This window comes from Cotesia glomerata, linkage group LG5 (genome assembly GCF_020080835.1).
Source record: "Cotesia glomerata isolate CgM1 linkage group LG5, MPM_Cglom_v2.3, whole genome shotgun sequence".
In the NCBI taxonomy this organism is placed as follows: Eukaryota; Metazoa; Arthropoda; class Insecta; order Hymenoptera; family Braconidae; genus Cotesia; species Cotesia glomerata.
The window spans coordinates 9,382,654-9,638,976 of record NC_058162.1 but is presented as its reverse complement, the minus strand read 5'-3'; the positions used below and the strand labels follow the sequence as shown (position 1 = coordinate 9,638,976).

Here is a 256,323-nt window from a genome sequence, read left to right as displayed (position 1 = left end):
CCGCTCCATAAAGCAGTACCGAATGGACTGCTTCCAGAAGGACTCTCCTCTTTTTGGTTCTTGGTCCCATAGTATTCGTCATAATTCTTGCTAGGCTAGACACCGTCTTGCTGGCTTTCTGGCATGCACTATCGAGGTGTTCGCGGAAAGATAGTTTCTCGTCTATCATTACCCCCAGATAGCGCAGGGCCCTTGTTGACGTTAGCGTTATTCCTCCCACGTCCACAGCAAATGGTTTTGGGAACCATTTTTGGCAAGTCAGAACGACCATCTCGGTTTTGTGTTTTGCGAGTTTCAGGTGATGTTTATTGAGCCAAGTCTCGACAGCACCAATGGTTTCCCGAACGAGTAGTTCGGCCTCCTCTACGCTGTCTACTATTATCGTGGCCGCGACGTCGTCTGCAAAGCCCGTTAGCTCCACTTGCTTTGGCAGCGGGATTTCCAGAAGCTCATCGTAGTCCGCGTTCCATAGATCGGGCCCCATTATTGAGCCTTGCGGCACGCCAGCCGTTATGGCGTATTCTTGTGGATCTTCCGTGGTTTCTGCTATCAGCTTTCTCTCGTCGAGGTAGTTGTCGACTAGTGCCAGATTCTCCGGCTCCACGTCAAATCTGTGCTCCAGGGCGTCCAAAATATCTCTCCAATTTGCGCTGTTAAAGGCATTTCTAATGTCTAGCGTGAGGACAAGACACACCTTGCGGGCTTTGAGGCTACCAGTCCATGCTTCTCTCGCTGTCGCTACGACTTTCTGGATCGCGCCGACTGTTGAACGTCCTTTTCGGAAGCCGTGTTGGTTTGCGGCAAAACCTCCAGCACGGTCTATGTCGTTGCGAAGTCTCCCTTGTATGAGCTTCTCGAGCAGTTTTCCAGCAATGTCCAGCATACAGAGTGGTCTAAACGACGAAGGTGTTATGGGGGTTCCCTTATCTTTGTCTAAGAGAACCAATCTCTGCCGTTTCCAGACCACGGGAAACGTGCCAGTTGCCAAGCATGCGTTGTAGGTGTTCAGGAGTATGTCTGGGTATTCCAGGGCTACAGTTTTGATCACCGATGCCGGGATGCCATCAGGTCCAGGTGCCTTTCCTGATTTGAGTGACTTGGCCGCGTCTTGTAATTCCTTAGTTGTGAAGGGTGTTACTTCGCTGTTCTTAGTGTAGTGTTTCTTCTCCCGCGGTGGGTGTTTGGGGAAAAGCTCCGTTACAATGCTCTCCATCAAGGCAGGAGACTTCGGCGCCTCTGGTGAAGCCTTTCCAAGTCGTTTGGCGACAATTTGGTAGGCTTTACCCCAGAGGTCATTGTCGAGATCATTGCAGATCTCTTTCCACAGTTTCGCTTTACTTGCTTTAATGGCTTGGTTTAGCGTCTTTTTGGCCTGCTTGTACTCTTTTGAATACAAGTCCTGGCTTGGGGAGCGTTTCGTAGCTCTCGTTGCTCGGCGACGTAGCTGATGGCATATTTTGCGAAGTTCTGCTATGTCTGCTGACCACCAGTACGCCGGCCTGTGGAAGCTCTGGTTTTTCAGCCGCGGCATAGAGGCGTCACATACGGCAGTAATTTCCTTCATCGTGTTTAGCACTGCCTTTTCCGTCTCGCTGCAGGTATCCGGTGTCGGGTTGTTCTTGTGGATAGACCAGCTTCGTGCGAGTGAAGCTTGCAATGCCTCTGGATCAAGCCTTTTGGCATTCCACTCCCGCTTAGAAACGTCGCGTTGTGAAACCGGAGCAAATGCCAATCCAACGCTGAATGTCACAAACTGGTGATCACTGCCACTGTATTCTTCGGATACTGTCCAGTCTTCAATCATGTTGGCAGTCCTTGGAGTCGCCAATGAGATGTCGAGGATGGATTCTTGGTACCCTGGTCTTCTAAAGGTCGTGGTGCTCCCGGTATTCAGCACTATGAGGTCGAGTCTAGCCACGACGTCAGCGACCTCGTTACCTCTGGTGTCGGAGAAAGTAGCGCCCCACTCAGCCGATTTAGCGTTGAAGTCTCCGGCTACGATAACTTCGCCGTCGAACTTAGTGACCGCATCTTCTATATTTGCGAGTTTCTGTCGGAACACACTAATCCCTTCGTTAGGTGAGAGATAGACGCGCATGAAGTAGGTTGTGGGGGTTTGAATCCAGACAAAACCTGCTCCACCTCCGCGGTTGTTGACGGTAACGTTCTTTGTGTTCACAATCCAAATTGCTGCTGTGCCCGTTTCGTCTGCGAACCATGTTTTACCTTCGATATTTAGATATTGCTCGCAGATAAAGCAGACGTCAATTTTATCTTCGAAAACACGCTGGCGCAGCAGGTTTTGCGCCAGGGCGCACCTATTCAGGTTGCCTTGTAGTATGCGTGTCATTTCTGACCTTTCGTGGCTTCTGCAAGTGCTTTGCGGAATGCCTTACACGCTCCAGTGCCAGAAATATGGCATAGACTATCCTGGGCATCTTTGTCCGAAGCACAAAGGAAGCATTTTAACTTCTCCGTGCAGTTTACGGCCTTGTGGTTCTCTCCGCCACATTTGTAACAGCATCTGCTTCTGTCTGGTCGCGCACACTGACGTGTTTGGTGTCCATAACCAAGACATTTAAAACAACGTGTTACTTTTACTACTGGGCGTATACGACAGTTCACCAAACCGATTCGTATACGGGCCTTGTCAAGGGCCTTAATCGCACTGGGCTCGTCTAGTTCGCAGAAGGCTGCCCGATTACCTCGTGGTGTGGGTTTTGTCAAATTTACCCGTTTGACCTCCAGGTTGTCAGTGAATTCACGTTTGAGTGCTTCACGGACTTCGCTCTCGGTAGAGATTTCATCTAAGTCGAGGATCTCGATCGTTGTTGTTGGTGTTAGCGTCTTGACTGTGCCGATGTTTGCAGTGGCTGCCCTTACTGCATCGGTGAATGCCTTGCTGTCTTCGGTCTTTCGAGCCATTTCAAGGAGAACGCCTCCGTGTTTCGTCTTTTTAATAGACCTTATGTCTACGCCCGTCTCGACAGGGCTTACCTTGGCCTTGATTTCCTTCAGGAGATCGGCGTATGTTCGCCATTCAGCTGGTTGGACTAGGACAGCTTTAGTTCTTGTCTTCTTCCTCCTTGGTTTCTTGGAGCCACCGCTGTTTGGCTGGTCTTGGGCTGTAGCAGCTTGAGTCACTGGCTCCTGTTCTTTCTTTTTCTTGTTTTGCCGAGTCACTTTGGTCCAGGTATCATCCCGGGCTGTCTTTTTCTGTGCTGGCTTGTCAATATCTGAGGAAGGGCTGGGCGTGGACAGCGGCCTCTTCTTGTTGCCATCTCCTTGCTGTGGTAATTTCTTAGGAGTGGTCAGAGGTGGCTGTGATTTTTTGTTCAGACTCGGAGATGTTTGAGTCGTTGACGCCGACTTCGTTGGTGATTTGTTGGCCAGCCTATATGCCGTACTAATAGACGAAACCAATTTTCTGATCTCATGGTGGAGATTCTTTTTGTCTTTTATGAAGTCGGCTAACTCATCAATCTTGTTGCCGAGCCTCTCCATTGGTGACTGTTGGCCGGTGACGGTCGGTAGAGAGTTCATTCTTCCTCGGTGGGTTTGATTAGTGGCAGGAGCAAAAGGTCCTCCACTTTTTGAAGGAATGTTGCTCAGCTGTCCGTTCTCTGCCATCTGGGCTGATTTCGTACTCCCTGTAACCTTGCTAGCATTGCTAGACAGCAGAGCCATGGGGTCTACTCCACTGTTCAAACGGTCGCTTGATACCGACGAGTTTAGGCCCGTTTGCACGCCTTCCCTCGCCGGCACTGAGGTATCCATCCTCTGTACTGTAAGCGATGTTTGAAAATCTTCTGACATTTCCATATCATCTTTTGCTAGGTTTTGGTCCACCCCGAGTATTCTATTTCCTCGGTACCCGACGCATCTGACGTGCAGATATGCCGGGCATTCCCCTATCCGCCACCTGAGGAGGCGCCCGATGCGGGACCCAGCAAGCCCGACACGAGTGTCACTATGTCTGTATGTATGTATGTATGTGTGTGTGTGTGTGTGTGTGTGTGTGTGTGTGTATGTGTATGTGTGTGTGTAAGGGGGGGGAATCCTTTTTACGGATTCTAGGCATAGTTGTTTGGCCTGGATATGTGGCGACTCGACGCAGTGTCATACTAAAACTCGACGCTAGCGCCCCTACCCACTAAACCCTAAACCCCTTTTCCTCTTTCCCCTAATCCCTCATGGAAACCGCCGTTAGGCATTACTTCGTGAGGGGAGGATCTAGCTACTGCTCTTTCTTCTGGTAGCTAAGGTGTTATTTTACCTTTCTTCTAGTTGTTGTCATTTGCTCTTCTTCTTTCGATGGAACGCAAGTCTATAAGGACTTCTGTTGCAAATGTGTTGATGGCGTTCCAGGAGGCTCTTGATGACAACATTGCTTCTACTATTGTCTCTGGTTGGATTTTCTTCTTTAGGATCATCTCCAGCTCATCTCGCTGTGGGTAAAATCGACGGCACTCAAAGAAAACGTGCTCCGCGTCTTCATTGATTCCTGGGCATGACGGGCACTCCGGTGAATCATCATGCTTGAAGCGGTGAAGATACGTCCGAAAACATCCATGTCCTGACAACAATTGCGTCAGATAGTAATTGACCTCGCCATGACTTCGGTTTAGTCAAACGTCGATCTTCGGAATGAGACGGTGTGTCCATCTCCCTGTTGTCGCGGCGTCCCACTGCGATTGCCATCGTGCGATGCTGTTCTGCCGTTCTTTAGCTCTGAGTTCCTCGGCACTTTGTGCGGTTGTCCTTTTTCGTTGGTAAAGGTTACGTCTTTCCTCAGCTAGGACTCTGAGCGGCAAAGTTCCGGAAATGACACAAACTGCTTCCTCTGATATTGTTCGAAAGGCGCTGGCTACTCTTAGTGCGCTCAGTCGGTAAACTGGACATGCTTTCCTCCATGATTCTTGGATCTCAAGTGCGTCGGCCCAAATGATATACCATATGTGAGGACCGATGTAACTACTAATGATATCAATGATCTCCTTGTCTGCTTCGGGCCACCGATGTTGGGCATCAATCGTACTAGGTTGGCTACTACTGCTGATGCTTTGGTGGTCACGTGTTCAACTTGTTGTTTGAAGTTAAGTCGGGCATCGAGCATCACTCCCAGATATCGAATGAATGGTTGTGATGTGATTTCTTGGTCTCCGACGTTTAGATTGATCGTTTCCACCACTTTTCTGCTAGTGATAAGTACAGCTTCGGTCTTCTGTTTAGCCAGTTGTAAATTTACTGTGTCCATCCACTGGTTAATTCGCTCAAAGGTGATAGCGAACATATGTTTTATCTCATCAAGATGCTTGGCGACGATTACTACGGCTACGTCGTCCGCGTACGCTACCAGTTTGACGTTTCTAGGTAGTTTCAGTCTCAGCAATCCGTTGTACATGACATTCCAGAGAAGTGGACCGAGAACAGAACCCTGCGGTACACCTCCAGTAACATCATACTCCTTTGGACCATTCTTCGTGTCATATCTCAGGACTCTATCTGTGAAGTAGCTAGCGACTATCCTTCGTAGGTATCCTGGTACGTTCATCTCTTGAAGGGCTTGCATGATGCAATCCCAGTTGGCGGAGTTGAAGGCATTTTTTATGTCTAAAGTTGCCACCAGGCAATATTTCTTCGTTCCCCCTTCCATCTGGTACCGGCGATTGCGTCTTTGGCTATACCGACAACCAGGTTGATCGCGTCCAGGGTTGATCGTCCTTTCCGAAATCCGTACTGATTGTCTGCCAAGAGTGGATCGACAACTGCTTCTATCCTTTGGTGGATTATACGTTCTAGTATCTTACCGGCTGTATCCAGCATGCAGAGTGGACGATAAGATGACGGTTCTTCCGGTGGCTTTTTCCCTTTAGGAAGTAGTACCAGCCGTTGTTGTTTCCACTTCCGAGGGAAAATCCCTTCCTTCAAGCAGATATTGTAGACGTCGAGGAATAACGCTGGCGCTGCTTTAATAGATGTTTTCAAGGCAATATTAGGGATTCCGTCCAATCCCGGTGCTTTATTATTCCCGACGCGGTTACAAGCTTCCATCAGTTCTTCTTTCGTGACAGGTGGAATATCATTCAGTTCGTCCTGTGTCAACAGATAGTTGAAAACGCGCTGTCGTGGAAACAGCGCAGTCACGATCTTCTGTAAGAGTTGAGGATACGTAGGAGACGGCATTTGCTGATATTTCAGGTGTGCCATGACTACATTGTAAGGTCTACCCCACAAGTCTTTGTCCACCTCGTTGATTAGCTCTTTCCAGCAGTTCTTCTTGCTATCCTTGATGGCTTTGTTTAAATGTCGACGAGCTTTCTTGTATTCTGCGACTAGTTCCGCTGAGTCAGGCCGCCGATAACCACGCTGAGATATTCTTCTTTTCTTGAGACACTCTTTCCGTAGGAAGCTGATGTGTTCGTTCCACCAGTGCACCGAAGGTCTTTGGTTCATGCCCCGTTTACGGGGCATGCAGGTGTCGCAAGCCTGGGTCACTCTCTTCATCAAATCCTTGGTCATTTCTTCTGCAGATCCAGTAGTAAGCGGTTCACTATTTAGGGCAGCTGCTAGAGCACCTGGGTCAAAGGATTTCACCTTCCACCCAACGATGTCAAGTTTCTTAGCCGGTCTTCTAGGATTCTGGTCCTTTGATACTTCCCAGAGAATCGCATTGTGATCGCTGGCCGTGTAGATCTCCATCACCTTCCAGTCGTAGTTTCCTCTGATGAGGCTGCTGCTGACAAAAGTACGATCCACAATAGAACTTGCGTCTCCTTTAGTGTACGTCGGCGCATCGCCGCTGTTTAACAATACTACATCTAACGTAGAAAAAGCTTCCAGTAGTTCTTTACCTCGAGCGTTGGTGTGTTTGCTGCCCCATTCCACTGCCCAGGCGTTGAAGTCTCCAGCTATTGCCACTGGGTAGTACTGCTTCGCGTCCTCCGTCAGTCGATCCAGAAAGTCCATGAATTCAACAATAGTGAGGCTAGGTGGTGCGTAGCAGCTGTAAAAGCGGATGCCATCTACCGATGCTGCTACAAAGCCGGCGCTGCCATTGTTAACGACACTCTGGAAGGGGAGCTTGTGACAGGACCATATGACAGCTTTTTTGGTGCAGTCAGTTTCCCATGGTTGGCCGCCGAGGTGTTTATACGGTTCCGATATAAGCACAAAGTCAAGCTTCTGTTCACGTACTGTCTGCATGAGCAAATCATGTGCCGCTTCACAGTGGTTGATGTTTAGCTGCAGTATTCTCATTTTCGTTTATCAGTTATCTTCTTGAGTGCCTCTTGGTATACTGGGCATCTGCTTGTGCCGGCATGATGGGCGTTATTCTCTGTACCGGATTGATCCGCACACAGTGCGCATTTAGCAGGCTTATTACATTCGGCGATTTTGTGTCCCTCTTCTCCACATTTAATGCAAAGTTTGGAGCGGTCGACTTCACTTGTGCACTAAACCGCACGGTGTCCAAAATGCCAGCATTTATAACATCGGACTGGTCTTAGTACTGTTCTAATACGACAATTGGTCCAGCCGATCCTAATCTTGCCGTGTTCTCCTACCACTTTCTGCGCTACCGTTGCTGCCAGAGTCACCGACGCAATTTGTGTTCTGCTACGTAAGACCTTACGAATTTTAATGGCCTCTACTGTTATACCACAATCGTTTCCAGCTGCCTCTTGTAAAGCTGTTAGAATGTCATCTTTAGTTGTAGTATCGTCAATATCGCGAATTTCCAGGTCTTCTTCAGGTCCTGTACTAATGACATTTGCGTCCTCCTTAAGTATTCCCGCGATAGTCTTCTGCAGGTCTTTACCTCTATCACTACTGCCTTTTGACAGCGTGATGAGAATGTTCCCTGTCGCGGTCCTGCGTATCTTCTCGACTGTGTTGCGGACCTGATCTGGGCGAACGTCCGCCTTGATCCGTGTAAGTATTTCAGAATACTTATCTTTGTTCGCTGGACGGATAATAAGTGCCTCCGGTCTCGTTGCTGTTCTTCTTGGCTTCTGGTTCGGCTTCGGTGGAGGCACCAGAGGTTTTTCTGGGGGCAGTTTCTTGCGCTCCTTCTTCTTGTCCTTTCTGGACTGCACCTTTTCCCAGCCTGGCTTCTTGTTCTGTTCACAAGAGTTTTGTGGAAGATCCTTAACCACTTCCTGCTTCTTGATGAGATGACCAGGTCCAACGTCTTTCAACTTCTTGGGAGTATGAAAAGCTCCGCCTTCGGGAGAACGAATTTTTCTTTTCAACTTCCTCAGGATGCGGCCGTCTTGGTCAAAGGATTCAGTCTCTGCCGTTGTGATAGTTTCACTTTCTTCTTCAGCGACTGATTCTCCGTCACCTTTGGCTCCAGTGTCCATCGCTTCTTCAACAACCACTTGACTGTTTCTCTCCGATGTAGCACAAGGGGTGCGGTGTAATGATGAGCGCCATTCTTCGTCCAGTTTCTTGAACCTTCCAAGAGCATTGACTACACCGGTTGTCTTGGTCTTTATCTCCTTGTGGATATTGACCTTAGTTTGGACAAACTCTTGCAGCTCAATGGTCAGCTTCTCAAGGCGCTCCAACGCTTGCGTTCTCTTCATGTCAGCGCTTGCTTCAATCGCTGCTTGTTGAGCATGAAGCCCGTTTCTATTCTTGTTTGTTTCCTGTAAGTTACTCATACTTTTTTGATTTACCAGCGCATCGTACGGAGTGGAGCGGGTTGCCATAACTAGGAACGGGTGTACCCTCGGAGATAGTACTCCTACCCCAGTTCCCTGAGGCCTAGCCGGCACTTAGCCAGTCCCGGAATACACGGACGGACTAGACTCGCTCAGAGCGGTGAAGATTCCGATCTCTAACACTCACTGCGTACTTCCTGATCAAGGCCCGAAGTGGCTGGCTCCTGATACACTGCTGCAACTTTCACCTCGGCAGAGCAAGCTCACATCAGCCGGGGCCTGCATCGTCGGAAACTACGATACAGGTTCCGGACACTCCCAGTGAGTTACAGCAGGAAACAATCGTCTTGCTAGGTCAGTTAGTGTGACCAACCCATTAAAGGGGAGTTTTGTCCACGGAAGCTTATTTTGTTTGGTTATTTTGCTTGGCTCCTACCCGCTGTACCTCATCAACTAAGAGATTAAGTGTCATCCAAGGACAGCGAGCGTTCTCCCACCCGCTCGGGGAGACGCGCCCGGTAGCAGTATCTCTTCTGCCCCGAGTGTGTGTGTGTGTGTGTATGTGTATGTGTGTGTGTGTGTGTGTATGTGTGTGTGTGTGTGTGTGACTATGTGACTCGCTTATAACTTTTGAACGACGAAACTGATCGGAATCAACTAAACGGCGTTCTAAAAAGTTCTCTCAATCTTAGATTTCATGTGAATTTGAACCGATTCGGACCGATAGATTTCGAGAAATTTTGAAAAATATAAGAAAAAAATAAGAAAAAAATTTTTTTTGAGAGTGGTTTTTTTGGAATAACTTTTAAACGGCTTTATCGATCAACTTCAAAAACTAATCCGCCTTTAAGCTTGAAAAACCACGCTGACTATCACTAATCCGGTCAAAATCGGTTGATTCGTTCGAGAGATATCGTGAACGAAAGAAAACTGAAAAAAGTGTTTTTTTGACATAATTTCGACATTTCTTCTCGGATCGTTTTTGATGAAGTAGAATAATTTTTAAAGCTTCAAAGCCGCGTCGATCGCCGCCAAGAACGTAGAAATCGGTTGATTGATTAGAGAGAAATCCTCGATAAAATATTTGGAAACAAGTGTTTTTTTTAACATAACTCCAACCTTTTTTAGAATAACTTTTAAACGGCTGCACTGATCAATTTCAAAAACTAATCAGCTATTACACGGAGAGAAATGGATGGTAGATACCACTATACCAGTATGGGCGAGAACGCCATACAGTATGGTATCGAAGATTTTTGTCCATTATTAAATTGTACACATAGATGATTCGACCATTGCGGGAATGGTAACATTGGCGATAGTTATCGCGGATGCCGCAATGCTAGTATGGCCGTCAGGCCCATAATGGCTTGCCGTATGTACAATCCTTTTGGCAGGTAGACCTAGCCAATATTGTGATATTAGCTACAACACCACTGGAGTAACAACAATGTTTATTTAATTATAGACGTAGGTTATGTCCGAAATATATTATATAAATGAAAAATGATATTAATTATTTCATGACATTGTTTTTAGTAGATTTCATAAAAATCTCACTATTACAGCCGTCCTCATGGCGCAATTTTTAAAAAATTTAGTCATTTTCTGACTCTGTTTGTCGAGCTGAGTCAGAAAATATATATAGTTCAAAAGTTTATATATGTATGTATTTATATATATATATATATATATATATATATATATATATATATATATATATATATATATATATATATATATATATTTATACGATATAACGCGGCTTGCCAGCACGATAGCGTTCTCAATTTATATCCGATTGTTCTCAAACTCAACATGCTTTATCTATCGATAAATACCAAGGTTAAGTTCGAAGATGAGCTTAATCGGTCGAGTAGTTTGGAAATGACAGGATTTTGAAATTTTTAAAATCGTAAAAATTGATGTTTACACTACTTTATGTAACGTTCTAGCGAATTTCGAAATTTATTTGACGGTTCTTAGAAATTATTTTTATTAAATAAAACCTCGATCATTCCGTTGCAAGACTTATTTAACGGAGTGACGAGGAGATAAAGAAATTCTGCGAACGCCATCGCGATTCGAATTCAAAACTCATGACGCTGCATGAGATTCGGGCCTCGATGGTGTTCACTAGGGTAACCTGAGATGCGGCGTTGCGACATTTAATTATTAAAATCTATTGTACTGGATGCAAATGCAGGCAGTCTGCCCTGAGCAATCAGGCGACAATCATCTTGGGGCTCCGGACGTATGTCCGGTGCCATCTGGCCCAAATTATATAATTAATTAAACAATTTACTTTAATTTTATATAATCGTGTGTATTATTTTAAATATAATACCCTTAATAATTATTCTAAAAATTTATAGAGTATCTAAGAGCAGGGTGCGCCTGGAATCTATAGATCTCCTATAGACACCTGCCTGGTAAATTATAAAAATATGAGCTGGAAAATCCAGAACGTAACATTTAACTTGATATAATTACTGAACTAGACAAGATATCGAAATTCGGTAAAATGCATCTTGAAGCTCTTTTATTAAGCTTTAATTTTCACTAGCTAGAAGTAGAAATAGCTTTAATATTACTCATTTTAGTTCACTTAAAAGAAACAGTTTACTGTTGCAGCCGTTTCAGAATTATTGGCTGTATTATAGTGTTAATATGGTATGGATTTTCTTATCATGAGATCAATCAGTCTTTCGTGTAATGTATTCGGGTAGATCGTTAGTAAATCTGTCACACAGATTTCCACATCACCCATGAGGTACTGTGTAAAAGAATGCGTTTCCATTTTTTTACATGGTGGATCCCCAGTAGGCCTAAACCATGACATAATTATCAATATACAATAATCAATTTTTTTATCATTAATGCTTATCAATATTATTATAATTTTTTTTGTCATTTTTTTCTCAGTCTTATTCAATTCATTTATTCACTTTAAATTATTCATCATTTTTATACTTTTTTATGTTCTCTTTAATTAATTATTTTTTTTTTTTTATTTTCATGATTATTTATTATTTTTCTTTCTTTGTACTAAAAAATTTTTTCGTATGTATTCTATAATCCATTTTGCTAAAAATTATTTCTCCTTTTTTTTTTGTTCATTACTATTATAAACTTATGAAACAAAAAATTTCAATTGTTACTAATTTTTGATGATGTTGGAGTTAGCTTAAAAATTTTTTAAAAATTAGATATTAATCAACCTCAGAGTTTAAGTTCTATAACTCAGAGTCATAGTTCTATAACTTTTTATAAAAAAATTTTATATATTTATTTTAAATGGTTTAAATAAATAATTTTTTGATTAAAAACAAAACTTACAATTCCTGATTTATACAGTAAAAACTCATCGAAGACTAGAAGTAAAATGATGTTACCTATAGAAAACAAGAATTGAAATTATTGATGCAAGCAAAAAATTCACGAATGATAGTCAAAAGTTTTTAACAAATGTTTTTCAACATACATATTATTTTGAATGGAGAAAAAACGACACAATTTCGTATTTAGAAAAATTTTATAACCAACCTAACCCTGATTATTTCTGAAAAGAAGTTCTTTTATCTGCATTTCCAACTGGTTCTACTGTCGATGATAAATGGTTCTTTCAAAGGATTGTAAATGATAACCGATTTACTGACACTGTCCTAATTAATCTATATTTTTTCTTTGTACTTCAAACTTTTTTTGAATATTGTTTTTCAAAAATTTTTTATCTAGCTATATATGATCAAAAACTTTTTTTGTTAAAAAAAATATTACATAAAAAATATTATTATAAGTAACTTATTATTTGAAATCATGTTTTCTATAATAATGTATTAAAAATGGCATTAAATAATATTCAAAATATTGAAATAATTACACTTAAATTGATTCTTCATTTATCTTCATTGATCTATATCGAATTAAACTATTTTTGTAAATATCACTGATATTATAATCGATAGAGGGTAAATTTTCTAACTTTTTGTAATTATTTTTCATAAACTGATCAATATCGCTTGTATCATTTTTCAATCGGCAACATAAAAATGGACGTTATCCATATTTATGATTGTTAATATTTTCAATGATGTTCTAATTATTGGCTTCGATTTCATAAATAAACTTAATTTTTCCCTGAGTCCCTCAACAACAAATATAAATAATATTGTTTCAAAAGCCTGACTAAATGTAATTATTGAACCTTCATTAGCCCAAATTTCGTCAGCAGCCATCATTCTTATATAATCATCTATATTGGGATCATTTACTGTTGTTTCTTTACCATTTTTATCTTTTTTTCGAACTTCTACTGGTTTTGTTTTGCATAAAATTTCGTAAAATTCAGTGTTCATCATGGTATGATATACCATCGCAATTTTAATTTCATAAAATCTTTCTTCATCATTTAAAATTAATTCAGAAATTGATTGAAAGAAACAATTTCCATCAGGTTCAACATTGTCAATCACAAAATTATCTAAAAGAATTTTCGGAAACCTCGTTAAAACTACTTTTTTTTTTGGGGTATAACTTTTTTGACAATAATTTTTATCATCGGTTATCAAATAACTTTTGATATTGTTGTAAATTTCTACTATAATTTTTTCATACTTTTTCATAATTTCACTCATATCTTGAAGAGATTTACTACAATAAAATTGATCTAGAACAAATTGTGCTGTTTTTCCATCAGACCCATTAAAAGTTAAAGAACTTTGTGGAATATTAACATTATCTTGTTTTTTGTTCTTGGTTATCCCAGTAGTAGGCTGTATAGCATTTGAATCTACTTTTATTTGAATCATACGAATATTTTGCCATATTTCTCCATTGAATATTGATGAATTAAGTTTCCTATGAGCTGCGATAAAGTGCCACTGAGTTTCATTAATGATTGTTAATGGTATTGAGGAAGTTGTGTTGTTTGGTACATATTTAATAATCGTATCTTTTTCGTGTGTTTTTCGATCTATACTAATAATGATTATAATAATTTTTAATGCTTCACTCATAGCAAATATTGAACCTTCATTTCCCCATACGCGTTCACGAGCTATCATTCGTAAAAAATCATAAAGTTTAGGGTGATCCATATCAATACCGTACTCATCTTTAACCGAAAAACTTCCTCGGTTAATTAATGATTCATAATTATTTCTATTACGATAAACAAAATTTACAATAAAAATTTTAATTTCACTGTACCTTTCTTGATCATGAAATATCAATTCCGCAAAAGTTCGGAATAAACAATTGACATCAGTAGCTACATTGGTTAAAGTAAATGTAGTGTGTAGGATCTGATTTATATGAGCACTAATATTAGATATATTTTCTGTTTTTAACTCATATTTACAGTAATTTGGATCATAAGCATAATTTCGATTTACTGGTTCTGTTATATTTTTTTTTACTGTTTCATAAATTTCAGAAGAAATTTGAGTAATAAAGTCTTTTTCTTGATTCAAAATTAATTCAATTTCATTTAAAAATGCACTTTTCTCTACTTTGACTAAAATGTTTCGAAGTTATGATGTTTTTGTTTTTTGTGAGTTAATTGTTTGTACTCTATCACAAATATTTGTTTCAACTCCTTTTTTAGTAGATTTCATAGAAATCTAACTATTGCATTGGTCCTCATGACGGAACTTTTGAAAAATTTTGCTATATTTCGACTCAGCTCGTCAAGCGAATTCAGAAAATGCATATGGTTCAAAAGTTTATATATGTATGTATATATATATATATATATATATATATATATATATATATATATATATATATATATATATATATATATACAGATAAATACCAAAGTCAAGTTCGAAAATGAGCTTAATCGGTCAAGTAATTTAGAAATACGAGGATTTCAAAATTTTAGAAATCATAAAAATTCATATTTCTTCACTTTCTTACTCGAATAACTTTTGAATGGGATAACTTATTTAAATTCTGTAAAATGCATCTAAAAGCTCTTTAAATAAGCTTTAATTTAAGTACCATATCATATGTGTAGTCGTAAAATTTTTCAGAAATGCCAGGATTTAGAAATTTTTAAAATTATAAAAATTCATATTTTTTCACTTTTTAACCCGAATAACTTCGGAATAGGATAACTTATTGAATCTCTGTAAATTGCATTTGAAAGCTCTTTAAATAAGCTTCAATTTGAGTACCAAATCATATATGTTTTCTCAAAATTATGTCCTATCCTGATATGCCAATTATGAAATTTTTAGGCCTACTGGGGACCCACCACGTAAAAAAATGGGAACGCATTAAACTACATGGTACCTCATGGGTGATGCGGAAATCTGTGAAATGACAGATTTTTTTTTTTTTTGTATATCCTAGTAGTTTTTTTTTTATTGTTATGAAATCTACTTCCATTTCGGCTACCGAATGGCCTTTTTTTTTTATTTTTACTCTGATATGAATTGGTTTTAGTGAAGAAAAATAACAACAACAATCAATTAAAAAATTACAAGTCAATAACTGGGTCTTTTACCTTATATACACTGATAGAAGAATTTATTAACTATTAATAATTTAATTCATTTGAAGACAATTATTTAATTTATTAAATTTTAATAAATATTTTTTAACATTCAATAAATATTTGTTTGGGAGGAAAGTACATTTATTAATAGTTAATAAGTATTTATTAATAGTTAACAAATATTTATTAACAGTTAATAAATATTTTTTTGAGTAAATTTGTTTCGCTTGCAATGTCATATGATATGAAGGTTGCTTATAAACAAAAATCATCTTTATAAATTATTTGCATTAATTATACTACATTATATTAACGTTTATTATAAAATATAAAATTCTATCACAACTCATAATTATCTTTTATATTTTTAAATATTGAAAACGTTATTTTATTTAGTGAATTGAATTATCATCTTGTATTTCAGCTATAGAATTATAAAAAGTGTCAAAAGAAAATTGCTGTTTTTGCTTTTTATTTTAAATAAATATTTGTTAACAGTTAACAAATATTTATTAACCATTAATAAATATTTATTAACTGTTAATAAATATTCGTTAACTGTTTAACAAATATTTAATAACATTTATTTATTATTATTATTATTATTTATTTCAGCCTTGAGGGCTCAGAAATAGGACTGAGTACATATAACCTTACATAAACTTAATTCTATTAAATTATATTTACTTATTTTACTTATTTCAATTATTTTAACTTAAAATACAATGTGTAGAATTATTTCTGTTACTTCTCTATATAATTATATATTTTCATGATACATTTTTGCACTTTAACGGTTCTGTCTATCTTATTTTATATTTTATATTTTATAAATTTTTGGTATTTACACTGCCTATCTTTATTTTATCACACATAATTAAAACAATGCAAAGTTGCTTCTTTTTTTTGTTATCCTTCCACTTTCTCCTTGGCTTTCTTCCGTATGCCGCGTTTTTTCTTCTCTATTTCTTTCAACCAGGTAGCTGCTTCCCTTTTTCCTTCACTACTTAATATTTCTTCAATTGAAAGCGCTGTTCTCTGTACCTCTTCGCATTCCTCCCACCAGTGCACTATTAAATCTTGTCCCTTGCTGCAAAGCCAGCATTTCTTCTCTTTATCACTTTTCCAAGTTTTGTTGGCTTCCTCTAAAGTTCCACATCTTGCTTTTGCTATTATGGCATAATTTTCTTCATATCCTCTTTCTAAGTATGACGGCAATTCACCTGTATATATTTCCTTGTATCTTTGATTGTACTTTAGTTTTTCTATTTTATTCCATTGCAGCTGCCTTTGTACATCCATTCCTCGTGTTTTTATCTCAATACCAACAGATCCTCTTGCATTTCTAATTGCTTCCACTTCTTCTTGACTGAGTCCGCACTCGTTTAGGAGTTTCATCCTACATTTTAAACTCTTTTTACACCCTTTTCCTTTGATTCTTTCTATTAGACATTCTTTCACAATTCCCCCTTTCTTCATGACCTTGCTCTCATAGTCCGCTGCTAGCTTTGCAAATCTCAACCTGAGTTTTTCACGTTTAGTCTCTTCAAATAGTATACAATCTGGTGTACATCTTTCTAACCCCAGTGTCCATTTTAGATATTTCTTCTGTACCCTTTCCATTTCTTTTACTTCTTTCCACCCCCACAGTTCTGCCCCGTACGCCATTACACTCACCACTAGGCTATCAAACATTTTTATTCTCCTTCTGTAGTCTTTTTTGAAAATCCTTTCTCCTATACTCTAAGTGTGTTTCATTACCGTGACTTTTTTTTTGACTCTTTCCTGAATGTGTGCCTTGTTTTTGCCGCTGCATTTAAAAAGATACCCCAAGTACGTGAATTCATTCACTTCCTCTAACGGTCTACCCTTCCAAAACCAGTTTGTTTTCCTTTTCTTACCACCTCCATTTCTGAATACCTTCACTTTAGATTTATTTTCATTTAAAACCAACTTCTTCTTGTCCAAGTATCTTTCGAGCCTTTTAATCATTTCTTTTAGTTCTCCTTCGCTTGTTGCGAGCATTACCACGTCATCTGCGTATTCTAGACACCAAATTTTTTCTTTTCCTATTACCACTCCACCTGTTTGTTCTTTGCTCAACTCTCTCCCCAAATCCGCCATTAAAATCGTGAACAGTGTGGAACTCAACGGACAACCTTGCCTCACTCCTTCTTTAGTCCAGAACTCTTCTGAAAGACTGTTTCCCACTTTTATCTTGCTTTTTGTCTCCTCATACAGCTTTTTTACTCTTTCGGTCAGCCCTTGTCTACTCTACTCTTTTCCATAGCTTCCCACAATACTTTCCTGTCAACACTATCAAAAACCGCTTTTAGGTCCACAAAAAAGTGAAGAATTTTCCCTTCTCCTTTGCAAGCTCTTTTTCCGCTGCATGCTTCAGAATATAGATGCTGTCTATCGTTCCTCGCCCTTTCCTAAATCCTGATTGTGTCTCCGGGAGTATTCCTTTTTCTTCTATATCACTTCCAATCTCTCATTGAGTACCATCGCGTATATCTTGTACGCTGTATTTAAGAGAGCAATACCCCTGTAATTTTCTACATTTTCTTTGTCTCCTTTATTTTTATAGAGTGGTAAAATTAATCCTGCTTTCCATTCCTCTGGCATCCCTTCACCTTTCCACACTCTTTTTAATAAATTACATATCTCTTGCTCTGTACTGCCTTGTACATATAACCACGCTTCATTCGGTATACCGTCCTCTCCTGCAGCTTTTCCTTTTTTAGTAGATTTCATAGAAATCTAACTATTGCATTGGTCCTCATGACGGAACTTTTGAAAAATTTTGCTATATTTCGACTCAGCTCGTCAAGCGGATTCAGAAAATGCATATGGTTCAAAAGTTTATATATGTATGTATTTATATATATATATATATATATATATATATATATATATATATATATATAAATATAGCTATATATATATATATACGATATAATCGGCATTGTCTCTTCTCTAACTCTCGTAATTCTATACGGATCTCAATAAACCGTAACATACTTATTCTTAGGACGATTTCCGAGGTTAAGTTCTAAGATGAGCCAAATCTGTCGATTAGTTTAGAAGTGAGAGCAATTCAAAAATTTTCAAAAATCGCAAAAAATTTTCACTTTACCTTATTTCCGTGCAATAACAATGGAACGCGACATCCTATCGGATTTCTGTAAATTGCATTTGAAAGCTTATTTAATAAGCTTCAATTTGTGTACTTATTTATTTCTCCAAATTAAATAGTTTAGGAATAATAGCAATTCAAACATTTTCAAAAATCGCAAAAATTTTCACTTTTACCGTATTTTGGTGCAATTACAATTGAACGCGATATCTTATCAAAATTCTATAAATGGTATCTGAAAGCTTATTAAATAAGCTTTAATTTGTGTACCTCATTATCAGTCTAGGCCAAAAATCAGCTACTTTCTCAGACAGATATAATGAAATTTTACTTTTGCATTCGTTTTGACGTCATTGTTGTTTAATCAGACAGAAATTTATTTTTTTTTTTTTTTCGTATGCAATCCTAGTAGTATTTTTATTATTCATCATGAAATCTACTTCCATTTCGGCTGCCGAATGGCCTTTTTTTTTAATTTTCTAATCTGTTTCCTGATTTCTTCATCTGTTAAATTCTCTTCCTTCTCCTCATTTTTTTCTTCCTCTCTATTCCAATCCCCAGTTGCTTTTTTTTTGTTCTCCCTTCAGTAGTTTCCTAAAATGCTCACACCATTTCCCCATCTCGATGTCCTTGCTTACTTCGGATCTAGGTTTCCTATATTTATTTATGTACTCCCATACTTTCTTTTCGGTGCTTGCTTTTTTTATTTCTTCCATTTCTTTCTCTTGTATCTTTATTTCTTTTTCTTTGCATATACTTTTAAATGCTTTTCTCTCTTTTAGATAATTTTCCTTCTCTGCTTGTCCATTTCTCCATTTTGTTAGTTCTCTTTTGACTAGCCTTTTCTTCATTTTGCACTCCTTGTCCCATCATTTTTTCTGTTGAATTTTTGCTATAGTTCCTTTCCATTCCTTTTTGTACATGCTACCGCATACCGCTTCTTTCATCTCTTTCCAGTTAATGTTGGTATCTGTTTCTGTACTGAAAACTTTATTTATTGTTTCGAGTTGGAACTTCATTTTACTTTCGTCATCCCAGATAGTTTTTTCCCCCATTTCTATAACCTCTTTACTGCCTTTACGTGTTAATTTATTCTTTAGCTTGCACACCACAGGCATGTGGTCTGACTTCATCCTGTCTACCACTTTAAATTCTTTCACTTGTTCCATATATTCTGTGCCTACCATTATATAATCAATTACAGATTGTTCTGTTTCTGCTACATAGGTAAAGCTTCCCTCCTTGTCCCCATCGACATTCCCATTGAGCACACACCAGCCTTCTTCTTCTTTAGCCTCTATCAGTAGTATACCTTCATTGTCGCATTTTTTATCCTTTGATCTTCTCATGTTCTTTTCCTCTTCCACTCCGAAGTACCAGCTACCTTTGTTTCCTGTTCTCGCGTTAAAATTTTCTCCGATCATGATTTTTTCTTGTCCTGTTTCTTCACTTATATTTTTCATCGTCTGTTTCACTTTACTTTGATTATATACTGTCCATATTACCCACTTCTCATTACCTACGTTAACTATATTTTTCACAGCACTTTCAATTTCTATTTCATTTTCTTCTACTGTGATGTCCTTTCTGATTCCAGTTATTATTCCTTCACTTGCTCTTCCTCTTTTCTTCTCTCGCTTTGCAACTTTGCATTTCCATTTATATTCTTTTGGCAGTTTTTTTTCTAACTTTTCCCACCCCTTACTTTCTACCCATGTTTCAGTTAATCCTATCACATCATATTGCCTCAAAAATTCCCAGAAGTCAGCATTTTTTTTCCTAATCCTGCAACATTCAAAAATACTACGCTGAACTCCTCATTTGCTACTTCTAGGACCCTACTTTCTATAAATCCTGCTGTTTTGTCTCGCTATTTTTGCTTTTTGGCTGTTCTTCCATTGTACTTCTCTTTCTTCGCTTGTGAGGTCATTTTCAATATAGATGTCAGTACCCACCAGCGAGTTTTTCTTTTTCATGATCTTCTCTTTCGTTTCCCAGTTGTTTAGTTTAACTATAACCACCTTTTTGCTTTTTCCTTGTATCCGTGTGTCTTTTGATTCTATTTTTACGCCGAATTTTTCTTCTGTCATCTTCTCTGCTGCTTTCTGAAGATCGCCGTCCGCCTCGTTAAATCCCTTAATCACCACGTTATTTTTTCTCTCGTACCTTAATTGTTTCATTTTCATTTGCTCCATTTTCTCTATCTCAGCCTGTATTATTGCTTGCTGCTGCAGAATCCTCTCTTTTTCTTTTGCCCACATCCTATTTTCATCTTTCTTTCCAGTCATGTGCCGCAATTCACCTTCTTCCATCTTCTGAATTTTATCCTCCAATAGATCGATTCGCTCCCAGAGTATATTTTTCTCTTCTTCCCACTTTTTATCTCTCTCAGCAATGTTTTCCTTCAGCGTATCTATTTCTTTTTTGAGTTCTCTCTTAATTTCTTCTTTATTTTCTTCCATTTTTCCATATATCGCTTTTAGCTCCGTCATAATCATGTCAAACGACTTTTCAATGCTTACAGCGTCCTCCTTGTTACCTTTCGTGTCTCCACTTCTCGTGCTGATGCCGTATTTTTCAAACTTTGTTTTTTGACTATTTCCCGCCGCTGTCACCTTTGTATGTCCCGCCGGCCGCCCAAGGGGTTTCGTGTCCTCTACTTTACCCATGGTTACTTTTTACTTTGACTGCTAAACACGCCCCAGTTATTATTTGACGTCAACAAAACCTAACCTTCTTCTACGTATTCTTTTTCACTACACAGAACTGATCCCTGTTTTACTAGGCCCACTTTTCTATTATTACAATAGATTCATCTTATTTTTCTACGTAAAATAAACCTAACTGATCTTAATTAAGTCTTCGCTTTTATTGAAAATTTTACTTTTATATGCGACACAAATTTTCACACAACCGCTCACAGACACTCCCTCTACTCAACTTAATAACATTTAATAAATCGTATTTAATAAATAATTTATTAACTTTTAATAAATATTTATTAAAACCTATGATGTTAAGAAATCATTTATTAACAGTTAATAAAGCTTATTAAATAAAAACAAATCCTTTTATCAGTGTAGTTTTGGTGGGAACACAATAGTTTAATTGCTTAACAGGCCAGAAATTATAGCGGGAGCCGCTAGTACCATTGCGTCGTCAGCAATGTAGTATGGGTCTCAGGACCATACTGTCTTGCCAAGCCTGCCATGCATACATGTAAAAAATACAATAGCACCATTACTATACTTCATAGTAAATAACGCCATACTTATGGAACTCATTACAATACTGAATTGCAATATTACACATACTATTTTAGTATCGGTTTGGAGACCATACTAACATTGTGTTAAACGCCATCCATTTCTCTCCGTGTAGCATGCAAAAATTACGTCGATCGCCGTCAAGCCGGTCAAAATTGGTCAATTCGTTCAAGAGATATCATGAACGAAAGAAAACCGAAAAAAGTGTTTTTTTGAAACTACTCCAAATTTCCTAGTTTTATCAATTCAAACGAAGATTCTTCATGAAACTGAAAAAATTGCGTCAAATGCTGCCAACCGCGTGAAAATCGGTTGATTCATTCAAAAGTTAGTGCGGTTTGAAAATTAAAAAAATATTACTCTATGAAACTTCTATCAGACTTTTGAGCTCGAAAAGCTCAAAAGCATAGAAAAGCTATCTTTTTAAACTCGAAGAGCTTAAAATGACACATAAATTATAACAGTGAGCTCGGAGAGCTCAAAAATATCATTAGTGCAATTTTAAGCACCTAGGTATGGAATTAGCGGGAAGTTGCACGGATGGCCTTCAGGGTCTACCGTTTTTCTAATTTTTTTTTTTTATTTTTACGAATATTATTATTATTAGCCTAGAAATTTGGAATATCGAAATATTCATTTAAAAGAGGCAAATATTTTTATCATAAGAAAAAAAATTTTTAATGGAATTTTTACTCTTTTATTACTGTACATATTTCATACAATAACATATTTTTGTATAAAACAGTATGGGATCAAATCATTTATGCTAAAAAAGACTTTTATGAAAACAAAAATTTTATTTATTTAATACAATATATAATGTACATTGTTTTTCCTTATCAACGCAGTAGAATTATATACAATAACCACGGACACAGTATTAACACAGTTAACATAGGAAGATTTATTTCTTTATTAGCCTTAAAAAATCGACACAAGTTTTTCAAGATTTCACTCGAGTAATTTATCAACAACCCAATGATCTATATCGCTATTATTATTAATTCACTAATTTATGTAATGATCACTATTTTATCACCGAAATTGTAAACAAATCCACTCGTAAGTTTCAGACTTGATTATGCGTGGTGGCGCTGGAGGCGTCATGGATCGTGATAATCACGATCCGTTTCGTCGTAGTAAGGAAACGTTTCTTTATAATCGCAATACGTTTTGACATATTCACATACCATGGCAAGTTAATATAAGAATCCGAAGTATTGAGTACATCAGGTTATAGTATAGTATTGTGAAAATGACAATACTATTTTAAGCTAATCACAATACTACGTTCACGATCCACTGGATTGCTACAATAGCAATACTTTTTTCTCCGTTCATGGTAAGCTCTTAAATGATTCAAATAATGCGATAATGGATAATATTGTTATCTCCATGTATAAACGCGTTTCGTAAAACCGGATAACTATTTTCTTTCATCAATAATTTTTTTAATGACACGCTAAATTTCTATCGCTTTGAAAATAAACGCTTTTATCACAATCACAATAATTTTGTGATAAATCAATGTTGTGATAATCAATAACTTTTTTTATAAATATTTATAATTGGATCAAAAACAGAAATTTATTCATCCCTCTCCAAAAAACTTTAGCTTAAAAGTAGCTTAGTACCTCAAAAAAATCTGACAACATAAATCGATAGAATAAAGAATTTAGCATAAGACATGACAAAAAATAAAAATAAATTATACCGGGCTTAAGAAAAGATCTCGAAAAAAATTTTCGAATAATTTATCAGATATTTCAATAGCAGCAACCCTAGTTAATATTTTTTCAGAGGAATAATTTTTCTATATATTATACCTGAAAATATGTAATATAATAAGTAAGGGTAAATTTCAATGGGAGACTTTGAAGAGCTCGAGGCTAAAAATAAAATATCTAGACTATACAAGACGTGGAAAAATTTTAATTGGAAAAATGAAAAATAATAAAATCAATATAAATATTTTATTAAAATTTTTTTTCGCCACTTTTGTTAATCAATTTGCGATTTTCAAATTCTATTATTGGTTTGTTTTTTATCTATTTCTACTCGGTGTGACATTTCAATTATTGGTTCTATTTCACTAAAAGATGCTTCTTCTCTTTAAAGCTCTTCAGATCAATCAGATAGAATAATCCTTACAAGGAAAAAAACTATATATGTGAAAATTACAGAAATGGTTTGGTAAAATTAATAAAGTCATATTATCAAATAAAAACTGCTAAATTTACTGGTATAAATATGTAAAAATTGCATTAATAAACAATGTCGTATTAAAATCGAAAATGTTAAATTTATAAGTATGGCCAATTTCTAGATCAGAACATACATAGAATAGCTATATTAAAAAAATTAGGCCATCCCAAGTAAAAATAATTATAATTAATTATATATGAATCACATAAAATTTTATAAAACTCTACAAAATTATATACACGGAAAGAAAAATATGGGAACTATTCCCTTGGCGCGTAACAGAGAGATCTGGGTTCGATTCCCAGTCTGGGCTGTCTGATTATTTTTTCAATTACGAAAAAATCCCCACTGAGTAGGTCCCCCCCTTTCCCCTATCCGTTCTTTCCCAACTCCCTTAAAATTTGCTTTGATATGGCCATATCAAAGCAAATTTTAAGGGAGTTAACAGAAGAAAGAGGACCGACAGTGGGATTTCCTTTCGTAATTGAAACAATAATCAGACAGCCCAAACTGGGAATCGAACCCAGATCTCTCGGTTACGCGCCAAGGGCTCTACCAGTTAAGCTATCCGAGACAAGTACTGACTACTTTATTCAGTCACGTATATAAGACCCACCGAGCAAACAACGCCACCGTCCATCTTACGGTAAAGAGCCATATTAAAGCAAATTTTAAGGGAGTTGGGAAAGAACGGATAGGGGAAAGGGGAGGACCTACTCAGTGGGGATTTTTTCGTAATTGAAAAAATAATCAGACAGCCCAGACTGGGAATGGTTTCTATAATTATAGGAATGATTCCTATACAATTATAGGAACCATTCCTATAATATTATGGGAAATATTCTCATAATGATATAGTAATGGCTCGACCGATTTCATCGCGGTTGGCACCATTCGAAAGGGCTTGACTAAACTTAGATTTTGAATACAATTTGGACCGATTCGGATCAGTAGATTTTGAGAAATCTAAAAAAAACTACAAAAAAAAGTTTTTTGAAATGTGGTTTTTTTGGAATTACTTTTAAATGGCTTTACCGATCAATTTCAAAATCTAATCAGCTTTTAAGATCAAAAAACCACGTCGATCACGTCAAGCCCGGTCAAAATCGGTTGATTCATTCGTGAGTTATCGTTGTCGAAAAAAAACCGAAAAAAGTGTTTTTTCGGAATTACTTCGAAATTCCTGGCTCGATCGATTTAAACCTCAAGATTCTTCATGGGGATTCAAAAACTGCATCGAATGCTGCCAACCGCGTGAAAATCGGTTCATTCATTCAAAAGTTATTGACGTTTGAAAATTAAAAAAATTGTGTTTTATTAAACTGCTATTAGAGTTTTGAACTCGAAGAGCTCAAAATAACACAAAAATCATATTTTTGAGCTCGAAGAGCTCAAAAACGTAATATGTAACTTTGAGCGCTTAAGTACAAAATGAGCGGGAAGTTGCAAGGATGGCCTTTAGAGTCAACCGTCATCCTAATTTTTTTTAATTAATTTTATTTAGAGTCGGTTTTAACTGCTGTGGTCATATCGCCGACTTTAACTGTTGGGAGTGGTACGATGGGGTCTTTTTGGGTTTTGGGAATCTTAACCTACGTGGCAAGGGCCGAATCTCAACCAAGCTGGTTTCTAAGACCAGCTTGGGATTCAAACCCACGCTTGGCCGGTGAGTTAGTTCGAGTGCTCTATAGGCCGTGAGCTTTTGACCACTAGGCTAATGTCGCTGGTTATATTTAAAATTACGTTTTGTTGTTTACCGATGAAAATCCATGTAAATAATATTTCTTTGCACAGACTGACAGTTAAATTTAAACTGTAAAGACTTGCCGGTTAACAAACAATTTAATACTAAATTTTTAACTTCCCGCTAAGAAAATCGAAGATTTTCAAAAATCGGGAAGTTATTGGTTTTACCCCGTTTTTCGAAAATCGAGTTTTCATCAGATCTCGAAGTTTTGAGGTCCTAGGAAGCTTTCCTGAATGTTTTCGCGATGATGTCCATGTGTCTGTATGTGTGTGTGTGTGTGTGTGTGTGTGTGTGTGTGTGTGTGTGTGTGTGTGTGTGTGTGTGTGTGTGTGTGTGTGTGTGTGTGTGTGTGTGTGTAACCCTTTTATAACTTTTGAACGGCTTGACCGATTTCATCGCGGTTGGCACCATTCGAAAGGGCTTGACTAAACTTAGATTTTGAATACAATTTGGACTGATTCGGATCAGTAGATTTTGAGAAATCTTAAAAAAAACTACAAAAAAAAATTTTTTGAAATGTGGTTTTTTTGGAATTACTTTTAAATGGCTTTACCGATCAATTTCAAAATCTAATAAGCTCTTAAGATCAAAAAACCACGTTGATCACTGCAAGCCCGGTCAAAATCGGTTGATTCGTTCGTGAGTTATCGTTGTCGAAAGAAAACCGAAAAAGTGTTTTTTCGAAATTACTTCGAAATTCCTGGCTCGATTGATTCAAACTTGAAGATTCTTCATGAGGCTTTAAAAACTGCGTCAAATGCCGCCAACCGCGTAAAAATCGGTTCATTCATTTAAAAGTTATTGCCGTTTGAAAATTCAAAAAATTGTGATTTATTAAACTGCTATTGGAGTTTTAAGCTCGAAGAGCTCAAAATGACACAAAAATCATATTTATGAGCTCGAAGAGCTCAAAAACGTAATGTGTAATTCCAATTTTGAGCGCTTAAGTACAAAATGAGCGGGAAGTTGCAGGGATGGCCTTTAGGGTCAACCGTCGTCCTAATTTTTTTCAGTCAATTTGTTTCAGAAAAGTAATTCTTATCCATAAATATTTCACGGACATGATATTCGAGACAAAGTTACATTTCATAATAACTCACAGTATATTTGAAAATTTATTTTTGATTCACTTTCTCACTTTCAGCGGTAGCTTCGTCCCACAGTGTCCTACTATTATTAAAATATGTCACAAGATTCCAGCTGGCGCAGCGTGTATTATATCGAGAATAAAGCATCTGGAATTAATATAGCTATGCATTTGAAAAAAAAAAGAAAAAAAAAATATATATATATATATATATATGTATATATATATATGTATATATATATATATATGTATATATATATATGTATATATATATATATATATATATATATAGTCTTTTTTGTTTTTTAAAATCGAGATTTAAAAAAAACAGCAGGTCTATTTCGCTTGACAGAAACTCACCGTGATTTACGATCAAGATTCAAAAGAAAAATTACTTGCTATAGTTTTATTTATTTTACAATTTTTCTTCGGGTTTAATTATGAAAAATTTTTTTATATGTCACATTTATTTACAGAGAAGCATTGAATAGAGATAGAAATAGAACAAAAAAAAATAAGCGGGAGGAAATACTAAGATACAAAACAATGAAATAACTTTTGCTAATATTTTTTGCATTAATCAAATAATTTTATTCTTTTATTTTTATGACTTTCCATCAGACATTTCAGTAAAGTCAAAAGAGTCCAAACGGTTAAAATTTATAATTTGAAGCCTTTACTATGAAGAAAAAAAACGGTGTAAGTTCAGACGGTGTAGGTATTTAAATTTTCGTTGTTAAAGGGGTGTTGAGATACTTTTCCATGTTTAGAAATGCTTTTTTATACTTTTACTTACTAAATTTTGAGGATTTTAGTAAATTTAAGATTTAGATTTAAGTCAAAAAAAAAGCAGAGTGAATTTTTTGTTGAATAATAATAGAAAAATAGTTGTTATTCACTCAAAAATGATAAAATATGTATGTAGAGATTTTTAGTATTAAAATTAATATATGTAAGCAACGCTATTCTTATTGCCAAGGCTGAAGGCTGTCGAGTATCGTGAGGCCCGAGATCTGTGACGTAAGGTCTTACTCCCAGCCCGTGATAAGATTCCCCGTACTGAAAAAAAATATATGCCGCATATACGGGGGCAAAAAAAAAGTATGTGGCGTATATATTTTATATGTGCGACGTATATGTATTTTTGTCAGCATATATGCGCATATATATTTTTTCAGTGTGGGTCGCCCCCACTTAACGAGGGTATTGAGAGGATTACGAGAGAGATTGTTAGGGGCATTCCGACGCCACCCTTCATGAGGACCTCATGCGATGGGTCCTAGTACAACGTCACCCAGTCATTGTCATCCCTTAATTATATTGGCTTTTATTAGTTGTCTCATTCCGTAGTCATTGTCGGGTTATTACTTATAGATGTATAAATAAATATGAGTGGTATATAAAATATAAACCTCGAGTCTTACATATAACCTTTATCAATTACTATTAAAATTTGGATATTTTTAGAAATTTGAGAATTTTAATTTTTTTCCAGAATTTTAATGTTTTTAAAAATTTTAATGTTTTTCAAAATTTTAATTTCTACATCGTTTTTTGGAAATGTTTGAATCGAGCCGATGAATGTTTATTTAGAATTATCCTATCGAAATTATATTTCTTTAACGTACAATTAACTAAAAACGAATATCCACACTGATTTAAATTTAATGTATGAGATAAACTTTCTTCTGATAATTACCGAACAAAGTGCAATTAAAAGTTTCATGAGTTTTAGGTAGATTTCATATAAATCTATTTATTGTATTGGTATATATATATATATATATAAGGTGTCCCAAAAGTAACGGACGCCATTGTAGCATCTGATAAACAAAATAATTCTGAGACGAAAAGTCCTTAGCCATTTTTTAATCAGACGCATAAATAATTAGGGTGGGTCAAAAAAGTCGATTATTTTTTTTTTAACTAATATTGAAAAGTTGGTTCTCAGGCACCTCTAGAAAATGCTCACCAAATTTGAGCTCTTAATATTGATAGGAAGCTTATCCGCATCACAGTTTTATATTTTTTGTTAGTCTCTTATAAAAAAGATCATATCTCACTATTGATCAATTTTTTAATCAAATCTTTATTAGGGTGCGTCAAAATTTAATCTCTAAAAGCAACCTTTTAAAATTGGAATTTTGAGTTCCGCTTTTAGCAGAAGTTAGGTTTGGGCATTTCCTGAGATATTTTGATGTGTCAGAATTTATTTGATGCTCACATAATTGTTTAACAGGAGTTTTGTTGAGACAATTTTTCTGAAATTAAAAAATTTCAAAATTTGGCCAAACGAAACTCCTGTTAAAAAATTATTTGAATATCAAATAAATTATGACACACCAAAATATATCAGGAAATTCCACAATACAGCTTCTGTTAAAAGCGAAACTCAAAATTTCAATTTTAAAAGGTTGCTTTCGAAGATTAAATTTTGACGCACCCTAATCTTCATACATGTTTTTGTAGAAAATTGAATGATCTACAAAAAAGATTTGATATGTGTAAGCGATTACATTAACCATTTCAAAGATATCCGAGGTCAAAGTTCAAAAAATTTATCAAAAAAAAATTTTTTTTTTTTAATTTCCTACCACATTGGAAAGTAATAGTTGTCAAATGAATATGCTATATTTTTGTAGGAAATTTAACGCTCTACAAAAAAGGTCTGATATGTTAAATTGATTACTGCAACCGTTTAAAAGATATTCGTAACCGAACCCCAATGCTTTCTGATTTCAATAATTTTCTAATAACTTTTTCAAATATATCCATTAAATTCATGAATTGTAGATATTTTCGTAAAAATTTTAGCTCATATTGCTAGAATGAAAGTTTTTAACTATTTTTTACCCTATTCATAAAAGTAAGGAAGCTTTACTTTTGGACAAAGAGAATGATACGTCCGTTTTTATTACTCACAAGTAAAGGTTCCCAGGTTTCCAGCTCCGATTTTGATGCCATTGAAATATGTTATTTTTATAATCGATTAAAATAATAAAATGACTTCTTACACAACGAACATTGAATAATCGCTTAATTTTTACATTCCGGAATTTCACAGTGAATATTACCTCCATCTCCAAACGCAAAACTCACAGGATTTTGCGTTTGAATCTGAATTTATTTGGTTTTGTCTCAACGTAACTTTTGAACCAAGAATATTGAAATTTCATTGAAATTATTGAAATTTTATTATTTTAGGGTTTCTATTTTAGGGTTTTATTATTATTGGGGTTCGGTTACGAATATCTTTTAAACGGTTGCAGTAATCAATTTAACATATCAGATCTTTTTTGTAGAGCGTTAAATTTCCTACAAAAATATAGCATATTCATTTGACAACTATTATTTTCCAATGTAGTAGGAAATTAAAAAAAAAAAATTTTTTTTTAATAAATTTTTTGAACTTTGACCTCGGATATCTTTGAAATGGTTAATGTAATCGCTTACACATATCAAATCTTTTCTGTAGATCATTCAATTTCCTACAAAACATGTATAAAGATTTGATTAAAAAATTGATCAATAGTGAGATATGATCTTTTTTATAAGAAACTAACGAAAAATATAAAACTGTGATGCGGATAAGCTTCCTATCAATATTAAGAGCTCAAATTATATATATATATATATATATATATATATATATATATATATATATATATATATATATATATATATATATATATATATATATATATATATATATATATTTATATTTATATAAGAGACTTTCTACACATATATAGTCACTCATCACGATATCTCTGGAACTATAAAGCCTAAAGACTTGAAATTCAGCAGAAATATTCCTTTCGCTAAGTAGAGGTCAGCTAAGAACGGATTTAACGAATTTCTACCCATAAGGGGTGTTGTGGGGGCTTTAACAATAAAAAATTCCCGTTTTTAAACTATAGCTCATACAGGCTTTAAATTTGGTAAGAATCTTCTATACGTGATTTAGAAAAGTTCGGCGGTGGTTCGTTTCGAATTAGGCATGCCGAATTCCAAGTTTGCGCCGAACCAGGAAACCAAAGTTGGCCCACGTCCCGGAAGTAACGCAGTCGCGAGTTTGGGCCTAACTTGGCTTCCAACTTAGGCGGTGGTTTGGAAACTACACTTGCTGGTGACTATCCAAGCCTCATTCGGTCCGAATTTGGCTACCTAACTAGGCAGCAATTCAGAAACTAAATTCGCACGGAAGAATCCAAATTGAATCCTTTTTTTGTTTTTAGCTATTTTTATTATAAAGCAAAAATTAATAATAATGAATGCTTATTTTTTAATTTACTTTTAAATTTTAAATATAAATATCGACTTTAGGACAAAATTTTTAAATATTAAGTAAACAAAAAATTTTTTTTTTTTATTTAGTATTTTTTTTATATTTTCGGTCATTTTTTTCGCTTTTTAGGGTTTTTCTTACTATGAAGAAGTTTTTTTTGATTGGTCGATTTTATGGGTCAAGGGGGGAGGAGATGATGGAGTTAGATACATTAGTCACACACAACACTTAAATTTACCTCACATTCGCCTTAAGAATAATTATAATTAATAATTATTAATTATTAAAAATTTTACATGTCGAACGCGAGACTCGAACACTGTACCCGACGCATGAGAGCCCTATACCATACCGCGACGCTACGCCGATGATGAGCGACCTCTTGCCTCAAGATACTTATAAGCCCGACACTTCGGCAAACATTCGGTTACCGTTGCAACGGTCGAGTTAGGAATTCCGATATTATACCTAAGTGAGGACTTGCCACAGACTTACCTAGTCAAGTTTCATTTTGATAGACCAAGCTTCAGAATACAGGTTGCCGTTATTTCATAACAGTTTGGCAATCCATGACATACCGAACTTAGGCATTTCCACTGTTTTGCCTAAAGAAGCTCGATCGTGGTATGCCAAGTTTCGGTAAACCTTTGGTTACCGTTATTTCATAACAGTTTGGCAACCCATGAAATGCCGAACTTAGGCATTGCCATAGGTTTTCCGAAGTGAGTCCGAACTTGGTGAACCAAACTTCGGTAAGCCTTTGGTTACTGTTATTTCATAACAGTTTGGCAATCCATGATATACCGAACTTAGGCATTTCCACAGGTTTGCCTAAGTAAGCCCGAGCTTGGTGAACTAAACTTCGGTAAGCCTTTGGTTACCGTTATTTCGTACTAATTAGGCAATCTATGATATCCCGAACTTAGGTATTGCCACAGGTTTGCCTAAATGAGCCCGAGCTTGGTGAACCAAACTTCGGTAAACCTTTAGTTACCGTTATTTCGTACTAATTAGGCAATCCATTATATGCCGAACTTAGGCAGTGCCAAACTATTACGAGATTACATCGAATGTGGAATTCTTTTGGCATACCAATGTTCGGCTTGCCTAATTTAAAATAAATAAGATCCGAATTGGGCTAGCCTAAATTCGGAAAGCCAACTTCGCCCCGAACTGATTTTTCGGCATACCTCACTAAAATTATAGTCGGGTAGTTACTGTTCGGTAAACTTTTGGTTACCGTTATCTCGTATCAATTTGGCAATTCATGGCGTACCGAACTTAGGCATTGCCACAGGTTTGCCTAAATGGGCCCGAGCTTGGTGAATCGAACTTTGATAAGCCTCTTTGGTTGCCGTTATTTTATAACAGTTTGGCAATCCATAACATACCGAACTTAGGCATTTCCATAGTTTTGCCTAAAGAAGCTCGATTGTGGTATGCCAAGTTTCGGTAAACCTTTGGTTACCGTTATTTCATAAAAGTTTGGCAACCCATGAAATGCCGAACTTAGGCATTGCCATAGATTTTCCGAAGTGAGCCCGAACTTGGTGAACCAAACTTCGGTAAGCCTTTGGTTACTGTTATTTCATAACAGTTTGGCAATCCATGTTATACCGAACTTAGGTATTGCCACAGGTTTGCCTAAGTAAGCCCGAGCTTGGTGAACCAAACTTCGGTGAGCCTTTGGTTACCATTATTTCGTACTAATTAGGCAATCCATGACATGCCGAACTTAGGTATTGCCACAGGTTTGCCTAAGTGAGCCCGAGCTTGGTGAACCAAACTTCGGTAAACCTTTGGTTACCGTTAACTCGTACTAATTAGGCAATCCATGATATGCCGAACTTAGGCAATGCCAAACTATTACGAGATTACATCGAATGTGGAATTCTTTTGGCATACCAATGTTCGGCTTGCCTATTTTAAAACAAATAAGATCCGAATTGGGCTAGCCTAAGTTCGGAAAGCCAACTTCGCCCCGAACTGATTTTTCGGCATGCCTCACTAAAATTCTAGTCGGGGTACACTGTAAAAAAAAAACCGGTGTGAGTCCATGCGGTGTACGGTGTTAAAAATTCCGGTGTTAAATTCAACACCGAAATCGGTGTAGCAGTAACACCGTTCGCGGTGTAAATATTTTTTTTCTGTGTTAAATCGGTGTTATAAATTTTCCGGTGTTGATAATATTTTAATTAACACAATTTTTATAATTAAACTTTTTATGTTTATTAATTAAAAATAAGTAATCAAAAAAAAGTTAATATTTAATTTAGAAAGTTTAAAATAATAAAATATTGAATAGATAAAAATTTTTAATTAAAATAAATACACTGTAAAAAATTTCGATGTAAAAATGGACCCGGAGCATTTTACACGGCCGTGTAGCGTAAAATAATGGTGTGAAATTCTCTCGGTGTAAATTTTCGATCCGTGTTACTTTAACACCATTATTAAAGGACAATTTTGGGATATTACATAAATAATCGGAAACTCCAAAATAGTGCATTTTATTAATGATTTCATAACTTTTAAGTATTTTTTTTAAGATTTTCGGAATCCTTCTAAGATAATTTTAGAATCAATGCAAATTATTTGAAGCAATTTAGTTGAAATTTTGTCCTTAAATCTTATGTGGAACCTTTTTTGAATAATCTTAAAACATTTTTTTAACTATTTGAGAACAAATTTTGAATACTTTTGAGACATTTTTGAGACAATTTTAGAACATTTCTTGGACAGTCTTAGAGTGTTTTTACAACAAATTTGAAATATTTTTAGAAAAATTTTACGACAATTTTAAACGTTTTTTAAATGATTTTCATAGTGATAATTTATTTTTGCACAGCTGTAGATTTGTCCCGAAATTAAGGATGAAAATTTTTTTGGACAATTTTAGGACGTTTTTGGGACAATAAGAATTTACGAATTACCCATTTACGGTGAAATTCAAAGAATTTTCTTTTATAATAATAATATAATAATGCTGTTGTGTAAGCTATGGGAGACTATGTGTTACAATATGAGTTTATGTACAAATGAGATATCTAAATAAAAAAAGCAAATTTATCAAATTATTAATTTATCATGTTTAAAACATCCATTATATTGTGAGAAACATCATGGTTACGATAAAAATAATTATTATATTGTTCCTAAACATTTAATATTGTAAATATTATTTAACTTGTTGTATAACATTCATCAAATCGATTTCTGCGTAATTTTATATATTGAAAATTCTTAAATAAATGTTACTTGTCTCATTTTGATAAATATTGAATATTAATTGTGTTTTATGGATCATGTAATATTCATACTCCGATATGGTGTAAATTTATTCTACTGTTACACCGATATTACACCGGATTTTTAACACCGCAAAAGAGCACCGCTACACCGGTGTTAATACACAGGTGTTACATAGTGGTGTTAAAATGAGTCCATTTTAACACCGCTTTTTTTACAGTGTAACAATGAAACTTTTAAATTTCCAAGCTATAGTTCATAGAGGCTCCAAATTTTACATACATGTTATTTTTGCTGATCCCAGAACAGATAAATTGTTCTTATTGTGGGATCGCGGAAATGTAACAGATTAAAATGAATGTATTTTCTAAACACTTGATATGTGAAAAATAAATTTGGCTACTTTATTTTAAAAGAATTCGTAAAAAACATGTACAATTAATTTTCTATAAAAAATTGATGTCACTAAGACAATTTTAATTAACGAAAAAATTCGACGCACTTGAAGCAAGCAGATTTCAACTTTACTTATGAGACCTGCAATTACTTTAACTGAAACTTTCAATACTCATTTCAAATTTTTTTCAAATGTTATAGTGATTGCACATTGAAAGTTACAATGAATATTAGTTAGAATAATCACATTGATAAAAAGTAAATGCCAATTTAATGGAATTTAAAATCTGTAAAAACCAAAAAAATTCTCCAATTAAATTTTAAGTCTAAACTTGAAAAGAAAATACAACTCTATATAGCGCCCAGTGGAGCAGGCGGGTAACAGCTATAGTATACTGTATAATATAATTCTAACGTTGTGTCCACCGTAGCGTCTTTAATTATAAATGGATCTTAACAAAATTAAACATGTTTACTCATAAGATGATTATCTTGAACGAGTTTGAAGATGAATAAAATCTGACAATTATTATAGAAATAGTGACAATTCAAAATTTTCTAAATATCAAAAATCGTCATTTCCGTGACTATATTTATAAATAACTTTTAACTCAGACAAGATATCTCATTTTTGAAAACACCACTTTAAAACTGATGGCACGCCGTTTGATTTGACCTATAAAACTCTAACTTTTCAGAAATATTCAGCTTAAATCTATTCTATGAAATCTACCTTCCATCTCGGGTGCGGCCGAATGGCGTTTTTTCTTTTTTTTTATAGTGTAAACAAGTTTTAAGATAACGATCCTTGGAGTAAAACTTTCAACGGAATTGCAATTAGATGAAGAAGTTATTAATTGATCAATTCAAGTAATTATTCCCAGCAGACTATTATACACAGCTCAGCGATTGATTGATTCCATATAAAATTTATATTCTTAATAAAAAATATATTTTACACATTTCAAATTCTTATTAACTAATTCTAAAACATTTAGCTTTAAGAAATTTATTTTCCAATGTAATTTCACTAATTAAAAAAAAATAATAAATTAATAAATAAATTTTGTTACAATCGATCATTTTTGAGAGTAATAATTTAAGAATTTTTCATAGTTTTTTTTTGAGGAAATAAATTTTTGTCAAGTCTAATAAATCAATATTATATAATAATGTAGTAATAATTTATAAAAAAGACCTACGTAAAATACTAGATTGTCATGTGTGCTGTAGAATTAAATGATGATGCAAATAATAAAATTTATCATTCTAAAATCCATTACTCTTTTGGTATAATAGTAGCTTGAGATTATTAACAGATGTTTTTTGCATTGACTTAAAAGTGTTTCAGATAAAATAAATATACTCCCCCACGGAAAAATTATGTATCCTAGAATATATGCTGGGAATATATCCTAGTATATATTCAAGGATATATGCTGAATATAAGAAAATTCGCCGAAAAATATATCTTAGGATATATTCTAGAATATATCCTATGATATATTCTAAGATATATTCTAGTATATATCCTAGAATATATCTTAGGATATATTCTAGAATATATCCTATGATATATTCTAAGATATATATGCATGTGTTACGTCCATTGATTATGAACCACACTGTAGATCTCACGACAGACCAGACTATAGATCTCAAAAAAATTTTACGTACAGCGGGACACATACGAGCGCAAGTATATATATCCATGGATAAATCCGGGATATATACTGGAATATATACTAGCACATATGTCGTAGCATATATTTTTTGGCGAATTTTCGTATATCCCAGCATATATTTTAGAGTATATTCTAAGATATATCCCCAGTATATATTCTAGGATATATAATTTTTCCGTAGGGACTATTCATCTCGTTAGTGTAATTACTCAGTCCATTCGTATAATTTTCATTCGCATAATATGCATATGCTGAATATATGTGCGCACCAACAACAAAAGGGAGGAATATATGTGAATGAATCTTTTGTTTATGTAATTCAATGCATATAATATTCTGCAGAAATAACATTATGTAGAAATACCATTTATCGAAGCTTTTCGAAAGATGACCAATATTTATATACATTATAAAATTTTAAACAATCTGATTATTGGACGGCAAAAATATTTTCTTTCCCATTTACAGTAGAGATTATTGGCCTCAAGCGTCGAATTTTCGAATTAAATGGGCTTGTAGATGTCAGGGGTGGAAACACAAGAGACTTAGTTACTAGGCTATTGGGTGTAGTATAGAAAGGGAAAAGGAGACGCAGATTATGAGATATTAGACGCGGATTATGTTCTTGCTGCTTTTACAACGTTTTTACACATTTATTAATTACAGCTGGATGTTAAATAAAATGTTGTCTCTGATGGGCGATGAAAATACTAAATTAGATCAGGTTATTACATTATGTTTTTATGCTCTCATATTCTGTGGCTCGGCAAATGCTACATATGTGGTTTGGTATTCGTAGTAACCTTAGAGTTGGATTTACAACTATTATTATTACTACTGCTATAAATTATATTTTATGTTTGTATAATGTATGTCAGGTGCACATAAATGTACTTTTAAACTTTGTTTTCCGGATAAAATCCCAAGTTCGTAACAATTTTGTCAAGGTTTTAGTTTCATCAAATTTACTGAGTGTTTTGGAATATTAAAATACTTGTTGAATATATAGAGAAAATAAATAGTAATTCTATTTTACAAGTATTAGATGAAATTATTATTACTATTGCAATTAAGAAATTTTCTGAAATTTTTTATTGTCTTAAGCTTTTTATAAGTCGATTAATTAAACTAAAAGACAATGTCAGATAAGCTCCTTAGTAGAGTAGAAGAATAATTTTCATTTTATTACTTACCACCTCAAATTTAACTCGCTTGTAAGGAGATGATTTAGCGACCATGCGTCACCTGTTAAAGATTTTTAACACTGGTCGTTCAAAAAATTATATTAAGCCATATATTATGGACATATCAAATTTTCTGATGTGGCCCAATAAATTTCTTTTTTTACGGATCATTATTATTATTAATTATAGATAAATTAAAAAATTGATAAATTTTTTCAAAAAATTACCATTTTTCATAAAAATAAATTTACTAATACACAGCAAAAAATTTTTCGTCATTGCGTCAGAAAATTTTGTGTTAAAAATTTTTTTTTTAAATATTTAACACAGATTTTTTTTGACACAATGACACAAAACTTTTTATTGTATAAAAAAAGCTTTTGAAAAACACAAAGAATGTCTGATCTTAGCATTATTTTTTATAAGCATAAAAATAATTACCTTATAAATGAACAAAAAATACATTTCTACTCATTTTGTCCCGTCAAATTTAAAGCAGACACTAATATGACATCTCACAAAAAAAATTTTTTTTCACGTAAATTACATATCAGAGCGTGATAATAAAACGTTTGCATTATTACTATCTGACATGGCATAAAATGTCGATAATTCATATCTCTGAAAGCCCAAAACAGATAATAGATAGTTAAAAATGATAGTGCCCATCATGACACAAAAATCTAAATAATACCCCTATCCATAAAACGTTTACTTAATATCAAAATACATAAACCAAAAATATAGATAACTTAACTGATACTGATACATAATCTTCAAATGTTGGAGCTTTAAATCAAACATCATATGTTTTTTTTTTTTTGGGTAAACATAATTTTAAAATCGATAATAGGGGGACCTGGGGCACGAAAGCCCCCCGGGGGCACGACGGCCCCCCTAAAAAATTAAGTAAAAATTTTTGCCCTCCGGGCGGAAAGTGACAACTTTCGTCCCGCTGCGCTAAACTAAGTTGCCGCTTTCCGCCTTCGTCGGACAAAAAAATAGTATACACTCCACGGGATGTAAATAAGAAGCCTCAGATCACATGTTTGTTGACCTCGGCTTCGCCTCGGCCAACAATTACATGTGATCTGAGACATTTCTTACTTTACTTCCCTAGGTGTGTAATATACTATTTTTCTTACTACTTCGGTCGAAAGTACGAGGTTTCCGCTGCGATTTCACAGCAGAAAGCCTCGCTTTTGCTGTGCCGCAAATGTCGGGGGCAGGCAACAATTTTTTTTAACGCAGTTTTTTGCGTACTTTCGACCGGATAGCAAGAAAACTAGTATACACTACAAAGGCAGAAATTTTAAAGCCCTAAACTGCGCGCCATGATGCCCTCGGCTTCGCCTCGGGCACATGGCGCGCATTGCAGGAATCTCAACTTTCTGCCCTCGTAGTGTAATATACTATTTTTCAATTTCCGTCAAGTTATGACCTCTATAATGTTTTTATGACATTTTGGGCCAATATATGATATGCGGGGCATAATGGAGCACTCGAAAAAAAAATTGTCACGAAAAAAAAAGTTTTTTTTTTCGAATTTTGATAAAATAATTTAGAAACAATTTAATTGAACTAAAAAATTGAATCATTCAGAAGAGAGTGGTACACGACGACCCCTAGGGCATAACGGCTCCTCTCATAAATTAGGTAAAAAAGTTTTTTTTTCCATTTCCCGTCAAGTTATGACCAGTTTGATGTTTTTATGATATTTTGGGCCAATATGTGATATTGTGGATATATGGATATGTGGGGCATAATGGGCCACTCAAAAAAAAAAAATTGTCACAAAAAAATTATTTTTTTTTTGAATTGTGATAAATTTAAAGAATTATTTATTTTAGGCCTTTTTAGATCAATGGTATTTATCTTGGGTAAAATGAATCAGAAAGAATTTAATGGAACTGAAAAATTTAACAAAAAATTGAATTATATAGCTTATAAAAACTTGGAAACACAGTTTTTTGAAATTAAAACAGTAATTATTATATTTCTTTTTTAACCCGTTCCTGCCTTTACGGTCATTTTTTTCTGCTAGTATAAATCTAATTCAAGTGGATGGTAATATTCCATCTTCACTAACAATTTGGGACAGATCGTCCCTGGAGAGTTAGGTCGATGGGTAACCATCGAACTTGAACACTAGTTAGCTGGTGAATGCTAGTATCTGTTCAACTCAATTTTTAAGTATTAACGATGGAAAGCCACTGAGAATGAAGAGCAACTTTTGAAAAAGTCCATGAAAAATTAACCAAGCCAGGAATCGAACCTGGATCTCCCCGATTACATGTCAGGATGCTTTTACCATTAAGCTACCGGGTCATTTTCCACTTACTTCTTCTCAGTATACTCTTAACTCTCAGTAGCTGTTAATACTTGACTTTACCCCCTCCCTTTAAACTCTATATTTTTTTACGTAAAGCGTTCCACATTCACGTAACAGGATATTGGTAGGAAAGGATTGAGAAAGGAACGTGGAGAGGATCATCTTAATGTGAGTTTATAGAATATGCGAGAAAAAATTATTAGATAGCTCGGACTGGTAAAAGCATCCTGACATGTAATCGGGGAGATCCAGGTTCGATTCCTGGCTTGGTTAATTTTTCATGGACTTTTTCAAAAGTTGCTCTTCATTCTCAGTAGCTTTCCATCGTTAATACTTAAAAATTGAGTTGAACAGATACTAGCATTCACCAGCTAACTAGTGTTCAAGTTCGATGGTTACCCATAACTCTCCAGGGATGATCTGTCCCAAATTGTTAGTGAAGATGGAATATTACCATCCACTTGAATTAGATTTATACTAGCAGAAAAAATGACCGTAAAGGCAGGAACGGGTTAAAAAAAGAATTATATTATCACGGTCGGAAAAATTAGTAGAAGTTAAAATTTAAAAAGTGCCTAGAAATATAAACAGAAGTACTACAACTACCATCGTAGTATAGAGTTTAAAGGGAGGGGGTAAAGTCAAGTATTAACAGCTACTGAGAGTTAAGAGTATACTGAGGAGAAGTAAGTGGAGAATGACCCGGTAGCTTAATGGTAAAAGCATCCTGACATGTAATCGGGGAGATCCAGGTTCGATTCCTGGCTTGGTTAATTTTTCATGGACTTTTTCAAAAGTTGCTCTTCATTCTCAGTAGCTTTCCATCGTTAATACTTAAAAATTGAGTTGAACAGATACTAGCATTCACCAGCTAACTAGTGTTCAAGTTCGATGGTTACCCATCGACCTAACTATCCAGGGACGATCTATCCCAAATTGTTAGTGAAGATGGAATATTACCATCCACTTGAATTAGATTTATACTAGCAGAAAAAAATGACCGTAAAGGCAGGAACGGGTTAAAAAAGAATTATATTATCACGGTCGGAAAAATTAGTAGAAGTTAAAAATTATTATGTTATTAATTATTGACCACGGTATCCTCTGCACCAGGCAGAAACCCTATCTCAAAGTTTTATTTGAATTTCTCCCAGGGTGTCTTACTCAACGCAATTCATATTTCTAATTTTGATTCGATAAAAATATAGACAAAAAAGGTCTGGTTCAAGATATTACGTATTTTAAAAGCTCAATCTGAAAACTCGTGATTTCAATCAATGTAAACTGATATAACCAATTCATTGCTAAATAACATCTCGACGAGAAATTTAAGTTCGGCGGTAGTTCGTTTCGAATTAGGCATGCCGAATTCCAAGTTCGCGTCAAACCAGGAAGCCAAAGTTGGCCCACGTCCCGGAAGTGACGCAGTCGCGAGTTTGGGCCTAACTTGGCTTCTGACTTAGGCGGTGGTTTGGAAACCACACTTGCTAGTGACTATCCAAGCCTCATTCGGTCCAAATTTGGCTACCTAACTAGGCAGCAATTCAGAAACTAAATTCGCACGGAAGAATCCAAATTGAATCCTTTTTTTGTTTTTAGCTATTTTTATTATAAAGCAAAAATTAATAATAATGAATGCTTATTTTTTTTTTTTAATTTACTTTTTAAATTTTAAATATAAATATCGACTTGAGGACAAAATTTTTTAAATATTAAGTAAATAAAAAAAAATTTTTTTTTTTTTTATTTAGTATTATTTTTTTTATATTTTCGGTCATTTTTTTCGCTTTTTAGGATTTTTCTTACTATGAAGAAGTTTTTTTTGATTGGTCGATTTTATGGGTCAAGGGGGAAGGAGATGATGGAGTTAGACACATTAGTCACACACAACACTTAAATTTACCTCACATTCGCCTTAAGAATAATTATAATTAATAATTATTAATTATTAAAAATTTTACATGTCGATCGCGAGACTCGAACACTGTACCCGACGCACGAGAGCCCTATACCATACCGCGACGCTACGCTGATAATGAGCGACCTCTTGCCTCAAGATACTTATAAGCCCGACACTTCGGCAAACATTCGGTTACCGTTGCAACGGTCGAGTTAGGAATTCCGATATTATACCTAAGTGAGGACTTGCCATAGACTTACCTAGTCAAGTTTCATTTTGATAGACCAAGCTTCAGAATACCTTTAGTTACTGTTCGGTAAGCTTTTGGTTACCGTTATCTCGTATCAATTTGGCAATTCATGGCGTACCAAACTTAGGCATTGCCACAGTTTTGTCTAAATGAGCCCGAGCTCGGAGAATCAAACTTCGGTAATCCTTTGGTTACCGTTATTTCATACCAGTTTGGCAATCCATGACATATCGAACTTAGGCATTGCCACAGGTTTGCCTAAATGGGTCCGAGTTTGGTGAATCAAACTTTGGTAAGCCTCTTTGGTTGCCGTTATTTCATAACAGTTTGGCAATCCATGACATACCGAACTTAGGCATTTCCACAGTTTTGCCTAAAGAAGCTCGATCGTGGTATGCCAAGTTTCCGAAGTGAACCCGAACTTCGTGAACCAAAGTTCGGTAAGCCTTTGGTTACTGTTATTTCATAACAGTTTGGCAATCCATGGTATACCGAACTTAGGCATTTCCACAGGTTTGCCTAAGTAAGCCCGAGCTTGGTGAACTAAACTTCGGTAAGCCTTTGGTTACCGTTATTTCGTACTAATTAGGCAATCCATGACATGCCGAACTTAGGCATTGCCACAGTTTTGTCTAAATGAGCCCGAGCTTGGAGAATCAAACTTCGGTAAACCTTTGGTTGCCGTTATTTCGTACTAATTAGGCAATCCATTATATGCCGAACTTAGGCAGTGCCAAACTATTACGAGATTACATCGAATGTGGAATTCTTTTGGCATACCAATGTTCGGCTTGCCTAATTTAAAACAAATAAGATCCGAATTGGGCTAGCCTAAGTTCGGAAAGCCAACTTCGCCCCGAACTGATTTTTCGGCATGCCTCACTAAAATTCTAGTCGGGATCTCTGTATTTTTTCTTGTACGTAGGTTTAAAACCTCTAAGTGCAATAAAAGAAATTAATTATATTATTAATCATTATTTATTATAAATGTTTGATAATTAGGAAATCACATCGAGATAATTTAATGAATATATGATTATTCGCAATGATCACAAACATATTCATCAGAATAATATCCGCCAATACGTGCGCGAGAATCATGAGACAATATTTATCACAATTTTTACACTGAATCCATGACTCTAGATTCTGAGTAAAGTCCATTACAATAAAGACAATGGCAGTCATCATTTCTACATTTTAAATATTTTTTTTTTTTTTCAAGTTTTTTGGTTTTGATTTTATTTTATTTTTTTTTCTGTTTCACTGAGGTCTCCTTTTCTCGCTACATTTCGATTTCTTTCTTTGAGTTCTCGGCGATACTTGAAACTCGTAAGAATCGTGGTTTTCCTTCGACGACGTTTTCTGGGAGGAGAATCTCTAGAATTTGATGGTAATTGTTTCAGAGAAAAAAAATTTTTAACTTCCCGCTAAGAAAATCTCAGATTTTCAAAAATCGGGAAGTTATTGGTTTTACCCCGTTTTACAAAAATCAAGTTCATCAGATCTCGACGTTCAAGGAGCACAGGAAGCTTCCCTGACTATTCCCGCGAGGGTGTCACTATGTCTGTACGTGTCTGTACGCGCGCGCGTGTGTGTGTGTGTGTGTGTTTTTTTTTTTTTTTTTTTTTTAGGGGGGGGAATCCTTTTTACAGATTCTAGGCATAGCTGTTTGGCCTGGATATGTGGCGACTCGACGCAGCGTCATACTAAAACTCGACGCTGACGCCCCTACCCACTAAACCCTAAACCCCTTTCTCTTCTATCCTCTGATCCCCCATGGTACCGCCGTAAGGCATTTCTTCGCGGGGGGAGGAACTAGCTGCCGCTCTTCCTTCTGGTGGCTAAGATGTTATTTCTTCCTTCTAGATTCTGTCTTTCGCTCTTTTCCTCTCAGTGGATCGCAACTCGGTAAGCACTTTTGTAGCAAAAGTGTGTGTGTGTGTGTGTGTGTGTGTGTGTGTGTGTGTGTGTGTGTGTGTGTGTGTGTAATAGTTCATTAACAATAATATAGTTAGAAATTATTTTTATTTATTTGAAATTTTTTGCTTAGTTTATGTGCTGACATGTACAATAGGGTGCTTTTTTTTCAACTATTTTTTTTTTTCAGTCCCATCGTGAAATTTTGTTGCAAGTACTCAGAAAAAAATACCCTGAAACTCAAACTGGTGAGGTAGTACAGGCCTCTAAACTTGATTTTTCCATGAAATTCGCGTTTTTTTGCATTTATCTCGTGAATGACAAGAGCTAGAGAAAAAACGTGAATGAAAAATTTGTAGAAAATTTAATTTTCTAGAAAAAAGATCCTTAGCAATAAGTCGCTAAAATCAATATTTTCGGAGGTACTTAATGATGAATTTTTAGTAATTTCAAATGTTTATCGAAAATTGCGTTAAATTATAAAAAATATCATTAAATATCTCCGAAATTATTGATTTTTGCGACTTGGTGCTTAGAACTTTTTTTGTAGGAAATTTAATTTTCTACAAGTTTTTAGTTCATATTTTTTCTGTAGCTCTTGTCATTCACGAGATTAATGCGAAAAATCGCGAATTTCATGGAAAAATCGTGTTTAGAGGCCTGTACTACGTCGCCGGTTTGAGTTACAGCTTGGCCGCAATGGACACTTTTGTAGAGCGTTCAATTTTGAAAAAAACCCGTCCGTGGTCAAAGCGATGCTATGAAATGTCACTGAGCTATAGAAATTTAAACATAAAAAAATCAGAGTTTCTGTGTTTTTTTAAGGGGAAATCTTTAAACGCCAGGGTCGAGGTCTTAATATTAATATTAAGGGTCCAAACTTTCAGGGTATTTTTTTCTGAGTACTTGCAACAAAATTTCACGATGGGACTGAAAAAAAAAATAGTTGAAAAAAAAGCACCCTATTGTACATGTCAGCACATAAACTAACCAAAAAATTTCAAATAAATAAAAATAATTTCTAACTACATTATTGTTAATGAACTATTTAATAATAATATTGCACAAATAATTTATATAAAAATTTTAGAAAATAAAATATAAAAGTTTTGTAGATTTTATTTGCTTTCTTTTATATTTTGACAGCTAGTGAAGCAATGTTTATAAAACAATCCATGTGTTCTACAAGCTTCTAATAATTTAATTTCAATCTTTCTTAGCCGTCTAATTAAAAACTAATTTTTAATCAACTTAAAAAAATTAATTTTATTATTAAATCGAGTTTAAATATTTGTGACGAGTTCTGTGCATGTTATCTCTCTTAATCAGAGCATTTGTTAGTAAACTTTAAAATAACTTATTTTTTTTTTATTTATTAATTTTTACTTTTTTATCATGCCCGCCCCGACCAGTAAAACCTCGGCTTCGCCTCGGCTTTGCAAAAGTCGGGCGGCGCCCCCCTCACCCTCGGCAAAACCCCTTTCCCGAGGTTGCGTACTTTCGGCTGGAGAGCAAGAAAAATAGTATACAACCCACGACCAGAATGTTGGATGCCCTGACGTATGTGATATGATGGCCTCAGCTACGCCTCGGCTATCATATCCCATACGCTAGAAAATCCAACTTTCTGGCCTTGGGTCGTAATATACAATGAAGCGAGATTGAAATTTCGAAAAAAAAATATTTACTGAAAGAAAGTTATTTTTTTTTTTACGTGTACATCTCAGTCAAATCAATATTAAATTACCTCAAATTAATGTTATACTTGTAACGTAAAAAATTAACTTTTAAAATTAATTGTTACAAATTAATTTTTTATGCAACCTTTTATTCAAAAAAATTCAGCTGGCAGATGTCGTTTTTTCCAAAGTTTCTTGACCAATTCAAACATATTATGGTAAAGTAGGTATTTTGAAAGTTATGTCATCTGACCCTCTACATTCTAGAATTTCATGGAATTTCCAGTAAAAAATAGTCTTTATATATATATATATGTGTACATTCATACACACCAACACGTTTCATAAATAATATGATAAACATTATGAACTGCACCCAACATTTTTTGACCAAAGAAAAAAAGTACTGCCATTAAAAAAATTCATCTTAGACAGAAAAAAATATCCCTTAAGCGTCTTGTGACACGCGAAGAAGTGGAGAAGCGATGATGAATAGTAGCATTATTATCAGTAGTAGAATTAGCAGCTCAAGCAACGTATTATTTATATTCAATGATACTAATATCAGTACGGAGAATGGGAAAAATGAAGAGAAAAACCCTAAATTGACGGGCTCCATTGTATATTTATATATATATAAATTCATCGAGAAGCGATGCAACTAGTGCGTCTGTGCAGAGTGGAAATACACCTAACAGCCCTCCACTTATTCAATGAATAACAGACGATACGAGTACCGACTCCGGCGTTCCAGAGTATTTCAAAGCGCTTCCAACAAACAGTTTGATTCGCGCTTCTTCCGGCGAAACATCTTTTACTTTACATTATTTATTTTCCTTGAATAATAATAATAACAGTAAAAATCACGGACATTATTGATTTCATCATTTTTGAGTTCTTAATTTTATGTGAGAAATTTTTTTATTTAAATGTCAAAGTTTAAGTGAGAAGAAATTTTTTAAATTTGAGTTTTTTTGTAAAAAAATAAAAAAAAATGAAGAAGGAAAAATAATTTTGAATGGATAAATTAATTATAAAATAGAAATAGTATTTACTTGAAAAGAACAATGCAAATAGTGTACTAGAGCGTTGATTATTCTCAGTAAATTACAAGATACAGTTGAAGTGCGGGTGAAGCTCTCCAGAATATGGTCGACTGTTCATCGGCGTAACTACTTGATGTAAGCTGATAAATTTGCTGTTTGTTTTTTTTAGAGTTTGCCGATGCTATGTGTCACTGAAATCTATTTTAAATAGCAAAGGACTTTGTGATTGTTATTAAATTGGTTTTTGAATTTATTTTTGGTGAAATGTTAATTTTCTGATGGTTTATTTGGTTAATAAAGTTCAGCGATTTTTAGTTAAAGTTGTTTTAGTAAAAGAGACTCGTAACTATATTTTGATTTTTTGAAAAATTTTTAAATTATAATTTAGAAAAATTTGGTAAGTTATTTATATTCTAACTTTAAAAAGTAAAATTAAGATTGTTAACAATTTAAAAATAATTTTTTTCGATTTTAAAATTGAAAAAATTTTTCTCTCTAAAACGGATATTTATTAAAATATTTAAATAAATTTTGATTAGCTTTATTTTGGCACAAATTATTTTATGTCTGTAGTCATTAAAACTTTATTAAAAAACAAAATGACAAAGTCGCTTTTGTTCTAAAATCGGTAACAAAGTTATAACTTTAGATAAAATTTTTTTTGTTTCTAAAACGAGAATATAATTTATCCATCGGGGTGAATTTTTATCTACAATGAAGCATTTTTCGTTAGGGCGTATAAATTTTAAATGAACAGAGAGCACAACAAAGAATAAAGTAGTACAGTCGGAAATAATAAAAATTATCTAGAAATGTTTTATTCAAAAGAATGAACGAGACTTCACTGCAAATGCAAGTAGTCATTTAAACTCTTTTGAAACTGCTGCTACACTACAGGGAAACATTTGTTAACACAAATACTAATAAAAGGACAAAAAATACGAATGAGGGTGTTGTCTAAGATCGTTAAGAATGATAAGACAGAAGACGAATATAGTCAAACGCGTTTAATATTAAGAAAGAAATAAACAGTAGAAGAACGGAAACTTTCAGAGTTACTTTTTCTTGTCGGACATCAATTTAAGCGCTCACTCTTAATGAACTTAAAGAGTGACAAAGAATTCTACAAATAAAAGTTAAGGACAGATTAAAATGTTTGCTAAAAGCTTTGTAACTTTTAAATTACGTATTCTAAAAAATTTTGCTTAATTCTTATTTTTTTTCTCAAAATTTCATTATTATTATTACCTCATTTTTATAAACTCCATTTCCTGAATGTCAATAAATCATTTGTACGATTTTTGATTTAACTATAAATGTTAAAAAAAATATATAAATAAAAGTCATTCGATTGAGAATTTAGTTCACTCGAAAAGGGTCACCGCCACACACTATTAAATTCGTGTCAACTTTGACAGACATTTAGACTTTTTCATTGTGTTTAATAGTGATGTTATCGTAAGAAAAAAAAATAAGTAACTTTCGGGATATTGGAGGGATTTCATCGCTTTTCCAAAGTCATTTTTCAAGTCTCAAGCTTTGAAAATTAATATTTATTACTCAGATAAAAAAGTTAATTATATTCAAGAGCAAAATTTTTCAACTATGAACACCATTTTCAAGAGTTTAATGATCTTGAATCAAGTAAAATTTACTTGAATTGAGAACAATTTTTTAATTAAAAAATTTTTTCAACTGATGACATATTTGATTTAAGAATTTTTTTATTAAATCAAGTTAGTTTTTTTATCACTTTATCAATTTATGTGTTTTCATGTACTTTGTGCTAAAAATCATTGCACAAAGGAAATTCTTTAATTCACACCTAATTTTTACTCTCTCTTATTTTTGGAACAATTGGATTATTTGACGCAATAATTGTGCTGCATTTTTAGCCAAGTCAGGGCGCATTAATTAAAAGTAAATTTAGTCACATTCACAATATATAATAGGGCTCCTAAGCATCAAGAGCACTATCAATAGAAATTAAGGAAAATAATTATTTTCATTGATCCAAAATATTATATATTAATACAATTGAATAATTTTTTTAAATTTATCATCCAAATTAGGTAATTTGTTCGAAAAGAGCTGGTGTGATTGTAATTAAAATTTAACGACTTATTATAGTACACATAACGTTGATATAATTATAGATAAATTATTTGTGGCCGTGTCGTGATACGATAGTGAGTTAATAGAAAAGTTTTTCGTGGGTAAACTTTGTCATCGGACAATAGAAGAGGTCAATATGTTGTTGTCACTTTTCCGATAGTCTCGATTCTAATTACAGATTAGAGATTGTTGGTAGTTAGTGAATAGTATGTGTAATTTTATACTTACCAAATTATTAGCTTTTTTTATCTTCGTAAAAAAGTTGGCGTTAAATATTTTAGTCATTTAAAAAAATAAAATAAATTTTTTTCGAGAAAAATTTGTCAGTCCAATAATTTTTTTACTTAAATCAAGACGTTAAAGCTCTTCAAAAAGATTTTTTTTTTGGTTCAATAATTTTTCTCTTGAATCAAGTTAATTTCTTTTTCTTTCAGTGCATTAATGTAATGAACTACTGCGACTAACCATACCGCGTTTACTTGAAAGATATATTATCTCAATAACCAAAATTATTCCAATTATTCTTACTTTTGCGGTTTCATGCTATGTACGATATTTATTAATATCAAATGCATTTAATTCACTATTTGCTAATTCATATTAAAGCTTACTGTATCTTCAGCTCGGATAATTATTCATAGACTGGATACGTCAATCTGGTAAATAACTAGCTCGAGTTCTTGGAAACGCAACATCATCCACCTTGTGAGTCTAATATCTACATCATATAATCATCTCAAAGAGATATAATATGGACTTCATTTTATAATCGATAGTCATTAATAAGTACTTATAATAAATTAAAAGTAATAATTGCAACCGGTATGAGTAACTATGTAATCCTTAATAATTATAAAGGCCAATATACAGTTCAATTCTGAGCTTAGAGATAATAATTCCCACATTACACTTGTTAGCGCTCGCTACGACTTAAGCGCAATCACACCCCTCCCCCTCCAATCATCGACTTTTCACAAGCAAAAAAACGGGAAAAAAAATTAGGAAAACGGTTGGCCCTGAAGGCCATCCCTGCAACTTCCCACTCATTTCGTACCTAAGCGCTTAAAATTGCATTTATGATGCTTTTGAGCTCTTCGAGCTCAAAAATACAGTTTATGTATTATTTTGAGCTTTCCGAGCTCAAAGAGATAGCTTTCCTATGATTGTGAGCTCTACGAGCTCAAAAATCTTATCAAAGTTCGATAAAACACGATTTTTAAAATTTTTAAACTAATATAACTTTTGCACGCGGTTAGCGGCAATCGATATAGTTTTTTAAGCTCTATAAATAATTCTGAACAAAAAAATTTCATTTCACAAAACTGTTCACATTTATGATCAACAAAAGACTGGAAATATGGGCCAAAGCCACAAATATCATACCTGAGTCGCAAGTTGGGTTTCAAAAAGAAAAGGGCTGCTTAGATAATCTATTTAGCTTGATGACTGCTGTTCAACTTCGCTTACGCCAAAGAAAAGCTAAATTGTATATGCCCTTTTCATGGATTTAAAAGAGCCTTCGACTCGCTAAACCACGATCTACTATGACTCAAACTATACAATGTGGGAGTTAGCGCTAAAATTGTCAGGATACTGAAAAATATATATGATTCTGCTACTTTTATTGTTAAAAATACCAACGAATTTACACTGGAATTTACTTCGTCGGAAGGTGTATTGCAGGGTGAGATTCTCAGCCCGCTGCTTTTTATATTATTCATCGCTGATCTCGAAGATTCCCTGAGGGAAAACGGCTGTGAAGGAGTAAGCCTAAATGGCTATACGGACATCCTTTCATTATTGTATGCTAACGACTTAGTTTTATTGGGAATCTCCAAGATCAACCTGAAAAGAAAGATTGACCTCCTCTGCAAATACTGTCAAGCCAACAAATTAATAGTAAATACTGCCAAAACTAAAGTGGTATGCTGCCGCAAAGCGGGTCGGATTCCTGACAATCTAAAATTTTATTTTGCTAATCAAGAACTAGACACTGTGGATAGCTATGAATATTTAGGCTTAACCTTCTCATCCAGCGGTTTTAGTAAACCAACAGCTTTGAGCGCTATCAAAAAAGCCCAGGCTGCACTGAACATGGTGGTCTTGGTCATTTATGCATCCAGAGTTGACTCAGTGGATAGCATGTTCAAACTATTTGACAACATAGTAGCGGTGACTCTCTTATACTCATCACCTATCTGGGCCCTTTCTCACCTGGATGCCATAGAAAAAGTCCAGTGCGATTTCATAAAGCAAGTTTTTGGTCTACCTAGAACTACCGCTGGAGCGCTACTCAGAGTGGAATTCAACAGACCTCCCTTAGCCTATTTCGTAATCAAGGCCACCTGAAGATATTTTACTAAAGTTCTCATGATGGATGACTCTCGTCTACCAAAAATCTGCCTCTATAGACTAGCACACCTTACTAAAGATGATTCCTGCTCAGGCAAAACTAACTGGTTTAAGAAATTTCTCTCACTTATTACTGAAGTTTCTCCGCTGATAGCTCTTGGTCTCTCCAACTTAAACATACATAGCTGGCACTCAAAGGAAGAAGCTTTCCTAAGTCACTACAAAGCCACTCTTCGTCAGCAAGACCTAAGAATTGCAACCAACTCGTAACAGGGAAAATCGAACTTCCCGGGGTCATTATCGACCCCGATAATTGACGCACGGTAGGTAAGGGTTTTCCCTTATTTTTCGATCTTTGACAAGAGTTTCGACTTGTCACCGGGCGTGCTAATCAAGATTCCCCACTACTGTTCCCGGAAAATGAAGCGGGGCGTAACAATAGGAAAGTTCGAGAGCCTGAGCTGAGGGTTATAAAGAGCGAGCACGAAAAACATCGAGGCTTTTTCCCTTCTGGAAGCCAGTGGCCTTTTGCCTTTTGTGAATCAGTGACCTTGTTGAGATTAGATAAGTCAAGAGAGTGCAGTTTTGAACGCCGACGATAGAAAGCAACTACTGAGGAGTTTATTACGGTATTTGGAATTGGACAAGCCCTGACCGGAAGCTAACATAGTGGTTTGAGACGACAAGACGTCAAGCGGCGGAGCCAGCCAAGTTGGACCGGAGTATCAGTCGTCGTTGGATAAAACAATAATTGAGTCTCCAGGTATTTTCGATTTTTTTAGGCCAAAATTGATTATTAATTTAATTAAGAGGCTGAAATAATTAAAATTAATTTCTCGAGCGGTCATTTTTATATTAGCAAGTTTTGTACTTTAGAAATTCATGCGCCAAGGTCATTTAGCTAGTTTTTGTTATTGGATATTTATTTTAAAAGAATGAGATTAAGAGTTTATTTGTGAATTTACTGTAGAGAATTTATAAGTAATTTATTATAGGCCTGTTGGCTATGATAAATTAATTTTAGTTAAGAATTTTCGAGATACAAAGAAAAGTAAATTTGAATAAGAAATGAAAATGCGTAATTAAGTCAGTGAAGGTCATTCTAGAATGTATGTAGTTAAGAGTTGTATTGAGACGCTTAGGATTCGAATAGTTGATGTTTAGAATTTTGTCTAGGAAGATTAAATTTAGTAAATCCTGTAATGAGTTCAGTAGAATTTATTAATTGAAAATATTAGTAGAAAATTTAGTAAGTGAACTAGTACAGAAATTTAGTGATTATGTAATGTAGTAAAATTTATTTGCAGTAAACAAGTGTTGGCGTAAAATTTAGTAGATTATGATAGTATTGTAAAGTTTTGGAAAATTAAATTTAGGCCGGTGGATAAATGTAATTGAATTGTTTAAGTTAGAAAAGTGCTAAATCAATTATTAAATAATTGATTGAATTAAGGATAATTTATTAGATAAATTCGATAAGAAAATTTGGTGAATTTGGTAAATTTAGTTAATCTGGAGATTAAATTTATTTAAGGAAAATTGGTTAAAATTTTATTTAAGAAAATTTGAGAAATGAAGTTAACGTCCGGTGGATGATTTTATATGGAATTGAATAAGATTATATGGTATTCCGTCAGGTAGACGAGGTTGTTTATGTGAAATTAGTTCAGATAATTGAATAATTAAGAAGTTTTTATTGGGTAAAACATGTTGTTTGTTATTCCGTCAGTTGGACGAGGGTTTAAGAAATTGAGAATCTAGATGCGTAATGGTCTATGATTAAATTTAGAAATTAGGAATCTAGATGCGTAATGGTCTATGATTGAATTAGGAAATTAAGGATAGATGCGTAATGGTCTATGTAGAGTTAAGAAATTAAGAAGATAGATGCGTAATGATCTATAGTTGAAAGAATTTAAGGATATTTAGTTATAAGTTTTGGCAAGTGCCTGCGTAGGTGAGAGGTCCTCACAATTAAGTAATTGATAGGTTAATTTTAAGGGTAATATTATTAAGGAATTTTGTTAAAATAAAATTGTTTATATTGAATAAATAATTAAATTGTTAATAATTGTTTCTCAGTATTAATTTTTCAGCCTTTCTCAACTTCTCACGACCCGATCTTTCCTTCTCATGCTCCCCGGATTTTGGGACACCGACTATAAAATCCCAGTGGCGCCCTCTTCAAAGAGGAAAGGGTGACCAATTGGACAGGGCTAACCACCCCGTTACAAACTCGTACTATTTACAAACGCCCTATACTCCAGTGGGAGCAGACGATAGTTACTTACGTCTAAGAACTCGGTTTCCCGCAATCAGACTATTCACCCAACTCAGGCTGGCCAGTTGCTACCTCTGCTCACTTAAAGTAAATAACTACAAGTACGATTTCGACTGTAGTAAAAAATGTCTCATCTGCAACTATAATAACAACGACACGCTTGAACATTTTTTGCTAAGATGCCCAGTACTCAAGGAACCTCGTAAACAATACATAAAGACCAATATTGGACCTTCCTATACAGTCCAGGAAATTCTCAAGCCCACAAGTGGGCTTATCAAGCCTCTTTTTCATTATGTACGAAGCGCATGTGCAATAAGAGCATTTATTTTATTTGAATAACTTATTTTTGTTAGTTCATCTCATTTAAACAATTTATCGTCCTTGTTAATTTATTTTAATAATTGCAATTTATTCTAATTTTGTACTCTCGAATTTTTATGTAATTGTGATTCTCCCTTGCTATGGGAACATGTATTCCTAGGAAGCAAGAAAGTATTATTATTATTATTTTATTTAAATCTCGCTACCGAACAATTATATCACCGGTTTATTTATTTGTATTGAGGTCCAGAAAATCCAAACTAATAAACAGCTCGAACTTTATTTTATTCTTCAACAGTATTTAAACTCAATAATTCCTCAAGTTGTCGATTATTTTTTAATTATTTGAGCAACACTCGATTCTCGATCAACATTTTATTTAAACAAATTGGTTGACTGCAATTTAGACGAAATTTAGAACAACTCTCGAGTCTAATCGATCACAAGTCAACCCATACTCTTTTATTTTTTGATTCATTTAAATTTAACGCCTACGTTTTATGTATGACCGCAAGCTAAATATTTTACCATATTACACACTCAGTGATTATAAATTTGTTATCAATAAATTTATGAAATTTGCATCTAGAATTATTATACATTCAAAAATATTTACTCACTATTTAAATCCTGACTTGCACATTTTGTTTCAAAATTGGTGCAAATAATTTCACATGCAAGTTTAATAACCTTTTAACTAATTTAAGGATGCAATGTATTCTTGATTACTGATAATCTCAATAAATTTAACAGTGAAATTGCAACCTATGGAAAATTACTAATTCATTATTGTTTTTGAAAAAGCGGGGACAGATTGTGATGTAATCAAGAAGATAATAATAATAATAATAATTATTATTATTATTTTATGTGCAAAGCTTGAGGGATGATCACGAATATTAATGATGCATGAGATTGTATCAGTATGTGTTATGGTGTAGCAAAGTAATTAATGATATTATATACATTATCTATATGTATATATATACTTGTCCTTTGAATAAGGACAAGCTCAACAGCATTAAAACTTAATCTATCCGATGTGATACAAATTGGATGACAACCCTTTAATAGACGAACGGAATCGAGTTTGGTTGAAATTACATCTTCCATGTTCTGTTCTTAAGTAATAGAGTCTTATCAGCCAGTGTTTCAAGGACAATGTATGCTAACTGACATATTCTGGAGGAATTTACAATTATAACACTATAAGTATCTAAACTTATCAGCTGGCTCTTTAGTTTGTAATTAATGTTTCCGAGAGGTTAACTAATCTCGTCGGGAAAAAGTATAGTAGAACGAGGGTGAGGATTTTTAAGTTTCTTCTTGATTGATTAATTCTTAAAGTTTTTAAAAAGTTTTTTTAGCAGGAATTTATATCATTGACATTATTGAAAATTTAACAAAATTAAGATACGTTGACATTAATGCTCCATGTAGAGATTCGACGGGTTTTTTATGAACTGATAAAAAAGTTAACTTGATACAAGAGAATGACTCTTAAAGCCGAGAAAAAAGTGTTGAAGAATTTTGTTGTTTTAAATTATGCAGAAAATTTATTCTAATAAAAGAATTTTGTTCGAATAAATTTTGCTTAGTTCAAAAGTATTCTGCTTGACTTAAGACAATAAAATTTTAAATTTTTTCCCTTTGATCAAGTTAACTTTGTAAATTTATCAGTGTATAATTATGAGATTTTAATAAAGATAAAAGCAAACAATTTTGAAAAAATAGATACTTTGTTTGAACAAAGCGATATACTTTGCTCATTGAATTGTATTTGAAAAAGAGTGGATTGTTATCAAAATATCTCCAATAAATATTGAGTATAAGAAGGATCGGATGAGCCAAAAATTGATGATAGGTATTGAATTGACATTACTGATCAAAAGATACATATATATCAAACAAGCTTTTGTTGTGTGCTACTGATAAATGTGTTTTTCCACAAAGATAATTTCCCGTAAGAATTTACAAGTTAACTGCTGACGAAAGCAGTATTAAAATTGCAGTCCTGCTCGAGGAAGCTGGAGCATACTGAGTTACCAGTAGAACTTACAGCGCTGGACTAATAGTTTCGGTCCTTCGAGTAATTGATATCGAGTGTCTTGTTAGGAATGTCAATTAGGGTGTTATTGATTTTACGGGGTTATTATTTTTGTTACGATAGTTTTGAGATATAGAAATTATTTTATTGAGATTTCCATAACGAGCTAAGTAGAGATCAATGTCGCGACAAGTATTTCCGTAGAATATTGTAAAATTACAATAAAAGTCTTGTGAGAAATATTCCAAAAAACCTGATGCTTTTCTCTGAGACTCTCTTATATTATACATTCTTTAATTTTGTGATGCGGTCAAGAAATATCACAATTCGATTGTTTGAAATATGAAAAATATCTCTTATCGGTGGCAATGAAAAGTTTTCTTAATTAAGAAAATAAATTTAAATTGCCGAGTTATTGGTTTACAAATTGATTATTTTTTAAATATAAATAAATAGACAGTTGATTCGCAAGACAAAAAATTTTAATTCATTGCCTGAATCTTTTCTTACAATATAAAGAGACCATTATCAGTATTAATTGACTTGAGAATTAATAGTACAGATGAAATTAATTAAACTTCTAATAGTATAGATAAAACTAAATTAGCAAGACTTTGTTCATTTTAATTAGTTTTGTTTGCATAGTTACAATATTTTTAATTTGTTCTTCAATTTTATTTATCAACATTAAATTACAAGTATAGATAATTAGTTGAATAAAACTATATTTTTCGTAAATTTAGTTTTAAGCATACGGAATAAAAAGTAAAAAAAATTATTTGACCTTTTTGATCAAGTATTGAATAAAAAATATTTTTATAATGTTCTCTCTCTCTCTTATTGGTTACAAATGGTTGTTTCAAAATTTAACCATGCATAAATAAATAGATTCCATACGTGTGATCAAAATTTTATTTTAAAACACAGTGTTGATTAAAATCAGTCATGTTACATCGAAAAACGCATGATTGATTCATGATATTATCAGTAGAGAATATGATGAAGTGATCATCAAGTTTTATTTGCACATAAATAGAAAAATTTGATTGCATTTTCAATTTTGAGGAAATAATTTTCTATTTAACTCTCAATAACCGAAAAATTGTATATTTACTTCCATAACTTTTTTATTGAAATTTAAATTTTGTATAAACTAAAGTTAATTGCGTTCTTCTGCAAATAAAGTTACAAGTTTGACGGTAGAGATTGCAGAGTTATTAGGATACAGTTATGGCATTAAAAACTTTCGAAATAAAATAGATTGATCTGCATAATTAATTTACATTTCTGTAGTGGGAATTATACCATCCCGGGAAAAACGGATTAGATCTGGCCATATATAAACAGATCTGGTCAGATCTGCTAAGGCAGATCTGGCCAGATCTTTAAATTGTCTCTATCTGACGAGATCTGGCCAGATATAATCAGATCTGGTCAGATCTTTAAATTGCCCGGGTAAAAAAGATTATATATAATTATATATACTCAAACATAATTATGTATCAAAAATGGCCCTATATAATTATATATTATTATTTCCATTAAAAAAAAAAAAAAAAAAAAAAAAAACGGCGTGCGCTGGAACCGAACCTTGAACCTGGCGCTTGAAAGCCTTATTCATTCTGTTTACCTACGACGCTTCCTTGAAGAGTAGAGTTTGTAATAACTACAAATAATGCAAATCGTATCCATGATCGATGCCCCGACCAGAAATTTAAGTTCAGTGGTGGTTCGTTTCGAATTAGGCATGCCGAATTCCAAGCTCGCGCCGAACCAGGAAGCCAAAGTTGGCCCACGTCCCGGAAGTAACGCAGTTGCGAGTTTGGACCTAACTTGGCTTCCGACTGAGGCGGTGGTTTGGAAACCACACTTGCTGGTGACTATCTAAGCCTCATTCGGTCCGAATTTGGCTACCTACCTAGGTAGCAATTCAGAAACTAAATTCGTACGGAAGAATCCAAATTGAATCCTTTCTTTGTTTTTAGCTATTTTTATTATAAAGCAAAAATTAATAATACTGAATGCTTATTTTTTTTAATTTATTTTTTAAATTTTAAATATAAATATCGACTTTAGGACAAAATTTTTTAAATATTAAGTAAATAAAAAAATTTTTTTTTCTATTTAGTATTATTTTTTTTTATATTTTCGGTCATTTTTTCGCTTTTTAGGGTTTTTCTTACTATGAAGTTTTTTTTTTGATTGGTCGTTTTTATGGGTCATGGGGGAAGGAGATGATGGAGTTAGATACATGAGTCACACACAATACTTAAATTTACCTCACACTCACCTTAAGAATAATAATAATTAATAATTATTAATTATTAAAAATTTTACATGTCGAACGTGAGACTCGAACACTGTACCCGACGCACGAGAGCCCTATACCATACCGCGACGCTACGCCGATGATGAGCGACCTCTTGCCTCAAGATACTTATAAGCCCGACACTTCGGCAAACATTCGGTTACCGTTGCAACGGTCGAATTAGGAATTCCGATATTATACCTAAGTAAGAACTTGCCACAGCCTTACCTAATCAAGTTTCATTTTGATAGACCAAGCTTCAGAATACCTTTAGTTACTGTTCGGTAAGCTTTTGGTTATCGTTATCTCGTATCAGTTTGGCGATTCATGGCGTACTGAACTTAGGCATTGCCACAGTTTTGCCTAAATGAGCCCGAGCTCGGAGGATCAAACTTCGGTAATCCTTTGGTTACCGTTATTTCATACCAGTTTGTCAATCCATGACATATCGAACTTAGGCATTGCCACAGTTTTGCCTAAATGAGCCCGAGCTCGGAGGATCAAACTTCGGTAATCCTTTGGTTACCGTTATTTCATACCAGTTTGGCAATCCATGACATATCGAACTTAGGCATTGCCACAGGTTTGCCTAAATGGGCCCGAGCTTGGTGAATCGAACTTTGGTAAGCCTCTTTGGTTGCCGTTATTTCATAACAGTTTGGCAATCCATGACATACCGAACTTAGGCATTTCCACAGTTTTACCTAAAGAAGCTCGATCGTGGTATGCCAAGTTTCGGTAAACCTTTGGTTACCGTTATTTCATAACAGTTTGGCAACCCATGAAATGCCGAACTTAGGCATTGCCACAGATTTTCCGAAGTGAGCCCGAACTTGGTGAACCAAACTTCGGTAAGCCTTTGGTTACCGTTATTTCATACTAATTAGACAATCCATGACATGCCGAACTTAGGTATTGCCACAGGTTTGTCTAAGTGAGCACGAGCTTGGTGAACCAAACTTCGGTAAACCTTTGGTTACCGTTATTTCGTACTAATTAGGCAATCTATGATATGCCGAACTTAGGCAGTGCCAAACTATTACGAGATTACATCGAATGTGGAATTCTTTTGGCATACCAATGTTCGACTTACCTAATTTAAAACAAATAAGATCCGAATTGGGATAGCCTAAGTTCGGAAAGCCAACTTCGCCCCGAACTGATTTTTCGGCATGCCTTACTAAAATTCTAGTCGGGGCGTAATGAACAAAATTTTTCATCGAATTTGCAAGTTATTAATTGTCAATATACGTTGATAGAAAGATTTATTAATTATTAACAAATTAATTTATTCGAAGACAATTAATTAATTTATTAAATTCTAATTAATTTTTTTTTAACAGTCAATAAATATTTATTTGGGAGGAAAGTATATTTATTAAAATAGTTTATAAGTATTCATTAATAGTTAACAAATATAGTTATATCTGGCCAGATATAATAAAATCTTTTTATGTCTGATGTATTTTTCTGATCTATTTAGATCTGATCAGATATGATTAGATCTGATCATGTCTGATGTATTTTTCAACTCAGAAATAGTTATATCTGTTTAGATCTGATTAGATATGACTAAATCTGATCATGTCTGATGTATTTTTCAACTCAGATATAGTTATATCTGTTTAGATCTGATCAGATATGACTAGATCTGTTCATGTCTGATGTATTTTTCAACTCAGATATAGTTATATTTGTTTAGATCTGATCAGGTATGACTAGATCTGATTATGTCTCCAATCCCATATCTGATCAGATATAAATAGATCTGACCAGATATAATTAGATCTGACCAGATATAATTATATCTAGTCAGATCTAAACCTTTTTCCCCGGGATCAAACTTTAATTACTTTCGCTTATTGTGACAGAATAATTATAATCTCAATTTAAACATTTAATTATCATTATTATTTTTATTATTAATACATACAAATTAAAAAATTTCTTTATCAACAGGTACATTTAATCTCATACTTTAGAATTTTATTCAACCGTCAAAGTTAACATTTTTGTGGATACAAATGTTATGTCCAAGGGCGTTTTTTGAGCGGTAGCGTAAACGGTGGAGGTTTGGACTAACAGTTTAAAGAATACGCAACGGAGGTTTTAATTCCGTTGTTTTAATTATTTTTGTGGGACGTTTTCGATGTACGAATTTACCACGCCTTCGTTTGAGACTGTACACGGATTTCTATTAGGAGTAGATGTACTTACTACTTGCTAGATTATTTCTTAGGGTCGGATCCGTGGTTCCGGGGCTGATCGTAGTGCCTTTTCTTTGATTGGACCCTCTGTTGGTATTTGCAGCGAATGGATGGATTCGGGCTGCTTATTCTAAGGGGTCTTTATTTTACGAAATGAACTTATTCGAAACAGATTTCACTTTTCAAGATTTATTTAACAAACACCAAAACCTTTACACTTTCACAATTTTTATTAGATCGAAATTATTGATTAATGAATTTTTATAATTTGATTGAGCTAACGTCCTCCAGTCCCCCGTAGGGTAAAGTGCGCAAATTTAGCTATAAAAGATCTTAAGTTACTTATTGACCGAACTCTCGCCTAAGTGCAGGGCAAATTAGAACTTTGAGGGTCCGGTTCTCTAGATTTTCTTATTGATCAAAATCTCGCTTAAGTGCAGGGCAAATTAAGAACTTTGAGATTTTGACTCTCTAAATTTTATCTACTGACCGAGCTCTTGCCTAAGTGCAGGGCAAATTAGAACTTTGAGAATCCCGACTCGTAGAGATTAATAACTAATACGTGGCCTGCCGGTTGAAACCGCGTCCAAACTTCCTTTAAGTGCGGAGCAAATTAAAGCAAAGGACTCTACAAGGCACCGGCCCGTCAGTTAAACGCGGAAGTCGAATTAACCAACTAAGACCTGGATTTGGCTGTTGATCGCCTTTTTAAAAGCTCGCGGTGTTGAGATTGCAGAAGTCCCCGCTAGTCAATCAGCAGTCACGTAGCTTACATTTTATTGTGGCTTTCGCGCATGGAGAAGTCTTCCATCTGCGCGGGTGATTTAAATTAAGAAAAATGAGAAGAGAGAAAAAAAATTTGCGGGTGGACATAACACAAAAGAACTTATTAATTGTGATCCTTAGAAAATTTAATTAAATTTCATACTTCATAAATACAATACTATACTCTCATGCATAAAGTATTTTTTGTTTTTAGTGCCCGGGTCAAAAAATTTAGTCTTTTTTATGATTAATGAAAATTTTTAATATTTTTCATTCAATTTAATTTTATTATGTGCATCTATTTTATATAAGAATTTAATGTTTTTGCCCGTACTATTCCCAATTCAGACCAATTTCAGATCATTTTTGATGTAATAATAAAATTGTTTTCTATTGTTTCAAGACCAAAATCAGACTTTTTTTGTCACAATCATTTAACTGGTTTTGATCGCATCAAGGTCAAAAACAGACCAAAACGTTCCATAATTTTTAGTCGGTTTTTGATCGCCTGTAGATAAAAAACAGACCTTTTACGAATTGGATAATAATAATAATAAAAATAATAATAATATATTTATTTATTATTATTTTATTCATGTCCTCGAAGATCCTCTACAGGGCACAGCTTTTCATTCTCTGAAAATGAAATAGTGACTATTCCCTATTTCGTAGTGCAATGTATACCAAACGGTATTCTTTGCACTACCAAATAGTGAATACCGCTCATTAAATGATGCGTGAAAGTATAAAATTTAATATTAATCTTGTCATCTTGTCAACATTTTAATTTTGTCGATGTATTCACATTGTGTTTAATATCGATAATTAGAAAACTCTAGATTTAGATCCATAATCAAACGATGAGAACTATTTTATATACGTATGTTAATACAAATTTATTAGTTATCACTGCAACTAATATTCGCAGTTACAAAACTTTTATAATCCATGAAATGTTAAGCTATGGCAAATAAATATGACAGATATAAGGTTATAATCGACGTTCAGTTCATAAAACAAGAGAGCGCATGAATATATTTTAAATTAACTTATTTTTTCAAATAAATGCGACTTATAATTTTTAATGAGATACTTTTGAGTCCAAACAATTATAAGTCACTATCTGAGTCGACTTTTGGCCTTCGAACATTTAGAGTGAAAATTGTAGAACAAAAACAGTATAAGATTTCATATTGAATTTGAAAACAATACATAAAGTCCATCTATAAATTAACTAGACTAAAAACCGATCAAACTTTTAAAACTTTATAGTCTCATTAGATTAGAAACAGCATAAAACATTCATAGTTGCTCAATTATTTTACTAAAAAGTTATTTAGACTTAAAACAGATCAAAAATAATTTCAATAGTAGATCAAATACAGATGAAAATGTTTTTAAAGTTCAAATACTGATCAACAATTTCAAATGCAGATAATTTAGCTTAAAATCAGTTTAAATTTTTCGACCCGGGTGGTTTGACGTTTTACATGAGGGTATTTGATAATGGATCTAAGCAATCTAAACAGATTTAATTATGAGGTCATTGAATTTTAGTATGCTATCTATATTGACATAAAGATTGTTGGAGTTCAAGTTTACCAAGTTCTTAGCAAATCTTGTTCCAAAAACTGAAAGTTACTGTATTCTCTTTGCAGAATATCTCTGTAAGAAAATAATGTAAGGTTTATTAATCTAAACTCAGTCTTATTTGGAACTTAGCTTGAATAGGGCCATTGAATCGTGATGGAGACACTGAACGGACGGTTTTCAAAGCAGAGATATATAAATATTTAGATGAAAGATAAATAGTAAGAAAAAATTATAAAAGTTTTATTAATATCTTTATGATTAAGATAATACCTAATTAATATCAATTATTTGAGTCAGTGATGCTCCTAAGTCTATACTTACTATATAAATAAAATCCATTATTTTCCCTATCCCTAGCACATGAGTACATATTGCTTCGCTAACAAATATTTGCGTTGCCGATTTGAAAGTCAAATTATAAATTTCTAGTTGGGAAAAAAAAAACAAAATGACCTATTGCTTAAATAAATATTTGATGAATTACTTCGATAAAACGAAATATAACAAATAGAATAAAGTCATTTTCTGAAGGCATTGAAACTTGTAGTAAACAAATATTGTAAAAGTTGATGAGAGCTACCATTCAGTAAACTTTTGTGGAGTTATATAAATCCTTTGTGCAACTACTCGCGATGGATCTATTGTGACTTCTCATGAGGTTGCCAATGCGTAAACGTTCGACAGAGTCGAGTTTCAAGTCCATCCAAGTTTCCTTTCAACGACAAAATTAGTCCATTTGCAAGAAGTTTGTGAGGAGCTTTTACAGGTATTGCGGGTTGCAACTTGCATTTATGATGTTTTTGAGCTCTTCGAGCTCAAAAATACAGTTTATGTGTTATTTTGAGCTTTCCGAGCTCAAAGAGATAGCTTTCCTATGCTTGGCGCTCTACGAGCTCAAAAATCTTATCAAAGTTCGATAAAACACGATTTTTTAAATTTTTAAACTGCTATAACTTTTGAATGAATTAACCGATTTGCACGCGATTAGCGGCAATCGATATAGTTTTTTAAGCTCTATGAATAATTCTGAACAAAAAATTGATCTAATGAAAAATTTCGGAGTTATTTCAAAAAAACACTTTTTTCGATTTTTTTCGACAACGATATCTCACGAACGCATCAACCGATTCTGACGCTTTTGGTGGCGATCGATGCGGGTTTCCAAGGTTAAGAGCTGATTAGTTTTTGAGGTCGATCGGTTCAGCCAATTCGGAGATATTTAAAAAAAATTAGGAAAACGTTTGACCCTGAAGGCCATCCCTGCAACTTCCTACTCATTTCGTACTTAAGCACTTAAAATTGCATTTATGATGTTTTTGAGCTCTTGGAGCTCAAAAATACACTTCATGTGTTATTTTGAGCTCTCCGAGCTCAAAGAGATAGCTTTCCTATTCTTTTGAGCTCTTCGAATTCAAAAATCTTATCAAAGTTCGATAAAACACGATTTTTAACATTTTCAAACTGCTATAACTGTTGAATGAATTAATAGATTTGCACGCGATTAGCGGCAATCGATATAGTTTTTTAAGCTCTATAAATAATTCTGAACAAAAAATTGATCTAATGAAAAATTTCGGAGTTATTTCAAAAAAACACTTTTTTCCGCTTCTGACGCTTTTGGTGGCGATCGATGCGGGTTTTCAAAGTTAAGAGCTGATTAGTTTTTGAGGTCGATTGGTTCAGCCAATTTGGAGATATTTAAAAAGAATGAAAAAAAAACAACTTTTTTTCACTTTTTTTTGCGATTTCTCTAAATCTACTGGTCCGAATCGGTTCCAACTTATAGGAAATCTAAGTTTGGCAAAGACCTTTCGAATAACATCAACTGCGATCAATACTGTCAAGCCGTTCAAAAGTTATACGAGGTTTACACACACACACACACACACACACACACACACACACACACACACACACACACACACACACAAACACACACACACACAGCCGGGGACTTCAACGCCGTGGCAGTAGACTGGGGCAGCAAGCATACAAACGCGCGAGGAAAGGAACTACTCGAAGCCTTTTCCAGATTAGATGTAGTACTGCTCAACAGTGGTGATACACCAACCTACACCAAAGGAGACGCAAGTTCTATTGTAAATCTCACTTTCGTCAGTAGCAGCCTCACCAGAGGTAATATCAACTGGAAGGTGATGGATATCTACACAGCCAGCGACCACAACGCGATTCTCTGGGAAATATCAAACGTCCAGAGCCCGAGAAGACCTAAAAAGCAACTTAACACCATTGGTTGGAAGGTCAAAACTCTTGACCCAAGTGCATTGTTAGTAGCTCTCAATAGTGACCAGATTATCGCGGGCTACGCAGAAGAGAAGACCAAGGACCTGATGAAAAGAGTGACCCAGGCTTGTGACGCCAGTATGTCTCGTAGACGTGGCATGAACACAAGACCTTCCGTTTACTGGTGGAATGACCACATCAGCGCCCTTCGTAAAGAGTGTCATCAGAAGAGAAGAATATCTCAGCATGGCTACCGACGACCTAACTCTGCGGAGCTGGTCGCAGAGTACAAAAAAGCCCGTCGATCCCTGAACAAAGCCATCAAAGATAGCAAAAGAAAATGCTGGAAGGAGCTCATCAACGAGGTGGACAGAGATCTGTGGGGTAGGCCGTATAGGGTGGTCATGACCCATCTTAAAAACCAGCTAATGCCGTCACCCACGTGTCCTCAACTCCTACAGAAGATCGTAAACGCGTTGTTCCCCGAACAAAGCGAGTTTAACTACCTATTAGCGCAGAATGAAATGGATGACATTCTATCTGTCACGGAGGAAGAACTGATGGAGGCTTGTAATCGTGTAGGGAACAATAAAGCCTCGGGATTGGACGGGGTCTCCAATATTGCTTTAAAAACAACTATAAAAGCAGTGTCATCATTGTTCCTGGACGTCTACGACACATGCCTCAAGAAAGGGATTTTCCCTTGGAAGTGGAAGCAGCAACGACTAGTACTACTTTCAAAAGAGAAAAATCCACCAGAAGAACCGTCATCTTATCGACCACTTTGTATGTTAGACACGGCAGGTAAGATATTTGAGCGTATAATCCACCAAAGAATAGAAGCAGTTGTCGATCCACTCCTGGCAGATAACCAGTATGGTTTTCGGAAAGGACGATCAACCCTGGACGCAATCAATCTGGTTGTTGCAACGGCCAAGGAGGCAATCGAAGGGATCAGATGGAAGGGTGGAGCGAAGAAGTACTGCCTGGTGGCCACTTTGGACATCAAAAATGCCTTCAACTCCGCCAACTGGGACTGCATTATGCAAGCCCTGGAAGAGAAAAACGTACCAGGATACCTACGTAGGATAGTGGCTAGCTACTTCACGGACAGAATCCTGAGATACGACACGAAGAATGGTCCAAAAGAGTATGATATTACCGGAGGTGTACCCCAGGGTTCCGTTCTGGGTCCACTTCTGTGGAATGTCATGTATGATGGCCTGCTGAGACTGACTCTTCCAAGAAGTGTCAAGCTTGTTGCATATGCAGATGATGTAGCTGTCGTAATCGTTGCTAAACACCTAGATGAGATAAACCACATGTTCGGTATCACCTTTGAGAAAGTTAACCGGTGGATGGACTCAATGAATCTACAACTGGCTAAACAGAAGACTGAAGCTGTGCTTATTACCAGCAGAAAAGTGACAGAGACCATAAAGCTGAAAGTCGGAGAACAAGAAATCACATCACAACCATATATCCGATATCTGGGAGTGATGCTTAATGCCCGACTCAACTTTAAGCAGCAAATCGAACATGTGAGTGCAAAAGCATCAGCAGTGGTAGCTAGCTTAGCACGACTGATGCCAAACTTCGGAGGCCAAAAGCAGAACAGAAGACTACTGCTATCATCTGTAGTCGCATCAATGCTCACTTACGGAATATCTATCTGGGCGGACGCACTAGAGAAGCAAGAATCATGGAGAAAGGCTGGACCAGTCTATCGTCTGAGTGCCTTAAGAGTAGCGAGCGCCTTCCGCACAATATCTATGGAAGCAGTGTGTGTCATTTCCGGAACTTTGCCTCTCAGAGTCTTAGCTGAGGAAAGACGGATCCTTTACCAACGAAAGAAGTCAACCACACTAAGCGCTGAGGAGCTTAGAACAGAAGAACGGCAGAAGAGCATAAGTCGATGGCAACTACAGTGGGATGCCACAGTGAAGGGTAGGTGGACGGGAGTCAATGAAGATGCAGAGCATGTCTTCTTTGAGTGCCCACGTTTTTATCCACAGCGAGATGAGCTGGAGAATATCCTGAAGAGGAAAATCCAACCAGAGACAATAGTAGAAGCAATGCTGTCATCAGAGGCTGCCTGGAAAGCCACAAACACGTTTGTCACGGGAGTCCTCTCAGACCTGCGGTCCATAGAAAGAAGAAGAGCGAATGACGCCAATTAGAAGGAGGAAAGAATAACACCTTAGCCACCAGAAGAAAGAGCAGTAGCTAGATCCTCCCCTCACGAAGTAATGCCTGACGGCGGTTTCCATGAGGGATTAGGGGAAAGAGGAAAAGGGGTTTAAGGTTTAGTGGGTAGGGGTGCTAGCGTCGAGTTTTAGTATGACGCTGCGTCGAGTCGCCACATATCCAGGCCGAACAGCTATGCCTGGAATCCGTAAAAGGGATTCCCCCTCCCCCCTAAGTTAAAAAAAAAACACACACACACATACACACCCGTCGGAAGAAGCCAAACTCCCACCGGGCGCGTCCCCAGGTGGCGGATAGGGGGGGTCCTAACCGGCCGTGAGATCGGCGGATTGGGGCGAAATAAAATAGCCCTCGCGGACCAAATCAGGCATCGGAGCTGAAGAGTAACAGCCACCGTCTGTGTATCCTTGTGGGTCAGAGAAAGCTCGCTGTTCTTCGGAGCAGAGGGTAAAAGCGAAATAAAATAGCTCTCGCGGTAAAAAACGAAAACTCCCCTTTTGGCAGGAAGGGTTGGTCACACCATCTGACCTAGGGTCACGTACGCAAGCGGATACGGTGACGCTGCTCAAAAGAGATGTGCGAAATGATCCTTATAGCGCGGTGTACGTGGTAACTCCCGGCATCTACGTGCCGCACCCACGGGAGCAAGAGGAAGCCGATGAAGGAAGCAGGTGCAGGGTCGAAGCGGTTGAGATTTCCCGCTTCAATGACCGAAAGCTCTTATAGCAATGGAGGTAGCTGTAAGAGTGATTACCCCTCCACTTCCGGAGGCATCGCGTTCGGAGACGACCTTTTGCTTTGGAGTATCACTCAAAATCATGGGAGAAACGAAAAAACAAGAAAAGGACAGGAGTATTAGTGGGCCTCACGCCCAAAGAGCAGCGATTACAGCAAGCGCTGAGATGAAGCGGACGCAAGCGCTGGAACGCCTCGAAAAGCTGACCAGCGAACTGCATGAGTTTGTCCAATCAAAGGTCAATATCCATAAAGAGGTAAAGGCCAAGGCAACCGGGGTAGTTAACACCATTCGAAGGTTTAAAAAACTGGACGAAGAATGGCAGTCATCTCGACGACTCACTCCTCGTCTTACGCCGGAGAAGAGCAGTCAACTTACTGTGGAGATCGAAGAATCAATGGACACCGGAGGCGATGGTGACGGTGAATCTGATGCTAAAGACGAAGGTCATACTTCCAACAAGTCTAACAAGAGGAAGGACCGAAACTCCCCAGATGGAATAGATGGGCGATTGACGAAGAGAAAGGACTTGAAACCAAGTCCTCCGAAAAACGTGATGAAGCAGAACGTCGAAAAAAAAGACGCAACTGATTGGAAAGATGTCCACACAAGGAAAGAGAAATGAAGGCTAGCCAAAGAACAGCTCCCAAAGGAGCCTTCAAAGAAGCCCAGGCCGGAGCCTAAGCGCAAAAAACCGCTCAAATGGATCAGACCCGACGCACTGATCATCCGCCCGGCCGAGAAAGCAAAGTACGCCGAGATTCTGCGTCGCATAAAGAAGGACGTCCCTGATGAGCAGGTTCGCACAACGGTGGACAAGATCAACAAGACCAGAAGCGGGGACTTGCTGATTACGATTTCGCGGAAGAGCGTGGACAAAGACCAAGGCCTGCAACAGACCATCGCAAACATTCTTAAGGAGGAGGCCAAAGTGATCTGCAAAGGGCCACAAGAAGACATCGAGATCCGAGACCTAGATGACACCACAACAAAGGAGGATATTCAGGCTGCCCTGCATACGGTAACCAAGGAGCTCTGCGAAATACCACCAGAGACAATCAAGATCCGCAAAGCCTACAGAGGTACCCAAACCGCTGTCGTGACACTACCGGCTGCAGCAGCTCAGAAGATATTAGAAGGAAGCGGTAAAATCCGAATTGGCTGGGTCAACTGCCGAATTAGAGCCACGAGGAAACCTACCCAATGTTACAAATGCTGGCATTTCGGGCACCACGGATCCCAGTGCAGAAGCAAGACAGATCGATCCAAGCTATGCATCAGATGCGGCCAAGAAGGACACAAGATTGCGGACTGTAAAAACCCAGCGAAGTGTGTATTATACGCGGAAAATAAGAGCGCAGAGAACGCTGCCCATCACGCCGGCACATACAGGTGCCCGGTATACAAAGAGGCACTCCAGAGAATGACAAGCAAGCAAACATGAGGATATTACAGCTTAACCTCAATCACTGTGAGGCCGCGCATGACCTGCTCGTGCAGACCGTGCGTGAATTAGAGCTTGATTTAGTAATAATAGCAGAGCCATACAGACACCTGAATAACCAACCTTGGGAAACTGACAGCACCACCAAGGCTGTCATCTGGTCCTGTGGCAAACTTCCCTTCCAGAGCATAGTGAGCAATGATAGCATCGGCTTTGTAGCAGCGTCTATTAACGACATCCGTTTTTATAGTTGCTATGCACCACCTAGCCTTTCCATTGCCGACTTTACTGACTTCCTGGATCGACTGACCGAAGACGCAAAGCAATACTACCCAGTAGCTATAGCAGGGGACTTCAATTCCTGGGCGGTAGACTGGGGCAGCAAGCAGACTAATGCGCGAGGCAAGGCACTACGTGAAGCAATGGCCTCACTGGACGTGGTCCTTCTCAACATCGGTGAGACACCAACATATACCAAGGGAGAGGCTAGTTCGATAATAGACCTCACATTCGTCAGCAGCAGCTTATTGAAAGGAAACTATTCTTGGGAAGTCTTAAACACCTACACCGCCAGCGACCACAGTGCAATACTTTGGGAAATATCGGCTGGCCGGAACCCTCAAAGAGCAACTAGACAAACTAATGCAGCTGGATGGAAAGTGAAAGACTTTGACTCGGAAGCTTTGGTAGTAGCCTTAGACAGTGACTCGACCATCATCACAGGAAATGCTGTAGAGAAGACGAAGGACTTAATGACGAGAATTGCCCAGGCGTGCGACACCTGCATGCCCCGTAAGCGTGGCATCAATAAAAGACCATCGGTGCACTGGTGGAATGATCAGATTAACGCCCTTCGCACAGCTTGTCACAAAAAGAGAAGATTATCACAGCGTGGCCACCGACGACCTAACTCTGTGGAGCTGGTCGCAGAATACAAAAAGGCCCGTCGAGAACTGAACAAGGCCATCAAAGATAGCAAAAGACGCTGTTGGAAGGAACTCGTCGATGAGGTAGAAAAGGACCCATGGGGCAGACCGTATAGGGTGGTCATGACCCACCTGAAGCGCCAGCCAATGCCATCACCTACGTGTCCACAGCTCCTGGAAAGAATAGTTTCTACGCTGTTTCCTCGACAAAGTAAGTTCGGCTATTCTTCATTGCCAGTAAATCGAGAAGACATTCCACCTGTCACAGAAGAGGAACTGATGGAGGCGTGCAACCGAGTAGGGAATAATAAGGCGCCGGGATTGGATGGAATCCCGAATATTGCATTAAAAACAGCTATTAAAGCAGCGCCAAATCTATTCTTAGATACCTACGATTCGTGCCTCAAAGAAGGGATTTTTCCTAGAAGATGGAAACAGCAAAGACTTGTACTTCTCCCTAAAGGGAAGAAGCCACCGGACGAGCCATCATCCTACCGACCACTCTGCATGCTGGATACAGCGGGTAAGATATTAGAGCGTATAATGCACCAACGAATAGAAGCAGCCGTCGATCCACTCCTAGCAGAAGGCCAGTATGGTTTCCGGAAAGGACGATCAACGCTGGATGCGATCAACCTGGTGGTCGATACAGCTAAGGAGGCAATCGCTGGAAAGAGATGGGAACGTGGCAGAAAGAAGTATTGTTTAGTGGCTGCCTTGGACATCAAAAATGCCTTCAATTCCGCTAACTGGGACTGCATCATGCGAGCTCTCGAAGATAAAGAAGTGCCAGGATACCTGCGCAGAATGGTAGCAAACTACTTTACAGACAGAGTCCTCAAATATGACACGAAAAACGGTCCAAGGGAGTACGAAATAACCGGAGGAGTGCCACAGGGCTCGGTTTTGGGTCCTTTGCTGTGGAACATCATGTATGATGGTCTCCTGAGAGTTGCATTACCATCAGAGGTGAAACTTGTTGCATATGCCGATGATGTAGCGGTAGTGATTGTCGCGAAACACTTGGAAGAGATCAATCTGGCTTTCGATATCACATTTAGCCGGATTAACCTATGGATGGAGATGATGAAGTTGGAGTTAGCCAAGCACAAAACTGAAGCTGTGCTCATCACCAGCAGAAAGATCGTAGAAAACATCAAGCTGAATGTCGGCGAGCAGGAGATCGCATCGCAACCATTTATCCGATATCTGGGGTGACGCTGGATGCCCGACTGAACTTTAAGCAACAGGTCGAACACGTAAGTGCTAAAGCATCAGCGGTGGTAACTAGTCTATCAAGACTGATGCCGAATGTTGGAGGCCCGAAGCAGAGCAGGAGACTATTGCTGTCGTCAGTAGTCACATCAGTGCTCACATATGGAATATCCGTTTGGGCAGACGCGCTGGAGACCCAAGAATCATGGAGGAAAGCCGGACCGGTCTACCGATTAAGTGCACTGAGAGTTGCAAGCGCCTTCCGCACAATATCCGAGGAGGCAGTGTGCGTCATTTCTGGAACTCTGCCTCTTAGAGTCCTAGCTGAGGAAAGACGGAACCTATACCACCGAAAGAGGTCATCTACACTGAGCGCTGAAGAACTGAGAACTGAAGAGCGACAACATAGTATAGCAAGATGGCAACAACTATGGGATGCTGCGGAGAAGGGAAGATGGACTCATCGACTTATACCAAGGATTGACGTTTGGCTTAACCGGAATCACGGCGAGGCCAACTACTATCTGACCCAGATGTTGTCAGGACACGGCTGTTTCCGGGAGTACCTTCATCGCTTTAAGCACGATAATTCCCCAGAGTGTCCGTCTTGCCCAAGAGTTGCTGAAAATGCGGAGCACGTTTTCTTTGAGTGCCCTCGTTTTAACCCACAGCGTGATGAGTTAGAGAAGATCCTGAACAAGAAAATCACACCAGAGTCAATAGTAGAAGAAATGCTGTCATCCGAAGCTGCCTGGAACGCCACAAGCACGTTTACCACCGAAGTGCTTACAGAGCTGCGTTCCATTGAAAGAAAAAGGGCAAATGACAGAAACTAGAAGGAAGGAAAAATAACACCTTAGCCACCAGAAGGAATAGCAGTAGCTAGATCCTCCCCTCACGAAGTAATGCCTGACGGTGGTTTCCATGAGGGATTAGAGGAAAGAAGAAAAAGGGTTTAGGGTTTAGTGGGTAGGGGCGTTAGCGTCGAGTTTTAGTATGACGCTGCGTCGAGTCGCCACATATCCAAACCGAACAGCTATGCCTGGAATCCGTAAAAGGGATTCCCCCCCCCCTAAGTTAAAAAAAAAAACATACACATACACACACACATACATACATACATACATACATACATACAGACGTACGGACATCATTGTAAAAATAGTCAGGGAAGCTTCTTAGGGCTTCAAAACGTCGAGATCTGTGGAAACCTCGATTTTTGCAAAACGGGGTGAAAATAATAATTTCCCGATTTTTCGAAAATCTTCGATTTTCTTAGCGGGAAGTTAAAAATAAAAAAAAAAAAGAACTTTTTTTTCACTTTTTTGCGATTTCTCGAAATCTACTGGTCCGAATCGGTTCCAACTTACAGGAAATTTAAGTTTGGCGAAGATATTTCGAATGACACCAACTGCGATTAAATCGGTCAAGCCGTTCCAAAGTTATGAGAGGTTTACATACACAGTTATAAGAGGACATACAAAGAAAACGTGCTCCGCATCTTCAGCAACTCCTGGGTGTGTGTGTGCGCGCGCGCGCGTGTGTGTGTGTGTGTGTGTGTGTGTGTGTGTGTGTGGCCGTATGTAAACCTCTCATAACTTTTGAACGGCTTGACCGATTTCATCGCGGTTGGCACCATTCGAAAGGGCTTGACTGAACTTAGATTTCTTGTAAGTTGGAACCGATTCGAATCAGTAGATTTTGAGAAATCTCAAAAAAACTACAAAAAAAAAAAAATTTTTTGAAATGTGGTTTTTTTGGAATTACTTTTAAATGGCTTTACCGATCAATTCCAAAATTTAATCAGCTCGTGAGATCAAAAAACCACGTCGATTACCACAAGCCCAGTCAAAATCGGTTGATTTGTTCGTGAGTTAGCGTTGTCGAAAAAAAACCGAAAAAAGTGTTTTTTCGGAATTACTTCGAAATTCCTGGCTCGATCGATTTAAACTTGAATATTCTTTATGGGGCTTAAAAAATTGCATAGAATACCGCCAACCGCGTGAAAGTCGGTTCATTCTTTCAAAAGTTATTCCCGTTTGAAAATTCAAAAAATTGTGTTTTATTAAACTGCTATTCGAGTTTTGAGCTCAAAGAGCTCAAAATGACACAAAAATTATATTTTTGAGCTCGAAGATCTCAAAAACGTAATGTGTAACATTGAGCGCTTAAGTACAAAATGAGCGGGAAGTTACAGTGATGGCCTTTAGAGTCAATCGTCATCCTAATTTTTAACTTCCGGCTAAAAATCTCAGATTTTCAAAAATCGGGAAGTTATTGTTTTCACCCCGTTTTGCAAAAATCGAGTTTTCATCAGATCTCGACGTTTGAAGGTCACAGGAAGCTTCCCTGACTATCCCCGCGAGGTTGTCACTATGTCTGTATGTATGTGTGTGTGTGTGTGTGTGTGTGTGTGTGTGTGTGTGTGTGTGTGTGTGTGTGTGTGTGTGTGTGTGTGTGTGTGTGTGTGTGTGTGTGTGTGTAAGTATGTGAATCACTTATAACTTTTGAACGGTTGAACCGATTTCATCGCGGTTGGTGCCATTCGAAAGGGCTTCGCCAAACTTAGATTTCCTGAGAATTTGAACCGATTCGGACCGATAGATTTTGAGAAATTTTGAAAAATCTCAAAAAAAATCATTTTTGAAAGTGGTTTTTTTGGAATATCTTTTAAACGGCTCGATCGATCAATTTCAAAAACTAATCAGCTCTTAACGTCAAAAAACCACGCCGATCAGCGCTAATCCGGTCAAAATCGGTTGATTCGTTCGAGAGATAGCGTGAACGAAATAAAACCGAAAAAAACCGAAAAAACTTTTTTTTCCACATAACTTCGTCATTTCTTCTCGGATCGTTTTTGATGATATAGAATTATTTCAGAGGTTAAAAAACCGCGTCGATTGCCGCCAAAAACGTGGAAATCGGTTGATTAGTTCGAGAGATATCCTCGACGAAATATTTGGAAATAAGGATTTTTTCAACATAACTTCGACATTTTTTGGAATAACTTTCAAACAGCTGTACCGATCGATTCCAAAAACTAATCAGCTCTTAACATCATAAAACCACGTCGATTGCCACCAAGCTGGTCAAAATCGGTTGATTCGTTCGAGAGATATCGTGAACGAAAGAAAACCGAAAAAGTGTTTTCAGAGTTACTCCGAAATTTCTAGTTTGACCAATTGAAACTTAGAAATTATTTATAAGGCTTAAAAACTACGTAGAATGCCGCCAACCGCGTAAATCGGTTCATTCATTCAAAAGTTATTGCGGTATGAACATTCAAAAAATAGTGTTCCATGAAACTTCTATCAGACTTTTGAGCTCAAAGAGCTCAAAAGCATAGAAAAGGTATCTTTTTGAGCTCGGAGAGCTTAAAACAACACACAGATTGTACTTTTGAGCTCAAAAAAGCGGCCAGGTATTAACGGAATTAGCGGGAAGTTGCAGGGATGGCCTTTAGGGTCAACCGTTTTCCTAATTTTTTTTAATTGAGAAAACGATGAATTTTTTAGTCCATGATAATCAGTTTTCTTGAATCTTGTGATTTTTTTTTTAGTGTGTGCAGTAGGGTGATTCAAAAAACTTTTTAATTTTTTTTTTTAACTCTTACCCTTTCAACTGTTTCTATTTGATATAAAAAAAATCCTTACCAAACACGAGCCCTATAGCTCAACTCTACGGGGTCGCTTTTTTTATTTTAGTTGCCCATTTAATTAACATGGGAAAAATTCTTTTTTGTTTTAAATTGAATTTACAAATAATTTACGCAATTTTTTAGAAGAAACGATTTTATATTTTTAAAGTAGTCTTTGAGCTTTACAAAACTCTGAGACAAAGTACGATTATCTCTACAAAAAGACTAGTTACAGCCATTTAAAAATGACTAAATTTCGAAATTCAAAGAAATAGTTGGGAATTGGGTCGTTCCATTTCAGACCGACGAATAGTTGGAATCGATCTCTTTCGATTTGGACAAATTTTTATCAGAAGTTTTCGTTTATCATAAAACAAAGTTCTGCCAAAGGAAAAACAATAAAAAAATTTTTTTCAAAAGATATGCAAATTCAAAATTTTGCAATTTTTTCAGTTTTTCAATTTTGTTTTTGTAATATCTCGAACGCTATTGTAGATATAGAAATGACCTTTTGTTTGTTTAGAAAGGGACACTTAGGATTATTGAAAAAAAAATATTTTGGAAAAAAATGCCAAATTTGTCAAATTTTGAATTTTTGAAAATTGTTAAAAATGACGATCGAAGTTAAAATTTTAGCTCAATTTTTTTTGTATGATACATAGTAATACTCTAAAAAATTCTGAAATTTTTAGAAGGGTGTTTTTTTTTCAAAAATATCAATTTTTGAATTTCAAAAAAAAATTTTTTCTCTTTTTTTGCAACTTTTAAATAAGGTAAAGTTATGCAGATACATAATATTGTAAATTGGAGGATTAAAACTTGAATGCATCACGTGGAAATATTGAATAATAAATTAATTTTAACTTTTTTTTTATTTTCCATGCGTTAAGGATGACTTTGAGATCATGTCAAAGAAATAAAAAAAAGTTGAAATTATTTTATTGTTCAATATTTCCACGTGATTAATTCAAGTTTTAATCCTCAAAATTACAATATTATGTATCTGCATAACTTTACCTTATTTAGAAGTTGCAAAAAACGAAAAAAAATTTTTTTTTTAATTCAAAAATTGTTATTTTTGAAAAAAAAAAACACCCTTCTATATTTCAGAATTTTTTAAGATGATTACTATGTATTATACAAAAAAAATTGAGCTAAAATTTTAACTTCGATCGTCATTTTTAACGATTTTCATAAATTCAAAATTTGACAAATTTGGCATTTTCGAAATTTTTTTTTTCAAGACATTTTTTTTTCATTAACCTTAAGTGTCCCTTTTGAAACAAACAAAAGGCCATTCCTATATCTACAATAGCGTTCAAGATATTACAAAAACAAAATTGAAAAACTGAATAAATTGCGTAAATTATGTGTAAATTCAATTTAAAACAAAAAAGAATTTTTCCCATGTTAATTAAATGGGAAACTAAAATAAAAAAAGCGACCCCTTAGAGTTGAGCTATAGGGCTCGTCTTTGGTGAGGATTTTTTTTTATATCAAATAGAAACATTTGAGAGGGTAAGACTTAAAAAAAAAATTAAAAAGTTTTTTTGAATCACCCTAGTGTGCAGTATAATAAGCTTTTAAAGCGTTCCCGTAAGATCTGGGTTCGACTCCCAGCCAGGACCTTCAAAATTATTCACTGAATATTTTTTTAGACTTACTCAGAGAAATCTTTTAGAATTTTTGTTAAAATTTCTTTCGATTGATAAAATATTGTAACAATTTAGTGAATTAGAATATTTACACATTGACTTTACTAAGTAAAATTACTGTAAAACTTGCTAATATATCCAACTGTAATCATTATTAATTCATGTATTCAACTTTCCAACTGGTATTTCCATGCCTATGAAAATAAACAATAAAATTTTTTTGTTTGCAGTAAAAACATGGAGGAAATTCCATCTGTAAGCAAAACGCATCAAGTAACATCAACATCGACAACAATATCAAAAATATAAAGAAATACGAGACTCAATATGGCCTTCGAATTCTGTGCAGCCATGAGTAACTCGAGTTTTTCTTTGATCAATCAGGGACTCAATGAATTATCAGATGCTGTCTCCAACGATTCAATATTTGAAGGACTCAATGAATTATCAGATGCTGTCTCCAACGATTCCATATTTAAAGACTTCTACATAAAAAACGGATCTGGATATGACAGTTTCACTTGCGAGCCGTTTTTGACGTCAGGCAGCGTTCTCCAGGCAGAATGGTTCAAAAATACTGCGTACTTTCTCTACGGAATTATATTCGTAGTCGCTTTGGTGGGAAATGCCTTGGTGTGTTACGTCGTTTGGAGCATTCCTCGGATGAGAACGGTCACCAATTACTTCATTGTCAACTTGGCGGTCAGTGATATCCTGATGACGTTATTTTGCGTACCAACTAGCTTCTTGAGCACCCTAATTCTTCAATATTGGCCATTTGGCGCGGAATTGTGTCCAATTGTCAATTACGCTCAGGTAAGAATCTTTTTTTTATTTCAGTTTTTTATGATGAATCCAATCATTTTGGTGAAAATGATAAGTTAGATTCAATAAATAGAAAAACACTTTTTTTTCGGGAATCGGGAATTTATACGAGCCAATGATGCGCGACAATTCAGTGTCAATAAAGTGTCAGATTTATAGTGACATAAATGTTTTTATGACGATGCTAGTAAACATTAAATAAAGATTTCACTTTGCACGGTTGATATTCACATAAACTTCGAGTGGAAAAAAAAAGTGCAGAACCTTCAATAAAAATTTTTTTGCACACTGAATTGAAAACTGCGGTATAATTATTTACATTACGCAAACTGTTATAAATAGAGATAAAATAAAATTTAAAAGTTAAAATTCAAATTCAGAAGAATAGGATAAATCAACCGTTTTTGTGCACTTTGGAATTTATTTTTAATATATAAAATATAAGAAAGGATTTTGCTGTAATAAATGGGCAGCCAGCAGCTTTGAGTACTTTAAAAGCATATGAAGTGCATATGAACAATTTTAATATCTGTGCCACAGAAAAATTATGATAAAAATCCAGTGATTGGTCTTGTGTATTTTTGGAAAAGTACAAGATCTAGTTGAGGGATATTTGAGATGAAATGAAAAATATCCAACAAGTTTTTGTATTAATAATTATTCAAGTATCGTTTTTTTTTTTTTTAAATATTAACAAAAAACGCTAAACTTTTTGCAGAAACAGAAATGAAATTAAATATTAAAAAAAAAAAGGCCATTCGGCAGCCGAAATGGAAGTAGATTTCATGATGAAAAATAAAAATACTACTAGGGTTGCATACGAAAAAAAAAAAAAATAAATTTTTGTTTGTTTAAACAACAATAACGTCAAAACGAATGCAAAAAAAAAATTTCATTTAATCTGTTTGAGAAAGTAGGTGATTTTTGGCCTAGATTGATAATGAGGTACACAAATTAAAGCTTATTTGATAAGCTTTCAGATGCCATTTATAGAATTTTATTAAGATATCGCGTTCAATTGTAATTGCACGGAAATACGGTAAAAGTCAAAATTTTTGCGATTTTTAAAAATTTTTGAAATGCTATTACTCCTAAACTATTAAATTTGGAGAAATAAATAAGTACACAAATTAAAGCTTATTAAATAAGCTTTCAAATGCAATTTACAGAAATCCAATAGGATGTCGCGTTTCATTGTTATTGCACGGAAATAAGGTAAAAGTGAAAATTTTTTGCGACTTTGAAAACTTTTGAATTGCTCTCATTTCTAAACTAATCGACAGATTTAGCTCATCTTAGAACTTAACCTCGGAAATCATCCTAAGAATAAGTATGTTACGTTTTATTGAGATCCGTATAGAATTACGGGAGTTAGAGAAGAGACAATGCCGATTATATCGTATATATATATATATATATATATATATATATATATATATATATATATATATATATATATATATATATATATATATATATATATGTATATTGTTGTAGCAATAAATATTTAGTAATTGTTTAAATTAATTATTTATTGAAACTTTTCTGACAATAATATTAAAACCAATTGTACATCTGTAAATATAAATTTTGTTTAATTAGTTAAATATATTTAATTAACAAATATGATTTAATTTACCTGACTTAATTAATAAATTATTTTTAATTAATAATTATTTAATTTATAATTTTCATTACAATCACATGTTTTGTTTTATAAACAACTTTCATTTTTTTTTTGTTTTTATAAAACAACAAACTAAACAAAACATAAAAAAACATCAAGTCTAGTAACTTTTAAAATTGCTTACTAGATGTCGTTACCCAACATATATATATACAGGGTGTCCCAAAAGTCACGGACGCCATTGTAGCATCTGATGAAAAAAATAATTCTGAGACGAAAAGTCCTTAGCCATTTTTTAATCAGACGCATAGATAATTAATTATTAATTAAAATAACGTCCTTTTATGCGATAGAGAGAGAGCACTAGTGTCAAGTCAAGTGCGTTCCAACGAAGACGCTTGCACGTGTGAATGTGTAAGTAAATATGTGTGACTACGTTAGCTATAGAAACTAGTTAGTCATACAGTTAGTTGTGTCTTTGTTTGGCACATACTTTACTGGACACTGGCGCTCTCTCTCTAACAAATAAAGAGACGTTATTTTTAATTAATAATTAATTATCTATGCGGTTAATTGCAAAATGGCTAAGGACTTTTTATCTCAGAATTATTTTTTTCATCAGATGCTACAATGGCGACCGTGACTTTTGGGACATCCTGTATATATACAGTAGCGCTCAAAAGTATTTTGACAACATAAAATTTTTTTAAATTTTTTAAAAATAAAAGCCTATCGGAAAATGTATTGAGTATAATGTAGAGTAGTGTAATTGCGAGTATTTAAGCGTATCAAATTACAACTTGTTTGTTTACACACCGCGCCACCGAACGTACTTGACTTACCGTGAGCTCAAAAGTATTTTGACACGCATTTGACTTGAAAAAATCTCGCAGATTACTTGTTCCTTAGTTTTTATTATTACATATATTTACTTGTTGTGGTTACTTCAATATGCCTATGTGCAAGGAATATGCTAGTGATTTTAAAAAAGCCGTTATTAATGCATTAAAACAAGGATTGAAACAAATAGAAGTTGCTCGTTTGTTTAAAGTGTCTCGACAGTTAGTTAGCTTATGGAATAAAGTCTATAACAAAAGAAAAACTGTCGAAAGTAAGCCTCGAACAGGCCGCCCAAGAAAAACTTCTTCTTACATCGATCATATTATAAAAAAGTTATCAGCAAATGATATACGGATGTCCGCTGTAATGATAAAAAATGAATTAAAAGAAAAATATAACGTAGATATTCATATTTCTACTGTTAAACGACGCTTAAAGGTCCTAGGGTTATATGGCCGAAGACCGGCTAAAAAACCTTTAATATCGAAAAACAGGAAGTCTCGTCTTGAGTTCGCGAAACGGCATATATCGTGGTCAAGTTTAGAGTGGTCTAAAGTTTTATGGAGTGACGAAAGTAAATTTAATTTAATGTCATCTGATGGTATCAAGTACATTCGGCGTCCAGTAAAAAAAAATACGATTATCGGTATCAAATACCCACAGTTAAACATAGAGGTGGTAGTGTGATGGTTTGGGGATCTTTTTTTCACGGTCTGGAGTTGGACCATTAGTTCGAATAGAAGGAAAAATGGATCGGTTCATGTATGCAAATATATTAAAGTCTCAGATGTTACCATATGCTAAACATCACATGCCAGCTAAGTGGTATTTTCAACAAGACAATGATCCCAAACACAGATCAAAGCATATTAGTGACTTATTAAATCGTGAAAAAGTTAAAGTTCTTGAGTGGCCAAGTCAAACTCCCGACTTGAATCCGATAGAAAATCTCTGGGAAGAATTGAAACGTAGTGTAAAAACCCAAAATTATTCAAACAAAAACGCTTTGTTTGAAACTCTAAAAAATGAGTGGGATCAAATTCCAATAAGTCGATTACAAAAATTAATCGACTCAATGCCGGAGCGATGCAAGGCTGTCATAAAGGCCAAGGGATATGCTACTAAATACTAATATATTTATTGCTGTAAATTATAATTATGCGTTAAATTAGTTTTTTTTCAAAAATGTCAAAATACTTTTGAGCCACCATTTTCCTAATATTTTAAAAATTAAACTTTCTTTTATTACGAATAAGAACCTCTTTGACACTATTCTGTAGTTTATTCAAAAGGTGTTAAAAAAATAAATAAATGATTATTGTGTTTCATATTTATTTTTAATTAAACCATTAAATATATTTGTCAAAATACTTTTGAGCGCTACTTGCGCTGTATATATAAATACATACATATATAAACTTTTGAACCATATGCATTTTCTGAATCCGCTTGACGAGCTGAGTCGAAATATAGCAAAATTTTTCAAAAGTTCCGTCATGAGGACCAATGCAATAGTTAGATTTCTATAAAAACTACTAAAAAAAAATTTACAATTGGAACTTATTTTAGTATATTCCGACAATTTCGGCTTTCCTTATCGTAATTAAACAAAATTGACTTGAGTCAAGACGAAAAATTCTTAAATCAAGTAAAATTCACTTAAACCAAAAAAAATTGCTCAGTTTAAGAATTTTTATATTTAAACCTAGACGATAAAACTCTTAATAATTATTTGTGGGGGTCATATCTTTCACCCACTCCTTTGTAGTATAATTTAATTATTATTTATAATTAGTAATATTTAATTATTATCATTATTTCACCATTATTATTATTATTATTATTATTGTTATTATTATTATTATGTTATTAAATGCTCAGGGGGGTTGTCCCCGGAGTCCGATTCTCCGAGGGCCCAGCCTGAGCTCCATCCATTACTGCTGTACCACTCCGCACAACAAGGCGGTTAGTGATCACAGCAGGCCAAAGTCATTTTCCTAAGTAGACGGAGGGAACCTAGTATGACAGCCTTCTGCATCCTGACCGCCGAGAATTCAGCTTTTGATGAGCAAGCTGGAACTCTGGCAAGTGAGGATACAAAAGACTGTTTCATCCCTCCGAGGACGCCAACAATCAGGACGACGAGCTTGACACGGTAACCTGGGTAAAGTTTGCCAATTTCAAACAGGAGATCCTGATATATCTGTCTTTTGTGCTCTTCTTTGGCTGAGATGTTGTATTCAGCCGGGGCCGAGAACTCAATGACATAAATGTCACGAGTAGCCTTGTCGAAGAGCACAATATCAGGTTTGTTGTGATCTATCCGCCGAGTTGTTGCAAACGGCATGTTCCAATAAATTTTGCAACTGTCATTCTCAACAACCTGGGGAATATCTCCTGGCAGATAAGGCAGCACCGGTGTCACGTCAATACCGTAGCGGTGACGAAGATAGTAGTACAGTACTCTCAGGGCAGCATTGTGACGCTGGATGTATGCACCTCTCGCCAGCACAGGACATGCTGACAAAATGTGCATAAGCGTCTCCGGATGTAGTTTACACGCCCTGCAGGTCGTGTCCGGGAGCTGCACCTGGAGCACCTTGCTACGGTACTCTAGAGTGTTAATGACACCATCTTGGCAAGCAAATATGAACCCTTCAGTCTCGGACATCAGGCCAGCTGACTTTAAGAAGGAAAACGTCAGCTGGGTGGACAAGCCATGATCACGCACGTGTTTGAAGAACACGCTGTGCATAGACTTGTCCATCAGTTTGCCTAGGAGTAGTTTTTCCTCGGAGTTCCTGATGGCGCTCTTGAATTCCTCCTTTCGGAGTTCCATAAGAGCGTTTATTTCTCCAAGACCAAGGGTTCTTGCCGCATATATTGCTGCCTTATATAAGAACGACCCCTTATGCGCATTCTCATGTTTATGAACAATTTGCATAAGAAAGTCATCCTCATCTGCAGTGAAATTGACAACTTCGTGTGTTAAACCCAGGACTAAACGATCGTGAAGCCGCTCCAAGCTCTGCAAACCTCTCCCACCGATCGACCGGGAGAGGTATAATCTGGCGACTGATGAATTGGGGTGCATGCTCCGGTTCATGTTGATAGTCTTACGGGTTCTGATGTCGAGATCTCGCAGATTCTTTCGGGCCCATTTTAAGACACCGAAAGAGTATAGTAAGACTGGGACAGCGAGCGTGTTAGTAGCGGAGACTTTATTTTTACCGGAAAGTTCGGAGGACCAAATTTTTCGGAGTCTCCTAACATACTCGCTACGGAGAGTTGCTTGGACTTCGGAGACCGCATGCATGCGGTGCTCTTCCATCCCTAGATATCTATACAACTCTCCGGCGTCTAATTGTCTTAAAACGCTCCCATCTACCAACTCGACATCATCACCCGTAACAGAGCACTTACCCCTCGCCAGATGTACGACCGCACACTTGTCCAACCCAAAAGACATTCCGACATCCCGCGTGTACTCTGCTACGATGTTAAGAGCCGCCTGTAGATGATCTTCATCAGCACTATACAGCTTCAGGTCATCCATATAAAGCAGATGGGTAATCGAGTATTTTCGATCACCCGGAGGCCCCACAGAGTACCCACGAGTTTTACGGAGAGCAACAGATATAGGCAGCAGTGAGATGCAAAACAGCAGAGGGCTTAAGGAATCACCTTGGAAGACCCCTCGTTTGTACTCTACAACTCCGGTTATGTGCAATGCGTTTCCACTTCCAATGTGAAAACGCGTTCGCCAGAGCTGCATTGTACGCCGAATGCATTCCACTATTTCAGGATTGACCCCCAGGCATTTGAGGAGATATAAAATCAACTCATGAGAAGTTGAGTCAAATGCCTTGCGATAGTCGATCCAGGCCATTGACAGGTTGCGTTGATAGTAGATCGCATCTTGTGTGACACATCGATCAACTATCAAGTTCTCTTTGCAACCTGACAGGCCTCTTTTGCTGCCACGCTGTTCATATATCTGTTGCCATACAGGTTCTATCTCCTGCAAAATACGGTTGTTTAAAATTTTTGTAAAAATTTTATAAACCGCATTCAAGCAGGTGATAGGCCTGTAATTCTTTGGGTCAGACAAGTCATCTTTTTTTGGTATCAGTACGGTTCGCCCTTCCACGAGCCAGTCTGGAATCGGTTCGTCAGCTCTAATGTACGATGTAAATATACGGGCCAGATGGAGGTGGGTAGAAGTAAACTTCTTCCACCAAAAGACATTTATGCCATCTGGTCCCGGGGCAGCCCAATTTTTGCTGCCATTTAGAGCTGAACGAACTTCATTCACACTGACTGCAGGGCTCTCTTCATCAGCATTCTGTCTACGGTGTTCCCGACAGAATGCTTTAAAGTCGTGCAGAGCTGGAGTATTGGCGTTCACGTTTGGTTGATCTCCATACAACTCAGTCCAAAAGCTTCCACCCGCTCAGGTGTTGGATAATTCCCGGTAACATCGGTCTTTGGTGTCAGAAAGCGTGAAGGGCTGGATCGAAACAACGAGTTGTCGACCAACCGCTTCAGCCTTTTCTCTAGTGACTTTTTGGCAGTCACTAAAGCCCGCAATTTATTGAGAGACTCTTCCTTGATGACAAGAAGAGTACTCTTATTCAGTGTGTGATGACGCCACCGAAGTTCAGCAGCAATGCGCCGAATTCGGGGCGTGTATGCTCTTTGAGTTGTTTCAAACTCAATCACACACTGAATGCGGGAGACCTGTTTCCGGGATCTGTCAATTTTGAGTCCAAGTTGTGAGATGCGCTGTCTCAACCTTGCCTCGATCGAGAGACAATGTCTCTCTCTCGGAAAAGCCGAAACTGCTCCACCATACACAACCTGGCTCACAGTGAGCAGGGTGGAATCCTCCAGGATGTTTGCACGGAGATCTTCATTTACCGCTTCTAGCTGTTGTTGGGAGTAAGTTATCTTTTTAGATATACTTACTTGCCGTCCTATAAAGGGATTGTTGTCATCCAAGGAGGAACGGCGTCGCTCTTGGTGTAATTGCGCCGGAAAGGAAAGTCTATTAGACTGCCTTCTATCCGGCACAAGCGATCTTCTATTACGCCGAAGATAAGCGGCATAATTACGCAGGTGTTTAGGCGTAAAATGCTCTAGCTCCGGATGCATATCACTCCAAAGAGTGTGCATCCGGGCCATATAACCGCTCACCCCCGGCTCGCTACGTTGGTAGCACACCAAGAGGTCGACTCGTAGTTCCTCCGTCCACTTAAAGAAAGTCCTTAAAGCGCCAGGGTCGTCATCGTTCATCGGGTCCGGCGTGCTCCTCCCACCTGATGAATGGTCCTCATCCGAAAAGGACCGGTTGTGGGGAGCACTTCTGAGATTACGCCTTGTTGTAACTCAGTATTTCAATGCAGTGGGTAGTTGGCCCACTGCATCGGCTACGTCGTTCGCCTACAGACCTGGTGTTATGGTCTGCGTTTTCCGCGATGCGCCGCTTGGAGGCCACGTAGCAAGCACCGCTGGATTATTATTATTATTATTATTATTATTATTATTATTATTATTTTATTATTTGACTATTAATTATCATTAGTTATAATTATTTGATTATTATTATTATCATATATAATTATTTAGTTAATAATTATTATTGTTTATTAGTGAATAATTACAGAAAGAGCGGAAAAGCGGGGATCAGGTTTAGGGTTGGATATCTCAATTAAAACGCGTAATTTATTATCAAAAATAACACTAGTAATTTATTTACATTAATTACACTCAATATTTAATATTTTTAATAGCGGATTGTTAAGATAAAAGCGGATTTGTAAATTACAGCGTGGGTTGCAAAAGCGAAGCCGGTTGACACGTGGTTGAACACTTTGCCGGCACTGAAAAAGCGGTGAAATAAATGCACTGTTAACACAATTTACCTATAACAAATTAAAGCGAATTATTAGCGGTTAATTTAAGCAATTTAAATTATAAAAATAGCGAAATGCGGTTAATTAACAATAAGCGAAAGTAAAGCGGAATTAATGGCGACTTGTTGCAACGAAAGCGTGGAAGCGAAAGATAATAATGATAATTCGTCTTCTTCCTCGTTGACTTGGAGAAGAAGGCTAATGCGCATGTCCAGCGAGAGCGATAGCCAATCAATAATTCGTTCTATTGATGTCGACATCGATAGCCAATAGTAAAATTCAATACATGTGGCGTGATCGAGCGGTCGATTGGCGCAAGCGTGTGAAAATTAGCGGGAACGAGCGCTTGTCAGGTGCGTATTGTAAATTTGGGGAGCCTACAGTGACGTAGTGCTCACTAAGTGGGCCTGTTCACTGAACATTCTCCCCGGCGTTGGCGGCTGCGTCGACAAGATCATCCTCTTCATGCGTCAGTGGCAAGACACAAAGCTTTGTAATTGGGCGTACCAGCTCTGTGTTAACTGTCTTCACAGTTACCACGCGGATTTGTCCATCTGCTCCTGGATGGACAGCAATCACTTTGGCTAATGGCCACTTGGTTGGCGGAAGATCCTCAGTGGTGATCAGTACAACTGAACCCACTTTGATCTGGTTGCGTTGATGATGCCACTTTGAAATGGCCTGGTAGCGGTGGATACAGTCCTGGTAGTAGCGTTTCCAGAAATGTTGCACCATTTGCTGGACTTGTTCCCAGTGCGAGAGCCGAGCAGGTTGTAAATCTGTCAGCGATGGCTCTGGGACTGCGGTCAATGACTGTCCGATTAAGAAATGACCTGGAGTTAATACAGCCAGGTCAGCAGGATCTTCATTAAGCGGTGTAAGCGGTCTGGAATTCAATATGGCTTCAATTTGAGCCAGTAGCGTCGAATACTGCTCAAGCGTCAATAGCGAGTCTCCGATTGTTCTTCGGAGGTGAAATTTAATAGATTTCACAGCGGCTTCCCATTTTCCTCCAAAATGTGGAGCTCCAGGCGGATTGAATTTCCAGTTCGTGCCATCTTGCGCGATCAGACTTGATAATTCTCGTAATGTGCGGGATCCTGCTGCGAATAGTCGTTTCAGCTCTTTTTCTGCTCCTACGAAATTGGTTCCACAGTCAGAATATAGCGTGTGGCAGATACCTCGGCGACTAGTGAAGCGGCGATAAGCGGCGATGAAAGCGGCAGCGGTGTAGTCAGTGACTAGCTCTAGATGAACAGCTGAGCTGAACATGCATACAAAGACAGCAATCCAGCCTTTGTATGTTTTGCTCCACGTCCTTGAAACGTTTTTAGCGTGATGGGTCCAGCATAATCGAGTCCTGTATGCAAAAGGCTCGAGTTGGCTGTACTCGTGCGGCAGGTAGTTGACCCATCAGCTGTTGAGCGCGTTCTCCACGATGTCTCGTGCAAATTACACAGCGTAGAATAAAGGATCTGACTGGAACACGGCCTCCAATGATCCAGACAGCTTTGCGTAATTCAGCGAGCGTGAGCTGAGTACCTCCGTGAAGCGTTTTGCGGTGCGAATCATCAATCAATATTGATGTAAGCGGTGAATGTCTCGGCAGTATTGCTGGATGCTTCTCTTCTGGGTCCAGCAATGCGTTTTTCAAGCGGCCACCGACTCTCAGGACCCCCTGATGGTCGATGAACGGAGTCAGCTTAGTGATGCTGTTATTTTTAGGCAGACCATCACCATCTTGTAGCGTGTGAATCTCTCTAGCGAAGTATTGTCCTTGAGTGAACTTAATCAAGGTCAATTTAGCGCGCTCCAGGTCTGATGGAGTAAGCGGGTAGGCCAGCGAAGATTGTGGAACTCTTTTGAAGCGGTCGATGACACGATGCCAGATGCTGAGCTTCCTAAGTAATGGAAACAGCTGCGAGTAATGCGATAGTAATTGTTGGAGAAGGCAATTTTCTGCTTTCCAAGTTACTAATGTCAGACCTTGGCGTTCTTCTCGATGCGTTGCGTTGTCGGTTGGAGGCTCAAGAGTGGGCCAAGAGGATTCTGGTTCATGAAGCCACGTAGGTCCATGCCACCAGAGAGCGTGTTGCTTTAGTTTTAGCGTAGGTATACCTCTTTGGAAGCGCAGTCAGCTGGGTTTTGTTTTCCTGGAATAAATTTCCAGGAGACATCTCGAAGCGTTTCTTGGATTTTTCCCACTCTATTGCGGACGAATGTCTTCCAGCGGATTGCTGGACTTTTAATCCATGCGAGAGTCACGGCGGAGTCAGTCCAGAGATTGATCCTGACATTTTCAAGCGACTGAACTTCTTTAACATGAAGTATCAGTTGTGTTAGCAACCATGCGGCAGATAATTCCAAGCGTGGGATTGTCATGGTCTTCAGCGGTGCTACTTGCGTTTTTGAACACAAAAGTGAGACCTTTGTGTTCCCATCAGCGTCAGTGACTCTCAAATAAACAGCGGCAGCCATAGCGTTTTGCGAAGCGTCTGAGAACCCGTGCAATTCCATAGTTGCTCCGGGTGCTATATTATTCCAGCGTGGAATGCGGATGGATTCGATGTTTCGAAGATCCTCGCGGTATCCAGTCCATTTGTGAATGAGTGATGGTGACAATTGTTCATCCCATGACACTCTATCTAGCCACAGATCTTGCATGAAGATCTTGGCTTTGACTACTATTGGTGCGAGAAGTCCTAGCGGGTCATACAGCTTAGCGATTTCAGACAAAATAGCTCTTTTTGTCTTTGGCGTCTCTTGCGGTAGCGTGTACTTGAACTGGAGAGCGTCAGTGCGTGAATTCCAGTACATGCCCAGGACTTTTACTGGTGCATCACTGATTTCTTTAAGAGGTGTATCTAGCTGCTTTTCTTGAGCGACTTCAGCGAGTAATTTTAGACTATTGCTAGCCCATTTGGCAAGCGGGAAGCAGCCTGCTGCACACAGTGCTTTTGTTTGCACTGCAACCTCTATAGCGTCTTCTTCATTGTCTGCTCCACCGTAGATGTCATCTACGTAGCGTGTATCCAACATTGGAGCAACAGCTAGCGGAAAGCGGTGTCCTTCATCCTTTACTAGTTGGATAAGCACACGTACAGCGTCAAAAGGTGCACTAGCGGTTCCGTATGTGACTGTCTTGAGACAGTAAGCGTCTATTAAGTCATTCTCATCTATCCAGAGAATGCACTGAAGCGGCCAATCAAGAGAGTCGACCTCAATCTGTCTGAACATCTTGGTGATGTCAGTAGCGAATAGAATTTTATTGCAGCGGATTCTCAACATCACGTCAAAAATGTCAATTTGCGTTTTGGGTCCTGCGTGAAGAATATCATTCAATGAAATTCCTGTAGATGTTGCACAGGAACCATTGAACACTGTGCGGAGTTTCGTAGTGGCACTATCAAGCTTCAATACCCCATGGTGAGGCAAGAAGTAAGCGTTTGCGGGCAATTCGTTGATTGGAACTCGTACCATGTGTCCTAGTTGAATATATTCTGCCATGAATGCATGATACATGTCAGAATAATCCTTTTCTCGCGACAAGCGAGTTATTAATCTGCGGAGTGACCCCATGGCTGCGTTAATAGAGTCGCCAAGTTGACTCTCGGGGGCTTTAAGCGGTAATCTCACTACATAGCGTCCATCAGGCTGTCGATAATGCGTTTGACGAAAGTGAACTTCACATTCGTCTTCCTCAGCGTCGTTGAGCGATGAAATTCCTGATGGAACTTCTTCCTGTTCCCAAAACTTAGCGATAGCGTCTTGTAATTCTGTATCAAGTGACGCATGTAATGCTGCGTGTGATGTTGAAGCGGGTTTAGCGGTGACAGCCCCATAGACGATCCAACCAAGCGTGGTGGATTGTGCAATAGGAGCATTGCGAGGTCCTCGTTGAATCTCTGCGTTCATGATCTGTGCGGCTGGTGATGCACCTAGAATAATATCTACAGGGCGTGGCTGTAGATACTGCGGGTCAGCGAGCTTGAGATTCTCAAGATGCGGCCATTTCGGATCAGCGATCACGAACGATGGAAGATCTACCGTCAGTGTTGGTAGAATATGCATGCTGACATGCATTGATGCGGTCGTACACAGCGAACGAAGCTCAATTGTGCTCACACCTAGTGAGCTTCCTGCGGAGACATTGCCGATGCCCTTGAGCATGACCATGTCACGCTGTAGCGGTTGTCCGAGCTTCTTGAAGAGCGTCTGTCTCATAAATGAGAGCTCTGAACCTTGATCAATCAAGACTCTGGCGGTGATTGGATTGCCATGATGCGGGCGGACCTGGACTAAGGCGGTAGCTAGTAATACTTGAGCGGAAAGCGAATCTGAAATAATCAACAGTTAATGTTGAGTTATAAGCGGTCTGATGGAACTTTTAGTTACCTTGTGCGGTGTCAACTTGTTGCGGTGAAGCTGATTTAGGCGGTACTTCTCGGTGAATAGAAGTGTGATGGCGTAGACTGCACTTCCTGCAGCCCTGAGCAGTCTTACAATCAGCTACACGATGTGGGCCCAAGCAATTGTAGCACAAGCGGTATTTCTCGACAATGTCGATTCGTTCCTCCACAGTAGCGGCCTTGAATGTCGGGCAAAACAGCATGTAGTGCTCCTCCGGGCACAGCGGGCAATTTCTCCTGGGCTTTCCCTTGTATTGAGCAGCGGTGTATGAAGATCTTGTCTTCGGTTGTTTGTCGTTGCGGGACCAACCTGATTTATGATTTTCAGGTTGCTTCTTGGGCTCAGAAGCTGGCTCCAAGTTCTCCCAAGCTCTGACTTTGGACTTGAGGAACTCGTGAAGTTGCGTATAGGTCGGCATGATATCAGTTAACCCAAGACTAGTCTCCCAGTCCTCTCTTACAGCGGGTGGCAAGCGGCGCAGCGTCAGGTGAATGATCATTAAGTCCCAGTTGTCAACTGGAACTCCTTGAGCCTTGATGGAGTCCAAAGCTTTTTGATTGGATAAAAGCAAGGCGTCTAATTTCGCGGCTGATCGTGCGGGAACTGACTCTCCTACCAATAGATCTTCAAGATGTGATGCCACTACGCGGCGAGGATTCGAATAGCGGCTCTTCAGGAGATTCCAAGCGGGCTCAAATGAATCATCAGTGGATGACATGTTTCCAATAAGCTGGTGGGCTTCCTTTTCTGTGAAGGTTTTCAAATAATGCATCTTCTGACTGTTTTTAAGAAGAGCATTGTCAATAACAATGTCAGAGAATAGCTGACTAAATGATCCCCAGCGCTTAAAGTCTCCAGAGAAGCTCTGGAGCTTAATTTTGGGAGTCCAGTACCCGATGAGCCTCCCAAGAAGGCGGTGCTGTGCATAGCCAGGTTTTGTTGCGTTTGTGCGGCTTCTCTGGCATCAATCTCCTGCTGAATGACGTCTTTGCGGGTGGCTATGCGGGTCTCCAAAATTGCATAGGTGGCGTGAGCGTTAGTATAATGATTCCCGACGTGGTACTCGTGTTCAAGTACTTCCGGGTACGTCTCAAAGATCAGCGAGTTTAAGTTAGTGATGTCCAGCCAAATCTTGGAGCTTTGTGTTGCCACTGACTCAATAGCGGTGATCGTAAGCGAGTTAAGCTCCTCGTTAGTTAAGCGATCCACCATGGCATACAAAGCATCCAGGTACTGCTTTTGCATAGCAATAGCAGTTTCAAACTGCATTGCGGTGTTTAATGTAGGACCGAGATCGAGTTTTCAGTCAATTAAAGCGGAAAGTTCAGCGTACCGGTGTACGAATGACTACCAGGAGCAGCACCCGATGTGCTCTGCGATGCTCCTGACACTCGACCTTTCCTAGCGGGATTACACTTCACTTAACACAGCACAATTTTTAGCGGTATAATTAATTAATTTAATTGAGATAGAGCCAGCCTGATCCGGCTCGAGGGACCAATGAATAATTACAGAAAGAGCGGAAAAGCGGGGATCAGGTTTAGGGTTGGATATCTCAATTAAAACGCGTAATTTATTATCAAAAATAACACTAGTAATTTATTTACATTAATTACACTCAATATTTAATATTTTTAATAGCGGATTGTTAAGATAAAAGCGGATTTGTAAATTACAGCGTGGGTTGCAAAAGCGAAGCCGGTTGACACGTGGTTGAACACTTTGCCGGCACTGAAAAAGCGGTGAAATAAATGCACTGTTAACACAATTTACCTATAACAAATTAAAGCGAATTATTAGCGGTTAATTTAAGCAATTTAAATTATAAAAATAGCGAAATGCGGTTAATTAACAATAAGCGAAAGTAAAGCGGAATTAATGGCGACTTGTTGCAACGAAAGCGTGGAAGCGAAAGATAATAATGATAATTCGTCTTCTTCCTCGTTGACTTGGAGAAGAAGGCTAATGCGCATGTCCAGCGAGAGCGATAGCCAATCAATAATTCGTTCTATTGATGTCGACATCGATAGCCAATAGTAAAATTCAATACATGTGGCGTGATCGAGCGGTCGATTGGCGCAAGCGTGTGAAAATTAGCGGGAACGAGCGCTTGTCAGGTGCGTATTGTAAATTTGGGGAGCCTACAGTGACGTAGTGCTCACTAAGTGGGCCTGTTCACTGAACAATTAGTAATGGTTAATTGATGTAGTTATTATTTAAGTTATAGATTTTCTACAACGTTATTAAGATTTTCTTAGAAAAGTTTCAGTTGTGTCTCATCACCATAAATTATACCGGATTATAATTTACTTGGTGATGCCAAGCGATTGATAAAGTCTCGTCTCTGCAAGAATATTTTGGGAAATTTTAGTTTATTATAATTTTAGTGCAATATAATAAAATTCAAATTTGCAGCTGGCGAGACCCTAATAAAATGTATTGTAGTAAGATTAAAAATATGTATAAGTTTGTTTGTAAGAAGCTTAAGGGTTTTCCCAAATATTTTTCATAAAAATATCCCAATAACCTACCTTTTTCTAAAAAGCAATTAAGGGATTAAAAACTCTTGTCGCCTGGCCAGCGACCGGACCCATGAGCTCAGTAATTGCTCTATACCTGTACCTCTGTACCAATATCTGTCTCTTCCTCTTTTAACTATTACTTCTGTAATTTTTACATACTTTCAGAATCTATCCTATACCTAGACCTACTTGTACCTAGTTCCATACTTACGTACAACTAAGTACGTACTCCTATCCTATATATTTTCTCAATACTTCCCTCGAGTACCCCCACCTCCTGAGAGGTCAGAGGCCGAGATGGACACTTTAAAAAAATCAGTTAGTCCTGGAAACCCATTAGCTTCACTTCGCTTTTAAGTTACACGCGTGTATTAATAGTTAGATTTATTTAAATAAAATTTATTAAACTTAAATATTTCTATTCGCTCACTCGCTAACCCGTACTTCCCAAATATTTCTTTTCCAAGTTAATTTTTTTTTTTTTTTTTTCAGTATATCTTAAGCTCTAAGGCCTTATTAAACTTTAAATATTTAATTTTGTTTTTGTTTATCGTGAAAATTACCATCATGTGTCTATATTTTTAATAGAAAATTTTTTTTAATAACGATTAACGTAAAAATAAATCAATATTTTTTTTGTCATTAAAAATATCTGTGAACTAAACTTTATTGCCCCTGAGTATCTCATACAAAACTAGGGTTTTTATTCTATTAAATATCTGAAGAGATTAGAGAAATCCTCAATAAAAAGTTTTGTTTTCTACTAAAAAGTTCTTATCGCTTCGATTCATTAGAAATAATTTTAATTAAAATTTGATATTTAAACTCGAGTAGAAATAATTAATTTAAATTAAACTTACTTGAATTTAATGAACACAAATAAAATTTATATTTAAAAAAATTCTAAAAACTAAAGTATTATTCATGAAATTTTTGTGAAAAATTTCATGAAAATATGGAGTATCATGTTATAACTTATAAACTATTTAATAAAATGTTAACAAAACTTTAAATGTGCTGATCACAGCAGAAAATTAATAACTCTGTTTACGTAAGCTTTAAATACAAAATTGTTGAAATTTACCATAATTATAAGCCAAGAGTAATGAGAGTAAAATTTAATCACCAGGCAGCATCAGTATTGGTAAGCGCTTATACCCTTATCGCTATCAGCATAGACCGTTACATGGCAATAATGTGGCCCCTTAAGGTCCGGATGAGTAAAAGCCAGGCGAAACTATCGATTCTTGCGGTCTGGGTGGCGGCATTGACGATTTCATCCCCGATCGCGATGGTATCCTGCCTGTTTCAACCCAATCCAAGGTACACCATGTGCAATCGATACGTTTGTCAGGAAATATGGCCGTCGGATCACCAGCAGTAAGTTCTTATTTCAATCTTCACACCTTCACATTTCCCATTAAAAAAATTTTATACATGTACTTTTATCGATTCGAATTTATTAAAGTTATTTTTTAAAAAATGCGTAAATAAAAAAAAATTATTATTACAGTTAATTTTTATTTTCTTAACAACCCATGTCAGAAAATTTTCTCACAGGTTACTATTTTAATTTGTTCTACTTATTTGCTTCTTAATACAAGTGATATAAGCAATCGGTTGCAGCTTGAACTGAAGTCGCAATCAAACTTGTCCTTCCAAATAAAAAACAAGTCATGCATGAAAAGCGAACGGAGACTCAATCGTAATCTGACATAACTCCACAGGTATTACTACTCAATCGCACTGCTGATTTTGCAATATTTTGTCCCATTGGTCGTTTTGATGTTCACTTACACGAGCATCGGAATCAGAGTCTGGGGCAAAAGGCCGCCAGGTGAGGCCGAAAACGTCAGAGATCAAAGGATGGCCAGGTCTAAGCGCAAGGTCAGTTTTGTACTTTATTTGTTTATTATTCGTTTGTAGTTTATGGCTCGTTTAGGGTCAATATCATCATGAGGGTTGATGATTATTGGTCGGAGCGAGTAGAGGAACTTCGAGATAAATCATGACTTTTTATGCATGGGTTAGATGAATCATGGGGTTTATTTTTATACAGACAGTTGGGTAGTGAATTGGGGCGGAATTTCCGTTTTTGACAAATTGGGTGTCGAAGTTGTTTATTGACGTTGTTTATTTTTAATAGGTTATAGATATAATTGTTCATATAATATATAATGTGAGGATCGGTGAAAAATTAATAATTACACGAAAAAGAGAAAAATTATCTTGATATTTTTGAAAAGTCGGTAATTCATAAATAAAATATTTGAAAAATAATGAAATTTTTTTTTTTTCAAATAAATTTTATTTTATTTATTTATTTTTTTTTTTAATTTGTTTAAAGTCGCATAAACTACTAAGGTCATGAGCGTAGGGGGTAAACTTTTGAGATTGGAACTCGTTTTATTTTTTTGGGCTGAGCAGAATAATACACTTAAATATTGAAAATATTCATTGGTGTACGCCGGACTCGAACCCGGTCCAATGCTTTGGTAAGCAAGGGCCGGATCCGATAGAGCTACTGCGCGCCTAAATTTTATTTAAATAATTTTTTATTGTAAGTTATTAATAGGTTCATTTCATAAAATTGATGAGGAAGTTTCAAGTTACAAAAAGTTTTTTCCTAGATTAAATATTTAATAATTTTATTTCACTTGAGTTATTCTATAGAAAGATAAATTTACTTTTAAACTGAAATTACCTTTAAAAGAATTCATTAAAACAAAATAATTAATTTTATCTGTTGAAACTATTACTATTACTCTGTCACAGTTGATGCATGATCTAATTGAGATTAAAACGCTTGATTTCTTGCAGAATTCATACACACTAAAAAAATTGCATCAATATTTTTTTATTATTTTTACATGTAGCATTTTTTGATAAATTTTCTCTATGAGAATTTATTTGTTAAAAAATCCTAAAAATTGTATAAAATTTAAGTTCAGTAATTTTAAAGAATTAATTTCATTTAATTAAACGCAGTAATGTCAATTTAGTATTTGTTACATTTTACGTTGGAATTTATCAACAAGACTTTTAACGGGTCATTCTACTTTGAAAGGCTGAAAAAAAAAACACTATTTCGACTAATTTTTTTTTTTTTTTGGAATACATGTTTAATGATATATGACTTATTTAACTTAATAAAAACACTCATAAACCACAACAAAAAAATTTTATTCTTCGATTTTACACACTTTTTAACTACGAAAAAATGACAGTGAAATAGGAGTCGTCGAAAAGTAGATAGGTTCACGCTATTGAAAAAAATCTGAATAACGGTCCATGTGAAACAAAAAAGTCAAATGGTTTTAGGTTTATGGTGACAATGGCTATATGACGTAGTACAAGTATTAATTTTGATGCAAAAATAACAAAATGTCGGTCAAAAAAAAACGAAAAAGTACTTTTTGTTTTGCGTGGTTTTTCGCCAAAAAATACATTAAAAATATAAATTTTGCAATAATTCGACAACGGGATATACTGATAACAGTACAAAATATGAAATTAAAATTCCAAAGGATCAGTTCAGAAGTTTCTGAGATTTTTTCAACAAGCGGTTCAGAAACGCTCTGGTACACGCACGAGCTGAGATGAGCAAACACGCTCAGGTAGTAGCATTAAACGTACGAAAAAATATAATAAGAATTCTCCGATCTTTCTAAAATTTTTTCATACTATTTTTGAATATATTTTACTTTCGAAAGGCTTGTTTGAAAGTGTTATAAACTATGGTATTATTGCTTGGGGTGGGGCATATGACAACTCCGTCAAACCGCTAGTAGAAATTCAGAATAAATTAATCGCTAAAATGAAAATAAAAAATGAGTCTTTGATGTCTTTAAAAATAAAAGATACTTTTGTTGTTGATGCTATTTTATATTATTACAATGATTGTAAAATATTGTACTCTGAAAGAATACTTAATATTCGTAATAGGCAGTTAATCTTACCTAAAGTGAAGAAGACTATTAACACCAAAAATGCTTACTATATAGCAATTATAGTATATTACACTACAAGGGCAGAAAGTTGAGATTCCTGCACTGCGCGCCATGATGCCCGAGGCGAAGCCGAGGGCATCATGTCACGCAGTTCAGGGCTCTCAAATTTCTGCCCATGTAGTGTATACTAGTTTTCTTGCTATCCGGTCAAAAGTACGCAAAAAATTGCGTTGAAAAAAACTGATGCCTGCACCCGACATTTGCGGCACGAGCGAAGCGAGTGCTGCTGGTCGGGGGGGGGGGGGGACATCAAATACACCTGTCAATAAAGATACTAATTTATAATCTATCATATTACTACTCTTTTGAGAAAAGATCTTAATTTAATTAAATAAATTTAAAGTTATAAATATATTATGAATTAACTCTGATTTTAAGAATAACCCTGATTAAACAGAATGATTAAAAATGATTAAAAAATTTTTAATCATTTCAAATCATTTTTAATCGTTAAAAAATAATTGAAAATGATTCAAAATGATTAAAAATTTTTAATCATTTTTAATTATTAAAACATGATTGAAAATGATTCAAAATGATAAAAAAATTTTTAATCATTTCAAATCATTTCTAATCGTTAAAATATGAATTCATCAAGTATTTTTAGTCCCTCGGCTAAAGAGGGAAGCCCGTATGCACTTTTAGGTCCCCGGATTCTGATTAATTATATTATTATTATTATGCTTTACTTGTACACCTCTCGGTTTTTACAAGGCTGATTCCTCTTTTTCTCCTAGCTCTACGCTTTTTCTATTTCTCATATTGGACCTCAGCGAGTCCCACCCGACACTTCATTTCTACTTTTAATTTTTGCGGCTGTGGACCGACTTGTGCTTTCTGTACCGTATTCACCCTGAACCTCACCTTCTCAGGCTGTTGGAACAGAATCATGGGGAAACCACAGAGAAAACCCATGATAGTACAGTCGGAGCTGGGCTAAGGGTACAGTGATAGATAAGAAACTCTTCTTTATCGACCACTGGAGCATTAGGCCCCTCTCCTAGTGTGCAGAGATCCCTCGCGCTAGCCAACGCTGACTAAAATGGTCACCTATTCAAGTTGTTGCTTAAATGTGTGATCGCCCAAGTCAGGCGTGTGCCACCCGGCTATCTCTGCCACTTCCAGAGGCTGGCAACGTAACGTAACGCACATATTTTTAATTATAATCACTGAAAAATATTGGTGCATGCTGGGATAGAACCCGGGTCCCACTCTTTCGAAAAGCGAGCACCGAGCCGACCAGGCCATTGCCAGCCAGGGATTCTGATTAATGATGTTTACGTATTTTTTACCGAGGATCACGAAAAACTAGGTTATTTTTCTCGCTGATGGTAAGTTTAATTGTTAATAACAATTTAATTGTTTAAAACAATATAAATCAGGAACGACTGATTTGACGGGAAAGTTTAGCAAGAAAAAAAGTTTTAAAATTGAAAAACGAACAAAAAATGTCCTTATCATTTTTTTGATAAAGTGAATATTTTCGGAGATATCTCAAAAAACAACAAGTAGCGGTCAAACCTCTCTGTCGCGCGCACACAACCCACGGACTCTAACGACGGACGACAGGCAGAAAAAAATACAGAGACGAAAAAAAATTCAATTCTCGGTAACCATTTGAGATTAAGAAAGGAAACTAAAGGAAATCATAGAGTAGACTCTACAGAAGATTTCCAAACTCATAATCGATCGATCAACCCCATGGACACCGAGTAACAGCCCCATAAAGGGCGTTTTATGACTTATTTGACGAAAATTTGACTTTAAAAATTCATATCTCAGTGTTCACTAAAAATTAAAAAAAGGAACTTCTAAAAATTGTAGAGGAGACTCTATGAAAGATTTCCAGACTCATAATCGATCGATCCACCCCATGGACACCGAGTAACAGCCCCATAAAGGGCGTTTTTTGTCTTACCTGACAAAAATTTGACATTTTAAAATTCATTTCTCGGTGTCCGATGAAAATTAAAAAAAGAAACTTCTTAAAATTTTAGATAAGACTCTATAAAAGGTTTTCAGACCCATAATCGATCGATCCACCCCATGGACACCGAGTAACAGCCCTATAAGAGGCGTTTTTTGACTTATTTGTCACAAATTTGACATTTAAAAATTCAATCTTTGGTGTCAACTCGAGATTAAGAAAGGACACTCATAGAAATCGTAGAGTGGACTTTACAGAAGATTTCCAGGCCCACAATCGATCGATCAACCCCATGGACACCCAGTAACAGCCCCATAAAATGCTTTTTTTGACTTATTTGACAAAAATAAGTCAAATAAAAAGAAACTCCTAGAAATTATAGAGTAAAGCCTACCAAAGATTTCTAGACCCATCATTGATCGATCAACCCCATGGACATCGAGTACCAGCCCCATAAAATGCTGATTTTGACTTATTTCACAAAAATTTGACATTTAAAAATTCAATCGGTGTCCACTCGAGATTAAGAAAGAACACTCATGGAAATCGTAAAGTGGACCCTACAGAAAATTTTCAAGCCCACAATTAATTGATCGACCCCATGGACACCGAGTTACAGCCCCATGAAGGGCGTTTTTTGACTTATTTAACAAAAATTTGACATTTAAAAATTCATTTCGCGGTGTCCACTGGAGATTAAAGAAAGGAACTTGTGAAAATTGTAGAGGAGACTCTATAGAAGATTTTCAGACCCATAATCGATCGATGCACCCCATGGACACCGAGCGAATAGCCCATAAAGGGCTTTTTTTTGACTTATTTGTCACAAATTTGACATTAAAAAATTCAATCCTCGGTGTCCACTCAAGATTAAGAACTTAAACTTATGAGAATGATATAGTGGACTCTACAAAAGATTCCCAGGCCCATAATCGATCGATCAACCCCATGGACACCGAGTAACAGCATCGTCAAGGGCGTTTTCTGACTTATTTGACAGAAATTTGACATTGAAAAATTCAATCCTCGGTGTCCACTCGAGATTAAGAACTTAAACTCATGAGAATGATAGTGGACTCTACAAAATATTCCCAGGCCCATAATCGATCGATCAACCCTATGGACATCGAGTAACAGCCTCATGAAATCCTGTTTTTGACTTATTTGACAAAAATTTGACATTTAATAATTCATTTCTTGGGGTCCACCGGAGATTAATGAAAGGAACTATAAAAAATTGCAGAGGAGATTCTATAGAAGATTTTCAGACCCATAATCAATCGATCCACACCATAGATACCGAGTAACAGCCCCATAAAGGGCTTTTCTTGACTTATTTGTCACAAATTTGACATTTAAAAATTCAATCCTCGGTGTCCACTCGAGATTAAGAAAAGAAATTCCTAGAAATCATAGAGTCGACTCTACCAAAGATTTCCAGACCTATAATTGATCGAATAACTTCATGGACACCGAGTAACGACCCCGTAAAGCGCGTTTTTCAACTTATTTGTCAGAAATTTGAAGTTAATAATTCAATCCTTGGTGTTCACTGGAAATTAAGAAAGGGAACTCTTCTGGAACTCTTCCGTAGAGTCTACTCTATGATTTCCATAAGTATCCTTTTTTAATCTCGAGTGGACACCAAAGATTGAATTTTCAAATGTCAAATTTTTATCAAATAAGTCAAAAAACGCATTTTATGGGGCTGTTACTCGGTGTCCATGGGGTTGATCGATCGATTATGGGCCTGGAAATCTTTTGAAGAGACAACTCTACGATTTCCGTGAGTTTAAGTTCTTAATCTCCTGTGGACACCGAGAATTAAATTTTTAAATGTGAAATTTGTGACAAATAAGTCAAATAACGCCCTTTATGTCAATTTCTCAGTATTTGAAATGATTTATAATGATTAATTGTGAAATTTCTAAAATGATTTACATGATTTGGTATGATTAAAAATGATTAAAAAATTAATCATTTCAAATCATTTTGTTTAACCAGGGAAAAAAAAAAACAGAAAAATGAAATAATAACCGTAAAATGCATAGAAAAAAAAATTAAGAAAAAAATCTGTTTGTGTATTTTTTCAAATAATTATTTGTTTAATAATGAATTTATTTATTTAAGATTATCTATCAGGATAAAAAATATTTCTCGTTTCTTTTGGTAATTTAAATATTAAACAAGTCTCATTTCATTAAAATAAATATTTATTTTTTATAATTAACTTAGTTTCAACTTAAAATCATTGACACATAACAAGACAGATGAAAATTAAATTAGCCGACATTTGAAACTTTTTATAATTTATTTTATTGATAAATAATTTTTGAAAAATTAAAACAAAAATTTTCACATGTAGAAAATTATACGTGGAATTTTTTAAAAATAGTTTTTTAGTTCTAGTTTTTAATTAATAAAAAAATCAAAAATTGTTGAGTGCCGGTTAACTTAATTTTCATACAAGACAGATACATTCATAACAATCACTAGTAAGGGTAGGCTTATAAACATAAGTTCTAGAGTGAACGCGACTACCGACTTTCGGGCTTTCTGCCGCTTCGAGTCTCGTTGTCAGTGCATGAATGCATTATTTCAGCTCCCCGTCGTAGAGCGCATGCGCGACTCGACCACGGCATAAAAAGGGTCTTTCTGCCGTGAAATCGCAGCGGGAAACCCGTACTTTCGACCGGCGTAGTAAGAATAGTATATTACACATCTAGGGCAGTAAAATAAGAAATGTCTCAGATCACATGTAATTGTTGTCCGAGGCGAAGCCGAGGTCAATAAACATGTGATCTGAGGCTTTCTTATTTACTGCCCGTGGTGTGTATACTATTTTTCTCCTCGACGGAGGCGGAAAGCGGCATTTTCGTTTAGCGCAGCGGGAGGAAAATTGCCGCTTTCCGCCCGGAAATGAGAAAAAATATTATAATAAACTACCAAATGAGTTAAAAACAATGAATGTATCTAAAAAAGTACTACCCGGGAAAAAATGATTAGATATGAACAGGCATGAGTCTTCAGGTCTGATCAGATATGAAAAATGACCGGGTCTGATCAGACCTGGCCAGGCATGTTCCTGTCTGATCAGACCTGTTCATGTCTGACTCGATTAGGTCCATAAAAGAAAAAAAAAATTAGGAAAACGGTTGACCTTAAAGGCCATCCCTGCAACTTCCCGCTAACTCCATACCTAAACGCTCAACATTTCACTTATTTTGTTTTTGAGCTCTTTGAGCTCAAAAGTACAATTTCTGTGTTATTTTGAGATCTCCGAGCTCAAAGAGATAGCTTTCTTATGCTTTTGAGCTCTTCGAGCTCAAAAGTCTGATAGAAGTTTGATAAAACACTATTTTTTGAGTTTTCAAACCGCAATAACTTTTGAATGAATGAACCGATTTTTACGTGGTTGGTGGCATTCGACACAGTTTTTGAAACCTCATAATTAATTTTTAAGCCGTTCAAAAGTTATAAGAGGTTTACATACATACACACACACACACACACACACACACACACACACACACACACACACATACAGCCGCACGGACACCATCGCGGGAATAGTCAGGGAAGCTTCCTGTGACCTTAAAACGTCGAGATCTGATGAAAACTCAATTTTCGCAAAACGGGGTTAAACCAATAACTTCCCGAATTTTGAAAATCTTCGATTTTCTTAGCGGGAAGTTAAAAAGATTTTTGCCGACGGGGATTCGAACCATGTACGTTGCGCTCTTCATACTGATACTTTACCTGTTAACCCAATGACTTATCTTAACTTTACTGTACCTTTCAAACTACTTTAAGTAATTTAAATTTTATACATGACTTATCTTTATAGTTAACGGAGTACTATACTTAATTTATTAATTATTAATGATTAATTATACACAGTAAAAAATTTCGCGTCATTGAGTCAAAAAATTTTGTGTTATAAATTTTTATGTTAAATGTTTAACACTTTTTTGTGTTGATTTAACAAAATAAGTTCCCTCCATTAACATATGGTTTTATGTAAAGTAAAAAAAAAATTTCTTCAAGGTTTATTCCGTAATTATAATTTTATTGTTTTCTTTTAAAATTGAAGTTTTTTTTAATTAAAACGTATAGGAAATGAAGAATTATTTGTGTGTTCTACAATTTAGCTGCCTTTGACACTAATGCAATGGACCAAGGCGTAGTTTAAAATAATAACAGACACCTTGAAAGGACTTATCGCCTATCGATATCAACTGATATATTTTGGTATTTTCACGCTATCAAACTCAAACTTTTACTAAATAATCTTATTTTTCGCGTATTCAATGGAACACAGTAAAAAATTTGATGTCATTGCGTCAAAATTCATCGTTAAAAATCATCGTTTTGGCATGGAAAATTAAAAAGTTCATGCTTATATAAGCCGAAATTTTTTATGAAAGTTGTACATTTAAAATTTATAAGGAGATAGAAACTGATACGTCATACGGAACAAATTAATTTTAAAAATAAAACTGCAGTCTATAGTTCGATAAAATTTTTCTTCCAGACTTAAAATATCATTTAAGAGGGCAAATCATGCATGAACAGTTCTTGTCAGCTGATATATGGAGTTTTAATCCTTATCTATTTTACACTAGATCAGACATGATCAGACATGGACAGGTCTGAGCGTATTTAACGATTCAGACATGAACAGGCATGGACAGGTCTGATCAGGTCTGAGCATATTTAATGCTTCAGACATGAACAGGCTTGATCAGATCTGATCAGGTCTGAGCGTATTTAATGCTTCAGACATGAACAGACATGAGCAGACATGAACAGGCTTGATCAGGTCTGAGCGTATTTAACACTTCAGACATGAACAGGCATGGACAGGTCTGATCAGGTTTGAGCGTATTTAACGGTTCAGACATGAACAGGCATGGACAGGTCTGATCAGGTCTAATTTCAGGCCTGATCATACATGAACAGGCCTGATCAGGTCGGATTTCAGGCCTGATCAGATATGAACAGGTCTGATCAGTCCTGATCATTTTTTCCCGGGTAAGAAGAAAAATTTGCCGATTTATTATAAATCTGAATTGTTAGTAACTTATGGTTTTTTTTATACCTTTGATATGATTGAATAGTAATTTGTTCTTTTTTATGACATTTGAAATTTTATGCTTTTCATTTCTGTAAAATTATGATGATTTGTAAAATGTATGAATAATTTTTTTTTTGTATTTTTTCTGGTTTCTATGCACAGGTGTAATGCACCTCTATAGAATTTATATGCAGAAGTAAATAAATAAAATAAAATAAATTAGAAAAACCTTTAACCAAAAAACCAAGTTTTGAAGATATCATTATTTTAAATTAAGCAGAAAAATTTTTAAACTAAAAAAATATTTTTCAAAATTTTCCGCTCAATCCAAGTAAATTTTCTTTTTGGTGTAGAAAATAGTAACTTTACAGTATCTAAAAATTTTTAAATTCATATGACGTCTTCAAAAATGATGTAACTATTATTAGACATTTCAAATGAAAGTGACAGTTGAATGTGTCATTTTAGAAGAAACGTAACGCAATAAATTTAGAAAATAGTGAAATATATGAAATTTATTTTTAGTTTATTTTTATTTAAATAACTTCAAAAATAAAATGAAACTCGTTTGTACATAACGTGGTTAGTATTAGTCACTGTTCTTTAGCGCCATTCATTTGTAATCCATATGGTTTCTGTGCCGAGGTTATCAAACAGTAGTTACCACGCCTGGAATGAAAAATCCGGTTATTAATAAAATATATAAATTTAAATATATAAAAGAGTAATTTATATTATTCACGCTTCACGTGGTGTTGCATAACCCATCGGAATGATTTGCAAGTCTGTGGGTGAGGACTTGCCATTGGATGAACACCTGACAGCGAGAAAAGCTTTCTCCGATAGAAGGGACTCTGCATAGAAAATCCATGAGCGATGATGGCTGCAGAAATCTAAAAAATATAGAAATATATATATAGACAGATATAAATCTAGGGCACTTATTATAAAGCTTGAATCAGTAAAAATTCACAAATAAGAGAGGATGGAAAGAAAAAAATTAATGAACGAAAAAAAATGCTTAAAAAAAATCGCTTGAAAGAAGCCAGACGCGGAATAAAAAGCTAGCCCGCGTTTTATAGCAGCTTCAAAGTGCTCAGTTCAAGAAATGTTGGATGTTAGATGGTGATGGAAAGTTGCGGCAAAATTAATTTGCAAGTAAAAAAAAATTTCTGGTTGTTTATTACCGTCTTCGCTATAAATTGCTGCAGATTTAGGGCACCCTGGTTGGGTTCTGATTCCGCGGTTTGGCCAAAAATCAACGTGACCAGAGCCAAGGGTTTTACCATAGAGACCTGCGTCTGTGTGGATTATATCAACGAATTCTGCATCTGAACTTGATAGAGGATTTCGAAGGAGATTAAATAGAGGACCAGCTGGATCTAAACCTTTATTAAAATTTCATTAAAATTTTATTATTATTATTATTATTATTATTTATTTGCTATAAAAAAATGTCATTCGGCCTCACCCGAAATGGAAGGTAGATTTCATGTGATATGAGATTTTCTTTATTTAAGATATTTGTTATGTAATTTGTTGAATAACAAATGTCTATGTAATTTTTAAATTTTCAATCCGCTATAACTTTTAAACGAGTTAACCGATTATCACGTAGTTGACAACAGTCCATGCAGTTTTTTTGAATTCTATGATGAATTTCAAACCGTGAATCGATCAGATAAAAAATTTCGGAATTTGTTTGAAAAAAACGCTTTTTTTGATTTTTTTCGTCAACGATATCTCACAAACGAATCAAGCGATTTTGACCGGTCCGGCGGTGATCGACGTAGTTTTTTGATGTTAAGAGCTGATTAGTTTTTAAAATCGGTCGGTAAAGCTGTTTAAAAGTCATTCTAAAAAAACGACATTTGAAAAAAAGTTTTCATTATTCTAAAATTTTTGAATGGCCCATAAAATTAATAAAAATCTTCATAAAGTATAAGTGTTATAGGTCAAATTGGAGGTAATATAATCAGCTTCACCATGGAATTTCCAGAAATGAGCTCTTTTCTGTCAGTCAAAAGTTATTCACGGTTAAAGTTACAAAATTTTAAATGGCCGCCATTTCTAAACTAATTAACCGATTTTGCTCATCTTTGAACTCGACCTCGGTAATTACCCAAAGAATATGTATACCAAGTTTCATCAAGATCGGTTGAAAACTTTTCGAGATATCCTGATGACAAGGGTGGTTATATTACACACATACATATATATATATATATATATATATATATTAAATATGTTATATATGTAAGTTAGACGACAGTTTTACGAGAAAAATACAGAAATGTATCAATTTTCGGAGGTTACCCCATAAGACCAATGTTAAATTGCTCAACTTTAAAGTTAATTATTTATTTAAATAATCGGGCAATCTCCTTCAAATTTTCGGAATTTGTTTAGACATATTTAAACTTCATATTAAAGAAAAATCAAGCCTTTTATCAAAAGTTGTCTTGGTGCTCGTACTTCCTTAATGATCCGTTTTTATGTTGTCAGAAGCATAATTTTTCAAAATATTGGTCCTACGGTTCTGGGAATCGAGACTTTTTTTGGGGAAATTTCCTCCTATTTTTGAATCTGTTTTTAAATTTAATAAATCTTCATTAGTTTTTGAGATATTTTCAAAAAACTAAATCCCCTTTTTTTCAGTTAATTGTTAATAACTTTTGCAATTTTTAAAAGCAGAACTTCATTTTTTTCAAAAATCATCTAGATACCATTCCGAATCGAATGACAGCTCAATAATAATTTTCGGAGACTGCTGAAAAAAGTTAACCAAAAAGTCACTTGTTGGCTAGACTACAACTACCGTATTGACGAGCGCTACATAAGAATCCGTTGACGAATAAAAATGATAGAAAAAGATATATTTTATTAATTTTGAAGCATGAATAATCTTTAAGTCAATGAGACTTATGAATAAAAAATTACGAAAAAATTAATTTTCTTGTCTTCATTATTTTTGTTAATAAAATTATTTTTAACTTCTATTGTACTATACTATAATCAATTAAAGCATAAAAACTATTTTTTTAGATCATAAATATTCCTAAAAAAATTGTATAAGTCAGTTCTTTTCGTTAAGAAGTAATTTGATACGTGTCCATCGATAATTGAAAACAAAAATTACCGAACAAATTTTAATTAAATTAGCTATTAAAAAGAAGCTGTTGATTCTTTAAATTCGACAAAAAATCATCTTTGTAGAGAATTTAATTTCCTACAAAACCGTACCAAGGTTTTTTTCATATTTGGTATATTTTATTTTCTATAATCAAAAAATAAGTGAAAAAAAACTTTTTTTGGCGAAAATTCTTCTTTTTACGAGCGCTAATTGAAAAATGAAGATAAAGCGCTCAAATTTTGACACAATTTTTTTTTCGTAACTCTAAACGAAATTTTGATATGGGACCGAAAAAAAAAAAATCTTCGATTTATTTGGCACAGTCTAATATATATATATATATATAAATTTTTTAACCAATGGTATTTTTGGAACCTACTCGACTAATTATAAGTTATAATTTATAACATATGATAGCAAAATCAGGTGAAAATTTCACCTTGAGGACTAATGCAATAGTTAGATTTCTAAAGAAATCTACCTAAAAAACTAACCAGTAATTCTTGGCAATAAAGGATTGATTTTTCTTCCGGCGGCGCCAGCAACATGAGAACCCATCGAATGCGCAACAATGTGAATTCTTCGAGTTATGGAATGATCCGCACAAGACATATTACTAATTGCACGGGCCAAATATCTACCGACAGCTTCAACACTCTCAACAACTCCCAAGTAACTTTCTTTAGCAATCAGACTCCAGTCGACTGCCATGACAATGTGATCCCCTCGAGTCATGTATGCTTTGGGCAAACAATATTTTTTTTTAATTCAAAATGAAATCAAATTTTCAAATCGAGTAAACATATGTACAAATGAAAACAATACGACTATTATTGAAAATAAAATAAATATTTGATCGAACTCCAATCACTTTACCATCAACTATTGTTTTTACGCTGGAACTGTTGACACTTTCGGTGTACCCGTGGATGTAAATAGTTATATTTCTATGGTCATCGATTTGAGAAAGTAAGTTTTTTGAATTGTTCAGATTTTCATCAATGTACTGGCTTGCATCGTTTCTGAAAAATTTTTTTCTTAATTAAAATTTAACAATTGGTAATGAAATTAAATATAATTCAATGGATTGGAATAATTATTTGAATTTGAAAATATATTGAGTGACGTTTATAGTCCGGGGATTTTTTTTATGACGAAGAAAATGACCTAAAAGCTATTAATTTTAAAGCCAATGATTTTTTTAAACTTCAAAGACATCCTTCTTAAAAATTAATCAAGATAATATCGTTTTTATTTCTTTTTTTACTGTAACCGGAAATATTATTAATGGTGGATGTCAATTTTTTTTTAATTCTCTAAGCTGAAGATTAAATAAAATTTCACAACATTTTATATTTTTGAATTCGGGCGTATACTACTTGATATTTAGTTGGGTTGAAACATTGAATTTAATGCACCTACTAACCGAGTTTGTAAAGGTAATTACTATTTTTAGATGTAATTCCGAGTAAAATAGAGTTATAATAATTAATATTTAAAACTTTCAATGTTTGAGCGGACTTTGATCTTTTTTTTTATTTTAATATCCAAATTTAATTTATTTGTTAAAACAACTGCGATGTAAATATTTTTAATAATTTTTCAAATAAAAAAAAATATATTTTTTAATAAGCGCGTATAAAAAATTTATTTTCAAAACCGAAAACTTTGAATTCTTAATTTTTAAATTTATTTCACTGTTGAATTTTTTTGTACGGAAAATTTTAGCAATCATTTCAAAAAATTAATAAAAATAATTTAAGCACTCAATAAAAAAGTGAAAAAAAAGTACATTGAATATTTTTTACTTTTACAGTAGAAAAAAAAGTTTAATAACTAAAACAATTTCTACCGAAATGAACACACAATATTTTAAAAAATTGCACCTATAGTTGTTGTTTACAATTTTCACTCGCGGAATTCTTTTAATAAAATTTTCTCGACATAATTTAATTTATAAACAATGTATTTCAATTTAATTATCTCAAATAAATTCAATAAAATTGATGAAATTAATTAATGTTTACCCCGTGTACAAGCGTAAAAAAATAGAGTCCAACTTTTCCTGCGTCACAGCATCGGCTAAAAAATAAAAAAAATTCCACAAATTACAAAAAAAATCAAACCTCACCGCTAAAAAACTTACCGCTATTAAAAATAAAAACAAGTAATACTAAAAAACAAAAGTACGAAAAACTACGACAATTAGCCATGGTGATGCACCGTAAGTAAAATTTCAGCGTTCTAAACATAAATAGTGTCCACATGGTACATATAATTGCTCTACTAGCACAGTGGTCAGCCACCGGTGTGAGTCTTATCAGAACATTTAAATTATTCAGATCAGCGGACAATTATTTACGGTCGTGTTATTTAACTAACCGGCTTATCTAACTGACTACCCATAAAACAATTTTATATCACGAAAAAACAAAGTGACGGCGTGCAAAAAAGATTCCGACTAGAATATAAGAATTTACTTGTTGGATATTATTTTTTATATTTTTCACAAGGTAATCACTTTTTATTTATTGCTGGTTGTTAATTATTTATAGCTTGTACAGTTTTTATCGTCTGTTATAATTTGTGTAATTAATGTGTATCTAACTCGGTCTACCGTAGCAATCATACACTTTAATTTATTTCGTTTCCTCCCTTCCCCTTGTACTTGTACTTACACTAATCCTAATTCTTATATTAGAGCTGGCTGGCTCTTTATAATATTACTATGAGTATTAGTACTTGATATTCCGACGGCGTACGCACAACTTGTTAGGGTAAGTCAGCCCTATTTATTATTTATCCAGGAAGACAAAATTTACTGCTTAGCCTGAGTCCCAAATTTCATTTTTCTGCTTTGTATTTTACGATATTTTTTGTATACTTTAAATAATATCGCTATTTAGTTCATTTTTTCTTGATTTAAGGTTCTAAGAGCTCAGGGCTCAGAGGGTTAAAAAAAATTTTAATGGTAATATAACGTGTTGAGATTTTTATAATCCAGAGGTTAAATCTCCAGGTTTAGCATAAAAATATTTATTTAAGTAAGATATGAGGAAGCGATAATTTTTTATTCAAAAAAAAATTATTTATTCAATTAAATTTATTGAAATTTATTAAAATATTTATCCGAATATGTTGGACCGTTTTATTACAAAAGAATATTAACAAATTTTTTGTTCTTTACCGGTTTTCAATGTACTCGCGTCGTAAAAAGCTTTTTATTTACAGAACGTGAGTTTGATACTGATTGTAAATAATGTATAATACTTTTTCTAGATAAAAAATATTCAATCTCGGAACGTACATTTTATTACATTATGTTACGGCTGAGAATTTGGTGCTCGACAAGGTGCAAAAAAATCATTTTTATTATTTTTCAGTGCATTAAATTCTGTAAAATTTTCAGGGTGCGATTATATATTGAATTTTTTTCGATGCATAAAATAAATTTAACTAGAATAAAAAATTTAAAAAATTGCTGAATTAAATATAAAATGTTTTACACTTTTTTTTTATTTTTTAACTTATGATAAAAAAAATTTCCACGGATAGAAATTTTAAAAAATAATTTTTTGTTTTTTAACCCTTGAAAGAAAATTAAAAAATAGTCCAATTTTTGTTGATTTCAGTTGGATAAAAAAAAATAGAAAAATTATAGATTAAAAATTTTAGTTAATATTTTAAACAGTTAAATTGGTAATTTAATGAATTATTTCACTAAATTTTCGACAAAAAATTCGACCTGAAAATTGAATAAATTTTTACTGTCAAGAAATTAAATTTTCACTCATTTCAAATTATCCAAAATGATAACTCGCAATAAAAATCAATGAAACCCTCTCTATTTTATTTATGAAGCGTAAATTCATACTCATCCACTTGCACATCTTTATAGTACAGCGACTATTACATTAATCCATTACATGATACAAAAAATGTTATTAAAATGACTATATATGAAAGCTCTAAAAGAAAGGACTGTTGAAAAGAATTCTGAAATTAAAAATATTAGTATTTAATAGAGCGTGTAGCTCGACATGAGTAAATTAAATTGCGTACTCTATAGAGCTTAGGGTAAAGCCACCGTGTAATCGTGTGGGTCTGGATTCGATTCTCAGCCGGGTACTCGGTGCTATTCAGCGGGATTACTTACCCCAATTTATTAATGAATTCCCCTTAAATAATCCATCACGGCAAGCAAATAAACAAAAAATAAAAACTTACTTCTTTTGTTCGTTTTAAGTCATTTTAATAAATTAAAATATAAAATTATGCATATATGCATTTGCAAATTATTAAATAAAAAAACTTTCGTCCATCACTCAAAAAGTATCATAAGAAGATAAATTAGCCTCTAGAAGTTTTTAATTTAATGTTCTATACTTATTAGGGTGGTTCATTTCCGCAAATTTTTTTTTTTCGGTGCTCAATCAAAATATTAATCTACATATAGAAAAAAAAATTCTTACCAAGTTTTAGCTCTTAATAATAATTTTAAGTACTTACAATAAAAATTTAAAGTTTTACCATTTAAAATGCATGTAAAAAAATTTTTTTTTTTTTCAAATTTCTAATGCTTACCCGGCTTTTACAATATTGCAAATCGGTTTGATGGACCTTGTGGGGAATTTCACGCTCTTCAAAATAGCATTAGAGTTTTTTTGTGTAACTCGCACTGGTTCATCGGTAGGAGTTGTCAAAGTACAGATTTTGAAAAAAATATATTTTCTATCAATTTTTCGAGCAAATCGCCAAAAGTAGGAGGAAAAAAAGGACTGACTCATAAAAAAAAAGTTATCCAACCAATATATATATATATATATATATATATATATATATATATATATATATATATATATATATATAACCTAAAAAGTGTTGCAATAATAGTAAGAAATTATGGAGTTTTGTAAATAATAAGTTAGGCAAAAATGATACGACTAAGACTGAAATTAATTCTATAGTATGTAATGAGGAGGTGTTAACTAACAAAAAAGTCATTACAAAAAATTCATATCCTAAGTAAAAGTTATCGCGCGATAAATATAATCTCTAGATACGGTAACGTAACCGGTTTAGCTGAAGAAATTTCTTAGGTAAAAAATGAAGATGAATTTTTACAATTGTTATTTAAGAGACTAGTTTAGACGGAAAAATGGATTTTTGAAACTTTGATACTAAAATGTAATTCTGTACATGAAGAATAACGATCAACAATAATTTTCTTTTCTCAAAAAGAAAAAAAAATAAAAATAGCACCATCCCTAGTAGAAATGAAATCAAGTTTTTAGCCAGTAACTGGCCAGTTTTACTAGACTTAAACCAGTAACTGGCCAGTGTAATATCAAGTTTCTGTCTAGTAACTGGCCAGTTTTACTAGAGATCTAACAAAACATTATGGCGGCTTTAGTGAAACTGTCAGTTACGAATTCTGAGGTTATTAGGCGTTATTAAAATTGTCAAATAAATTCAAAATAATGTTTAATAAACGATATGATATAAAAAAGTTTCATTTATGTGTACATTATAAAATAGATAACATCATTAGACTGATAGACTAATAATAAATCTAACAATAGAATAAGAAAATAATTATTTTGAATTGGAGATTTGTTTTTAATGCCCACAGTCGCAATTTATATATTGTGTCATTTTTTTTTCACTGCATCCATTTTGAAATATATACTGGAAATTATTTACACGTTAATAAACACTAATTTTGATTGATTTATACTGTTTTTTAATAATAATAATAATTACAATAATGATGCGTACAGGTTAACAAAAAAAATAAACAAACATACACACACTAGTAAAGATACACTGTCGGTGTAACTAATGTTTATGACTTAGTTGTAGGTGGCGCGATTTCAAGTTTTTACTCGATATCACTGGCCAGTTACTGGTTTATATCCAGTGAAAACTCGATTATTTCTGCTAGGGATGTTATTCTTTCTGGCCATTGTGCCGATTTCGTTTTATTTTAGCTCGAGGCTTCACAACATGACGAAGAATCTCATAATCTCACATATGATCATATTCTTGGGAAAATGGATGCAAAGTTCACTCAAATATCCAATATATTTTATTTTTTTCTTTTTGTATACTATCCACATACATATATTCACATATAAAGACTTAAGAGCTTAGTTGATCTTCCATTTAATCAAAATTACATTTCACGCTCCACTCAAGTGAAGTATTTGTTTTTATAGCAAAAAAAAAAAAAATCCGAATCTTTTTGTTACCTTTTATGGAATTTTTTTGATACTCTCCGGCATATAAAATAAAATAAAATAAAAAGGTCAAAAAAATAATGCCAACAGCACAATAGGAGGAAAAAGATAGAATTTATGTTACCCGCACGGAAAAAGTATATATTCTGAAATATATTCCAGAATATATCCGAGAATATATTCTGAATATATTCCGAATATAACCCGTTTTGCCCAAGGAATATATTCCGGAATATATGGGCATGCACTCACTTGTATTCCGTTTTACTCAAAATTTTTCTCTGGTCTATAGTCTGGTCTGTTGTCAGATCTATGGTCTGATCCATCATATATATTCAGGAATATATTCAGGTATATTCAGGATATACTTTTGAAATATATTCCTTGGGCAAAACGGGCTATATCCGGAATATATTTAGAATATATTCTCGGATATATTCTAGAATATATTTCAGAATATATACTAGAATATATACTTTTTCCGTGGGGGTAAATACATTAAATTATGTTATAATTTTTCTAAATTTTTTAAAACTATTTTAATTAAAATTTTTTCCACTTTTATAATTTTTTAAGGCGAATAAAAAATATTCGAAATAAAAAATCTCTTGCCTTAATTTAGAAGAAAAAAACTTAAACATTAATTAACAAAAAATTAAAAATAATTCATGTAGCGGTACCTCACTAATTGCTAATTAGTCATAATTCAAAAGTTTCTAATGAGAAAACTTTGTAAATTTTTTTCACGTATCTTAAGCGTACTTGCGTTATAAGTAACATTTGATCTTCTTTAAAATTTTCCAATATAAGTATTAGGGTGGTTTATATCCGCAAAAATTTTTTTTTTTGGTGCTCATGCAAAATATTAATCTACATATAGAAAAAAAAATTCTTACCAAGTTTGAGCTCTTAATAATAATTTTAAGTACTTATACGTAACAATATAAATTTAAAGTTTTACCATTTAAAATGCATGTAAAAAAAATTTTTTTTTTTTTCAAATTTCTAATGCTTACCCAGCTTTTACAATATTGCAAATCGGTTTGATGGACCTTGTGGGGAATTTCACACTCTTCAAAATAGCATTAGAGTTTTTTTGTGTAACTCGCACTGGTTCACCGGTAGGAGTTGTCAAAGTACAGTTTTTGAAAAAAATATATTTTCTATCAATTTTTCGAGCAAACCGCCAAAAGTAGGAGGAAAAAAAGGACTGACTCATAAAAAAAAAGTTATCCAACCAATATATATATAACCAATATATAACCTAAAAAGTGTTGCAATAATAGTAAGAAATTATGGAGTTTTGTAAATAATAAGTTAGGCAAAAATGATACGACTAAGACTGAAATTAATTCTATAGTATGTAATGAGGAGGTGTTAACTAACAAAAAAGTCATTGCAAATACATTCAATGATTTTTTTGCTGATATAGGTGCTAATTTAGCTAGTAATATTAATGTTATTGATTGTAATATAGAGAAAAACATCCCACATGTAAATGATAGTCTCTTTCTACTACCGACAAACCAAAAAGAAATTGAAGCTACTATACGTGATATGAAAGATAAAGTAGGTGGTGTTGATGGGATTAACAGTAAAGTTCTTAAAACTATTTCTAAAGATATAAGTACTCCACTAGAACACATTTTTAATATTTGTATTAGCAATGGTATTTGGCCGAATGCTTTAAAAAGTGCAGATGTGGTACCTATCTATAAGTCTGGTGATAAACACTTAACTACTAACTATAGACCCATACCATTGATTTCAAACTTAGCTAAACTTTTTGAGAAACTCATTCATGTTAGATTACTTAATTTCTGCTTAAAAAACAAATTAATTTCAAATAAACAGTTTGGATTCATGAAAAACAGAGGTACAACTGATGCTGTAGCTTATACTTCTAACTACATTTACTCTAACTTAGATAAAAATTTAAACGCCAACTTTGTATAAGTAGAAATCATTCTTTGAAAAATTGCACCAAGCAGTCCCGAGATGGCATATTCTAACATTGCTCTAGTTAATTAGCATGATATAACCGTCTCTATTGTCTTTGTTGACAAATTTGATCCTTTATGGCATACCTAACCTCAAAATAATTTTCTCATTGTTTGTTGTATTAAGTGATTAATCCGAGAATCAATTGACGCTGATACTAAGACAGAATAAGCCAATTTTTTAATAAACTATATTCAAATTACTATTTTAATATCAATTTTTTGCTGTCACTTGTGTTTAATGGTATATATCGTATTTAAATTAGTTCTTGATATTCTTCAGTATTTATTTGATTAACTTTTTAACCTAACTTTTGTTCATTATGACTGAAGTAATTGGTAATAGGACATATAACTATTTAGTTGGCTTTCAAATTAAAGAATTTAATTGTTATAAATTGTCTACTTATGGTGACTTTATTAATTTATTTATGTATAAACATTTGATGTTAAAATTGACTATACGTATCAGTACTACCGAAGCTATCGATGAATTAGAGGCTATGTGGGATAAAATTGGAATTCCCACGACACTGAAACGAAATAGTATTCGGAAATTTGAAAAGTTTTATGACGATTACAAAGACATTAAGAAACGAAAATCTCTTAACAATCTCTCAGACAATCAAAAGCACAAAGTGGAAAATTTTGTTAATCAATTGAACAAATTATTCGATATTGCTGATAATAGTGAAGTTCAGAATCTTCCAAGTGATTTACAATTATTTTTAGAAGAATGTCGACAAAATGATGGCAATAAATGTTTACCATTAATATCTAAGTTAAACGAAAATGCAATAGTACTTTCTGATCAATCAGTTTTGCAAGATATACAGGATGAAATACAAGATACAAATAACAACATTGAATTTAGTAAGTATAGAATTCTATTCACACTGATGATTGAATTGTCATTTCTGCATTCATAATAATGAATTTATCCTATTGTCATATTAAATTTCACACTTTTTGGCATTCATTTTTGCGATTTTTAGTAAATTCTGTCGTCATATCCTTAGAATATTGAAAAAGTTTAGAATTTTATTTTTGTTAAATAGACAACTTAAAATATGACATCGGTACAGAAGATGTTATAATTAAAGATATCCTGGACGAAAAAAAAAATACTCTACTACCCTTCATCGAAGATCATCTACAGGTAAAAATATTGTACAGTTTGTTAGTAATGGAAAAAATTATTGCTAAGTTGTGCTTTGTTTCTCTCACTGAGTAAACAATTTTCATATTTTAATATTAACTACATTTCATTTTTTACAGAATCGAACTTCAAGAGATGACTATCATGAACTTTTAACGTTGAGTTACATTTTTTTAGGAGGTGTACCAAACAAAGGTATAAAATTTAGAGCTCCTGGTGCGATGCACCATGCTCGTTGGCTATCGAAAGCTATCTATAGTTTAAAAATATATATGTTCAGAGAACAATTTCACGTCAACCCTTCAGAATTGTTAGCTTTACGAGAAGTTTGCTTATTTATTGTTTTTTTTTATGTTGAAGCATGGTTCGTAGCAACAAGTGCTATTGAAGCTCCGTATCATGACTTAAAACTATTTCAAAATTTATTAGAGTATAAAAAAGATCACCCAAAAGTTACAGAAGCTGCTTTAGAGAAACTTTCCAAGCATTTGTGGTACTTAAACGAAAATCTTACAGGCTTGGCGCTTTTTGATCAAAAACTATCCCGAGAAGAAAAATTAAAAATAGTTGATTCTATAAAAAACAAAAAATCGAGCAATAGTAAATATCCTCGATTTACTTTAGATAGGAAAAAGCTTGAAATAATGTCGTCTAAAAGTATAAGTGATTTTGTAAGTCAAGAATCTCTCACTATTTTTGATAAGTTTAATTTGACGTGTGAATTTCTAGACATCGACCCTGATTTGTGGGAAACAGATCAAGAATACATTACTTGCTGCGAAACTTTCAAAAAACTACGTGTTGTTAATGATACTGCCGAACGATGTGTTGCACTCATTGAAAAATTTAACGAGTTTGGTACATATGATGAAGATCAGAAACAATATTTATTATTAATGGTTCAACAATGTAGAAAAGACTTTCCAACGTACGCCAAAATAACTATATTCAGCTTTAAAATCTTGATGTGTTTTCAATAACATTAGTAATTATTTGAAATTTATTAACTTGTTTTTTATAACTATTTAGATGTTTATCACATTTCAAGCATTTTACATAATAACGTAACCTTCTATATATTTTGATTGAATTTTTGTTTCTTTTTTATGAATTCATGTGTTGTTTTTGTATTCATTATGAGTAAAAAATCATACTAATTTTAAAAAAGTTCTTAGTGTAGGGAAATATAATGGTAATAAATAGAAAAAATGAATCTAAATAACATTATGAGTTAGTATTTATCAATTTCTTACGTTTTCCGGTATAAAAATGGCTGTAAATTAATTAAATATTTTTTTTATTTTTATTTTATTTTATTAATCTCGTTACAAAAAAATTCTATAGAGGTGAGTATAGCACCTGTGCATAGAACGAGTACATATTAACAAAAATATATTCTATTATCAACAATCTCTTAATATATAAGATAGTAATATAGTAATACTTAACTTAATACAGTGCAAGCTAAAAGAAAATCTACCTAGCAAGCTAGTTATTTATATAAGTTTTATAAGTAATATTGTTGCAACACTTAAATTTATATCACGATTTTTAACTAATCATCTATTTTTATCCATTCTCTCAGTTTTTTGTTTATTAGTTTCTTCTTATCATTCAAAGTTTTCATCTCTATTGGTAATTTATTGTAATATTTTAAAGCTACATAATAAGCACATTGTGTGTAAATTGTTTTACTTATTTTTGGTAGTGACAGTTGTTTATGTCTTGTACAAGTTATTTTATCATTATAGAGATTTATGCAATCTTGATAATAGAAAGATAACGCAGTGGTAATGAAAGTTTTTCTGATCCCAAGGGGAGTGTTGTTGATATTAGTTACGCACAATTTACTTAGTAATCTATTTTGTATATTTGAGATGATTTTAATTGACTTATCATATGCACCTCCCCAGGCAATAATACCATAATTTATTATGCTTTCGAGTAGCCCATGATATATTATTTTCATGGTTTGTGGATTTAATATTCCTGTCAGTTTGTAAAATACAAAAGTGAAATATTTGAGTTTTTTGAATAATTCCAGAGCATGGTTGTTCCATCTCATATGATTATCAAAGTGTATTCCAAGATATTTACAATGTTCAACTCTTTTCAACGGCTTATAATTAATATGTACTTCAAACTCAGTTGGGTAACTATCTTTATAACTGCCGAAAGTTATAAATGTAGACTTATCTATATTGAGAGAGAGTTGATTCTCTCTAAGCCATAAATCAGTTTTATGTAACCATTCAATTATTTTATTTTTAACTATTAGCCAGCTTTTTCCTGAGCATAATATGGCTGTATCGTCAGCATAAGAAACTATGGTATCATTCGATAAAACATTAAAAATATCATTGATATATATTATAAATAATAGGGGCCCCAAGACAGTTTTCCGTCTAAACTAGTCTCTTAAATAAAAATTGTAAAAATTCATCTTCATTTTTTACCTAAGAAATTTCTTCAGCTAAACCGGTTACGTTACCGTATCTAGAGATTATATTTATCGCGCGATAACTTTTACTTAGGATATGAATTTATATTTGTTGTTTTTAAATTTTAGCTATGATGGCAATTTTTTATCCATTCGTTTGATATTTTGTTAAAGTTGTCAGAATTAATCACAGCAGCAGTAAAAGTCACTTTTACGGTGTTAATAACTTTTTTTCATGTAGCAATTATGCTAATTTTTGTGAATAATCAAATTTTTAAGGCATTAAACTGATAAAGTAAATAAAATTTTATTTATTACGGGAATTTTTAGCAGTATAAGCAGTGTCTTTTTAGGGACAATCCAAAATTCTAGCTAAAATATAAAAATAATGCTGGATTTTTCTGAAAAGTATAAGACTATAAATTATTATCTTGATCTTATTAATCTTGTTTACAATTTTCGATATTATTTTCGATATTATTATTATTATTATTTTAATATTATTATTATTATTTTAATAATTTGTAGCTAGCAAACACTTACTTGTAATCACCAATTGTTAGTAGTTAATATTCTGTTTTTATATGGAAATTTACAATAAAATTTTTCAATTAAAGTAACTACAAAGTAGTTGGTAGTAAATTCATTCGAAATAGATCGAAGCGGTATGTATCAGGTGCTCTATAGCCGCAGGAAGCAATAAATCTCTTAGGGTGATGATGTCGCGTCGATGATACTGATGTGGTCGTTTAACACAAAATGTTTTATTTTAAATAGGAATTTAAAATCCGTGAAAAAAATTTTTATGGATATCTATAGCAAATTTTTATAATAAAAAATAATAATAAAAAAATTTTTTTTTAATTAAACGAAAATTTATCTTAAAATTTTGTATTTGATAAAATTAAATAAAAAATAATTGAAATAATAATAATAGAAATTAAAAAAAAAAATAAAACCTATATGTTGAAAAATTTTTTATTCTTTTTATATTAAATATTAATTTGTTGGTTATGTGAATACAATAAAAATTAATTTCAGAAGTGCTCTTTAAAGAGGTAAAAAAAATTATTTTTATTTCATAAATTAATTTCTGAAATTAAACTCTCTCGTAATGAGTCGATTCGGCGGTCATGCACCGTCGATCATAAATTCACAAATGATTTTTTTTATGGGAAAATAAAATTTGTCGATTAATAGTTTACTTCATTTGGAAATTTTTAATTTTTGATTCACTTAAATTAAAAAAATTTTGTTTTTATTTATTTAAAAAACTTACGTAAATTCTCAAATTTTTAATTAAAAAAAAAACGTTTTTTTACCATTGTCTAAATTATATTCCGAAAATTTTACCCTATGACAGTCTTTTGAAGGATGTGTCATGATTATGAAAGAGGAAAATTTATGTACTTAATAAATTTAGTGTCAGAAAAACCTTTAAAAACCCGACGACAAATATTTGAATTAAATTTCAGCTGATACAAATATCAAATAACAAATTAAATGTTTAAATTTCTTAGCAATAAATTTAAAGTGGATGGCAATAAACAATCTGGAATCTAAACATCAGTCAACACAGATTTAAGCCACGTCTCGTGATTTATTTTCCCTAGCACGTTCTATTGAGAAAATAACCACGTACTCTGAAATGATAAATTTACAGATAGAAGAAACTTAAACGCAGTAGAAATACACAGTCGAAATTCATTTACGCCGAAATTGAAAAAGTAAAAACAAGTAAATAAACAAAATAAAATAGTGACTGATAAAAATAGGCATGAGAAGCTTACGAAATAGAGTGAGTGCTCTTCTCCGGTTATACTACACTATACACTGATAGAAAAATAATCTTGATTCAAAAAACTTTTTTTCTTCAAAACTTGAACTCTTGAAACTAGATATAGATAAATTTCAAGAATTTTTGTCTCTTGGTTCAAGATAGGCGATAACATTGATTCAAGATGTTACCGACTTGTGTTAAGAATGGCTTTTTTTTGAGTCATTAATTTACTTATTTCCAAGAAATAATTTTTTTTTGGTATAATAATTTGTGAAGAAGGTATTATAAGCGAGAAAGCGGAGGGGTGTCGCGATCGACGGCACCGTGGGCCTCATCGACGGACTGAGCAAGCCACCGCTACCGCGACCGCGTCGACTACCCGTGCTACGGCATTTATGTATTTAGGTTTAGTTTTGTTTATGAGTTGAATTATTTTGTTAATTATTAATTATTATTGGTTATTATTATTATTATTTGTTATTAATTAATTATTAATAATTATTGGAAACGACGGTTAAGAGAAAAAAAAATGAATCCTGTAGTTCTCCATCGCCACGATAGATGGCGTCAACTGTTCGTTCGCGGTAAAAATCGCCAAGCTAATATAAGCGAAACCGCGTCGTGATAATTTTTGTTCTGTCAAAGAACAAAAATTGACTTTATCTGAAATTAATAATTGATTAAAATATTTCGAATAAATTCGAAATATCCAATTAATTATTAATTTCTAAGTCCCAGCGACCATTTAGTATGGGAAAATAATTTTATGAAAATTTATTATTTTGTCTGAGAATTATTTTCTAAGTTCCAGTGACGAAATTGTATGGGAGTGTAATTTGTTTTTAAATCGATTGAAATTAATGTAATCTGTTGAATTGATTGAATGAATTTAATATTTAATTTTGAAAGTTTAATGAAAAACTTAGAATTTTTCGGGGATTTGATAAAGCCCAAATATTATCCGCCGTTGAGCAACCCTTCTCTGGGTTTAATTTCTCGTCTGGAGACTTCTGGCCGAGGAATTAGAAGAGGGTCCACTCTACCTGGTGCGGACTATCACAGGTAAGTGAACTTGATCTCCTACGAGAAAAGACGACTCTCCACCTGGAGGCCTTTAGCCAAAAGGTGGCAACCACAGCCGATTAGGTGAGGGAGAGGTGGATTTTATTCACTCACCCTTTGGGAATTGCGGATAGGGCCTCACCAGAGGGCCGACGGAGGGAAAATTAGCGACGCGATTTTGTAAGCGACAGGAGTATGATATTACCGACGACGGTAATGATAATAGTATACGACGCGTATGTGTGGGTTTTGTTTAAATAATCGCCGTTATTGTAAAATGTATAAATTTAATGTTTTGTTTATTATAATAAAGAGGTTCTGTTTTTGATAATTATAATTAAATTTTCGAGCTTAATTAATTTAGATTTACCCTCGTTAGAATCCTGGACTCCGGCGAGCTTAAATCGAGCCGGGGGTAAAATAAGTCAAAAAGTACCAGTTACAAATTAAAGACTATTTAGTTTTTGAAATATACTTTGATGAATTATTCTAAGTTTTTTAAACGATAATGTTATTTTGATTGAAGAACTTTAATGTATTGATTGAAGATAATATAGCTCTTAAGCCAAGAAAATCTAAATCAAGACAAGAAATTCTTAAAGCAAAATAATCATTTGTCTTCCAAAATAAATTCTTAGATCAAGAAAATATCTCTTGAGTCAACATAAATTTTCTATCAGTGTACTGTACTATATTATGCAGTTAAATATGTATATGTATTCATATATTGTGAGGCAAAAGAATCAAGTGAGCGTGTCCAATAGATTTAAAGAGAAAAAAAAAAAAAAAATTACCTTGACAGAAACAAAAAAAAAGCAGTGAAAATTTTTAATTCCTTCCACCAGATTAAAAGGTGCATTTTATTTCAATTCTGACTTCTTTTTTCGCGAAAAAAAAATAAATATTCAAACAAATTATTTCCAGTGGATATTTCCTAACAAATGGTAAATCGGAGGAATAAATGCAGATGAAAAGAACCTTGTAAATTGCCAGCGTGAGAACTAATAGAGGTAGTTGTCTGATGAAGTTCGATCGAGTTTGTAATTTTGAGCGTCCAGGAGTACCTATAGATTAAATGATGAGAGGTTGAATAGAAAGGCAATTAGTATGCGGAAATGTCCAAGTGCCGTTTTGGTAAGTCCTTTTAATTAGTACCAATCGACATGTAATACTCGTCTTGAGTACAACTTTACAATCAGGTATCAAGTTCTTGACATTTAAACTTAGTCAGTGAAATTCATAGTCGATAATAGTTCAGTCGTTTGGATAATTGATATCGAGTGTCCTATTGAGAATGTCGATTGAATTATTGGTTCGACAAGAGTGTTTGAGAAAGCAAGAAATTTGAATAAACAGACACTTCGTTTGAACAAAGCGATATGATTTACTCATTAGATTTTATTTGAAAAAGAGTGGGTTGCTATCGAAATATCACCAATAAATATTGAATATAAGAAGGATCGGATGAGCCAAAAATTGATGATAGGTATTGAATTGATTGATCAAAAGATACATATATATCAAACAAGCTTGGTTGTATGCTACTGATAAATGTGTTTTTCCACGAAGATAATTTTCCGTAAGAATTTACAAGTTAACTGCTGACGAAAGCAGTATTAAAATTGCAGTCCTGCTCGAGGAAGCTGGAGCATACTGAGTTGCCAGTAGAACTTACAGCGCTGGACTAATAGTTTCGATCCTTCAGGTAATTGATATCGAGTGTCTTGTTAGGAATATCAATTATGGGGTTATTATTTTTGTTACGATGATTACAATTACGATAGTTTTGAAATGTAGAAATTATTTTATTGAGATTTCCATAACGAGCTTAGTAAAGATTAATTTCGCGACAAGTATTTCCGTAAATTATTGGAAAATTACAATAAAAGTCTTGTGAAAATTATTCCATAAAACCTGGTGCTCTTCTCAGGGACTCTCTTATATTATGCATTCTTGAATTTTGTGATACGATCAAAAAATATCACAATTCGATTGTTTGAAATTTGAAAAATACCTTTTATCGGTGGCAATGAAAAGTTTTCTTAATTTGGAAAATAAATTTAAATTGCCGAGGTTTAGGTTTATGAAATGACTATTTTTGAAATATAAATAAAAAGACAGTTAATAGATTCGCAAAGCCAAATATTTTAATTCATTACTTGAATCTTTTCGTACAATATAAAGAGACCATTATCAGTATTAATTGACTTGAGAATTCATAGTACAGAAATTAATTAAACTTCTACTAGTATAAATGAAACTAATTTAGCAGTACTCAGTCCGTTTAATTAGTTTTGTTGGTATGAAGCTCTTTTTTGAAATTCCTTCATTATTATAAACTCTATAATTTTATCAAATACATACTACATACATTCATCTGCAAATTAATTGACGTTTAAAATTTTCTTTAATCATGTCAAAATTTATCTAACTCATCTATTAAAGTGCGCTCTTAGTATTAAAATTCTACATTCAGATTCATTAAATATTATTAAAGTTATAGTATAAATTTCATTTACTTATGACTAGTAATTCCTTGCCCGCTTCGCTGGGCATTTTATAAAATTTCTATTCTAAATCAAATAGGAGAGAGTGGGGCACGATGCCACTCTGGGGCACAATAGCCCCTCTCAAAAATTAGGTAAAAATTTTTTTTTCATTTTCGGTCAAGTTTTGACCTCTATGATGTTTTTATGATATTTTGGGCCAATGTGTGATATGTGGAATAATGGACCACTCGAAAAAAAAATAGTAACGAAAAAATTATTTTTTTTTTTCGAATTGTGATAAATTTAAAGAATTCATTCTTTTAGGCCTTTTCAGGTCAATGGTATTTATCTTGGGTAAAATGAATTAGGAAAAAATTTAATTGAACTGAAAAATTTAACAAAAAATTGAATTATGTAGCTTGTAAAAAATTGAAAACACAGTTTTTTGAAATTAAAACAATAATTACATTAGGGGCATTCCATGCTAAATGAGAAAATGATTAAGATTTTAAAATTTCTCTAGTTAATTCTAATTTAGTCTTAATTTATTATTAAAAGTCTATATTTTACGAATTTGTAAAGAAAAATTTTTTTTAATCAATAAGAAAATCGATTTTTCTCTCCTAGTAACTTTTCAGTCGTACTAACTGGTATCCGGGCCAAATAATGTTTAAGTCGGTAACACGTTTTTTAAATCATCTTATCAATTCCAGCTAGTGATTCATTATATTTAAGAAGAAGAATTAAATAAAGAAAATAATTATGTTTGATTCAAACGAAAAGATACGTTAGTTTTTGTATAATTCGTATTTGAACATAAGCTCATCACATGTCCCACCAGTCACGCAAAAAGATAGAAAAGTGGTTTTCCCAACCTCAAATCTGAATTGTTCAATTTTTTTTCTTTGTAGAAGTAACAATAAACATGTTAAAAATGATTTAAGCTTCTTATAATTGTCAAAAAATCCAAAATATAGTTTTGAAGATCATTTAAAATATGTCACATGTGACTGGTGGGACACTGGCTTCTAGTCAATGCATGATAAAATTTAGTTAAAGTACTGAAATTTACAGCTTTATTTCTCTTAGTGATCTTCAGTTAAGTGATGAATTTTTTTTTTAACCGAAATAATCACTAATTTGGCGATTTTTCTCGCCGAATTTTTCTCGCAAGCTATCCTCCCAATTATCCTGTTACGTGCGAATGTGGACGCTTCACGTAATACTTGCCGTAACTCTTATTCTTTTCCGCTTCACAACATTATTTAATTTAAAAAATGTGGAATGCTTCACGATTTTGCATGTCATCCTTATTTATGAATCTTCTTCTATTCGCACTTTATTTCTTGTATATTTTTCTGAGTACATACATATTTACTATTCTCCTAAGATTCATAACCCGACGAAAACAGGATAAAAAACGGACGAATTTTAAGACCAAATTAACTTTGTGTTTGTTATTATCTAACATATTTATTATTATAGTTTTAGGAACAAATTTTTTTATATTCGTTATTAATTAACACCTAAGTTTATCAAGAACGTGTTGTCAGCATGCTTAATCCTTTATTTGTATTTTTTAATTAGTTTTTTTCTAATTATCCTAAATAATTTTTAATTAAATATATAAACAATAATGTTTCTAAGGTTGAAATAATATAAAAGTCTTTTTAATAAACAACTTGATGTAGACATTTGGTACTTGTCCCAACAGTCACAAATGCCTGTCCCACCAGTCACAATAAAAAACAATCTTTTCAATTGTTTCTACGTAGGTAATCAGTCTAATTCTTCATAATACTGAATGTTTGTAGGATAAATTTTGTATTGAGAAGGAAATATTTTTTAAAAGTTTAGTGGTCGAACAGAAATTCGACTTTAAGTATACCGCGGTAAGAGAGAAGGATTTCTCGATGTCACACTCAGTCAAACGATAATTACGAGAAACTTAAAAAGTAATTGAGGTTTTTGACGAAGGGATGTTGTTAATTAGTTATTCTTCTATATTATAAGATACATTTTATTATAGTATACGTTTCAGTCACATAATTGTAGCTTATAATTGATGGAATTCCAGAGTCAAATGTCCCACCAGTCACTATGGAATGCCCCATTATTAATTATTGATCACGGTATCATCTGCTCCAGGCAGAAATCCAACCTCAAAGTTCTATTTGAGTTCTTCCAAGGATGTCTTACCCTACGCAATTCATATTTCTAATTTTGGCTTGATAAAATTATAAAAAAAAGGTCTGATTTAAAATATTACGTATTGTAAAAGGTCAATCTGAAAACTCAACATGTGATTTCTATTAATGTTAAGTAATGTAACCAATTAATTGCCAAACAACATATCTGTATCTTTTCTTGTACGTAGGTTTAAAACCTCTAAGTGCAATAAAAGATAATTAATTACATTATTAATTATATAATTATTATCTATTTAAAACTAATTAATAGCTTAATAATAAAATTTATAATAATTTTTATAAAATGTTAACAAAAATTAAACTTTGAATAAAACATGAAATATTAATTTCCGATAATTAAGGAAATCACATCGAGATAATTTTATAGCGACGGTCTAATTAATCATAAATAAAAGATTCCTACAAAACTTTGAGTCCATAGAAACTATTGTTTGGAAATAAGAATTTTTCATTGTTACCCTTGCGGAAAAATTTCTCTGAAATAACTGTAAAAAAATTTTAATAAGTAAGAATAATAGTTCACAAAGTTTTTCATTTTCTTAAAAAATCCGAAAAAGTCTTATTAAGTCAGAAAAACTCTTCATTCGACTTAAAAAGTCAGATTTTTAGCAAGATTCGGGACTCTGTCAGAAGAGTTATCCAGAGTTATTAAAACTTCTTGTAGGAATCCTTGTGGAAATAATTCTCTGAAAAATTTCTCAAAAAGTCAAATTTCCCCTGCAATTTGGGACTTTTCCAAAGGGTTATTAAAGAGTTGATAAGACTTATTCAGTCTTACAGTAAAAAGAAGAGAATGTTTCGTTTTAAAAAATTCACTGATCGGAATTGGAGAAAATTGAAAATTAAACTTTAAAAAGAATTAATGCATGTTTTTTAAAAATTTTTTTTCAAATAATATTTTCATCACAAAAATACTTCGATTAACATCGAATCACTCATAGTTGAGCAAGTCAAAACATCAACAGCAATTAAAGTGCACTTGCTGTTGGAAACAGATACTACTCAGAGAGTGAATCAAATCGGTATTTAATTTTTACTATAACATATATAAATTAACTTTCTAGGTAGAAAAGAACCGAACAAAAACAGTTTCACTGTAAAAAAGTCGCACCAAGTCCACGTTCATAAGACTATTAGGAAAAAAAATTTTTTTTTTCTTTACAAAAAGATACAAAATAAAAAAATTAAAAAATCCGAGTAACCGATATGATTGTTTATGATTTTCGGAAATTAAAAAAAATTTTATTGTAAATTTAAAAATTAAAAAAAAAATTTTAGAACGTATTTAGTGTGCGCGGTTGCAAAATATTTTACTTTTAATGAAATTCGTAAAATCTGTTTACTAGGACTTTAAAAAAATTGAAATACACAATGACGCACACCAAGTACGTTCTAAAATTTTTAATTTTTAAATTTACAAAAAATTTTTTAATTTCCGAAAATCATAAACAATCATATCGGTTACTCGGATTTTTAATTTTTTATTTTGTATCTTTTGTAAAGAAAAAAATTTTTTTCCTAATAGTCTTATGAACGTGGACTTGGTGCGACTTTTTACAGTGAAACTGTTTTTGTTCGGATTTTAGTATTTTTGTAATTATAATGAAAATTTACAATTGATAACAACTTAAATCTCGTGTTGACTGCATTTTTACTGCAAACTATCCCCTTAAAGCTACAGTTTATGTAGATGTAATTCCAGTGCACCCTGGCGGCCATAGATGCAAGCTATGAATCACTTTTTACTGTAGTTGCGTGTCTATAGGAAGGATTACTACACATTTTTATTTTATCTAGTCTGTGGCGCTGATATTCCCCATCGAAGAAAAGTCAGGATCGAAATTTCTGGGCTTACTATAGTTTGTGCTGATAAAATTTAATAATTTTAAGTGAATTAAGTGTTATAATTGATTATAATTAATTAATATCAGTAAAATAAAGTATAAATTACTTTTATAATATATTATTTTGGAAAAAGGAGAACCATATAATTAAATAAAATTTTGCAACCTCGAAACACCGTTCTGCTTACAGTAAACACAGTCGGTAGTCTGGCGCTCCGTTTACAACGGATTTGAACGGAACTTGGCGCCAGATTCTACCGAATCTGTGGATTTTCTAACTATACGCCATCTATTAGAAATTAAGAATACTAGTCTAGTCAACAAGTGTCTTTTTTCAGCAGTCTCCGAAAATTATGATTGAGGTGTAATTCGACTCGGACTGGCATCTAGATGATTTTTGAAAAAAAAATTTGATTTGATGAAAAAAAATGAAGTCCCGCTTGCAAAAATTGCAAAAGTTATTAACAAGTAACTAAAAAAACAAAGGGGGGTTTAGTTTTTTGCAAATATCTCAAAAACTAATAAAGATTTTTCAAATTTGAAAAAAGATTCAAAAAGTGGAGGAAATTTCCTAAAAAAAATTCTAGCTCCCGGAATTGTAGGAGAAATATTTATAATTTTCCCAGAGGGTTGAAAATACGTCCGAAAACGGGTACCTTTAATGAATAAATATTATTCGGACCTTTAATGAATAGATATTATTTAAACTTATTAAATATGAAAATTAAAAATTGAAGAAATTCAGGCGCCTGCAGGATAGATCAATGAACAATAATACGTGGTCAAAAAATTTTTATCGCGATTTTTCAATAAGTTATCCATTAATTAATTAACAATTTTTTGTAGCACGAACATTAACATTGCAAGTGCGATAATTGTTAAACTATTAATTTAAGAATTTTTTATGTGAAACATCTATAGCCGCACGTAAAACCGATTTCTGGCGTGGCGACGCATGCCGTGGCGACGCGTCGCCACGCTATATGATGGTATATATATATATATATATATATATATATATATATATATATATATATATATATATACAGTCTATATGCAGTAGTGTGTACGGTGTGGCGACGCGTCGCCATGCACAATCGACTGTGTGATTCTCTCCCACTCGATCCGGCGTTAAGCCATCTCTCTCGCTACACTGAGCTCGGATTGGTAAATGGGAGTTGCGGTCACGCCAACTGGTGATCAAAGTTGAAACTAATGAAACCGGGTTAGGTGTTAGATTAACTATATGAATTGCGTGTAAACAAATCAATTTGTTCACGTATACTTTTAATATTTTTTATCATCAAAATTAGTCAAAAAGTTTTTAAAGATCGTGAAAAGAATGTTTTTATCAGTGAATGTAATTTTGGATCATTTGGGTTCTACTCCCAAGAGTCGAAACTTTATCGAAGGTGAACAAATTGTAAATTCCAACCACTTAATTTACAAAAAAGTGAAAATAGTGAACAGTATAAATTGTTGTCTTACTGTATACAATCTTCAAAAACGCGAGAAGATCCGCACGAGATAAATACGGTAATTGCCAAAACTAGAAAAATTATTTCATCTAAATGTAGTTGTGCAGCTGGACAAAGTCAACAGTGTAAACATAGTGCTGCGGTATTATTATTTTGTTCACGGTAAATTTAAATTGTGTAATTTACATTTAAAAAAATTTTCGATAAAATTTAGTCATTAATTTGATAAAGTTTAATCCTTTTTTATTTTTATCATTTCAGTAATGACTTAACTAGTTTAAAGCTCGTATCATCAACAGACAGAAAATGTCTTTGGTGTGCGCCACGGGATTCTTGCTTAGAGAAATATAATGCGAAGCCTTTAAGTGAGCATAGCTGTTTCAAAATCAAAAAGGATCATCTGGTGTTAGATGAAGACGTTAAGAAGTTAATTAAGGAAAAGCTGTATTCGAAACATTTAAAGTCATCTCTATCCGAGCATGCGTATGGGCGTGAATGATTGATTTTGATAACTAATATTTTTTTTTTTTCCAATGAAAGTTAAGATGAAGTAAATATACTTAAAAATATATTTATGATTCGGTCTTTCAGCAATCAAATCAAAATCTTTCAATCATCAAATCAAAAATATTAATTTCATCAATTTTGTATATACTTGCTAATGAACAGAAATTTTACTTTCTTTTAATTGCATAATGTAATGAATTCCTTATACATGCCTGCGATTCTTCATTTCAATCAATTAATTTGTAAAAGTTTATTTTTATAGAATATTTACTTCATAAGGCTATTAGATTTTTTGGACATATTTGTCTTTATATATCGTATTTTATACATTTTGTTTTTAATTTATTTATATTAGAGCCGGAAGACATGCTCCACTACTTCACACTGTTGAGACTCTACCACCTGAACACCTTCGACAGATTGAATGTATGATGTCACATTTATGCTGGTCACCAATGGTTTCTACTCTATCTAAATACACTTTTCGACCTTTACGACAATGTTGTCAAAAAACTTTTGAACAGTTGATAGCAGATCCTTTTCATATTTGTAAAGAAACAAAAAAATTTTATAGTATATGGCAAAATGAACGAAAGTTTAGAATCACGGGCTCTCGATGCTATGAATTATACACCTATCGGAAAAATCCAAAACCAGATTGGAAAAAAAAAGCTCTTAAATATTTTAATCCAAGCACAATTTCTAATGCAGCTATAAATCACGGTTTAAAATTTGAATCAGATGCAAGAAGAGCTTATGAAAAAAGTACAGAAGTAAATGTATTTCAATGTGGTCTCGTAGTTCCGGAAAATAACCCTGGGCTTGGTTATTCTCCCGACGGAGTTATATTCGACAATGATAAACCCGTCAAGTTGATAGAAATCAAGTGCCCATATGAAGGCAAATCTCATAGTATGAATGATATCATTTCTAATATAAATTATGTACAAAAAAACCCAAAAAATAATAATACCTTAACTTTGAAAAAAAATCATAAATATTATGGTCAGGTTCAGCTTGGTATGGGTATTTTAAATATTAAAAAAACGGACTTCATCCTTTTTTCTTCTCATGAAAAAAGTATGAAAATTATTTCAGTTGATTATGATGAAAAATTTGTAAAAGACTTATTTCTATCCTTACAATTAATATTTTTTAATGAGATGTTACATTATGCTTGTGAGAATGAGAAACATAATTAAAAATTTGTACGAAAGCAATTACTTCTGTAAAAATAACTTTATTAAACACTCTAACAATGTTTAACTATGTTTATGTTTTAATTTAACAATTTTTACTGTAAAGTTTTAATAAATTTTTACCTAATAACATTCATTATTGTATCTTAATTATTAATTTGCATCATTTGACATAAATTTATCATTACTTAAAATTGGAGAACTTAAATTTACAATTGCACCAATAATAGTTAGTATTTCTTTGCCCTTATCAACAAGACCACTTAGCATCCGAGAGCCCAAGACTTTAAATACCTTGAGTCTTTGATTGGAACGTTCTACATGAACTCGTGCTCTGGCGATTTTCGCATTTAACCTCGACTCTTCTTGGGAAAATTGCCGTTTTTCTTTCTTAAATGGAGGTCGAATAAGAGTTATATCTTTGTCTTTACACAGTTTATTAACCCTAAACCCTTTGTCGACCATTATTGCTTCACCCTTCTCTAATAAATCTAAAATTTTAGATTGCTCAAATATAGCGTCATCCGAAGATCTTCCTCCATACATTGGACTAATGTAGCATAACGATCCTCCGGGGGTCACTCCAGTCATGAACTTGATGGTATATGTACTTTTATACCGTGAATATGTTGCTTGTTGACAGCACAGCGACTTTGGTTTTTGTATAAAAATTTCTGTACAGTCCAACACTACTCTAACATTTCGAAAGTCATTGAAACATACAGGAATATTCCTAGAGACTTCATCTTTGTCTGGAAAAGGTATTCCCTGTTCCAAACAAACGTAAAGCATGTCGATCATCTGCAGAATAATTTTACGGCAATGTGACTCTGAAGAGTATTTGAATAAAACTGTTAAAATAGCATACGATAAATTATGCTTTAATTTAACAAATGTCATGATAATTTTGCTACGCAGATGCATTCTTTCGGACTCGTATTTAGGAAATCCAACCTTAAAAACATCAAGAATGGTATTCAAGATATCAAAGCTCACAATCCCGGTTAAAGTATTGAGTTTCTTCTCAGTTTTTATTACATCACAAAAGTCAGTAACTAAATCACCACTTTTAACCTGAATACCGACATCAATAAATGTTTTTGCAGGCGTTTCATCATTCTTCTCTGGCAACATAGCAACAACAGATCCATTATTATTTTCTCTTGAAGTAACAGGACTGGGATTAGTATCATCCAAAACAACCGAATTTCTTTGACCATCAAAATCAAAAGTCAATTCAGTAGTAGTTAATCTTGCAGAGGAATCTGGTTTTTCATTATTAGTAGCTTCATTATCCGAAATTATCGTATTTTTCTTCTTGTCTCTTTGAATCCTTCTTTTTTCTCGGTCATCGTTTATTTTAGTGCTTGATGTTGTTTTTATTTCAGTACAAGGTAGATTACAAGAAGGTAGTGCATTTTTTTTCAAACGTCTCTTACCCTTTGAAGCATTTTCTATGTAGAAAAAAAATTTTTTTAATTAATTTTACAAATCAAAAAAATAATGGTATGAACTAAACAATAAATTTAATTACCTGGAAAGAAATAATCCGATTTTTTAAAGTGCAAAGAACAAACTTGCATATTTTCTGTAATACTTTTTCCTATTTTCAAAACTTTTTGCCACATTTTTCGAGAGTCAATTTTTTCATCCACTCCGAAAGCATTTTGAATTTTTATAAAATTTTCACTTTGCTTTGGAAAATAATGAAACCGAACGTCAAAATTTTTGCAAGCCTTACTGTTACACCCATATACACTACAAAATGTTTTACTTTTACTTTGTTTTGGCGAAAAGCGTACGCCTAACGAATCATCGGTATTTTCCATTATAAGATATATATTTTTATTAATCAAAAAAGTATTAAAAACAAATGTAGTTACTAATAAAATGCTTGTTTACTACACAGTTTATAATGCTATTACGACAGCTGACCCGGTTTGAGTAGTTTCGACTTGATCCACCAGACGGCAATACTAGTACTTACCATTTACCAATACCTATAGTGTATACTCCGTAGTGTATACAGTGTTGTTTATTACAGCACACATAACCTGTGCTTTACTTGAAAATAAATTATTTTTCTGATAATAAAATGTCTGACCGTGATAATTTAGAGAGTGAAAGTGATCAGCCTCCTGCAAAGAAAACAAAATCATACTATGACACACTATCAAGTCATCAGTAAGTTAATTATATTTTTATAATTAAAGTATGCATTTATCTGTGCATTAAGCACGCGTATATTTGGTGTATTTTGAGCGCCAGTAAATGTAAAATCTACTCTCTTGGTAGATTAAAATTCACATAAATTTCATTGCATATAATGTTTTTAAATTAATTATTAATTTTAATTTTATTCTTATTGAAATTAATGCATTAAAACAATTGCTTAAAGAATAAATTTATTAAGACTGACAGAATTGTATTTCAAAATCAGCTGATGGCGTGCAGCGCACGAATGTTTTTTTTATTTGTTATTAATATGAACATTAAAAAATTAATTAATTTTTCTAATCATAGTGGAATTTATAGTGAAACATTCATTATTGATATTTATAATTTACGATCTTTAGTAATATATTGAAATATCTAGCTAAGATTCTTGAGTTTACTAATATAATGAAGCCAATTTAAATTTTTCTGTATATTTTAATAACATATTTTTTATAAATATTTCAGAACCCAATAATCATCACAGGGGTCATAAAATATTATTATTGAAACTGGACATCACCAAGATCAGTTAAACACAAGATATACTATTAATGTTATGTAAGATTTTATTAATCTAATAGTACCAGAATATACTAATTTTTATTTAAGCTTCTTTTAACACTTATATATTTTTTTTAAAGTAAATAATAATAAAAAAGAACGTCAAAAACGATACAGGGAGCAGAACAGAGACAAATTGAAGCAGCGTGAAGCGGAAAGAAGAGAACGCATACAATATTCACAAAGTATTGCCGGACCATCTACCTCTTCAAACGCGAATAGAATAGAACTGAATAATGAAGAAATAATTACTGCTCAAAGTTCATCTGGTTCGGAAAAAATACAACCATCATCCATTCAAAGAAATGATCAAGGTAATGAACTAAATGCTCTCCAAAAAAAAAGAGAACGTCAACAAAGATACAGGGAGCAGAACAGAGATAAATTGAAACAACGTGAAGCGGAAAGAAGGAGGCGTCTACAAAATTCAGATGTGATTACAGAATTATCTACTTCTCCAAACATCGAATTTACAGAAATAATTAACGATCCAATAATAGATGAAATAAGTACAAATTCTCGAAATGTAGCTGGTTTAGAAAAAATGCAGCATGTAGTAGTTGAAGTATCTCAGCAAATTGGACGAAGTCAATCAAGTGCAAATACTACGGAAATTCCGAATAACTACAGTCAATTTAGATACCATAAATCACCTCATGAATATTTTAACGATAAATTTAAAAATAATGAATTTGGACATGCTTGCTCAATCTGCGATCGACTTTGGTTTGAAAAAGATTTAAAGAAACCATCTGCATCTGGAAATATTATTAACACAATAACTAACGGGCAAAATGTGGATGCACTCAAAATTTGCTCTACTTGTAAATCAGCATTAGATAAAAATAGCATTCCTAATACTGGAGGTTTGCCATACGAAATCATTTTTGTTATTGGAAAACCTTATATTATTACAACTAACATAGACGTGGTAGACGGTTTAGCTAACGGCGCCGTTGGGAAGCTGGTTCATATAGAACAAAATGATGAAAATCAAGTAACTCGCATATGGGTCGTTTTTCCAGATAAAAACACTGGTATGGTGGCTAGAAGAAAAGCCGCTGCCTTTCTTGCGGAACATAATATCGATAGACGTGCAGTACCTATCGTACGTCGAACTTCAAGTATATCACTCAATAATAATAAAACCATTGTGGGAAAAAGAAATCATTTTCCATTGATATCAGGTTAGTCATGTACTATGACTATTCATAAGTCTCAAGGAGGTACATATGACGAGGTGGTCTATTAGTATAGTAAAAGTCATTCTATTTCATTACTTTACGTAGCTTTAACACGAGTAACAAGTCTTGAAGGGTTGTTTACATGTAACAGTCAGGATAATTTAAGATTTTATCATGGAAGAAGAGTAGATCAATCAGTTTCAAGTTTACAGCAAGAATTTAAAAGATTATCTCTAAACAAACTTACTACATTGCAAGGACTGATCACTAAATTTATAAACTCCAGAAATAAATTAACCATTTATACTTTAAACTGCCAAAGTCTCAGAAAACATACTACTGATTTACAAGATTCTATTTGTCAAAGGAGTAACTTTTTATTACTAACTGAAACATGGCTTCCTGCAGATGAATCAGTTGACTTACCTAATTTTCATTGTATAGCTAAATTTAAGAGACAAAATGTTAGAGCCACTGGAGTTACCATTTATAAAAACAACAATACTTCACATATTACTACATTCAACATGGATTTAGTAATTCAAAATGCTACAGAAGTTCATGTCTCCCAAACATCTATTGGCGACATATGTGCTTCACACGTTAACTTAAACAAGAAGATGGAATTTAATTGATGATGATTGTTGTGTACATTTCTCCTAATAAAAAAATAAATGACATCATTTCCTTTTTACACAAGAGATTATTTCCGTACAGTCACAAAGGTTCAATAACTTTCAAAACCAATAAAGACAAACTACCATTGATTTTAGCTGGGGATTTCAATGTAAATTTTGCAAAAGATGAATCAACGCCATTAATTACGTTTCTCCAAGAAGAATTTCAATTGCAAATTAATAACAATCCAAGAGAACCTACCACCAGATACGGAACAACAATAGATGCTGTATTTATTAGATATCTTGATAATGTTATGTCCAATACTTTTGTAACATACTTCAGTTACCATCGACCAATTGTCACAGTAATACCGTCCTCAGAGGCAACATCGAATATAACTATTACCGAAGTCACTGATTAAACGAATTAAGTAGTCACGATTTGAAATAAATTCGTAAATTTTTGTATTTAATGAAAATGAATGTTTATTCAATAAATAGTCATCGTTATCTGGAAAAAAAATCGTAATATTTTATTTTATCATTATGACATATTTAGTTTCTATCACAATCTGTTCTTTTCTGCATATTACTTTCACAAAATAATGTCGATGTTTCACATCTGCCAGGCGTCCCGTGACGGCTCACATTTTTTTCTTTTCGTGGAGCTATTTTTCAAAAGTTTTAGAATAGATTCTCATTGGAAAAATTAAAAAATTGTTAATTTTCGTTTTGTTATTAACAATTTACTGAGGTAAAAAATTATAAAGCTTTATTAAACATTGAAAAAAAATTTTTTTTTATAATATTATTATTGATCCGTTTTCTTATGATCAGAAGCTACTTAAAAATGATTTTTAATAATTATTATCTCCTATTGTTTAAAAAATTATTATAAGCAAGTGCGTTGTTTATGAGATAATTTAAAATTTTTTTGATAACATAATCTTTGATGATAATTATAATTTAAAAAAAAAATCGTTTCTTAAAAAAATTTTTTTATTACTTAAAAACGCATTTGTTGATTAACAATTATTTTTTCCCACTTCTAATTAATATTAAGGAACGATTTTTTTTTTCAAATCATTATTTATTTCTCTTTTTGATATAAAAAAAAATTTTTGTTTTATTTAATTTTTCATTGTTTATGTAATAAACAATTTGTTATAAGCTAATAAATTTTTACCTTATATTTTTTTCCTATTCTACGAAACATTCTCTTCTTTTTACTGTAAGATTGAATAAGTCTTATCAACTCTTTAATAAACCTTTGGAAAAGTCCCAAATTGCAGGGGAAATTTGACTTTTTGAGAAATTTTTCAGAGAATTATTTCCACAAGGATTCCTACAAGAAGTTTTAATAACTCTAAATAACTCTTCTGGCAGAGTCCCAAATATTGCTAAAAATCTGACTTTCTAAGTCGAATGAAGAGTTTTTCTGACTTAATAAGACTTTTTCGGATTTTTTAAGTAAATAAAAAACTTTGTGAACTATTATTCTTACTTATTAAAATTTTTTTACAGTTATTTCAGAGAAATTTTTCCACAAAGGTAATGCCCCCGGAATCCTTTTTGAGGTTGGAGTTTGATAAAATCTATTCTTAGCTAAACTTGACACGAAGATTATACACGAAGAATCCTATACCAAATTCAGAGTCTATAGAAGTTACAGTTTGGAAATTGAAATAAAAAATTTTAACACCCACCCCTGCAGTCCTTATTGAAGTCGGGTTGTAAAATCCTCTTTCAGATCACTTCTATATCACACAGAAGACTCCTACCGAATTTGGAGTCTGTAGTAGCTATAGCTAAGAAATTTAAAATTTTCATTGTTAAATCCATCCCCGCAATCTATATTGGGGTAAGGTTGTCGTAAAATTCGCTTTTAGATTATTTCTACATTATATATAGAAAATTTCTACCAAATTTGGAGCCTGTAGGAGCTATAGTTTAAAAACAGGAATTTTTTATTGTTAATGCCCCCGCAACACCAAATTCCTACCAAATTGTCAATAAATACATAGGTGGAAATCTCTTATTTTGGCACACCCTAATATACAGGGTGTCCCAGAAGTAACGGACGCCATTGTAGCATCTGATAAAAAAAATAATTCTGAGACGAAAAATCCTTAGCCATTTTTTAATTAGACGCATAGATAATTAATTATTAATTAAAGTAACGTCGCTTTATGTATTAGAGAGAGAGCGTCAGTGTCCAGTAAAGTATGTGGCAAACAAAGACACGACTAACTTTATGACTAACTAGCTAACGTAGTCACACACATTTACTTACACATTCACACGTGCAAGCGTCTTCGTTAGGAACGCACTTGACTGGACACTGGTGCTCTCTCTCTAACGCATAAAAGGACATTATTTTAATTAATAATTAATTATCTATGCGTCTTATTAAACAATGGCTAAGGACTTTTCGTCTCAGAATTATTTTTTTTATCAGATGCTACAATGGCGTCCGCTACTTCTGGGACACTCTGTATATACAGAGTGTCCCAGAAGTAACGGACGCCATTGTAGCACCTGATAAACACCCTATATATATATATTAGGGTGTGCCAAAATGTAACTTCCGTGGAGAACCGTATTTTCACCGGAAATACCCAAACTAAGCTTCTGTTAAAAAATTCTATGTAAATCAAATACATTGTCTTATACCAAAATATATCAGGAAATGCCCAAACGCAGCCCCTGTTAAAAGCGGAACTAAAAATTCCAATTTTAAAAGGTTCTCCACGGAAGTTACATTTTGACCCACCCTAATATATATATATATATATATATATATATATATATATATATATATATATATATATATATATATATATATATATATATATAATCTTAGGGTGGGTCAAAAAAAACTTTTATTTTTTTTTTTTTATTTCATACACAAAAACTTGTTGCTAGGCACCTTTAGAAAGTACTCACCCAGTATGGGCTATTAATATTAATGGGAACATTATCCTCATCATAGTTTTCAATTTTCAACTTAGTTTGGTATAAAAATGGTCATATCTCATCTTCAATAGCTTGTTAAGCCCGTACCATCGTCAATATATGTAGCAAATTAAATGCTCTACAAAAATGGTCTCTTATACTTTTTCGATAAATCTTACCATTTAAAAGATATTTAAGGTCAAAAATTGAAGAATTAAAAAAAAATAACTTTTTTTTCTGAATTTTGTTACTGACTGAGTAATAATTATTATCAAATAAGCTGCCTTGATTCTTGTACGAAATTTAATGCTCTACAAAAATGGTCTCCTATACTTTTTCGATTACTTGAACCATTTCGAAGATATTCCCATTTGAATTCCAATATGCACTGATATTCATAATTTTTTGATAATTATTTTCAATTTACACGTTTAATTTATCAATTTTGACAATATTGATAATAATTTTAGTTTATTTTGATAGAGTGACAGTTTCCGAGTTATATTTTACCCTTTTTTGGAAAGATATTTCTTTTGAATCAATTCCCTAACATTTTCTTTTAATAATTTTACTCTTATCACAATTAAGGATCGTAATTCAATATTTCTTAACAGGCTGATTTAAAATATAACACAAATTTTTTTTTCCACAAAATTTATAATTAAATATTTTATTTCTGGGGATTTAGTTTTAAATATTGGTAGTTCTGTTATTCATTACTTGTCATACTAGCGCCATCTGTGGGTTTATATCATTTCTATATTTCCTCTTATATTTCTACATTGTGTACAAAGTCTTTGGAGCTTCTGAGTTGTGTCTTCTTGTGTATAACTATAACTAAATAATTAACAGCTATGATTTAATATATTTCCAATAATTGTGAATTACCTGATATTTACCTAATATGAATAAAGAAATCCCTTTAATCGGCAAACCGATGCCAAAAATTCTTGAACTTAAATTACTTACAGTGAAAGAGGTTATGTGTGTCTTTTTTCATCATCTGAATTTTCTTAAATATTCTGTGAAAAAAAGTGCTAAAAATGTAGCTGATGAGGTTATACAGTTATGGAAAAAAAATGACATTCCGACTTCTGGTACTAGTAGTAGTAGTAGTTTATTTCATATAATGTATGGCCTGAATGGCCTTTTACATCCCTTTCCGCTTACAAGTATTAATTTGATAATGAATTAAAAAAATAAAATAATATAGTATAACAATATGTGTATATACATAGAGAACGATTTTTATATAATTTATGTTACTTAAAGAGTAATTTTTAATCTTCATCCTGGTAGTTGTGTAGCTGCTACGAGGACTTCTTGCTCCTTGGTTGTTGTTGTTTTCTTTTTTTTTTTTTTTTTTTTTTTTTCAGGTTTCTGGCCTGCGCCTATCGATTACCTAAGATAAATCTTTGGTGCCTATTACTACTCTCCATTTTATTGTAGTAAAAAGGAGCCTAAATGATTACTTAGTTTAGTATCACCACTTTTTCTCCTCACTAGCTTCTGTTTTTTCCCCTGCTTGTGAGGCTTCTCGCGTCTTCCTGACTAGCTTCTCGAACTCCCTTGCATATCTACATAACTCGGTCTTTAGCTCACCCTGTAGAGTATTAATTGTGAGTCTTTCCAGCTCAGTACCTTCTTTTCCATTTCTCCAGTTTTCCATATCTTTTACCCACTCTTTCTTTATTGCACTTTTTGCCTTGTCACACATCCACAGGTGATCTAGTGTCTCCTCTGCTTTCCGCACAACCTGCAGCTGGTGTCACTGTAGCCTTTATTTCCCACTCTGTCTAAGTTACCGCTTCTCAGTCTTGCCCACTGTTCTTTTTCCCAGCTCTTCCATTGCTTTTGCTCCCAGTAGCTGTTAAAATTTTCTTCACTTGTTATCTCTTCATATTTATCCCAATACCTTGATTGCACGACCTTGGCTCTTATTTCTGTTCTTATTTTCGTTTCTAGCTCTCTTAAGCTCTCGCTTAGTTTGGTCTCTATCCACTCCAAGTTTTTATTTTTCATCATATTCTTGAGTAGCGTCGTCATCTCATCTGTCTCTTGCAGCGCTTTCACCATCCTACTTCCGAATTTTGTGGGGTTTTTATTCAGGATTAGTCTTACTTCTTCCCGGAAGCAAACTTTCGGCCACCTGTCATCTTTCATTTCAGATACATCAACAATATAGCTGTAGGCTCTTCTTCTAGCTTCTAACTCCATTCCTGTCCTGTTTGCCTCCGTTTTTCAGATGTAGTCCGGGGTGTTACTGTTTAGACCCACGATCATTTTTGCGTAACGACCTTTTTAGTTGCTCCATCTTCTTTAGCTTCACCCAACCCCAGACTTCTACCCCATAGATGCATGCTGACTTAGCTAGCGTGTCAAGTAGATAGAATCTTCTACTTAAGCTGTTTACTTTCGCTCTTTTCATAACTCCCCAGGCTACATTTATTGCTTTCTGCGCACCACCTCCCTTCCTGAAGATCATTATTTTAGTCTTCTTGACGTTTACCTCAAGTTTTTTCTTCTTAGAGAACCTCTGTAGCGTCTTCAGCATGTTCGTCAGCCCTTCTGCCGCATCGGCTAGTAGCACTATGTCATCCGCAAATTTCAGTGTGAAGATTTTGACTCTTCCCATCACTACACCGCCTTCAATTCATTTATGAGTCAAAAGGTTCTGTTGTCCCGTCTTCCGTCATCACTTTATTGACGGGTTTTTCATAGATTTTGCTTATCAGGCTGAGCATCCTGCCTTTTACTCCCAATTCCTGCAGTTTTTCCAGTAGACTGTTTCTGTCCACTAAGTCGAAGGCTTCTCTGAAGTCCACGAATGCCGCATAAAGCTTACCCTTTTGTTGTTTAATACTCTTCCCTATTATTGAGTTTAGTGTGAAGATGTGGTCTCTGGTGCCGCGCTCGCCTCTGAATCCCGCTTGGCTTTCTCTCAGGAGGCCGTTGTCCTCTGCCCACTTCGTTAGTCTGGTGGTCATAATCTTGTCTATCAGTTTATAGCCGATATTTAAGAGTGCTATGCCCCGATAGTTCTTGGTTTCATTCTCGTCACCCGCTTTGTAGATAGGAAAGATTTTTGCCGTGTCCCACCCCTCTGGCAATTCGCCTTTCCTTCAGGCTTGGTTGATTGTCTCGTATAGCTCCTCTTTCCAGCATCCTGTCAAGCCCTTTAGGAATTCTACAGTTAGCCCATCTTCTCCCGGCGCTTTTCCATTTTTTAAGCCGCTCAGGGTCTTCGTGAACTCTTCCCAGGTTATTTCCTCATCCATCTCTCCTTTCATTGCTTCTTCCCCTGGAGCTTCACTGCTAGTATTACTTTTAGTGGGCTCTACTCTACTCGTTCCAGTCCTCTCATTACTGTTTTCACTTCCAAGCAGCGTTTGAAAATGGGTCACCCATTGCTTATCACATATCTCCTCTAATTATCTTGTTTCTTCTCCGGAACTAGTTGATTCCTTCCCAGAAGCTAGACATACTGGTGCTGTTTTCTACCTTCTTCCACTTTTTTTCCATGTTCTCTTCTTTTAATTTTTTATACAGCTTTTTTAACTCGCTTCTCTTTTCCAACCAAATTTTTCTTTTGTGGTTATTTTTTCTATCCTTTCTGTGGGCTTTCAACGCTTTCCACACTTGCTTCCGCAGCTCCTTGCATTTTCCATCGAACCAGTCCTCTGCATCTCCACTTTTGAGTTTCTTGACTAGTTTCAGCTCTTCCGCTGTTGTGAATATTGCCTGTTTAAGTCTGCACCATCTATCGTTGAGGTCAAGACCGTTCTCAGACACCTGCGCTGCCCTCGTAGTGCTGTTCCAAATTTCTTCTAGCCTGGTACCACACTCCTTAGCTAAATCTTTTTTCCAAACTAGTTTTGTCTTATTTTAGGCTACTTTCTCTTCTCTCGCGTCACTTCTTTTCCCACCACTGTAGATCTCTTTTCCTTTTAGTCTGAGTCTAAATGATACTGGGAGATGATCGGACTCTATTCTTGTCAGCACTTGGAGTTCTTCTACTATCATTGGATTGTGGTCTTCTTTGGCCACCACCAGGTCTAACACTGAGTTACTATCTCCTCCTATGTAAGTGGCTTTTCCTTTTCTATCCCCTTTAATAGCTCCATTCAGTACTATTAAGCCAAATTCCTCGCAAATTTCCAGGAATCTTCTACCTTCATTGTTTAGAACTTCATCTTCCGATCTTTTTGTCCAATTATTGTGTTCTATCTCTTCATTGTCATTCTCCGTGCTTTGAACATCAGAGATTCTTGCATTCCAATCTCCTGCTAGCACTATTATTTCATTGTTAAGTAGACCTTCCTCTATTTGCTTACGTAGTTCCTTACCAAGCTCTTTGAACTTGGCATTGTTGTACCCTGCTATTAGTCGTGTTGGAATACCTTCTTCTGATTTGAGTCCTCTCATTACTAGGCCATATTCCCACTCTTCGATTGTTACTTTTTTCGCCAGTACTTTCTTGATCCCCATTAAGCAGCTTTCCTTGCTTCGCCCTTTCTTGTTTACTCTTATCGCGGCTTTCGCTGTCCATTGGTATTCCTTATCCAAGCTACTCAGGACACTTTTTTCATTTTTGCTTTCCACCCACGTTTCCTGCGCTATAATGATGTCGAAGTTACGCAGGAAATTCTTTGCTTTCTTGACATTTTTAATTCCTGCGACGTTCCAAGTCATGATTTTCCAGAGTTCTTGCTCTCTGCTAGAATATTGGGGCTGAGGAACGAAAGTTGCGAAAGTTGTGGCTGCTGCTGGTGTGTCGATCGTTGACGTTGTTTGGAGCTGTTTGGTGGCCTTTCCAGTCGTTGTCGGGGACGCTGCTACTTCTTTCCCCAGGAAATTCCCAAGGGACCAAAGATGCCTTGTGGCCATTTGATTCTGCTTCTGTTACCTTCGTCTGCAGCCAGTTTTGAATCTCTTGCTGCACTGGTGTAAGGTCACTTTTGCTTCAATCCCAGCTTCTTCTAGGCCGCTAAATCTTTTTAATATACCTAGTTTTTCCCTGAGGTTATTTGTTTCTGCAAGGACTTCCCCTCCTGGTAGCATTCTTAATTTTTTAAAGAATGGGCGATAACCCAGCACTCTCTTGCATATATTACCCACTTCCTGGTATAATCTTCCCCCAGACGTGTTTATAACGTTCATCACTATATTACATCATCTTCTTCGCCTTTCCGCTTTCTCGAACTCCATCTGGCTTTTTGGCAAAGGTTCCGGGCGATTTTCGTTGTTGTTTTGGAGTTCCTGGCCAATCCGACCATCTTCTGGACTAGATTGGCCGTTCGCTGACCCCAATCTTGAGTCCACTATGACTGGCTCGGTCAACGGCCCAGTCCGCTCGACAATCTCCGGTCCCTTGTCCCATCTGGTTGGCCTCCTTCTCTTGGTAGGCCTGTTACTGTCTCCCGCTCCTGCAGCCGTTCTCCTGTCCTCCAGCTACGCTTGGAGGTTCTCAGCTCTTGCCTTTTCCTGCTTCAGCTGCTCCTTCAGGACCTCTTTCTCCATGTTCCATGTATGAGCCTGTTGGGCAGACTGCTCTCTCAGATTCCTGAGTTCTTCTGAGACTCTGTCCAGTTTCTCTGTTTCCTCCAGTATTTTTGCTTCTAGTTTTTTAATTACCTCTGCCTGTTTATCCGAGGTGTCCCATACTAGAGTCTCGAGCTTCTCTATTAGCTTTTCTACCCTGATCCATCCGCTTTGGCCTGGTGATCCTGCAATTTGTCTCAAAAGATCACTGTCCATTTGGTGAGTTCCTACCTCTGCATCCTCCTCAAGCAGGGAGTCAAACATCTTCAGGGCCTCGTGCACACTTTTATCAATCTGCTCATCCACCTCAGCCATCAGCGCATTTTCTAACGTCTCTTTGCTCATGTTGTCGTCCCCGTGGCCTATTTCAGGCTCCAGACTGTCGTCTTCTCCATACTCTCCTGTGTGTCATGTCCACCGTTATTCATATCGTTATAACTCGTGGATTTGACTGGGGAGTGTACGACTTTTGATCCGCCCCCATGGGGATTGAAAAATAAAAATTTTTCAATGCTTTCATTATTTTTATTTTTATTTTTACTTGGGTCTTTTGTTTCTTCTGTATTTTTCTTTGGCCGGCCTCTCCCTCTTTTCTTTACCTCTTCCTGCTCGGCCGGGTTCTCCGTCGCACCCGCCTCCATGATGTCAGTTATGTTTACACTTTTTCTAACCTCTTTTGGCGTTGCTCTATCCTGTCTAGCACACTCTTAGTTGTTATTTTACTTATTCTTGTAAATTTATATCACACTTGGTGTATTTTATTATAATGCACTAAATTTTAGCCCACTTGCAATTTAAATCGTTTTTTATCGATATAAAATCAATTAAAAAAGGGTCACGTTTTATGCCCGTCGTTCGTTCAACGCGCCATCTCTACTCTCCCGACTTCTGGTACTAATAATGTAGTGCAAAGAATCATTCGATGTCATGAAAAATGGAAAAGCTTACAAAAAAGACTTTACACGTAAAAAATCACCAGCACAAAAAAAGAAACAATCAGTATTTCAGAATGGGCTAAAAATTTTATTCAATATAATTGATCAGAAGTCTTTAAAGTTGCTCGATGACCGTATCGAACATATATATTTGAATCAAAAAAGCGGCATTTGGAAAGAATTTATTCATCATAATATACAAACTCCTACCATAAGTGAAGAGTTGATAGAAGTAGAAGAAACCAGTAAGTCTGATAAATTTTTTATAAAGTAGATAATTCTTCATTGTAATTCGTAATTGTATTGGATAGATTTGAAAAAAAAATTAAAACTGTTTTCTTGTAGGTCCAAGTCAACCTTCATCATCTTGCCCCACGATTATTGCCAGTGAAAAGTCAGTATTGTTGTCGGAGCAATCATTAAGTTTAGCTACTAATTTTGGTTCGGATTTATCGTATGAACCTCCAATGCCGGTAGTAAAAACACCGAAAATTAATGTTTTAACTGCAGAGCTCATTGCTGCACTTGACAGAACTAATGTCAGTAGTAGAAATGCAATGTTTATTATAACTACTGTTCTGTCAAGTGTTGGCATCAAAGTGGAAGAGACAACTCTGAGTTACAGAACAATTCGATATGGACATCGGATGAGAGTTATAAAGAAAATGAAGAATATTTCAAGCAATTGAAAGTTGTTAATGACGTTGCAGAGCATGGAGTAGCGTTGGTATCTGAATACAATCAGTGTTTGACAAAAAACGAACACCAGTTTCAATATTTACTGCAAGTTGTCAAAGAACATCGAGCGAAATTCCCTAACTGTTATAAAAGTCAATTTTGATAACTAAATCTAAAAAAATTAATATATTTTTGTATTATTATTATATTATCATTTAAATTTTCATATGATGAAACCGAATTTGTTATTCTAGTTAAGGTGAAAGTCCCCATTATGAGACATATTTCAAGGTAGGTTAAACATTTGTACTATTTGAAAATGTATTTGAGAGAAAAATACAATTTGAATAGTGTTATACGATTGTTCTATGATTATCAGACTGATATTTAATATTTAAACTCAATTTTAACTAAAAAATAAATTAAAATAAACAATTTTTGCAAGCAACCTCAGTGACCCCTTTTATGAGACAGTTTTAAGACATATGGCCCTGTTGTCTCATGATAGAGGTCCCTATTTATGAAACAGCTGAAAAATAAAAAAAACGATTTTTAAATTATATTTTTATTAATATGAGATCATTTTTTATATAAAATCAGTAATTTAAATGTTTTTAAAACAACGAATTAAAATTTTCTACAGATTAAACGAATAATTAACACAATATATAAAGTAGTTTATTTTTCTTCTTTCATTCTTTTGTGGAGTTCCTTTACTTTTTCCATTAACTTTTTTTTTTCTTCCAGTAATTGTTTTTTTTTCTGTTTCTTCTCCTCCTGCTGCTTTTTTAAATTTTCTTTTTCCAATTGAAGAGTATACCATTCATCCGAAGTCCCAACCGAAGGTAATTTTGATTTACCAGATTTTTCAACTCGGCTCCTTTTCTTTTTAGGCAAATATTCGACAGGTAGAGTAAAAATTTCTTTCAATGGTGTTTTAGGCGAATTATCTAAGATTAAAGATTATAAAATTGTTATTAAATAACTTTTTAATTATAAATTATTCGTTAAACAAAATTTTATATTACCTTGTCTTACAGCTTTTGGTGAAATTTTTTTCTCGCTTGAACTCTGTTTATCGATTGCTTCACAATCATTTTCTTTTAGTAAATGTAAATTCTTATTATCCGAAGGAACTATCGAATTTGTAACGGTTAATTGACAATTCCTAACAATCTCCAACGTATGAGTAGTATCAATCAATGGCTCTTCATTAATGATCTGAACCGGCAGATCGTATACAACTTCATAACTATCATTATTCCCAACAAAATCATTTTGGTCGCAACTCATCACGTCAAGATGCTCCTCAAAAATAATAAGAGGCTGCAATTTTTCACCATTATTCTCTACATCGGCGTGTACTCCAAACTTTATTGAGTCTTCTTCAACACTCGTACATGTACTATTTATTAAGGGATTAATCTCTGAATTAATACCTTCTTGTTGATTAATACGCAACCTGTTTTTCAAATTTTCTAGAATACTGGGATCATTTAAAACTTCATTCTTCGTGATTATTGGCTTCTGTTTCGGAATTTCATCTATTAATAAAATAATGTAAACGTGTATGATAAAAAGAATTTATATCAAATTATTCAATCTAATTTTCTACAAAAAAAAGTTAATTAATATTTTCAACTAAAAAAAAAAGTAATTAATATTAATAGTAACATATTTATAATAAATTAAATTTATCTTAGCTTGAAAATTGATTTCAAAAATAAAAAATTGTAAATATAAAATTTGAAAAAATTAATTGTAAATAAAATAAAAAAATATTTAAGTATATACTTAATAATTGTAAATATAAAGTTTGAAATAATTAATTGTAAATAAAATAAAAAAATATTTAAGTATATAATTAATAATTGTAAATATAAAATTAGAAAAAATTGATTGTAAATTAAAAAAAATAATTAAGTATATAATTAATAATTGTAAAATAAATTTAAATAATTATTAGTCTGAAATACCCGTCGATTTTTTATAAATATTAAACCAATAATCAAACAATGCTTTTTTTCAATGTCACCGGTCCACGATCCATTGCTGGCTGCTTTCTTAAAATCGGGAAGTATTTCCGCAGGTAAATTTTTCTCGAACAATTGTAAAAATCCTTGTTTTTCGGTAACCTCATGGCAATTTTCGGTGTCATTATTGTTGAGAGTTTGTTCACATTTTTTTCCCTTGTTCAAAATATCATAATCCACGGCTTTAGCATTGAATGGATGGAGCCCTACTCCTCGAAATCCACTTTGCACAACCTTCTCTGCATTAGGCATGTTATCTAACGTAAATTGAAGAACAAGGGGAAAATTTTCTTTGGTGACTTGTGTCACACCTTGCTGAGTCTTCCATTTTGGCACACATTTTCTCCAAATTTCCTTGAAAGGATGGAAAAACGAAATATCAAGAGGTTGCATGATATGCGTGGAATTTGGTGGTAACATAATTAACTCTATTTGTTTTTCACGACAAAAATTTACCAGTGGTAAATTTAAATGAGATGAGTGATTATCCATGTACACAAGAACGGGAAATTGTGTGTTCTCTTTCACCAGCCAAGGGTAGAATACATTTGTAATGTACTCATGGAAAGTTTCAGATGTCATCCAGCCATTATCATATTTACCAATTCCCCAGCCTTTCGGAGTATTTTCAATGATTTTCTTTGGTACAGTTTTTTTGTATGAGTACATGAGCATGGGGGGAGCACGAATACCATCGGCTCTGTACATGAATAACACTGTCAAGGCTTCTTTTCTTCCATCAACAATTTTATAGACCGCACGAGTTCCCTTTGCAGCAAGCACTCTTTCAGCATCAGGACACAACTGAAGACTGCTCTCATCACAATTAAAGATTCTGTTCGAGGGAATATTTAATAGATTTTTTTTTTTAAGATATTCCTGGTTGTTTTTAAACCAATCTTGGAGATCTTGTTGGGTAATAGCCGCTCTAGTTGCACTTAACTGCTGTGGTTTTCTAATTGAGAGCTCCGGGTGTCGTTTTCTAAAGCTTTCCCACCAATGACGACTAGGACGATCATCGGTAAACGGAGTCTCTTTTTTAATAGTTTTCACATACTTCTGAACATTATCCAACAACTCACTCTTCGTAACAGGTGCTCCAATCTCTGCCCGATGTAATACCCACTTAGCAATACTATCTTCTTCATCGTTTGACAAAATTGTTCCAGGGCCGGTTTTACTTTTAGTTTTCTCTGGATCGAGATTTTTTTTTCTGGCTAGAGTTGCTACAGGTATACCGAAAGCAGCAGCAGCTTTTCTTACAGAAATGCCTGTTTCTTTTACAGCTTTTAAAGCTTTTTTAACATTGTCTTGATTATAATTTAATCTTTTAATTTTCTTTTTCTTTAAATTAACATTAATATTGTCAGAAGTCAACACATTTTTTTTCACCAACTTAGTTTGTTTTTGAATCCCCAATTGAGTTGATTTTTTTGCCATGTTTATAAAAAATTCTTCAATAATTTTTTGTTTTTTTATAATCTGAAATATAAAAAAAATCAATATATAAATGTTGGAAATATTATATGAATAAACAATTACATTAAAATGAAACAAGTCAAAATTTAATTTGGAGCATTAGCATGCTGTCATAATTTTATAGGTTAGGTTTATAATTTCACTCCAATTAATGTGTTATACTTACTTAAATATTATAATTTAAAGTTATGTGCATCAATAAGGTTTTAAATTATATGTTCACACTGTTTTTTTATGAATTATTATTTAACACTAATAATTATTGCGATAAACACACACTGTCTCATGAAACTGGGACTACGAATAAAAACATATGTCCGAGTTATGCGATACTCTTGATAAAGTGTCTCATAAAACCGTACATACAAGTGAATAACTGTAGGTATTATGAGACACTGGGAAATAAAATATTTTCGTCATAAATATCATAAAAATGCTCGTACGGACTAAATTTACGATTCATTAGCTTTTAATTAATATATAACATTCGTATAAAAATGGCAAACACAATGTTTATTGACCAGAATGAAAAATTAGACAGTTGTCATTGTTTCACTTTCTTTATATGCTAATTTGAGTGCAGATTATGAATCTAGCAATTAGGAATTTTTTTAAACAATATCTAATAAATAAATAATAAAATTAATAAATCGCCTTACGAACTTAGTGGTATATGTATTTATTTTAATTTTTATATTTAAATTTACCTGGTCTTTTTTTTTTATTTATCGTATATTTCAGATGTGTATCAAAAATGGGGACATTGTCTCATAATAGGGACTTTCACCTTATGTACCCAATAATAATTCTTGAATAAGAAACTTTCTGAATCATGAATTATCTAATAATTGATAAATTAAATATGTAAATTGAAAATAATTATCAAAAAATTATGAATATCAGTGCATATTGGAATTCGAATGGGAATATCTTCGAAATGGTTCGAGTAATCGAAAAAGTATAAGAGACCATTTTTATAGAGCGTTAAATTTCCTACAAGAATCAAGGCAGCTTATTCGATAATGATTATTACTCAGTCAGTAACAAAATTCAGAAAAAAAAGTTTTGTTTTTTTAATTCTTCAATTTTTGACCTTAAATATCTTTTAAATGGTAAGATTTATCGAAAAAGTATAAAAGACCATTTTTGTAGAGCATTTAATTTGCTACAAATATTGATGATGGTACGGGCTTAACAAGCTATTGGAGATGAGATATGACCATTTTTATACCAAACTAAGTTGAAAATTGAAAACTATGATGAGGATAATTCGATTACTGTTCAGGTACCAATTAGTCCAACCTTCTATTTCTCTCTCTCCCTAATATTTCTTTTAAAAAAACCTACTGTGAATATTTACAATAGTTGAATTGTAAAGTTCACAAACACATATTGTATAATTTGCTCTATAGTATTCGACTTTTTAAGACTCTTGCTAGTCTTGTGTGTCTTAGAATTTTTTAACAGAAGCTTAGTTTGGGTATTTCCGGTGAAAATTCAAAATTTGGCCGGAAGTGCCCAATTAAATCTCCTGTTAAAAATCCTATAAATAATCAAATTAATTCTCTCAACCCGAAATATCTCAGGAAATGCCCAAACACAGCTGCTGTTAAAAGTGGAACTCAAAATTCCAATTTTAAAAGGTTCTCCACGGAAGTTACATTTTGGCACACCCTGATATATATATATATATATATATATATATATATATATATATATATATATATATATATATATATATATATATAAGGATTTGAGTAAATGGTAAGCATTTGTTTATTATTTTACATTTTATTATTTATTTTATTTTTTTTTTTTGCCGCATTACTCTCCAGGCTGAAAAAGTATGTAATACCGCCAAACTTATTCTGCCAAACTTAATGTACCGATCAGCCTGGAGTCCCCTTCCGGTCTCGGCCGGACCCCCATCGAGACAGAAGTCTGAAAAGCGGGGTTAAAATAAAAAAAAAAAAAAAATATATATATATATATATATATATATATATGTCAGAGAAGCAGGGGCTTTTGTTGGAGATTCAGCATCTTGTGATTTAATCATTTTTATTAATACAATTAATTAATGTTCGCGATTACAACAAGATCAATTATTAAGAATGAATACCCGAGAAAAAATATTTATATATATTTATATATAAATTGGTTATATATGATTGTATATGAAAAATGGCCAAATATAATCATATATAATTATGTAAAATATGTAAAATTATATATAACTATATATAACAATATTCAATTACATATTTATGACATCTAATTAATTATTGGGTTAATTTTATGGATAGAGTATTTAATATGGTCCTACGTAATTCTCCGTAATCAATTAAAATGCAAAAAAAAAATATCTAGATATAATTTTACGGCTATAACACGAGCGGTCACCCATCCAACCATTAATCCTGCTCAATGCTGCTTAACTTTGCTGATCTCCGTGCGTCTTGAATATATATATGATTATTATATATATTAATATTATATATGATTATATATGACCTCATATACCATTCCATATATAATCATGTATGATTATATATAATTATATATGGAACTATATATAATATTGCCTGACTGTATATTGCTCCATATATAGTCATATATAATTATATATAACTATATATACTTATATATAATTGCATATGGAACTATATATAATCCTGCATGGCTGTATATTGCTCCATATATAGTCATATATAATTATATATAATTATATATAACTATATATACTTATATATAATTGCATATGGAACTATATATAATCCTGCATGGCTGTATATTGCTTCATATATAGTCATATATAATTATATATAATATTATATACAATTCCATATATAATCATGTATGATTATATATAATTATATATGATTAGATATAATTGTATATAATTATATATGTGATTCCATATATAATCATATATGATTATATACAATTATATATGATTATATAGAAAAATTTTTCTCGGGTAAATAAACTCGTACAAGGTTAACTTAATTTAGAATACAAACAATATTAATAATATTTTGTGACAGACTGAGACTTAGGAAATAACGAATTCACGATCATCAGGACGTCCGTTCGATCTCAATCTCAAAGCAAGACTGTCTTATCCAAAACTATTTTCAAATAATCTGCCTGCTGCATATTTCTCTTTTCCTTATTAATTTTATGATACCCCTATCGTCCTGGGATCCCGACTACGTTGACAACCATGTGCCTACCTAGGCCTAAGCCTACCGCAATAAAACAATTTCGTTAAACCTTATTTTACAAAATATTAAAGTAACAGTACATTTCTTAAAATTACTAAAAATAGAAATATCCTAAAGAATATTCTCACCACTTCGTCAGAAAATACTCCACTGTACTTTATTCTCCGACATATATATAATGAAAATGGTCTTCGTTTGAGGCTCAATCACGCCTAAACCACTGATCGTATCAACATGAAATTACGACCATTCGATGCGAAATTTTTCCTAGATGGTTTATGGCTATTTATTTTTCGAATTCCAACGTTCCTTGATTTTTTTATTTCTGTTTTACTTTTATGAACATTTATCCCGCTAATAAAAACAAAAGACAAGCATTTTCTATTGATTCTTTTGTTTTCATGGATTTTAACGGAGTATATTAAACGGATTATGTTCTTTTACATTCAGCTAAGAATCTACTCACACACTTCCGCGCACCCAGCCGCTCCCACTTATACCCAATAGAATAACTGATGAAAAACAAATTTTCTTATGAACTCCGCCGTCCATCTTATAGCATTAAATAAATATTTTTATTTTTAGAATAGAAATTTTATTAATTTTTTTTTCATTTACTTGCGAACGGCTGGACCGATTGGGCTATTTCTTTTTTGTTATCTTCAGAATTGTCAGGAGAAAGTTTTGTATGTAAGAAAATTTTAAAAAAGTCTGCTAAGAAGTTAAAAATTTCGATGATAATCGAAGGGTTCCCATCTATATAGTCCTCATCACGAAATCTCGGGAACCATTGGACTTAGAAACGTGAAACTTGGTAGGAATATTACTTTTGCTATGTAGAGGTCAGCTAAGAACGGGTTTTAAGAAATTCATCTCCCAAAGAGGATTGCGGGGGTGTTAACAATGAACAATTCCCGTTTTTAAACTATAGTTCCTATAGACTCCAAATTTAGTAAGAGTCTTCTATATGTAACATAAAAATGATCTAAGAGCGGATTTTACAATAAATCACCTCCAATAAGGTTCGCGGGGGTGGGTGTTAATAAAAAATTTTAATTTCAAAATATAGCTTCTAAAAATTCTAAATATGGTAGGAATCTTTTATTATTCATGTAAAGATCATCTCAAAATGGATTTCAATCAGGTCTACTTCCGACAGGAATTGCGGGGGTAGGTGTTAAAATCTAAAATTTTAATTTCCAACTTGTAACTTCTACAGACTCCAAATTTGGTGAGGATCTTCGTGTATATGGGGATATTCGTGTATTTTCTTACAACAATCGTCTCTTTGGCAGCGTAGAAAAAGTCATTGAGAGGTTTCCAAAACTTAACTTTACATGTAGCGATCCAATCAACGGACTAAGAATTTTACATTCATTTTACTTTTGCAGATCACATAACCGATGAATTCTTTTATTGCGGGATCACGGAAATGTAACAGATTAAAATGAATGCATTTTCCAAGCACTTGAGATGTCCCGGGTCGAAAAAAAATCTTAATTATGACTTAAAATTTAAGTCAAAATCCTTCAAATTTCAACTGAGTTAATTTTTTTAGTCAGTATAAAATTTCCATAACAGTTGACTTAGATTTGACTTTTTGTGGCTTAGTTAGGATCGATTTAAGACAAAATAAGTCACGTTTAGGTCAAAACTGGTTCAGTTTTACTCTATTTCTTTTAGATTTAAGACAAAAAAAGTCACATTTAAGTCAGAATTGCGTCGATTTAAATGCATTTTATTTAAATTTAAGTTAAAAAAAATTTCATTTAAGTCAAAATTGATTCAATTGAAATATATTTTATTCAGATTTAAGACAAAAAAAGTTATATTAAAGTCAGAATAAAACAAAATTAGACAGTTACAATGCAAATTTAAAAAATACTTATAATTAGTAACATATAATTAATGATAGAAATATTTATTAGCGACAGCTATAATAATAATAATAATAATAATAATAATAATAATAATAATAAGCGGGCTTGTTACGTGGCCTCCAAGTGGCGCACCGCGGGAAACGCAGACCAGAACACCAGGTCTGTAGGCAAACGACGTAACAGGTGCAGTGGGCCAACTACCCACTGCATTGAAACTCTGAGTTACAACGTGACATAATCTCAGAAGTGCTCCCCACAACCGGTCCTTTTCGGATGAGGACCATTTATCAGGTGGGAGGAGCACACCGGACCCGATAAATGATGATGACACTGGCGCTTTAAGGACTAACTTTAAGTGGACGGAGGAACTGCGAGTCGATCTCTTGGCGTGTTACCAGCGCAGCGATCCGGGGATGATCGGTTACATAGCCCGGATGCACACTCTTTGGAGTGACATGCATCCGGAGCTAGCACATTTTACGCCGAAACACCTGCGTAACTATGCCGCTCATCTCCGGCGTAACAGACGATCGCTTGTGCCGGATAGAAGGCAGTCTAATAGACTTTCCTTTCCGGCGCAATTACACCAAGAGCGACGCCGTTCCTCCTTGGATAACAACAATCCCTTTATAGGACGGCAAGTAAGTATATCTAAAAAGATAACTTACTCCCAACAACAACTTGACAAGGTCAATGAAGATCTCCTTACACAGATCCAGGAGGATTCCACTCTGCTCGCTGTGAACCAGGTTGTGTATGGTGCAGCAGTTTCGGCTTTTCCGAGAGAGAGACATCGTCTCTCAATCGAGGCAAGGTTGAGACAGCGCATTGCACAACTTGGCGACAAAATTGACAGATCCCGGAAACATGTCTCTCGCATCCAATGTGTGATTGAGTTCGAAACAACCCAACGAGCATACACGCCCCGAGTACGTCGCATTGCTGCTGAACTTCGGTGGCGTCATCACACATTGAATAAAAGTACTCTTCTTGTCATCAAAGAAGAGTCGCTTAATAAATTGCGAGCTCTAGTGACTGCCAAAAAGCCACTAGAGAAAAGGCTGAAACGGCTGGTCGACAATTCGTTGTTTCGATCTAGCCCTTCACGCTTTCTGACACCAAAGACTGTTGTTACCGGGAATTATCCAGCACCTGAGCGGGTGGAAGCCTTTTGGACTGAGTTGTATGGAGATCAACCAAACGTAAACGCCAACACTCCAGCTCTGCATGACTTCAAAGCATTTTGTCGGAAACACCGTCGACAGAATGCTGATGAAGAGAGCCCTGCAGTCAGTGTAAATGAAGTTCGTTTAGCTCTAGATGGCAGCAGAAATTGGGCTGCCCCGGGACCAGATGGCATTAATGTCTTCTGGTGGAAGAAGTTTACTTCTACCCACCTCCATTTGGCCCGTATATTTACATCCTACATCAGAGCTTACGAACCGATTCCAGACTGGCTCGTAGAAGGGCGAACCGTACTGATACCCAAAAAGGTGACTTGTCTGACCCAAAAAATTACAGGCCTATCACCTGCCTGAATGCGGTTTATAAAATTTTTACAAAAATTTTGAATAACCGTATCTTGCAGGAGATAGGACCTATATGGCAACAGATATATGAACAGCGTGGCAACAAAAGAGGCCTGTCAGGTTGCAAAGAGAACCTGATAGTTGATCGATGTGTCATACAAGATGCGATCTACTATCAACGCAACCTGTCAATGGCCTGGATTGACTATCGCAAGGCATTTGTCTCAACTCCTCATGAGTTGATTTTATACCTCCTCAAATGCCTGGGGGTCAATCCCGAAACGGTGGAATGCATTCGGCGTACAATGCAGCTCTGGCGAACGCGTTTCCATATAGGAAATGGAAACGCACTGCACGTAACCGGAGTTGTAGAGTACAAACGAGGGGTCTTCCAAGGCGATTCCTTGAGCCCTCTGCTGTTTTGCATCTCACTGCTGCCTATATCTGTTGCTCTCCGTAAAACCCATGGGTACTCTGTGGGGCCTCCGGGTGATCGAAAATACTCGATCACCCATCTGCTTTACATAGATGATCTGAAGCTATATAGTGCTAATGAAGATCATCTACAGGCAGCCCTGAACATCGTAGCAGAGTACACACGAGATGTCGGAATGTCTTTTGGGTTGGACAAGTGTGCGGTCATACATCTGGCGAGGGGTAAGTGCTCTGATACGGGTGATGATGTCGAGTTAGTAGATGGGAGCATCTTAAGACAATTAGGCGCTGGAGAGTTGTATAGATACCTAGGAATGGAAGAGCACCGCATGCATGCGGTCTCTGAAGTCCGAGCAACTCTCCGTAGTGAGTATGTTAGGAGACTCCGGAAAATTTGGTCCTCCGAACTTTCCGGAAAAATAAAGTCTCCGCCACTAACATGCTCGCTGTCCCAGTCTTACTATACTCTTTCGGTGTCCTGAAATGGGCCCGAAAGGATTTACGAGATCTCGACATCAAAACCCGTAAGGTTATCAATATGAATCGGAGCATGCACCCCAATTCATCAGTCGCCAGATTATACCTCTCCCGGTCCATCGGTGGGAGAGGTCTGCAGAGTTTGGAGCGGCTGCATGATCGTTTGGTCCTGGGCTTAACATTCGAGGTTGTCAATTTCACTGCAGACGAGGATGACTTCCTTATGCAAATCGTACATAAACATGAAAATGCGCATAAGGGGTCGTTCTTGTATAAGGCAGCTATATATGCAGCAAGAACCCTTGGTCTTGGAGAGATAAACGCTCTTATGGAACTCCGAAAGGAAGAATTTAAGAGCGTCATCAGGAACGCCGAGGAAAAACAACTCCTAGGCGAACTGATGGACAAGTCCATGCACAGCGTGTACTTCAAACACGTGCGTGATCATGGCTTGTCCACCCAGCTGACCTTTTCCTTCTTAAAGTCAGCTGGCCTGATGTCCGAGACTGAAGGGTTCATATTTGCCTGCCAAGATGGTGTCATTAACACTCTAGAATACCGTAGCAAGGTGCTCCAGGTGCAGCTTCTGGACACGTCATGTAGGATGTGTAAACAACACCCGGAGACGCTCATGCACCTTTTGTCGGCATGTCCTGTGTTGGCGAGAGGTACATATATCCAGCGTCACAACGCTGCCCTGAGAGTACTGTACTACTATCTTCGTCATTACTACGGTATTGATATGACACCAGTGCTGCCTTATCTACCAGGAGATATTCCCCAGGTTGTTGAGAATGACAGTTGCAAAATTTACTGGAACATGCCATTTGCAACAACCCGGCGGATCGATCACAACAAACCTGATATTGTGCTCTTCGACAAGGCCACTCGTGACATTTATGTCATTGAATTCTCGGCCCCGGCTGAACACAACATCTCAGCCAAAGAAGAGCACAAAAGAAAAATATATCAGGATCTCCTATTTGAAATTGGCAAACTTTACCCAGGTTACCGTGTCAAACTAGTCGTCCTAATCGTTGGCGTCCTTGGAGGGATGAAACAGTCTTTTGTATCCTCACTTGCCAAAGTTCCAGCTTGCACGTCAAAATCTGAGTTCTTGGCTGTCAGGATGCAGAAGGCTGTAATATTAGGTTCCCTCCGTCTACTTAGGGAAATGACTTTGGCCTGCTGTGGCCGCTAACCGCCTTGTTGTGCGGAGTGGTCCAGCAGTAATGGATGGAGCTCAGGCTGGGCCCTCGGAGAGTCGGACTTCGGGGACAACCCCCCTGAGCATTTAATAACATAATAATAATAATAATAATAATAATAATAATAATAATAATAATAATAATAATAATAATAATAATAATAATACCAATAATAACAATAATAATAATAATGATAATAAGATGAACATTATATAATAATAATAATAGCTTCTTTATTTAGCTTTTAGCTACAGCATATGAAAATTTTAAAAGATCTTAAATCTTTTATCACAGTTTTACACTTGATTTCTGTCTACAATTTTAAATTTTTCCTTCTCTTATTTCTTCTCTTAATAATTTCTTAAATGTTAGTAAATTACTCGCATTTTTTGTCTCTATTCTTAACTTATTAAATAATGAAAAACCGTACATGTTTATTGTTTTTTGAGCACTTACAGTTCTTGTTCTTTGTACCAATATTCTATTTTTGTATCTCGTATTATACTTATGTTCATTATCTACAACAATTCTATTTAAATAGTCAGGTAACAAATTATTTTCCATCTTATATACAAACACACACACATTAAATTTAATTCTTTCTTCAACAGACAGAAAACATAGTGCATCTAACATACATCTAATTGGCGTATATCTATTAACTCTGAGTATTATTCTCATCGCTTTATTCTGACATTTTTGTAATTTATTTAAACATTCCTCATTAATATTTATCAAAAGAGTTGAACAGTATTCAAAATATGAAGCGATCATCGATTTATAAATTAATACTTTTGTGTAATCACTTACATAACTACTCAGTCTGTACATTAAGTTAATTCTAGTATTAATTTTTTTAATAATATAGTAAGTGTGCCTATCAAAACATAAGAATTCATCAAGCATTACGCCTAAATATTTGGTTTCACTACATTGCATAATCTTCTCTCCTGCTAAAAACAATTCTATACTTTTAACGTTCTTTTTTCTCCTATCTCTAACTAGCATAAATACAGTCTTTTTCACGTTTGGTTTAAGTGAATTAATGTTTAGCCAGACTCCCAGACCCTCTAGTGTCTTATTTAAAACATTTTCAATTTCTTTTTCATCTTTCGCACTATAATACAACATCTTGTCATCCGCAAATAATTTACACCGACATCCCTACTTCTTTGCAATATTTACAACATCATTTATATACAAAATAAAGAGCAGTGGCCCCAAAATAGAACCTTGTGGCACACCGTGATTTACAGAAATTTTATTTGAGATAGCTTCACCAAATTTTACCTGTTGAGTCCTTTCATTCAAGTAACATTGGAACCACTCCAATGCACTACCACTTAAACCATACATTCTTAACTTTTCTTATTAATCTATTTCTGTTAATCGTCTCAAATGCTTTCTTTTTGAAATCTATGAAAACTACTCCTATTATATTGCCTTGGATTAATATTGCCTTACATTAATAACTATGCTGAATATATTATTATTATTATTAATAATAATATATTATTATTATTATTATAGTTGTTATTGTCAACATTAATGGTAGTAGTACCAGAAATAGAAGTTAGACATAATGCTATAATAACAATAATATATTTAATAATAATATTAGTAATTAAAAAAATAATTATTATAAATATTCAAATGTTGGAAGCATTAGATGATTCATCTTGATTCTGATGTGAGTGCGGATGGTGGTTCGGCGTATTATCAGAATAATTTTGCCAGTACACATTTTCTCGTGCAGCTGCTTCAATCCAATCAACTGGAGGTAAGTCATTTGGTGATTGAGTACAGTAACCTGAAATCGTATTAACACTGGGTGATATTGGGGAGTAATTTGGAGCAGTAGTTCTAAGTGGTTGAGAAAGATAACTCTGATTTCCAACTCTGGCTGGTACTGAAGAGTAGCTCAAAGTCGTAGTTGGAGGTGGCTGAGGACGGTAACCTGGTTTTTCACTACTTGGGGGCTGTGTAGAATAGGTCGAAGTCGTAGTTGGAGGTGGCTGAGGACGGTAACCTGGATTTTCACTACTTGGTGGCTGTGTAGAATAGGTCAAAGTCGTAGCTGGAGGTGGCTGATGACGGTAACCTGGAGATTCAATTCTCGATGGCGATGGAGAGTTAACCTGATGATCATGTAACGGCGACTGTGTAGAATAATCTGACGACTTAGATGCAGGTGATTGAGCAAAGAAATCTTTAGCTCCAGGTAGCTCCGAAGAAATAGTTTCTTCAAATAAAGTTGAAGTGCGATTCGACTGGAAGAATTCCAATTTTTTTGGTCGTTTAGATGATTTATTAGAATCATTCGATGTAGTCATTGATCGTTTTGTAGAAGATCTCGAAGTTGAAGGACTCGCTCCTTTATATTTTAATTTCCGGTTACAGCAAACGTTATTTATATGTTTGGAAAACATTTTTAATGTGATAGGAATGGCCAACTTTATTTTAATTAAATCTGAAATTATAAATTTATTAATATGAAATCATCATAATTTTACATCATAAATTTAATTTTACGATATCTACCTTTAATCGCGTTGCTTAGACGCCAATAGACTCAAAGAGATCCTTTACAACCTTTAGCTGAATAAAATTGTAGATTATTTCCATATAATTCGACTAAGATCTCCGTAATAATTTTTTTCCAATCTTTTTTTTCTCCGTGGCGGCACAGAATAGATTCAAATCTTTCTTTACGTATATAACAATTTGAGCCTTCGAAAATTTCGACCTGTAAATAATGAAAGAAATGAATATCAGATTTATTAAATACAAATAAATCATTTTAAATACTAAGAAATATTTGTTTAATACCAAAAAGTGGTCTCTAATAAATTATTTGTTAACTATTAACAAATATTTTTTAATACAAATAAATCTTTCTATCAGTGTATTAAAAGTAATTACTGGAAAAAATATTAAATAGTTAAGGGTAATATTACCTTATTTGGACCAGCTGTATTAATGCACTTAATTGCCTGTAAATATCATTGATAAATTATTAAACATAGTTATGTAATAACGATCTATAAATCGATAACAAAATATTTTCAAATTACTTACAAATGACTTTTATTCAAACCTGATTTGTCTGAAGTTCATTTGTTGATGTATTTTGTCTGTGGTGAATACCTTCAAAATAGCACATTATACCATCCATGAATTCATGAGACAGTAGAATTAAAAAAAAAAAAATATTTGCTTCCAATAATTTAATATAAAATTGGAATTTTATAAAATTATCTATAAACATAATCATTACGATAACATTAATAACTATGATTATAATAATAATAAAACAAGAAATTATAATAGTAAAAAAAAATTCAATTATTAATATCAAAATTAATAAACTATAGCAATTAAGCTTTAAGCAATTAAACTTTTTTTTTCTACAAAAATTATTGTTTTTCAACAAAAATTATTTCTTTTTCAACAAAAATTTTTTTTTCACCAAAAATCGCTTTTTGATCAACAAAAATGATTTTTTTCCAACAAAAATTATATTGTTTTTAATAAAATCTTTTAAGTTTCAATAGATTTACTGAAAGTTTACATACATAGAGGTGGACTTTCCAATTCATTAGCGATTGTATCGTTTTCTTTATCTTCCTTATCATCTTCACTACTTGATTCCCCATCAGATAATCTGGTAAATTTTGGAGAGGATCAACCACATCTGAAGTTGATTCAGATGGACTGTGAGTTTTTAAGCTATCAAAAATCGATGCTTTTTTTAGAAGGGATTCACTACGGTTTTGTTTTTGGCTAACTGCACTCTTATTTTTTGTTTTTTGATTTTGTAATTTCTTTTTCTTGTCCAATACATTTAGTGTATGATTTTTGTATTTTTGGATCAATAATACAACCGACATCAACTGCTAATTTTTCTAAATCAGATCCCTTACCTTTTATTAAAAAGAATATTTTTGTTTAATTAATCACCTGTTTTTATAAATAAAAATAATTTCAATAATACTAACAACCCATTTTCAAAACTCTCGCTAAATGCTTCATAGTTACATTAGTTGTTTTATCCGTCCATTCGAGTGAGGTTAGAGCTCCTTCGTGTCGATCACGTGCAGGAATTTTTGAGGTAGCTATTACATCAGACTTTTTGTCCAAAATCGAATATATCAGAGCAAATCTCATGATTTAAATCTTTATCAAATGTATCAAATAAAACTAAAATTAAATGAAGAGCTGTAGAGAACAAAATCGACGCTTAGTATATTGTAGATGTTATGCGTAGTATATTGTAGACGCTATACGCACAATGTCGACACAATTATGATGCTATGACACTATTGGTCATCTGAGAGAACAATGTTCAACGCTATTGGTCAATTCTTAAGAAGACCGCATGATTGGTTACCATCTTCTTTACCGATTGCAGACATAAGAAAACTCAGCTTAATATATTCACTAGCTTATTGACTATTTATGTCAGCTTTATAAACATAACTTTATAAAGAAAAAAAAAAATTTTAACTAATACAACTTATTACTAATTTAAATAAAAGAATTCGATAAAAAAATTTGGTATTATTAAAAAATAAAATATAAAATTTTATATCATAGTATTGGAGATTTATCTCCAGATTTTGGAGCGCTTGAGATTAGATAATCTAAAACAAAGATAGATTGCAGCCTTGGTGAATGAAATAATTTTATTAATTTTTTCTAAAAAACAACAATTTTGGTAAGTACGGCCTGTTATAATCTTAATTTTTATTAATAATATTTATAATGCTATTATTGATAAAATGAAAATGAGAAATTTTTTTCAGACACTTGTTTTGTCAACAATAGTCAATGACACAAATAGCAATATTATAAATTTCAATATGAGGAAACAACTTAGAAAAAAAAGTCAAGGAGCAATATATAAGTACATGAAGTCCGTTGAAAAGAGTGATGAAAATAAGCACGAAAAACTGTAAGTTATTTTATTTATTAATTGCATGTCATTTTCGTAGGTGTAAAAAAAACAAACATTTGGAGTCTTATTGGCATGTTGTTTGACATAATTTTTTCCTCAAATTTTTAGTTACGAGTCGGAACAAACCAAAACTGCTGAAGACTTTCTGCCGATCACAAATCCTGAATTAGATAATGATACATCAAATATAAATAATTCGTGAGACCATCCGAATCCATCGAATTCCAGAGAGAGTTCATCATCAGAAAATTCGACCTTTGATAATGATACATCAAATATAAATAATTCGTCAGACCATCCGAATCCATCGAATTCCAGCGAGAGTTCATCATCAGAAAATTCGACCTTTAATGATAGCAGTAATGAAATTACTCCAAATGACTCATCTAATAATACCGATTCTTCGATCTCTGCAGAAAGTGAAGATTCAAGGATTTTGGACAATATTGGAGACAACAATCCTAATATTAGTAATAATGATGGTGCAGAAAATATAAATGATGCGGATCGTTTGTTGATACCACTTTATAGAGGATCAGTTATGAATGTTGAACTAAGTCATTTGATGATTTTATCATTGCTACTGAAACACAACATGACACAGTCATGTATTTCTGATGTCATGGAAGTCGTAAAATTCCACTGTCCCTCTGAAGACATACAGAAAAATAATTTATATATTTTTAATAAATATGTGTCCAAAGCTGAAGCACTCAAACATTACTATTGCGTTAACTGTCTTAATAATTTAATGACTGAAGATGAAAAGTGCAGTTGTGGTCATAAAGAGGTTGCATATTTCTTGCAATTATCTATTTTTGATCAGCTACAAGAACTATTTCGCCGACCGGGTTTTTTCGATCAGCTTCAACATCGTTTTCATAGGCAGAAAACAAGTAATACTTCTGTTGAAGATATTTAAGATGGTACTTTATATCAAAAATACTGAAGAAATGGATTTTTCGCGAGTCCATGCAACACTTCACTTACCTGGTACATTGATGGAGTATCACGATTAGGGTGCTTCATTTGAGACGACTATTTTTTTTTCTCACTCCATTGACGAAATATTGTTCTTTACATAGAAAAAAAAATTCTCACCAAAAGATAGTTCTTAATTTCAATTTTAAGTACTCGCTGGATAAATTTAAAGTTTTCCCATATAATTAACCCGTTAAAATAATTTTTTTTGCTTAAATTATCTATAGCATAGCGACATTTCATGATATTAATTTGACCATGGGCAGAAGTTGTAGAGGAATCCTTCCTCTTTAAAAGCTCTGACAGCTTATTTCCAATTTATGAGTTACCTCGCCAGTAAAAAATTGTACATTCGATTTTTGCTCAAAAATCGTGGTTTTTTGATTTTTTCTCCTAAACTATTGATCTGACACCAAAATTGCAAAGGACCTTTTTTGTAAAGAATTTAATTTTCTACAAGATAGATTGATAGCTAACCCTTTCAATGAATTGCCTCTGAGATAAATTTAATTACTTACAAGAAAACAATAAATGACACTATTTTATCGTAATTTTTATACTTTTTAATAAAACAACAGTTGATAAAAAAAATTATAACATTGTATATTTTTATAATCAAATATTGTAATATCGTTATAATGCCTAAATTTTTAAAATTTTGAATCATCTTACAAATATTCTAATAAATATAGTTGTTACATAGAATATATCCAAAATATATAGTCATACATAACTCCGGCACACAAAAAAAAAAAGTGGTATGTACTTTGGACCGGACCTACCTATTGAAATGAATATTGACCCACTGAATCTGAATTTCGTTTCAAGTCCGTTTGACCCGGTCACCCTCCAACTTTGAGCATAATGCAAAAAACCCCAAAACATTGCAAAAAACTGCAGTCACAGCGATGAAAAAATTCTTGTGGACCCGGATCAAGTATGATTCTTTTGTATTTTAATTTACTGAATCTAAATCTGAACGTTAATTAGCCCAGTGCCCCGTTAACGTTTAAAAATTAAAAAAATCTCAAAAAACCAAAAAAATTGGGAAAATTGCAGTTACAAATTTGAAAAAAAAAAACTTGTAAAACACGATTAAATACTATTCTTGTATTTTTCCACGCATAAAATACAAAAGAGAATAACAAACGGAAGAAAAATTTAAGGCGTAGATCGTTAGAGAACAAAAGAGATCGATTTCAATGAAGAACAGTTTGAAATTCGAGAAAATCATTCTCTTTATTCTAGTTATACGTCATTTTTTATAGATATTGAAATTTTTTATATTTTCAGAATCTTAATTTACATTTAATGCGTAAAAAAACAAAAGAAAAATATTTAATCATGTTTTATAGATGTTTTCTCATATTTATAGCTGCGATTTTCCCGATTTTTTTGGTTTATTGAGATTTTTTTAAATTTTAAAACGTTAATGGGGCAAGAAAATTTCAGATTCAAATTCAGTGGAACAAAATACATGAAAATCATACTCAATCTGAGTTCAAAAAATTTTTTATCTCTACAACTTCAATTTTTCATGATTTATTGCAATTTTTTTGGGTTTTTCGTTTTTTATTTCAAATTTGGTCGATTCAGCAGGCTGATTAACGTTCAGATTTAGTTTCATTGGAATACATAAAAATCATACTTGATCCGGGTCCACAAGAATTTTTTCATCGCTGTGACTGCAGTTTTATGCATTTTTTTGGGGTTTTTTGCATTATGCTCAAAATTGGAGGGTTACCGGGTCAAACGGACTTGAAATTCGGATTCAGTGGGTCAATATTCATTTCGATAGGTAGGTGCAATCCAAAGTACATACCACTTTTTTTTTGTGTGCCGGAGTTATGTATGATCATATATTTTGGATATATTCTATGTAACAACTATATTTATTAGAATATTTGTCAGACAATTAAAAATTTTAAAAATTTAGGCATTATAACGATATCACAATATTTGATTATAAAAATATACAATGTTATAATTTTTTTTATCAACTGTTGTTTTATTAAAAAGTATAAAAATTACGATAAAATAGTGTCATTTATTGTTTTCTTGTAATTAATGAAATTTATCTCAGAGGCAATTTATTGAAAGGGTTCAGCTATCAATCTATCTTGTAGAAAATTAAATTCTTTACAAAAAATGTCCTGCACGATTTAGGTGTCAGATCAATAGTTTAGGAGAAAAAATCAAAACCAAGATTGTTGAGCAAAAATGGAATGTACAATTGTTTACTGGCGAGGTAACTCATAAATTGGAAATAAGCTGTCAGAGCTTTTAAAGAGGAAGGATTCCTCTACAACTTCTGCCCATGGTCAAATTAATATCATGAAATGTCGCTATGCTATAGATAATTTAAGCAAAAAAAATTATTTTAACGGGTTAATTATATGGGAAAACTTTAAATTTATCCAGCGAGTACTTAAAATTGAAATTAAGAACTATCTTTTGGTGAGAATTTTTTTTTCTATGTAAAGAACAATATTTCGTCAATGGAGTGAGAAAAAAAAATAGTCGTCTCAAATGAAGCACCCTAATAATTATATAAAATTATGTATCATTTTATATATTTTTGTATAATTATACAGGGTGTCCCAGAAGTAACGGACGCCATTGTACCATCTGATGAAAAAAATAATTCTGAGACGAAAAGTCCTTAGCCATTTTTTAATTAGACGCATAGATAATTAATTATTAATTAGAGTAACGTCGCTTTATGTGTTAGAGAAAGAGCGTCAGTGTCCAGTAAAGTATGTGGCAAACAAAGACACAACTAACTGTATGACTAACTAGCTACTATAGCTAACGTAGTCACACACATTTACTTACTCATTCAAACGTGCAAGCGTCTTCGTTTGGAACGCACTTGACTGGACACTGGTGCTCTCTCTCTAATGCATAAAAGGACATTATTTTAATTAATAATTAATTATCTATGCGTCTGATTAAAAAATGGCAAAGGACTTTTCGTCTCAGAATTATTTTTTTTATCAAATGCTACAATGGCGTCCGTTACTTCTGGGACACTGTATATAATTTTATCTACCTGGAGAAAAAAATTTCATATAATAAGATATAATTATACAAAACTATATAAAATTATGTATAATTTTGTACAATTATATATAATTTTATCTAATTATACATAATTAAAATTAAAAATTTTATATAAATATATAAAATTCTATATAATTATACAAAATCCGATGTAATGTCTGAGCAGAATTTTCCGAAAATTCACAAGTTTTCTCAATTTTTTCAAAATAGCTCAAACTATATTGGAATCACAGAAAATACAACTAATTGAGAGTTTTTAAAGAGTAAAATTCTCCACAGATATAAATTAAAACATTTTTCTATTTGTTCATTCATTTAAAAAATAGAGTGCTTCAAAGCTGCATCAAAGATACAGTAGACAACACGTTTGAGAAATCTAATGTAATTTTTCAATTATAAAATACTTTAATATAATCAGCGTTAAAGTTTTTTTTGGAAAAATTTTTACTTATTTTGCAAAATGTTGAAAAAATCAGTTGAAAAGGACTTTAATTGTTAATAAAATTTGACCAAAGTATCCCACTACGACCTGACTTACGTTATATGATCATGAGGGCAAAGTAGTTCCTAATAATTCGACCTGCTGTTATATATATATATATATATATACTAGCTGACCCGGCAAACGTTGTTTTTGCCATGTGAATAATTTCTAGAGAATTTCTAGTGTCGAAAAAAAATTACTAACTTATTGGAAGTGTATAAGGATGTGGAATATGAGTGAAAAAGGCCTGGAGCGCTGTGAACGATGAGGGAATGTTGTTTAAAAATAACAAAACACCAAACATTAATTGTTTTAATTTATTAAAAGTAATAATTATTTATATAATTAATTAATTACATAATATTAATCTCTTAATGCTGCAGCGTGAACAATATTTTTTGTTAGCCCGTCTTTAGCTAATACAAACAAACTTGATGGTTTACCCACTCGAGAGCATGCAACGTATAATTGTCCGTGTGAAAAACAGGGTGTCCTCAAATCTAAGCCACAAACAGACATTGTTTGGCCTTGGGATTTATTAATAGTCATTGCAAATGCCAATCTAATCGGAAATTGAATACGCTTAAATTGAATTGGCACATCTGTGGGTATAATAGGTATTCGTGGTATCAATATATTTTCACCTCGAAACTTGCCATTTAAAATGGTGCCTTCGATAACGTTTTTCATTAATTTTTTAATAACTAATCGCGTACCGTTGCATAGCCGTGGCGGGTTCAAATTACGAAGCAAAATAATTGGAGATCCAACCTTCAATTGTAAGTTATGTGGTGGCATGCCTGGCAAATCTAGTGAGTTCAAAAACTCTGTTGGAAAATTTACAGATTCAGTGTCATCGCAAACTGTATCAATAGATTAATATGATACCAAGTCCCCTGGCAATAACTGTTGTATCTTCAGATTTAAAATGTCAACGTCCACATTTTTTGCAGCTAACATTGCTCTATCTGCAAGCCACTCGAGATTTATGTAATTCGTGTATACATCGGGAAATATTTGTTCAATGAGAGCATCTTGCGAATCAATGATTGTGCAGAAATCATTCGCTAATTTTATGTATCCAGTTTCAGCTATAGTGACTTTTCCATCGCCGATATCTAAGAGTTGTTTTGAGAATGTTTCAGCGGATGGATCTTGAAGCATTTGAACGCACATATTTACTTTCAGCTGTACTATTTCAACATTACGCCACAATGTCGATGATTTTAAGCAGGCGTTGATTTCATCAGCGTATGTTGAACGTGGAATGATGGGAATTGTTTGTCTGAAGCCACCTGAAAGGACTAACAGAGTGCCACCAAATAGTTTGTCGTTGTTTTTAATATCTTTCAATGTCCTGTTCAACGCCTCAAGCGAATGTTTGTGTGCCATGGTACATTCATCCCAGATGATAATTTTACACTGTTTCGGCACTGTGGCTATGGACGATTGTTTTTTTATGTTGCACACTGCGTCAGGGTTATTTTGAATATTTAATGGTAGCTTAAATACTGAATGAGCTGTTCTGCCTCCATCCAATAAAGTTGCCGCAATGCCCGATGATGCAACGGCCAATGCGATGCCACTATTGGATCGTATTTTGGCGAGAATTAGCGAAATAAGGAATGTCTTGCCAGTTCCACCTGGTGCATCTAAAAAGAAGAACCCACCTTATCCTGCTGAAACTGCAAGCATAATGCGGTCGTAAATGGTTCTTTGTTCCTCATTCATTAGTGGGACATTGCGAGTAACAATCGCCGCCGTTTCTACAGTGTTGTACTGTATTTCACGATTCATTTCAGTGTTCATTAAATCAGTTGCACCTCGATTTGGCGAATTCATACCGAAATGACTGAGTGGTAAGTTGGCAATGATAATGCAAAGATCTTCAATAGCAATCAATGCTTCATTGAACATATCGTCACTGAATGTTATCGTTAGATCGTTACACCGTGTACGATGTTGATGCAATATATCATCAGTCATTGAATCTTTGTGATTATCCCACAATATCTCTGCTCGGGCTGGAAAACATGTAGTCAACACTATAGCGAATAGTAGACGAATTTGTATTGCTGTACAGTTCAATGCTGCTTCAGCAAGCATACATTCCCACTGATTGTCATCTTGTAAGTAGCCGAGTGTAAGGCTTGCATCTTTATACTTTTGTATACTGTTGCCCATTCACTTTACGTATATCTTGAAATGACAATGGGCCAGTAATATTACCCAACAATAGTCGAAGATAAAAGCACTCAGTCTGTCTTGGATTCACTGTAAATACTCGCCCCAAGGCGTTTGATTTGAATAAATTGGGGCATGCATCAACTGGTGAGCCTTGCTTGCGGGGTATCCATTGTTTTGTTTGAGCCCATGTGAAATAGCGTGGTACTTGTGAATAGAGTAAAGTACGTGCAAAGGCACCAAAATCATCCGCACGATTACACAATTCAAAAAATTCAGTGAGTGTAGTTTTTGGTGGATTTATAGCACGATCAATCACTGTCTCGTTCGTGAAATATACACGCTGACCATTTTCAAGATGAACGGCTAACTGAACAACTGCTGGATCCCGTTCATGAATTGGAAAACCAAAGATACGCCAAACAGCTTCATTGGAGCTGATATACCGACCTATTTGGTAGAGCGTTATTTCATCGTTTTTATTTACTGGAGGAGCATTCACATTGGTATTTTCCACTCTAAACACCGCCATGTCACTGCCTTTATGGACATACTTGCAAATGTATTTGATGCTCTTCACAGAACTGCAGAACTCAACATTAATATGAGCATTGTATGTTTTGCTCAGCAGGGGCGAATATGGCACGACCCAACGATTGTCAATATCAATGTCTGTGTTGCTGATGTTTTTAATAAATGATTGTCCGCCATTATCTGGATTCCTTAAACGATATATTGGATATCCGTCGACATTTGTGATTGTATCGTTAGTGAAATCTTTAGGGAAATTTTTTGTACATTTTCCATCTGACATGCAAGGCGATGAACGATTAAAAGTACCGCATGGGCCATGAATCATGTTTGCTGTAACAATATCAAACAGCAATTGATCAGTAGACGGATCGGGAATTTCTGCAGAAATTATATTATCTATTTCTTCAGGACGGATTTTGTCGATTAACCAAACCAAAATGTGGGCATGAGGTAATCCTCGCTTTTGCCACTCAACCGAATACAGCCAGCAACGTGTGGGACCGAATACATGTGATTTAGTAATAAAATTTATTAATGACTTCAGCTTTTGTCTAAACACACGTGCTGTAATGTCATGACGATGTATTGCATTTTGGCCAGGCAACAGCACAGATGTAATCTCTGGCCATTTTGGATTACATGTGAACGTGATAAATAAATACGGTCGCCCATACTCGCGCACGAAAGTCAGAGCATCTTGTATATACTCTTGCATATGACGTGGACTGCCTACGTACGATGATGGTAGAATGACAGAGTTACCAATTTCGGCGGCGTCGGCGTTGTTGACAATTGCGTATCGCAAGTGAATGAACTCTTCCACAAGTAGCTTGAGTTGATTATATCGTAAGTATCGTAGTCGTTCGCCTTCTATCTTCGCGTACATGTCGACCATGAAATGTTGATAAAGCTCTCGAAATCGTAGAATGATGTTATCCAGCCCGCGTCTAATCATCAATCTATACGCATAATAATCCTTCGAGCTAACGTTCTTGTTTGTTTCGGCTCCTGTAATAATATATTCATAAATATTAATTTAAGTTAATTGCGTTTAATAATTTAATTGTTTTGTTAAAAGTGTAATAATCAAATTCATAATAAATGAAGTACCTGATACGGGATCTCGTTGTTTAATATTTATGCTATATCCGTCTTGTCCCTTCCAGAAGATTAGCGGATATTGGAGAGCGTCATATGAACGGTGTGTATCAGCAATGAACTGAAGATTATTACTTTTCCTACGAATCATAATTTCTCGTGCACCTGTACGATCGCCAATCATGATTTAAGCAACGTCGTCAGCAACAGGCGCATTGAATCTACGAATGTGTTCTCCAGCTGGTGTTTTATCAGGATTAATAACAATAGCGTGATTATCGCTTTCTAATTTGTGCATATGTGATTTGAATATTTTCAACAACTCGTTGTGCTCGTTCAATAGAGCATCCAGCTCGCTGACGATGCGTCTAGCAAAAAATGAATCAAGGTTATTGTAACCACAACGTGCATCCACCCGATTGGCTAGTGCGCTTCCGGAGTCCTCGCCGCCCATAAAGTAGATTTGTAAAAATTTATGTGGTTCGTTTGGCATTGGCAGCAATGAGCCTATTTTATGATAAACTTGCCCTCTGATTTTAAATGTAGATTTGTATTGTTGACCATTTGCATTAGTATTTTGAACCATTTCTGTTGCTCCGAACGATGTCATTTAAAAGCATGAGTTGAATGTTCGAATGGATTTCAGGAACACGTTAGAATCTGGATGTGTGCCGATGAGCAAACCGTTCAATGGTTCCGGTGGTGTTTTAATTACAGGTAGTTGTACCTTCCCTGACGCGCAACACATCCCGGCTGGTTCATTTTTGAATTTCAAAGCATGACAATACGGGCATTCTTTGTCCATAGCACCAATTACTACTTTTGAATGAGCATAATATTCAATATCGGGCTCATACTGGAATGCTAGACGCAGAAATGATGTAGCTACAAATGCTCGATGTGCCTGTTGGCGTTGTTGGTCATTCGCTCTGCGTCTATTGACAGTAAAACGGTGTGATTGTCGTTGTTCTAATCTCATGACTTCATTGCGTTCAGCTCGTGTATCGTCTGATTGTTCTTGACGCAATTGCGCCATTCTCACACGCGCTCCAGTATTTTTTTCCTGAACTTGTTCTTTCTTTTCTTTTGGGCTCTTCTATTTCGAATGCTTCTAGATTTATTTGTATCACGGCTCAAATTGGCCCCTTTGCGTTTTGTTGGCATTGTTCACTGTACAATACAAAACACACATGAATAGAACTGATTGAATTATTTAATTATTATATTAATCATTTATTTTATCTTTGATTACATTAAATATACATGTAAAAATTAGATAGTTTCACGAAAGCGAAAAATTTTATGTTTCTTAATTATATCGAAAATACATATTGTTAGAAATAGTGAAAAAAATTCTGTCGAAGTTAGAGCTCTTATAACCCTGATTAAAATTATTGATTGAATAAAATTGAATTGGATATGATTTCAATTATTTTCAACAAGTTGTATTTCACGATTGATTCAGCTCAGGCAAAAATGAATTTTTCCGAATAGATAAATAGTTTAAAGATTTTAAACCTTTTTAAATATAAAAAAATTAAGAAAAATTCAAATATTTAATTGTGTTCAATGGATTTGAATAGATAAATAGTTCATGAATTTGGATATAATGCGGAATTAAAAAATAGAGAAAAATAAATGATTTTAAATTGTTCTCAATTGTTATCAATGAATAAATAAGCCTTTATATCCGGTTGTACTGTAAATATAAAATTATTGAAATTTATTTGTATTTCTGAATACTTTTGAATTGTTTTCTATGAATAAATGCAACTTAATATCCGATCATACTGTGAATAAAAATTTATTAAAATGTACTCGTAATTTTGAATACTTATCAATTATTTTCTATGAATAAATAAGACTTCATATTTGGTTACTTTTTGAATAAAAAATTATTGAATTTCATTCGCAATTTCCAATGCCTTCGAATAATTTTTAACAGATAATTAATATTTGATATCCAGTCGTACAGAAAATGAAAAATTATTGACATTCATTCATGATTTTGAAAACTTTCCAATTTTTTTTTATAAATAAATACAACGTGATATGCATTCGTACTGTAAATATAAAATTATTGAAATTTATTTGTATTTTTGAATACTTTTGAATTGTTTTCTGTGAATAAATGCAAACATACATCTGATCACACTGTGAATAAAAATTTATTGAAATGTACTCGTAATTTTGAATACTTTTCAATTATTTTCTATGAATAAATAAGACTTTATATCTGGTTACTTTTTAAATAAAAAATTATTGAATTTCCTTCGCAATTTCCAATGGCTTCGAATAATTTTTAACAGATAATTAATATTTGATATTCGGTCGTACAGTGAATAAAAAATTATTCACATTCATTCGTGATTTTGAAAACTTTCCAATTTTTTTTTATAAATAAATACAACGTGATATGCATTCGTACTGTAAATATAAAATAATTGAAATTTATTTGTATTTTTGAATACTTTTGAATTGTTTTCTATTAATAAATGCAACTTTACATCCGATCATGCTATGAATAAAAATTTATTGAAATTTACTTGTAATTTTGAAAACTTACCAATCATTATTTATAAATAAATAAAACTTAAAATCTGATTACTTCTTGAAAAAAAATTTTTGAATTTCATTTGCGATTTCCTATGCCTTCGAATAATTTTTAATAGATAATTAATATTCGATATCCGGTCGTACAGTGAATAAAAAATTACTCACATTTATTTGTGATTTTGAATACTTTTCAATTGTTTTCTATAACTAAATCGAATTTAATATCTGATTGCTTTTTAAATGAAAAATTATTGAATTTCATTCGCAATTTCGAATGTTTTTCAATTTCTTTTACAAATAATTAACACTTGATATCCGATTACTCTTTGAATAAAAATTATTAATATTCATTTATAATTTTTAATAATTTCCAATTTTTTTCTATCAGTAAATAAAACTTAATGTCGAAATTTTATTTTCTCTATCTTACCATCAATTTATCATATTGAAATTAGTTTAAGAAGAAGAATTTTTTCTAGTCTTATAGTATCTAAATAATGCTAGTCGTCAGGAACTACGGGGAATTGCACTACTGTCAATTAGTTTATATTTCTTATTTATTCTTTATGTGTTTAATTACATAAATAATACAAGACTAAAATAAAAAATCTTACAGTAATTATCACTTAACTTTACTTGATTATTTTACATTTATATACAGTGAAACATTCCTTAATAGCAAATTGAAAATGAACTTTTTTTTTTTACTGTACTTCAAAATCATTTGGCTGTATGGTTAAATAGTTTAAATTGTTTTCTTTGTGAGTTAGGGCCTTAATAGACATATATATCATCTTTTTTTGTATGACGGTTACAGGTAATTTCACTTTTTCAGGTTTACGGTTCCAAATTCTCCATAGATGGTCACATCCTTCCACTTTTTCGGTTTCTAAAATAAGAATTTTCATCCATGCTAAATTATTCTCCGATAAAAATCGAATAATTTGAGCCATTCTTCCGTCTGTCAACCGAATAAATGAATTATTCGTTTTCTTGGCTTGAGTATACAGCTGACCATGATACATTCTCTCTTTGTATAGGCATCGATTATAATAAGAAACAGAGCTTTTCGGAGCTTCTCCAATTACGTCATCTAACAATATCGCGCCATTTACTGACCGTACTGACCTTGATATCTTCTCTCGTTTGGTATCCATAATATTAGTACAAAATTGCCGACATGTTTCGTTACATTCATCGTGTAGTATTATTTGAAAGTTATTGTTACGTAATGTCCTATTTGCCATTTGATTTATTGGACCATTTGGACCAGTAACTTTTTGTTTCAAATTGTAAATATTGTTTTCAAATGCATACGTCGATGTTGCCCATGATGGACCATTTTTCCGTACACTCTGTACCATATGCAATAAAGAATGAACATTAAATGTCATAAATTTAGCCCCATAAAAGTTTTGGCAATCATATACAAATTGGAGTAGATTCATTTCACATCTTAGCAAATCATCTTCAGTTATGTTCACTGAGAGAAGTGTAAAGATACTTGAGACGAATAATTTGTATGAGTCGAGTAAATCTTGCCGTAATATTCCGCTTAATACGGGGATGCTATAAAACAATAACCAAGAACGCCATTCTGTTGCTTTCCATGATTGTTTTTTGATCAATATTCGTGGAGTTCGATGAATCTCGTTAGTTGGCTTGATATTCGTTAACCGAGCATTAATTAATTTTCTTTGGTCCGGTGATAAAAATTTTTTGCTCCACTTGTTCCAGAGTTGACGCTCCACACCTAGTAGCACTCCATGCATGTAATCGTGAGGATATCCCCAAACACAATCAAACTCCGGAAGTGAAGACAGAATACTAGAACCTTTAATACCATGAACTGTGTATTTTTCGTTTTTTTTTGTTTTTCGGAGCTTCTGAATGTCTTTTTTGTGCTTTTCTACGTCCTTTAGATAGCTGTCATGATCTCGATCCTTTGGAATATCAGCTGTTAATGGATATTTCATCACCTTCGAAGTCGTTGTTCCACGCTGATAGCACCAACTACAGCCGAAGAATCCGTTAAATTGCAGTCTGTTTTGCAACACAGGCCGAGCTACTGAATCCACAGGAAAAGCAAAAATTTTCACAAAGTAGGTTTTAATACTTCCGCTTTTAGAAATAATTTGTAAACCTTTGGCTGTCAGCTTTTGAATTTGCTTTTATAAATGTATCCAAATACAAATTCATGAAATCAGCTTTTGGTTCAATCGATGTGTACCATAATCCAGCTAAAAGCATATATTTATGGCGGAGCTTTTGAGGGATTTCGTTAATAATGCATTGAATTGGCCAAAAGCTATGTTTTCCGCTTTTAAATAGAGGGGCACCATCGAGGTTTACATTTAATGTTAACACAGTATTGTTTTCTTGATTTTTTGTCTGAATAAATTCATCATTCGAATACCGTTCACTATCATAAATTATTGACAATTATGAAGACAAAGGCAGTTCTGACAATGAAAAAGAAGATGGTAAAACCGAAGATGAAGAAGAGCATGATCAAATAAAAGATGTTACTAAGAATCAAAATAAATATCGACTTTTGCGATACCCAGCTGGGAGCGAGAGTGATGAATTATCAGAATGATTTTTTTATTATTGAATTATTTATGTTTAGCTACAACTAATTTATTTTATTCTTTGAATTTATTTCATTTTTTAAAATTAAAAACTATTGAATGTTTGTGCTTGATTATAACCTTAATATTAATTTATGTATCACAGAAAGTTATTAATATAACTTGAAATTTACAATCTATTCCAATGTATTGAAATTATTCAAAGAACCCTCAATTTATGACTTATTTATTAATTGTGGAAAATAGAAAACAATTCAATATCTTAAATTTGTTTAGATTCGCTTGAAATTTTCATAATATCGTAAATTAAAAAATTTATTTCTTTGTCGGAAGAAATAAAAAATAATTCGAAGTTTTGAATCTGTCCAAATTTGTTTGAATTATTCGTACAATAGTAAATTGAAAAATTTATTTATTTATTGGAAGAAATAGAAAATAATTTGAAGTTTTGAACTCGTTTAGATTATTCATAAAATCTTAAATTGAATAATCCATTTATTTGTTGGGAAAATTAGAAAACAATACAATCAATCGAATTTCTTTAAAATCGATTGAATAATTCACAAAATCACAAATTAAATAATATATTAATTTGTTGGAAGAAATAGAAAACAATTCAACTTTTCGAGTTTGTTTAAATTTGTTTGAATTAGTCATAAAATCGTAAATTCAATAATCCGTTTATTTGTTGGGAAAAATAGAAAACAATACAATCAATCGAATTTCTTTAAATTCGATTGAATAATTCATAAAATCACAAATTAAAAATATATTAACTTGTTGGAAGAAATAGAAAACAATTCAATTCTTCGAGTTTTTTTAATTTGTTTGAATTATTCATAAAATCGTGGAACTGAAAATTCATATTCACTCAGTATTCAAAGTAATTGGAACCATAAAATTTTAATCATTTTTCAATAATTTTCAATTTTACTAGTAAATGTTGAGAAAGATTCAATTTTTTTTTTGGTTTGAATTGTTTTGAATATTTTTCAATTCGATGCTCGGAATTCAAAGCAATTGAAATTAAAGAAGTCTGAATTTTTTTGAATAGTTTCTTATTTGGCTTCTAATTATTGAAAAAATTCAATTCTCGAATGTCTCAATTTCAGTCAATATTTTTCAATTTTATGTAAAAATTAAAATCAATTCAAAATTTTTTCAATTGTTTTCAATCAATAATTTTAATCAGGGGATATAAAGGCTTATTTATTCATTGATAACAATTGAGAACAATTTAAAATCATTTATTTTTCTCTATTTTTTTTTAATTCCGCATTATATCCAAATTCATGAACTATTTATCTATTCAAATCCATTGAACACAATTAAATATTTGAATTTTTCTTAATTTTTTTTTATACTTAAAAAGGTTTAAAATCTTTAAACTATTTATCTATTCGGAAAAATTCATTTTTGCCTGAGCTGAATCAATCGTGAAATACAACTTGTTGAAAATAATTGAAATCATATCCAATTCAATTTTATTCAATCAATAATTTTAATCAGGGCGGTGTCCACTCAAGGTTAAGGAAAAAACTCATGGAAATCATAGAGTAGAGTCTACCCGAGATTTCCAGACCCATAATTAATCGATCAACCCCATAGACATCGAGTATCTGCCTTATCAGATGACAATTTTATCTTATTTGATGGAAATTTGTTTTTTTAAGTTCGTTTCTTGGCGACCACTCAAGATTAAGATTTTTGAAGTCAAATTTCTGACTAATAAGACAAAATTTACATCCTATGTGGACGATACACGATGTCTACATGGGTTGATCGATTAATTATGGGTCTGAAAATCTTGGGTAGACTCAACTCTATGATTTCCATGAGTTTTTTTCCTTAACCTTGAATGGACACCGAGGAGTAAATTTTTTAAGGTCAAATTTTTGACAAATAAATACAAAAACGCCTTTTATGGGGCTGGTACTCTCTGTCAATGGGGTTGATCGATTAACTATGGGTATTAAAATCTTCGGTATACTCTACTTTATGATTTCTATGAGTTCCTTCTGTTTAATCTCGAGTGGACACCGAGGATAGAATTTTTATTGTCAAATTTTCGTCGAAAAAGACAAAATTTGCATCTTATGGGGCTGATACTCGGTGTCTACGGGGTTGATCGATTAATTATGTGTCTAGAAATCTTTAGTAGACTTTACTTTATGATTTCTATGAGTTTCTTTTTAATCTCGAATGGACGCCAAGGATTGAATTTTTAAAGTCAAATTTTTGACAAATAAGTTCGAAAACGCCTTATGGGGCTGTTACTCCGTGTCAATGGGGTTAATCGATCAATTATGGGTCTGGAAATCTTCAGTAAACTCTACTCTATGATTTCTATGAATTTTTTTCCTTAACCTCGAGTGGACACCAAGGATTGAATTTTTCAAAGTCAAATTTCCGACAAATAAGACAAAATTCACATCTTATGCCCGTGAAAAAATTTTCTGATCAGACTATATTAGGCCTGATATAACCCGTCCATATCAGGCCTGATATGGAAATTAGCCATATCAGACTATATATGCCTTGATATAAGTATAGCAGACTAGGTACCCGCACCCGGAAAAAAATGATATATCATTATATTACATAATTATAAATGAAAAATGTCCCTATATAATTATATATAATTAGGTATAATTATATATAAGTATTTCCATAGGAAAAAAATCGGCACCAGTGGGAATCGAACCGGGGACCTACTGCTTGAAGACTAATTCACTACCCGTTTACCTAAGAGACTTACTTGGAGAACACAGTTTATTATAACTAAAAGTTATGAGAACCGTATACATGATCGATTCGTAGTGAACAAAATTTTTTATCTAATTTATTAATTATTAACTGTCAATATTTATATATAATAATGGTATCTATATGTAGATTTATAAAATTATCTATGTATACATGAAATCGCAAAAATGATTCTACGATATATTGTTCAGGTACTTCGTTGCTTTAAAATTTATAATTTCTTTGAAATTAAAAAAATAATCGAGGTAAAATGAGAATTGAAAGCTTAAATTTTAATGGAATTATTTGTTTAGTATATGGAACTATATATTGCTGGAGGGCCTGGCTAACAATTTTTTAACTTTACTAAATTAATAATTTTTGTGAAATAAAATTTTTTTAATTCCTATTATTTCATCCGAAAAATACTATATATTAAAAGATTGTTAATCATTAGAGTAACAGACTCTTAGATAGAAAAAGAGAATGTGTTATGGTAATCACAAAATACTCACTGGAGTAAAAAAAATTATATAGAATTCTATATGATTCATATATAATTTTATATGAATTATATATACATCTATATAATTATAAATGAATTACATATGCTTCTATATAATTAGATATGAATCATATATAATGATAAATAGTTTTTTTTTATTCGGGTATGCCTTTATATGAGTACATAAGACTACTTATGTGCTGGTAAGGGTATGAGTATATCAGACCATATGAATCCATATCAAGTTATATCAACCCTGATCAGGGATTTTTTTTTCAAGTTTATCAAAGTATATATAACTTTATAAGGTTATATCAGGGCATATCAGGAACTATTAAAAATAATGTAAAATTAGATATGAGCATATCAAGCTATATCAAGTCCGATATAGACATATCAAATTGATAAGGCTTGATCAGGCCTGATATGGCCAATTTTCATATCAGGCCATATCAGGACATATCAAAAATTAAATATGGACATATCAGATCATATCAGGCCAGATATGAACATATCAAAAATTTTTATATGGCCTTATCAGCTCATATCAAGCCTGATCAGAATATTTTTTCACGGGTGGGGCTGATACTCGGTGTCTATAGAGTTGATCGATCAATTTTGGGTCTATAAATTTTCAGTAGACTCTACTCTACGATTTCTTTGAGTTACTTTTCTCAATCTCGAGTGGACACCGAGGATGGAATTTTTAAAGTAAAATTTCTGACAAATAAGTCAAAAAACGCCCTTTATGGGGCTTTTACTCGGTGTCCATAGGGTTGATCGATTGATTATTGGTCTGGAAATCTTCTATAGTGTCTACTTTATGGTTTCCATAAGTTTCCTTTTGAATATCTAGTGGACACCGAGAATTTAATTTTTTCCGTTTCTATTTTTCTGCCTGTTTTCTCTCGATAATCCATGAGATGCGTGCGCGCGACAGAGAGGTCCGACCGCTATATGTCGTTTTTCACGATATCTTCGAAAATATTCATTTCATCAAAAAAATGATTAGGACATTTTTTGTTGGTTTCTTTATTTTAAACATTTTTTTCTATTAAACTTTCCCGTTAAATCAGCCGTTTTTGAGTTACAGCGGTTTAAACAATTAAATTGTTATTAACAATTAAACTTACCATCGGCGAGCAAAATAACCTACACAGTAAAAATATTGTGTATTTGTGTCGAAAACGGTTTGTGTTGAAAATTGTAGTGTGTTAAAATAACACAAAGTTTGTGTCACTTTATTTTGTAACATAAAAATGTGTTATACACTCTACATTAACACATTTTGTATGTTACTGTGGAATTAACACAAAGTTTGTGTCAAAATCTCCATCAATATAACATTAACTTTGTGTTAACAGCGCGTCGGTTCTTTACTTTACGCGGCAATCGTTTTCACAAAGTGAGCGTCATTGGCATCTATTTTGTTGGTGTTTCGAGTGTTAATAATAGAGTTACTTAATTTAAAAATTAACAATAAAGTGAGTTTATAATACGAACACAAAAATTGATGTAATCAACGGTGAATTATTATTTATTTATTATTGAAATTTCTGAATACTGTAGATAACCTTTCTTTCTTCTAATATAACCTTAAAATTTGTTTTTATAAAATAAAGTACTCTTAATAGCAGATATTAAAAAAATATTTTCTGTAAAATTTATGATAATTATAAATTAAAATTTCTGAATTTTTTAACTGCTAGTTATTGATTTTTTTTATTAAAATTTTTTGATGTGAAACATCTATAGGCTCACTTGTAAACCGAATTGTTGGCGTGGCGACGCTTGCCGTGGCGACGGGTCGCCACGCTATACTAAGGTATAGATATATATATTTTATGTGTAGTAGAGTGTACGGTGTGGCAACGGGTCGCCACGCTATACTGAGGTATACATATATATATATATTATATGTAGTAGAGTGTACGGTGTGGCTTCTCACTCAGTTCGACGTTGTTGCTTACTACGGTACACATAACCTGCGTTTTATTTAATTTTGATGTGAAACATTTTTATTTTAATTTTTGACAATAAAATATGTGTGATAATGATAACTCAGAAGATCAAAGTGATCAACCTTGTGCAAAGAAAGTGAAACTACACTATGGCATACTACCAAGTCATCAGTAAGTAGATCGTATTTTTCAAGTGTCCATAAATGTAATTATTATATTTTTATATTTAATTAATTATATTCATATTAATCATATTAGTAATTATATAAATTATATTAATATTATCTTCAATTAATTATTTTTTTATTATTCATGACGGAATTAATATGGAAAAATTTATTAATAAAATTTATATTTGCAAATCTTTAGTCATATATTGCAATAATTAACTAAGATTTGAGTTCATGAGTATATTGAAGCCACACTCAAAATTTTTTTTTTTTTTGTGTATTTTAATATCATATTTTTTTAAATATTTCAGTTCCCAACAATCATCACAGGGATCACAAAATATTATTATTGAAACTGGACGCCACCCTGATCAGTTAAACACAAGGCATACTATCAATGTTGTGTAAGACTTTATTAATTGAATAGTACCAGACTATTTTAATTTTTATCTTAGATCTGGCCACTGGAGTGGCCATTTACAAAAACAACAACACTTCACATGTTACTACACTCAACATGGATCTAGCAGTTCAAAATGCTACAGAAGTTCATGTTTCCCAAACATCTATTGGTGATATGTGTGCTCCACATGTTAAACTAGAAGACGGAAGTGAATTAATTATGATTGTAGTATACATTTCACCTAATAACAAAATGGATCATATAATTTCATTTTTACATAAAAGGTTATTTCCTTATAGTCAAAGAGGTTCAATAATTTTTAAAACGAATAAACATAAACTACCATTAATTTTAACTGGAGATTTTAATGTAAATTTTGCAAGAGCTGAATCAATGCCATTAATGACATTTCTTCAAAAAGAATTTCAATTGCAAATCAACAAACTTCCAAGAGAATCTACTACCAAATATGGAACAACAATAGATGCTGTATTTGTGAGATATCTTGATAATGTTTCATCCAATACTTTTGTAACGTACTTTAGTTATCATCGACCAATCGTCACAGTAATACCGGCAGAGGAAACATCGAATATAACTATTACTGAAGTCACAGATGAAAATATTTAAATTGTGGCCACTTGATATTAATATCGAATTTTTATATCACATGTAAATAAATGTTTATTAAATAAAGTTACCATTTTCTGTAAGAAATTCGTAATACTTCATTTTTTCATTAGGCTATATTTAATTCCTGTAATAATATTATCTTTTATGCATATTACTTGTACACACACGATGTTTCACATCTGACAGGCGTCCCATGACGGCTCATATTTTTTTTTTTTTTTTATACCAAGTATACAATATTTCAATTTATTTTTACGTAAGTTTTATTTTTTTTTAGATGAGTGGTAATTCATCTAACAATGAAAAATTTTATGTAAATCGAAATCAAAAAGTGACTGTTATGTTTATTCTGAAGTGGAATAGTACTAAATTTTGAGCCAAACTAAATTTGCCTGTTACGCTTAACGACTTTGTTTTGAATGGTTAATCGTCATTTTCAGAAACTTTCAAATTTCAAATTTTAATTGTCTATTATTATAAAGTTATTGTTCATTGCAGTTCACGAGGTATTCTCGAACTTGAATAATTTGGATTTTTTCTTTGTCGATTCAAACGATGCTAGACTAGATGCGATCTCGTCGGCGACGTTCTTGCCAGTCCAAACAGTGTGATTTTGAAAATTAAATGTGCTAACACTTAAATCCAGGGAAGTAAGTTTATTCAAATTTACTTTTTAATTAAACATATCCCACATAAAATTATTCATTGACAAATTTCAATGTACTAGATGAAGTTGTTGAATTCGAATTGCCAATAACACCTCATTCGTTGTCAGTGGTCGAAATTGCTTGTACATCTTCAAGTAACGACAGTAACTTAATTGGAGAAGAATTTCAAAGCATCCCTGCTAAAAAACCTAAACTAGAATCCGATCAACTACTTAGAGTTCTTACCAAGAAGGTAAATTATCTAATACATTTTTATAATTTTTTTAAATATTTATTTTAAAGTTTCTGATTTTTTTCTATAAAAAAAATAGTTATTTGTATATACTAAACTTCTAATTTTTTTAACAGGAATTGGAAAAATTAATTCTTAATAGTCCACATGGCTCTGATTTAATAAAAGAATACAATGATCGAGGTCTTTTAAGTGACACCAACCGTAAAAGAGTTGTGTCTTTTATATTAAAAGTTGGAAACTGCATAGGTTTAATGAAGATCACTCTATTATCATAACTAATTATTTCTTATAATCTAATGTGAAAATATGATAAATATTATTAAATAATAAAGACAATTATATTTTTTAATTTGCTGCTTCATTTCTAAAACCTATAAATTTTTTGATTTAATTATTTAAAATTTTTCCTACAATTATTTACATTCGGTAATTGTTGATGTTTCATTAAAATCTAGATAATAAAAAAAAAAAAAAACTTTTTTTAATAAATATTATTTACTGCAGTTGAGGAAATAAAAAAAAATTATTTTATGAGTGTGAAACAGTTGATTAGAATAAATAAAATTATTTAACATTTATTTTGTGTTAAGATTGACACTTTAAAAGTGTAAGATTCTTTGCGCCCTCTTGTGGCGATATTTCAACACAATCTTTGTGTTAAAAAGGAGTAAGACAAAGTTTGTGTCGAAATTTCAACACAAATTTCGTGTCAACCGTTTTTACCACACAAACTGTGTTGATTTTACACAATATTTTTTACTGTGTAGTTTTTCGTAATCCTCGGCAAAAATACGTAAATATCAGTTATCAGAACTCGGGGACCTAAAAGTGCATACAGGATTCCCTCTTCAGCCGAAGGACTAATAAGAAATAGAATAACTGTAAAAAAAATTCAAAAGCATTAGGCATTACCTTCATATGGAAATAACATTTACTAAAATAGCCTAAATTTTATACCGTCAGACCACAGGGTTTGGGTCCCTTTAACAAAAAACATAAACAAAATAAAAAATCTTAGTTTTTCGTAAATAACTCAATAACTATAGGTAAAACCAAAAAAACGGAAAAAAAAGATTCTTATCGAGAAGGAAATTTCTGAAAAAAAGTCTCGACATCTAGAACTCTAGCTTCAAAAACAATAATTTTTATTTAATGTTGAAAATAGGGTTCCGCGCAACTGCTGTCGTATTTTAGCATCGGCGTGGCCGTGTGACAAAAGTGACGTTTTAATCATCCTAAATGATTGGAATTAAAAATTTAGTATAATTAGCCCAATTATTCAATTTTATCCGTGTATGATTAAAAATTTTCAATCGTAACGTAATCATTTTGAATCATTGAAGCGACAAAAATTTCAAAAATAATTCATTATTAGAAATGGTTTGTCATGATTGCAAATTTTTAATCTTAACATAATCCTTTTTAATCATTATAGATAACCGAAATTAACCCCTTATATCATAATTTAAAACGATTGCACATGATTAATAATTCGAAATACTCATTGAATCATTTTAAATCATAACAGGTGATAGAAATTCACGAAGTATTTCATGATCAGGAATGATTCGACATGATTAAAAATTTTTAATCCTAACGCAATTATTTTGAATCATTTCATAGGCAAAAATTTCAAAAGTTTTTTATGATTAAAAACGATTCGACATGATTAAAAATTTTCAATCATAACAATCATTTTCAATCATTGTAGAAGTCAGAAATTCAACGATTATTTTATGGTTAGAAATGATTCCATATAATTAAAAATTTTTAATCCTAACTGAATCATTCTAAATCATAAGAGGTGACGGTAATTCACGGAATATATTATGATTCGAAATGATTTGACATGATAAAAAATTTTTAATCCTAACGCAATCATTTTGAATCATTCAATAGACAAAAATTTCAACAGTTTTTTATGATTAAAAACGATTCGACATGATTAAAAATTTTCAATCATAACTTAATCATTTTCAATCATTACAGATATCAGGAATTCAACGATTATTTTATGATTATAAATGATTGAAAATGATTAAAAATTTTTAATATTAACTGAATCATTTTAAATCATAAGAGGTGACAGAAGTTATACGGAGTATTTTATGATTAGAAATGATTTGATATGATTGAAAAATTTTAATCATTATTAATCATTTTATATTCTGTCAATTTCTCAGTATTTGAAATGATTTATAATGATTAATTGTGAACTTTCTAAAATGATTTACATGATTCGGTATGATAAAAAATTAGGAAAACGGTTGACCCTGAAGGCCATCCCTGCAACTTCCCGCTAATTCCATACGTAAGCGCTTAAAATTGCACCAATGACGTTTTTGAGCTCTTCGAGCTCAAAAATACAATTTATGGGTTATTTTGAGCTCTCCGAGCTCAAAGATATTGCTTTCCTATGCTTTAAAGCTCTTCGAGCTCAAAAGTCTGATAGAGATTTGATAAGACACTATTTTTTGAATTTTTAAACCACAATAACTTTTGAATGAATAAACCGATTTTTACGCGGTTAGAAGCATTCGACGCAGTTTTTCAAGCCTCACAAAGAATCTTAAATTTTGAATTGATCGCGCTAGAAATTTTGAAGTTATTCCGAAAAAACACTTTTTTCGGTTTTCTTTCGTTCACGATATCTCTCGAATGAATCAACCGATTTTGACCGGACTGGTGGCGATCGACGTGGTTTTTTGAGGTTAAGAGCTGATTAGTTTTTGGAATTGAACCTTTAAGCCGTTTAAAAGTTATTTCAAAAAAACCACATTTGAAAAAAAATTTTTTTTCAGTTTTTTTTAAGATTTCTCAAAGTCTATTGATCTGAATCATTCCAAATAGTTTTAAAAATCTAAGTTTGGTCAAGCCCTTTCGAATGGCACCAACCGCGATGAAATCGGTCAAGCCGTTCAAAAGTTATAAGCGGTTCACATACTTACACACACACACACACACACACACACACACACACACACACACACACACACACACACACACACACACACACACACACACATACATACAGACACGGTGACAACCTCGCGGGGATAGTCAGGGAAGCTTCCTATGACCTTTAAACGTCGAGATCTGATGAAAACTCGATTTTTGCAAAACGGGGTGAAAACAATAACTTCCCGATTTTTGAAAATCTTCGATTTTCTTAGCGGGAAGTTAAAAATGAATAAAAAATGAATAATTTTTAATCATTTCAAATCATTTTGTTTAATCAGGGCCTAAAAAATTTACTGTAAGAGTTTGAACTCTTCTGATTCAATGCATTATTTTTAAATTGATTTTTACATTTTTAATAGTAATCAATCTAATGGAAATTATTATTAATAAACTTTAATAATATTGATTACTTAACAATGAGTTTTGATAAATAAAAATAAGCAGATAATTCGACACATGCACAGTATAGGTGTCATTAATTGGGGCTAAGGTATGTCAATAATTAGATCAATCAGTTTTTTAACCTATCAATAATTGGTGTATCCGGATAGTCTATTTAATTATTTAAAATTAATTAGTAAATATCACTGATTATCATTTAAAAAAAAGAAATTGATTAGTAAAAACATTACTTGAGACATTACCACAAATAAAATTCAACGATATTGACATTTGATTGCTTAAAAAAAATGAAATCATAAGTTTGTCTCTTATAGTGTCAATAATTGGGGCTTTTACCTTATTATTTATTACAGTTTACTTTTTTTCGTGTAAAAAAATGAGTGAATCTAATTGTTTTTTTGCCGTTGAAAATAATCATTTGATTAACGCAAAACCAATCGGAGTTGATATTACTTCTTTCTTTTCTTACTGTCACATTGTACAAGAGTAAATTAGATATCTTCATTAATTTCCATTCAGATTTTTGAGAATTATAATTGTTTCAGATAATAAAGGATAAAAAATCCAATAAATTAGAATTATTTTGTTATTTATTCAATAATGTATTTTTATTAAAAGTTAAGAAGACAAATAAGAAATTTTGATCATTAAATAATGTGCTAAAATTTTAAAATCTTTTTGCATATCGATATACTTCGATAGATCTATGAAAGTAAATAATCGATTATTAATCGCTAAGCCAGTAAATACAAAAGAATAAGAATAATAAGTTGAATTTAATGTTGTGAAATTGAATGAAATAATTAATAGTACTGTTTATTTGTGGTATTGAAATTACGATTACTTTTTTTAACTTTCTCTACTAATGAACTTTTGAGTTTGAAACAGTGTAATAAATTTATCTGATATATGTTTATATTACCCTAAGTCCATATACTTATTGCTACTAACATATCATATTTTAACTAAATTTTTAAACTTTAGTTTTTCACATTCAAAGTTAAAGTAAAAACTTTGAAAATTTTATTGAGAGCATAAAGTTGAAAAATTCTAAGTCCAAAACTGGGCTTAGTTAATGTTTTCAACTGACGAAATTCTATGTTCCATAAAATCGTAAAATTAACCTACTTATGCTCTTAGTAGGCTGAAGTACCGCAAAAAAGTTGTTCAAAGCGATCCTAGGTTTTGGAGGTTGAATATATTATTCTAAAACACTAATTTTAGCCTCCATACCCTATTTTAAGTATATTGAGGGTCAAAATAGTATTTCACATTCAGCGGTAGGCACAACATCAAAAGAAAGTAGGCTTTTGAGGCTCAAATTAGTGTTTTAATTTTGACTCGGGCAGTCACTATAAGTAATTCGAATTATCTGCAAATTACATCACTACATGGCTGTTTGTTTAAAAGTGTTTTTTATACACGGAAAATTTTTATAACAGAAAAGTTAAATTTATACCTAGATTTTCAGTTCTTAAGAGTAAAAAGTTTCAACCTTTTAATTTCGTTTTCACATTTAATATCTCACTCTGTAATTTTTCGTATAAATTCTTTACATTTTGTTAACTGAGCTTAAGAGTTTGAGAATTACAGGTTGAGCTGTAGTAATTCACAATATATTTATTACTCTCGATAGTTAGTAGCTCATACTTTCAATCTAATTCTTCCAATGAAGAATTCATTTGTTCTCATAAAACTAAAAAATGCATCACCGTTTAATGGGAATTTTGAAAGTTTCAGTTATTAGCTATTAATTTCTCAATAAAAAACAGTTGAAAAATAATAAGTAACTTCGAGTTTCAAGTTTCATGCAACTAAAAATACATTCGAAACTGTAAAATTTGGTATTTCCTATTATCATTGTATTATAAATTATATTCTTCGTAAAGTTTCAAACTTATTGATTGAGGAAACTTCAGAATGCGAATTTTGAGACGCAGAATCTGATTAGCTTAATCTCTAGAGAGCATGTTGTAATTATTATATTAGTTTTCGGCTTCATTCTAATTTTGTGATATTTTCAAGTCGCATTTATTTTTGTGAAGTTTAGTTATTATATTATAACATATTATATCATCGGTTCAATAATGTCTTGCATGAAATAATCAAGTGAAGACTATTGACTGCGTTGAACTTTACTCAGTAGAACAAGCAGCAAATCTTGAGCTTTAATAAAGATTGTATTCACTCTTTAGAATATTCATGTCACTTAAATCAGGAACTTCTACACAAAAATAGAACAGAAATTAACATAATTAATTTTTTATACGTCAGTGTAACAAGCTTTTAAACTTAATGCGACTGATGTCCGTTGACCTTGCGTTGTAAAAATAGTTTCATGAAATCTGGAGGAAATTCAAATAAATTTGCAGAGTTACTCATGTAAATAAGTTTGTATTAAATTAACGTCAATGCTCACTGCGTATTTGTTCTAAAAATGTACTTAAGGTTTAAATGTTTTTATAAAAATCAGCGTGGGAATAATTTTAGTCTTTACGTAAAACATGTAAAATATGATAAACTATCAAAGTGCACGCTTCAAATTTTAATTCGCTTACAAAAAGTAAGAAATAATTTTATTATTGAGAATAATTGGATTATTTTAACTTTGCAAAAAAAATCTGAAAAAACGGAACTTAAAATATTAACTTGATTCAAGAAAAAAAAATCTATAACCATGGAAATCTTTTAAAGAATTAGATAATTTTGGATCAAGCAAAAAAAGTTTGAAAAAATATGTTTTTTGGTTTAAGAAAATTTCACCCGAAATTTATCAATTAAAAATTGTAAAATTCAACTTATTGCAGGTGATCAAAATGATGATGACAGTAGTCCTGGTCTTCACAATATGCTGGTTACCTTTCAATGTTCTTATGGTAATGTTTAATTCTATTAATAATTTTATTAAATTTATTGTAAGTTTACAAAAGTAATACGCTTATGGCTTACTAATAATTTATTTTATTAATGCTACAATTAGAAGATAAAAAAATTTATTTACTATTCGAAAGGCTTTAGTAATACTGATTTTTTTTATTGAGATGTTGAAAGGAAGTTCTGTAAATGGAAATTAAACATTTAAGTATTACGTAAAAGTACTCTATTGTTCGGTTTCCACAAGAAATTGATAGAAAATTCTTTTTTAAGAAGTTGAAAATATGATGACGTTAATAAAAAATTAGAAAAACGGTAGACCCTGAAGGCCATCCGTGCAACTTTCCGCTAATTCCATACCTAGGTGCTTAAAATTGCACTAATGATATTTTTGAGCTCTCCGAGCTCAAAATTACAATTCATGTGTTATTTTAAGCTCTTTGAACTTAAAAAATAGCTTTTCTATGCTTTTCAAGCTCAAAAGTCTGATAGAAGTTTCATAGAATAATATTTTTTTAATTTTCAAACCGCACTAACTTTTGAATAAATTAACCGATTTTCACGCGGTTGGCAGCATTTGACGCAATTTTTTCAGTTTCATGAAGAATCTTCAAGTTTGAATTGATAAAACTAGGAAATATGGAGTAATTTCCAAAAATCACTTTTTTCGGTTTTCTTTCGTTCATGATATCTCTTGAACAAATTGACCAATTTTGACCGGCTTGACGGCGATCGACGTAATTTTTTCATGCTAATAGCTGATTAGTTTTTGAAATTGATCAGTGAAATTGATCCGTTTAAAAGTTATTCCAAAAAAGGTCGGAAATATGTTAAAAAAACACTTGTTTCCAAATATTTTATCGAGGATATCTCTCGAACCAATCAACTGATTTTTACGTTCTTGACGGCGATCGACGTGGTTTTTTAAGCTCTAAAAATTATTTTATTTCATCAAAAACGATCCGAGAAGAAATAACGAAGTTATGCCAAAAAAACACTTTTTTCGGTTTTCTTTCGTTCACGATATCTCTCGAACGAATCAACCGATTTTGACCGGATTAGCGACGATCGCGTGGTTTTTTGAGCTTAAGGGCAGATTAGTTTTTGAATTTGATCGATAGAGCCGTTTAAAAGTTATTCTAAAAAAACCACTTTCAAAAAAAATTTTTTTCTTATTTTTTTTCAGATTTTTCAAAATTTCTCAAAATCTATCGGTCCGAAACGGTTCAAATTCACAGGAAATCTAAGTTTAAGGGAACTCTTTAGAACGCCGTTTAGTAGATTCTGATCGGTTTAGTCGTTCAAAAGTTATAAGTTATAAGCAAGTCACACACACACACACACACACACACACACACACACACACACACACACACACACACACACACACACACACACACACACACACGCGCGCGCGCGCGCGCGCACACACATATACATACAGACATAGTGACAACATCGCGGGGGTAGTCAGGGAAGCTTCCTATGACCTTAAAACGTCGAGATCTGATGAAAACTCAATTTTTGCAAAACGGGGTGAAAACAATAACTTCCCGATTTTTGAAAATCTTCGATTTTCTTAGCGGGAAGTTAAAAATTGATAGTTCGATTGAAATATTAAAACATACCGTAAAAAATTTTTTTGATGTGGCCTTATCTGACCAATTTTTTTATCTGGCCTTTTATGTTTATATATGACTTGATGTGATCATATATGGCTATACGAAGCAATATATGAAAATAAAAGAAAAATTGATTACACTTTTTTTATTTTTATGGACATATACGACCGTATCAGGCCATATATACACTAATAAAAAAATTGACTTGACTCAAGAGCCAAACTCTTGAACCAAGAATTCCATTTTGAAAAAAAATATTTTCTTGAATCAAGAGTATAAATTCTTGACTCAAACAAATTTTCTTAGACCAAGAATAATTTCTTAGCTCAAGAATTTATTCTCTTGACTCAAGAATATCATTTTCTTCAAAATAGTAATCTTGGTTCAAGAGTTCGGCTCTTAAGTCAAGTCAATTTTTTTATCAGTGTAGACATATCAAGTTATATATAGCCATATAAAGATATATATGGAAATAAACGAAAAATTTATTAGATTTTTCTTTATTTTCATTGACACATGTGACCATATAAAACCACATATGATCGTATAAAGCCATACATGATCATATCAGGCTATATATGAGAATAAGAGAATAATTCACAGCAATTTTTTAATTTTATGCGTATTTATGACTATGTCAGACCACATATGGATATATCAAACCATATATGGTCTAATATGTCCATATGTGGTCTGATATGACCTCTTTACATATCTGAACATATCAAAAATTATATAAGGACATATCAAAAATCTTTTCTTATAAAAATTTAAAAAATACATAAAACATAATTAAATTTAAACAAATTAAGAAATTTCACGTAATAATTTTTTTTTACATTGTATACACGGAGAGAAAAGAATAGATCTTATTCTTATGTAGAATAGTAATCATTACTATGTTACATAGTAACGGAAATTTTTGTGAAAATGCTTTGTAAATTCCCGGAGAAAAATTTTAGAAATTGTAATAAAAATATGAACAATCACTCATTCGATGCGATAAAAATAATGTTTTTCTTTTTTTATTTTTTTAATAAAAATTTCAATTTGTTATTAACAAAAAACATAAACAAAATAAAAAATCTCAGTTTTTCGTAAATAACTCAATAATTATAAGTGATGTCAAAAATCGGATAAAAGATCCTTAAAGAGGAGGAAATTTCTGAGAAAAAATCTTGACTCCCGGGACTCTAATTTCAAAAACAATAATTTTTATTTAAGGTGAACGGTGAGGACGTGTGACAAAAGTCGCGCCCTATTTTAAGAATAAGATCTATTCTTTTCTTTCCGTGTGCTGATATTAAAAATTGAAATTTCTTATTGAAGTTAGGATTTGCGTTACTTACTTATACTTACTTATACAATCAGTATTAATTCTATTATTGTATTAATCAACTATTGATTATCACACAAAAAAATAACTATGGAATTTTTTCACTTTGTAATATCGTGATAATGCTTTCGAGTTATTGAGTAAATACTTAGTAAGTTTGACTTTATGACACGAAGGTTTTTTGTTCAAATTCTATACTAGGCATTTAAATAATTAATTTTTTAATCAAAGCATAGCTTTGTGGATTCAAATTACTCATACATTAATAAAATAAATTGATTTCCCTCTTCGCTAGCTTCAGCGCGTGGGTGTGTTTTATTATTACAAAATTAAGAAGGTCCTACTGAACTTCCATTATCTACTAATTTAAATTAGCATTTATAGAATATGACGCAAAAAGCGTACAAATATTAAATAGAAAAAATAATAAATTAATGATTCTATATTTACGCAAATTTTTGAATTTAGTTTAGAATACAAAAAGAGAGAAAAATATTTATGGACGTTATTGTCAAGAATAATTATTGATTACTCGAGAATTTATCAAATTATTGTTACCATTATGACCGCAGGGTAAATTGCTACAAAACGCTACATTGTTCAGTGAGCGATATGACCGGTAAATGTTTCTACATCGCAAAATTGATTGAACATTAAATCACAAAATTATCATTAAATACACTTACACTCTCGTTACTTAGTAGGTAGTCCATATATTGCTAAAATATTGAATCACTTGGTTTAAATAATAATTACAGGGCATAATTGGTCAATTTTCACATCATCGTCAAATTTCGTGTTTATAGGGTTGAAGTTTAAATTTACTTTGCTGGTTAAATAATTACAAATTTGTAGTGGTCAGTTCTACAAAATAATGATTAACACTGAATATTAAATTTGAAATTTATTAACATCGCTAAACGGATTTTCGCAGGAGTTTATCCGATAACTCAAAACAATTCCGGTAACTGAAGTCAATAAATGAATGACTAATCCAATGAACCGCGAGGTATCGATATAAATTCAATCAATTCTGTTTCAATGGAATAATTCAATTAAAGAGGTCATGTGGAAATTTTTCCATGGATGATACGATTATTAGTATTATTATTTACATACAATATTGAAACACTGCAAATTGGAGATAAAATGTTCGTAATTTAATCTATCGGGATGTTGCCTCTGACTGACTACATTGAAAATGGCATTTTTGAGGTAAATCAATTGAACTGTTTTATAAACTGGAAAAATGATAAATTCTTTAAAAATTGGAATGATATAAAAATTTTAATTTCTTTCATTCTTTTAAAATTGAACGTAGTAAGTTTAAATAAACATTAAATACTTTGCATTTATTTTATTTGTTCAATATTGAAAAAGTGTTTTTTGATTTGAAATTGAGTTATTTTGTGCTGATTCATCCTTAAAAATATTTTATCAGTTGAAATGATAGTAAATTTACTCGAGATGGAATTATTCACATCATAATTCAATATCAAAACAAGCTGACTCATTATAAATTGGGTATAATTGAAAATACGTCGCATAAATTAAACCAAGAGTACGAAGAAGCAATATCTATTTACGTTCAAGTTGATTATAAAAACAAAAACATTTAATTTGCATAACAATAACAAAATTACAAATTTTAAATAATAAGAATAATAACTGCTTCATTTAATTTCAATTATATAATAAAAAATCTTAACTTTTTTGCATGAGATTTCTCGAAACATGAAAAACAATTTTTAAGAACTTTGTTAATGTGTCATTAAAACTTTAGTTAATTAACGTCAAAATTATACAGAAAAAATTATATGTGAAAATTACAGAAATTGTTATGTAAAAATTACACGACTATTTTATTTTACTAGAAAATCGAACGCGCTTTGCGCGCTTCTGTCAAAATGTTTATTATCGACAATCTAATTAATCAATATTTTCATAAATTTAACTCATTAATATTTAACCGATGCCATAGTAACCGTTGTCATAGTAACCGTTGTCATAGTAACCGTTGTCATAGTAACCGTTGTCATAGTAACCGTTGTCATAGTAACTGTTGCCATGGTAACCGTCGTTATGGTAACCGTTGCCAAGGTGTTCACTATAGCAAGGAAAAGCGACAACAATGAAAACGCCACATCAACTTCTTAATAAAGGATATTGAAAAAAAAAATTAGGGCGACGGTTGACTCTAAAGGCCATCCCTGCAACTTCCCGCTCATTTTGTACATAATGCTTAAGCGCTCAAAATTACACATTACGTTTTTGAGCTCTTCGAGCTCAAAAATATGATTATTGTGTCATTTTGAGCTCTCCAAGCTCAAAACTCTAATAGCAGTTTAATAAAACACAACTTTTTGAATTTTCAAACCGCAATAACTTTTGAATGAATGAACCGATTTTCACGCGGTTGGCAGCATTCGACGCAGTTTTTTAAGCCTCATAAAGAATCTTTGAGTATGAATTAGTCGAACTAGGAATTCCGGAGCGATTTCGAAAAAACACTTTTTTCGGTTTTTTTTCGACAACGATAACTCACGAACGATCTGTAATGAATGGAAACAGATCTGTAATGATCTCGACAAGGACATCTGGAGCAAAGCCTACCAAATTGTCACCAAACGACTTGGAAAGGCTTCACCAGAAGCTCCGAAGTCTCCTGCCTTAATGGACAGCATTGTAGCGGAGCTTTTCCCCAAACACCCGCCGCGGGAGAAGAAACACTACGCTAAAAACAGCGAAGGAACACCCTTCACAACTAAGGAACTACAAAACGCGGCCAAGTCACTCAAAACAGGAAAGGCACCTGGACCTGATGGCATCCCGGCAGCGATGATCAAGATTGTAGCCCTGGAATACCCAGACATACTCCTGAATACCTACAACGCATGCTTGGCAACTGGCACGTTCCCCGTGGTCTGGAAGCGGCAGAGATTGGTTCTCTTAGACAAAGGAAAGGGAACCCCCGTAACACCTTCGTCGTTTAGACCACTCTGTATACTAGACATTGCTGGAAAACTGCTCGAGAAGCTCATACAAGGGAGACTTCGCAACGACATCAACCGTGCTGGAGGTTTTGCCACCAACCAGCATGGCTTCCGGAAAGGTCGTTCGACAGTCGGAGCGATCGAGAAAGTTATAAAGACAGCAACACAAGCATGGTCTGGTAGCCTCGAAGCTCGTAAAGTATGTCTCTTCCTCACGCTAGATGTCAAAAACGCATTTAACAGCGCAAATTGGAGAGATATTTTAGATGCTCTGGTGCACAAGTTTGACGTGGAGCCAGAGAATCTGGCACTAGTCGACAACTACCTGGACGAAAGAAAGCTAATAGCGGAAACTACGGAAGGCCCACAAGAATACGCCATAACGGCTGGCGTACCGCAAGGCTCAATAATGGGGCCCGATCTATGGAATGCGGACTACGACGAGCTTCTTGAAATCTCGTTACCAAAGCAAGTAGAGCTAACGGGCTTTGCAGACGACGTTGCGGCCACGATAGTAGTAGACAGCGTAGAAGAGGCCGAATTACTGATCCGGGAAACCATTGACGCCGTCGAGACCTGGTTTGATAAACACCACCTGAAACTCGCCAAGCATAAAATCGAGATGGTTGTTCTGACACGTCAAAAATGGTTCCCAAAACCATTCGCTGTGGACATGGAAGAAACAACACTGACGTCAACAAAGGCCCTGCGCTATCTAGGGGTAATGATAGACGAGAAACTATCTTTCCGCGAACACCTTGACAGTGCATGCAAGAAAGCCAGCAAGACGGTGTCTAGCCTAGCAAGAATCATGACCAACACTATGGGACCAAGAACCAAAAAGAGAAGAGTTCTTCTAAAAGTAGTCCACTCGGTACTGCTTTGTGGAGCAGAAATATGGGCAGACACATTGAAACAGAAGACCTACCGACAAAAAATAGCGGCAGTGCAGCGGCGAGGCACTCTCAGGGTTGCCTGAGCCTATCGAACGGTTTCCGAGGCGGCTATATTGGTCATTGCGGGAGCCGCACCCATTGACCTACTCGCGTTTGAGAGAGCGAAACTCTATGACGCTAAAAACAGTGATGAAAACATGAAGGACGCAAAAACGAGGATAAAGGCGGAAACGCAACATGAGTGGCAGGACCGATGGACATCGGGAGAGACGGGCAGACGGACGGCACGGCTGATCCCAAACATCAACGTCTGGCTTTCTCGGGAATACGGAGAAACGGACTTTTTCTTGACCCAGCTATTGACGGGACATGGGCAGTTTAATGCCTATCTTTTTAAGATGGGACTGCACAGCACACCAACGTACAAATACTGCCCAGACAAAATTGACAACGTCGAGCACACGTTCTTTGAGTGTGACCGGTGGAAGGACTACAAAAGCAGTACTGATGAAACTATTGGCACTACGCTCTCCCCTGAGAGCTTAGTAACCTGCATGATCAAAAAAGAAGATAACTGGTCAGCTGTCGCAGCTTATGCGCAGCGTCTTTTAAAGGAAAAAATCGCAGAAAGAGACTAGTAACTAGGAGCAACCGTCGTGAGACGCAATACGGACTGGATTGAAGTAATGCTAACGCGGTCCCGATCCAGTCTTCCCCGTAACATCTATGGGGAAAGAGAGAGGAGGATATTTAGTCGATATTGTTGTCAATAATATTGACTTCCGAGTCCGACATACCCAGGACAAACATCTCGTCCTGGTATACGTAAATGTATTTGACCTCCTCTATAAAAAAAAAAAAAAAAAATTAGGAAAACGGTTGACCCTGAAGGCCATCCCTGCAACTTCCCGCTAATTCCATACTTAGGCGCTTAAAATTGCACCAATGACGTTTTTGAGCTCTTCGAGCTCAAAAATACAATTCATGGGTTATTTTGAGCTCTCCGAGCTCAAAGAGATTGCTTTCCTATCCTTTAAAGCTCTTCGAGCTCAAAAGTCTGATAGAGGTTTGATAAGACACTATTTTTTGAATTTTTAAACCACAATAACTTTTGAATGAATAAACCGATTTTTACGCGGTTAGAATCATTCGACGCAGTTTTTCAAGCCTCACAAAGAGTCTTAAATTTTAAATTGATCGCGCTAGAAATTTTGGAGTTATTCCGAAAAAACACTTTTTTCGGTTTTCTTTCGTTCACGATATCTCTCGAATGAATCAACCGATTTTGACCGAACTGGTGGCGATCGACGTGGTTTTTTGAGGTCAAGAGCTGATTAGTTTTTGGAATTGAACTATTAAGCCGTTTTAAAGTTATTCCAAAAAAACCACATTTAAAAAAAAATTTTTTTTCAGTTTTTTTAAGATTTCTCAAAATCTATTGATCTGAATCGGTCCAAATAGTTTTCAAAATCTAAGTTTGGTCAAGCCCTTTCGAATGGCACCAACCGCGATGAAATCGGTTAAGCCATTCAAAAGTTATAAGCGGTTCACATACTTTCACACACACACACACACACACACACACACACACACACACACACACACACACACACACACACACACACACACACACACACATACATACAGACGCCGTGACAACCTCGCGGGGATAGTCAGGGAAGCTTCCTGTGACCTTCAAACGTCGAGATCTGATGAAAACTCGGTTTTTGCAAAACGGGGTGAAAACAATAGCTTCCCCATTTTTGAAAATCTTCGATTTTCTTAGCGGGAAGTTAAAAATCAGGAAAACAGTTGACCCTGAAGGCCATCCCTGCAACTTCCCGCTAATTCCATAGGCGCTTAAAATTGCACCAATGACGTTTTTGAGCTCTTCGAGCTCAAAAATACAATTTATGGGTTATTTTGAGCTCTCCGAGCTCAAAGAGATTGCTTTCCTATGCTTTAAAGCTCTTTGAGCTCAAAAGTCTGATAGAGGTTTGATAAGACACTATTTTTTGAATTTTTAAACCGCAATAACTTTTGAATGAATAAACCGATTTTTACGCGGTTAGAAGCATTCGACGCAGTTTTTCAAGCCTCACAAAGAATTTTAAATTTTGAATTGATCGCGCTAGGAATTTAGGAGTTATTACGAAAAAAACACTTTTTTTGGTTTTCTTTCGTTCACGATATCTCTCGAACGAATCAACCGATTTTGACCGGACTGTGGGCGATCGACGTGGTTTTTTGAGGTCAAGAGCTGATTAGTTTTTGGAATTGAACCTTTAAGCCGTTTAAAAGTTATTCCAAAAAAACCACATTTAAAAAAAATTTTTTTTTCAGTTTTTTTAAGATTTCTCAAAATCTATTGATCTGAATTGATCCAAATAGTTTTCAAAATCTAAGTTTGGTCAAGCTCTTTCGAATGGCATCAACTGCGATGAAATCGGTCAAGCCGTTCAAAAGTTATAAGCGGTTCACATACTTTCACACACACACACACACACACACACACACACACACACACACACACACACACACACACACACACACACACACACACACACACACATACATACATACAGACACCGTGAAAACCTCGCGGGGATAGTCAGGGAAGCTTCCTGTGACCTTCAAACGTCGAGATATGATGAGAACTCGATTTTCGAAAAACGGGGTAAAACCAATAACTTCCCGATTTTTGAAAATTTTCAATTTTCTTAACGGGAAGTTAAAAATGTAAATATTGTTGAATTTACAAAAGAAAAATGTTTAATTTTCAAGAATAGATCTGTAAATATTCCATGCCTCAAAGAACAGTTTTTATATCATTATAAAAAATTGCATATAAATATTTATATAAAATTATTTTGGTCACATATAATTTTATATAAACGAAACAAAACTGTATCAAGTAAAAACTCTAATACTGGGCTATAATTTTATTACTATCAAGTATTACAACCAACTACCATAGAGTCATGTGGAGCAAATGTGCGCAGCGGGTAAGAGTGCGTAATCCCATGTATTTAGGACTCAAATGAATGGGTTTGCGTACTCTTACCTCCCCCACGAAAAAAATTTATAATTAGAATATAAAAAAAATATATTTCATTTTATACACAAAATATATTTGAAACAAATTTGAACTATTTTTTTATATGAAAAGTATAATAAAAATATACGGAAATTATAGTTAGAATATATTTTACTTTTATTTGAAATATATTTCTCATATACCAAAAACGGCCAAAAGTTCAGTAAGCCGAATATAATTTGCTTATAGATAGATTTATTTTTACTTGTATCACTGTTACAATCTGTGTTTTACAAGGAATTTTCTTATACAATGTTGTTTTCTCCATATCCTACTATATAATAAAAAAGTACTAGCTACTATTTATTGCACTCTCTGCATTTAGAATTTTTACATTCTCTATTTTCGCTGATACCTTTATTGTACAGTGCATTCCTTTATTTCATACTTTCCATACTTCCTCACTCATTCTTTCATTTCCATTCATTTCTTTCCACTCCTTCTTATCCTTTTTCTATTACATTATCCCATCTCTCTTTCACTTTCTTTTTAAAACATTTTCTATTTCCCTCACTACCTTACATATCCTTGCCTCTATTTTTCCCTTGAATATCCCTACAATTCTTTCCCATATCTGTTCCTCCTTCTCAGTTTCATCCCACCACCTCTCCATTTCCACTTTACATTCTTCACTTATCTTTTCTCTTATTTTTGCACATGTTAGTACATGCACTAGCGTTTCTTCTTTTTCCTTGCATTTTCTACACATCCAATTTCTTTCCCCTTTCTTTCCAGCTTTAGTCAGGTTTCCACACCTTACTCTTGCCCATATTTCCTTATTTTCTCTTCCTATTTTTTTATTTTCCCAGTATTTTACATCGGCTCTTTCTTCCACCGTTCTCTTGTATATTTCGCTATAATTTGATGCTCTAATCCTTTCCTCTTCCTTGTCTGACATTTTTCTCGCTAAGCATTCTATTCCTGCTCTTATTTCTTCGCTTATTTCTTCTATTTCTTTTCCTTTGTATATTTTTTCTAGTACACTCTCACAATTCATCTTCTTTGCACTTTCTTCTATCTTTTTTCCCCATTTTGTTGGGTTCCCATTTAATATCCCTCTGATCTCTTCCCTTAGGCATATTTTTGGCCACCTTGTATCCTCCATTCCTGCTATTTCTATAATGTATCTCCATACCCTTTCCTTTGCTATTACTTCTATCACTTCACTTCCTGCTTCTCTTCTCACTATGCCTCCTGGTGTGTTCCTTGCCACTCCTAGCGCCATTCTGTTGATTTTATTTTGCAACACTTCTATCTTCTTTACCTCTCCACTTCCCCATACCTCTACTCCGTACATGCACCCTGATCTCACCAGCGTGTTGTATAAATACATCCTGTCCTTTATATTGTTTCTTTTCGTTCTTCTTATTAGCCCCCACGTTGCATTCACCATTCTATTCGCTTTATCCTTCATATTATTCAAATGCATTTCCTGGCTATTTCTGGTTGTGAATGTATACCCCAGATACTTGAAGCTTTTTACCACTTCTAATTTTTCTCCTTTATACTCCCATTTTTCTTTTTCATTCCTCCCTCCGTTCTTGAAAATCACTATCTTTGTCTTCTTTGCATTTATTTTCAGTTTATTTCTGTCCGCATATTTTTCCAACTCTTTTATCATTTCCCTTAAGCCTTCCGGTGTATCCGATACCGCTGCTCCATCGTCTGCATACTTTGCCATATATATTTTTTCTTTCCCGATTACCGTCCCTCCTATTTTTTTCTTTACTATTTCATCCTCCATATCGTCTATAAATATATTAAAAAGTACCGCACTTAGTGCGCACCCTTGCCTCACTCCTTGATCTGCTCCAAATCCTTTCGATTTTGCTCCGTTTATCAGTACCTCGTTTATCGTGTTTTCATATATTACCTCTATCATCCTGTACATCCTCCCCCTTATTCCTATTTTCCATAATTTCCTCAGTAGGATATTCCTATCCACAGTATCAAATGCCTTTTCTAGATCTATGAAGCATACGTATAATTTCTTCTTTTCTTTTATCTTCTTATTTATCAAGGCATTTAGCACAAATATATGGTCCCTTGCTCCTCTTTTCCTCCTGAATCCAGCTTGGCTTTCCTTTATTTTTTCCTCTTTGTCCGCCCAACTCATTATCCGCTCCGCCATCATTGCTGTCAGTATCTTGTACCCAATATCCAACAGCGATATTCCTCTATAATTGCCCACATCCTCCTCATCTCCTGCTTTATGTATTGGTACTATCCTTGCTGTTTCCCATCCTTCTTGTATCCTTCCTTCTGTCCACATCCTGTTTACCACCTCTCTTGTATCTTCCAGTATTTCTCTAGGTAAGTTCTTTACTAATTCTGCCGTTATACCATCCTCCCCTGGTGCCTTATTTCTTCCTAGTTTTCTGATTGCATTTCTGAACTCCAATCTTCCGAACTCTTCATCTAGTCTGCTGTCTTCGCTTCTTTCTTCTCTTTCTTCACTCTCAGTACTTTCTTTGTTAGCTCTTCTTTTTTTACCATTTAGTAGGCTACTGAAATGCTCAATCCATTTTTTTCCTGTTATTCTTTCTCCTTTGCACTTCTTTTTTTTCTTTTTCCTAAATTTATTTATTATTTCCCACCACTTGCTCATGTCTTTCGCTTTGACCATTTCCTTCTTTCTCTCTTCCCACCACTCTTCCCTTACCTTTTTTATTTCTTCCCTCAGCTTTTTTTTTGCCATATTATAATTTCTTTTCTCTTCACTTATATTACCCTTTTTTATTAGTATTTTTAGGTTCTTCCATACTTCATTTCTTAAGTCCTTGCATTTTTCATTGAACCATTCTTTCTTTTGTGTTTCCTTTTTTTTCCATTTTTAATTTTTATATTCATCTTCGTTTTCTTTGCCGCATTCTTTATTATTCTTTTTATATCATTCCATTCTATCTCTTCACTATTTTCTTTTATCTCCCTCCATTCCTCATATACTACTTCCATATATTCTTGTGCTTTCTCTTTTTTCCACCTCATACCCTCCTCTGCTATCTTCTCTAGATCACCACTTTCCGTTGTTTCCTCGTTCTTCCCATCTATTTGCCTCTCTTTCCTTTCTAGTTCTATTTCAATTGGCAAGTGATCTGATTCTATCCTTTTTACTACTTTGAATTTCTTTATTCCATCTTCACTTCCCCTGTCTAGCACTAGTCCCAGATCTATTACTGAGCATCCATTCTCGTTTTTTCCTCCTATGAATGTCACCTCCCCATTCTTATCCCCTTCCTTTACGCCATTTAATATTTTTAACCCCAATTCCTTGCACATTTTTAGGAGCTTCTTTCCCTCTATGTTTATTTTCTTATCTTTTGATTTTCTTCCTTCTACATTATCAACCCCATTTACGTTATTTTCCCCTATTCTTGCATTCCAATCCCCTATTAATATCACTTTTTCGTATTTATCCTCCCCTTCTTCCACTAATCTTCTTATCTTTTTTTCTATCTCCTTCATTCCTACATTATTATACACCGTTATTATTATCTCACTCTCTTTTCTATTTGTTATTTTGTATCCATGCATCCATTCTTCTACCTCCCATTCCTTTTTGATTGTTTTTCTTATTCCTATTAGATGCCCTCCACTAGCCCTCCCTCTTTTGCACTCTGGTTTTCTCTCTGCCACTTTGCACCACCATTCCATTTTATCATTCAATCTTTCTATTACCCGTTCCTTGTTCTTTTCTTCTACCCATGTTTCCATTAAGTATACTATATCATATCTTTCCATGAATTCTCTCATTTTCTCATATTCTTTCATACCTTCTATGTTCCAACTCACCAACCTGCACTTATTTTCATCCTTTTTTTCACTCATACTTTCTCCCTTCCTATTTCTTTCTGCAATTATATCTTTATTTCTGTTACAGCCCTCTCTTATCTCACTTATATCTACTATACTCCTATTGCACCCATTTCTTTCCCATTCTTTTATATCTAATTTTACATTTTTTGGATTTCGAATATCAACAATTTTTCTTACATTTTCTATTGCATTTTCTTTTACCTCTCTTTTGCGCTCGTACTCTCTTACATTCATATCACTCGCTTTATTCCTATTGTCTTCACCATTCCCCTTCACTCCCTTCCACGTCTCATTGCACTTTTCTACTTTATTCCCTGCGCATATCGGTGTATTATTTTCCCCATTCCTTTCTTCACCTCTTACCGACTTTTTTTCCCCACTGTCACTATTTCTTCTTCCATCTGTCTTCCATCTGCTTGAATCCTCACCTCCATCTCTCCTTTTTACTCCTTTGCAGTACCATCAATCCACCAAATCTCCCTTTTTCTCGTTCCAGCTTTTCCAGTTTCCTTCAATCTTCAGCCTCTTTTCGTCTATCTCCACCTCACTTCCATTGTACTGCTCCAGCTTTGCTATCTTCCTTATCCACAGTTCAACATCCCTCTCTCTCTTAGTCTTCTCTTCCATTATCCATATTCCCGTTCCCTTCATTATTCTTCTATTTTCCATTATTTCTTTCTTCTCTCTCATGTTCGTGCATTCTACTCTTATCTGGCCCCTTCTTATTAAGGTCGTACTTCTTCTTAGTATTCTTATTTTCAACCTTTTTTCCATTTCCATCATTACCTCTTCCCATTTTCTATATTCTGTTTCTCCATATTGCACATACAGATTCATTCTTATCCTTTTTCTTTCTTCCGTTTCCTCCTCTATCTCTTTTTCATTTAATTTTCTTGGTTTTTCTTTTTCTAGCTTTTTTCTTTCTTCTTTTTTCCATATTTCTGCTCTCTGTGCTTCTTTTCTTTTCTCATCTCTGCTTCTTGCTACTATCAGCAAGTTCTCTGTTCCTTTTTCCATCTCGTTTCTTCCATTACTTTCTTTATCTTCTTCCTTGCCTCTGTCCCTTTTATCACTTCTTCTTTTTTCTTTCTCCTTCCTTAGATTCTCTTCTAGTTCATGCTTCATATCTGTTTCTATTTTCAGAGTTTCCGTTAATCTTTCTATTTCTGCTTCTTTATCCATTAACATTTTCTCTCTCTTTACAATTCCGTCCCTGCAAAACTCTAACTCTCTTCTCATTTTTTTTTCATCCTCTTTCCTCACTTCCACGCATTTGCACCTGCACTCTGTTACTTTACTTAACTTTTTATAGATGCCTTCTAGGACCTCCTCCTGCCTCTTAATCATTATTTTTCTCATCTGCTCCAATTTTCTTTCCCACGGCTCTTCTCCTGCGTCACCATCACTTTCTCCTGCACTTTGATTTCTTGCTACTGTGTCGCTTCCTTTAGATTCTTCTGATTTTTTCTTCTCCATTTCCCTTGTCTTCACTGTTTCGTCATCATTTATTTTATCTTTTTCATCATTAACGTTAGTCTTTCCTCCCTCCTCATTTCTATTCCTTTCACTTTCTTGTTGCTCTACCCTTCTTTCTACACCTGTTCCCTTTAATGGCGTTCTTTTAATTTCATAGCTCGTTTTGAATCCCGTTATATATTTTTCCATAGCTCCTTTCATTTCCCCTCTTTTGAAATCTCGCGCCACTTTTCTATCCTTTGCCGGCCTTCCCCTCTTACTTTTTTCACGCCCCGCGCTTGCGCTTCGTTCGCTTCGTTCATTCGCCTTCTTACCCTCCTCCCCGTCAATTTCAGACCATGAGTCTCCATCTTCAGCCCATTCCTCTGAACTGTTTTCATCATTTCCTTTTATAATCTCCCTAACCTCAAAGCGGCTTCCGTCCGCATTTTCACTCATATTTTCTTGGTCTTTATTTCCACTCTTAGTTTTTCACTTTCCCTTTATTCCTCCTTATCTCCTCTTTTTACTTGACCTATTTTCCGCTTTTTTTATTTCCTATATCTTATTTATTTTTGCTTCTTTCACTCACTACTTTTTCCGGCGTCTATACTCTACCGCTCCCTCTGCTGTTTTTCATATAATTTGCTTATATTTGAAATATACTTGAAATATATGCAAGTATATTTTGAATATAATTCAAATATATTTCACATATATTTTGTGTATAAAATGAAATATATTTTTTTTATATTCTAATTATAAATTTTTTTCGTGGGGGCTACTGCGCACACTTGCCCCACATGACCCTATGACCTTCCCGTACAAAAAAAATTTTGGTTCCTGATGAATTTCCGGATGAACTTCAGATTGTGAAACAAATATGAATTTCATAATAAATTTCATCGGGGATTCCAGCTGACTTTCATGATGAATTTCGAAATATTATTTTGCATATTGTGTTCTTCTACTCCAAAAAATTTATCCAGATAAGAGTTTGAGAATCTTAAATGATGAGTCAGTATAAATAAAAATAAAAATTCTAATATAATTGACTCGAATATTATTTTACGGATTAAAAATTAAGTTTCATATACAATATGTTTCAAATTCATCATGAAATTCATCTCGAATTCTAGCTGACTTTCATGATGAATTTCGAAATATTATTTTGCATATTGTGTTCTTCTACTCCAAAAAATTTATCCAGATAAGAGTTTGAGAATCTTAAATGATGAGTCAGTATAAATAAAAATAAAAATTCTAATATAATTGACTCCGAATATTATTTTACGGATTAAAAAAATTAAGTTTCATATACAATATGTTTCAAATTCATCATGAAATTCATCTCGAATTCCAGCTGACTTTCATGATGAATTTCGAAATATTATTTTGCATATTGTGTTCTTCTACTCCAAAAAATTTATCCAGATAAAAGTTTAAGAATCGTAAATGATGAGTCAGCGTAAGTTACACTAAAAATTCCAATATAACTGTCTCCAAATATTTTTTTACAGATTAAAAAAATTAAGTTTTATTTGCGATTTATTATCCGGACATTCATCAAGAACCAAAATTTTTTTTGTACGGGTTAAAAAACTAGATTGCAAAAAGTCAATTAAAAATAAATTAACAAAATGGATAATACAAATTAATATATAATATAAAACCGTTTATGATCGTCGAATAAGTATCGCTATGTAATTTAATTTTCAAATATTATACTTATATTTTTTCTATAAGGTAAAAGCCCCAGTAGCTGCTCAGGAACCAGTACTTACACACTCCATGTATTTGTATATCTATATTCACTCGTTCCTGAGCAGCTACTGGGGCTCTTCCTTTATGCTACACGGAAAAAATAAAACAGGAATAATTACAGTATAAAATATAAAATCGGCCTTGTCGTAATCAAAACTAGAAAAATTACAGTTCAAAATAACATTTTTCTGAATTCAATTTTTGAATTTAATTTTCAGAGCTTTTAATGTAAATATTACATTTTACAATGTATTTCTTATAAAATCTGTAATAATTCCAATCTGAAACAGTAATTTTTCCAGTTTTCATCACGAAACGCCACGTTGCATTATATACTGTTGTAACGGGTTTTTATGCCGCTCAATTGGCTCCTTAAATTAAATTAATTGATATATCCGAAGACTTGTCTCGGATAGCTTAACTGGTAGAGCCCTTGGCGCGTAACCGAGAGATCTGGGTTCAATTCCCAGTCTGGGCTGTTTGATAATTTTTTCAATTACGGAAAAATTCCCACTGAGTAGGTCCCCCCGTTCCCCTATCCGTTCTTTCCCAACTCCCTAAAAATTTGCTTTAATATGGCTACTAAAATAAATCCTGGCGCCACCAGGATTTTTAATCACGGTTCCTGGAACCGGAACCAGAGCTGAGCTTATCTTACAGGGAGATAGAGTGGAAGAAGGTGATCTGAAATAAATAAATTTTTATTTAACAATGGATCCAAAAATTTATTAACAAAACAATTTAACAACTTTTAATCACACACTTAGTCTCCCACAACCTGATTAACCTAGTTGGGCTTTTTCTAACGAACGGTCTCCCACACCTGCCTGAAACTATTGGGCTTTTTCGAACGAACGGTCTCCCACACCTGCCTAAGACTAAACTTAAAATTACAAGTCCACCGGACAACTGAACAAAACTACCTCCACACGCTTTTAACTTGATTTTAAGTCCACCTGACTACCAATACTTATTACACTATTAACACTCTCTATCACACATAACCCGCACAATTCTCACACACACTCTGATTTTACTTTACTTTTATTTTTTGACTTATAAAAGTTATTACAAAAATTTAATATCAGAAAATTATTACATTAAATTTTACTTAATTATTTCAGTCATTAGATAACAATTAAATTGTAAAATATTTTCACAACTAACAATTTAATCTCCAAAAATCTAAACTAAAAACCGACGCCTAAATTTATTCCATTTTAATCACTTCAATATCCAACATTAAATAAATTTTCCGAAACATTCGACGTATAAATCTATTCCAATTTAACTCGTAATTTTATTATTAATTATAAAATTAATTCTTGTAAAATTTCATCAAATAATTTTAACTAAAATTCCCGGACTTAATATCCACGTTTGTTAATTAAATTCTAAAGAATTTTCTAAGATGATGAAATTAGAATTATTAAGTAAATTTCCAGAACTTAAGTTCAATATAAAATGACCACGTGAAATTTTCCGATTAAATAAATAATTTATAAACAATTTATCTCAATATAAAATAAATTAACGAAAAATTATCCACGGGTAAATCACTCTTAGTTGGGCCAAAATCTCAATAAATCAATTCTCAATAAATTATATGACGTTAAATAAATATTTCCTTGTAACAAATAATATTAATTAATAATAATTCAATTGTTCTTAATAAATTGTCAATTAAAATAATTGCCAGGAATTTGCGCGCTCAAAATGGACGCCGGTATTCGTTAGTGCGTAGTAGACTTTGACCTTGGGTATACGTTAACTGCGTTGTAAAATGCGACCGACACTTGCCCGATCCGTGAGAAGACAAAGGAACTTTCTCGAGGGTTGATTTCTCGGTTTTATTTTATTAATTAAAATAAATGCAACTAAACCGATCTTTTAATGCTAAAAATTGTTAATCGAGTAAATTAATAAAATAAATTCTCACGACAATTAACACCGCAAGGTCTTTGAGCAGTCTTCGGGTATAAACCCCCTTGAGGAATCTCAACGGCAACTAACGAATGAAATAATTACGATCAAATAATTACTGAATTATTATTAATTATATTGAGAATAATTAATTAACAATTAATCAGAGAAGAAGTAAACCGAATATAAACCCCGCCGTCCACTCCTAGCCCACAGAGTAATTACTGATACCTTTTTGAATATACGACGATCTAACTCACTACTGGAGATTGAAGTCCTCGATGTTATTGGCTTCTGTCAATAGGTAACTACTCCGGGGATCGGTCCCTCTTGATTTTGTGTGGCACACTGTCTGGCGGTTACACTACTTCTCCCTTTGGCAAAGCTCGGCTCACCTATATAATAACCCCCAAACTACCCCCTCCTACTCTCTCTTTAGGCCCGAAGATCGAGGCGCACCAGTGCTAATCGAATAGTTATCGATCTCTGGCGACTTATCGATGCAGGGTAATTTTACCCTGTTACACTGTAATTTTTCGAGTTTTCTTTTTTCCGTGTAAATTCAAATTTTTTTCATGGAAATTAAACATTTGTTTTACATGTCAATTATACATTACTTATAATGGGTGCTAGGTCAAAACAACTCAGACAATACAACTCTGACTTTAATAACTCCGGATAAAACAACTCAAGACTAAAACAACTCCGGACGAATGAACTCCAGACCAAAACAACTCCGGACAAAATGACTCGGAACTAAAACAACTCCAGACGAAACAACTCACATCCAAAATAACTCTGAACAAAACGACTCAGAGCATAAACTCAGTAATAATTTCAACTTATAACGTTGTAACGGGTACTTTTTGACGTATTTTTACCCCCGGCTCGATTTAAGCTCGCCGGAGTCCAGGATTCTAACGAGGGTAAATCTAAATTAATTAAACTCGAAAATTTAATTATAATTATCAAAAACAGAACCTCTTTATTCTAATAAACAAAACATTAAATTTATACATTTTACAATAACGGCGATTAATTAAACAAAACCCATACATACACGGCGTTTACTAATATCATTACCGACTTCGGTAATATCATACTCCCGTTGTTTACAAAAACGCGTCGCTAATTCCCTTCCGTCGGCCCTCTGGTGCCCGATTCCTGACGGGTGACTAGTGCCGCCCCGCAGGTCCTACTTCGCGATTCCCAAGAGGAGAGTGAATAAAATCCACCTCGCCCCACCTAATCGGCTGTGGTTGCCACCTTTTGGCTGAAGGCCTCCAGGTGGAGAGTCGCTTTTTCTCGTAGGAGATCAAGTTCACTTACCTGTGGTAGTCCGCACCAGGAAGAGTGGACCCTCTTCTAATTCCTCGGCCAGAAGTCTCTAGACGATAAATGAACCCCAGAGAAAGGTTGCTCAACGGCGGATAATTTTCGGGCTTTATCAACCCGAAAATTATTACTAACAGCGAAAATTATTGGCGAATTATCGCCACCTATCGCTCGCCGTCAAACTTTGGGAAATCCCCGAAAGTTTCTAAGTTTTTATTTAAATTTCCGAAATTAAATATTAAATTCATTCAATACAATTCAACAGATTACATTAATTTCATTCAAATTACATTTTCATACTAATTCATCCACGACACTTAGAAAATAATTTTTATACGGAATGAATAATTTTCGTAAAATTATTTTCCCATACTAAATAGTCGCTGGGACTTAGAAATTAATTATAATTAATTCCATGATAATCTTAGGATTCCTTTACGCCAATTTTAGGATAATTTCATGACAACTTCATGATAATTTTAGGACAACTCTATGATAATTGTAGGTTACTTTTATGACAATATTAGGACACTTTTATGACATCTTTAGGATACTTTCACGACAACTTTAGGACAACTTTATGACAACTTCATGATAATTTTAGGATACTTTTATGACAATTTTAGGACACTTTTATGAAAATTTTAGGACACTTATGATAATTTTAGGATAGCTTTATGACAACTTTATGATGCTGTTATGACAATTTTAGACAACTCCATGATAATCTTAGAATTCCTTTACGCCAATTTTAGGATAATTTCATGACAACTTCATGATAATTTTAGGACAACTCTATGATAATTGTAGGTTACTTTTATGACAATATTAGGACACTTTTAGGACAACTTTAGGATACTTTTACGACAACTTTAGGACAACTTTATGACAACTTTATGATAATTTTAGGATACTTTTATGAAAATTTTAGGACACTTATGATAATTTTAGGATAGCTTTATGACAACTTTATGATGCTGTTATGACAATTTTAGAAAACTCCATGATAATCTTAGGATTCCTTTACGCCAATTTTAGGATAATTTCATGACAACTTCATGATAATTTTAGGACAACTCTATGATAATTGTAGGTTACTTTTATGACAATATTAGGACAACTTTAGGATACTTTCACGACAATTTTAAGACAACTTCATAATAATTTTAGGACAATTTCATGTTGATTGTAGGATACTGTTGTGACAATTTAAAGATACTCTTATGACAACTTTATGATGCTGTTATGACAATGTTAGAAAATCCGATGATAATCTTAGAATACTTTCACGACAATTTTAGGACAACTTCATGACATTTTCATTATAATTTCAGAATAATTTTATGATAATTTTAAGATACTTTTATGACAATTTTAGGATACTTTTATGCCAACTTTATGATAATTCCAGGAGACTTAAGACAATTTTCAGATACTTATATGATTATTTTAGAACAACTTTATGATACTTTTATGTCAATTTTTATGTGTTCTATAATAAATATTCAAGCCTTTTATTTGTTAACATGTTGGGAATATTTCTTCAGAATCTTTTTAAGAAAAATAAACTCTTAAACCTTTATGATCATTTCAGATGATGAATACGAGTATACCAGCGATTCCGATTCTTCTAGAAGCCAAGACTCCTATACTTCCAAGTCCCAATGTTCCCCTCGTTACGAGAACGAATACTCTTCTGATTCGGAAAGTGAATACGCTGCTAGTGCAGACGATGAGCAGAGTCTTACGAACGATAGTGATTATGAAGATAGTAGGGTTGGTGATGATTATAATTTTGATTGTCATAACAATCACGATACTCGCAGTAGTAGCTCCGATTCTTCTTATAGCGGTACTTATGATCAAACTGATTCTAACAGTTCGTCCGAAAATTACGTTAGTGAATGGAATGAAAGCTCAGATGATAGTCAATTTACTGAAAGTGAAACCAGTGATAGTTCAACTGACGATGACGAGGCAGGGGCTTCTTTCGATAATGAACATTTAAATGACCCTATTTATGAAAATGCTCCGCTTACATTAGGCGAAAGTGTACTTTGTATCTTGACGTTCATGATTCGTCATAAAGTTACTAAGGTGCTTTTGGCCGATTTACTATCTCTCATCAATGTTCATTGTATAAAACCAAATTTTTGCATCAAAACATTATACTTTTTTACAAAATTCTTCAAAAACATGAAAACACCTCTTCAACGACATTTTTTTTGTTCTGTTTGTTTTCTGAAGTTAAACAATGAAAAAGGGTATTGTCGGAGATGTAAAAAGAAGAACGAAGTAAGTTATTTCATTCAAGTCCCTCTGATATCGCAACTTTTCAATCTCTTTCGGCGTCCAAATTTTTATAATTTATTACAAAGTCGGTTCAATAGGCAAAAAATTGTGCAAAACAATTTAGAAGACATCTGGGATGGGGAAGTTTATCAATCATTATTTAAAAACAATGGATTTCTATCGTATCCCTCAAATATTTCATTCACGTGGAATACTGACGGAGTAGCTTTATTTAAATCATCAAAATTCAGTCTCTGGCCATTTTATTTAACGATAAACGAACTGACATTTCAACAACGAACAAAAAAAGAAAATTTATTGTTAGCTGGTCTTTGGTTTGGAGCTAAACCACAGCCAAATTTATTTGTAGACAGTTTTCGGAACGATTTAACGAAAATTTTTCAAGGTGTTTGGTGCAAACCAGCTGATTTGAATCACAGAGTCAAAGTTAGAGGCATGATTATTTGCGGGACGTGTGATCTTCCTGCTAAAGCTGCTTTTTTAAATATGAAGGGACATCGAGGAGTGTTTGGGTGTTGCCACTGCAAGATCAAGAGTAAAAATTTTAATAGGAGACGCGTTTACTCGTATCAGCGACGGTTAAAACTTAGAAACACTGCGGAATCTATCAGTGATGGGAGGAAAGCCTTCATCTCTGGCAATGAAGTCGATGGAATAAAAGGTCCCACAGTTTTATCTCAAATAGTGCATGATGTTTATAATACTACTGTGGTAGATTCAATGCACTGTATATTTTTAGGAGTTGTACGGAAAATATTCAGTTTATGGTTTGATGCACAGTACAAAAACTTTCCTTTTTCGCTTTACCAACATCGAGAGTGGGTTGATAAAAAAATTAAATTAATTTGCCCTCCAGCATTTGTTTCACGATTAACAAGATCTATTTTCGACTATAAATATTGGAAGGCATCTGAATGGAAACAGTGGTTATTATATTATTCGATTCCACTTTTGCATTCGATTATGAGAAAAGAGTACTTAGAGCATCACCAACTCTTAGTACTTGCTGTCAGTTATTTAAGTTATCCTTCTATCAGCAAAAAAATGATCTTAATAGCAAATACTTCCATAAAAATATATATCTCCCAGTTTGAACGATTGTACGGATTAACCCACATGACTTGTAATTTACACTGTTTGATTCATCTTCCTGATGCTGTGCGTAAATTCGGTCCGTTACCCTACACGTCGTGTTTTGCGTATGAAGACCTCAACGGAACTTTTAGACGGTTTATTCAAGGAACTCGGTATGCCCAATTACAAGTATGTTCTGCTCTATCAGTCTTCAATAATATTATACAGCTCAAATCCGAAGCACAACAAGAAAGTCGTGATGTAGCAGAGAATTGCAAGAAGTTAGAACTGATTTATTTGAGAAGGCGCAAGCTTGTTCCAATATTCGAAAAATGCTTCATTCTAGGAAAGTTGAGAAAGTGTGACGAGTCAATTCAACAAGTGAGGGCTTTAATGACTGAACGCTTACAGGAACCGTTTAAAGTTTTCACGTTTATGCGTTTATTTAAAAACAATATGGTTTATGACTCAGAACTCTATGAACGCGATAAAAAAACAAATTCTTCCGTAGTAATTTACTGTAATAATCAAAATAATTGTATTGGCATTATAACAAAATTTATAAAAATTTGTTATTGTGATTATAACCACAAATGTGTTGTGAATTGTGAGAACAGTAGCTTTTATGCAATAATAACACCATGTGAATCAATCCGCTCTGTGTTTCCGTATTGTGAGATCGAAAATTTTATGAATTTGTCTGTCGATTCGTCTGAATTATTAACAATAACAGAAATTAATAATTTAATCACTGTATGTTTTGTCATAGAAAATGATACTGAGCAGGAACCTGAAACGTTTTTTGTTATAAGACCTGTAAATACGTCTGAAATTGAATGATGTTTTAATTAGTATATTACACACCTATGAAAGTAAAGTAAGAAATGTCTCAGATCACATGTAATTGTTGTCCGAGGCAAAGCCGATGTCAACAAACATATGATCTGAGGCTTTCTTATTTATTTCCCGTGGAGTGTATACTATTTTTTTGCTGGACGAAGGCAGGAAGCGGCAACTTTGTTTAGCGCAGCGGGCTGAAAGTTGACGCTTTCTGCCTGTCGAGCAAAAAAAATTTTTTGAACAATCTATCACTAGAACTATATTTCTGTACACTGTAAAAAATGTTTGTTATTAACTAACATATTTATTATTCTAGTTTTAAGAACAAATTTTGTTTATGTTCGTTATTAATTAACACCTAAGTTTATCAAGATCGTGTTGCCAGCATGCTAAATCCTTTATTTGTGTTTTTTAATTAGTTTTTTTTAATTATCCTAAATAATTTATAGTTAAATATATATACAATAATGTTTCTAGAGTTGAAATAATATAACAGCCTTTTTAATAAACAACTTGATGTAGACATTTTGTACTTGTCCCACCAGTCACAAATGTCTGTCCCACCAATTACAATAAAAAAAATTTTTACTACGTAGGTAAACAGTCTAATTCTTCATAATATTGAATGTTTGTAGGATAAATTTTTATTGAGAGGGAAGTATTTTTTAAACTTAGTGATCGAACTGAAATTGGACTTAAAGTATACCAAGGTAAGAGAGAAGAATTTTTCGATGTCCCACCACTCACACTCAGTCAAATGATAATTACGAGAAACTCAAAAAGTAATCGAGGTTTTTGACAAGGGGATGTTGTTAATTAGTTATTCTTCTATATTATGAGATAAATTTCACTATAGTATAAGTTTTAGTCACATAATTATAGCTTATAATTGATGGAATTCCAGAGTTATAAATAATAACACGGAATAGTGTAAAACAGTTAATTACACCGTGTTAAATTTACACAAGTGTTTACACCGACTTTTCACACTTACACGACGGTGTAAAAGTCTCTGGGTCCATCTTTTACACCGAAATTTTTTACAGTATACTATCTTTGTGTATTCATCAGGATTTCATCCGGAATTCATTTAGAATTCTTATTTGTGTCAAAATATGACTTCCACATGATATTCAGCGGATCACCTGCGGATTACCGGCGGAATCCCGCAACTTTTTTACACGGGTATTAATTGGATATTTCGAATTTATTCGAAATATTTTAATCAATTATTAATTTCAGATAAAGTCAATTTTTGTTCTTTGAAAGAACAAAAATTATCACGACGCGGTTTCGCTTATATTATCTCGGCGATTTTTACTGCGAGCGAACAAGCGACGCCATCTATCGCGACGATGGCGAACTAACAAATTCCTTTTTTACTTTTCAACGTCGTTTCCAATGATTATTAATAATTAATTAATAACAAATAAAAATAATAATAACCAATAATAATTAATAATTAACAAAATAATTCAACTCATAAACAAAACTAAAACTAAATACATAAATGCCGTAGCACGGGCAGTCGACGCGGTCACGGTAGCGGTGGCCTGCTCGGACCGTCGATGAGGCCCGCGGTGCCGTCGCTCGTCACACCCCTCCGCCTCCCCGCTTATAATACCTTCTTCACAACGTATACAATGAACAGGAATCGATTCGCACAAACATATTTATTAAAAAAACACATCACTATGATCATCATGATCGTCATCATCATCAATCATGATGATCATCATCATTAATATAATCATCATCATCATTAATATAATCATCAGCATCATCAATATCATCATCAGAATCATCAATATCATCATCATCATCATCATCATCATCATCATCATCATCATCATCATCATCATCATCATCATCAACATCAACATCATCAATATCATCAATCATTATCATCATCATCACCATCATCATCAATATCATGATCATCAATCATCATCATCATGATCATCAGCATCATAATCATGATCATCATCATCAGCATCATAATCATGATCATCATCATCAGCATCATAATCATGATCATCATCATCATCAATATAATCATCATCATCATCATCAATATAATCATCATCATCATCAACATCAATAACATCATCATCATCAGCATCATCAATATCATCATCATATAGTATGAATAAATCTCAAATAATTTCATTAAATAATTAAATTAATAAAATTTAATTAATTAAAATGGGGGGCTCCGCCCCCTAACCCCCGCCGGGGCTGCGCCCCTGGACCCCAAGAATTTTTTAATTAAAATAATTAATAGTGATAGATAAAATTAATTAAAATAAGTAAAATTTAATTAATTAAAGTGGGGGGCTCCGCCCCCAACCCCCATCGGGGCTGCACCCCTGGAACTCAAGAATTTTTTAATTAAAATAATTAATGTTAATATGAAAAATTAATTAAATTAATAAAATTTAATTAACTAAAATGGGGGGCTCTGCCCCCCCAACCTCCGCCGGGGCTTCGCCCCTGGATCCCCAGAAATTATTTCTTTTATGTCAGGAGTAATTTCCTCCGGATTTTTTTTTGTCATGAGTTGTTTTGTACCGAGTTATTTTGGCATAGAGTTATTATGCCAGGAGTTGTTTTTGCCGGGAGTTGTTTTGTCCGGAGTTATTTTGGCATAGAGTCGTTTTGGACAGTAGTTGTTTTTACCGGAGTTATATTGGGTGAGTTGTTTTGACCGGAGTTGTACTGGACCGAGTTGTTCATGACGGGCACCCTTATAATGTATAAGTTACATTATTTACAAAGTAAAATTTACATTTTTTGCAATTTAAAATATAAATTTTCAAGCTGACATTTTTTATAATATAAAAGTTACATTTTTAAATGTAACTTTTACAGTTATATCTTAATAAGAATAAATTAAAACTATAACTTTAAAAAATTTTTCTGTAAATAATTTTGACATGATTTTTTTCGTGTTATTGCAGAACAATCAACTCTTTTAAAAATTTAAATTGTCAATTTAAAATTTGCTCTTGTAATGATTATTTTCTAATTAAAAACTCTGCGTAAAAGGCGATTCAAAATATATCATGGACAACTTTATGAAAGTAAATTTGAATAAGGAAAATATTTTGTTGCAGTTATTCATGGACCCTAACTCTGAATTCGTGGCCTGGAAAGGATTACCATACGCCTGGGCGACCCTTCACTGGCTAGCAATGTCACATTCTTGTTACAACCCTGTGATATATTGTTGGATGAATGCCAGGTTTAGATCAGGCTTCATAACAGCACTTAGTAGAATACCAGGATTACGAAGGTATTTTAATGATTCACGTATTAATACCCATCATCATAGTGATATTCCTGGTATGGCAATGACAGGTAATATTTTACTATTGGGTTTTATATTTACTAGCATCTCTGAACGTTTTTTCTATAAAATATATTGGTAGTAATTTTTAAAAAAATTATCACAGCTATTGGGTTTGTTGATAATAATTTTTAATTTCATGTTGGTTTTTTTAAATATTTTGTCATTTGTCATTTTTACTAGTTGGCCGAAATTTTGCTTATGAAAATTAAAACTCCCATTTTTTTTTTTAAATTTCAGGTACAACCAATTTGAAATGACAAGAAAATTATTTTTCAGGAGTCGACAGTGCAAATAATTCAGGATTGAAGCGCATAAATACGTGCACGACTTACGTGAGTGTACGAAGAAAAGGCGGATCTACTTACGGAATGCCTGCAAGAAGCGCGAGCTTTCGATACGGTGATTTAAAGCCTGCGAATAATCAATCACAACGACATTTTAAGAAGCTCGAGTGCCAGCAAGAAGAATCTATTTAATTGGATTAAATTAGAAACAGCTATTAAGTTTTATAAAACTTTTCTTCTTTAAGAAAAATTATATCTGTTAATTAATTACAAAGTTTATTGAAAGCAATTGATTGCTTTTATTTTTTAATAAGTAAACTAATTAATTGTTTGTTTATAATTGTGGTGTGAAATAACGAAAATTTATTAAAAAACTTTACTAATATTTTAGAAAGTTTTGATGGATGTTTAATTAGATCTTGAGTGAAGAGAACAATTGCACATATAATTTTGAAGTAATTAAAATATTTTTTACATTACGGAACGTTGAATATTGCACCATAATCTCAAAATGTACACGATGTTATGTAATGAATGCTCGGAAAACCATCTGATCATAAGATGGCGCTAGGTCATCATAAAATGGCACTTAGTCTGCGCATGCCCACACACGCGCGCGAGAAATTCTAGTCACTAGGCGGACTCTTTTTGCATTTATTACATTTAATTAATAGAGATTGCTCAGTTAATAATAATAAACAATATTGTTTGTTAACTATATATATATATATATATATATATATATATATATATATATATATATATATATATATATATATTAGACCGGGCCAAAAAATTAACTATTTTTTTTTTTTTTTTGTATATCGAAAATATTATTTGGGATGACAAAAAAAATGTTGTGAAATTTGAGCCCTTAATATTTATATTAAGAGGTCTATCATCGCAACTTTTAATTTTTCGGAACGGGTTTTGTCTCATAACTCCTAAACCATCGAGGTAAATGAAATAAACTTAGATGTTTTTGAAGCAAATTTAATTGTCTACAAAAAAGACTGATTGAAATTTTTCGTCAGATGAACCGTTTTCTTATAAACACGCCTTGAAAATTGATAAGATTTCAGAATTTTATTGTTTAACTTTGGAATTTTGTAATTCACTTAAAAATTAGTAATCGGAAAAAATTCTATAGAGATTCTTGAAGGGAATTTAAGTTCCTACAAAAATGTCTCTTAACATTTTTAGCTAAATTCACTCCTTTGAAAGTTATTCAAAGTTAAAGTTGATGTCAAAATAAAATTCTGGTTTTCGCTGTAAATTTAATTTTTGAGCCCATTGAAAATTTTGATCTTTTATAGATAATAATTTTTATTTTATCAACAGAATTATGAAAAATTTGAAAAAATCATAATATATTTTTATTTATTGGCATTGAAAAGCTATTTTCTGCAGAAAATTGCATTTTCACTGTGTTTTGATAGTTTAAAAATAACAATCATGTTGTTTTCTCATTGAAAATTATTTACTTTTTATTTAATACAAATTTATCGACGAGAATCGCTTTGATTAACAACCTCCCCTTACTCCCCTTGTTTCATTTTTCGACATCAATCCACAGTACTACTTCTCATGAGATTACTCTCTCATTTTCTCAATAATTGCGTCGCTTAATACGAATGCTTAGCAGAAATTAATCATCAATGATATAGTACACATTCAATAAGAAACAAAATCAAATTACAGTCAACGCTCTCTGTATTTGATTCGCCCGTCCAGGACCATTCTCTGTACTTGACTCGTCCATAAGAGCTGTGTAAATTCGTCAAATACAGAGGAAAAATGTGGTCAAACACAGAGAGCGGTTAAAATACAGAGAGGTCCAATACAGAGAGCATCGACTGTATCATTCATAAAAAATTTTATAGCACAAAAAATATCATTGTATGTATTTTAATCATTTATATTCTATAAGGAAAACAATATAAAACTTTAGTACATCTATAATTATATTTAACAATTAAAAAGACGGAATAATCATTCAATTAACGTACTTTTATTGCAATTAGGGAATTTTTCCGATACTCACTAATAACTAGTAATAAATATTGGAGCTGTTCTTCGTCTTTAGTAAGGCATTGATTGTAATCTTCAATTAGCGCTACACCACGTTCCGCGACATCATTGACAACAGCCAATTTACTAAAAATTGTTGACATTCCTGAAAACTATCGATGCTGGACCACTTGTCGACTTCTTCACTTAAAAATTCATGTGGCAAGTCAAAGTCTTTTAAAATTGTTAACGATTCTGTTGAAATGAAGTCACTTACATCTTTGTGTAAAAATTCATGTAAGTTTTGTAGTCAAATTCATATTTTCTGGCTTTAGTTTTTATAGGGTTCCGATTTTTCAAATTTTTACCATTTTTTTCTTTACTTCCGGATCTACAGCATCGTCAAATAGAGAAATTATGGCTAATTTGTCACTTAAATACCACAAATGATCGCTCATTTTTTTTAAAGCTCCTTTTGATACAGATGAATTAATTTTATCATAGAGTATCAATTGTTGCATCAAAATTAAGTCATTATTTGCAGCTAAGATAGCAGAAGGTGAAGTGAACCAAGCTTTTATATAAATGACAATTATGAAAATACATACTTGGCGAATACTAGTTAATTCATGAGGGGTCAGCTTAAATTCTCCCCTAAAAATATATATTTTCAGGCAATAAATTACCTTCGACATCCAACGAGCATGACTCATCGCTCCTGGATGTTTAAAGGTGAAATTATCTTTTGGAATAACTCTAAAAAATTGACGATAACTCTAAAAATTCTCGGTAATCATTCCTCGGAAGATATTTCTGCAACAAATGAGTACGAATGAAAAAAACTGATTTTCTTAATCTAGAATTAATAATTAAAAATCGTTTTTGAATACTAAAAGAACAAGATTTCAATTAAAACAAAGTACAAAATTCGATCAATTTTAATTTAACATAAATTACGAGTTAAAGATAATCACTTATATTTTTGTCTATGTTTAAAATGAATTGTATTCGATCGACACCAGGAAATTACTATTAATTTAAGGTTTAAATTTTTCCATTACACAATTTTTTAAATTTACCGAAAGGAAAAATTTCTTTTTGAAAAATATGGGCATTCTAGTGACAAGACATTGATATGTTGGAAATTTTCAACAATTTCATTTCTTTGCAGAAGAAATCAAAATTTTTCGCACAGTAACTTTTTTGTTGGAAAATAGTTTAACTGATTAAAAAAATAAAAAAACAAAAATACAATTTTAGATAGATAACTTGAGAATTTTCATTCAGAATTGTTTTTTTCCAAATGTAGAAAACTTCTTTCAATTATTTGCATTTTCTTAAAAAAAAATTTTTTCTCTCAGTGTATAGTGAAAAAGAAAGTTGTTTTTGAGTGCTTTTGTGAATGATATTATGTAACTAAAACATACCAGCGAATAACTTTCAATAAAATCCAATGTTTCGTCTTTTTTCTCTGATAGTACTTTAGCAACAATAGGATCATTAGTTCCTGCACTGTATTTTGATTTATCTATCTTGTTCCAATTATTTTTGAATCTACCAAAAATTGAAACATTTGGGCCATTTTGCGTTGGCCAGTATACTTCAAAAACACCTTTAATGAGTAGTTCAATGACGTGATGACGACATGGCAACCAAATGAGCTTTCGCCCTAAAAGATTCTCTAGTTCTACGCCAGCGCCACGATGAATGCCTATTTAATAATAGAATCATTAATGAATTAAAACAAACATGAAAAATAAAATCTCTCAATTCTAAATACTTTGTTAATAGTATTGATTTACCTGTATTTGTATATGCAGTATCAAAGCACACCGCTTTGACATAATCACTGACACCCCAATGCTTCAAAGTTGAGTTTACTGCTGAAGCTTGCTCAATTCCAGTTCCTGCTCCAATTTTTGGAATGCCTAATAATTGTTCAGCGCCAGACGATGTCAGAAGAATTGGGAGTCTATCTACAACATCTGCGCCAACAATATCACTTAACAATTTACCATCCCAATGAACTACGTAATTATCATTGAACTTTAAGTCTTTTTTTAACCCTTCAGCTATTTCTTTTCGAAGAAGTATACGATTTCGTTGGATAGTTTTATAGCTTAAATTAACATTCCGAAGATCTATTCCAACGCTCTGTAAGGTAGCTGCCAAAATATATGTAGCATTTCTGTTGCTAACATTTGCACGATCAAGCGCAGCTGCTAAATTTGGAGTGATAATGTTTATTTTTGGTATTTTTTTCAGACAACAATTCTGTTTCAAAATCGGAAACATTTGAAATTTGACTGATAGTTGACTGCGACGATGTTAGTAACTCTTGACTAGGTGTAATTTCATTATTATTATTATCATTAACCAAATCTATTTCTGAAAAGTATTTTGATATTATTTACAAGAAAATGTGATCAAAGTATAACAAGATTACATAATATTTAGTTATCAATTAGTTATGCTGAGCATAAAAATTACACAGAAAAAAAACTTCTTGCACCAAGAAAATTTTAAGGAAGACAAAAGTTATTTTGGAGCAAAAAGAAATTTTCTGGGGTCAAGAAACTTTGACTTCATTAAAGAAATTTTTAATATTCCTTAATATTTTCTTGAGCCAAGATAATTTACCTTCTAGTCAAGAATTTTTTTTTCTGTATACGGTTACGGGAACAGAATAAATTGCAATTATTTTTTCAGTTATTAATTTTATTAAATCAAGTATTATTGTAAATACCAAATATCTACCTATCTCATCGGTTTCCATAATTTCAACATATTTTCTCGAAGTTTCCGGTGAACTGGAGTTATCAGAAATTTCTGGTTGATTCAATAGTTTCTGAGCCGAAAAGTTGTTGATCTCTCCATTCAAACTTCTTAGACCGTTTTTTCCAGCGATATTAAATAACTGTTGAATTTTTTGTTCAAAACTCACTTCTTTTGTTTTTGAGCTTGTGATTTTATTCTTTTCTTATTGCACTGCAATAATTGCCATTTTGAAAAACTCAAATATTTTGTTAATCGTATTTCGAAGCCCGGAGGTTAAAATTTGTAAATTTTTCCAACAATCTTGAACTATATTTGCAGTTTTTCTTGCACTTTCATTGACTTTTAGATGAAGAACTTTGTGATGATAAAAAAATAATAATAAAACTTCTTTTATAGTGGGAAGTTTACGACCATTAATTTTAGCTATTGGAACACCAATCAAATTAATTTTTATGGTTGTCATATTGATACAGTTCTTTGATATTATTCAATTATATTTACGTAATCAAAAATCACAACAAATAAAGAGAGTCAGGTTGTAATAAAAATTGTAACAACACTAGAAATTAGACACACAACTCACAACACGAATACTGAGATTAAAAGCGACGCTCGATCCACAATTAACAATGAAGAAAGATGCTACAGTTATCTAAAAACATAACCTCTCTATTTGTAGAACAATGGAATGTAAGAAATACCGAAAGTGAAGGTCGAACTAGGGGTCTTTTTTAGAAATGGTGATAGATGAATAAAAACATCGTGGCGCTATATAATACGATACTAATAATTAATAATATTGTTTTGAGGTTATGTTCAATCGGTTGGCTTTGTATTAAGCGACGCAATTATTGAGAAAATGAGAGAGTAATCTCATGAGATGTAGTACTGTGGATTGATGTCGAAAAATGAAACAAGGGGAGTAAGGGGAGGTTGTTAATCAAAGCGGATTCTCGTAGATAAATTTGTATTAAATAAAAAGTAAATAATTTTCAATGAGAAAACAACATGATTGTTATTTTTTAAACTATCAAAACACAGTGAAAATGCAATTTTCTGCAGAAAATAGCTTTTCAATGCCAATAAATAAAAATATATTATGATTTTTTCAAATTTTTCATAATTCTGTTGATAAAATAAAAATTATTATCTATAAAAAGATCAAAATTTTCAATGGGCTCAAAAAAATTAAATTTACAGCGAAAAAAAACCAGAATTTTATTTTGACATCAACTTTAACTTTGAATAACTTTCAAAGGAGTGAATTTAGCTAAAAATGTTAAGAGACATTTTTTGTAGGAAATTAAATTCCCTTCAAGAATCTCTATTGAATTTTTTCCGGATACTAATTTTTAAGTGAATTACAAAATTCCAAAGTTAAACAATAAAATTCTGAAATCTTATCAATTTTCAAGGCGTGTTTATAAGAAAACGGTTCATCTGACGAAAAATTTCAATCAGTCTTTTTTTGTAGACAATTAAATTTGCTTCAAAAAACATCTAAGTTTATTTCATTTACCTCGATGGTTTAGGAGTTATGAGACAAAAACCCGTTCCGGAAAAAAAATTAAAAGTTGCGATGATAGACCTCTTAATATAAATATTAAGGGCTCAAATTCTCACAACATTTTTTTTTGTCATCCCAAATAATATTTTCGATATACAAAAAAAAAAAAATAGTTAATTTTTTTGGCCCAGTCTAATATATATATATATATATATATATATATTTTACCCTGTCAGTTCAAATATTTTACAATAGTTTTTGTAATTTATTCATGATACAATGTTTAAACATGAAAATGTTAAATAATATTTTCTTCCAATCACTGATACATTTATAAAATTAAGGATTTTATTTTTATTTGAAAGGTTAAATGAAAACTATAAAGCTATAAATGAAAACGAATTTACTGCATAAATTATCCGTCGATTGAATAATTACAAAAATTTATACGCCTCATATATTGTTACTCCATATATTACACAGAAATCACGCATAAAAATAAAAATTTGGCTCCAAAAATTTGTAAATAACTGTTGTAAGTAAGAATAATAATTGTTACAGGAAACCTAAGTCCGAAGTACACGTTGAAATTATGATAATTATCAATAATCAATAAACTATGTATATTTCTTTAATAAGTGCTCTGTATTGATGTATATATAACATATTAAATATTATTGAAAGACATTTCGTTATTATCATTTATTATTTTAATAAAATATTCATCACTCATTGAATTAATAATTTTAAGGAAAAATTATTAATAATAATAAATTCTTTTTCTTTTTAATATTTAAATAATATATCTATGAATTTAAATGTATCACATTTGCACTTAAAGTAATATCATGACTTTTATTTACAATTTTGTTGATAAAACCAAGGACTTTTGCAAAAGTTGTAAAGTTTCCGAGTTTCGATACGCAATCAACCCTCCAGCGTTTGAATGTTTAGCTTCATCACCGTCGTTGTACTTAATCGCAAACTCCGAGGGATCTTCATCGTGATTTGTTGAAAACTTTTTGAAATCGATAATATTTCCGCCCAGAGAACGTAAAATAGCGTGAGGTCCACACGTGTCCCACTTATAAGTCGAGCTTTTCGAAAGAACATACGCATCGGCTTGACTTGTCGCAACTGTCAATATTTTGTAACCAGCACCCGTAACTTCAATCAATTTGAATCCGCAATTACTCAATTTGGATTTGATAGTTGGGTCCTCGTAGCGGCTCAATACTACTATGTTGTTTTGATTTAACGAGCTTGTCAAGGAAGATTGAATCTTGCCACCGGAATAAAGTCCCCAGTAACAGTTTCCTTGCCACCTAAAATTTAATCATTTTTACTATAGATATAAAAGTGTTTTATATAATTTGATGGATTGTTTTTAACTTCCCGCTTAGGGAATTAAAAATTTAATTTTCAAAATTAAGAAGTCATAGATTTCGGTCCGATTTTGAGAATTCGAGTTTCCACCAGATCCCCACGTTTTGAGGTTGTAACGGGTTTTTATGCCGCTCAATTGGCCCCTTAAATTAAATTAATTAAAACAATAAACTAAACAAAATGAAATCTAATTAATAAACGAAAGGGCGCCACCAGGATTTTTAATCACGGTTCCTGGAACCGGAACCAGAGCTGAGCTTATCTTACAGGAAGAGAGAGTGGAGGAAGGTGATCTGAAATAAATAAATTTTTATTTAACAATGGATCCAAAAATTTATTAACAAAACAGAATTTAACAAAGTGTACACACTTACTCACTCACACTATAATTACTTATTTTCTAGCGACGCGGAGAAATAACTGCGAGACAAACGATATTTACAACGATACCTTTCCAAACGACGATTCGATGACTAGCTGGGATGCTCTAACTGACGGTCTCCCACAACCTGATTAAACTAGTTGGGCTTTTTCTAACTAACGGTCTCCCACACCTGATTAAATCTAGTTGGGCTTTTTCTAACAAACGGTCTCCCACACCTGCCTAAAACTAATCTTAAAATTACTAGTCCACCGGACGACTGAACACAACTAACTCCACACACTTTTAACTTGATTTTAAGTCCACAGGACTACCAATACTTATAGCACTATTAACACTCCCTATCACACTTAACCCGCACGCACACACACTCTGAATTTACTTTACTTTTATTTTTGACTTATAAAAGTTATTACAAAAATTTAATATCAGAAAATTATTACATTAAATTTTTACTTAATTATTTCAGTCATTAGCTAACAATTGAATTGTAAAATATTTTCACAACTAATAATTTAATTCCCAAAATTTTGAACTAAAAACCGACGCTTAAATTTATTCCAAATCAATCACGAGTTTAATACTCAACATTAATTAAATTTTCAGTAACATTCGACGTCTAAATTTTTTCCCATTTCAACTCGTAATTTTATTATTAATATAAAAATTAATTCTTGTAAAATTCATCAATTAATTTTAACTAAAATTCCTGGACTTAATATACACGCTGTTAAATAAATTCTAAGAATTTTTTCCAAATGATGATATTAAATTAATAAATAAATTTTCAGAACGTAAGTTCAATATAAAAATAACCACGTGGAATTTTCCGATTAAATAAATAATTAATAAACAATTTATCTCAATATAAAATAAATTAACGAAAAATTATCCACGGGTAAATCAATCTCAATTGCGCCAAAATCTCAATAATTAATTCTCAATAAATAATATAATGTTAAATAATTATTTCCTCGTAATAAATAATATTAATAATAATAATTCAATTATTCATAATAAATTATCGCGTAAAATAATCAGTAAAGAATTTGCGCGCTCAAAATGGACGCCAACATTCGTTCGTGCGTAGTAGAGTTTGACCTTGGGTACATATTAACTGCGTTGTACAATTCAACCGACGCTTGACTGGTCCGTGAGAAGACAAAGGAAATTTCTCGAAGAATTTATTATTCGGTTTTATTTTATTAAATAAAATAAATGCAACTAAACCGATTTTTCAGATGTTCAAGAATTATTATTAATTAATCGAGTAAATTAATAAAATAAATTCTCACAACAATTAACACCACAAGGTCCTTGAGCAATCCTCGGGTAAAAATTCCCTTGAGGGACGCTCAACACCAACTAACGAATCAAACAATTACAATTAAATAATTATTGAATTATTATTAATTAAATAAATGATGGATAATTAAACAGAGGAGAAGTAAACCGAGTATAAACCCCGCGGTCCACTTCTAGCCCACAGAGTAATTATTGATACCTTGTTGAATATACGACGATCTAACTCACTACTGGAGATTGAAGTCCTAGATGTTGTTGGCTTCTTACATCTGGTAACTACTCCGGGCATTGGTCCCTCTTGATTTCTGTGGCACACTATCTGACGGTTACACTACTTCTCCCCGTCGCAATGCACGGCTCACCTATATAATAACCCCTAAAATACTCCCTCCTACTCTCTCTTTAGGCCCGAAGATCGAGACGCGCCAGTGCTGCGTCAAACAGTTATCGATCTCTGGCGACTTATCGATTCAGGGTAATATTACCCTGTTACAAGGTCCTAGGAAGCCGAAGCGATTATTCCCGATTGCACTTCTGGCTATGTGTAAGTGTACGTATAGTATTGAAATTTTGTCGTATATCTTTAAAACGAATTAATCAATCGAGATGAGCGACACGGCGTTCGAAAGTGTTCATTGAGGCTTAAGCTAATTAGATTTTGAAGTCAATTGGTCGAGCCGTTTCAAAGATATTCAAAAAATAAAAAACCAAAAAAAAATTTTTCTTTCAAGGTTTTTCTAAATGACATTCAAAATATTTCGTTAATCAACTCCAAACATCAGAGACACTTTTTTGTACTTGAAAAACTGCGCCGAATGCTGCCAACTGGGTCAAAATCAAAGAACGCGTTCAAAAATTATACCCATTTCAAAATTTCTAAATAATCGTATTTTTAAGATAACTTTAAAATTTTTCGATTTATCGACTGCTACGAAGAGGACAACGCTCTGTTACTCGGTAAGCCGACGTTTTTGTTCAGTGTTGAATCCAACGTTTAGAGTCCACGTGTAAATTTGTAATACATTTTGAGTAATGAATTAATACGCAAGGATTCAACGATTTACGATTGTATTTTTTATTACTATTATTATATAGTGTGATTGATGGAGTATGGGTGCGAGTATGTGTGAAGAAAACGAAATAACAACGTTTGTTTTCTTCTATTCTTTGTTAAAAATTGATATCGACCGCCGACGAATATTTTGTTAAATAAATTGTTATTTTTTTAGCTTCCCGCTGAGAAAATTGAAAATTTTCAAAAATCGGGAAGTTATTGGTTTTACCCCGTTTTTCGAAAATCGAATTTTCATCGGATCTCGATGTTTCGAGGTCCTAGGAAGCTTCCCCGACTATTCGCGCGATAGTGCCTGTATGTGTGTGTGTGTGTGTGTGTGGTGTGTGTGTGTGTGTGTTTTTTTCCCCCTTAGGGAGGGGGGGAATCCTTTTTACGGATTCTAGGCATAGTTGTTTGGCCTGGATATGTGGCGACTCGACGCAGCGTCATACTAAAACTCGACACTAACGCCCCTACCCACTAAACCCTAAACCCCTTTTCCTTCTTTCCTCTAATCCCTCATGGAAACCGCCGTCAGGCATTACTTCGTGAAGGGAGGATCTAGCTACTGCTCTTCCTTCTGGTGGCTAAGGTGTTAACTACCTTCCTTCTATCTTCTGCTATTTGCTCTTTTTCTTTCGGTGGAACGCAAGTCTTTAAGGACTTTTGTAGCAAAAGTGCTTGTGGCGTTCCAGGCAGCTTCTGACGACAACATTCCTTCTACTATTGACTCTGGTTGGGTTCTCTTTTTCAGAATCTTCCCCAACTCATCGCGCTGTTGGTTGAAACGTGGACACACAAGGAAAACATGCTTCGCATCTTCATTGACCCCTGGACAGGACGGGCACTCTGAGATATCATCGTGCTTAAAGCGGTGAAGATACTTCCGGTAACATCCGTGTCCTGATAACATCTGCGTTAAATAATAGTTGATCTCACCGTGACTCCGGCTGAACCACACATCAATCCGAGGTATGAGACGGTACGTCCACCGACCTTTCTCTGAAGCATTCCAGTCTTGTTGCCATCTTGCGATGCTGTGTTGCCGTTCTTCCCTTCTAAGTTCTTCAAGGCTCAGTGTGGTTGACCTTTTTCGTTGATATAGGTTCCGTCTTTCCTCAGCTAAGACTCTGAGAGGCAGAGTACCGGAAATAACACACACTGCTTCCTCTGAAATTGTGCGGAAGGCGCTAGCTACTCGTAGGGCACTCAGTCGATATACTGGTCCAGCCTTTCTCCATGATTCTTGCGTCTTCAATGCGTCGGCCCAAATGGATATTCCGTAAGTGAGCGCCGATGTGACTACTGATGACAATAATAGCCTCCTGCTCTGTTTTGGGCCTCCGACGTTCGGCATCAGTCGTGCGAGACTAGCCCTCACTACTGACGCTTTGGCACTGACATGTTCCACTTGCTGCTTGAAGTTGAGTCGGGCATCAAGCATCACTCCCAAATATCGGATATAAGGTTGTGATGTGATTTCTTGTTCGCCGACTTTCAGCTTAATGGTCTCTACCACTTTTCTGCTGGTAATAAGTACTGCCTCAGTCTTGTGTTGCGCCAGTTGCAGGTTCACTGCGTCCATCCACCGGTTAACGTGCTCGTGTGTGTGTGTGTGTGTGTGTGTGTGTGTGTGTGTGTGCGTGGGTGGGTGTGTGTGTGTGTGTGTGTGGGTGGGTGGGTGTGTGTGTGTGTGTGTTTGTGTGTGTGTGTGTGTGGCCGTATGTAAACCTCTCATAACTTTTGAACGGCTCGATCGATTTCATCGCGGTTGCTGCTATTCGAAAGGGCTTGACCAAACTTAGATTTTGAATAAAATTCGGACCGATTCGAACCGGTAGATTTTGAGAAATCTCAAAAAAACTACAAAAAAAAATTTTTTGAAATGTGGTTTTTTTTGGAATTACTTTTAAACGGCTTTACTTATCAATTCCAAAAACTAATCAGCTCTTAACATAAAAAAAACCACGTCGATCGCCACTAGCCCGGTCAAAATCGGTGGATTTGTTCGTGAGTTATCGTTAACGAAAAAAATCGAAAAAATCGTTTTTTGGGAATTACTTTGAAATTCCTTCTTCAATCAATTTAAACTTAAAAGTTCTTTATAAGGCTTTAAAAACTGCGTTAAATGCCACCAACCACGTGAAAATTAGTTCATTCATTCAAAAGTTATTGCGGTTTAAAAATCGAAAAATAATGTTTTATTCAACTCCTAGCAGATTTTTGAGCTCGGAGAGCTCAAATTGATACGAAAATTATTTTTTTGAGCTCGAAGAGCTCAAAAATGTAGGTTTGTGCGCTTAAGTATGAAATGAGCGGGAAGTTGCAGGGATGGCCTTTAGGGTCAACCGTTTTCCTAATTTTTTTTTATTATTTTACGATCCTATTCTTTCACGACGTGTATTTCAGCATGGTCTGCCGCCCTGAGTCAGAGGAAAGAGCTAGCTGAAGTCGCAGTATTATTTAATTAGAGATTATTCTCCTGGCGCTCTCTTAATTTTTTTTTAAAATGCCAAAATTCAGTATAGACTAAGATAAGATTTTCGAGTTGGAAAAAAATAGGAAGTTACAGGGATGACCTGCAGGTCAACCGCTTTTTTTTTAACTGTAATTGTAATTCGTTAATTTTATTACGGCTTTATTGTTAAATTGACGGGTATGAAATTATGGTAATTTTTTCCATTTTCAATAATTTGATAAAAATTTCAATGTTCATGATGTTGATCCGTTGAAGGTAATTTAAACGATAAATTAAAAAACTGATCATGTTGGAAATATTGAATTAAAATGTAAATGAACAGAGATCTTGTTTATGAAAAATTGAATTGCTGCATGATTATCTATCATCTTTTGCGTAACGGTAAGTGTGAAAATGGAATTTTAATTGGACATATATATTTATACGCAAAAAAGTCCTGATAAATCTATGCCGCGTGAATATAAGAGCATTAAATCTACTCTGCGTGAATGTAAAGGCCCTTATATTCACGCTGTGTGGATTTATCAGGATTTTTTTACGTGTGAATATATACTTCTATTTTAATTAAGAGTTATCATCATAGTTGAACAAAAAGACACTTTTTAAAAAGATTGATGGGTATTTTTATAAAATATCATGTTGAAAAAAAAAGGAAATTTTTTTTGAGAATTTTTAAATAGCTACATGAATGAAGGATTGACTGGAGCAAAGAAAATTAATATAAAATAGTAAAAAAATTTTTTGAATATAAAATTCCTTAATTTGAAGAATTTCAATTTTACCAAAAATGATTATGGTCTTTGTAAATATTTTTTTGACGCGAGAAAAAATCTTTTTAAACTTAAGAATTGATTTTTTTTTTGTAAACTGATAGAAAAAAATTAATTTTATTTAAAATAAAAAAAAAAATTGAATCAAAAAAATCATTTGGAGAAATTTCATATTATCATCATATTATAATATAATATAAAATTTCATATTGTATCATATTATAATATTTCATATTATATTTCAATAATATCATCATGAATAGTAGTACTATCTTATTTTATCTATCTATCCATCTATCTATCTACCTTATTTTAAAAATTTTTCCATCCGATTTGATAAGAAGAAATTCTTCAAAATAATTTTTATAGAAGTGTCTGTTCACACGTAAAAAAATCCTGATAAATCCACGCAGCATGAATATAAGGGCCTTTACATTCACACAGCGTGGATTTAAGACCCTTGTGTTCACGCGGCGTGGATTTAAGGCCCTTATATTCACGCGGCGTGGATTTATCAGAACTTTTTTACGTATGAATAGACATGTCCAATTTTTATTTATACAAAATTTTCTATCGCAAATCGAGCCACATTTTCTTTAATGTATAAATAATTGAAAATTGATGATTTAAAACAAATTCATTGCCGTCGTATGTATCTGTTTAACTAGTAGTTTGAAAATTTTCAGTATTCTTGCTTAAATATTAACAACTTACTCAAAATTCACTTAAATTAACACTCGAAATGACACTGGAATCGCGACATTATATCATTTTTAAGATTTTACAATGAAAAGAAATTATGAAAAAAAAAAAATTGCTAAGCGGCAGAGATAGCCACGCGGCACGCGTCTGACTGGCGATCACTCATGTTAAACAACGTTGAGCGTGGTTAATACTTGGATAGGTGACCGCCTAATCAGCGCTCGCTAGCGCGTAAATCTATGTGCGCTAGGAGAGGGGACTAATGTTCCGGTAATCGATAAGGAAGAGTTTCTTATCGATTACCGTGAGCTTAGCCCTTCTCCGGCTGTACTGGCATGGGTTTTCTCTGTGGTTTTCCCATGTCACTATTCGAAGAAACTAGGAAGAGGTGGGGAATAGGGCGAATGCAGTACAGAAAGCACAAGTCGGTCCACAGCCGTAAAAAATTAAAAATGAAGTGTCGGGTGGGACGTGCTGAGGTCCAGTATGAGAAATAGAAAAAGCTTAGAGCTAGGAGAAAAGAGGAATATTAGCCTTGTAAGAACCGAGGAGATGTACAAGTAAAGCAATAATAATTAAAAAAATAAAAAAAAATACTCTTGTAAAAATTGTAAAAGAGCCATTCATTAATTACGTAAGGACAATTTTGGTGATTTTTGACCCCCCCCCCCTCCTACCCCCATGTAATTATACATAAGATTTCTTGCACCCCCCTTCCCTTTCTTACGTAAGACTCTATCTTGATTTTCTAAATAATAAAAGTACAATAATACACGGAAAAATGTATTATAATTTTTTTTTATAGAACCAAACATGGATAATAATAAAAACATATAAAATTTTAATAAGTTATTTTTTTTTTCAATGAGCAATAAAAATTATTTAAATAAAATAAAAATTCGACTGTACGCTTTAAAATTAAGAAAACTATTTGGAATCAAAAATGGAATTAGATTTTTAATATTGAATTTCGATTCACGAAATATTACATAAAAAAGAATTTCACCCCCCTCTTCCCCAACATAAGGACATGTAGAGATTTTTTTAACCCGCCCTCTCCCCCTCAATACCCTTATATGATTAATGAATGGCCCCAAAGAACCCCTGATAGCCACCTTAACTCAAACTTTTATTCAATCTACTGCCGAAATTTGTAGCCAACTTGATGAAAAAAGTTGCAAACCAAATGTTTTTATTTAAGTTGTCTACAAGTTACACTGCAATTTGACGTCAAGACTTGCAGTACAAGTATTTTATTCAAGTTGTAGTAAAATTGTAGTACAATTTAACCAAAAGTTCGGTGTTAACTTGTATTCCAATTGGGGCTGTAGATTTTAGTCAATTTGTTTACAACTGTTGTACTGTAAAAATTTACGGCCAACTTGATGTCAAGTCAACTGTAACTGTTGAAATCGAACTACTTTCAATCAAAGCGTGGCTATCAGGGACTATATATGTAATTTTGAAAAATAATTTTTTAAAGCTAGTTCTAAAGTTTATTTGTTAAATGAACTCAAGGAATAATCAAATATCTACGAATTTCAGTGTTGCTCGATATCAATAAAATAATCACCTACCTTTTAAAATTTCTAATAGATTCAAAAATTCAACTTACCGAGAATTATCATAAGTATAAAAAGGTTGATTGACAACACCTAAAATAGGAAGACCAGTGCTCCTGATATAGGCACCAATAAGTACAGTAACACACTTTAACCCGCTTAAATGCAGGTCCGTTGCCTCATCAATAATCGTATTGGCATTAATGTAATCAGCCGTTGAATCTATTAATAAAATTATCGACCAGGTTATTCATAGACGCAGTAAATAAATTTCTCCCATATTATAATGCATACTTATAATTTATAAACTAAAAATATTTTTAAACATTTTGATCCACATAAAAAATATTTGAACAACAAAAAATCAACCTCAATAATAAGTAATTAGGACTCACCGATAGGATCAATCCAAATTCCCAAGTCTGCTATATCAACATCAACGTCATAATTTTCAAGATAATTATAATCAACAGCGGGATTTATTTCAGACAATTCGATATCCCGATGGATTTCCATGGCAAGTACTCCAGCTGTCTCAACATCGTCATCCAATACTTGCGATAGTAATTTTGTTGTTTCCTCAGACGTAGAACAGACTTTTACGATAACAGTTTTATCGAGCGTGTTACTGAATACATTTGTTTCCTCGCCTCTAACCATTTCCGTCAGCTCTGGGAACTGAAATATTAAATTATCATTTTATTTCTTTATTCTTCATTCTTTACAACTTTCAAATATAACCTCCGTTTTTTCTAATAAAATAAAATAAATTAAAAAATTCACCTCAATACCGATGTCATGACGAATAGTCTCCTGAATCAAAACATCGGCCAGAGTTTTAAAATCCCGAAAGAACCTCGGATTCTTTTCATCGTCATTTTTCTCCTGAATTAACAATCGAAACAATGAGTCATTTTGCCTGCAAACCCGTGCGATATTCGCCGCTTTTTCTGATGATTTCAACAGCAGGCATAATAATTTCATTCCATCTTTCATTTTGTTTTTATCAGCTTTCTTTTAAACTGGAAAAATAAATTAAATGAAGCCTCAAAAGTGACCTTGCGCAAACGTATTGATTAATTTAAGTATTTAATTTTATTGTTTAATTTTAAATTAATAAACAAAACAAAACATTTTTTTTTACTTTGTATTTCACGGAACGTTGTCAAAATATTTTGTTTTATTATTATTGTTATTATTAATTTTTGTTCTGTTTTGAAGTGATTAATATAATTAATGTATTAATATAATTAATGTATTAATATAATTAATGTATTTATATTACTAGTGACAATCTTATTGACATGAATTGAAGGTATTTTATTAGAAGTATTGGAGTTAATTAATAACTTACCTTCTGTTTACAAAAATATCCGAGAGGCTGAGAGATCGTTAGAAGATTTTTATGGCTCCGATTGCCGCCTAATCACTAAAATCGGAACTTTTGTTTGAAGTTTGTCGCGAAGCATTGCCAATGTTGAGAAATTCTGATACAAAATGGAGATTTTGTGATTGTTGACCGCCAGGGTGAGCTTAATTACAAGGTCAAGTAAACAATGCAGAAATTTTGATAAATTTAAAAAATTCTAGTTTTAATTTATTAATTTTACGAAACAGTTCATAAAAATTTTTATAAAAAACTTTAAAAAATTACTTGTTTTAAATTTCTAATGTTTCACTTGTAATTTTTTTTATAATAATTTAATAATTAAAAATATATTTTTTATTGATCTTTCAAAATCATAAAATCAAAATTTATTCAAAATTTCAAATAAAAAAAATAACGCGAAATTTGAAATAATTTTGAAAAACAATTTTATAATTTTTTTTATTTTTTGAAACTTGAGACGTTTAATTTTATTGGAAATTTTTTTATCATAAGTATTTAATATTTTTCTTCAAGATGTAAATAAATTCAAATTTCGCGCCAATTCTAGTGATATTTTGCGTAAGTTTTGTCACTCTGAAATTCGATAGAAAATTATCGATACCATCAGTCGATACTAGTGCTATCGAAACAATTATCTAGTCGATACTTGGTATATATCTCACACTTCTCACACTTATACACACATATACAAAACAGGTGACGACTAGTGTCATTCTCTGGTAGTAATTTCATAATACGCCATTTTCTTTGTGTGCACTCAGTGATCTTTCCACGAAATAAAAAGGTGCATTACAATCGTACTATCAACAAACAATTAAGGTAACCAGTAATTACAATAATCAATAACTAAAATAAATAAATATTTTATAAAATAATAAATAATTATATTTCAATGACTCCATTAATTGTCAACGCTGTTTGAAGTTTAAGTCAACCACTTGTGTTGACAGATTTTAGAGTTTTATTGTAATATTGTTATTTTAGTTTCACGAACAATGAAATATCAATAACGTGTTACTAATATGTCACCGTCCGTGTCTTTTTTTAATCTGTTTTAATTTGCTCGTTGAAATTTTGGAGATTTAATAAATTAAATAGTTACTTTGAATTTTTTAATAGACGGAAGTATTTTTCTCGTTTCTTTCTTTCTTTCTTTTTTTTTTTAGTTGAGTACTACGTCATTGTGAGGGGAGTACGACTGATGTACTTTATTGCTAGATGATTCATTAATAAATTTTGCTTTTTTTATTTTATTTTTATTTATTATTTTATTATTAATTATTAATTAAAAGTACTCATTAAATAAATGAACAAAGAAAACTTTCTCTCGTGTCACTTTCTAAACAATAATCATTATTTTTATTATTATTACTGTGATCAAATCATTGATAAGAATTTACTTTTTATAAATGAATATATCTAAGTTTAATTAAAAATTGATAAAAGTTTTTTTCAGAAGGAAAGTGTGATAAAGAAGACAAATTTGACATTTAAAATTATTGTTTTTAAATCATTGAAAAAAAAAAATAAATAAATAAAACTGAAAAATTCTAGATGGAAATTTTAATGATTTGTCTAATAGTATCAAAAATTGTGACATATCTAATAATGACACTGAAATTTCAGATAGTTGAAATTTTTTTAGTTATCTTTTAGAGTAAAAAATCAAAATATATGCATAAATAAAAATTTTTTAAAATGAATATTATTATCTTCAATTACTAATGAGAATCAATATTTATAAACAATGAAAAAAATATTTAAAATGAAGAATTTTTTAGATGATAAATTATAGTTTGCGTGCATTTTTAAAAATATTTTTTCTTGTAATTTTGATTTGTAAATTTATAGAAAAATTTTGAATTTTTGAATTTATAACATTTTTTTCTAAACATTAATAATAATTTTTAATTATATTGTTGTATAAGAAATTATTGAAATTAATCTTATATTGACAATGAGTCACAATCCTATTTAGGATTATTACAAAAATAAACATGTGTTGACAAAGAATTTTATTTCAATTGAATTTCTTTGTCAACCTAGTTAATTAATTATAACTTAAGTCAGCAAAAGACCTTCAATAATCAAAACTCGAGTTTGCTTAAACAAAATACAGCTAACTGTATAATTTTTAATCATTACTTATTAATAAAAAATAAATTTTAACTTACAGAAAAACAAAAAAACCCGATAATGGCATCCCGCAAGAAAGTACTACTGAAAGTAATTATCCTCGGGGATTCCGGAGTCGGAAAAACCTCCCTAATGAACCAGTACGTCAACAAAAAATTTAGCAACCAGTATAAAGCAACTATTGGAGCTGATTTTTTGACTAAAGAAGTAATGGTCGATGATAGGATAGTTACTATGCAGGTAATAATTTAAATTACAAGTTTATATAATAAATCAATTGATCAAAAAACTAATAAAATATATTTTGTTTCTTAAAAGATTTGGGATACAGCAGGACAAGAAAGATTCCAATCACTGGGAGTTGCATTTTATCGAGGCGCTGATTGTTGCGTGCTAGTATTTGACGTCGCAGCCCCAACCTCCTTCAAATCATTAGACTCATGGCGAGACGAATTTTTAATCCAAGCTTCACCCCGAGACCCCGATAATTTTCCATTTGTCGTGCTGGGCAACAAAGTCGATCTTGAGAACAGAGCTGTAAGCTTTATTTACTGTTATGACTTTACTACTTTATATTACCGCTAAGCTCAATGAGACCATGAGTCTTTTTTTTTTTTATTTTTATTATTACTGCGATGTAATAGCTGATGTTCGAGTTGTTGGTAATTGAATCGTGATTCTTTTAGGTCTCCAGCAAGAGAGCACACCAGTGGTGTCAATCAAAAAATAATATCCCGTATTTTGAAACGAGCGCTAAAGAGGCTATTAATGTCGAACAAGCTTTCCAGACGATAGCTAAAAATGCTTTGGCTCAAGAGAGCGAGGTAATTTATTATTTATACAGATATTTTTTTTTTTTTTTCGTTTAATTAACAGTCGGTCCCTACGATTGCAGTTTTATATTTCTCTCCTAAACAAAGAAAAATTTTGAAAAAAACGCTCTGCTACGTAATAGATTTCTTTAATTATCTATTCCGTAGCAGAACGCTTTTTTCAAAATTCTCATTTGTTGAAAAGATAAACATAAAACTGCAATAGCTTTATAATCATGAGTGCAACAAAGATAATACCATTTCTTGCAGTGAGTACGACGCGAGAAAAAGAAGGGACTGGCTGTTAAGATAGATAATTAAATATCCTTCAAGCAGATTGACATTGAAGAATTAGTACAAATATAGATACAATTTATTTTTATAAACTTCCATAAAATTGAAAAAATTTTTAATTCTTGAACATTTTAAGAATTAATTATAATTTTTCTTATTTTTTTATAATTTAAACTTGATAAATATTTGTGATGGTTAAAGTCAAAAAACATTTGATAATATATTGAATTTTTTTAAACCAGCTGATGAAAAAGAATTTTATCTACTTTTTTAAATGCCTTACATATTTATTTTTGGTTTTGTTTTTTTTCATAATTTAAAATATTGAATTCTTTGAAATTATTACACATTTTTGAATTAAAAAATTGATAATAATAATTTAATTATTACAGGTGGAACTGTATAACGAATTCCCAGATCAAATAAAACTCACCAACGATCAAAGGAGTAATGGCAAGGGTGATTCATGTGCCTGCTAGAATATCAGGAGATAAGAATAACGAAAATAATTATTTGGTCAATCGTAAACACAAGAAAAAAATAAAATAAACACAAAAAAAAATGAATGAATAAATAAATAAGAATTAATACAATGCAGGTCAGATTGTACGTGTGTGCTCTCTGTGTGTTTAAGTGTGAGAACCATCGCAGCGAGACGTTGGTGAAATTAATAAGCAGAATAATCGGTAATTGAAAGAAAAATTGAAATAAAATGAAAATCTCGGTGCTTTGTTGACGCACTTAAATTACAATGTTAAACACAAGAACAAATAAAGAATTAAAAGACCAGTTTTTTCAAATGTACGATAAAGTGAATTGAAAAATATTCGATGAAATTTTATCTAAATGCAATTGATTAATCGTTAATAATTAAAATAAATAATAATAACAATAATATTTAAATAAATTACACTTTAAATATATATTATTTAGTTGGTTATATAATAATAATAATTATTATTAATTAATGCAGTTTTATTTTTATCACCAAAAAAATAAATCGATATATATTCCGAAATTACTCATTTTTTAATTAAATACGCGATATTTACTTTAAATTAATTTCGTCATTTTTTATTTTTAATATGAATATTTTTTTTTAACGAGTTGCTTATTGGAATTCAAATTGTTCACTTTGATTAGAATTTTGTAGGTACGATAAATAGATATTTCGAGATAGATCATATCTAGCTTATGAAATTGTTTAATTTTTATTACAAATCTGCTCACTCTTTTATAAGTTATAATTTATGATTAATTTTTGGACTCGTAAAATTGTATTTTGAAAAATAAAAATAATGGATTTTCATTTACATAATTTTTTTTTTTTTTTTTTTTTTTTTTTTTTTTTTTAATTGTAAGTTAAGATAAAAAATAATTTTTAAAAAATTAAAACAGTGACAGTAAATTAAAAATAAATTTTTGTGTGGACACGTAAATATTTAATTTACAAATAACTCACATTTACAAAAATGTTCTCATTTTTTCAGTAAATTATAAAATTTACAGCTCGCTGTTTTACTTTTCTCTTAAAAATTCATCGTTGATGTAATTAATTTAACTGTCGTAGAAAAAAAAAATTTAATTTAAAATATTCAAAAACAATAAATCAAATTTGTATTTACGGGTTACCTATTACTTTGAATTTATAACATGTTACGAGTCTTGTTAAAAAAGTAAAGATAATAATCGACATATCTGTGAAAATTCTACGTTTGTTTTTTTTTAACAATGAAATGGTTTATTTTAAAAAACTAAAATATTAAAAGTGTGGAAATATAAATTTAACATATATAAATAATGGTTATTAGTGTTGATAAAAATATTGAAAGTGGTGATTTATAATTCGATAAAATATTTCGTATGAAAAGTTATAAATGATAAAATTTATAATGAGAACGTGAAATATATGAACGTACACTAATTGAAAAAACTTTTTTGACGGCTGAATTAAATTTAATTGTCTGGACGTTCATATTGATACTCATGTATATAATGATGATCTTTATTATTATTATTTTAATTCTAATTATTCTTAATTATTATTGTGGTAATATATTATTTGAACACTACTTTTAATAGATATATTATAATTATTTATACGTAACTGCTATAAATTTACTCTTGCTACTCTTAGTTTTAAGTCAAAAATAAAAAAAATATTAAAAAGTCAAGTGTAATTTTATCATTGCACCTTTAATTTTAATTTGGTAACCATTTTCCCCATCACAATTTCATGTAAAAATATGTTAATTACGTTTATTTATTTGTAAAACAGTGAATAAAGCTTTTCGGCACTCGTGTATTAGCACACACACACTCGGCTCGTTGCTCCAATTTCACTCCATTCCGAAAACCGCATCTTATCAGTTACATAGTAAAATTTCTTTTCAACAGATGCCGATGCATTTTCTTATTAATTTTTTAACTAAAAGATTATTTTTAAATTTTTCGTTAGAAGCAAAAAACATAAACTTTAACTTAGCATCTGAATTTTTAAAATTTTACCGTAACATAAAAACAATATTTGGAATTAGAAAAAAATATTAAGTAATTTAATGATTGATAGTTGTTATTTGATGTTTGACGGTAAATATGTTTGAATGCGATAGCGATCTAATCGAATACATTCTAACGATAAAGAATGAAAGGTGTACATATTATGTATATATATATAGAGGCATCGACCCATGTAAAATGCTCATTTGTGACACAAATAAATATAAAGGTGAAATAGATCCACAGAAAATTTGAATTAACGATATACTTATACTGTAATATATAACATAAATAGAGAACGTGTAAATAGAATAGGCCTGACAGGAAATTACTCCTAAAACGATTCGATAAACCGTGAAAATTATACCATACATTTATTTACAACAGTACCTCATCTGGTTTACTTTTTAAGTAATATTTTTTTATACAAAAATTATTTACAAAAATTTTTTTTGAAAATTTTATCAATTTCAGGCAATCGGGTTGCCTGGTTCTAAATTATAAGTTCTAAATTAAAAATTTTTATTGAAGTTAATTTATTTGGTAATTATTTACAAATGGGGTCAATCCTATTTTGGGCCATAACTAGGTGAAAAATTAACATTTTAAAAATTTTTTTTTCACTCTGCTTGTTTTTACGGCGCATTTATGATAAAAAATATCGCAAAAGGAAAAATAAAGATTTAGATACCTAGCTCTTTTGCCTTTAAAAGTTGAAAAAAATTTTGGCTCTCATGTTTTTGGATAAAATTTATATTTTATCTTTTTTTGATATATTTTTTTTTCTAATACATAAAAAAACAAAAAATTAAAGAAAAATTGATCAATTTGATCAAAAAAAAAAAAAAATTTAACGTGGGCCAGCATGGGTTGACCCCACTTGTAAATAATTATCATTTATTTTATTTTATTGTAAAGATTTGAATGAAAAACAAAAATTCTATAGTTATTTTTTACAACAGAACAAAAAAAAATTATTTTTATTTTTGACTTTATCTATTATTGAGCATTTGTAAGCAATAAATAAAAATGACCGTGAAGAAAACAATTATTAATAAATAGTTATAAAGTTGTCATTTATATTGTTTATTTCAGTTGTTCATAAAAAATGACAATTTAGCTATTAGTCAGATAAGTATTTGTTTTTAAAATAATAAAATACAGAAGTTTATTAAAATTTTTTGATATCACAATATCTTTAACAATGATAAATAAAAAATACATAAGACAAGATTACGTAATGACAAGGACAATTGAGCTGGTTAGTTATTTATTTACATACTTACTTCTTACCATCCAATATATAAAAAATAAAGGTATAAATAAAATTGTATAGAACAAACTTATGAGATGTATCATTAATTTACATAGACAATTTGAATATCAATAAACGTATGAAAGTTTGAGATATTACTCATACGAGTGCTTGTCATCGTTTATTGTGTGATAAGTTTCTTATTGTATAAGCACTTATTTTTATCACTAGTTAAATTGGTAATTGATGTACTAGTTTTGAATCTTTTTAAAATATATTATGCACACAACAATTTTTTTTAAAACATGATTACTTCTAATTGAATATTCGAGTTTTTGAATATTTTTGATAATGATTTTTTTATATTAGTAAAAATGCGAATAGTGTGTTATAGTAAAAGTTTATTTGAAGTGCCGTCAGACTAGTCTTTACATTAATAAAAAAATTAAGTTGCTTGAAGGACAAAAATTTTGAACTTAGAAAATAATTTTGAAGAATTTCATTGTTTTAAATCAAGAAGATTAATTTTTGAATCAATTAAAATTCACTTAAATCAAAAACAATTTTTTGGGGAACTACCCGTGAAAAAATTTTCTGATCAAACTATATCAGGCCTGATATAAATCGTCCATATCAGGCCTGATATGGAAATTGGCCATATCAGACTATATATGCCTTGATATAAGTATATCAGACTATGTACCCGCCCCGGTAAAAAAAATTATATATCATTATATAATTTATATCAAAACTTATATCAAAAGAAAAACTATATATTAAGTGGAAGTTAAATAAAGATAACTGAGAATTAAAAGCTAAATACGATAAATATTGTAAATATCTTGATAAAGTAATAAAAATTGCGAAATGTAATTTTGAAAGCAAAACAATCACCAGTAAATCGAACAGTAGCAAAGATCTATGGAACTATATAAATCAAAAGTTAGGGAAAAACGCGTGTAATAATAATGATATAGACTATTTGATTAATAATGAGGTAAAGATCTCTAATACTAAAGAAATTGCTGACACTTTTGTAAATTTTTTCAGTAATATTGGCATAGATTAAGCAACTAAGATGAATAATAATGACAAAAATACTATGTATAACATAGAAAATAATGTAAAATCTATTTTCTTGAAACCTACTGATAGTCAGGAAATTGAATTCGTAATTAAAAATCTAAAAAACAAAGCAGGAGGGGTTGACGGAATCAATACCAAAGTTTTAAAATTAATAAGTAAATATATTAGCATACCACTAGAAATCATCTTTAATAAATGCATGACAAGTGGGGTATGGCCAGATGCTCTGAAATGTGCAGAAATCTTGCCTATATATAAATCGGGAGATAAACATAGAACTACTAACTATCGTCCAATATCCTTAATATCAAATATAGCCAAAATTTTAGAAAAAATAATACATGAACGAATGTATAATTTTGTAATGGACTGTAAAATTATTGCTGATAATCAGTATGGTTTTCTAAGAAATAAAAGCACGAAAGATGCTATTGTAGCTATCACTAATTTTATTTATATGAATCTTGATATCAATAATCCGACAGTAATAGCTTTTTTGGATTTAGCGAAAGCTTTTGACACGGTAGATCACGTTATATTGCTTGATAAATTGTATAAGTATGGAATTAGAGGTGTTGCTGCTGAGTTAATCAGTAATTATCTTACAAATAGGTTTCAGGCTGTCAAACTTAAAGATGTTATGAGTAAATCATGTAAGGTTCAGATCGGTGTTCCCCAAGGCACTATCTTGGGTCCACTGCTATTCATATTATACATGAATGATATTTTTAAAGAACTACCTCAAAATTGTTTAGCTGCTTACGCGGATGACACAATAATTAAATGTACTGGTAAAAATTGGGCAGAAGCTCAAGCACAAATGTCGGAACAACTTAATAAAATAGGGAAATGGATATGCAATAACTATCTAACTTTGAATATAGAGAAAACTAATTACATAACTTTCGGCTCATACAAAGACAGCATTCCAGATAATTTTGTATTAAAGATTTATGATAAGGTTATTAATTGGTCTGACACTTGTAAATATCTGGGTTTAATTTTTGATAGTCATATGAGATGGGATAAACATGTCAAAGAAGTTCTGAGAAAGACCAGATATTTCAAGTTTATTTTCTACAAGCTAAAGAATGTTATGAATAAAAAAGCCTTAAAAATGATTTACTATGCTTTATTTGAAAGTATTGTAACATATGGTATTATTACTTGGGGGGGGGGGGGGGAGTTATAAAAATGTAATGAAAGTGCTAATGAATACTCAAAATAAACTAATCCGATTTTTACATGATAAAGATGATAAAACTCCGATAATGGGAATTAAAAATAAGTTAATTGCAGAGTCACTATGTTATCATTATTCTTACTGTAAAGAAAAATATAATGATTATAAGGGTAAAACTAGAGCTAAATCCTTACAATTACCAAAGATTAATAAAAATATTTCGCGCAAAAATTCTAAATATATAGCAATTAAGTATTTTAATAAACTACCTCAGACTTTAAAGTCGTTGAATATAAAACATAAGCTTAATAAAAAAAAAGTATTTCAGTGGATAGCATCAATTGATGTCTAATTTCATGATTACATCTTTGTTATCATAATATGCTCTCTTGTTTTTCTTTCTTCATTTTAAAATGATACTTTATATATTAATATTGTCTTTTTATTGATAGGTTTTTGTTTCTCCAGGTCTATGTACAGGTATTTTTTATAACACCTCTATAGGTGCATATTTTATACGTATATACTAATTTTTGTATCCTGGTAATAATAAATAAATAAATATTACATAATTATAAATGAAAAATGGCCCTATATAATTATGTATAATTATATATAATTATTTCCATAGGAAAAAAAAAATCGGCACCAGTGGGAATCGAACCGGGGACCTACCGCTTGAAGACTAATTTACGACCCGTTTATCTAAGAGACTTACTTGGGGAACAATGTTTATTATAACTACAAGTTATGCGAATCGTATACATGATCGATTCGTAGTGAACAAAATTTTTTATCTAATTTATTAATTATTAACTGTCAATATTTATATATAATAATGGTATCTATATGTAGATTTATAAAATTATCTATGTATACATGAAATCGCAAAAATGATTCTACGATATATTGTTCTGGTACTTCGTTGCTTTAAAATTTATAATTTCTTTGAAATTAAAAAAATAATCGAGGTAAAATGAGAATTGAAAGCTTAAATATTAATGGAATTATTTGTTTAGTATATGGAACTATATATTGCTGGAGGGCCTGGCTAACAATTTTTTAACTTGACAAAACTAATAATTTTTGTGAAATTAAATTTTTTTTTTAATTCCTATTATTTCATCCGAAAAATACTATATATTAAAAGATTTTTAATCATTAGAGTAACAGACTCTTAGATAGAAAAAGAGAATGTGTTATGGTAATCACAAAATACTCACTGGAGTAAAAAAATTATATAGAATTCTATGTGATTCATATATAATTTTATATGAATTATATATACATCTATATAATTATAAATGAATTACATATGCTTCTATATAATTAGATATGAATCATATATAATGACAAATAGTTTTTTTTTATTCGGGTATGCCTTTATATGAGTACATAAGACTACTTATGTGCTGGTAAGGGTATGAGTATATCAGACCATATGAATCCATATCAAGTTATATCAACCCTGATCAGGGATTTTTTTTTCAAGTTTATCAAAGTATATATAACTTTATAAGGTTATATCAGGGCATATCAGGACCTATTAAAAAATAATGTAACTAAAAAATAATGTGTATAATTAATTAGATATGAGCTTATCAAGCTATATCAAGTCTGATATAGACATATTAAATTGATAAGGCTTGATCAGGCCTGATATGGCCAATTTTCATATCAGGCCATATCAGGACATATCAAAAATTAAATATGGACATATCAGATCATATCAGGCCATATCAGGACATATCAAAAATTAAATATGGACATATCAGATCATATCAGGCCAGATATGAACATATCAAAAATTTTTATATGGCCTTATCAGCTCATATCAAGCCTGATCAGAATATTTTTTCACGGGTATAGTTTTATCATTTTAAAAAATTTACAAATTCTGTAAGAATTATATAAACTCTAAGAGTTAAATTCAAAACTGTAAGAATCAATATTTAAAATTGAATTTATAAAAATAATATTTCAAGCTGTAATTAAAAAAAAATCTTTATTTTTTTTTGAGCGCCAAAATAAAATTTTCAACATTACAAAGTGATATGATAAATAATGAAACGTGAGTAGTTGAATAATTATCTTAGTGACTTTTCATGAAGTAAATATGTAATATGTATTTAAAAAAAAAATATATTTTCCACTTTCAAAATCACAAAATATTTTTTTTATACTTAAAATTTCAATTTCAATTCACGGAAAAAAGTAAACTGTAATATTCACTCGGATTCCGGTTAATTTTTATAGTTTCAAACAGTAAAGCGGACATCGGGGTGGCAAAAATATAAATATTACAGAACTTAATGTAGAAAGTATAAAAGCCACAATTTATAATTTAATATCCAAAATAAGTGATTAGTAGCTGTCACTATAGTAAATAACGACTCTTGCATCTTAAAAAATTACAGTTTCAAACAGTAAAAATTGCCATTTCAATATATAGTCCATATTATGAGGAGAAGGGGAACTTAGATGAAAGAGAAGGGGGTCCCACTCTGGGAGAATTTAACATTTGAAACAGTCAAAATTATACTTTTAAAATATACATTTTACCAGTCCAAGCAAGTCAATAATTACAGTTTGATTTTTAGCGTTGCGTTTAAAATTTACCATTTTACTTTGTAAATATTGACGTTGCTTGTATTAGAAATTTACTAACTTTATTTTATATTTTTTATATATCATAAGATCATTTTTTAGGTACGAAATGATAAATATCAAAGTCTGAATTCTTAATTATTACACTGTAAAAAATCCGGAGTGAATCGGGAGTGAATTTCACTCCCATTTCACTCCCATCACTCGGAGTTCCGGAGTGAAGTAATTAATCACTCCGCGTAGGGAGTGAATCCGGAGTTTTTATTTGCGGAGTGATTTTAGAGTGATTTCGAATTTCACTCCGAAAAACATCCGCGTTCGGAGTTTTTAAAATAAATAAAATAAGGATGAATTTTCGTTCTACAAAAAAAAAAAATCTCAAAATTAATCTTTATATATATATTTCTTCTGTGCGTGTGTTTGTCACTGAACTCCTCCTAAACGGCTGGACCGATTTTAATGAAATTTTTTGTGTGTCTTCCGGTGGATTCCAGAATGATTTAAATTCACAATTCAGTCCACGAGAAAATGTTTATTTAATAGATTTTTTATTTATAAATTTTTGTTGATCTTGACTACCCACATACACTTTTCATATATTTTATAAATATCATATACATAAGATAAATGAAAAAATTCAAGTGGGTACTCAAATGAAAGGTCTCGATGAGTATAAAATCATAATGGACTTATATTTATGAAAATGTTAATAATTAACGAATGATAATGTCATTTCTTAATTATTGAAGTTTTGAAAGATATAAGCTCATCCCGATGTTACACTCATCGAGTTCTTTCATTTGAGTACCCACATAACATTTTTTATATATTTCATATATATGGTATTTGTCAAATATATAAATATATAAAATATATCAAAAATGCATGTGGGTACTCAAATGAAAGCTCTTGATGAGTATAAAATCAGAATGGGCTTACATTTACAAAAATGTTAATTATTGAAGAATGTCCATTGCATATAGTTAACTAATGATGTTTTTAACTATACAAGCTCATTCCTAAAATTTCTAAATTTAAGACGTGTGTACATGACAACGTCTGTCGGGTCCGCTAGTATATATATATTTATATCTACATATTTTTTTTTGACAATTTTTAATTATAATTAATTTATGAAAAAAAATAAATAAAAACATTATAATAATAATTAAAATCAAATATTATTAAAAACAATAAATTAAATTTTTAATAATTAAATATAAAAAGGGTTTATAAAAATATTTTCTTTACAAAAATTTATTTATTTTTAAATTCATTTATTTTGGGAGTGAATGCGGAGTGAATTTTATCATTAATAAAAATTAACTCCTTCTCGGAGTAAATATCACTCCCGCTGGGAGTGAATCAATTAAAAATCATTCACTCTTCATTCACTCCGCGTTCACTCCGAAAATTTTTTACAGTGTATACTTTAACATTTTAGACATTTACATAGCGAATATTACTGTTTGAAATAGTATTTTCTTCCATATAAAGAGTAAATTGTAACGTTTAAATGGTAAATATTATAAAGTGAATAGTAAAATCACGATTGTACTGTTTGAAATGGTAATTTTTAGCAGTTGATCATTACTTATTATAAATCGACTGTTATTTATTACAGTTTACTTTTTTCCGTGAAGTAATTTTAATTTGAATATTTTATTTATCACTTCCAAAAAACAAACTAAAATAAAAGAAAAAAAACTGATTTTTAAAAATCGATCAAATTTTCCAAATTGCGATATTTCAGTATTTCTTTTTTCTTAATTTTTCTATCAGAAAAAAAAATACAAATTACTGAAAAAATCAATTTCGAACTTTTAGGATTAACTTTTTTTTTACGACAGAAAATTTTAATTATTAAATTAAAAGTATTTAATACAACAGCATGGGTTAAAAAATTGAAAAATAAGTGAAACTAGATTTAAATAACTCTTGCTGACATTGCACAATAAATCCATATATTTAAAACCCGACAACAATACCCGCACAATAATGTTTTCGTCTAGTTTCCAGTAGAATAGTATAATATTATACGTTAATTATTTTAAAAGATTTCCAATCTCCTAACCCGCTGCACAGAGCACTCTCACATACTCATCAACAAATGGTAGTAGTTGCGAAAAGTTTTATTTAAACATGAATTAGATGTAGTAAGTAACGAATGGTTATTCGTTTCCATGCTCGGCGATGCTCGAAATAAAAATTCATGCTGTAATCTGTAGCACAATAGCTTTAATTTACAACTTCATTTTTGTTTACATTTTGCATTTTCATATCTTTTATTCTTATTCTGATCTTTATATACCTCTATTTTGAACTTTACCTCTTACTTTGACTCTTAATTTATTTCAGTCAAGCTCATGTGAACATTTATTTCAACTAGATAGATAGATTTGTTACATTGTACAGCAGTAGGAACTGCCTTTTACAATTTTTTCATCACGATTGTACTGCCTCTCTCTATTTCACTGCGTTCGAATTTCTTTCAAATTTTTTTTTCACTGCATTCAAATTTCACTGCGTTCAAAGTTTCTGCCTTTCAAATTTTCGCACATAGATATCGCAACCTGCTCTTTCAACTTTTTATAATCTCTGCGTATCTCCTGCGGCTGTGGACCGACTTGTGCTTCCTGTACTGTATTTACCCCATTCCTCACCTCTTTCGAATGGCTGTTGGAATAGTGGCGATGGGGAAACCACAGAGAAAACCCATGTCAGTACAAGTCGGCTACCGGAGCGACCCCCGACAGTTGGTTTTGGAACTATTCGAATAACCGTCGGGGCTCGAATCCTTGCCTCACGGCATGATGTACGAACGAATTAACGATATAATGACTTAACCCGCTCGGCCATCCTGCCGCTATCAGTCTCTGTCCGACCTCGGTACGAGAAGGATCGTTTGCGCACGCTGTGCAGTTTATTATCTAAAAGTGAGTTGTGATCGTGTCAATAATATTTGGCGATCACTGTGGAAATATATTTCCCTTTAGCCAGTGCTGGTGAGATTATTTTATTTCTATTGTCGGTGACCCAATTGTTTATTAATTAATAAATAACTGGGCACATGGCAATGGCTAACCCCCCAGCGGGGACTAGCGCCGAGAGCGAGATAACTAAAGACATTAATAATGACAAAACTAAAGCGCAAGTTAGCTATAACCAGCAACTATTAATGGATAAAATCTTTAATAAGAAAACAAATCTTGGTGCAATTGCCAGAGATATTATATATCAAAATAAAGTAATTACGAAACGTGACGTATCACCCAACCTCAAAAACGCCAGAAGCAGGTCGTCATCACAGTCCAGCCAAACCTCAAGAGATGGCGCTACCGACATCAAAGACGGAGATTTTGTTAAACCGCGGAAACGTGCTAGGTACAGAAAAGTTGACCCAACTAAATCAAATATATCAACGGATAATCATTATGCAGCATTAACTGATAGTGACTTATCGGATATGGATATAGAAACTGACAAGAATAACACTCGTAAAGCTAGATCTACCAAAAGGAATTTCAAAGGTGAGTCAAAAGACAATAACGCCAATCCAACAAGTGACAAGGCAGCACCAAAAACTGTCAAAATAAGACCACCACTTATCTATGCCAATATAACAGGCATTAAAACAGCAATAACTTTCTTTACATCTAATGGAATCGCAGCAAATGAATTTACTGTGAAAGAGTTTGATCAATCCTACCTAAAAGTGATACCAAATAATATGGATGCTTATACGCAATGTAAAAAACAACTTGAAAAGCAGAAAATACAATATTTCACTTACACTCCTCGTCACCTCAAGGTCAAGACAATCGTCTTGAAAGGAGTCAGAGGAGGCTATGACGAAATCGACGTCAAAAATGCGCTGATAGCCCTCAATCTACCTAACACAACAATAACAAAAGTGAGCAAGCTAATTTTCGATAAAACCAAGCCTCACTTATATCACTTTCTAGTCTCAGCATCCGCTGACAGCAATCTAGCGATGCTAACGAGACAAAAAACCTTACTGTCCTAAATAATCAAATGGGAAAGACTCAAAAGACCAGCTCTCTTTATGTGCACCAGATGTCAACAAACTGGACACCAGTGCTAATTGTAATATGGAACCCGCCTGCGCTAAATGTGCGGGTCCACATGAAACAAAAACCTGTACGGTAGTTACAGCAACGGATAAAACGGCCCAAAAATGCATCAATTGCGGCGAAAAAGATCATCCAGCCAGCTATAAGGGCTGTCCAGCCCTTAAATTAATTGCCAAAGTCAGACTAAATAAAAGAAAAATCGACGAAGCCAGAAGGAAAAAAATTATGGAGTCCATCAACAACTATGTCACTCCAACACAATCATTTGCCAACATTACTGACAATACCAGTTCAAGACACTTCCCAAGCCTACCAAAAGTACGTCCAACAGCAGCAGGTGTAAATTTTAATATGCAAAACCCAAGAGCTGAGCCAGCATCAACTACGACCAGACAAAATCTGGGCAACGATACATCTCATCTAGAGAACCTATTAATATCGTTTAAAAACGATATAGTTAAAGAATTCAAAAAATTGAATGAAAAAGTTAACTCCAACTCCAGTAGAATTGACCAAATAATGGCCGCGTTTTTTGAAACCGAATAATGGATATTACACCTACACTGAAAATTAAAATGGCAGCAATAAATGCCAATTCAATTGGCTCTATAAAACGCAGATATGATCTACAAACATTTATCGATAGCCACAATATCGATCTATGTCTAATATCAGAAACAAAATTAAACCAAAACCAAAAAGTCCAACTATCCAACCATCAACTGGTCAGAACTGATAGGCCCATCTCCACCAAAGGTGGAGGTACAGCCATAGCTATTCACAACAAATTAAAGTTTACAACAATTCACTATCCACACTCACTGAAAAATAAAGTAATCGAATATACAGCAATTAAAATTAAAACAAGTAACAAAGCTAATTTAATAATAATCAGTATATATGCCACACAGAAGTATGGACAAACTTTCATCAACGAACTTAGCAAATTTATGAGAGAATTTAAACTAGACAATGCATCCAATTATTATCTAATTGCGGGAGATTTTAACACCAAACATATCTCATGGGGCGATGTTGATTCAAATAACAGAGGCGATCAGCTGGTAGATTGGTTAGAAGCCAATTATCTTCAATATAAAATAACTATGATATCACCGAGTACGCCTACATTCCACAATGCTAAAACAAAATCATATCTAGATCACTGCTTAATAGATATGAGAATTGATGTCGAAGACTTAATCAACGGTAAACTGATTACGCTTCCTTATGATAGTGATCACTGGGCCATCTCACTCACAATCTCCATAGAAGTAGAGTCAACTGATTTTACTCACAACCAAGATAGTAATCGTAAAGCATTGAGCTACAAGAAAGCTAATTGGAATAAATTTAGAAGAAACTTACTGGATAACTATACAGATGAATGCTCAGTCCCTTATGATAGAAACTTGTCTATCGAAGAGATTGACAACCACATCATAGAACTAGAAAACAAAATAGTTAACTCCATCCAAGCAACTGTTCCCACCATCAAGAAAAAAGATGACTACTTCATAAAATACAGCAACAGAAAAATCAATAAACTTCATGCTTATAAATCTTTCCTCATCAGAAAAAAATTCAAAAATATACCAGTTAGTTCCCAAGAAAAAATAAGAATCAAAGCCATCATTAAAAGAATTAACACTTTAATTCAAAGAGAGTTCAAAACAACAGTCACTGCATATTGGGAAGCCCAAGTGAAATCTATCAACTATAAGAAGCCACAAGATTTCTTCCCAAAAATCAACAGAATGCTGAGACAGAGGAAAGAAATCAGTATTAACACACTTAAAATTAACAACGATAACAGTCAACTGAACTCACATTTTATGTCTAAATTCCCAGAACTAGTCAATAACAATCAACTGATTGCCACAGATGCAGACACCAAATTATACATCATCGGTCAATATCTAGAAAGCATCAACGCTTCTAGATACTCCAATTTGGGAACGATCAACAAAATTGATATTGATAAAGTTGCTGAACAGACTAAAATATTAAAAGACAACATGAGGCTCCTAAACAAGTCTTTTGTCGAATTCTCCAACACCAACCGTGCCTATTACCCAACTAACCAAGACGATGACTCCAGGTTTTTATTCAGCTATATACAAGTTCAACTAATTCTCAAGAAACTTAAAAATAAAACTTCCTCTAGACTAGACAACATACCAACAATAGTGCTCAAAAATTTGCCCGAAATAGTTATCAAAGATTACATCATCCTATTCAACAATTCAATCAACTTAGCCTACTATCCAAAAAGATGGAAAATCGCCAAGGTGCTTCCCATCCCCAAAAAGGATAAAAACCTGGAGGCACCGCAGAGTTATAGGCCCATAAGTCTTACGATGAGTATAAGCAAAATTTTTGAAAGGTTAATCAAGCAACAGCTTGATTTAATCATTTATAACAAAAAATTGATACCAGAGAACCAATTTGGATTCAGGAGTAAGCACTCAACAACACATGCTCTCAACAAGTTTCTATCTGATATCAACAAGAGCCTACACAACAACCTAGTAGTCGGTGCAGCTTTTTTAGATTTAGAGAAGGCCTTTGATTCAGTATGGATCAATGGCCTGATCTATATTCTGAGTACAAAAAAATTCCCAATGGGGCTTGTCCTCTTAATCATTGATATGCTTATTGGCAATCAGTTCTATACTTGGGATGGAGTTAACTTATACAATGAGGTCTTTCAAATTATTGAAGGACTTCAGCAAGGACGAGTTCTTTCGCCAATCCTATTTAACATTTTTGACAGCAGCACCAACAAAGCAGCGATACTGGAGACAGATGGAATAGCCTCTATTTCATTGGCCGATGACAGAGTAATTTACGTGGCGGACTCAAACATTGACAACATCACTTACAAACTACAAGATCGTGTCAACAAAATCAACAGACATTATTTAAACTGGAACCTAAGAATCAATGGAGCCAAAAGTCAAATAGTTTTCTTCAGAAGACCGTGTAAGCAACTTAAAGTGTCCCAATACAAAAGAGTGCAAAAAGCCAAAATTACAATAACCGATCGTCAAAACATCAGTACCAATATACCAGTAGGAAAAACAGTCAAATATCTGGGTGTTACGCTTGATCATCTAATACGTTTGACAAAGCATCACAACCTGCAGTTAATAAAAGCAAGAAATGCAATAAGAAGTAATTCAAGAATCTTTTATAACAAAAATCTATCAGTAAAAGCCAAGCTCATTTGCTATCAATTATTAATAAGACCTCACTTAACATATGCAGCTCCAGTACTCTGAAATATGAGCCCAACTATTATGGAAAAACTACGCCGTCTTGAACGTTCAGCTCTTCGCTCCTGTTTAAGGCACTATAGAAAGGCAGAAACTGGTTACATTGAATTTATCAGCAATGTAAATATTTACAAAATGGCAAACATCACCAGGATTGACTGTTTTTATCTGAAATTGTGCAGAAACTACTTCGCCAACTATATGAACATCGATAATGACATTATTAAAAACTTATATTGTCCTAGCGACAACATAAGCACTGAATACTGCGCCACAGGCTACATAATGCCAGAAATTTTCACCTTCTGTGACAATAGAGGTCTATTGCAGAATGAAAATAATCTGCCAATCATATATCACGAAAACCGGCACTGCAGAAATAAAACTCTTAAAGTGGACCATCAGTCCTATAACAATTTCGTTTTCTCCACGGCCTTGCCTCCTGTTGATATCAAAGATAGAAACAGACTCTCTGAATGCTACTGGTGGCTGGCAAATGATGCTGTCCATTTGAATGAGATACGCCGTAGATCAATATGGGACCATGAAGATCACCAATAACCTTCTGTGGCTAACCTTCTGTTGCTAAAAGTTGCAAAACAAGACTCACACAACTACCAACTAGTTAACTGTGCACTATAATGTAAATACCTGTAAATATGTAATATACTATCATCTTCTCCCCCTCCATATCCAACTCCTAATTCCTGTCCAATCTCCATCTCCCTTAAAGTCTCAGATGTTTTTTTTTAAATTCCTAATTTTTAACATCTTCTAAACTACTAGTGCTAACCATTAAGTGTTAAACCAAACAACAAAGACATATCAAAATATTTTAGTTTTAGCTATAAAACAATTTATATAAGCAACGAGATCTAGCAAGTACTAGCCAGTTGTTATTTATCTTTAATTTAAGAATAGAAGATTAAGTTTTTTTATGTATTTTTATGCTTAAGTAACCAAGATTGTATTAAGGAAAAATAAAAATAATCTTTTCAAACAAAAAAAAAAAAGCCATCCTGCCGTTCATTTATTTCAACTATTTAAATAAGATCAACGATTATTACAACCTATGAGATTTTTTTTGTTAAAAATAAATTATCATTTTCGTTTTCTATATTTTTATTTAATAAAAAAATCATGCAATCGTTTTTAGAGTTTCTTTTATTTTTTTCTACGAAGCAGAAAAAAAATGACAGGTTTTGTACGCTTCGAAATTTTATAAAAATATTTGCTGCAAAAAAATAATAATATACAATTTGAATAATATATATTATTGTATAGAATAAAAGTAAAAGCAAACTGCAAAATTATTCATTAAAAAATCATTAAGGAAGTTCGAGCGTAACTGATGAGTCAAAATAGTGTTAAAATTTTTTTTTAATTTTAGTTT

The 256,323-nt window shown here is 33.1% G+C and overlaps 5 protein-coding genes, 1 long non-coding RNA gene and 1 pseudogene across 11 annotated transcripts; 3 read left to right on the top strand and 4 right to left on the bottom strand.

The window, feature by feature from the left end:
- Positions 1–15,982: 15,982 nt before the first annotated feature.
- On the bottom strand, positions 15,983–16,932 carry LOC123265139 (annotated as a pseudogene).
- A 2,250-nt stretch (positions 16,933–19,182) lies between these two features.
- Positions 19,183–20,982, bottom strand: LOC123265393. Its single transcript, XM_044729117.1, has 2 exons — positions 20,156–20,982; positions 19,183–20,098 (listed from the first exon to the last, which is right to left on the bottom strand). Exons 1-2 carry the CDS (start codon positions 20,980–20,982, stop codon positions 19,183–19,185), a joined length of 1,743 nt encoding a protein of 580 aa, XP_044585052.1.
- A 25,241-nt stretch (positions 20,983–46,223) lies between these two features.
- Positions 46,224–219,065, top strand: LOC123265109 (RYamide receptor-like). 6 transcript variants are annotated; one of them, XM_044728744.1, is made up of 8 exons: positions 46,226–46,682; positions 76,835–77,027; positions 77,076–77,420; positions 93,873–94,123; positions 94,471–94,630; positions 190,195–190,263; positions 217,842–218,085; positions 218,354–219,065. In XM_044728744.1, exons 2-8 carry the CDS (start codon positions 76,932–76,934, stop codon positions 218,551–218,553), a joined length of 1,365 nt encoding a protein of 454 aa, XP_044584679.1. In that variant the 5' UTR covers positions 46,226–46,682; positions 76,835–76,931; the 3' UTR covers positions 218,554–219,065. The 6 variants fall into 6 exon arrangements, with proteins under 6 accessions (XP_044584682.1, XP_044584681.1, XP_044584680.1 ...); XM_044728747.1 differs by having other exon boundaries at positions 46,224–46,682; positions 76,835–77,420; positions 217,842–218,020; positions 218,354–218,512; XM_044728746.1 differs by having other exon boundaries at positions 46,224–46,682; positions 76,835–77,420; positions 217,842–218,020; positions 218,315–218,512.
- On the top strand, positions 95,123–120,644 carry LOC123265181. The gene is made up of 3 exons (XR_006509524.1): positions 95,123–95,303; positions 102,603–102,614; positions 120,633–120,644. It is a non-coding gene; the product is annotated as an uncharacterized LOC123265181 (long non-coding RNA).
- On the bottom strand, positions 104,274–109,285 carry LOC123265133 (pancreatic lipase-related protein 2-like). The gene is made up of 7 exons (XM_044728782.1): positions 109,037–109,285; positions 108,918–108,972; positions 107,767–107,912; positions 107,385–107,630; positions 104,945–105,145; positions 104,500–104,650; positions 104,274–104,426 (listed from the first exon to the last, which is right to left on the bottom strand). Exons 1-7 carry the CDS (start codon positions 109,155–109,157, stop codon positions 104,351–104,353), a joined length of 996 nt encoding a protein of 331 aa, XP_044584717.1. The 5' UTR covers positions 109,158–109,285; the 3' UTR covers positions 104,274–104,350.
- A 5,977-nt stretch (positions 219,066–225,042) lies between the features above and the next one.
- Positions 225,043–235,798, bottom strand: LOC123265125 (inositol polyphosphate 1-phosphatase). The gene is made up of 5 exons (XM_044728772.1): positions 235,651–235,798; positions 235,080–235,318; positions 234,692–234,974; positions 234,350–234,518; positions 225,043–225,981 (listed from the first exon to the last, which is right to left on the bottom strand). Exons 2-5 carry the CDS (start codon positions 235,290–235,292, stop codon positions 225,516–225,518), a joined length of 1,131 nt encoding a protein of 376 aa, XP_044584707.1. The 5' UTR covers positions 235,293–235,318; positions 235,651–235,798; the 3' UTR covers positions 225,043–225,515.
- A 558-nt stretch (positions 235,799–236,356) lies between these two features.
- On the top strand, positions 236,357–239,624 carry LOC123265149 (ras-related protein rab7). The gene is made up of 5 exons (XM_044728804.1): positions 236,357–236,505; positions 237,863–238,062; positions 238,141–238,359; positions 238,509–238,646; positions 239,321–239,624. Exons 2-5 carry the CDS (start codon positions 237,883–237,885, stop codon positions 239,405–239,407), a joined length of 624 nt encoding a protein of 207 aa, XP_044584739.1. The 5' UTR covers positions 236,357–236,505; positions 237,863–237,882; the 3' UTR covers positions 239,408–239,624.
- The last annotated feature ends 16,699 nt before the right edge of the window (positions 239,625–256,323 follow it).

Excerpts from the sequence above, each read along its gene's own strand:
- LOC123265125 (XM_044728772.1), bottom strand. The coding sequence starts at position 235,292 with ATGAAAGATGGAATGAAATTATTATGCCTGCTGTTGAAATCATCAGAA. Across the intron at positions 234,975-235,079 it reads GTCATGACATCGGTATTGAG|TTCCCAGAGCTGACGGAAAT; the intron begins GTGAATTTTTTA and ends TTAATATTTCAG. Across the intron at positions 225,982-234,349 it reads TATACTTATGATAATTCTCG|GTGGCAAGGAAACTGTTACT; the intron begins GTAAGTTGAATT and ends ATTAAATTTTAG.
- LOC123265393 (XM_044729117.1), bottom strand. The coding sequence starts at position 20,982 with ATGGGTAAAGTAGAGGACACGAAACCCCTTGGGCGGCCGGCGGGACAT. Across the intron at positions 20,099-20,155 it reads AACAGCAGGATTTATAGAAA|GATTAGGAAAAAAAATGCTG; the intron begins GTAGGGTCCTAG and ends TGAATGTTGCAG.
- LOC123265149 (XM_044728804.1), top strand. The coding sequence starts at position 237,883 with ATGGCATCCCGCAAGAAAGTACTACTGAAAGTAATTATCCTCGGGGAT. Across the intron at positions 238,360-238,508 it reads TCGATCTTGAGAACAGAGCT|GTCTCCAGCAAGAGAGCACA; the intron begins GTAAGCTTTATT and ends TGATTCTTTTAG. Across the intron at positions 238,647-239,320 it reads CTTTGGCTCAAGAGAGCGAG|GTGGAACTGTATAACGAATT; the intron begins GTAATTTATTAT and ends TAATTATTACAG.
- LOC123265109 (XM_044728742.1), top strand. The coding sequence starts at position 76,932 with ATGGCCTTCGAATTCTGTGCAGCCATGAGTAACTCGAGTTTTTCTTTG. Across the intron at positions 77,421-93,872 it reads CAATTGTCAATTACGCTCAG|GCAGCATCAGTATTGGTAAG; the intron begins GTAAGAATCTTT and ends TTTAATCACCAG. Across the intron at positions 218,086-218,353 it reads TCCTGGTATGGCAATGACAG|GAGTCGACAGTGCAAATAAT; the intron begins GTAATATTTTAC and ends ATTATTTTTCAG.
- LOC123265133 (XM_044728782.1), bottom strand. The coding sequence starts at position 109,157 with ATGTGGACACTATTTATGTTTAGAACGCTGAAATTTTACTTACGGTGC. Across the intron at positions 108,973-109,036 it reads TGTTTTTATTTTTAATAGCG|CCGATGCTGTGACGCAGGAA; the intron begins GTAAGTTTTTTA and ends TTTATTTTTTAG. Across the intron at positions 107,913-108,917 it reads TTTTTACGCTTGTACACGGG|AAACGATGCAAGCCAGTACA; the intron begins GTAAACATTAAT and ends AAAATTTTTCAG.